Source organism: Trachinotus anak, unplaced genomic scaffold (genome assembly GCF_046630095.1).
Source record: "Trachinotus anak isolate AG129_WGS33_773 ecotype Australia unplaced genomic scaffold, CSIRO_AGI_Tana_v1 ptg000009l, whole genome shotgun sequence".
Taxonomy (NCBI): domain Eukaryota; kingdom Metazoa; phylum Chordata; class Actinopteri; order Carangiformes; family Carangidae; genus Trachinotus; species Trachinotus anak.
Window position 1 is genome coordinate 15,482,670 of NW_027273860.1, and position 288,358 is coordinate 15,771,027.

Sequence of the window (288,358 nt, forward strand, 5' to 3'; positions counted from 1 at the left end):
GCAGACAGTGCATTGAAATGAGGCAAACATTCTCACACATGCTTGCATGAACAAACAGCAGATGCAGTACACAGCACCACTTTCTAATGGTTCTTATCAAACCAATACAGTGTCGGTTTCTAGGAATCTCACTACATATCTTAATTTGGCTCTCGTATTCAATAACACAATTTATACTATGGTCTTCATATATGTTTTTGTAATATGTTTTGTATAACTTTTTAAAATTTACTTATGTATTTAGTTATATTTCTTTTGTTAGACATTCAAAGAGTGTTGTCTGTGGCTTTAAAGCTGCATTTCCTACTCCTTTATATACACTGTATACTCACATGTACACATGTGTGAACATGTGAGTATACTTGGAGATGCACAAGCAAAAATTCTCACAGGAAACTCACAGTGAAAGACAAAGAGTGCCCTCCAGTGGCTTAAATTATATCTGAGGTAGGCTTACAACCCTCTCAACTACACACAGTCAGTGTGGGGACAGCGTATTTTTCAGTATGAAATGAATAATTAAAAGATAAAGACATAAATACTTAAATGAACAAGTACAAGCAAAATGTGTACAACATCCATTAAACTGTGAAATAATCCAAAACATTTTAACCTCAGTTGATTATTATGAAATGTCATTTCATCCTGTTTCCTCTCACAGTGACTGTTTATTCGCTCTGTCTCAGCAGCTCAGTCACGTGACTGGCTCTGTCGGTTTTGATTCATGTATTTCAGAATTTCACAGTTATCTTATTTGTATTAATGTGATCATTTATTTTCCACTGGCTTATTTGCTTGTTTAATATTGTTTAATATTGAACATCATGCTGTGACATGACTGTCCTTAGATTTACTTGCTTTTATACCAATTGTGTTCACAGACTTGAACTGTCTAGTGTCAATGTGCACAGATGGAACAACAATGAAAACAACATTATTTCATATTTCTGTTATTAGTGGTCTTTATCAAATCCCCTTTCCTATAAACCCTGGACCCTTGTGGGCTAGTGCTACCTTTTCATGTAATGTCGGCAGAATGAGGGGAAGAGGGGCCACAGTTAGCTCAGACATGTCTGTGATAACAGCAGAACAGACAGAGGCAGGCAAAAAACAGATTGTAGTTAAAAAAAATGGAAAATATGGCTCTAGAAATGAGCTATGGTGAATTTTAAAATCACAGCGTGCACAGATAGGAGGAGAGGAACAAACAAGTGTGAGGTTTAATAAGCACCTAACATCACCTTACCAACATGCTCACTAAGGACACGTATGAATCTATTAGGCACTGAAGGTCTTTTAAGATGAATTCTGTCAAAATCAAAGTATTATATAGCAATAGTTCTGCCTATGGACACAGGTGATCAAACAGGCTGAACTAACGTGACAGCATATACAGTAAAGATCCTTCAGATGCCCACGTGCATCACTTTTCCACTCAGAAGGACCAGCTGGAGTTATGTACTGTATATAATGAACTACAGTGTTCAGTGTTTGCATTAAGAAGCTCATAAAAAAATAAGGTGTGTGAGCAAACAGTCTACAGCTGTCTCAATGTCAGATACACAGGCAAAAAAAAGTGTTGAATCAGAGTCAGAATCCGCAGATATCCAATATTAAAGGATTTGGACCTTGTGAACACATAACTCTTTTTTTCCACAAAAACTTTTTAAGGACCTTGGTTTTAACAGTTGTACCGCTAGCTGTTGAATTTAGTTGAAATCCAATACTTACATTTACAAGTGTAATCCTTGGGCTCTCTGTGATTGGTGTTTGCTTTCAATACTGGCACGCAACGAATGCAATGATAGGCTCAGCCACGAAGGACCAACCCACTGGGGCCTTTGTTGCCCCGGAAAAGAAGGCCGCATTTTTCGGCCGCATTTGAAAGAGCTTTTTAAATGAGACAACCTCTGTGCACCGCTGTGACGCAAATGGTCTTTAAGTGCAGCCTCCAAAGAATGCAGCCCCTGAATTGGGACACAGCTACTAGCCAACAAATGAATCACAATTTTAACATTTACATTGTCAACTTCCTGAGACTACATGTGGCTATCATATTCAAGCAATTCATTTGCATGTTACAGTCACCTGGACCGTTTGCTTTTATCAGCCCACTCCATTTCATCACTTTCCATTTCCTCCATGTAACAACCACTTCCTTTTGATGTCTTTTTCTCTTGTGATTTAGTTTCTACCCACTTATTCCACACAAATGTGGAAGAGACAGACTGCTGCTTGAGGTATTTGCAATCACACTCAACCCTTGAAGTGGAAGGCACACAAAAGTGGTGCCCATTCTAACAAATAAATCACTCTCCCTCAGACAAAATCCATCTCCTTTTTTTTTCATCAGTTGAAGAGTATGGAAAAACAAACAAGACTGTTCTTTTTTAGTTTGAATAGAATGGCACACTACATGCCCAACTCCTTCTAGATGGTGTCATTGTATGAACGGTATAAAGCCAATAGGCGGAAATAAGCCTATTTGGGAGGTAAACTATGAATAATGACCATAGGCTCCTGGGGGCTGCTGCCCCTTCAGATCATTCCTGTTGATGGTGAGCATCAAATGGTCATCAGGCTGGAGAGAGAGACAAACACGGACTCACTCCAGGATGGCCAGGACACCTTTGTCTCAAAAACGGCAATCTGTGCTGTGCTGTGCTGTGTGTTCCTCAAAGAAGGTTGCAAGTCTTTCTCTGCAGTTGTTTTCCTTTCCACAGTCCCGCCACTGTTTCAGCTGTTGCCAAGCTGTCACTCCCATCTTCTCTGGCACTGTGTAACATCCTGTCTTGTATTTTGCATATGTCCTGCTTTATTTTGTTGTACTTACCTTTTTTGTTGTTTCAGTTTCTGTTCCTTGTGTTATTTCCCACCCATCAGCTGCACCTGTCTCTAATTACCTGACCCTGATTATCCCAGTAGTCATACCTTAAATATACTTCCACTGTGTTGTCCTGAAGTTGTGCATTCATTTATTTCATGCAAACGTAATACCATGGATTAACCACCAGGTGTCACCATTTGACACTTTTAGGGAATAAACCTTTCGGCAGAGTTGCTTCTCAGTGTTTCTGTGTTGTGGAAGCTTTATTTCCTTTGTCAGAGGAGACGGTGGGATTTGTGTAGAACTAGCTCAAATGACTACAATTTCATGGGAATCAGTGCTTTTTACAAAAACAGAAGCTCCTGTCTCAGTACAGTATGGTTTCAGAGATAAAAAAAAAAGATCCAATGACGTCTTTGCCAATAGATTTATACCATGTTTGAGCTTTCCACTAACAAGTTTAAAGTTTTACAGAATGACTGTGTGAAGCTACAGGATGTCTAACACAGAATGATATAAAGATGACAAGAGTGCTTTGTCAAAATCGGCCTGCCAGACCACACAGTGGGACATTGAAGTCCATCCCAGCATCCTAACAAATGATGGCTGAAGCTTATATTTTTGCAGGGTTAGTTTGTGAACTGCTGCTACCGTATAACTCGCTAGCCAGCTGGGAAAATCCTACTGTTAGTCAGTCAGAGTAGGTCTCTAGCTGTCAGGCATTTTTGGATAAATGGATGGATGGATGGATTAGTATAACAATAGACTTAAAGCTTTAGGAAAGACAGAAGAAAAAAGAGCAAAAACCACCACGTTAACATAACCTCTTCCACAGCTGCAGGAGAGCACCCTTCCTCCTGTATGAATACACACACACCCACACAAATCCCTGTGCACTGAAATGTGTGTATGATTTGCCATTAACCCTAATGCCAACTCACAACATTAACTTTAAATGGAATGAAATTCATCACATCGTCCAACCAGAGGGAAAGATTTATCTTCAATCCTCCTGGGAATCATCACACACATCCACATGTAAGATTACAGAGCAGTGTGTGTGTGTGTGCGTGTGTGTGTGTGTGTGTGTGTCAGGTCCATCACATGATGAGCACAGACGACAACAGTCAGACTCACGTGTCATTCAGACTTTACCTACATGTCTTTGGACCATAACAGGAGACTGTAAGTGCTGGCAGGATCCCACTGTATCTAAACAATAAGAAGCAGAATGAAGTTCCTCCCAGAAGAAACATCAGTTGGATATCAATGCATAATAAGAGATTTATTTTTTTCATAATTACAGTAACTCATTTGAGACCAATGGACTGATGCTGACATCCTGCATAATAAAGTTCCACAAATCAATGTGCTCTATATTAACAGTGGGTTCATGTGAGGCAGTTCTCTTGTAGTGCTGTAAAAAAGCTCAAGGAAGACACCTGGAGGCAGCTTGGTGAGTGCACGTTAAAGTGTTTGGTTAGTGATAAACGCACAGAGAATAAACTCTACAGAGATGTTTAGCCTCTCTAGCCGCTTTTTGTTTTTGATTTTCAGCTCTTGTCAGCATCATTTCCAGCAGCAGCAGCAGCTATTTTCAGGGGAAAAGCTCTGATAAAATCACTGTACTCTACCTGCACAGCACCAAACAGCAGACTGAAATATTTAGAGATCAGCAGGTGAACATAGTTGTTACCTGCCCCGCACAGTGCCCTGAAACCAGAAACACAGCAGCTACACCTTCCACAGAGAGGGAGCTGCAGCACCAAAATAGGTTTAAAAAAATACACAAAATCACAGACCGATGCTAATAAGTCAGGTTTTCAGTTGTTTTGCCAGCTTGTGACAATTCACTTTGTACTGCATCTGCATTTTTCTGCAAGAACACACTTTGTGGGGGCTCCAGGGGTATAGTTCACATCCCAGCTTCAACACAAGATGGGAATTTCTAGCATCACTCTCAGTGTCATCACAACAAACAATACATCTCTGAATTTTTCTGGCAGATTCTCATGAAATTACACCATTATACTCCATGGTTATTATTGAGTCATTTTTAACCCTCCAGTTATCTTTTCTATTGGTCAAACATATCTCTGCAGATAATGTAAACTCATAGGAATGTTATCTTTTTGAAATTTTGTCGACCACAGTAATGGACACTGAATGTCGGGATGTCACTGCTGCTCATGGAAGGCCAATGAAGCATGTGGAGCCAAATCTCTGAATATTCAGTAATTTCTCTGAATTCCTCTAAGGCATGTTCCTATGAAAAATGAGAATGTCGCCAAAGCTGGAACCACGGGATGTGTGTGTGATCTGTGTGTGTGAGCTGCAACTCATATCAACGTATTCTCCATACTGAGTTGATGACCCACTTTTGGATAACATAAGTGAATGAAAGGATAAATGAATGCAAGAATGAATAAATATATGAATGAATGATGGGATTGACAAGTGGGTGGATGGAGCTGTGTTTTCATCAATAAATAACTCCTGGCTGATGAGTGATGCTGAACAGGCATTCAAGATTCATTCGTGCATCACACGACTCAAACTAGATTCAAAAATAGTTCTACATTCCCAGCAACACAATGCTGTTGAACACAGCCAACACACATTTCAATCTTAACTTAATTTGTCATTACTGTCATTACTGTGTGTTTCAGTCAACACTAACATTTTGGGGAAAACACTGATTGCTTCTGATAGGTTTTACCATGATATGAAGCCTTTAGTCAGTTGGTTTCAGTTGAGCTCATTCAAAATTAGCTTGCAGTGACTTTGCGATAAGTAATCCATCACATTGTAGTCACTTTCTGTGAGTTTAAGTTAGGTTATTAATCTGTGGTATTGGCACTGTGGTATTGGCACTGCATTTACTTACCCTGATAATGCCATACAGTGTCATCAAGATTGTCATTATCAGTTTGGTCTTGGCCAATAAGAATTTATAACAGAATCATTACAAACTGGAATTGTGGAGTTGAAAGATTTTGGCATTTCATCAGACAGAAAGGGTATAGTTGCATCTTTGGAAATGCTTGACTCAAAACCTGTTTTTGGCTGGACAGCAATAGTGGGGACAGCCCTATTATGGTGAATGTCCGTGACTCAGTCACTGAGTTAGTGCTCATAATTCCACCATTGGTCAGCCAAAAACCCCATGGAGTTTCCCCACTGGCTGTTGCTCTTTCAAAATGAATTAGTGCAAACAGTTTCTACTAGGGGGCCTGCACTATTGCCAACATAGTGCATTTAAAGTAAATGGTCTAAATTTGGTTTGCCACAAGTCTATATTATGGTTCGCTTGACCTGGGAATTGTGAACACAAAGGGCTTCAGGTTCACTTCACCTTTTGCCATTGTATTGTAGCTCTGCTCTGGACAGATCACCTGCTATTGCACCAGACATTCCTGGTGCAAAAAAGACATAAAGACAGAACCATGGCCTCTTGTATCCATAGCAAAGCAGGTGGACGAGGAAATAATTACTGTACTTTTCCAGATGTAGAACATGTCAAACAACAACTGTCTACTTCAAATTGAAACAGGGTCAATTTAAGCCAGTAAGTCATAAAATATTCTTTACACAACTTCCATGCTTTCATGCTAACACTGACAAGTCACTAATCACAGTTGTATTACCACGTAGCAGCAATAAAATGTCATCAACCTTAAAAGTTTTTTTTGCTTATATGGAGGCAGAAAATCAATCTACACACTGATGGTATGCTTTGGTAAAGAAATGCTGTAAATCTAAATATGAATGATTTGCATTCAGTATAGAAAACACATAACAGCACAGCATATGTTCTGTTAAGTATGTTGACTATTATCATGGAATATTAGTTCTTGATTATTAAAAAAGTATTGTGCAACAACAGAGTTGCACTTGTTCACTCACAGTTTCTTACACTCTTTACTGTCTAAAGCAAAACAAAAATGTACAATAAAAACTAACTACCTTAATGACAAATGGGAGAAGTAAAATGTATTCAAATAACACCTAATATATCCCAAGGTTATTCTTCTTCTCCTTTTATTAAGGAAACTGTGCTTATTATGTTTTTGCACCCTCTCTCTCAGGACCCATTACACAAGCTGAGGATGAGCTGAACTTCTAAGCTGCCAGAGAAACACCATATGCTCTGATTATTTATCTCACACACTGAAACACCAAGTACAGTCTCTGTCTCACCAACTAAGGTGATGAAAAGACTTTATTAACAGCAAGTGCCAGTTCTTCCCTTACATGTTGTCTCTCTGCTATGGGGATGAAGCGACTCCTGTCATTTTCAAGGTGCTAAATAAGTACAAGCCCTAAACTAACTCTCTCTCTGAACCTACGTAAAACCCTCTTGAGATTAAACATCTCTTTCCGAAGCAGCAGAAACAAGAAGAGTGAAACGGACAAGATCCCGGAATAAAAAAAAAAAAATGTCTTGTTGTGCTGTTGGATGTCAGAATAGGAACGCAAAGGAAGATGACCTTCAACTTTGTGGGAAACCAGTGTCAAAGAAGCTAAACCTCACTTTAGCTAAACCTTGATGGGTACAAGCCATTAAGTGGACAGACTAGACAGGATGAAGTCTCCACTGTCTGTTCATTACACACAAAGGCAAAATCAATGATTTAGTCAATAATGATAAATTAGTAAGAGCAGCAGCCACAAAGCTCATGTTCTCAGTGGATTATTTCATAATGGCAAAGACCAATGACCAAGATTAGCAACATTAGCATGTAGGAGGAATTAGCATGAAAAGAAGCCAAGTTGCTCATAGACAGTTTTAGCTATACCATGATTTAGTATATATGTAATATACTTTACATATATTAGCTAAGCCTTGGGAATCACATCAAAGCTACACACAGACTGATAGAAATTTATTTATTTTTTTTTTTTTCAATAAATGTCATTTCTGTCCTGCCTGCATAACCTGCCTGCATATCCTTTAGAGACTATACATTTACAACACCATGCTATAATGATGAGTACTGCTTAAGGGCAAAACACACACAGTGTTATCATCATAGATACTGTAGGTGTGTCTCATCAACGTCTCCTTGAAAAACCAGCTCTAAACACTCAGCTACACTAAATATCTTTTTTTTAATCTTTTTTTTTGTCACTACAATAAACTTACACCAACTTCTCGTTGCTTTGAGCTAAGAATAATCCAGTGTGGCTCCTGTTTCTATAAAAGCAACTCACAGCCAAGCCTCTGAATCAGACACTCCAGTTGGCTGTGACGCCCCCCATTGGAGCCAACAGGACTATCAAAATCTTTTCCAACATTGCATCTCAGTTAATTGACTGAAATAAATGACTCACATGGACAAACGGAGGCTTGCTGGAAAGCGCTGATTCTGCACTTTGACAGGAAAAAAACGGCAAGTCTCTAGCTGAAATCGTTAAGGAGCCATGATGCACGTGGGAGTGTATATGCTCAATGGGGTTTGGAAGGCTAGAGTGGCTCTTTAATAAGTTATAACTTATATTATTAACATATAATATCTACACACGAAAACCTGATACAAGATGATTGGTGGATGGTGGATGTATGTGAGATACAGATGAGACACCTCTCGGACAGGGCTCTGAATACATCTGAGGATCTCTGGTGTTTTCTGGTGCTTCTCTTTTCTCTCTCTTTCCCTTTGAACATTTCAGTGTGAGAAAGTAGGACAAGGCCAGCAGCTGTAATGTAAAACCCACAGGGGAGGAAGGGAAGCACATTTCCTCTCCATTCATTCTTAATATGACCTATGCACAATCTGATTATTTTCTGAAAATGAAATATGGTTTTCTTACAATGCCATTATGATGGTTACCACCCGGCGTTGGTTGTTTGAGTTTCATTTACCGCTACATCAATAGTTAAATGGAAGTGGTTTTAAAGCTTAAGTTGGAGTTACATAAAAGAACTCAGTTTCACCTCTCAGTCCTATTTGAAAGGCAGGAAATGGTCATTTTCTGCAAAAAATTATCCCTGTTTGGTTGGAGGAAGCAGGAATCATCACATCTGTGTGTGCTTCCAGCTCAACAGAGCTTTTGGTTTTTCATTTTGGAGACAATATACACTGAGACGGAGACTCTCTTGCTATGGCAACATTGAGGAAGAACGATGGAGATGGCTACATAGGAGGAGAAGTAGGGGCTAATTAAAATAGAGAATGAAAAGGGAATGAATGAGAGAGAATATTTGTTTCTAGGCTCCATCATCTGTCGACTCACGCTGCTGTCTGATTCTGTGACACCTTTGATCAGGCAGTTTCAAGGTCTGCAGAGAGAAAGCAATAGCATTCATTTGCTCGACTGCTTTTAGGCAAAACACAGACTTACAGAGCTCCAGGTTAGCGAAACACATCAGCAAATAGATTTGATTTGATGGATGGCACAGTGGACTGAGTTGTGACCATGAGCAGGATCCTACAGCTTCTCCCTGCTGTGCTATCAAAAGGAAAAGAAACAGCTATATACTGTAAGAAGCATACAGACTACCTGCCCCCCCCCCCCCCCCCCCCCACACACACACACACACACACACACACACACACACATACACACACACACATTTGCGCACACTGCTTTCTCCCATCCCTGCTCTGTGTCAGTTTTAATTAGGCACATTTGTTAGACCCTGAGGCTTTGTGGTCAGCATCAGTAGCTGTTGTTTCAGCCTTATCCCTAAAAGATTGCTGGTGTCAAGGTGGATTTACGTGCAGTTCTGTGCTGAGCAGTTATGCTATAGCTCATGTGCTCCTTCTACAAAAGTTAACTGCCAATGGGAGCTACTGTGGCTACAGAGATATCTTGGGAATATAAGAAGAGAACTGTGATTGGTCAGCTTTGGCTGCTTGAGTTTTTGACTACAAGTTTCTGATGTCAGTGTTGGTAGTGAAGAAAAAACATAAAGCAAACTGAAGAAAGACTCAAGAGTAACACATCTTAACCCACTGTCTTTCGTATAAACCCAGCTCAACATCAGCATTATCCCTTATCATCTCATGAGTCACATGAGTCGAATCACCCTATCACTTGCTTGAATGAGCTTTTGTGATGGGCTATATTTTTGCCACATTGAGATACTTGAAGCCATGAAATAAATTAAGGCTGTGGTAGCCCAAGTCCAGTTTGATCTATTCTAACTCTAATATTTAAGAGCATGACGGTGTAGCAGCACGTAGTTAATATAAAGCTGCTGTCTGCCTCACAGGCAGATTTAGTTCATAGACCAGTTGCTGTAGGAAGATCTCACCATGCTTAGCATGAGTATGACTTTGAACAAATATGATACACTTGAACCTGATCTGAGCCCTGCTTTGGTGGGTGTGAAATTAATGCAAAACATATGATTATATTAAGTATGTTGACCTATATTATATATGAGCCACTTGTTAATGCTAATGCACCCAGAAACTCACAAGGACACATCCTTTCAACAGCCTGATACCAACAAATGTTTTACTAACAGATCTGAGTTTAGCTATCTCCCAGTGCAAATTGTAAGTCAGCACGTTTGAGTGACTTCAAGCGAGTAAAACAAAGAGTTTTGTACCAGACCATCACTGTCATGGTAACAGTAACAAAAATGCAAGGCTGTGTCACAGGTAACAGTTAGGTTAGGTGGTTGGGTTTACACACAAAAACTACTTGGATAGATTTGGGAAAAAGATTGTGGTTTGGGTTACAGTTTACTTCCATCAGGTAAGAGGACCTTCATCTTGGTTACAATAGTAAACATGTGGTTAAGGTTGTGAAACAATCATGGATTAAAGAAACAGCACTGTTGAACAGTGATCTCCTATGTGAAAGTCATGTCTTTTGTTGACACATCCTCCTACTATGTCACCTAACTTTCTGCTTTGCTCTAATTACTACAGCCAGGACAAGTCACCTTACAATAAAATGTAACCATGGGTCATAATGAACTGCTGGCACAGACGACCTGGGGTAAATTTTCACAGGACAGTCTCTGAATTATACATCTCTTTTGACCATCAAAATATGACAAAATTTCTATTTTACATGACTGTATAAATGCACTTAAAAAATTGGACATCTGATAATTTCCTACAGTTTAATGCTGATAAGGCAAAACATCCCTGGATCATTTACAATTAGTCCAGAGTCCAGCTGCTATGCTCTTGACCACGTCTTCAGAGGTTTCAAGTAATGGCAGGTTTTTTGTGATTACTTTTGTGATTACTTTCAGACCTGCACGGTTATAACTGGAGGTGCCAGATGATTTGTTACACAGAAACATCTGGGAATAAGACTTCGTTGGAAACTGTTGGGAAAAGGGCAGGCACTTAAATAAAGAAAAAGTCATCTGATATAACATGGTAAAAGAGCGCCGAAAAGGAAGCGCAACACAACAACAAGCCGCAGTCTGAGGAGCTTTGAAAGCTAGTTAGCATGTAGGTAGATACATAAAAGTCAATCTTCTGAATACCAAACAGCTGCCAGTAGTTCTTCAGGACACTTATTGGTCTTAACTGCTTTGGTTTGGCCACAAGCAAATAGACTGGAGCCTGAAAAGATGGATTCTCTCTTGCTAAAAATCCAGCTGCTTCACAAGGTTAACATGATCAGGCACCTGTCTGCATTCTGATCAGGGTTTATTGGTTGTTTCTTATTTCATACTGAAAACTAAAGGAGACTGGACCTAAACCTCAGAACTCTCTCCCATTAACCTTAAGATCTTTGGACCTTTTAAAAAGCAGCTCTAGACACAAATCTTTACACTTGCCTGTGAGTACTGTTCTGTTTTTATCTCTATTTTATTCATGATTTGTATACTGTGTCTCTCTTTGCTTTGTCTTTCTTTATCTTTTGCTGTGAATCAATTTGCAACTTCTAGAAAGATGCTGTATAAATAAGCTTCACTTCCTTCCTTTGACATGAGTCTACAGAACACAGTCACTTTGCAGATGTGGGAGAGAACAAATTAAGGCGTAACCTTTAGCTGCTGGCAGCTGGAGTGGCGCTGTCTGAAGAATGCTGCGTTTCATTGCATGTATCCTATTACAGCAGGTCATCCTGAGTCAGTGGCTGTGTGACTCATCATTAAGATGACCAGTCAGTGTGGTTCATGCCGTCGTCTGGCCATTTAATTAGAAGGTCACTGAACACACCACAGTGACAAATGTATAAGACCTCAATAATAATACATAAATCTGGCATTTTATACATAATATTTTATCATAACTAGCTGTAACTACATACATTGTGACTTACTGACATACTGTAAATGAAGCATACGAGAAAACTGTCAAAAATAAACAAAACAAAACAAAAAAATCCCAGCACGTTAACTTTCCTGACAAAAATAAACAGGAGGAAACAAGATTAATAAAGTTGACTGTTCACTTTCTACATATTTCAAAAGTTAACATGTGGAAAAGTGGGAACAATTGCAAGTGTGGGTGGCTGGATAAAGAGGGAAATGAGCTTTGCCCCACACAGGACAACTCAGAAGGCACTCCTATGGGTCGTATCAGAGGGTTGAAAAAAAACGGATATGGTTGTTCAGGTTGGAGGACTGGTTGTTTGCTGTTCTATAAAGTTTGGAGTCTCAAAAGAAACAGATTAACGGCTGAAATATCCAGATTTTTTGTCTCTAGTTTGGTTTAACCTCTAAAAACACTGAATTCTACATTTCCCATCATGCAGCCGCTACCATCTCTTGAATAGAGCCTCTCTGCGCCATAAACATGCCCATGCCTTAAACTCCAAACCTCCGGTCTGTAACCACTGTCACCAACTATTTTAAACAGAAAGTAGCTTAAGATGCCCTGAAAAGTCACTACATGTCACAGGATTACGTGACAAGCTAATTTTCTTCTGTAATGTAAACATAACAGTTCATATGTGTGTGAAATTTAAATATATATATATAAAGTTTATAAAAATGACATCAAGCTAACTTTTATTAATTGTCAAGCTTATGAACCTGAATCTACCACTGATTTCACAGACTTTTATGAATTTCATTGTGTAGGTTATGTAACGTACAGCTTCGGTGATGATATGCTGGCTATGTATATACTGGCCTAATCCTCCGGTCAGAGAAGACGCAGCAACTTCTCTCATTTAGATGACTTTATTGACCCCTCTCCAGATGAACAGGGCACTGCAGTATGTGGTTGTGTGTATGTGTGGTTTGTGATGTATCATCACCGACGCACACCACCGTACAGTACAAAGGGATGAAGAAGAGCGCTGGCGGTCGGCAGAAGATTAGCTCGACCAGGTAACTGCACAGGAAAGTTTTTGAACACACTGCGCATGCGCAAGCAGTCCATCATCCTCACAGCAGGGAATTCACAACAGCCGCCCCCACATTCATTCATGAATGTGTAGAAGTGCTAGTCCCTGCTGTTGTTAAGGGACCCTAGTGTCCGTGTCATCATCAGGCATCTTGGGGAGCGGTACCAGCTTGGTAACCGGACGAGTGTAAACTGTCCCTTTAATGTTAACGTCTGCTGAACGAACAGTCCCATCATCGCTGGGATGAACTTTGGTGACCTTTCCTATGGGCCAGAGCGCCCTAGGAAGCTGGGGGTCCACTACCATGACCACTTGGTCTGCAGCGAGACCAGCAGCAGGGATCCTCCACTTCTGTCGGCGCTGAAGGTCAGGAAGGTACTGGCGGGTGAATTGGTTCCAGGACCGGTCTGCCAGGACCTGGCTATGCCTCCATCGGCGGCGACCTAGAAGGTCACTGGAACCATATGCGGCTTGGGGAAGCGATGCGTCGTGCCGCCCCATCAACAGCAAGTTAGGCGTTACAGGATCGGGATCAGCCAGGTCAGAAGAGGAGTATCCCAGGGGCTTTGAGTTAAGTATACCCTCTACTTCCACGAGGACAGTTAACAGCACCTCCTCTGATACAACTTGATCCCGCAGCACTACTTGGAGAGAGGTTTTCACTGACCTTACCTCCCTCTCCCACGCGCCACCGAAATGGGGTGAGAGGGGAGGATTGAATTTGAATGTGATGCTTTGGTCGGCCAACTGATGCTTCAATGAGGGGTTCAGAGCTTCCAGTGATTCTTTGAGCTCTCGCTCTCCTCCCCGGAAGTTGGTGCCCCGGTCACATAAGATCTCGTATGGCTTGCCTCGTCTTGAGATGAATCGACGCAGGGCCAGTAAGAATGAGTCTGTGTCCATGTGTGGTAACAGATCGAGGTGGACACATCTCGAGGTAAGACATTTAAATATGATGCCCCACCGTTTCTCGTGCCTTCTTCCAATCTTCACTGTATAGGGCCCGAAGCAATCGACCCCGGTGGACCAGAATGGGGGTTTGTTGATCCGGAGCCGCGCAGCAGGCAGGTCGGCCATCATAGGTGCCACGGGGGTGCTCCGCCACAAACGGCATTCTGCACAGTGTTTCTGGTGTTTCTTGATTACCTGTCGACCACGTAGGATCCAGTAATTTCTCCGGATCTCTGCAAAGACTCTCTCCGGACCGGCGTGGTGCAGACGGTTGTCGTACTCCTTCACTAAGAGCTGTGTGATCAGATGATCAGGACTGATGACGACAGGGTGAAGGCTGTCCTCAGGCAGGCTCTCTGCTTTGCGTAGTCGACCACCAACTCGAATGAGGCCTAACACTTGATCGTATTCTGGGCTGAGAGCACTTAAACGGCTGCCTGGGTGGACTGGTTCGCCCCGTTTAAGTGCCTTTAGTTCTGCTGGGAAACTTTCGGATTGTATCCTTCTCAGCAGCGTAGTCTCCATCTCGATACGGTCAGCGGCAGACATAGCTGGAGCAGCTGCCCCGTGAAGGGACTGATATGTAGCCTGCAATAGTTTAGTCCATGTATTGTATTTAGCAGGATCAGGCTCATCATTGCTGGTAGTGGAGATGTGCCCACAGAAGGTTTGGGCTCTCAACTCGTCAGGTTCCTCTGTGTGCACTGAGGGGTTCACTGGACAGTGCTCTGAGGACTGATACAGAAACGAAGGCCCCTGACTCCACCGGTTTGGCTGGGATAGTTCACTGAGAGTCTTCCCGCGTGTGATATCGTCGGCCGGGTTCAGGTCAGTGTTAATGTATCTCCATGATCCGGGTTTGGTAAGGTCCAGTATTTCAGTGACTCTTGTACCGACAAATACCTTGTACTGGTTGGACTCCGAATGTATCCAGCTCAGTACAGTTGTTGAGTCAGACCACAGTACCACGGACTGGATGGACAAAGTCAGTTCGGTCTGTAGAACCTTGGCTAGCTGGGCTCCTGTGAGTGCAGCGCATAATTCCAGTCGGGGCATCGTCTGTTGTCGTTTGGGTGCAACCCGCGACCTGGCCATAATGAATGACACGGTGATGTGTCCCTCTGGATCCTCCACTCGCAGGTAGGCGACTGAGCCATACGCCTTCTCAGAGGCGTCACAGAAAATGTGAATCTGTCTCACTGATGAATCGTTGTCAGCGGCTGCTGGAACATAACAACGAGGTAAAACTATGTTTTGCAACTGAGGGAGCTCACCTTCCCATGCCTGCCACACTGGAAGCAGCTCGTCTGCGATGGGCTCATCCCACTGTCTTTCTGTAGCCCACAAAGCCTGGACCAGGACTTTGGCCCGGGTTGTGAAAGGGATTATGTATCCGAGCGGGTCGTATTGTGATGCAAGCACCCTATACACGTTCCTCATGGTGGGCTGTTTCGGTGAAACAGGCTGGCATTTATAACCCAGTGTGTCTGTCATGCAACGCCAAACTAGGCCGAGAGTGGACTCCCTTGGGTCAGCTCCTTCGGCGGTTAGCCACAGCTCAGATGTTGTTGATCGAGCCTCAGTTGGGAGGTGAGAGATTACCTCTGTCCTGTTGGATGCCCACTGCCTGATCTCAAATCCACCTTTCGCTAGGAGGGCTCTCAGACGGTCGAGAAGTTCCTTTGCCTGCTGTGGTGAGCGGAGTGATTTCAGACAGTTGTCCACATAGAACGAGGTGATTACCGTCTCCAGCAGGTCCTCATTGCTGCTCTGGTGATCTCGAACATGACGTTGTACAGCGTATATGGCACAACATGGACTGCAAACTGTGCCAAATGGCAGGACACGCCATTCATAGATGTCAGGTGATCTGTCCCTGTCCATATCACGCCAGAGGAAGCGAACAAGTGGGCGGTCCTCTGGAAGGAGTCTGATCTGGTGAAACATAGCCCGTATGTCTCCGCTGACAGCTACCACATGTTCTCGAAACCTGAGCAGAACCCCCAGTAGTGACGGTCCAAGAGAGGGTCCTGGTAGCAGGTCATCGTTCAGAGCACTCTCCTGGTAGCGAAAGGAGCAGTTAAATACCACCCTTGCCTTTCCATTATGATGTACTAAGTGGTGAGGATTGTACCAGGATTCAGTAGAGCTGTTGGCCTCCTCGCTTGTGATCTGCTCAGCATACCCCGCCTCCACTAGCTTGTGTATTTCCTGGTTGTAAACGTTAGCAAGCTCAGGGTTAGTCAATAGACGGCGTTCTGTAGAGCGGAGGAGGGGCATCACAGCAGCAGGTGATGCGCGGGGCAGAGCTACCGTCCTCTTCCGAAGGAGGGGTGTTGCATATCTTGTGACACCATCCACTATTACTGTGGTGCTCCTTTCATCCAGCATGTTGATGGCTGCTTGGTCTTGCTTGGATCGCGTCACCTCTCTTTCATTTTTATATGGCAAAATGTCAAGCTGCCACAGCCGTTGAACATCCTTGTGTAGGTTGGAGCATGGTGTATCAACTGACAGGTGAAGGAATGAGCTCTCACCGGGTGGATGTTGAAGAAAGTTAGTGGGTCCTTGCACTGCCCAGCCGAGTCGGGTCCTGGCTGCTACTGGTGCTCCTATAGGTCCTGCACGTATTGGGTGGATCGGAGTTATTAAATGAGGGTGGTCAGATCCAATCAGTAGCATTGGCTGCACTTTAGTGAATGTGTGTAGGGGGACTCCTTTCAGGTGGCTGTATTTCCTCACCAGTTCGTCTCCTGGACATGACTGCTCGGCCAGTTGGAGTTCAGTCGCAGTGAATGCTTGGCTGATGGAGTGATAGGTGCGTGGCTGTGTGTTAGCAGACACCTCGAATGACACTGCCATTCCCTGGAGCTCTAATACATCCTGTCTTATTGTCTTCAGTTTAAGTGACTCCACTTCTCCGCACAACCCAAGGTGTTTGACTGCAGCAGCCAGAATCACCGTACGTTCAGAGCCGTCATCTAACACTGCATGCGTGTTAAGTGTTCTCTTGCCGTGGCGAAGCAGCACTGGTACCACCTTTAACATGACACGCCCTGAGTGGCTGGCATGATCCAGGTACACTGCATTGGTTGGGGTGCTGACAGTGAGGATGTTTCGCTGTGGATCTTGGGCAACAACTTCATGGAGTATCAGCAGGTGTTGTTTGTTGCACGTGGAGCAGAGTTTCTTTAGGGTGCAGCTTTCTGGTGAGTGGCCACGCCCACATCTCCAGCATTTTCCGTTGTCTTTAATCCAGGCGGCTTTCTCCTCAGTAGTAATTCTTTCGAACTCAGGGCAGCCATTGAGGTAATGATCCTGAGTGGTCGTACAATAGGGACAATAAGGCTTAAAGCGCTCTCTCCTTTTACCTGTGGGCTGATCTTTCTTTGAGCCCGGCTGAGAGTAGGTCCGTTGTCGTTGTGGAGAGGTCTGCTGATGCTTGACAGTTGTGGAGTCACTGCTGAAGTAAACAGAGGCTGGTTTGACCCACTGCAATTTACCTGCTCTGTTCTCTCTCTGTGTTGTACGACTGGACTCAGCTGGGTTGGAGTCTGCTGCACGTCGGGACACCTGGAGCACCTGAACCTTCATGTCTAGCCATTCAGCGAGGTCAGGTAAGGTGTATGTCTGGTCGCTCCCGCTGCGGATGATGCCTCCTTTAATACAGAATTCGGCGAAGCTATCCCTGTAGTTACCCGGCAGCTTACCGAGGAGCGTGTCTACATGGGAGCCACACCGCAGCTCAGACTGAGCAGGGCCGTCCATGCGGCTCAACATCCCCACCAGTGTGTTTACGGCTGAGGAGAAATCTTCGAAGGCCTTGGCATCGCCAGGTTTCACAGGAGGAGAGTTCAGTATGGTCTTTAATTCTCCCTGGACCAGCTGTCTTGGCTGTCCATATCGTTGCTGCAGGGCGTCCATTGCACTGGTGTATGGTGTGGAGTCATGTATGTATCTCTTTGCCATTTGGTAGGCACTAGGCAGCTTGAGGTGATCAAGTAATACTTGGTATTTATAATCTTCGGTTAAGTGTCTGTGTGGACCAAGTAAACTATCCAGCCCCCTTTTCAACATGATGAAATCACTCTCCCGGCCAGAACTGAAGAGAGGCAGCTTGGGCTTCGGAATACCATATGAAGCCGCAATAGCCATTTCTGTCATGGTGAGGGTTGCAGGATTGTTGTAGGGAGAGATGTATCCTGGTGCTGTAGGTGGAGCAACCATGGGTGTAAGCTGTGGGTAGTGTACAGCTGACTGAGATCCAGATTGGTATAGCGGTGGTTGAACTTCAGGGGGGTATTCAGTCTGTGGAAGTGAATAGGCTGCTCCTGAATCAGTAGGTGGCTGATAATGGGGGGGTGCACGAGAGTTTGGCCTTGTTCCTTGTTGGTTGAATGGGGCAGGTTGAAATCCTAGCGGTGGTACAGGGTGAGCAGTGGCCTGATGCTGGACATATTGAGGATAACTCTGCTGTTGTGCAGTTGAGGGGAAGAGCTGTGGCAGACCTTGGAACAGCGGGGTTGCAGGCTGGTCTGGTAGGAACGCTGTCGGCCGTGCCTGTTGAGCTAGTTGGTGCCCCGGCTGGACATGCTGACCTGCATGCTGGACAGGCAGAGAAGGGGGGTATCGCTGAGCCAGTGAAGTATGGTGAGCTGACTGAACTGCAGGCAGCTGTGGAAACTCTGGCGCTGGTCCAGGTAGCGTAGCTGAATGATGAGTAGACTCACTGAGACCCAGCGGTTGTGCTGATACCTGGACGGATGGCTGCAGAGCCCTGGCAACCTGAGTTGTTGAGCTGAGTTCTCCATGCTGTATGGGCGGTGCTGTAGGTGAGCGAAGCTCGCTGTTGTCTTGGAGCTGACAATATCCTCCATCAGCTGATTTCCAACTCATCCGATTATCCATAAGGGAGGATGCTCTGGGCGTTGTCACTTCACTGTGATGAATATGAGGAAGGCTCGAGCTCCGGAGAGGATATGATAAGTCAAATGGATGCTGCTGAGGGTGAGCTTTACCTTTAACACTGTCCATGGCTGACTGTAACTGTCTCATCTGCCTAGTTATGTCTTTCATGCGGGCTTCCATTCCTTCCAGCCTCAAATCTTCTGGCCCCGCAAGCACTGTGTGGTCTAGAGGCTCTTCCCTGTGAGCTTCTATCACTTGGTGTGTTGCGTCTCGTCTGTTCAGATAGCCAGGTTCATCAATGACAAAGTCATGTAGGTGTCTGGGAAGTTGGCGAGACCGGCTTGGACGGGACACAAGTGGAGGTTGTTCATCTTCATGGTTGCCAGAAGTTGCCATGGCGCAGTTATACATATGATCCGGCTCGAAGGACCACTTGTAACGTACAGCTTCGGTGATGATATGCTGGCTATGTATATACTGGCCTAATCCTCCGGTCAGAGAAGACGCAGCAACTTCTCTCATTTAGATGACTTTATTGACCCCTCTCCAGATGAACAGGGCACTGCAGTATGTGGTTGTGTGTATGTGTGGTTTGTGATGTATCATCACCGACGCACACCACCGTACAGTACAAAGGGATGAAGAAGAGCGCTGGCGGTCGGCAGAAGATTAGCTCGACCAGGTAACTGCACAGGAAAGTTTTTGAACACACTGCGCATGCGCAAGCAGTCCATCATCCTCACAGCAGGGAATTCACAACAGGTTACTATGAATGGAGATGTTACAGATACTGAAATAAATCCACTCCTGTAAATTCAGTGTATTTTAACGCAGCCACATGAGCCACTGCCTGCGGATTGCTTATTTGCAGCTGTAGAGCCGGTAGAACAGGAGTCTAAGAGTCTGCTGAGTTGTCATTACCAGAACCTTTGACAGTGGAACTAACTTACGAACCAAAAAACATCAAAATATTATGCAATGCAGATTTGATTAACTGTTTTGAAGTGTGAATAGCTAACCTCAAGACTGCGGACACACAAAACATGAAACTGGAACCGTACAGTGCGTATGTCCTCCTTTTCTCACTCTCAGCAGAAAACAAATCTCTACAGGCCCGATGTAGGACACGGCGCAATGCACCTTTAAATAATTTGTCAGGCTCCTCATCCTTTTGAATGAGACAGCTTTAGCATTTCCAGTGTGTATTTTTAAATTATGGATTACAGCAATTTGAATTATTCACTGCAAACCTGACATGACTGGATGGTTTGAGAGCAGACCACTGAGCCTCTTTAGAACGGCAACACTTTACTTTTATTTTTCGTACACATGAACTCCTTGTAAACCCGGCCGTGTCACTGCGCAGTCTCTTCACGCTGAGAACCAACGCATTTCTGCAGTGATTGTAATGAATTGCACACAGGTGACTTTATGAAGTGTGCTTTTGGGTGGGCAGTCACTGGATGCAAATTTACTGAACAAAAATATAAATGCCACACTTTTGTTTTTGCTTCCATTTTTTCACGAGTTGAAATAAAAGATCTAAATTTTTTTCCGATACACTTTGCCAATATCATCAATGCACCTGACACCTGTGACATATCAAGATGCTGATTACACAGCATGATTACTGCACAGGTGTGCCTTTGGCTGATCACAATGAAAGGCCACTTTGAAATGTGCAGATTTATTTTTTGAAAAAAGACAATTATTAGGCAGGAACTATGGATTTCCACAGAAACCCTAAGCCTAGAACTTCATAGTTCAGTGCTTTCCTTTTTTTTATTTTATAAAACATTTTATAACATTATTAGGCTCTGAACATATCTTCAAAACTTCAAATAAAACGCAAAAAATTGTCAAATGTGGCACCTTTAAAAAAAAAAAAAAAAAAAAAAAAAAAACCCTCTAAGAACTACACTATGCATTGCCTGTGCAGCATACAAAGTTAGAAACTAGCTGGTGAACATTTTTAGCAGCTAATGAACCAGCTATTTTCAAGACCAAACCAAAGGTAGAAGAGAGTGGATATTGGAATTCGATTCAAAGATCACTCTAAAAGAATGATAATGTTTCTCTGGGGGGCAAAAATATGTCAGTGTTGTTTTTACAGCTTGTTTAAAGCTTGTTTGTGCTTTTGCTGACCTTCAGTGATTTAACATCTTACCTTTCTGCAGCGGAGTAATTCAAGGGCTATCGGTATCTGAGACGTCACTTTTGGGTTTGGTTGCAAGTGCAACATAGCAGACTTCTGACGGTGAAGCGTCCCAACCCAAACATTAACATCAAAAAATAAGTGAAATAATTTTGCAAATGAACTGAACTCAGTCAGAATGTGCCAGGCTGTGGCAGGTTAGGAGATAAAGTTAAATGACCTTTTTCAATATGTCATTTAAGAGTCAGCGTTCTGTGATGATCTAAACCCTTATATTAGACCTGCTAACTGGGTTTTTACAGCTTTACCCTTAAAATGAACAAAAGGCAATAATGCCCAATTTTACTAGTTGGTCAAATTCTTCTCTCTGTTTTTCTTACTTGGCCTAGTAGTGATGCAGGTGGTGACTCCATGTGTTTCAGAGGAGTCACATGAGTGTCTACACCCTGCAGGCAACCCACTCTCACTCTATGAAAGCCATGCTGAGTGTCATGAAAAAAAAGGAAAACTATGGAGACATGGAGACAAATCAACAGATTAAATTTTGTTTCTATACATGAATAGCCAGTTGTTGCAGGTCAGCAGAGAGCCAGCAGTAATAAGAACTGTAGTGCAAAAAAAAAAAAAAAAATCTAGGAAAAAAAGTATTCATTATCATTATCTAATAATAGATGACAATTCTCTTGAAATAGCCTTAGTGCATATTTATGAAAATCCACAAATGTCCTGGGTCCCAGTGCAGTGAGGATCTCAGTCAGCCCCGCTCCATCACCCTGGGCTCATTGCAGAGGGTGGAAACAGGAGACTGGGGTGTCAGGTTTTGGTGAAATATTAGCTGTGAAAGACAGGCCGCTGACCCAGTGGGCACAGACAAAGATGGACTTGGCTTCGCTTGCTACAAAAGGGAATAATAGTTTCATGTAGACTAGTCCCTGGTCTGACTTATCCTGATTTTTATACACAGTTGTGTCAAGTAACTAAGTACATTTATTTATGATGCATTTTATATATTGAAGAAAAAAGTAATTAGACCAGCTACAACAGAAAAATGCCACTTATACAACAATGCCATTTTTCTGTATTATGGTTACTTCTACTTTGAAAACTGTAAGTACAATCTGTCATTTTGCTTTATATCCCGGCCTGAGTCTCTTTGGAATCTCCACGTCACGGAAAGTTATTTTCACAAAGTTATGAATTTTGAGTCATATATCAGAAACAGATGATTATTTAGGGGTATTTTAGGATTCAATTTATATTCTATTCTATTCCTACAGTATGAAGTTTACAATAGACACTTTAGACTTTTAGCATTTAAACAAGTGAAGTAGTTTAGATATGTTTGCAGATTACCTCTGCATTAAAGCATTTTAAATATCTATATATTGTATATCCTTTATAAACCAATGGTTCCTCATGATATTTTGAATAGTGTTCAACAGTATTTTCTATTGCATCTTTATAGATAGGATGTCAGTGTGAATCTGTTGCAGGAAGCTAGACTCAGACTTAGACAGACTCAACCTCAGCGTGACCAATGCACTGACGTTCTTATATATCAGTGAAACACATACATACTGTAAATGACACTCTGCAGGCACCACTCACTGCTGCTAACCTTTGGCCATGTAATTGTATGTTAATGTGAGTGTGTCTATGTATGCACTGAAATGTCAAGTATGTATGTTCATACACTCCCCTGCAGCACCTCCACAGATGGCCTTAGCTCTGCTGGTTCTCATCTAGTTGAGCTTTCTTCCGTAAACTCAACTCTTCCATTTAGGCCATTTCAATGACCTACTTTAAACCAAATGATGATAATTACACATGGCAATGCTAACAAGTTTTGTTACACTGCCACAGAGACAAAGCAACAGAGTGCAGTTGGGGCACAGGAGGGGAAAAAAGACTAGATCTTCTTGAAAGAGAGAGAAAAATGTGCCCAAATATGTGTGAAATTAATGCTGCATTATTGAGCTTTCATCTCAAAGGACACATCTGGGGCAAAAAGGGAGTAGACAGCTCTGGGGTTTTACTCAGTAAAGCATTACAGTCCAGTATATTTGCTTTATGAAGAGATTAATCCACTCACAGCACCCAACACTGGTTCTGGGCCGATCAGACAACTCTGTCTCAGAAATTATATGTTGCTGATGCTGAACATTGGTTGGTTGTGATTTTGTTCTCTAAAAATATTGAACTGTGGGTGATATATGTAGTTGTAACTGAGGTAGTGTCAAAGACATTGTTCCCTTTATGTTACTAAAAAGGCTTTTGTTCTTTTATTATTTCCACTTAAAAATAATAATTATTCTTATTGTTATTATTACTATTAAAAAGAGCATATAATTCAGTTTGATATAATTTGAAATTGTGGTATAGTAAAGCCCCAACAAAATCTGTGAAAAATAAATATTTTAAGTTACCTGTACATCTTTGCAAGGTTGATATATCCATTTTTTAAAGTTTTTTTCTTTCATACTAATAATAATAATATCATTAACAGTTTTATGTTGGACAATGCCATCCAAATCTGCAAATGCTAAACAATTATCCCTTTAAAGGAGCTATATGTAAGTTTTGTTACTGCTACATAGCCTACATTGGTATTAACAACTTAAAGCAATGCCAACATTAACTTTTGTTTTGCTTCTATTTTTATTATTTCTTTTCTTCTACTAAAGTTAGCATGTTAACCATGCTATCACTTTCACACGCCATCTCATCACTTTCTGATACCAATGACTGTAGTGTGCAGTCTGACTTGAAGAAGTAGCACTGCTCAGAGGACGTACTATAACCTCTTGTATTGTAAACACAACAATGGCTGAAGCTCTTTGTAAATGGCCATCACCCCATTTGCTCCTGGCACAAAAACCACATTCAGATGTTCAGCACCAGAGAAAACTTACAAATATAATATGGTTTTCTTTTTCTGACACAGTAAAAATTACATATAACTAAATAAATAGTTACTGTACCTAATTTCTTTTCTCTTTTTTTCCTTTTTCTGTTTTTGTGGGATTAAAAATTGAATAAAAATTAGACATTTTAAATCTTCTGTACACAATTTGCAAAAGGGTATGATATGCAAAATTTCCAATAATTTTGAGTCAAGTTCCACATTTTGATAGATTTGAGACTCAACTTGGACATTAGGACATTTCAGCGAAATAATCAGCAACACTACTCAAGTAAAATGCTCTGGGTTTAAAGCAAGAGTAATGTCAGTATAAAATAATAACAATGGTGACATGGATGAGAGGGCATACATCGCTTGGTTTCAATAGCAAACATTTATTCCAATCATTTAAACAATGCACAATTTGTTATCTACCCTGATCAACGTGCTCTGAATACTCAGTGGGATTGCTAGATTCAACTGTCTTTAAGCAATCAATACTTTGCTATATTTGACTGTTACACAGAAGAAACTTTTTTTTTTCTTTTTGAACTCAACTGATGGTAAATCCATTTTATAGTCTTCTTTTTTTTTTTCTTGCTGCATAGAATTCATACAGCTGATCACAGTATCAGAAAACATTTATTATTCATCCAGGGACAACACAAGAGGCTACACATGCAGAGAGCATCCATTCACAGTTTTACCCATTGGATCTACTTTTCTACCCATGTGTCACATTACACTCTTTGATTTCACAGGCCTTTGGGAAAGACTCTAAATCAGACAAATCATTTAAAACAATTCCATAGAAATATTCATGTCATATATTTTTCTTTATATCCAATATATATTAGATATGTTACTCTGGGTAAGGGGTGGGGGGGTTATTTTATTTTATGTCATCCTAAAGGGAATATGGACAATGTTAAGGCTTTAATCTAAAGAATGTAACTTGTGTTTTGAACCCTCACATCATGTAGGTTCAACTTTGTAATGATGGTCACGATTAGGTGATGTCATACAGGCTGGTTTCACATATATCAAGTATTGTATGTAAAGGGTAAAAGAGTACTGTATGGTTTCAGTGGGCAGCTGCGTTGCATTGCACATCATAAGAAATCCTCAGTACTGCATTTTGTCCTGTCAATGGAACTCAAAATGAGCCCCTGTACTTTTGTACAGTTGTATGTTTTCTGTAATTTGTCTGTTTTTCTCCAATCTGTAGGTTAGTAGCTTGTGTTAGCATTAATGATTTGTGGTGGTCTGCAGGTTAGGTTGCACTATAAGAAAGTATAAGAGAAAAATAAAGGGTAAATCTAGATGTATTTTACTTAATGTAATTAAATCCCATGTGCATGGCCAAATCAACAATGAGTATGTCCTGATAACAAGTACTACATGTGAATCCAGCTCAGTCCCATGTACACTGTCCTGCTGCCCAACATACTCACTAGAGCATCATGTGAATTATTCAGCTGCTACAGTCCCCGATAAATGAACCATTATTTCCCGTCTGAGTGACATTTACTAAGAAAAATACATCAACCAACTGTTTTATGTAATTACTGAGCCTTTAAAAAAGAGAAAGAGAAATACAGTTGTGGGCTGTTTTTTAAAGATTGATGTCTTCAGTAGGAACCAATGGGCTGAGAGCCACAGACAGAGGAGGGAAATCTGAAAGTATAGAGAGAGTAATGCATTGTTGGTTTTGGTCTTTTCATGAGATTTGTTGACAGTAAGAAAAATATAGTGAAAAGAAAAAAAAAAATCATAATTTAAGGTTTATACTAACGTCCGTATAGATCTTGAGATTGAGATTTTACAGCCTCTTATATTTTGCACTGTAATGTGCCAGGCCAACTGTGAATGTTTATATGACAGGAATGCTATAAAATGCACCCCAGTACAACAGTGAGGAACACAACCACTGGCCAAGCTGGTTAGCATATCTGCAGTCACATGACTAACAAATGAGACAGTCCAAGTTAACTCATGCTAAAATTAAATATTCATTGTATTGTGTTCCACAAATTGTATTGACATTTTAAGAGCAGTCAAAACTAGTGTACCTACAAGAAACTGTACAAGAAACTGTGCTCATGTGCAGTTTAAAGCCTAAGATTTAAATAAGACAAAAGACAGTATTGAAAATAGTCAATCTACTTGGATTACTTTCAAAATAAATATTTTCTTTTGAGATCTCCTGGAAAAAAAAAAAAAAAAAAAACATAAAAAAATATGTACACTTCAAATTAATATGATGCAGAGTGAGAGGCAGCTCCACTGTAGCACAAAAAAAAAAAAATCTAAGAAAAACCAGCCTGTACTAATGACCTGAAGGGGCAACAGTACTTGGATTGAAAAGATTGTCATATAACTCACTATGAAACACATACAGTAAATAAAATACCTACTGTTAAACATTTAGGTAAATTCAAAATAAAACACATTTATGATAAAAAATCTTGTGATATGCACTATAGAAAAGTGACCATGCAAATGTTAATAAATCATGTACAATATAATGCAGGCTTGCTACTGTATACAAATACTGAAAATTCCATCTGATGATATTTATATTTTTCTATGAAAAATTCTAGCTTTGGCAAAATTTCTCACAAAGTCACTCTGGCAAAATATTTTCATAGGTGCCAATTCTGGAGTGTTTATATCAAATCTACTTTATATCCAGTGGGTGCTTATATAACCACTGAGATACAAGTTAATGATATGCCCTATAATGTTGACCAATGTAAACAAGACCACCTTTAGCTTTTTCTCAACAGTCACTATCCTGTACGTACTGTACATGAATGAACATATTCATTTGAGACAACTACTACCACCATAAACAGACAGTCTCCAATGGCCTCTACATAGCATTTGCTACACTGGGTTAGATTTGGTAAAAATCTGCTGGTTACTTTATGGCACAAAAAGAAATGACTTTACAGCACAAAACTGGGAGGAGGTGCTGTTCTTCCAGTGCATACGGCTGATGGTGGAAGGAGTGGTAAACCCCCCTCTTACATGCTTATTCTGTTTAGCAAAGCCAAATATGCCAATAGGTTTTCATTTGATGATGATAATTATACTGAGGTATTAAAATTTGACAGCAATATTGTATATTCTTGTTGAAAAATGCTACACGTAGCACCTGTAAATGTAGGCTACAACAAAACAAGTTTGACTTTTGCACATTGCTTTACAGAGCATTCGACTGAGATTAAGTAGCTCAAACGTTTCTTAGACAGAGTGATTACAGAAACACTTCAACATTTTGAGAAGAATGAGATTAGTCTCATTTCTGTGGATGTGGTACAGAGATAGGTCCTGGGTGTATTCAGCTGCGCTCAGCTAGAAAGACTGGAAAAAAGGGCAAACTGGTAGCCTCTAAAAGAAGAATACAAAACAACTTGTGTATCACGTCTATCCAGCATAAATAGAAAGTTATAGCAAAGTTTTTGCAACTTTTGGATCAACTCTTGGGCACAAAGCCTGCAAGCTGCAGGTAGCTAGATCTTTGTGCTAAGCTAGGCTAAACACTGACTCTATTCCTGTAGCAAACAGAGTGGCAAAGTGGTTATGTCCCCCACTGTAAATTGCTATTTCTAAATGTTCTTTTATTAGTATCAAAAATAAATAAATAAATAAATAAAAATCAGGAGAACACTGTGATAATGCTTTGGCTGCTATTGCCTTGGAGAGGAAGACAGAAGCACAAACCATAGCTTTAGTAAATTTAAAACACCTCATCATTTACCTTGAGACCATAACAAGGCACTATAGATACCGAATTCAAACAAAATTGATCACTGACCACTGAAAGTGATTAGAAACTGATTTTTAAGGTCAAATTCTTAAGCTTCCAGCTTGGGATTCATAGTTTGGTTTCCCCTCCAGGTGTTATGCACATGGGTTTGGTATAAATTTAAGAATGGACATTTCCTAACACAGCTCTTCATCTTGTATGATTTAACTCAGCGAGAAACAAACACCCCACTTTGCAACTCTGCTAACGTTAGCACTTGGCTGCAGATTTGACAGCAGCAAGTGTATTCTGCAAAATGTCAAAGTGTTCTATTGAAAGCTAGTAAGCAGATTGAAACCTGCCAAATACAGCTGTAAAGCTTGAGGTCCAGTATTACATTGAGATTTTGAAATGTACTGATAATCTTATGGTAAAAGGAAATGTAATATTCCAGTGTTTTGCTGCTTTTTTTTTTGTACTGTGGATATGAGATTGACATGGATGTCCAAATGTAAGTACAGGATATAAAGATAAGGTCAGGGTTTACAGTATACAAGGTACAGTAAACGCATATTTCAGTGCAAGTCACAGCATATTTGACTTCATAGCTACAGAAGGAATGCTAAGCACACTTATGGTTCAAAACAGTATTGAGTATGTGGTATCTGTACAGAAAAGAGACAAAATACAAAACATATCTCTGTCACATATTAATGTCATAGTTGTTCACTCTTTGTAAAATAAATCTTTCTTTGTCTACTCAAATTATATAGTATGCTGTATAGTAAATAGTATTTTCTGGTGTAGCACCCTTTTCAAACGTACACAGTATTTACAGTGCGGGAAAGTAAACACTGGCTTCACAGCTATGATACAGTTATTTTGCAGTAGTTTGCTACAGTTTCAACATTACTGTGCTACTCACGTTCTTCTTTTTTCGTGATGATTTATATCCAAAACGTACAGAACTGCTTAAAAAAGATTTTCCTGTCCTCAAAGCACTGGCACAGCATCAACATTACAATAGGTTTCCTTAGGAGTGACCACAAAAGTACACAGTGATTATTTCTACAACACTTAAAAGGTTGTGCTTTAGTGTAAACATGTACAAAAATCTCATGCTGAATAAAACATTTTCTTTTGAAGTCATGGTATGTACAATGGCAGGTAATACTGACTGTTGTCACAGACACGGGATTCTCTGAAGATTCAGCTGTGTTGCATTGTTAGCTACATCTTCTCAGAAGTCTTGAGTCATTTTAGTCCTTGAAAACAGGAGTTATTGACGTTCCCTTGTAGAAAATATTCCGAGCGTTATCAGGGCTGTTGCTTCTCTCTGGAATCAGGATAATATTATTGCCTTTTCTCTGCAGTGTGGACTCCCGGCTGGAGGCGACAGAGAGGGTTTCTGAAGCGGTCTCTCCAACTCCGCCTCCACCACCTCCTCCGCCACCGCTGCCACTGCCTCCTCCAGATCCAGAACTGCTACCATCCCCTGGAGTGACCCTTATGGTAGAGAGGCCCTGGGGGTGAAGCCTCTGCTCTGACTGGCCAGTGTTCTGAGTGTGAACAGTAACTATGGGTGGGGTACTAACAGTGGCAGTGGTGGTAACAATATGATTGGCACGCTTCCTGTCAATGGACCCTTCACGAATCGAGTCTGAGCTCTCTGAGTCTCGATTAAGATCGTTAAGCTCAAAGGACTGCCTCAAACTCCCACCTCCTCCTCCTGATCCTCCACCAGCTCCACTAGTCCCTGCACCTCCACCAGATCCGGTGCCATGATCCAGTGACCGCCACCTCCACGATCCACTTCCATCTGTGGATGGAACTTGGATCACAGGCCTGCCGTTTTCAGGGTGGGCCTCTACTCTGACAATTGCGCCGGTACTCCCTGAAATACTGCCTGTGGTGCTGCCCAGTGAGCTGGGCCCCGTTGTGCTGGTGGGGTCTTGATCAGCTAGCACCCTGTAGCGAGCGGAGCCCTGGCAACTCCCAGTGGTGCTGCAGCCTATACTGCTCTCATCTAAGCTCTTGGAATGGGTCTGTAGTAGGCCCTGCTGCTTGGACATAGCAATCACTTGCATGATTCGTGGCTGGGTGTTCTGCCCATTATCGTTAGTCCTACAGGCTGTTGTCTTCTCTGCTGCCCTTTGCCAGTTAGCTTGAACTGTGCTATTTACTGTCGACATTCCCTCATTTCCTCCTCCCACTGTCCTTGGGGAAGTGGTGTTGTAATTCTCATGAGCTTCCTCTGGTATGTGGACCAGCTGTGAAGACCCAGGTCTAGACTGCATGGATATCCTGGCCCCTCCAGTGATGCCACTGCAGTTACTAGGCAGTGTGGTACTAGCACCTGTGGCCAGTTTGGACATGAATGCATGACCATCAAAGCCTCCATTCAGACCCATAGCCGATGGCTCAGAGCTGGATCGGAGCTCCATGCTGCCGTGGTGGTGCGGATGCTGGGAGGAGTGGCCAGATGACGAGTCTACAGAGGAGGAGAAGGAGTCTGGGACCTGCAGGGAGCACTTGTGGTTGTTCTTACTTTTCCATTGAGACAGAAGCTGCTTTGAGCGGCTAGAGTCCATGGAGGCATGGTGGAGGGTGGCAGCGTGACGTCTGGCTGCTTCCTCATACGCTGCCATGGCCTGGGGGGTGTGCACTCGAGGAAGGGTGTGGCTAAAAGTCACCATTGCGTCTTTGCTCTGGGAGCTTCGGGGCGAGATCACTTCCACATCTGCACCAGAGTGCTTCAGGCTGTCATCAGGCCTCTGCTGCTGAAGGCCTCGGTGGAGGAGGCCCTCAGAGTGGGAGGTGGGTATGCCCGGCTCCCCAGCCATGCTGGCTTTCATTTGCAGATGATGAAGAACGGCCTCCTGGCTTATGTGGGGCAAAGAGCAGGGGGGTCGGTGTAGCAGTGGAGGGGGGCTGTTGCCAGCCTCCTCACTAGGCTGGAAATTTCCAACTGCATACAACCCCTGACAAAAGACGAAACAGAGAAATATTAGTTAAAACATTTAATTATTTCAAACGGACTACATCACCATGGTTTTGCTGTGGTATACCTTTACTTGTGTGCATGTCCTAAGTAAGGCACATGAGATTCAGTCGTATATAAAAATTAATCACACTATGCTTTTCTAAAATTAAAACCAAATTTCTTCAACATTACAGCACCCAAATGGGCTGGGGACTCAAATATTGCAAATCCAAGGTATTGGATTCAGAAGTCAACCTGCAGGTGTAAGGATGCACCCTTTTCACCTTCCAGGGTTGCTGCCAAGAAACACCAATCTTTTCCCTCCTTGCTATCATTATAACTCACAGTCTACAGGTCTTCAAAGTCTGTCTCTCTTGCCCACACCACTACTCCAGTCCAAGGCAGACATCACTTATCTTGCCCCCACCCATCTCCAATATGCTCCACATCAACTAGACACTTAGGAAAAGTTTAGCAGAGGTGGATGTCCTGTCCTCCTCCAAAACAACCCTCAGGCCACAAGGAAATGTCTGCTACTGGCCCCCAAGGGCCCCAGTCTCTCTGGAAGCACTTCACTCAGCATCTCCTTGGCCAGGCATGGACCCATTCTCAGCATGCCCATTTTTATTAATGATGGTATTCTATCAAAAAAGTTGTATTTCATGTTTCTCGTAAAAAAAGGGCCACATACAGACAGTCTACCAGTTCTTATTAAAGCATGTCCCCCAGTTTCAGCGGTCTGTCAGGCAGGAGAGGAGAGGGGGTAGAATAGCAGAATAGCTGAATAGCTGTTTGTGAGTTATGCTTATTCTTTTGGGCAGTATTCCTGGGCTATTAAGACAGATGAGCGAATATGCTCCTGTGGGCTTCAGTGGGTTAAGGCATTAACCTAGACATTTTGAGTAATTATTGATCAATATCTAACGTCTTTTATGAGCAATTCTTGAAAAGGTTTATCAATAAAATTAACAACTTCTTTGCTAAAAAGAATATACTTAAGAAGTCTCAATCAGGCCTTTGAGCCAACCACAGCATGGAAACTGCTCTCACCAAAATTATTAATGATCTGAGAATTAGTGCTATTAGAAAACAGGGTCTCTGTGCAAGCTCTTCTTGATCTTGATATTCTGATGATATTCTGGTCGATCGGCTCCAAAGCTGGGTTGGCCTCTCAGGGATTGATCAGAGCTGGTTTTGGTCGGTCTCATATAATTGGTAGGAAATCCTTTTTAGCCTGGCTGATCAAAACCTGGCTGATTTGACCTGCCCAGCTAAAATATTTGTGAAAAGCCAGATTTTCTTGAAATGTAAGCAGCTACGGGTTAAAAAAACAAAAAGCAAGTATCTCATGTTGTGATGTTTGGGTTTTAGGTAACTGCTTGTGCTTCCTGTTGAGGCTTTGTTTTGTTCAGTATCATGTTGACTGAAGCCAGATGTTCCCTCCTCTTCATCACTGGCACTCAGCAGTACACAATGAATAACAATGACTTCATTTTGCTTTGGGTTAGACGTGATTTAATGTTATAATATCAGTTGCTTTACAAGGGTAGACTAAAGCCTGCCTGAAGGAATTAATTCACCCCATGTAACAAGGCGCCCATTTAGCGTTGGTAATTTCTACTTTAAAATCTACTTTCAGTACCTCTAAATCAATGTGACTACACTATTTAAGTCTTTGGTTGAAATCTCAGTTGGAGATAGCAACAATCTCCCGATGGCTATCTGTACTGGGAAGCTGTTGTAAAGCAAACTGCTGATGGGACTGGCCCCTACCAGGTACACAGCAATAGCCCCTCCAAGCAGGAAGCCCAGGTAGACGTCAATGGCGTGGTTCTTGTACTGAATAATCCTGGTCAGACCACAGATGATGGCGCAGATAACGAAGGAGAAGACCAGCAGGGGCTTGAGCAGCTTGGATGAGTCCGTCAGAGTGCTGTTGAAGTACATCTGTGGACACATGACACATTTACTGATTTATTCTCCACTGCCCTTATGATTCCTGCTTTGTATTAAAACAGCATGCTATTCCATCACCTCTCCCAGGCAGTGTTATTTGGCATTTAAGGCGGATACAAAACACAGGGAGGCTACTCTGTCTGTATTGTCTGATTATTGGCAATGTTCCACAAAGTGTGAGTCACCATTGCCAACGGCAGTAACTTTTCATTACCTCCGCCAAGGGGGTTGTGTTTTTACCCATGTCTGTTTTGTTTGTTGGTTTGTCTGTACGTCTGCAAACTTGGTGGCAGAATGGGGCATGGGCCATGGAAGAACCCATTACCCTTTGGTGCAGATCTGGTTAAAGGGAATTTCATCATCACCTTACTTAACACTGCATTTTCAATATTTTGTCATTTTCTCAGGAAATAATGTTTGAAAAAAAAAAAAAAAAGGTCTAAGTAAATGTTTGGCCTGGCTGAAGTATGCAATCCACTGAGAGCCATTCTAATCTGGAATAGTTTAATATGCCAGTCAGTCTCTGCTGTGGTCATTCCACAGGCATCTCTTTACTGGCAGCAAAGGACTCATACTAAAATCCTCATCAAGTATTTGCATACTATGAGGGATGTGAGAATGATTACTAAATATATTGATAATATTTTTATCTTTTGTTATATATTTTAATATCATATTATTCATATTTTACAGCTACTGTATTGCACATGCTTCTGCAGCCTTTAAGACTGAGTCTAGTGTCAGTATTTAATTGATGGCTAAACCAGCAGGAACACAGAGACACAATGTAAACAAGCTAGGACTGTAAACTAGTTTCCAAGTCAAGAACAGGCAGTGTCTTGTGAGCCGTTGTGCTGAGGAGCAAGGAATGAGCCATTTAGGATCTAAACTGACTAATAATGACATTCACAGGCGAGTTTTCATTGATCTGTTCAGTGTGCTACAGCTGACTTGCTAATTAGCCCGAGCTGGCCCGCAAACTGGCTTTATTAATCTGACAGGCCGACCTGTCTTTTTCTATTTGTGCCTGAAAAGTTGACATTTTATAGATGAGTGGATTTAACACAGTGAAGCTAAAAATAAAAGCAAATCTGGTTAATGCCAGCCTCCATCAGTCACAAGTGTTTGGCTGTGTTAACTCGTGCTGTATCATTAGGCGCTTCATGGGAGGGGGAACAGGGCCAAGTGTTTGCGTGGGCACAAACCATCACTCACCGAAACGTAGACGGCGGCAAAGGATGCGAGGGTAGCGTGCTGCGAGGGGAAGGATTTTCTGCAAGAGATGAAAGAGAAACAGACTCAGCCAGCGCTCACATCTGTATGTGTGAGTCAACAGGAGGTGGAGAGAAACACAGGCATAATGAGGTCTCTCAAACACCACCCAGCACACACAATGGTTGTTATAGCCTGGATGACTGAACCAAATTAGATGCCTCTTTTCATGCTGTTCAGGCTTTTGTTAACATGTTAGAACCCCCAAAATAATTTAACAAAGGCGCTCAGACAGCGAGGAAACAGGTTTCTACACTGAAGTCATATCTACCAACAGAACTTTTAGAAACATATACACAATGTGAATGATTCACAGTCATATACTGCAGTGTAGCAGCAGGAGCTTCACTATGTGCTGCATACTGAAAGTGAACATGTGGCCCAGTTTCCACTGAGCGCCATCCCAGTGACCTACTTCTGACAACTCCTCACACTCTCCTCCACCCAGGCCTCACACTTACCCCTGACTTTGCATGTGTGTAAATGTGTGCGTGTTGGTGCATTCATGCAGTTGTATGTACCTTTGTGTGTGTGTGTGTGTGTGTGTGTGTGTGTGCGTGCACTACATTTGTGCGCCCCTTAAACTAACATTTACAACATCTGTGTAGTCATAAAAATTGCATTCGCATATGGAGAGTGAAAGCGCTGCTTCTGCATCCAATAACCCACTTTAGCATGAAACATGATTATTGTTGTGTATATTATTATGCTTCTGTTATTATGCATATATCACTATAATTGCATATTGTCATAGGGTTTCTAAATATAAGTCTGTTTAAGTCCGTCTCCCAACAATAGTCCGGTGACAATATTTACAGTGAAATGGTTTTTACTGCCTGTAATCATTTCTCCTGTTCATACTGGATTTAACGACAGCTCTTCCTAATATGTTTCCAATGATGGAGGACAAATTAGACAAATCAAATGGAAATCTACCAAAGTTAGTCTTTGTAGCCGTCCTCCCCTGAAGCACTAAAAAAGACTTAACTTAGACTCTCGAAGCCTGATATTAAAATTGGTTAAATATTTAAACGTATTATTCCATGGAATATATCTATATATATATTATATCATGCTCTTGACTGATCATGTACCCTATAAGCCTCACTGCTTCCTGCTACACTGCACACACTTCTTGTCCCTATTTACCTGGTGCTGATGTTATTTAGCCCTCTTTACTAACTAGTTCCTGGAACTAAGGAGCCCCAGGCAGTGGACTGGGACCCAGTTTAGTCTTTCCTGTTTTTGTTTCCACCGCATCGTAAGAAGTGTGAAGATTAGACTAATTATACTGATGAGGGAATGAAAAAGAACTGCATTGTTTTGCGTAACTGAAATAAAGTTTGGTTTCTCTTCTTCATGTGCTAGCTCTCTTACTCTCTCTGGTTTACAGACACCCTCTTTATCTCACTCTGGACCACATATATGTTTATTTTTAACATCAGTACAGATTGCATGCCTTGTCCTGTTATTAAATCTAATAGCACCCAGTGCCACTTACTGTGAGAATGAAGCTATTCACACCTTCCAGCAGCCAGAGTTTTGTGTTTTACTAATCACAGTTTTTAGCACTGCAAACATCAGCCTGATAGATCCTGTGACATTGCAGTTTTCTATTGTACCAGCAACAGAAGTGTGGCTTAGGAACAAAACTCCACTCTGTGATTAGTCTGTCTCGCTAGCGGCAGTGCTTAACTGTGGTGGCTCTTATTAATCAGTTGGTCCATCAGACACCGATATCTCAAATCGTTGTCGACACTCATGGTCCCCAGTGGATGATTCCAGTCATCTGGTGAGAGGTTACACTGTAGCTTCAGGTTCAAGTTCAGATTTACTGGCATTTCTGTCTCAAGAGTAAGCGAGGGCTTACTTGCATTTGCAGCAAAAACTTAGATGTAAACATAATTGACGTGTTGCTGGAATTTCAACCAAAAAAAAACAAACTTTAAATTTGCCTGATTGAATTCACCATTGATGATGAAAAGCACGTTGGCGTATGCTAATCTCCCTCGGCAGATATCACTTTACAACCGTAAACTCCTCAAGAGAACAATCAACAATCTGGATACAACCGCAGCATTCAGGCACCTTTCCTTGTGGACAGTCCACCACCATGAGTCCCACAAGACAGCTATGATTCCCAGTCATTTCAGTATTTGTACTTAAATACACACTGTGGCTGACTTCATACTTCTGCTCAACAGCAATTCAGAGGGAAATATGGTACTTTTCACAACTGTAGTTACTATTAGGATACTCTTTTACGTACAAAGGGGGTGAAATTATTAATTATGATGCTTACACATTAATATCAGTCAAAAAATTAAATAATATTAAATGATTTATAATGGGATAGTCAGCCACAGGTGGCAGAATCAGAAGGCTACTTTTACTTTTGATAAATACTTCCTCCAGTCCTGATCAATATACTCCTCCTGTGGTGCTAACGTTGTTATCTAATGATATCTTTGTCTCATTGTCGTTCATTTAATATTTGAAGCTGTTTGAGCCATGGACGTTGCAGGTTGTGGAACATCGGCAGGTGAGTCATTTTTACCCCAGGTTTGTCCTTTAGGCAGAAATTTTCTACAGGTTCGGTGCAGATTTAAGTGGGGAGGAAGTGTGCTAAAGACTAGACTAAAGTCAGGGAACAAAAGCTGCACCACAGATTACATGAAAGGTTGTAATATTATATATAATTAAGTCTGCACAATGTGCACTGACAGGTATCTGTAGCTATTTCTCGGTAGTTATATGATAAACCCCCCCCCCACCCAGTGGTGGGTGCGTGCCACACACTTCTGAATGTGATTTTGGTGACCTCCTGGCATTTCCTTGGCTTCCCTATCAAACTAAAAGTTCCACTCGTATGTTTGAAATCCCAGTAACCAGACTATAATTACATTTGTACATTTCGAGTATTTGGTGAATTGATAGTAATTCTATATGTTACAATTTCAAGTTCTAAGATGACTAGCTCCAACATAAACCATAATGAGTCATGAGTTTTTGTCTTTGCTAAAGGGAGGGAGGTAGTATACTATGCTATTTCTGCTGTTACAATAGGTTAATAATAACCCCTGGTGCACAAACACAGCAGAAAAACAGCTTTTTTCATGCTGCTTTGGAAATGAGACTGAAGCTAAGGCTGGCACAGAAGACAGTGTTTATGCCAGGAGCAGTAGGTTATATTTAGACCCCCATACTCTGCAGCCAAAACTATGTGCGTCCCAAATTCACGGGTCAAAACCTAGCTTCACTCAACCTCACCCAGATCCCTATTCTATTTCCTGCCACACACATAAACTCACACAGAGACATGACTCCATTACATCTAACAGAAAATATCTCCATTAAGGTCCCTGGTTCAATTAGAGTCAAATCAGACAGCCCATGTCCATCCAGAGGAACTTTACTGGGCATCATTTAGTGTCTGTATCGAGTCCTCTTCAGGCTGTTACAGAGAACTTAGATGTTAACAGCTACATCACAGGGAACTGTGTCACATTAGTCTGTCAGTGAAGAAATTAAGGAGCAATTTTGTTATTTCCCTGTGACCAAAGTAATACTGGAAATAAATTCCAGCAATAAACAAACTAAAAACTAAATGAATGAGGTTCTAGGTTCAAACAGCGGAGCTTGGACCTCTCTGATTGGGGTTTGCATGTTCTCCTTGTGTGGACCTTATCCAGTTTCCTCCCACAGTTCAAAAACATGAAGGTCAGGTTAACTGGAGACTCATAAATGCCTGTAAGTGTCAGTGTCCCCCTACCTGCCCTGGTTGATGGCCGTGGGGTCGGCCCCTGAGCAGATATCCTCCATGACGTAGGGGTTCTGCTCACAGCTGACGTTGAGCGTGGTGTAATTGGGTTTGCACACAGTGAGGAAGTATGGCGTAGGATAGCCTGTCATCAGTTGGAGGATGTCGGTGATGAGGGCCGTGGCACAGAGACCAAACGCATGAACACCTGGGGCCAGAGGAGGATGTGATGTAAAAGCAGGGAAACAAGCTAAACCAGCAGGGGCGTGACATTATTATTTATTGGACGTGCTGTAGAGATACAGAAAATATTATTATTTGCATTAATATTCTATAATATTAAACATAAAAATGCATATATATTTTAATTTTAATATTAGATAGCATTAGATGGTTCTTGTTCCGTGGAGAAGCTGAGCAACTGTTGAAGATTTCCTTTGGCTAAAAAATCAGTGTACCGACGAAGCGGACGGCTCTGCGTATGAAGGAGTTGAAGTTGCAGCCAGCGGCGTTTATGTTCGCCTCTGCACCGGCACCACTCTTCCTCCGAGACAGACAGCAGAACAGGATGGCCTCTCCGATCATTATCTGTGAGCACAACAACACAACAACACACCTGTTACATGCGTTTACATACAGAAGTTGGTGACAAGGGCAGACATGTCCCCGCACTATTCAAAATCCTATACAGTTTCCATACATATCTTTTTTTTTTTTTTTGTGCAGGTCACAGGGGGCAACTTATCCCAGCATGCACTGGTTGAAGAAAAGGCCACCACTTTTATATGCGATGTTATATCCTGTGATGAAGTGTTAAAGCCAGTGTAAAAGCCTCTACATGATGCTTGGAGACAGATGGAGCAGTGACATTTGTGTCTCACAATGTTGCAGTTGACTGTTTGATGTCGGCCAACAGCTCAGGCCAACACAGCTCCTTCCTGTGTCATACACTGATACACACACATACACAGTCCTCCAGAAGTGGCATGTGGTGTTGTAGTGGTAGACTTGGCTTTGTGCAGAGCAGCTCTCTAGGATCACAAATCACTGCAGAAAGAGGAGGATGGAGAAAATGAGCTGTATATAGTGTTGAATAGAGGGGAAAGGGAGAGAGAGGAACAATGGTTGGAGCGAGGGGAAAGGAAGGAAGCATCAGTGATGGACAGAGGGAGGGATTAGGAGTATTTAGAGGAGGGCCTCCAGGGATCTGCATAATACTGAGACTGACACACCGTACTTATGAGTTTCTCTAAACCAGGATTATCTGAGAAATTTAGAGCATATTTTCCTCTTGAAGAGAAAAAACAGCTGTTTTCACTCATCTCTTCCTCTTTAGATTACTTTTATTTTATTTACAGGATTTTATAGAATTCATTTCAAGTAATATTGCTTTTTTGGGGTTGGCATTTTTTTTTAACATGGTTCATCTTTTAGTTTTAAATACGATACTCAACAGTCAGCAACCACAGTACTGGATCTGAAACACAAAGCGGACCGTTGGTGGAGAGTCCATCTCTGTCATGGCAGGTGATGCAAAGCAGCTGTCAACACATCAGGACCCACAAACCAGTTATGATATCAGTCTAACGTATGGATGAGCAATGTCCCATGTGACTGGGGAAAATAAAACTAAATATTGACTTCCTTTGAATCAAAGCGCACACAACTGTTGACAGACATACAACATAAATAGCATAATAATTGAATACCAGTGCAAGAAAGTACTTTCTAAAACACATTTTTTTTTCTGCTGTGCCCGTGCCCAACAGTACATGGCTCAGCCTCTGTGCCGGTGCTCCTGCCTGCCTCTCCAAACTGGCGGGGCTCCAACCTGAATCTACAGTGAATAATTCACTGACTACAGATACAACCCCACATCAAATAACTTTAATATTTAATAATGGCTCATTGTCTCTGCAAACGTAACTCTTTTTTTTTTCATTTTTTTAATTTCTCATCCTGCAAAGGAAAAAGGAGCAAAAGTAAATGATTCATATCAACTGCACGATCCCGACAAGACTCCTGGGGGCCACACATTCAGAAATAGGGGCCATTACACTGGATGTTTTTCCATCATACAGAAGTCAAAGAACAGCAGAATCTCTCCACTATCAAAGACTGAAAATCAATTATTTAAGATACTAATGCAGCATCTGTAGATTGTACATCATTAATATACATAAGTCAGCACAGAATCTGGGCCTCAGAATAACAACTTTCATGGTCTTTGTTCTTTGTTACTTAGCGGCATTGTGCACCCACCAGCCACAGCTGACCACAAAAGACTAATATGTGTTAAGTGTAACTGCATGACTTAATTAGTCACACAGTCATAGGGATAGAAATGCTAACATGCTGAAGGATTACCATCATGTTCACCAAAGCACTGCACAAACTAATATTTTGATCTGATGGTGATGATTGATAAAAAGTCTGTTTGATAAACACAACAGGTGTCTGGAGAATGCATCATATCTGCACATGAAAAGCTGCAGTAAATCTGGTCCTGAAAGTTTTCAGCAGGACTAGCAGCTCTGTGAGGTTGTGCAGAGGCACAGCTGTGGTTGGAGCTAAATGCTAACACCTGCTATGTTGCTATATTCCATTGACTAAATGAACAATCTGTTGGTGGCACTGGATGAAAAGTCAGAGGAGGTTTAATTGTGAGGACCAGAAATGTCAGTTCAAACCATCCAGTAACTGCTGAGACGTTTCAGTCTGGGCCATAATGATAGGCTGCTAGCATTTCATTTATAACAAAATATATAGTGTGTTACAATAAATACAATGCCTTACAGTGTGATATGTTTGAGTCACTGAATTATGACACTTTATTTTGTCAGTCGGTAATTTCAAAATATTTTTTCATAGAGAGTTTCCTGGAAACTTTAAGCTATATTATAGTGGAAATAGTAATTTCCTTGAATGAAATGTTCATTTTAAACTCAAGTAAATGTTCATTTATTATCAATTCACAAGTGGATTTTATACTAATATATGTTGAACTGGGTGTCCGCCTGCTGTTCACTGACTAGTAAATGAATAAATGTGTGTGTGCCAATTCAACACTGTCTCTTCTTTCCCTATAATTTGCAAGAAATTATCTACAGAGGTTAATTACAGAAAGTATTGTTTGAAATTATGAGTGAATTATTGAGAAATTATGCATGCAGCAGCTCCAACAACCACAGCCTCTGTCTTTCAAGTCATCCAAAAACTGCTGCCAGCTCACTGAATATCTTCCTCAGGACCAATCATGTTTCACCAGAGGAACGTGAAATGATAATTTTAGCTAAAGTCAAACTCATTTTCCCATAAGCCTTGCGGCTGGGCAGCAGCTCTTACACAGACTGACGGTGAGAGCACTTGAGAGGAATCCTGTGAGAGGAATCCTGACCTGAGGACGGGGAAGCCTCAGGTCGTCTTCTGCTCCACAAGTTGCAGGGAGATGGATCTCAGGAAAAATGTGTTATCAGTTGATATGAGGACTGAATCTATTGATGTCTGATAATAAAAGAAATAAAAAGACAAAAAAAAAAGAATGCTGTCTGACTGATATCAAAGGGAGCTGTGTGAGATGTGCACGTCTTTGATGTTGAGTTTTCCCTCATCAAGCTGCTGAGACACTTCTGGGCTTCTGGGAAGATGCTGTGGTTTTTACTTCTTTGTGTCTCTTCTGCCAGAGATTATAACGCATCCGTGTGAGCTAAGGATAAAGCAGTTTTTTTTTCTTTTTTTTATGTTCAAGGCAATAGAGCCTGGAAGGCAGGGACATGGTGGTGATGCTCATTGCTGATGTTATAAAATACTCCAAATATGAACTGTGTGCTGGGAGATTTATGGTTAGTTTTAGATTTTGGAATTCGAGAGTGCCAACTATCACTTGAACAAAATGAGGGACCGTCTCCATCCCACTGACTTCCATTAATAATCATCCAATGTAACTGTAATGTTCCAGGCTTGATTCTGGATGTAAATTTTCCACTTTCCACAGCCAGTCTTATAGGTGCAGTTTTTTAATCACTAAAATCTTCCACAGTAAAACTCATGTGAAACCTCGTAAAAAATAATAAATAAAAATGTATGCCCATCTGTGTAGCCTTCAGTTATAAGCATGTGGCCCCCCCACTGCAACAAGCTGTTTACAGGGACTATAATTGCCCTGAGTTTTGCCTCTCAGGCTACAAAGAGACTGGAAGCCTCAGCCGACCAGTCAAGCTCTAGTTTACATCCATGTCTGAAGACTTTGAAACAATTTAATAAAAAATTGTTGAAAGTGTATTATTCTGGGTGTTATGGAATGTATCATTATATTGAGACATGTATGATTCGAGTGAATAATTCTTTATCTGGTCAAATGTGAAATATGGTCACAATCTCCACTCCTGCTCCCGAGTTACAGCGTTGAAAAGTGGTTTTGCAGAACATTATGATAGCACAATGAAATTGACCTTTGACCTTTTGCATATAAAAAGGTTATCTCTTCATTTTATCATATTAGACATTTGTGTGAAATTTGGTCACAATCAACTTTGACTTCCAAATTCTTGTCACTGCATCCTTGAGGTTGCGCCTGATGTAATGAAATTCCCTTTTCTGGTGTTTCATCACAAGAATGGGACAGATGTAAGGGCACATTGACCTTAACCTTTGACCTTTGACCACCAAAATCTAATCAGTTCATCACTGTGTCCAAGTGAATATTTGTGCCAAATTTTAAGAAATTCCCTCACGGCATTCCCGAAATATTGCATTCACAAAAACTGGACAACCCAAAGACACAATGCCTCCATCTAAAGTTATCACCTGGACAGAGACATAAAAATACCCACAAACCTCTGCATGTTTTAAGAAAAAAATATTTATCAATTTAATTTACAAGTGACAATGTGTAATTTTATTCTGAAAGAATTGCTACTATTGAAAATCAGCCCAGGGAGCGGCAAAGGACAGTGTCTCTGTGACAAGACTTTATTCCTTTGAATCCAGTATTTATGTTAAACGATGCTTTGACTCATCGTCAGGCCTTGGGGAGAGAGATGGTTGTTCAATGCGAGTCTCTAATGGAGAAAGTGTGCTGTGTTGCGACTTTTAGCTGTCAGAAACACTCATCAGAGATCAAAGTTTAGTTGTTTTTTTGTTTTTTTTTTTGTCAGCACAAAATGTAGTTGAAGCAGCAATGCTTCTATAAAAATCAGCTTCCTGTGAACATGCCCTGAAGTTTCAATAAGGACATGAATCATGGCTCAGCTGCAGAGGAGCTGCTCGACTCCAGGTGGAACATGACTGACGTCTGAAGACGGAGATAAAGTCAGTAGTTGGTGAGGAAGAGTCTGATCTGATGAAGAAGATTGTGGATGATGAGTCTGGATTCATTCAACCATTCAGTATCATTAGTGTGGAGAAAATGCCCCCATCTTCTTACATGTTGTCAGTTAAGAGTATGATGATTAAAAAGTGTGGATGTGTCATCTGCATTACTCAGAGGTTCAGAGTGTTGCTAACACATGCAGCTTCAGAGTAGATACATTAGTGGTTACCGTGATTACCAGGGGACACCCAGAAGTGTAAAAAAAAAAAAAGTTACTATTTTGTTTACAAAGTGAGAGGAGGAAATAAAAAATGTAAACACTGGCACTGGGACTGGGCCAGAGACTTATACACAAGGGAAACAGGGGTCACTGGGAACAGGTGAAACACATCAGGGTGGGGGGACAATCATAGGAGCGGGAAAAAACGAACAAAAAAAGGACAAAGAAAAAACAAACACTGTAAGTAAAACAACCAAAAGACACACAAGGAAGTAACTTCAACATAGAACAGCAAAGTCCCAAGGGGCCAATCGTCACACAACATAAAAACTTCACCACCATATACTTGTTATGAGGGTTGAAGTTTGAATTGAATTGAATTGATTTATAGACCAGAGGGTCTCTGTAGCAACACAACGCTTATGGTCCTAACAATGCACAATAATGTCGTGACACACTTTATCCAAAAAATAGAAGCTCCGGTGATTTTTTTTTTTTGCAGCTCCTGTGATTTGGATATTGCACTTGGCCATAGTGTGATTTCAATTATATTCCGATTAATTGCACAGCCCTACTTGAAAGGTAACTTATTGAATATTTTAGTTAATGTGACAGGGTTTTTGTCGGTATGAAGACTACAGGTAGATGTCCTGATGTGCAACACATTCTCATATGATAAAATAGGTCTGATTTCTGTGCCAGCTCCAACCACAGGGACAAAAAGTAACTGATATAAAAACTGTTTCTCAGTCAGCTAATGATGGATGATGAGTGCATTCAGATTTGGGCAGCTACAGTAGCTTAGCTAACAAGATCACCTTAACACCAAATCAATCAGGTGTATCAAAACAGAATGTCAAAGGGCAAAGCACCTCCAATATGGCCGCCGGAGAGTCTTTCAGTGTGTGAAATCCTTCTACAGTGAGATTAGTTTTAAACTTTTCTGTCTTGCCATTAATCCTTACCGTGATAGCGGGTCCGGCGAAGGCCAGACTGAGCAGCATCAGCAAGGGGATGACCTCATGGTTGGGATCAATGTAGGGCAGGCTCAGACTGCGGTCATGGCAGGTGAAGCCAGACTTCACTGGCTTGAACACGTCCGTCCACTCCAGGAAGTACAGGCTGACCACTGACGACACCAGGATCGGCAGCTAACGATGGACACAGCAGGAGAGACAAAGGTATGAGGGGGTTTCAGAGTCACAAACAGCTGAGGCAGAAGGAGCTTTTACAGATTGTCAATGAATAAATAAATAGATAAACAAGCAGTGGATTGCTGCAAATGTCCCCATAACCCTATGGTTCAATGAACAAGCTAATTAGATTTGATAATGAGGACGGAGGCGAGGAAAATAGTTTTTATGACCTCAGGGGGGGTGAGGGTGGCACTGAGGGTGATGGAAGCCAGCATGTGGAATTAATTGCTCTTATGAACATCGACTGCTCCCACTGATCTCAGCTCAGATCTCGCGTACGTATTCTCCTCATCCGAGCAAACAAAATGAGAAACAGCTAGTTCATGTTTGTTACAGCCAGCTTGAGGTCTTAAAATCATAAAATAAAACAGCAGTTCAATCCCAACCGTGAAAATAAAGTTGGAGTCATAAAGCTGGTGCTGATCTCTCAGCTGAACAAATCGAAGTGTGGAGGACAGCCAGGGAAGAACTCCGCTGGTTGTGTAAATTTCTGCTTTAGATTTGCTGAATGACTGGCTGCAGCGATTTCACCACTGACCTGCCACAGTGTCGCTGTACTGTGTACTACGAGCTGGTGGCATTTTACCAGTGGATATCCAGTCCTGTCAAGAGCACTAAGAGAGCAGAGCCGATGAGCTGAGAGGACAGAGCCCAAACAAACTTTTTTCACCAGAGACAACACCAAAATCCATGATCTGTTGTGGAGTTTTCCCTAGGCTACATAATAGCTACATGTCACAAGTATGCAGAGAAAGATTTCATTCTTATTTCAAAAAAATAAAAACATTTTTATAACTAGGTCTAACAGCTTATCTTCAATCCTACCCTCATAAGCTTAGGATAGTGAATGAAAGAACAAGTTTGCGGATACAAGCAGCAGATGTTTCCTCTGCAGGGTGGATAGGCTCAGCCTTAGAGATATGGTAAGGAGCTCTGACATCGGGGGGAGCTGAGAGTAGAGCTGCTGCTCCTTCACATAGAAAAGAGCCAGTTGAGGGGGGTCAGGCATCTGGTTAGGATGCCTCCTGGCCACCTTCCAGTGGAGGGATTCCTGGCATGTCCAACTGGTAGGAGGCCCCAGGGTAGACCCAGAACACACTGGAGAGTTATATATATATATATATATATATATCATCTGGCCTGGGATCTCCTCTGGATCCCCCAGCAGGAGTTGGAAAATGTTGCTGGGGTCGTCTGGACTTTTGCTGCTGCCACCACCACTTGACCCCAGATAAGCAGCAGAAATGGATGGATGAATGCTAGGCTAATTATTTTATTGTTGACATGATAGTACACAGTGTTGACCAATCACTCTACTTCCTGTATTTATGTTCTGTATCTGTAGGAAACACCTGCCATTAAATTAATTTCACTAAAGTTGCATTAACAACAAGAGTCTTCTCTATTGCTCTGTTGTTTTGATTCTGTGCTGTCCAGCCCTCTGCATATGTGTAATGAGTGGCTATCTAACTTTTTTTTACTCTGGTCAACCTCAGTCATCAGTTTATGTAACTTCCCCAGAACATTGCTGCTAGAATCCTAACCAGAACCAGGAGATGTACAGTAATCACATCCATCTCTCTTCATCTACATTATGTGTCAGAGCGAATTTCAAATTATTCACTCTGACTGATAAAATTCAACCTGGGCACCTGGTTATCTCTCTACGTATTACACCATATACACTGCTCGTCTGATTCTGGGTACTTATCCACCTCATGCACACAAACCATATGGCAGTCCTCCCAATCTCAGTCACACAATGTAAAACTTACTACACCTTTTTTTAACACTTACTGTGCCCATTACAGTCTTTTTCACCATTTATTTATTTTTTTTAGCGTGATTGTATGACTAACAACAGTATCACTTAGATTTTCCTTAGATTTTTCACCTACTTTTTAGGATAATGTCAAGCACATAAAGACTTCTATTCTAGGTTCTGAGAAATAGTTTGTGGGCAGTGGTGTATTTTCTTGCAGTACTGCAAATGGCCACTGGGACAAAGTGGCAGCATTTCTGTATTCACCTCTCCTGATGTGTTTGTATGGACGGACCTCTATCTGTTGTGTGAGAAAAGCACCTTTACAAAGTCCAGAAACTATTCACAAAACAGTTGGTTCATACATTTGCATAAGCTTTTGTTAACTGAAGTAATATTTTCTCTTTTTGCAAGCAAGGAGTTTTCACTACGTTGAGGGGGGGGGACTCCTATCATAATGAGGAGATGGTCTTAAATGGCACAACTGAGAAAAACGAGACCTACAAGTCAATAAACAGCTGGTAATAACACTGTGTCTCTGTGGGAAAACATGAACAGCTAAAATTACTCACTGAGACTTAACAAGACTTAACTCCAATATCGACGACTCTTCACACACCAACACTCAGCAGTTCTGTTGTGTCAGAAATTCCTCCCAAATGTTTTCTAACCACCCCCAGGCTCTGTGGTGTCCCATTAAAGAGCACCTTGGAGAAGTGGCGTGCATGTGTAGGCATAAAGCTGATGTGTAACTGAAGGCAGTAAAGTTTGGACTGCAGTTTGATACTTCAGTGGGAGTTGAATGTGGCCTGCAGCATTGTGGGCTTCATCATGCAGCCTAATACCCTGATTCACTGGTACGTAGCGGCAGGCGTGCTGCTCATTCAGCTAATGCTAAGTAGAGCAGTGTGATGGAGGAGGGCTCCGCTGGGAGCGCAACAAAGGGGGATCTCTTCAAGTCGACAGACTCTTCCTGGGAGCTGAGCCACTTATACATACACACATATACACATACAAGTACACAGACAGCCTCTGTTTGCAGACTTCCTTTCCTTTGTGTGTTTCACATTTCTGCAAGGGGTTAATAACTAACACACTAGTTTTCTTGTCCTTCCATCCTTTCCTTCCTTCCTTGAAAAGAGAGAGGTTTCATCTAGCTTTGAACCAATCATTTTATTTAACATTAATGGTAACCTCAGGGAGATTTGGATGGCCGGAGAAGAAGATGAAGAAGGACGGTGGCCCTGAGAGCACAAGCAGATGTGTTTCCAAGGGACACAAAAAAGTGACGGACCTGGTTGGGTTCTTCAATTAAAAAAAAGCTTAAATAATAGTGTGAATCCAGATGCAGGAAGGTATATTGCGGCCCCGGGACGATGCAGGACCCATTCACAAAAACACCTCACCAAAGCGGGCAAGTAAAGCATGAAGATGAATGCTGGAACAATATCCAATGTTGCATGGATGTTAAAGGCAAATGAATGATTATTTTACAAACTGTTCCCTGTTGGGCTCCATACAAACAGCTGCAAAATGAGTGCTTGTTTTTAATATCTGGGATTACTTTGATAGCCAGAAAACCTATGCATAACCTGCACACAGTACACTAAACCTTACCAACACATACTGTATAATCATTTCATGTCACAGAAGAGCAATCGAAGGAGGAGAGGAGAGGTTTAACATTTTCCTTTGCATTTTTATTGCTCCTTTAAAGATGCTCATGAAATGCACTGTGCTATATCCTGGATCTTGAATGGATGAATAATTGCATGAAGCAACATGTAAACAGGATGCATCCTACTTGCTCCATATTGAAACCATCTTCTGCAGCCCCCCTACCGAGCTCCACACCACCACACCCCTCCCCCTCCCTCTCTCAGGTCTGTTTTCTTGGCAGCCTCCCTCACCTCTCATCCAGCATCTCAGCTTGTGGAAATGAGATATGTAGGTCAGTGGTGTCAGAGCTCGCACTGCTCATGCTCTGCAGATGAAGCCGCTCTAGGAGGAATACTACACTCTCCATCCTTTGAACTAGAGCTCTGCAGGATATTTTATGATATCCTATATATTTATTTGTGCAGCGTGATTTATTCAGGCCAGCAGCAGCTAATTGCATTTGATACGCTTGAGTGTCTGTACACTACGCCCGTGTTTCCTTTCATTTGTTGGAAAGTTCAGTATTCATTTAATGGTGAAGCTGGCCAGTCTACAGAAAGCTAGTCATTTACCATTTCATCAGTTGTGCGTGTGCTATTTAGATCACAGTTAAGAACATTGAACTCACAGTATATCTCCCACAGATGATTCAAATGCACAGGAAAGTAGGGCGTCAATGATAATACAACAATGCCTCCAGAGTTAGTGTAAGTCAGTTTGTCAGTCCAACACTTAGCTGCAGAGCAAGATATCAATGGCTAATGTGGTGGCCAGTGTTGTGTTTTTTGATGCCCTCCTAATCATTCCTCTTGTGTTGGGCTAAAAGTCCAGGCCAAGATCTGAACCAAGTTAAGCTCAGCGTTCAAGCTTAAACTGATCCATTCATTGACACATGGAAATTACAGGTGCTCCCATACTAATCAACCAATGCTAATTACCTAAACGCAGGAAGTACAGACCCACAAAATAAAACCAATACATATGTTTTCTGGCTGATGCAACAACCTTGTTAACAACCAGAGAGAATAAAGGGACAGTTCCCTTTGTATAATTGGTGTAAAAACATCTAATAGCTGAGAAATAATGACCTCTCTTATAATATAGGGATATACTGCATATATCTGGGGTGTGTGTGTATGTTTGTGTGTGTGCGCGTGTGCACGTCCACTGTCAGTTTCTATTCCTGGGTCAGCCACCCATAAGCAGTATGTCATTACCATGACAACGAGTCCTTACCATCAGTCACTGACAAGCTAACAGCAAGGTGTTCTGAAAGTTTGCAGTATGTGCCCATAGCATCACAGCTTCACCAGTGCACACGTGGGCGATTGGCTTTGTTCGTCTGTTTTTATAGTTTTGTGAACAGGTCAAATTGAGCCACAGAGGTGCTGTCTGGTTGAATAGTTTGAGGACAGGGGTTCCCTACATTCTTGGATGCAGGGACCATTGAATATGAACAAAATGCAGTCTGCTTTGTGCTTCTCCTCATTGTGTCAGGTATCTACCCAGTGGCAATCACTGCATGGACTGGTACTGCAAGCATTGGTCTGATTTTGTACAATTGGTGTTTTCTTTTTTTTTTGCCGAAGCATGTTCGCAACATTTGTCAAATTCTAATGGCCACATTGCAATGAAACAGGAAGAGCACATTCATGCTCCCTCCCAGCAGGCACAAAGCTGGCCACCGACATCATTAGATGTTGGCATTTGATTGAATGTAGGTTGTGACGTCAGTTGATGAAAATTCAGTGTCAGGACAACATGTAATGCCAATGTTAATTTGAAGTAGAATTCTGATGACAGCTGACGTTGAAATTGAAGGTAACCCTGACACAAAAATATCAACATTCTAGTCGTGAGCAAAACCCAACCTCTACTAAACATCACAATGTCAGTTAGTGAATGTTGGGTTTTGACGTCAACCCAATTTTCATTTCCAATTAAAATTACTTAATTAATTAGAGCGGTTAGAGTCAAAAGTCTTTCTGACGTTATACTGACATCCAGTGCCAGGGGGGGTTGGTGGGTAAACCCATCGATGGGTCCATGACTTTTACACTACTTTCAGGACAAACTCCTCTCTTACGATCTCAAAAAAATACATTTACATTGTCAGGTTTAATGATCACTGTTGCCACTAGGGGTCATGATATGATATTTGACTGATATTGGCATATTGTGCGTACAGTGTGGATTTGATTTTCTGCTTTGTACAATTACATCTTTGCATGTTTAAATTTGGATAAGTGTTCGGCCTTGTGCCATACGGCACTTGTCTGAAAGTTTTCCCAACAATAATCCTTCTGCTGGCTTCCATGTGTTGCTGGCAGGCCCTCAGTGATTACGGAGATGAGAGAACAGGGAAGATACAGAGCACTTTGAATAATAGATGTGTAAAAATGGAAAGCAGGTTCCAGTGGGCTTTGGCTGGCAATTATTTTTGGTGGGTGCTGGGCCAATGGTGATGGAGCTTTCTTAGTGAGTCCCAACCAGTAATGATTCAAGTCTCTTCGTAGAAAATTAAATATTATGAAGTGAACTCTGCCAGCTCACGGAGATGATTTAGATAAAGCAATGGCAATGGAAAACAACAATGGAAAGCTGCAGCTACTGGTGCTAAGAAAGGTAATTATGATCTTGCATTATTTAAAACGGCTCTTGGCAACTTAGAACAACCCTGGCTCCTAGAAATTACATTTGTGTACTGCTAAACTTCAACAATCATAACATATGTTGTTAATTTACATACTTGGCAAGTTGTGAATATGTTAATAATACTGTGCATATCAGTAATAAAGAACATATCAGTAAACTCCAATCTTGCAGTATGATGTCCACTCGTACTGACTACAGCATTTAACTTTTTTATCGTTATGTTTCCACACTCACAGCACCTGGTTAAGATTAGGGAAAACACATTATATTCATTAACATTTAAATGTTCTGTAAATGGGATTTTAAACAACAATATAACAGCAAACAACTATTTTCTATGTAAAGATATAGTGGAGCAATGGTGTCCTGAGCAGAGAATGAAATCACAGCCCGTCTGTTATAACCTGAATTACTCCGGTCTTTGGTTTGGTTGCCAGTCTGGGAGAACATACATGTTAGAGCATGTACATGTGCGTGTTTGTGAATGCACGTCCCTCCTATGTTCATAAGCATACAGGCGCCACCCACAGGTGAGATGGCCCAGTGCAGTATGCAGCAGTCATGTGAAAGCGGCCCTCCAGAATTTCCTCCACTGGAGAAACCACTTTTTGGCTAAAAAGGCTCAGACAGAGAGAGCGATAAGACCAGAGCACAGGCGGACTGACCCCAAAATCCGGTTGGCCGGTGGACAGTAAAACATCCAAAAATCTTTTAGCGGCTGCGGCAGTATCTTTACCGGCTCTGTCAGTGTGTTTACCGGCGCTGAATACATAATGTTACATGTCTGTTTTCATTAGTGACGCCTACAGGAGGTATGATAATGTTTGCTGACTTGCTGTTACCCTTATTTTGAATTTGTTTGCTAGCTGACTAACTGTCAGCATAGCATTATAGTAAATGGACTTGCACTTATATAGCACTTTTCTAGTCTTATTAACCACTCAAAGTGCTTGCAACATTCACCCCTCCACTCGCACATTCATACATCAAACCCACACACACAAGAGCCAGGGATCAACCTTCAAATTAGTGGACGACCCTCTCTACCTCCTGAGCCGCAGCCGCCCCCATATCACAGCAATGCAAGCATGATTGTTGGTGCTCTAGTCCGACATCTAGTGGCTGTGGTGATACCATACTATAAAAATACTGCATTAGAGGAACAAGTCTTGCATTCAAATTTTGATTTCAGTGAAATTATCCGCGTTATCAGCAAAAGTTAAAAGAAGGCAGTATGAGCTCTTTCAGTTATTCTATCATATTATTACAGCATGAAAATACATTATTTTAATAGTTCAACCGCTTTAAATACTTGAATCTATAACAATGCATTATATTTCTATAAAATCATCATATGTTTTACATGTATTAAAAACATATTAATCTGAAAAGTAACTAGTAACTATTCAGTAGCTGCCAGATGGTGCAATGTTTCTATGTTTCCCTCTGAAATGTAGTGAAGTAAAAGTATAAAGCAACATTACTCAAGTACAAGTATATCTCAAATTTGACCTTCAGTACTGTACTTAAGTACTTCATTATTATCCACCACTTGCCATGTCGAACACAAAATGGAAAAGGGAAATATTTTATTGAAGCTTCTGAAGCACTCAAATCAACAAATACATGCAGAGCTGAAGTAGATTTTAAGTTTCAGCATCCAGAAGGAGCTCTGTGCTCTTCCTCAGGCAGAAACGCTTCATATCTGCCTTGATTTGTTGCAAAAACGTGCCTCTGACTGACTGTCTCTTGTTACTATTAGTACTATCAGAGTTTTTTAGTGAATGACAGTTTGACTACAGTAACTGGCTGACTTTACCGGCATTGATGAGAGAATCTGCTGAAGGCTCGTAGAGCAAACAGTGCAGTCAGAGTGGAGGAATAGGAGTGGAAAAAAAAAAAAATCACAGAGCAAGATGTCTTATTATTCCTTACAGTCTCTTTCTCTGAACAACCTTCCTCTGGGAGAGTTCAGCTCAGTGGAGATGCTCCATTGCCCTACATCTGCTAACACTCACTGCCAGCCTCGCCTCTGTGGCTCATTCTCATTGTTTCCACCTTCATTCCCTCTTTTCACATGCAAAGACTCTATCTGTGACAGATATTTTACTGTTCTACTATCTTGCTGTCGGCCTCTCTTCTTTCATGCTGACTCCATCTCTGACAATGTCCTCCTTCTGTGTCTGCCTGGCCTGGGGTCATCCGATATGGGTTTCTGGACAGATACAGATATTTTTGGGTCGAGGCAGCAAATAAAAAGCAGCACAAAAGCTGGACTTCATCTTGCAAGCTCAGCTTTCACCTCAAGGTTTTATTCTGGAAAAGCTTTAATAAACGCAGCCAGGTAAAGACACATGCAGGACCAATCACCACGCTCTGAAGGTAGTTTATATAATGACATCACTCGCTGTCTCCTCAAACTCCTACAAGTATTTAATTCCAGACTAAAAATTATACTTTTGTCTTTTGTTCATCTGCTTCTAAATAGTCTTATTAGCTTTTAATATGTTTGCCACATTTTATTTGACCATCAGCAAACGTATAAACTTTTAATACTTTTAAAACTTAAAATATTTTTTTGTAATTTGCAGGTTCAAAATGCATCTTCAAATTCCATTCTGTCTGTGAGGCTTGTCGTGCAACGGACAGCAAGTACAAGCTTACGACACCATTTGCACCAGTTAATAAAATGGAGGAAACATGAAGTGCAATAACAAACCTTCACGAGAAGCTTCATTTTTACTCAGCTTTTACTCCAGTCACATAAATACAACAACAAATATTGTCTCCTACTTAAGGAAAGTATGGCACAGAAATGCTGAAAGGCTGCTTCTTGTGCACTGAGTGGGAGATTTAATGAGGCCACTGAGATAATAGGTAGCTATATGAATTGCCTGTGTGGACAATGTACTAACAAAAAGGACATAACTGTGTAACCAAACAATAAACCAGACATCGCTAAAGCCATAAAGGACTCCATAAGCAGTTAAAAAAGCAACAATCAGAAATCATGAACTGACACTACTGAAGGAGACCAGGAGACAACAAAAGCAGGCACCAGCAAAACAAACTGTGGGACCAAGCAAAAGCCACATTACCACATTGTACTGAAGGCTAATTAATTAAGAGGTTTTAAACTTAGGTTTCAAACTAACAAGTTAACTAAGCAATTCCAAGTGAAACTGGCTGCGACATTGTAGTGGACACCCATAAGGTTCAATCACTGTTCCATCAGTTAACGTACTGTAACTGTACTAAAGAAGTCCACTGGGCCTGACTGTATCTCTGCTCTTCTACGAACAGCTTGTGAGGATGAGCTGACCCCAGCATGGTGTCCCTGCACTCTGGAAAACACTTTTATCACACCAGTCCTGAAGAAGCCTTGCCCTGTCAATGTTTTAAACGTTTTGATTTGAATCATTGAATGCACCCTCACCAAGCAGTTGCTCAGGAACACCTATAACACTGCTTATTCATGCAGTTATCCAATCGTTCAGTCATTCAGTTTAAGTTCACATCAAACATCAGGATGACTTTGACCGTGGCATGATTGTTGGTGGTAGACATGCTGGTTTGAGTACTTCTGAAACTGCTTTTTTTCACATTCAACAGTCCCTAAACTGTATTCAGAGTAGCAGGCTGATTTTTGATAATATTGTACAGTGCACAGATATTTCCCGCCGAATGCAATATTTTTCATAATATCGGACAAAAAAGTGTATTGTGATATTTGGGCTGTGAGAAACAGGGTTATAGTTAAATTATTTTATAACACACTATGGTATGTTGAGGTACTACAAATGGTAAAGTCAGACAGCAGCTCATACTGACAGACTACACCAAGCTATTATTGCGAATACTGGTCTGACGTCAGTCATAAGACTGACATCCTTGTCAGGTAGCTGGCTGTAATCTAATTCCTGTTATAGTTAGCTGTTGTATTAAGAAATACAGGGTTACACTTCACAACAGTCTTGCACATTAATGTTATACCTAGTTGTGGTATTCCTCAAGGCAGCATTCTCAGCCATTGCAAAGCATATTCCCCCAACTGGGAAACATTATTAACCATCACAATGTCAATTAACATTCATATGCTGATGATATGCAATTGTGTATTTCTGGTTTGCCAAATGACTGCAATGCATTTTTTAAAACTAAGTGAGGAAAAAACTGAGATTATTTTATTATGACCCAAAAGCAGGAAGAGATTTGTCTTGCTATGTGAAGCATTATGGGCTGCATGTGTGTGAGAAATGTGCTATTTAAATAAAGTTTAGTTAAATTAGGACTGTGCAAACAGTGTGCCCTTTGGCAGCTACATTAGTCTGTTGGGGACCACATGCTTTACACTATACATGTATGATGTTTAGTATATGCAAATGTTATTCAATTTCTGGGTTTCGTCATGACATATTTAAATATGGAAACCATATTTCTGTTTCTAGTAACTGCAGGACAGTGCAAATAACTGAATTAGGTGCTGGTCATTCTTGTAGAATGATGAGAGAGACAAAAATACCAGAGACTAAATTATGCACATGGAAAAAGCATACTGTAATCTATTCTTACTGGAATTTATTATTCAGAGAAGAGACTAACTTTAACCTTTTCTGAGGCTGGTGGGGGCAGGAGCAGTTGAGCAGATTCTATGTTTCTTGTGTGGAGTCTGTTTCCTGGAACCAAAATAAATAAATAAATTTAAGGTGACAGAGACTGATCAGAGTGTTTCTTTATTCATCATCCTTATCTCCTTATTTGCCTAAGTCAAAGATGCCTAAGAAAACAGAAATTTCCTTTCCTTTACTCTTTGACTTATATTCTTCTCTCCGCATAACACATTTATTGATTCTGCAAATAACATCCTCCTAAAAAGAGAGGTATATGAACATATTTAAATTAAGTACATCTACTGTAAGTGGATCTCACTGTGTTGACTCTGGCCTGCAGAGGCTTAAGGGGTATTTAAAGTTCTGTACTTCAATAAGAGCATATACAATATACCATGCTCTCATACTGTCCCGATCTGATTGCAGACCTGGAAGTTGTGGCCTTATATCTGTTCAAGAGATTCACAAAGTTTAAGGAGACTATATTTTGACATGCTCTCATGTACACAGTCTATTGATATTTTATACAGTAAGTTAAGTAGATGATTGATAAGCGAATTTTGTGATTCCGCTGAAGACATAGAAAAACTGGTGATATTGTCCTGGTATTTGTTTAACAAATTGTCTGACTAAAGGATGATGGCGAGATGGTCCATTATGCTTCACATGGTTATATGTAAGGGTTGTGCCTTTTGTACCACTGGGTGACACTTTCTGGTCAGAAGTCTGCCGGTCTGATAGGCTTTCCAATTGAGTGACATACAAAGTTTGGAATTTTTTTTTTTTTTTTTTTTTTAAATGCCAACTTAGATTACTCAGACATTTTGGGGGAACTGTTTACATTTGACTGTAAGGTTACTTGCTGCCTGGAATGAAAAGTATCTGAGAGAAAATAACTATTTTTGAAACAGCAAATTTGGTGAAGTGCGGATGGAAACTGAGACAAATTATTTCAGGCTTTAAATGTAGTTGTCCAAAGGGTTGTAAAATAATTTAGGAGATGTTCAGAACATTCACCTTGGGCTGTGCTACCTAAAATACATGTTGTGCACTACTGATTAGAAAAAAATAATAAATCAAGAATGTTGTATCAGAGGGTCCAGATGACATTGGTACTGCTGTAGAGGGAGTCAAAGTCCTGACTGCTCTGGGAAATGTTCCATAGATTTACTCCATACTCGTTGGCTTAGCATACATACTGAATCTTGCCTATCCCAAAGAGAAGCACACATGAAGTCCTCTAGAAACTCTTCCCTGAGCTGCCCCCAAAGTGTCACAGTGTCAAGAATAAGCTGTCTCATAAGATGTAAATGATGAGTATCAGAAAGGAAGGTGTAAAACCATGGGCATAAGAGCTGAGTGAGTAAACAGTCCTTAGGTCATGCTAACCTTGTCTACACATACACTGATACAATTTTTATCCTTTATCTAGGCTACTGGCCGTGTCCCTCCCTATACAATTATACATGTGATTTAATCTTTTGTCTCTCCCCAGTTTTAGATAACAGTTGTTCATCCCTCCTCATGCTTCCATTTGTTCCACTTTGGAGGAAAAGCAGCCTGAAGCTTCACAGTGGAGCCTCACTGCACTTCGCAGTCCAAAGTAAAGTGGAGCAGGCAGCCTGTTAGAGGGAACACACAGATCATATCTGCAGCTGCTCGTCCTTCAGCATAAACCTGGCTCATAACTAATTACCAGTAACGGGATTTCAGTGACTACATTATTTCAGAGAGATTATGGACAGTTTTAAGGAGAGATTCACAATTTTTCAAGAATAATAATAATTAGGTGCCCATGTGAAAATTGAAACAGGTTACGTAATCATGTTGGCCATTAAATGACCCTATTCCTATTGTGCTCTGAATGTAAGTCTAAGGGGACAAAATTCCCAATCCAAGTTATGTGCAGAAATGCTTTTTAAACTTTATCCGAAGCCAACGTGAGGCTTCAGGAATCTGTTGATTAAATCAAGTGTGTATCTTCCAAAATACAAAAATCCCTCTTTTTGTTTCCATAGACATAAACAGTTTTCCCTCGTTGATCTAGGGGGGGGGGGGAATTTTCAACTAAAGAGACCACTAAGTTGGAAGACACTTTATTTGATTTACTCAGACAGCTGAAGTCTCATATTAACTTTAGCTAAATAGACATTTTTGCACAGAATGAGGACTGTGGATTTTGTTCCCCACCACTTAAAACCTGTTCAGCATTTATATGGGCACCTTAATATTGTCCTCAGATAAATCTGACAACCCAACCCTATAAATGCTTGAATAATTAAGCCGAAACAGCTGATTAATATCACAGTACATCCTGAATCTAATAATAAAAATGATTACAATAATATAATATCAATAATACCAACACTACCACGACTGCAACTACTGGCAACTGGTTATCTGATGAATGTGAGGCCAATATTCCTAAACCTTCAATGTTACACTTCTGTTGAGGTGGAGTTACTGAAGAAATCCTTACAGGAAGTTTCAGTATTGCAACTATGTTTTATGCTGTTTGACAGCTGATCTTTGCCCCCTGTAGTTTTAATTTGTCACCACTTGTGCCAGGGCTTCTAGCCAGCAGTGCTACTCAACAAGCACAGAAAGATGGGAAGTTCACTAGAGACAGAAAAAAAAAATAATGTCAAACTCAATGCGACAAAGATCGATATAGCTGGAACTTGTGTGGGACAAACTCCAAAAAGGCTGCCTATAATGTAACTCAATCGTTCATTAGTCCCTCCCAGCCTGGAAAACACCCACATTTTTCAAACTGATGCAATCTGTAGTCCCCAGGCTCCGCTGAAATGACCCCGATGACTTCACTATTACAGATTTTCCTTAGCTCCTCCAGAGATACACAGAAGACATTATACAACTGCTCCCACAGGATGAACAGTACTCCTCAAAATTAGTAAACTGATTTTGAGCTTTAAAATCTGTCAAGTTTATGCTGACATTTACTCATTTGGCAGACGCGTTTATCCAAAGCAACTTATAAGTGAGGGACATCACGAAAGCTTCGGTGCAGAAGGGAACCTTGGCGTAACTATAAGTTCTACATCTATTTAATAACAGCAAAGAGATCAGGTTAAGAAGTGCACCGGATGTGCATAGAAAGTGCCAGTTAGACATGTGAGGGCATTAAAGGTGTTAGGAGAGGAGGTGCTCTCGGAAGAAATGAGTCTTCAAGACATTCTTGAGAACAGAGAGGGACGTCCCTGCTCTGACAGCATTCTGCTGGTTCCACCATCGGGGAACCACAGATGAGAACAATCTGGACTGTGATTGCCTTGTGTGCAGGGATGGCAATGTCAGACAACATTCCTTGGAGGAACGCAGTGGCCGAAAGGGAGCATAAGGCTGTATGACTTAGTTCAAGTATAGATGGATGGAGACCCAGGAGTCACTCCGACGGCAAGCATTAGTGACATGAATTTGATTCAGGCGGACATGGGTAGCCAGTGGAGGTCGATGAGAAGGGAAATGACATGTGCCCTTTTGGGCTGATCGAAGACCAGATGGGCTGCTGCATTCTGGACCATCTGCAAGAGTTTCACTGCACTTCTTTAAAGGGAGGCACTAATTTTAGTGGCATGTAGGGCGATAAAATGATAAAACAATCTCTGATTTCTATGAAAAAAACCCCCCACTGTAACAGTGATAAATGAATAGTAGGCTTGGGTTTAACCTTGATACAATCCAGCCAAATATTGTGATATTCATTATCATCGAATATCTGCCGAAACCTAACAAGCAGTAACCAGCTTAGGAACCATTTGTTTTACCCAAACCAATTAGTAGTGACTGAATATTTAGCCCTGTATACAGCAAATTATGACATAACAAATTTACATTTAGGTCTGGTGTGAAATCTGCTTCTAACTCTAAAGCTTTCATATCAGCATTAAGAATTCATATGACAGGAAGAGCCATGATTCCTGACTGCAGAGGTAAATCTCTTCGGGGAGGAGCGATACATCATGATTGGCAAGCTCTGATCTCACGGCATGACATGGCAGTCACGGCTGACAGGAGAGCAGGATGGGATTGAGCGGAATGGGCCACCACCTCACATTTCTGGAAACCAGCCACTCTCACACACAGACACACACACACACTCTGGGGATGAGCCTGGGCGAGCCTAATTAAATACACAAGTGCCGGAGTTCACCGAGAAGAATTAACTTTCAGCGCTGACCTAGTTTAAATGCCTCCTTCTGTTTGTAAAAATAAAAAAAAAATAGCTTTAGCAATTTGAAAAGCTTAAGTGTGACATTCCTTGTTCAGGGATATTAAGTGCTGCGAGAGTGCATTGAAATGTAAATGAAATGTTCCCAAAACAAAACAGAATTGAGGGAATCCCCTGCGCAAGTCGCTGCAGAGAGAGAGAGGGATCCATGGGAATGATGCAGTCATCCCAACAGCATCCATCATACAGTATTAGAGGCAAATCTATAATACGAGACGCCAGTTTGATTGGAGAGCCACAGGCCAGTGGTGAATTAGAGCATGCATAAAGTGCGCAGCAGGGGAACGAGTGACACTCACCACAAGCTGCATGCAATCTGTACTTAAATGTTTGAAATCATCAGTCGGTTTGAATTATTTTCCCATGAACCTTTCAGCGTGATTTTCTTAAAAATAAAACGAAAAAAAAAAAAATCCTCGGAGGAGTCTGGATGACTGACACCATACTGAAACAGGCTGCTGCCACTAAGGAGTCCTCTCATCCACATCCATCATGGCTGCACTACCCTGTCACCACAGACTCATATTTTTAAAGCTGCTTGATGGTGTGAGTCTGCCATTCTGTTTGTGGAATTTCCCTCATGCATGTTTGCTTTACGCATTGTGCTGTACACAGTGTTAATCTACTTAATGTACGGGAGGGGGGGGGGGGGGGGGGGGGGGGGGTGTAAAATCATTTGATGATGCTGCAGCCATTTCCAGCTCATGATGCACTGTACTTTAAATAACATGCAACTATATGTTTGAACCTGGGATTGCAAAGTGTGTGTGTGTGTGTGTGTGTGTGTGTGTGTGTGTGTGTGTGTGTGTGTGTGTGTGTGAAAGAGGGTCATTATGGTCTTCTGTGGATTTGCTGGAAAGTTAATATAAAAGTGTGTATCATGCTGTCACTGTGTACATGATCAAGACACAAATTTCAAATGTCTCGAAAATATGTGTGGATATATATATGAACATAATGTAACTGTATATGTGGATGTATGTGCTGATCCAACTGTTAACCATAACAGCGCTTTACTGTGGGGACATCTAGCATCAGATATAATATTGGATTTTGGAGCATAATGTATACATGCAGGCTATAATCTATACAAAACCAACGTACAAGAAATAATAAAAAAAACAAACAAACAAACAAAAAAAAAAATGTATATATGGGTGTATCTCTTTATGCCAACTATTGTAAATCAAGCCATCTTTGACATCATGAGTACAGATGGCTACATTGTTCAGGTAAAAAAAAAAAAAAAGGATCTGTTTAGGAAAATCACCTACACAGAACACAGTGCATCTCCTTTTGATGTTGACGTTATTCTTGTGAAAACAGAAGTCACATGAAGCCCATCTTAACACGGGAAGACGCACAGTGATGGCTCTCTAGTGACAGTTAAACACAACCACATCTACACCCGACTACATCCTCAGTGTGCTGAAGTATTGATCGCTGGGGTCGCAGAGCGCCTTTGAACGGGAAGCATGCAGCATGGACCCACCTCTACGAAATAGAAACAGGGCAGCAGGCTGACGCTGTCTTTGGTCAGGATCCCCTTCTCTCTCGCAGACATGGTCGGGCCTCCACAGAATATCCACACAGACCAGAGACGTGACGATGGAAGAATGGCTGAGCTCTTCCAGGCTTCCTGCCGGGATCAGGAGCGCTCCATGCCGCTCGCTGGCTGTGTGTGTGTGTGTGTGTGTGTGTGTGTGTGTGTGTATAGCAGGACGCTCAGGACAACAGCCGGACGGTATCCAGCTCCCGACACCCAGATCTGCACGGTCCTTAATCTCTGTGGGGAGAGGATCCCGGACTCGGTTCTGTGCACGTCTTCCGATGAGCTGTCAGGTGGAGAGCGGAGGCACACCGATGGAGCGAGGGAGGGAGGAGAGGGAGCGCAGGCGCACTGAGGAGGGCCGTTGACAGCATATGGTTTCAACCGCTGACACTTAACAATGGACAGATCTGACAGACTAAGGCTGAGCCAACATGTCAGTTTCACACGTTTTTTTTTTGTTTTTTTTTTTTTGTTTTTTTTCAGTACATCATTTCAGCCCATGTGGGCGAACACGCAGGTATCATGAAATCCTTTTGACACGCACCAGTATTCACAGGCCTCTGTCACGACCAGGCAGCCCGATTTTACCTCCACTGTATCAGCAGCAGTGATGAGCACAGGGTCATATCTGGCTCAAACTTTCATCGGGTTTCTCCCTCATCACATCAGCACCGCCGTCACGCTGCCAATCAGAGGCCAATCCACGCGTTTGCTCACACAGTCAATATACTTCCATCCTTGGATCCACGCATCTATGAATATTGACCACACTACAGTTTCTTTTGCCAACATATTTCACTCACTCCTTTTTTCCCCCCCCTAATCCTCTCCAAAAAAAAAAAAAAACAAAAAAAAAAACACCATATGATATTTGTACATCTCTATCTCTCTGTCTCACATGAATAAATCAAATGAAAGTCTGAATTTGTGGAATGAAACTTCACAATTTTGAATGAAGATTAATCCAACTTTTAAAAAGTATATAGGCTATAGTATATATTAAAAAAGTAAATAGACCCAACTAGACCAAGAGTAAAATGGAAAGACTGTGCAAACTATGGTTAAGATAGCAGACGTCTCTTTGTATCTGTCCTGATTTGTCAGGTTTTATAAGTTTACTGACCTGTTTTCAATCCGACCGCACTGACTGTGCCGTTCTAAGCACGTTGTAATCAGTACCACTTTGATTAGGCATGACCGCCAACTTCTATGAGCTCAAGTGCACCTCAGACCGTGTGTGGGTGGACCTACTCCCTCTGCACCAAAATATCACGGCTCCACTCACCTCCAGAAAATTGAGGAACTAGAAATGAGGATCTCCACACTTATCAGATCCAGGAAGTGGAGAAATAAATTGATACCTTCATAGTTCTTGGGCTGGAGGAATGTTCTGTTCTGTTAAGAAGTCCTGAGTCATCATGAACTATACATGTACAGTAGCATGGTCATATATATGATCATTAAATGATTGTTGTCAGATTTGTCATTGCAACCATGTCTCCTACTATATACACTGCCTCATTAAATGGATTTAGCTAGTGCAGTCTGGAGGAAATCTGTCAGTCATAGGGAGGTCAGGTCTAGACTTAAGACTGGAGTTTACATGCTGCAACCTGCATGTGATTAGGTTTAGTCCACAGGGACGTCCACATTAATCAGCATCTCTGTAAACATGTCAGTGTTTGCCAGCCTTCTGATTTTCAAATACAGTCCGTTGATACGATTCCTCTAAAGACAATGAAGTGACATAATAAGAAATACAAACACAGTAATACTTTGAAATGACAAAAATAAGCAACAAAACAAAACTTGCACACGACAATAAAGCAACCACATAGAAGCAAACCACTGATGCAAAAATGCAGTGACCAGTATTATTGCAGTCTTGTGCACACATGAGCCATGCAGAGGAATTAGATGTGAATGTCAAACAAATGGTTTGAAAGCACGAAAACAGTAAATGTTAATGTCACATTGTTAATAAAATACTTGTGAATATATTCAGACATACCCAAGCCATGTGAAGCAGACCGTCGAATAAAGTACACGATATTACATTACTACATTTACACCTATGTGAGTATATGACAAATGTAGATTTTCCAGTTAACAGTAAGAATTGTTGATGTCTGGTATGAAAGACATGATGATTTTATCAAACCATGTGTTCTCTGCAGTCTGGAATAGATCAGAGGAGAGTTACGTTAGGTCATTAACCCTGACTGATTCTATTGCTGTTTAGTTTCCACACAAGTGCTCATGAATATGTAATGTTGATATAAAACCAGCTGCATCTGTGTTCATAACACCATACAGTCCTGTGCAAGTTGATGTTTTCAACTGTCAGCATTTCAGTGTGTGTGTGTGTGTGTGTGTGTGTGTGTGTGTGTGTGTGTGTGTGTGTTGTGATGAGAGAAGCTGCTCTCACAGAGTTTCAGTGTGAGCTTTAACATCTCAGCATCACACTGAGCTGCTTGCCAAGGTTTCTGGCCACTGCCCCATGGCTGCTGGCTTAGTAAGTGGACACCACATGCACAGTAAGTCAGTGTGTGTGTGTGTGTGTGGTAGGACTCCTATTACTGCTGCTGGAACACATACAGATAGGAGTAATGCAGCTTTCATGAGCTGCTCTAAGCTCCGACGTCTGAAATCTCCACGTCCATAGATGTCCTGTTGCATACTTAACTGCTTTATGTCACATACACGTGTCTGAGTCTAAAGCAGTAAATACAAATGTGTGTGTCTGTGATGAACAAATTATGTAAAATGTGAGTTTATACTGGGACAGAATCAAAGACTAAAAAAACTAAATGCTGATTAAAGACTTTTTTTTCCTCTTTTTTTAAGTGAACAAATAAGAAAGAAATGTGTGCAAGAAATAGTCAATTTTGACTTGTGAGTAAAAAACACAGGACTGAGAAGGAACCACCTAGTCTTATGATTGAGAAGTAACTGTCAAACTCTTAAGATCCCTCAGTGCACCTTATCATTATTAAGACTATTCTTCATTCGTTGTATTCAACATTATGTATGCTTCAATATATTGCTTGCAAAAGGAAAGCATGCAGTATAATGCATATAATAATGCAATAATAGAAACAGCAAGGCAATTTGCAATGCAATTCGCCTTGCTGTTTCTATTATTTTGTCCATCCCATGTCAATGAAGGTAGGCTTGACTGTTTTGTATGATTCAAAAAGTTTATACCAGCATTTTAAGTAAAATACTAACCACTGCACTTATGTTTTTAATACCAGATATGTTATGTGGGATATTGTTCATAAAGCTTTAGGATATATAAACCATTTGAAGTGATTCGGGCTGAAGCTGTATAAAAGAGATGTTACTTCAACTGTATGACCATTTTGTAGGCTGCAGTTTGCGTTGCTGATGCTGTGTAGCTAGGCTAAACTGTTTTGTATAATTCAAAAAGTTTATAGCAGCATCTTCATAGATTGAAAATGGCCATAATTTGTTAACGTTTCATTTTATTTTGCTGGATGAAGGTATACCTTTTTCCCGACATTACTTGAAGGCAGCACTCACCTCGGAGGCCGGTCTGATCCACGCATGCGTCTCCAGCAGCGGAACCCCCGTTCACACAGCACCGAGGATCCGGTAATTAACACAGCGAAGATGCGGAGAAGTGTGAGGAGATAAGCTGGACCCACCGGAGCCTTTGGAACAGGCTGACGTGACAGCTGCGGACACCGGGCAGTGCTGCTGTCAGACGGTTAAACTTGTGCCTTCGGTGGCTGTCTTCTCCTTTTTTTCTTTTTTACCCACTGAGCCTCCAGAGAGGCTGCACAAACTCCTGGAGCTGTCCAAGGTAGGTGTCTCTCCCCGGGGTGCCCTTCAGCTGTGCAGCCGCTGAGCTCCACCGCCGGGTCGGCTCACATTAGCAAAAAGTGCAGCACATTTACCTTCGTTCAGCTTTCAAGGAGGAGACGAACTCCTTGTCTATAACTGCACCAAAGTGACTTTATCCGTGAGGTTCACACACGCTACGTCTGTGGCTACCTAGCAGTGGGACAGCCATTGAACTTGTTGGTTACCCCCCCCCCCGTCAGGGTGTTATCTTGGAGCTAGTCACAGGACAGTGAAGTGCAGACAGACTGTGTTTGCTGCAGTGAATGTTGCTTCTATGTATAGAGATCTTTGGCTTGGAGACTACAAATTTACATGTAACAGGGAAGGGTCCCGAGCTATGGGGTTTAGAAGATATTTAATAGTTGGAGAAAGTGTGGACACGCTGTTATGTTGCATCAAGGGAGCCAGTGTTTTTAAAATTTGACCAACACTAGGGGCTAAAAGTCAAGACATCTCAGCACCTGCTGCTTTGAATTTGTCCACTCTTTTCTAAGTTGTCTCTCACAAGTCTCTCAGCTTTACAAAAGTGCTATATTGTACTCCGTTAATAATAAAGATAATGAATATACATGCAAAATGTCAAACATCAAACCCTACTGTTACTGTAAATAATACTGTTACTGTATCACAAGAGAGTGGAGCCTTATAGCAGTCTCTTCTGAAGAATCTGCCGACACAACGCACGAAACATTAAATCATTATCAGTGACCCAGTTGTCAGTCTGTCCTCACTGTTGGGTGTTTTTAACCTGCCTGTTTATTTGTCAGCAGTATTACACAAAAAGTCCTGAGCTGATTGGCACCAGACATACCGGAGGGATGAAGCATGTGTCAGGCAAGAAGTCATTAAATTTTGTGGCAGATTAATTCACTAAGAGTTCTGGTGTATGTGGTTTGACATTGTGCCTTTCCAGTTTAAAGGAAATAGAATTATTAAGTGGACAATGTAATAATCTTTTTCAGGATTATAGGTTTGAGTTAATAAGTTAATGGTTTCGTCTGTGTATGTTTATTTTTAGCATGTTTGATGGCTTTTGAGACTTGACCCCAGCTATAGGTGAAAGAATGATCTGTCCTGGATGTCTCCCTGCCTCCTGCACACACACACACACACACACACACACACACACACTCACAGGGCATACCATGACAGCATCTGTGACCTGTTACCCTGCTAATTTATTAATGCAGTACAGGTTTCCTTCTGATGTCTCCTCAGCTGACCTGTTGACGGTATGACGGTACCTTACCAGTGTTCATTTTGTCAGCGACTTTAGTCTTAGTCCTGAGATCAAACGTTCATGTTAGTTTTGGCCATATTTAGTCAACTTTGTCCTTCTTGTCAATAAAAGCTAGTCTTTTTAGTTTTAGTTTTAGTCAACACCAATATTGGATCATTTTGTCAAACTTGAAGCATTTTAACATCACAAACCTGTCAAGCAGGATTTCAAGTTGTGATGAGGAAACACAGCTTCCTAAAGCACTGAACCAATATGAAGCAGTTGTGTTTTAAATAATTCACAGTTGTGAAGTGCTTGAAACAGTCAAAATGGCCACATCTGGTGGCCAAAGCCTTGGTTTTAGTGTGTGGATGGATTCAGTCTGAATCATTTTTGTCACTTTGTTCAATAAAACATATTTTAAAAATGGTCACCATCATTTTTGGTATGATATCGAAACATCTTGCTGGGATACTTGATACTGTGTGGAGTAGTCGGCTCTGCAAAACGTTACTATTTTAAAGCCTTTCTTACGATACATTGTTTTTTTAGTTGATGGTTGTCTTTGTAATTATTTATGGCATTTTGCATATTTTTATTATTTTTAGGTTATTTGACTTCTCTTGCACTTTTCAGCTTATCTTTTACATAATTTCTTTATTATAATATCTCATTTTATATGATCGTTTTATTATTTGACTGAAACTACAACCTTTGATGTAATGGCAATAAAATCAACTCGGCGACGGGAGTTGTACAAAGGATGAAGAAAAAGAGCTAAGAGAGAAGTTCAAACTTACTTTCACCCTGTAGACTGCTAGAGCTGTGTGTGTGAGAGAGAGGCCTCGATAGTTTGCCTACTGGCATCATTTCTATGAAATTCTTTTAAACTGCGAACTGCTTCTCATTGACCTGAGAACAGCTGCTATTTACAACAGTGACTGGACACAGATGTTGACCTGAAGCAGCTGTTGAATGTGTTTGCTTCTCTGAGCAGATTTCACCTCTGAGATGGAGCCACTCTGTCTTAAGTATTTTAAGCTGTATTTGCCTCCAATAAAGGCCCACGTGGGATTCTAGTTATTAAAATCATTCAGCAGTGTTGGACTAGAGTAACATATTCTCGCTGTTCTCCTGGAAGAGGCCGGCTCTCACTGATTTTGCTGTGGTGCTGAGTAATGAGTGCAGGCAGACTGCCTCCCAGCTTGATAAAGGTCACTACAGTTCAAGCTGTGTGTGTGCATGCCGCGCTGGTCTGTAAATTCACTGAGATTGTGTGTGTGTGTGTGTGGATATTCAGGGCAGATTGCAGGACTCTGAATGTCATGTTGAGCCTCTCCTACGGACAAAATTCCCAGGCAGGTTTGGATGTCAGTAAATGCAACGGACATACTTTGTCATTTAGTTTGGAAAGTTTGTTGTCCATCATAGTTAAAGACCAACCTCCTGCTACAACTTTTACCTGCTGCATCGCTGCAGCACCCACGTGTTGTTTGTGTTCGCACTGGCTGCGTACCTGCTGCATCACTGCCACTGCCAGTTTTATCTGTCTACGTAGAGTTTGCAGGCTACACAGATGTTGGATTTCTTTTCATTATAAATTAGGTTCTGGTTTCTTTTCAGCAGAAAATGTCACTAAAATGCCGCTGTTAGAAAATATATTTAGATTTTTTTTATGCCTGTGACATTTTCAGATTCAGCCTTGACATAGTGGAAGGCGTCATTTTTATGTAATGTTGCTGGTAAGATGTCAATATGGCTATTAACAGGTCTTTTCTCTGTCCATCTTTGCAGGGAACTGCACGTGTCACGCGTGAGAAATAGACAGGACACCAAATCTTTAGATCATGCGATGCAGCCGAGAGGCCTGAGACACACGGCAGTGAATTCAGAGTATTGCTTTCATGAATAGTCTGCAAAACGTATGAATTCTTTTTGCAACATTTGAGAGAGAGTTTTTTTTTCTTCAAAATTTGCGTGTTTTTTAAGTTCACGATTTCAAAGCGCACATTAAGCAGGTAAATGGTTTCCGACACCGCCAGTGTTTGCGTGTGTGTGGCGGCTGCAAGTCTGCTGCGTTGCATTTACTGCCAGGTCTTTCTTTCACGTGTCTCACAGAGGCGGTGTGTCCGCTCTAACCTGTTAACATGGGCACCGGAATGAATACCAAGACGTTACGCAGTCGCCATGCACATGCCATAACATCCAGTTAATGTTCCCCGCACACAGATTTCAGTGCCTCTGTGCCAGTGACAGAGGCCAGAGTGTGATATCTCAAGACCGCCATGAAGGAATTTCTTCAGATTTGGCTCAGACATTCGCTTTTACTCAAATATGAACTGATTAGATTTTGGTGGTCAGAGGTTTAAAGTCTCAGTGACGTCATGTTCTTGTCTTGGTCTTCCGCTCCTCGGTAGAGTTTCAGTGTGTCCATGTTTCTTCCATTTCTGGTTTATGGTCCCTGCGTTTGCTACCGGTGTCCCGAAATGCTTCTTTCCCTCACCAGCGAAATGAAAGTTTACCAGTTACGTTTTGAGGTCATCTGACAGCTGTTTCCCTGATCTCATTGGTGTTGTTGCTCCTGGAGATCTGCCCACTTGCAAATATAGAATGCAAACCTAACTAAAAACACCTGGTGCCACTCATCAAGCATCAAGTGGTGTCAGTATTTTTTTATAGAACTGACACCTGATTTTACATATTGCAGTTATTTACCTGGAGAGTTTCTCAAACTTTTGCACTCAACTGTATTAATCAGCTAATTGTTTCAGCTCTATTTCCCTTCTTATACTGCAGCTTTCTTATTGCTGCTGCTGCGGTATTAGGGTTGGATTTCTGGCAGGAGCAATGGGCTCCGAGGGCACCTTGAACTAGAGCACAACATCAGTTCTGAATACCTGTTCTGCCCTTGAAGTAAACTTGTATCACAACATTTACAGACAATGCCCCTCACAGCACCAATTATTTATCATTATAACATGTTTTTCAGGCTTGTATGCAAAAAAAAAAAAAAAATCTGTTCAAACAGGGATGTATGAATCCAGTCTAATTACATATTCAACACCTCACACTGATTTGAGCCACACCAGTTTTCTCATGTGGTATACCTCGACTGGAATCAAGCCTGTGTTTGACAGAAATACCACCAGAAAAAAAAAACAAAAAACAAAAAAAAAACCCACTATTTTTCTTATAAAACAAAGAAAATCACTGTCCATTATACATACAGTGCCACAATGATGAAAACTATGATGGCTTGGATCAGAATCCAGACCAGAGCTCCAACTCCAGGCCAGGCTTCAATTTTCTCTCTCAAAATCACTTTTGAATTTAACAACAACAGGTGGGCCAAATATACTTGTCATCAAAATTGTTTATGTAAAAGAAATCCGTAAAAAATAAAAGTAACAACATTTAGAATCTCAAAACCATTAGAAAATACTAATGTTCAGCCCTCCCCAAATTGATGAGCAGAGCCTGCTCTAAGCTCCATGTTATTTTTGAATTCTCTGTAAGTCTGGCCCACAGGTAGGCGAGGCATCAGCAAACCTGTTTGCCTGTGGGACCCTGGCGAGTCCATTCTGTGGGTGTAAAAATGCCAGCTCTGGCTGCATCACAAAACCCGCTGCAGGCTTGTGGCAAAGATGAGGACATGCTCAAGAGTGACTGGATGGGCAAGTCTACGTGACAAATTATATTCAATTGACAAAACAGTGGATCATAGCCAGTAGTGGGTTGTATGAAAGAAAATCCCAGATATGTCCCATTTAATTTATGGAAACCTTTCTTAACAATTGGCACAGGGACCACACCGTCTACCTCAAGAAGCATGGACCCCAGGAAGAGTAGTTGCTACCATGGTAGTGGCTAACTGTGATCCAAATGAGTAAAAAAGAAGCCAGTCCTTCAAAAAGACAATGATCCTGACTTCCGGCGGCCTCCGACTTGACGCTGGCAATGATCTACATCTGGCCTGGTAAAGCCCTGCGATATCACTGGCCTGCAGCAACGTTGTGTCTGTTTTCTAAAAGCCTGCGGGTGTAAAGTGACTTACTCTGGCACACCAAGAGTACCCAGTCTTTCTTTGAATCTGATGCAAAAAAGAAGAAACAAATCGCTATGTGAATAAAAGGTACCTGTACTGTTGAAGTACACTGTACACTGTATTTAAATTATCATTATAAAACCAAGGGTCAGATAAACCTTCTTGCCGCAGTTGTTGTCAACTAACATTTCCTGCTCGAAATTCAAGTACAGACAACTCCCTCTTGGATGGTTGCATGTATTCACCCCTCACAGTAAAACTGGAGCACAGCCTCCATCACCTCTTTCCTTTGCTGCCAGGACTGGAGGTAGAGCTCCCGTCAGAGCCAACTCTTCAGCAGTTTCATTAACGACCTGTCTGGCATTGTTAAGCGTCTCTGCTCTGCTTATCTGAAATTATGGAAAAACAAAGACAGAATTGCCAAATAGACTGAAATTAATGGGTGAAAGCGAGGTTTCTTTTTACATCACTCACAGCATATCTTGAACTATAGCAAATACTTGCAAATACAAGAAACGTCTTTACTGTGGTTATAGGTATGTGTTGTTTCCAGAGCATCTCAGCTAAATATACTTCATTGAATCACTCTTTCACCAGTCAAGGACTTTGATCTTCCATGCCAAAAAGTTTGGACTCTGCTAGTATTTCAGAATAAAAGGTAAAAACTTATTAAAAGTGTGTAATGAATTCTGAACTTGCTGTCTCCAGTTTAGTCCTTGGACTGTGTTCTGCCACTTCCTCAGTAGTTGCTGGGCCAAATGTTAGAGCAAGACTTGATGAAAAAAGTTAGGTGACACACACCCCTGGATCAGGAAAACAGCCAATATTTTGCCCACAATTTTGTAGGCCTGGCATATCTGAAGGAACATATTGGTTGCATTTCTTGGGTCAGAATGAAGAGCGTATTTGTTTTTTATAATATTAATACCATAAATGTAATGATGCCCTCACAGAACAAAGCTGACACACACCAAAGGCACCTACCTCCACTGCATCCTTGGACATCCACAGAACGTATAAAGGCAGTGATGCTATTGTCTGCTAGTGAACCTCTTCGGGTGCTTAGGGGTGAGGTAGAATTTCACTGCCTGCAAAGGCAACTATATCTTGCAAAAATGAAATTTAGATCAATTTATAATTTTTAAAAAGTGCAGACAGCTGTGAATTCTAAGGAGAAACATAAGCAGTGCTGTTCAGAAATTCCGTGGAAAGGTTTACTAGATAGGAAGCACCTTAATTTCGAGCCATCAGGATAGGCCATGCCATTCCAGCGAGCCTACATTCTCTCTTTCAACAGCTTGTTCTTTACCATGCGGGACTATATATCTATAATGCACAAACTTACTTAAAGAGGGAATAAGATACAGCAAACAACAAGAACCAGATACGTAAAGTGACATAAAACAATTTACCGAAATACAGGCAACAACTTTATACTTGAATATTTATTAAAAATCTTCAAATAACAATTGGGGATTATCATTGTAACACACCTAACAATAATTCCAAGCTTCTTTCTTTGCAAAAACTAATGCACATAGTAAATAGCCAAATACAGTATACTGTACACACCCATTCTGTGAAAGTGTGTCCAAACTTTTCTGTAGTACTAGTTAAAAGTTTGGACATATGTAATAGTGTCCAAACTTTTGTACTGTATATGTCGTTGTCGGTTTATTAGGAACACCAAACTAACAACTAAGTCAGTGTAATACAAGATTCCTGCATGACTGTACTGCTTTGTATTGACAGATGTTGATTTGTCCACCACGTTCAAATCTTTCCCATGTGTCTCACACCTGATTTTTAATGAACCTCATTCTGTCTCTTTTCTTTATTTTCTCTCTGCAGTGCATGCTCCTAAGAATAGCCAGTCAACATGTCTACCAAGCGACTCAGCAGAAAAGAACAAAGGAAACTGTACACTGCACTGGCTGGGGAGGTAAGATATGATTCATTAAGACAGGGTTAGATTCCTTTCATGATTTTGAACATTCGCTGTCCAGAAAGTTCTCGCCAAACAGTTTTAAATTATTTCTGTGGATTCACTCTTACTAGACTACAGATCAGCTGTAGTGCTTCTTTAAAGCCTGTTGAAAATGCTCTTTTCAACGTGCAAGTGGTATTCTTTCACCATCTAGTGGCAGGAAATTTGAATCACACATCTCTGCAATGTAGCAAGCCAAGCACTGGGTTGCACACATATTCTTCTACTGTAAAATATTTATAGGATGTTTAGAAGTGTTTTCATGTGTGACCCCTCTGGTATAAGGGACAGGGATTAGAGTGTGAGACTTAAACTCATAGTGAAACTGAGGTTAAAGCATCTGTAGCTTCCATATTGTGATGCATTTCAAAATTATAAAAGTGTTTAATTTAAATCAATTCATCAGATATGTTTGAGCAAAAAAGAAAGCATTTGATATAAAGATAGAAAAAAATGATTAGATATGAAAAGAAAAGAACTTGGAAACATAGTGTTTACTTCACTTTAAGGCCCATGCACACTATTCAACAACAGTGATCTTATAGGTTCATTACATGTGACGCTGCATGAGATGAGTAAAGTAAAACCTTAGTTGCATTTCACAGCCTTTCTCTCTAATTGTCAAGTTTGGTTTGCGACAGCTTCTAATCTCACTCTGTATAGAAGTTTTAACACCCAGGTATGATTTATTGTTTGATGATGCTGACTTCAGATCAGCTCTAAAGACCAGATCAGATGCTGATCTGTTCTTTACTGAACTGTGTTTTGTCTGCTTCAGCCTGCTGTTGTTGTAATGCTGATGATGAAAATGAGTGTGCGAATGTGAAAAATGATTTGGGTGCAGCAGCGCAAGCAAGTCTAACCTCTGACACCTGAATTGGCGAAATACGTGGATTCATTAAGCTCAGATTCTAATGGATTTGTTGAACAGTGAACAGTGTGGAAAACATTCTGGTAGCAGTGAGTAATTTTGATGACAGAACAAAATTAAACATCTGTTTGTATGTCTGTACTCAACCAATGATCCTTTATAAGGGTAGAGCTCCACTATGTAACACCACTGTCCAATCAGAAGTGATTGAGTCTTTCTGTAGTACCAACAAATCCAACAGAGTGAGACGTCTTTGCTATAGAAAAATCATCAGCTGATCATGTTTCAGGAGTCTTCTCGTGCTTAAACTTTTATTCGAGTCAGATCAATGATTTACGCTTATTCAGTATTTGGATCAAGTTGCTCCTGAAGAAATAAGGTGTGCCAAAGTTAGCTGTTCTATCAGAATCTCAGCCAAATGTTTGATCAACATGCACATCTTCTGCTGTTGTGCATATTGTTATATTTACTGTCTGTACTGAGCGGCTTTGGTACAGAAATTTATTTCAGTATAAATTACATTCTGTCTCATCAGCATTGGAAGATATATTATAATAACTTGGACTGAGCTAGGTTTCTATGACCACAGTCCCTTCCTAACCTTAGCAAAGTATGAGCATGAAGGTTTATTGTTCACCTTGGGAACAGCAGCTTGACAAAACATTGCCAGAGCCGGAGGCATATTGTTTTCGGGTTGTCCGTTCGTCTGTCCCATTCCCATGGACGCAATATCCCAGTATCTTGACAGAACTTCTTCAAATTTGGCACATATATTCACTAGGACTCAAGGATGAACTGATTAGGTTTTGGTGGTCAAACGTCAAAAGTCAAGGTCTAATTATAAATAATACACTAATTGTGACACAATCTAACACAAATTCCTAATAGGATAAAATGATGACCTGATGACATTTTATGTCCAAATGGCCAAAGGTCAACCTCACCATGACACCGTAATGTTCTGCAGAAACACCACTGGCCATTAGTCAGTGCTGAAACTCAGGAAGAGAAGGAGCTGAGATTTTGACCATGTTTGCTGTAACTTGACTGGTTGGTAGAGGCATACAACCACGAGGCCGTAATTGTAGTTAACTTTTGTAACAGTCTTATGGACGTCACAGGTGTTTTGGAAGGCACTCACCAATGACCTTCTCTGTAGTTTAGTCTGGGGGCTTGTAACCATGAGAGATGTGAGTGAGGTTGGTGCAATGAAGTCTTAAGCAGGGAGCACAATTTAATCACCTCAGAATCAGAATCAGAATCAGAATCAGTTTTATTGCCAAGTATGTTTTCACATACAAGGAATTTTTTCTGGTGATTGGTGCAATTGATCAGCAACAGTGGGGCTCTCTAGCCTTGTTGATGAGGCTAATAGCAGATGGGAAGAAGCTATTTTTGTGGCGAGAGGTTTTGGTCCTGAAGGACCGCAGCCTCCTGCCAGAGGGGAGTGTCTCAAAGAGTTTGTGTCCAGGGTGGGAGGAGTCAGCTACAATCTTCCCTGCACGCCTCAGAGCCCTTGAGGCGTACAGGTCCTGGAGGGACGGAAGATTGCAGCCAATCACCTTCTCAGCAGAGTGGATGATACGCTGCAGTCTGTTATTGTCCCTCTCCGTGGCAGCAGCGTACCAGATGGTGATGGAGGAGGTGAGGATGGACTCGATGATGGAGGTGTAGAAGTTCACCATCATAGTCCTTGGCAGGTTGAACTTCTTCAATTGCCTCAGGAAATACATCCTCTGCTGAGCTTTTTTGATGAGGGAGCTGATGTTTAGCTCCCATTTGAGATCCTGTGTGATGGTGGTTCCCTGTACTAGTCACCTGTAGCTATAACCACTCCTGCACAAAAATGGAACTTTAGACATGGAGTCCTGCACTTGCAATACAGTGATAGACCATTGATAAGCCATCACTGTGGGCATTGGCTGCAGTGCTTATAGTTGTGTCACTGCTTTGTTGGAGTTGATAAGATATTAAGATGGAGAGAAGCATGGAAAGCATCACTGTTCTTCAAAGTTACAGCCCATCTAAAAATGTTAATGGTGCAGATATTGAATTCAGTCATTTCGTATTGTATTTCATTTCATATGTATTGAGGACAGCATATGTTGAAGGTGATCTGAAAAGTTACTGACTTGTTCTTCAGAGGGTTCTTTTTAAATATTACCCCAGAATATTATGAAAGTAGAAAATATATACAGACGAAAAATCTTCCTCTTTACTTCCCTGCTTCGCCACTTTTTGCCTTTGAACGCAGATCATTATTAATGCATAGTACCCAAGATGAGCACTGCTCAGTGTCGCAGACAGTAGAGAAGAAGGACACTTCGACAGCAGGGAAAGTCACAGAAAAATACACGGAGCGAGACAAACAGCATCAATTGAAACCAGTAAGTAAGGTAACTGTGCCTGAGTGCCTGGTTGTAGGCCGAACCAATCAGGCTCCATTATCTCCACAGCGCTCCACAAAGAACATCACCACTCTGATTACCTATAATTGTCCTCAATTGCTCGTATAACTGAAAATCAAAAACTCAGTGTTGTAGCCTCTCACTCTGTTGAGTGTAACTGTTCATGTGCAATTGAGGCACTCTTGCATGTAGTGTGCGCATCCTACATGTTGTTCTGTGGGGTTTTTTTCCTGCCTGGTTAGTTGCAGATAGTTGCATCACATGTTTTGTCATCTCTGAGCAGATGAACGAAAGAACAGAGTGGAATAGCAAGATGAAAACCAGGTTAACTCTTGTATAGTTACTATAGCTACTTTCAGGCTGATACAGACCTAGAGTGCTGGGTTGAACTTGTAGGACTGTCCTCTGATATATACAGCATTACACATCAAGATCAGCTTTATCATCATCATGAGTTCTCCTCAGCCTGAGTTGTTTGAACGCTTGTTTAATGTCTTCTGTGGCTTTGAAGCAGTTGATCAAGTCTGAAAACAACCTTGATGATATCATAAAGGTCCCCTGGTTTAGAATCTTAGATGGGATTTACAACAGAGAGCCTGTGTTATATGACTGCGGGACGTTTGACGATTCTTCTCTTTTTCTTTGCTTGTTAATCAACTTTATTGAAGTACAATAGAAAAAAAAGAGAAAATCAACTCTTCTTTAATGAAAGTCTTGGAGTTAATGAGAAACCTTTTTTTCATGATGATGATGTAATATGAGGTAAACAATAGCTATATCCCAATTTGGGGTCTCCTGTGACATTCAAGCCTTCTTTTGAAGGACACATTTGGTAAATTGCAGCATCAGTGGGATGGAGGAGCAGGTTATGAGCACTGATGGTAATCAATCAATCAATCAGTTCAGCTCATGTCATTTGTAAAGTGATTTTTGGGTTATACAGTTTATGCCCTGCACTGAAAGTGAGGGTTAACAACTGTGTTGTCTCCTGTTAGTCATTTTATCCCAGATGGGTCTGGCCATTAAAATTAGAATATAGACTTAATTTCTCATCATCATCATTATATACTTCATCATACTACATAGAAACTTGCATAAACAGCGTGTATGCTGTATATTTTAGTGTTAAATGAATGATTTAGTGACAATATGAACTCTTGTTGTTCAGGGCTTCACCACTGGAGGGCACAGGCTGTACAGTGAGTAAAGGCAGGGGTGGAATGACACACACAAACACATGACAAAATAATTTGTGCAGTAATATTCTGTTGCACATTTTTCCTGGTATGGACATGCATTACTATGACCTCATACTGGTTCTAAATATGCAAAACTACACTATGATAGTAGTGGTAGTATCTATGTAGTAGTATGTAAAGTAGCCTACATTCATTACAAAATCATGTATACATTAAATGTACTACAAATATTGCTATTTGAAAAAATAAATAGAGTTTTTATTATGGCATGCAATATACCAACATACTACACTGCACTGTGGCACGTTATACTGCTGTATAATGGAAATTGGAAATTTTGTTGTCATGCAGCTGTAGTTGTTCAAACTTCTAAATGCCTAACCTTGAGCTGAACTTCAGGAGGAGGTTTTTGGTTTGCTTTGCATGCACACCTTTCACCATGACCACATCTGTATGACTACTGTGTGGTACAACTTTCTGGCCTGGGCAAAATGTTGCCACTGAACATAATCCAGGCAGCTATTACAGAGTTATTTTCTCAGCCTTGATAAAGCTCCTCCAGAGCTAAAGAAGTAATTGCACAGCTGTAAAACTGGCAGATGGTTAAATCACATTCTCTAAAAGAATTTATAAATAAATAAAAATTAATCAAAACTTGTAGTTTTTCTCTTTTAAGTCAATTCAACAAAACTCAGTGCATGTCTGCAGACCTTAGGTCTGAGCTTTACTACGCAGTCTGGGGATATTCTGCTTTGTGATGTGTGATTTTTATTCTTTCAGGACTTTCACACCAACATTTTGACAGTTTTGGGTATCTTAATGTCAAACAGGCAAAATTTTGTAGCAATCCATGCATATGGTAATGCTCTTAAGATGCTTGGACTTTTTAGATAATCCAGTAAAAAGGGAGTTGCACTAGTCTAAATGGCAGGTGATAAAAATGCGAATGAGTGTTTCAGCATCACTCTGATAAAAAAAAAAAAATAAATAAAAAAAAAAATCATCAATCAATAATATTAACCACTGATATAATTTATTCATTTGTTCATTGAGATAGTCAGTCTCTCAGAGTCATATTAATAAATACTGTTTTGTTCTGGTACCGATAATTGAAAGTAGGCCATGTATATTTTCTGTTCTTTTGAACGTCTTTGACCTTAATGTGAAGCGAATCACTGAAATGTTATTCATTTTTGTGGTGATCTTGGGTTGTCAGTTACAAAATGTTAATGGAGAAAAAGTCTGACTTGGAACAGCATATTATTATGATAATAGAAAAAAAATCAGCCAAACCAACTCTAAAGTACAGTAGGGAGATGATGAGGATTTGTGCACACCACATCACTCACAGTCTAAATGTTGGGACGCTACATTAGACTTATCTCAGTTTGATTGTCTGGAATGTCCAACTTTATCTTTCCTGCTTGTACATAAATTGACCCTGTGTGCACATGAAGCTGTGAGTGCATCATGTCTGATGAATGCCACATTTCTTGTACTTATGGACAGTCGCTAGAATGACATGCAGATCAGTGTGCACATTTGCATGGGCGGAATAAACTTAATCCTTGTGATACTGTATTTGGGTGTTGTCGGCAGATGAAGCTTGGTGTCTTTCCATGACGATGGCTATGTTGTGGTTCTGTTGTGGACTCTTTCACTGCATCCATGCATCTAGGTCTAAACCCAGAGAGCCTCAGGCTGTATGGCTGGGAGGCTGGTTGGTTAGCAGGCATCCTCCCCAGGTGTCCACACCACCTGACTCTCTGCCGTATGCCATGTATGATGGTGGATAGGTGGTATTAGCACCATCTGTCTGATGCTGTCGTTCATGCTCTCATCACTCTTGTTACGATTGCTGATCTTCTCAGACACCACATTTAACATTTGTTGATGTTGCTGGTTAGTGTGTGTGTTCAAAAGAATAATATCCTAAAATACAAACTGAAGTCAGCATATGTGAGCCTGCAATAGAGCAGAAGGACTGCACATTACTCTCTACTCTGACACCTCATTCCCCCAATTTCCTGTGGGCCCTGCTGGATCTGATGAATGTATAGGGATTGACTTATTAACAAATGGCTTTGTTTTTTCCTGAGAGAGGCAAGGAATCAATTAGTTTGGATTAGAACACTAATGCTATGATTATCTGATTGACATAGCATGTGCCAGCCTGCTGCCGCTTCCTGTCGAGGAACAGAATATCAGACAGGCAACAGATGCCTGTTGTCTCATCAGCTATAAAGTTAAAATCCATGCATCATAACAGCAAACAGATATGAAAGTGTTTGATTCTGTACTTACATATTTCATACAGTATTTCTGTTATTCAAGTTTTTACTGAACAAAAATTTTTTAATTACCTGAGGAAAAACTTAATTACCAGCATAAGTTATTTTTTTAAACAGAGGTTTGAGCCATGGGACTGGAGGACAGTCAGACAGACATGGAGATAAATAAACTCAATCACAAATGTGGTCAACCTCAACAGACCCACCTAGGTAGAACAAGCGGACACTAGCTGCAACAAAACAACATGACCGAATATAATCAGCACCATTAGACTGCCTATATTTGAACCTGGCCCACCTTGGATCCTGGATTAGGTTTTGGACAATTTGCTAAACTCAGGCTTCAGTGATGACATTTTGAACAATCAGTAGCATGTGCAGATGTATTTAATGAGATATTCTGCAGTATCTGTGCATTGGATCTACAAAGTGGTTGAGTGGTGTTAGTCAGTTTTGCCATTACCACATAGCCAAAGTTATCATCAACAGCTGTTGCCAGGACAATGATCCTAAGCACTCCTCAGGATCCGTAATGAACTACGTCAAGAAAGGAAAACATCACTGCAAATATGTGGATACATCTTGCATGCAAGACACCATAAAACCATATTAGATTCTGCAGTGATCTGCAAGGAAAAGTGGGTGAAAATTGCAAAATCAAGAATAAATTGGTACTCGGCTGGCTACAAAAGTTTTTGCAAGTTGTTCCTGTTCCTATAGAGTGAATACTGGCAGTGAGTAAATGAAAGCCTCTGCCCTGGTAAGGGCTTCACCAAGGTGTATTCTGCTCCACAACCCTGGATGGAATAAACAGTTTAGAAAATGGACAGATAGATGATAGATGGATGGATGAAAAATGATAGGGTTTAAAAAATGTATGAGGCGCTGTGATTTCTCTCAGCTTCAGAAGAGCTGTGATAAGTAGCAGGTCAAATTTCAAATTAAATCTTCAGACAGATCACACTTCTTCAAACCATCCTTGTAATTGAAACCATTTTTTTTTTTTTTTTTTTCATCGATCAGTTAACTTGAGCGGATCACTTTGAGTAACTGAAACATCCACTTTCATTTGTCACCCATTTGGATGTGAGTCATTAACAAGATGTAGCTATGTGGTTCAGATTCTGGCCGTCCACAGCTGTGAGAAACAACGGTGTCACCTGTTACTGTGCTAACTATTGACTGAAATTGACTCGTTGTGCACAGTGGCACAAGACAAAACGCCACACCAAGACCTGTGATTCATTTTATAGTTCACCAACTGAATGACTTAAATCATGACCTTTTCAATGCAACACATCAGACACACATTAAAACACTACTAGCCTTGTGCAGCTTTATTTGCATAGATCTCCCCATCTGGTTCTATATCTCCTCCCACCTGTCTGCCTTGTGCTCTGTGCTGGGTGTGAGAATGCTGGTAAGATGCATTTCAGGGTCAGGAAAACAGCAGGACATCATAGGTGTGCATTTACCACTTTACATAAAAATTAAGGCCTATGTGAAATCTATGAGTGTATCTTCTAGAAACCTGTAAAAAAAATCTCTTTCTGACAATTTGTAGTGTGAGAGTTAACAGATAAAGCATCTCTGACATTGTAAGTGACAGATGTTGTAAGATACATTCATCTCCTCAGGTGTGGTGCAGCAAAATGTCGAAAACAAGGCATCAGAACTGGCAGAAGGCTGCAGAGCGAAGAGGTAAATAGCCTAGCTAGCCTAGGAAGCATGGAGGCTTTATTTGGACGTCTCATTAATTGAAGCACTAACAACCCTAGAGAGAGTCTTGATCTACTTCGTAATTATCTGCTCACCAGTCGCCAGGAAAGTGGCTCCTCCAGAGCGAGAGAGTGCGAGAGAGAGAGAGAGAGAGAGAGAGAGAGAGAGAGAGAGAGAGAGAGAGAGAGAGAGAGAGAGAGAGAGAGAGAGACCATGTAAGTCAGTGTAATTGTGTATCAGTATTAATGGAGATACATGAGGAGCCATTGGCTTTATACAGTACAACACATTTGTCCTTATGTTCCTGTCTTGCCAGTTGACTCAGAGTAGAACAAAGAAGACAAAAACACTCCCAGCATTGTTTGTTAGCATGGGTATAGCTTTATAAAACTATAAATATTGAGAGATTGCTTGAGAGATTGTTATTGCAATGAAGTTTTGAGCTTTGATTAGAAAACAAGAGTGATGGGTTTCATCCACCCGGCATTATAATATTGCTTAAGACTTTGTCCAACAGTCTTTTTCTGGGTTAACAGTGCATAGCTCATCAGGCACAGATAATATCTTTGTTCCCACTGTAATCATAATTCCCTTGTACTAATATACTGTGCATTTTCAAATAGTGTTCAGGGCCTTTAATATAAGCTTATCTGTTTACTGATCTGCTCCTGTTTTAATTTGCTGTAGATGCTGTTTGCGGTTTATGCAAACTCAACACATCTGTGGTTACCTGATGTCTTGATAAATTCAGGATAGTATCTGTAGCACTTGACTCCATCATTACATATTCACCATTTCACTGCTCTAAGGTTCTCTTTTAATTAATTGCAGCTGTTCAACTGTGCCATTTTTCATTACTGTTAAGCTGTTGTCAATGAAAACAAACACTTCCTGTTAACGTTTCACAGTAAAAGTCTATCAGCCATCCATCAGAATGTATTTAACATCATTATCAATTATACATGTTCTGTAATTCTTATATGACTAATTTCAGTGGAGAGATTAATTCATTCATTAAAGCATTAAAGCAGTCTTTGCATTTGTAATTTTTTTAGCCATGTTATTGACACAAAGCTCCAAGGCTGTTGTTTGTTCGTTGCCTGTTTGTTGTTGGTTGTTCAGTCCACTACTGTGGTCAAGATTAAAATATATCTCAACAGATATGAGATGGATTGCCATAAAATTTAGTTCAGCCATTCATGTCCCAAAGAGCATCAAGCGCAGTGACTTTGGTGATCTCCTGAGTTTTTATCAAGGGTTTTAATCTAACAGGTCAATTATTTTCACAAAATTTAGGACAGACATTCATCGTTCTCAGATGATGAACCCTAATGTGTTGTGTGCATTTGATGTGTTTTCTTCAGTTGCAGTGTGTTGAGCTCTCCGGGCTACTGACTAATGACTGATGACTTTTCATCCAGCTCCACCACGAGGTCACGAGATGTGAAATGTATTGATGATATTGGATGGATTGACATGGAAAGTGGATCAGAAATTCATGTTCAGGATGAACTGAATAGCATTGGTGATCACATGATTTCTCGTGTAGCATCAGGTTAAAATTTCAAGACCAAATTATTTATGACCCAGTGCCTGCAAAATCAATGACTAATGCCACAGAGCTGAACTGTGTTAGTGCTAGCATTTTGCTAAAGCACTGCTGTGCACTGCCTCACAGAGTTGTAGCATAGCTCAGAGTCATTAAAGTAGAAGCACGTCTTGATTTAGCTCTCAAAAATGTGCTTTGTGAATTATGAATTTCTTCTAAAATTAACTTAGCCTGTGTCACGAGAGATTAACATCTATTTAAAATGCAGACCACCTTAAAATCAGCTACTGTAACAGCAATAAAGCTAAATACAGTATATTCTGTGTCCTCCCAGTGGAAGTAGCGCTGCACTGGCTGCCCCTCTGCAGAGCTGCCCCAGCCTTCAATCTCCACTTCCCCCCCATGCCTGCCACAATTATTTTCATTCATGAACAGCGGGCCCGCACAAACCGCCTTCACATCAGCGGGTCGCAAGAAAGACACTGCATGAATTTCTTATGAAGTGTGACATGCCAGATAAGCCTGGGCCGCTTGAAGCATGTTACTTTGAAGTTTTCTCCTCCGCCGCTTTGCCTTTTAATAAGAGCTGTTTATTCACACGCGATGATGAAATCAAATCTGCTGCGCTACACTTGACTCGCCCGTAGAAATCAGAAAGCCACGTATTTTGGCCTGCATTTGTGATAATCAACACTTATTTTGCAAATCCCTGTCATGTTTCTCTCGCAGCTCCTTGCTCGATTCAGTGTGGAAAATCACTCAGTGTTAATTTGTGTGGACAGAAGAGAGAGAGATGGATATGCATTTCAAAGTGATGTGTGTGCCTGTTAGCTGAGGTATTTTTGCATGCCTACTTCTGTGATGTATTGACTGTATCTGGGTCGCGCTCCTGCCTTTGGCGTAATGGTGTAATAAAACACAATGTAAGCATTTCTCATATCTCAACCACAACACGCCTATTTATAGATTCTCAGTCAGTCAGACTTATGTTGTCTTGGTTGCATATCAGTTCATTTTGAGAGGTTTCGTATCTTGAGTCTGTCTCACAGGGGAACTGGGTGAATGAAGGCAGATTTCATACTACAGTGAACAGATTTTTTCCCCCTTCTGTACATTATAGTATTGTGACCCAGTGAAAGAGCAAGTTAACATGTTAAAACTACAGATCACCTGTTCTCTCCTGATACCAGGTCCCATAAACTCAGTAACAATCAGACACCAGTGCTCCTTTTTTACACCATAAATTCTGTAAAACTCTCAGTGTGGAGGTTACACATAATTTTTCTCATACTTAAACTTATATGTAAGGCACTGACACTATGTGACGCTGTGAGTACAGTGTAGTCTACCCATGGAGGCCAGGGCGGATAGAAACTGTCTGTGAGTTACTTCAGGAAATGTAAGAATGAGATAATTCTCAGCCAAGTTCTGAATAGATGTTATTGTCTTATGGATAATGATGAACAAAGTTATTCTCTGAAAGACTAAATTACTCAGAATCTGAAAATATGTGTATCATGTCTGTGTATGCAGATTTGACTTGAGTTACAACTCTAAGGAGGTGGACAAATTTCGATGAAAATGGCGGCAGTCGGTTTAAAGTTGGCCTGCATGAGCTGCGTCGCAGCCACTGTTGCTGCAACTGCTGACTGTGTTGATAAGCTGGCCAAAGAGCGGCCAATCAACAATCACCAACTCGCAGTGGTTTTTAGAACACAACAGAACGCCACAATGATCTGTTTCATATCAATTCAATATTCTCTTTCTCAGTGAGCGGCATTCGAGCCAGACAATGTGTGCTAATTCAACACTTGCTCCTCCTGATCCTGCTTCCACTCAGTGGTTGTAAAAAGCCCAGACAGCAGCGCCCTAAAACCATGATTTCATGATTGCTCTGTGGATATGTTTCTTACTGTGAGAGAAGCACTTTTAAACACTGTATCCCACTTAAGAAATAAAGCAGAGTATTTATTCCTTGAAAGGAGAGCAGAGGACGGCACTGAAGACTTTCCTCAATGGAAAATATGTTTTTGTTCTTCTTCTCCCGACTGGCATTGGCATGAGTTTGATTTACCAACTGACTCTGCTGGTGGTGACAGTGATGGGAAAGATGCACAGTCTGACTGGTTGAAATTAGCCCCTGCTTAACAGTGATAGACAGATGGTTCATCCAATGGTTCATCACCTGTCAAGTATTTTTTGAAGGTACCTGACCTTTTCTTCTCAGGTGGTTCTCAGGGGACACATTGCAGACTTTTTTATCTTCTTCCTGTTTACATTTAGTCATAGAATGGTAACCTCGTAGGATGCACCTACTGCAGCACCACGCTAGCCAACAGTATTTCTACTTTGCAAGAAGACGCCCATAGTGCAGGCCTAATATTCCAGTGGAGGTGTTTGTAATATGTATTGTTACTCTCAGACCAGGATTTTTATTAGAGTGCTACATTTCCTGACATCCTGTTAATGGTACGCATCAGAATAAAGACATCCCAAAAATAACGTAAGCCGCCAATACTCAGTTAATGTGCAGAAAAGAAAAAAAAAAAAAAGAATGGGCTGGATGGAAACATGATGGTTTCCAACAAATCCTCCAAACAAAATGACAAAATATGCCCTCCTCAATGTCACACTAATTCTGCCTTTACAGACAGGATTTATATAAAGGTTCAGAAGGCTGTTAGAGATTTGAGTCAAGAAAGCATAGTTATGGGTAATTTTTGGCATTTGATCAAATGACTCACACGTCTGTCTGAAGTCAGAGACTCTAATGGGCATTAACCCACTGCACTAACTTTAGTAATGTGTTCAGTTTTTCTGCACAATCTGGCTTAACATTTCAGTGTGTAATGTTCAGTTTAGATGATCTGGATAAACTGTTGGCTTGTTTACAGCCTGTTTGATTGTCCGACTGCTAGTGATTCTTGCCTTGTCTGACTCTCGTACTCCCAGTTGAGCTGGTAGAAAAACTACAGAAATAAGACCAAAGTCGTATAGACTTGAATTATCTTTTAATCTTCTCTGACTCTTTCTCTCCTCATGGTGTCTCCTCTGTGTCCTTGTTAGTTTTAGCAGTAAGGAGGTGAATTTTTAACTTGTTAAAAATCTCACTTGTATCCAGAGATCATCACTTGTCCTGGTGTTACTGTGAAATGACACCGTTGTCACACTTCACCTTGGCACTTTGGTGATGTTTCTTATTTGTTCTTATACTGATGCTTAAAAATGGCACATTTGTAACACACACACACACGCACACACACACACACACACACACGCTACAGTAATAACAGAAAATTCCACATACAGTTTTATTTATTTGCAAAGGGAAAGACATTCACAGCATGTACTCCACAGGCAATGAACGGCCCTTTGTTGTTTACAGTATAAGCAAAGTTTAAAGCAAATGAAAATTTCACTTTGGTCTCGCTTTAACTATTTCTTAAAGTCTAAAATGTATTTGATCGTGCTTTCATGTTTTCTACAAGTGTGTCAGGTTGTGAGTCTTTTCATGCCTCAGTGCAGCTGCTGTGCGCTGGGACACCTGTATTCACCCGACAACAAAGCTCATTAGTCGCTCCTCAGGGAGAACTGAAAGACTCCTGCTCAAATATGCCAGGGAGAGGGCACAAAAAATATGCCTGTCATATTTTGCTCAGATGTCATATTTACTGCGGCAGCACACATACTTTAACTGTTTCTGAATGCAGTGTGTACAGATTACATAATGCAGGAATATTCTTTTTAAGAAGAATAATAACCTTCTCATAACCTGATATAAATACTCTTGTACAGAGTTTATCTTTCCAAGCAGAGAGTTTTGGTTTTATCAAATTCTATTGTGAGATATAATACAATTCAGTGACTTTGTGTGTTTAGTGCCCAAAACGGTGAATATTCCTGGGCCCTTGAAGTGAGACTTGTGTACTCTGAGATGCAGAGTGTCCTTCCTGCTGCTTCCCTGCAAAATTCATGAAATGCCAGCCACATAGCAGAGCCTTTCTTTCTTTTTTTTCACTTTTTGACATGTTTTTTGTTCCGATATCTCAAATTAAATTTGGTCCTTGCTTGGTTCTGACAGTGATTTATTTAGGCTTTTCAGCTCATACTTAACCAGGAAGGTCTAATATGTCAAACTTGCCTCGGTCAAATGGTGGCCTACAGGTACAATCATTTGTATTCCAAGTGGGAACAAAGGCCATATTATCATGCTATGCAACATTAGTACATTTTAATAACATCATAAACGTTAGGAGTTAATAGGAATGTTAATTAGGAATGGAATTAGTATCTGGCATATCAAAATAACACGTATAGCCAACTGACTTTGGTTCACCTTATTGTTCATGAGCTTTTTGGAGGTCCTGGTTCAGAACTATTAAGTTGAGCAATTTAAATTGTTGATATTATATGAATTAGATACATTCATGTGGAAGGAGCTGATAGTGTCAGTGACTTCGCCACTTAAATAAAAATATAGCATATATCATGTAAATATCATCTGCATCAATAAAATAAAACAAACCAAAAAATAAACCAAAATCCCCATTAATCTTTAAAAAAACCAGCCAGGATACAGAGTCACAATGATCATCACTGGTTCCCTTTCTGTCAATCCAATATTCACTCATAGGGATGTGCACTGTAGAGACTGTAGCAGTAAGAAGCAGTAACAGATTTCCTTGTTTTCTTTTACTGAATATATTTTATACTGAATGTGACCTGTGATACATCATTGTGTGCATGTATGTCCATATGTGTGTGTGTGTGTGTGTGTGTGTGTGTGTGTGTGTGTGTGTGTGTGTGTGCGCGGCCTAATCGGTGCCTTAGCAGTAGAGCAGTGACTGTGGGACTCCTCATAGGCTGACAGTGACAGATGGGCCTATAGGTCTACAGAGGACTCAACTGTGTTCACACTCTCACCACTGTTTACATGAACTCCCATCTGATTGGCTGGATTTGGAGCCTCCTTTCTGCTTGATTGGTCTCATGTTTGTGTGTGTATATGTGTGCGTGCATGTGTGTGTTTATTTGCACTCTTACAAAAAAGCACCTGAATTTATCACATTTTCGATGATATGCAATATGACACGCCCTCACTGAGCACTTTATTAGGAACACCTCTACACCTGCTTATTCATGCAGTCATCCAATCAGCCAAACATGTGGCAGCAGTGTAATGCATATAATCCAGCAGACGTAGATCAGGAGCTTGGTTAATGTTCACATCAAACATCAGAATTACAACTGTGGTGAGCAGAAAAGCATCTCAGCATGAACAACATGTCCAACCTTGAGGTGGATGAGCTACAACAGCAGAAGACCACATCAAGTTCCTCTCCTCTCAGCCAAGAACAGAAACCTGAGGCTGGAGTGGACACAGGCTCATCAAAGCTGGAAAAATGTAGCCTGGTCTGATGAATCTGCTGAGGCAGCAGATGGTAGGGTCACAATTTGGCCTCAACAGCATGAATCCATGAACCCAACCTGCCTTGTGTAAACAGTCCAGGCTGGTGGTGGTGATGTGATGGTGACTGATTGTTAATACCAATCAATCACGGTTTGAAAGCCACAGTCTGTCTGAGTGTTGTTACTGACCATGTGCATCCCTTTATGGCCACAGATTATCATCTTCTAAATGCTACCTCCAGCAGGATAATGCTCCGTGTCACAAAGCAAAGGTCGTCTCAAACTAGTTTCATGAAGATGATGAGTTCAGTGAATTCAGGGGCCTCCCCAGTCACCAGATGTGAATCCAGTAGAACCTTTAGGATGTGGTACAACAGGAGATTGGCAGCATGAATCTGCAGAAATGATGTGATGCTGTCATGTCAACATGGAGCAGAAACTAAAAGGAAAGTTTCCAACATCTTGTGGAATCAGTCATATGTAGACCTTAGGCTGTTTTAGAGCAAAGGGAGGAACTGCCCACTGGTGGTATGGTGTTCCTAATAAAGAGCTCAGTGAATGTGCATGAGAAAACATAAATGTCAATAGGTCCTGAAAAAATAACTCCGCAGAAAGCATTAAAATACTATTATTACAAAACAGAATATATTTGTCTGGCTTTCTGTTGACAGACATTCCATTCCTCACACATACTCAATTCCACACATCTCCTCTGTGATAAATGTGTCTCCATACTTACTGTTTTAGTCACTCTAATGGTGTGGTGACAGTTAATTATATGTATTGCTTTTTCATTTGTTTGTGACACATCAAACTGTTTCTGTTTGTGAGGTTCTGGGTTTGCTAGCAGGTTTGGCTCTGTCTGTCTGTGCACCACTAATGGATTACCATAAAATGTGGTCCTGACATTCTTGTTCCCCTCAGGATTAATTATAATCCCTTTGATGATTCAGATTTTTCATCTCACACTATCGTCAGATTAAAATCTTAATTTGTCCAATGCATTAGTTTTAAAGTTCCTCTCACAACCTACAACTGCTGCTTGTGCTGGGCTGACAGGTGAGACAGCATTGCATATCAGTACGATTACCTGAGGAAACGTTGGAGAGACTCAGCCACATGTTTGAGCCTCAGTCACTCTCAGACTCAAGAGTTTTTGAGGAGTTTATTGTGACCAAAATCGGCGACTAGAAGATGTATCAGAACAGTAAGCGTAGTTAATTGTTTATGTTGTTTGTTAGCTTGTAACTGGCAGTAGCTGACACAGCGTTAGTGGCTGTGCTAATGCATGATCTGACTGATAAGGTTTCAGTGACTGGTGAAAGAGCAGCGCATATCAAGATGGGTAGTGTTTGAGGGAACATCGGACAGACTCAGCCACTTGTTTGACCCTAAGTGGCAACCAACTGTGACGTCACCTGTTGGTTTGTGAACTGCCGTTTGAAGCCTCAAGTTTGCAGTTTTGCCATTGCCATCTTGTTTTTTTAAACCACAAGAAACCACATTTGAACAAGAAGTGAGGGCTGGCTCTGACCTGCTCTGTACTCTATCTTGATTGTCAGGCAGGTCTCCATGTGTGGTACAGTCTGTCAGTCACATGGTAGCATTCCCATCAACCTCAGCTGTAGACCTATTTTGTTTTTAGTACTAACTAGCCAATGTTAGCATCCTAACACGCTAAACTATTATGGTGACCACGGTAAACATTATTCCTGCCTAACATGACTCTATTTAGATTGTAATTGTGAGCATGTCATCATGCTAACATTAACATTTAGCTCAGTGCACAGTAGTACAGCCTCACAGAGCTGCTCTGCCTTAGTCTTGTTAAATTTATTGTATTCTTTCTCAGTTATGTTATCACAAGGTCATGAAGACTAAGGTTTATAGTCAATTATACAGCTGTCAGTCTAATAGCAGTGGATACTTAATGTATGCATTTTCTAAATAACCGCTTTCTGATGATGCTATTGTGTTGCAAAAATGGATCATTAGACATCTCTCTGGCATGCCTGAGCATACAGGAGCATATAGCTCTGGCCTAGTTAGTATTAAAATGGGGAGTGATGATGGATAATGGCAGCCATTACTCAGAGCTGTCAGTGTGTACCCACCTGACTCCACACCCTCTGCATCTCCATCTGCATCTCCGTCTACATCTGTCTGTCTGTCTCCATCCATCTCTCTGTCTCCTCTGACAGGCTCCACTTATGGATTTTAGCAGCAGTGCAGATAAATGCATTTCCGGTGTTGGAGAAAGAGACAGAGAGGGTGGGTGTGGAGTATGAAATAAGATGAGGCTTCAATGATCCATTTGGGGAAAATGGGGTCGCTGCAGCAACAGAAGAAAAATAAATAAATAAATGAATAAAATATAAATAACTACAGAGCCAGTGGGGGTTATTGAACATAAAACAGCCGTTCCAGCATGTCAGGAAGGACAAATGTATGAAGAGATATGTCAGAATTATGGAGTGCGCACAGCAGGAGAACACAGTAAAACAAAAAAGTACCTTTTAAAAGTACACCAAAAAAAATGATCATAAAATTGACTGTGTGTGATATTGAATGAAGGGAAAATTATAAATGAGTTACGGTTCCCTAGTTATACATGCAGGGTCCGGGGGCAGTGATAATCATGTGTTTTACGGTCTGACACTCTCCCTTATACACAACACTTGAAATTAGCGGGGAACACACAGAGACATACACATGTTCAGTATGTTGGCATTTTGCTGGCATGAAGAATGACTTTTAAAATAATGCTAAAACAATAATAATGAGACAATACATTGGAGATGGCAGTTAACATCTCCAATACAGAAGACCAAAGCTTGATAGATTATTAATCCTGAGGTCAAGAATACATTTAAATGCTCCAGTGAGATGTACAGGATATCTGAAACTACTGTTCGGCTAATATCTCTAGAGGGGGTATTCCTATTTTAATGAGAGCATTATCTCTCAGAAGGAAACATGTTTTCCATACTTGTCGTCTTTCATGGACATGGAGCCCCATTTGTGATCTCCATAGACTGTTAATAAAGATTGACATAGGATCATAGGACCCCCCCCCCCCCCCCCCCCCACACACACACACACACACACCTAAACCCACCCCTACCCCCACCCCCACCCATTCTGCTGTAAACTTGGGAATTTTAACATTGGAGTCTATGTGGATTGACTCACTTTTGGAGGCAGCCTCAAGTGGTCACTGGAGGAACTACAGTTTTTCGCTTTCGATTTTTGCTTCAGTTTTCAGCCCTGGAGGTTCCTGCTTGGTGATCTCACCACCTCCATATGTTACCTTGTGATTCAGTCACATAGTGTTCCCTACACAAACCTCAGGAGAAAATCAAAACCTTCTTTTTTTATCCAGTGGCATCTTTTGGTGTGATTACTTGATACTAAATATTCTGTTTTGACTTTTCCCTGAAGATATGGAACACAGTGTGGCTGTAGTTGGCTGCTATGTGGGGCGAGTGAATGTGATATTTCTAAAGTTTTAAAGTTTTTCCGTCTTTATTTCATCTTTTGGGTCTGAAGATGCTGTGAGGTGGATGAATTTGTATGACTGCAGACTCACAATTAGATCTCAGCACACAGCGAGAGTGGTTTGTGCAGACCCAGTATATCAAACAATACCACAACCAGCTGAATGGCTTTAATATGAGGTTGCAACAGTAAGACATTTTTGGTTTTCATTGCAAGCAACTTTAGAAAATAAGTTCAAGTCTGCCTTAAAACAATAGTCAGATGTGGATACATATAGGGAAGAAAGGTTTACTTGCTGTTCATACTGGCTGTTAAGAGATCGCTTTCCTAATTCGCCTCCAGTGTAAGAAATGAGGGAGAAAATCCACAGTCCTGCTTCAGTGAGACAGTACATTTCAGAGTTTATCTGAATCTGATATGAGGACTCAGTCGTCTGAGGTAAGCAAATAAAGCTGGTATCTTCCAAAGTTACAGTCTTTGTAGTTTTTATCTGTGTTTGTGTCTTCTGTCTTCCTGGACAGCGTTTCTTTGCAGAGCTGCAGTGGAGGGACAGTAACACAATAAAGGGATGTATTAAAAAAGATAAGATCTTTGGAAGATGCCAAAACTTAATATTAGCTTCAGGTTAATTTAGAGAACTGTGGATTTTGACCCCCATCTCATCACTTAATTCGGAAACGCATTAAGATTGGATCCCCTTACAGGCTGTATGAACAGTCATGTCATGAGCGCCTCTGATTGTCCGTACAGAATGATAACTACACAGGGAGGCTTCTATCAAAGAGATGACAAAAAGCAGTGGCTGATGGTGGAGCTCTTGCGTGCATCCCTTCATGTGTATTGCTGTTGTGCATGTATGCAATTTAAATCCTGTGCAGGGATGACAGACTTTGCCAGTAGAGATGAAAACTACATCAAAAGGTAATTACTGAATGTAAATACATTTAATCGTTAATCCTGAAAAAAGACCACATTTAAGGGGGTTGTAATGTATAATGCATATTTTTACATCGTGCTATTTGCTACTCAAACTGATGTAAACTGTCTGAACTCTCTTTCATCACACTCACAAGCAATGACTTGCAGCACGTTACAGAGAGAGTGTTGCTTTGGTTATTTTTTTTACTTCAATCCAAACTGATGGATTTGACATCGTCAGCTTCTGCTCATTCAGTTTTATTTATTCACCAACAAATAAGCGCCTCAGCCCTCCACCCGCTCCATCACTATATTTATTTGCATCCTGTTTCTTTGCTCCATTCATTCATTCTCTTCAGCTTTTTACTCCTGATCTGGTTGAACACAGCTGTGCATGTCTTGGTTATAGGGCCAGTTTACACACACACACACACACACACACACATAGACAGAAATATGAAGGGAGCTATCAGTCCTCCTGTTTGTACACGTGTCCCTCTAGTCTGCCTCTCTCCCACTCACACACATGACGTGGGTGGGGGGATTTTGCCGAGCCTCCTCATCTCTGACACACCCTCACACACCCACTGTCTTTTCCTCTCTCTCTCTCTCTCCCCTACTTTCTCTCGCTCTACACACACACACACACACACACAGTCTCTGGTCGCAGCAGCAGCAGCAGCAGCGAGCGATCAGAGAGCGGCTCCTCGCTTGCAGCCGAGCCGGTCATGGGAGGAGGAGGAGGAGGCTGGGTAGAAGAGAGAGAGGGGGAGAGAGAGCTAGAAACACAGGCTTTGTTCTAATTCCATGTCTCTCGCTGCTCGCCTGCATCATGCTGTACTTCCAGCTGGTGATCATGGCCGGGACCGTCATGCTGGCCTACTACTTCGAGTACACCGACACCTTCAGCGTGCACGTACAGGGCTTCTTCTGCTACGACTCCACCTTCACCAAGCCCTACCTGGGCCCGGAGGAGCGCAGCGCCGTGCCGCCCGTCCTGCTCTACGCCGCGGTGGCCGGGCTGCCCACGCTGCTGGTGAGTGCACACTTCAAACTTCACCCGCTCGCCCCGCCGGCGCAGCGCCGCTCAGTCCAGTCCGTGGGGCTCAGAGTGAGCTGAAAGGGAAAAAAGAAAATGTTGTATTCTGAAGTCAAATTCGTTCAGGTTTTTGGCTTCATGCCCCCGGACAATTTGCCCATTTTGTAATTTTTTTTTTGTACCAATGGGCCGCAATTTGAATGAACGATTAGGCTAATATTGGGTCATTTATTACGCTAAAATACCCAGAATTCCCCAGTCGCAGCCTCTCTAACGTGAGGTTTTGTCACTTTTCTCAAAGAACTGCAGAGTAAAATATTCATGGATGTCACCTTATGCTTTAGCTCCGTGAAGAGAAATGTAAAAAACTAAAATTGAACTGAAATTATATTAACAATGAATAAATTAATACAAATTAGAAATAGAATTAAAAAAATATATATATACAAATATATAAGACAGAATATCCAATAATATGCATGATATTTGTTAATGACTGCTCTTAAAAAAACCCACAGGGGTTAAGTGGACTTTTCACTGCTCAGCAAACAAGATCAAACGTGAAGTCCACCTGTTTACTTGCACCTACCTGAGCCAAGAAAGATGAGTACAGTTATTATCATTGATCCTGACTGATGCCTGATGTGATGTTTCTCTAAGCTCCATTAATTATTTTTTTTTTGGCCACTTGGGGGCAGTGCAACAGGATTTAAACACATTGTTAACATGCATGTATTAAGATCACCTTACAAAGTTATGGTGAATGTGTTCACAGTTTCATATTTACACATCCAGCATACACGATATAGACATTCCTGCACACACCAAGAATGTCTAATATTGATATCTCTCTCTCTCTCTCTCTCTCTCTCTATATATATATATATATATATATATATATATGTCAATGATAATTTATTTGGAATCATGTTTCTACATGATAACCTGATGAATCTAAGTCCAATATTCACTCGCTTTTTGCTCTTTCTAAAAGAGCTGCTAAATGCTCCACTGTGTTCACCAGCTGGTCTCTAACTGTGTCTGTCTGCTGTTTGCTGCTGAGCAGGTAGTGGAGCTTTTCCAACGACAACAGCTGCCTGTTGCTGTTAGAAACCAGGTAGATGAGAGCAGAGTTGGTGGGCCAAAAAGCCAAATCAAAGGGCGACAAGAGGCTCATCAGTGTTAGTAACGTCTTTGACAGTATAAAACTATAGATTAGTGCAGCTGTAAGACACATTTCTCATGCATATAATGCCCACAATGGCAAAATCCCATTTTAAGTGATTCATGGAGACTTGCTGTGTCAGAGCTCAGTCAGAAAGATCAGATGTGAACCAACCTTTGCATCAGTACTGATATGATCTCTTCAGAGTGCAGCAGTGACAGATGTCTTTCTTCAGTTGGTTGGTCTGATGAGTTATTAGGCACCACTCTAATAATGAAGGTCTTGAATGCTAGTGCGATTATTTTTCTTTAAAAATCAGCCGTTGCATAGATTCCTGCTGATTGTTTCTTGCCTTGCTTTATAATCACTAAATAACAGGATCAGATTTTAAAGTGGACTGCGGTGACTTCCTTCCCTCATCATTAAAACTGCATGGTCCCTGGATGAACGCCTGAGTTATGTTTCACTGTTCTTTCATTAGCTCTGCCAATTACAAGCTGATTGTGCAATGAACTTATAAAATGCTGCCGACAGGGGTGCAGTGCACCTTGAATGTTAAGTGCTGTGATTACTGCTGTGGTAGCTGGTCTGAAGCTGACGGTGCAGGCCGAGCATTAACACACAGTGACTCTGCTCTGCCTATATGTAGGACTGTTTGTACGCCTCTGTGTCTGCTTCAGCTGCTCGCCTGCCTGTCTACAACTGTACGGGCACACACACACACACACACACACTCACACACACAGCTGAAATCACTGGAATAAGTGACTCCAGCTCAGGCATCCTGCAGCACACAGTCTCAAAGCAGCAATATTACATTAAAACAGATTTAGCAACATAAGTTTCCTGTTGTCCCAGGAGTTTCTCTTTGATGGCAGTCCTCATTACACTGCATACTACTTTTTGATGTAATTACAGTGAGATGTTGTCATTCAGACTGAATAGGGTCTTGAACATTGAGTGTAGAAATGTGCAGACTGGTTGTGGACCATGTATTAGAGTTGTTTTATCATTTTTGAAACCAAAACGTGGAAGTAAATCATTAGTTGATCAGTTATTTACTCATGTGTTTCTCTTATGATACTGCGTGTGTTGTTAGAACTGAATGTGCTTTTGTTATTCACTGAAGAGGACCACTGTTCTCCTTGTCCTGTTATATGCTTAAAGGGCTCAAAGGCTGCATGTGGTTAGGTTTCTTTAGGTGTCCTGCAAGATGCATGCAGGAGACACTCGTATCTACAGTAAATCTCATGTGCGTTCGCCATTGGTTGTAATCATAAGCTGATATGTGATCGACCGATCTGTGTTCATTTCTTTGTTCTTGGGTTAGCCCAACTCTGTATTGTTGGGACAGGGAATGATCTTGCTGGGATCTTGCGAGCCTTGTGCCCATATTGATCAATAATGATCTTTTTATGAATCCTCAGGTCAATCAGTGTCTGTGAGTTTTATTATATATATATATATATATATATATATATATATATATATATTATATATATTATGGAGTTGCATTATGGGAAGTGTAGGAACCAATGTTTTTTGGAGATTGAATCATGCTAGGAGCTAAAATTCAATGTATCTCTGTCTTTGTTGCAGATTTTGACCTTTCCATTTTTTAAAAATTTTGTCTCTTGCCACACCACATCAGTGCCATGCGAATTCATTTGAGTGGCCCTTTAAAGAATAAGACTCGTGACTGCTGATTTTCTGTTGTATTGTCGACAAATCCATTGAAAAAATGAAAGCACGTGAAGGGAGGGCTTCAGTCTCTCTCCACTTCCATGCATGTGCCCAGCAGGGACTCACAGGTGTATTATTGGAATTACATGAAATCTACTTAAAAATGAAAACATTATGTACACCCCCACAGCATTCATTCATTTTCACCTCTTTAACAGAAATAATTTTCATTCATGGATAATTTCCACTCACTTTTTTATGCCTCTGCTCTGGTGAGAGCCGTGGCCAGAGGACGTCCGTCGCATTCTAATGAACGTGATATCTCGGGGACGCCTCGAGGACATTTCTCCAAATCTGGTACTGACATTTATTGGGCTTCAGGAGGAACTGATGATAACAATTTGGTCATCAAGGGTCAAGGTCACAGCGACCTCACAAAATACGCTGTTGGCCATAACTCAAGATTTCATATGTTATTACGACACAATTGAACACAAAATGTCTAATGTTATAAAATGATGACGTGATGACATTTTATGTACAAATGGTCAAAGATCAACTTCAGCGTGACATCATAATGTCCTGCAAAAACACGTCTGACCATAATTGAATGTTGTGATTTAGGAAGGGGAGATTGTTTTCCTGAAACTTGGCCGGTTGTCAGAGGCATACAACCACGCAGCAGCAACCCTAGTTTCGTGCTGTTTTGCGAGTGCTGTTGAAGGTACAGCAGATCCTGCAGATGTATAAGATAAAAGGCCGAACAGGAGCATGGATCAATATGAAAAGACTGTGCAGCAAGTTTTGAGTTTTGAATTAATTAATTGAGTGTGAATTAGTTGCTGTAAAAGAGGAGAAAGTGGGCTGTTGTTGTTGTCCCTCTTCATCTCTCCTCCATCACTTCCAGTTATCTACTGTTATTTAGTCTAGTAAAAGGAATAAAATATCTCAAATAATCTGAAACCAGGAGCAGTTAAGAAACCAGGGGAGTGTTGTAGAATATATTATGTTTTTAGTCTGAGTTGAGACAAATCTACTGGGTATTTTCCACAGCTCTCTTTAGTATTTTTAGTATGAAATTCTCTCTTAGTGTTGCTACCTTTCAACTGCAGCTCAGCAAGGAAACACAAGTGAAACACAAAGTGGAAATTTTTGTACAAAAAAGGCTAACATTGGAGGATACACATTTGATTTGCCTGGCTCTGACTGCTGAAGACATCAGCCTCATCAGCTGAAGGTAAGAATACATTTATACACAGAATCAGGATTTTGATTCTCTTACGTGGGGATCACTTTACAAAGGGATCACTTCACAACCAGGATGGACAGGGGGAATCATCACAGCAACCCAAACCTCTTTCACAGTACAAATGCACACGTGAGCATCATATTGAGACAGACTTAAAACAATCTGAACTTATCTTATAAATAACCACAGGCTGTGAATTGTAGTCAAGCGTGTTCTTTTACTTATCAGATGTCTGCTGGTCCCTAAAGATCACAGTGTTGAGAATAATCTGCAACTTAAATCAATTCCGTTTTACATTCTTATTCTTATTTTTGGATAAATTCAACAACTCTGTCGCTGTCTCTTTTTCTCAAGTGTAATGACAAAATGCTTTGGAAATTGCTGCCCTTCTGATCGGTGCCTCTGACTGACTTATTCTCTATGGCAACCATGACCGAGGCTCATGAGTACTGTAGTATTTAGACCCATCTGCCAAGATGATGGACAACACATGAATTCTCAGAAACAAAAACCTGTGTGATTGGTAAATCACAGGGGAGACCTCACTGTTAGCAGATGTCACTGGACTGTGATAGCACTTGTTGCTCTGTCATTCACACAAAGACATCATTTTAATAAGACTGGGAATTGTTGAAGTTGTATCTGTCAAGGTTGGAGGCAGAGTTTTATTAATCTGGTTTTCTAATGCAGACTTTACCAGCCACTATTAAGAATCAATGCAGCCACAGTGCTGTCTTTTAATCTATTTCTCCCATGCTGTACATGCACAGATATTGTAGTCATCAGAAAATGTAACTGAATGTAATCCAGGCTTTAGCAGAATTGAAATACTGACATTCTTATATTCATTTTCAGATTTTGTCAATGATTCAAATAGTTAATATTCAATAGTGTGTATATGTATATGTATATATGTATATGTGTATATATATATATATATATATATATATATGTATATATAGAGTACTAGAGTGAATGAATATCTACCACTGATGAATCATGAGGTGCAGAACTGTTGAATATGAATTGTTGAACTCCTGGCCAGCTCTACACACACGACCACCTACCTGCTCTGCATAGTTCTCACTGATTGTCATGGTAATCCGGTCACGAACAAATGCTCATTCTAACATGTGAGTTTACACATCTCACTCTGCCTGTCAGCTTGTCAAGATTTTGCATCCGCTTATGCAAAAAAATTCAGTTCACTTTCCCTCAGCTGCCCGCTGCAGCAAAGTTTATTCCTCATGTGCATTTGCAGATTTTTTTTTCCTCCTTTTTATGTATCTCATCATTGTGACCCAGTGTAAGAATTTTTTTTTTTTTTTTGACACTTTACACCCTTGTTCCTGTACGGTCCCTTCAGCTCAGAGCAGCCCTCTGCAGTCTGAGTATTTGCTTTCAGAATCCACATGCGGATGAGTGACACGTGGCTGACAGTAAGGCTCCCAGCTGAGGACAGTCTGCTTTAAAGGCAGATGTGAAGAGACGCATCGTGTAGATTGACTATGAAACCCAGTTGATTTGTTAACAGTAGTTTGTCAGTTGGTGGATTAAATGCAATGCATTTTTTTTTGCAGCCATGTCAGTCAGTTTGTGTGGAAGTGGAGGAAACACAGAGGACGTTTTAACACTGCTGTTCTGCGTGTGTGTGATGTTACACAGTCCTGCTTTTACAGATGACTGATGGACTCAAACATTCTTGTCCGAGCCTCACTTATTCGGTCTGCATAGGAAGGTTTTTGTATTCATTGAGCAGAAATATTCATGTTGTTCTTTTCAAAATCATATTTGAAAAATATGATCAAATGGCACCAGCCATTTAAAGTGAATCTCCTTTCAGACACACTATTGCTATTCAGTACAACTTCAGTCTGATCTGCTGGTCTGGGTGTTAAGTGTCAAAGTCTGACACTGTGGGCCCTTCATCAACTGCCCCTCTCAGCTGCATCTCCCATAATTTGGGATATTAGTATATAATAATAAATAATAATTATATATATATATATATATTATGTTCACTGGCAGCAGATCCTGTCTGGTGCTCCAAGCTCCTACACATGCGACAACTTCGAAAACATCAATCATACTTTAGTTGCACCTGCTCTTTCTAAATCCATAAATTAATAAATGTAAAACAGTTCCAAATGCCCTTGTGGGGACAACCCAGTTTCTTATTTCTTAACATGTAGTTGATATTGCTGGCAAAGTAACTAAGCCACAGTACTGATTGGTTCACTACTTTCAATTTCTCAGAGTTGGGAACACGTGGCCACAGTTGTGAGGGGCTCATATGGTCTGACATCATCACACCTATCAAAGATTTCTGATTAAAAGGTTATGTAGAGCATTAACTGGCTCACTGTTGCACTGCATCTGTTTCTACAGTGAGAAACTTCAAGAGATTAAATAGTTAACATTATTTACACTCTGAAATAAAACTGAACTAAACCAGCTGACATTTACTTTGTGTGGAAGTTGTTTATTCATCAGCATAAATTAAATCAAATTTAGATTTTCACACAATTATAGAAAATATTTATTGGTTATATAATTAGGAATAATTCACTTGTTACATAATAAGCCCATTTCGCAGTAAACAGGACTGTGTGTGCTAATTGAACTAAGCAGATGTGTCTCCACTGTGACTTTCAGACAACTTCTGTCATGGCATCATATTGTTATAAACACATTATAAAACATAAATACCAACACATTCTGACCAGTCACCATGACTATTACAAGGATAAAATGAGCAGTCTCATTTATTTTCTCTCTCCTTCATGCTGCAAGTCAGAATATAGAACTGCTCAGACGTTTGATAAGATGCAGACACAAGGTCGACAAACTCTGTCACACATATTCCATATCACCTCTTTTACTCTTCCACATAAACAAATCAGATATTAGGAAGTTGGTTTTGGCAGTTGCTTTAGTTAAGACTTCCACACAGTAGTTATTATATCAATCTTCACTTGCAGGAGCTGATACTTGAAGGGACCAGCTACAATTCAGTATAAATTCAGTATAAATGGTGGTTATCCCAGAGGCATGTTTCTTCTGAAACACATTTGGTAATCCAATTTTGTATGTGAACATAAATTTTAGGAGACAAGTGTTGCTATTTTAATGCCCCTGTCCAGATGAAACCTGCTGGCCTAGGGACCGAAGAAGCAAAGAGTCAAACTACTCGCAGCTACAAGATGTTAATAAAGAAAGCTCACCTCCTGTCGACTTAATACTTGCAAATTGCGAGACACATTTTCCCCCAGTGTTCATAATAACTGCTTCCAGGGCAAACTGAGTAACTAAACAATGTAGAAACAAACAAACACTTTCACAAATTCCTAATTACCCAGATTATCCATGTGAGTGGTGCAGAAGACAACAGGGTGTCCATATAGTTTTTCAGCTCCACTCTATGATGACAAAAAAAGCAAACACTGGGGCGTGTTACAGTACATTGGTTCCCACTGTCACCACACTCAGCAAAATGTTTTCTTTCCAAGAATAAAAGTGCCATAGAGATGGATGTGCATCTTCACAGCACACAGTCTGGCAGAGAGCCTCAGCCTGCAGCATCCAGCCAGCAAGAGGAAAATCCATCTGAAAACTCTGTGACATGGTTTCAATATGCAAGTAATCAGTTTACACTGCATTCCTGGCCCTGTTTGTGACTGGGCCTTTCTAAGAATGAATACTTTCTTACAGATTTTAAGCTTTCTGTGTAATCCATTTTAAATCATTTTAATTATTTATTTATTCCTTCATTTTCATTTATTTTTTTCAATGTTATTATTTTGTTATTCCATCTCATTTTACTTTAATACTTTTCATTCATTTCATTTATGTTTTATGTTCCTTTTTATATATATTTTCATGTGATGCACTTGATGCATGGAATTTTTTTTGTTGTGAAGCACTTTGTGCTGCATTTCTTGTACGAAAGGTGCTATACGAATAATTTATTATTATTATTATTATTATTATTATTAATAATAATAATAATAATAATAATAATAATAATAATAATAATTGTATGATCAGATTCATTTTAAGTGGCACATAAGAATGATTTAAGACAACTTTTCATCAATTTTTATGAGCAAAATTTAAGAGTGGTCCACTCATTTGTCATACGAATCACAAACAATCACATCAGTAAAACCCTCAGTTTTGGTGTCAGTCCACAAGACGCTGATACGAAACAACCAGACAGGAAATAATCTGTGGTACACAAGGCAGAGACACTCACTTCTCCACCCACAGATACTGCAATAGACAAGAACTGAATGCAGATGAGAATCTGCAGTCCTGTCAGTACAGGTTATGTTGTGACTAAGTCTTTAAGGTCATTGAGGAACATGAAGGAAATCACTAGGCACAGTAAAAACTAGACATGCATTATGACAGAAACTATAAACCAGAGTAAACACAAGGCTGAGTCGTAGTGCACTGAAATGCACTGAATATCTAATGAAATCTAACAAACGTCAAGGTGGATTTTTTTCTTAACAGGATATATAATAGGTGTCAGCTAGTGGATTTACTTTATGTGCTATAGTGCTATTAAAGAAACAGACTTAATTGAATTGGTACTGTGGTCTGCATAATGAGTTTGTGGAATTGATTTGTAAGTGTTTATAAAAGAGCCTTCCCTTAACAAACAGGCAGTTCTCACAGCAGAAACAACACTACAAGGCCTGATTACGATATCACGCGTACTTGATTACAGGGAAGTTGGTCTGAAATAGCTGGCTGTGCCTGCTGCTGCCTGTGGATTTAGGAACACAGAGCTAGCTTTCTGAAGGATAAATAAGGAAGTAAAAGAAATGAGATCCTGTCCTCAGAACACCCATTGCTCCTATCTGCTGCGATGGCCTTACAGAGCTGCATGAACGTCTTTCAGAACAAGTTACGTCTCTGCATTGTTGTGGCTACATTTTCTTGATATAGGGAGGTGGGTAATATTTACTGTGGGTCAAATAAAATGACAACCTTTGTCATTTGGTGACTGCCCTATACTTACGCTCCTATTAACAGGATAAAAACCTTGGTTAGGTTATAATGGTCTAAATTGAAACAACAGTGGGTGAGATATGCATCACAGTTTAATGGTGTGTTGCTGCTAACAGTTGTGCAGGGAGTAAGTCAAATGCAAAGTAGAAGGGCACTCAGAGAGCACAAACCTCCGCCAGGGTCAGTGTCAAACAACGTGGACCAACATCACAGGAAAAATTTAATTTCATAGTAAATGATCTGGATCTGCCCCAAAACTTGCCCATGCCCCATCCCTCCACCAAGTTTGGTGTGTAATCCACAGACATGGGTGAAAACGTAACTCTCTTTGTGGATGTAACTAAATGGTGATATAAATAAAATCAGCAAGACCATAAATTGTCCTTACCTTTCATTGATGTCCTTTAATAATAAAATATTAGCTGTAATTAATTAGCTGTGTGGTTCTAAATTATGTCAATTTGTGTACAGCCCCAACAACCTCCGTCAATCAGAATGATAGAGCAACCTGAGAGGCAAAATGCAGTGAAAAATAGGCCCTGGGGTGTCCATGTCCACTATTAAGGACAGTTTGTTGGGTCCTCAAAAGGTGTCGCAGTTTGAAAACCAGTGATGCATGCAAGCTCAGGCTCATCTGACCTTGTATATTTGGAAAAGGAACATTATAATATTAGTTAAATTAAGGACTCCCGTTATTATCTCTCGTTTGCCCAGAGGAGCAGCTCGGTCAAGTCGTCCCCTGACGCTTCTATTTCAACCAACTTCATGAATCTGTGACCTCGTATATGCAAATGCCCCCTGTTTCTGATGACCACTGTAATTACCATTTCCTTCCACGCATTGGCTGTAGGGGTTTCTATAATATTGCTGGATACTTAAAAAATGATGACAGGTAGAGTGGGAGACAGGGGGGAGTTGCATAGCTGAGAGCCAGGAGGGACACGCGCCACTCTAACCTCTGAATTATAATCATACAGTGAAGGATTATCATCCTCATTTGTAGTAGCTCAGTGAACCTCTCTAAAGAATGCAGCCATTTCAGCTCCTACGCTGAAATGGCTGCATTCTTATAGTGGGAACCCAGGGCAAAAAAGTCTGCAAATCACTCCCCTGTTCTTTGTAAAGCATAATGCCTGAATCCATAATAATACACAACCAGTATGAACATATCAACATTTTTATCCACTCCTCTCTTCTCTTGATTTTGGCAGCTGAAAAAATTAAAGATTCTGTTTATCAAATCAAAATGAAACCTTAAAACTATGGGGGCCAAAAGTACGATTTTGAGGGTGACAAGCAGTGTAGAAGAATCTATGGTGGCCTTCAGATAATGAAAGAAGGCAGAGGGCCCTCTCAAGAGCTAGTTTTTGATTTGTCTTTTCTCGGCTACTGTAGAAACATGGCGGTGCAATATGGCGGGCTCCATGGAAGTAGACCTGCTCCCTGTGTAGATATGACGGACTTATTCTAAGCTAATGAAAACACCACAATTCTTAGTTTCAGGCTATTATAAACCAATAAAAACATTAACAATAATATATCTCCCTAAATCCTAAACATTGGTCCTTTAATTTTTTGTCGAGTAGTTATCACAGATGTATTTTTTTGGGCTTTGGCCCAGGAGGATGATTTCCCCATTCTTAATCGTGCCTACAAAGCTTTTATTGGCTGATACTGTCTCCGACCTGAGCTACAGCCTTTAATGAGCACAACACCAGACATATCTGAATCACTGAACAAATCAAAACACTAGCGGTGAGTCAGAGAGCTTTACCCCTTGTTGAACCCAACTAAAGCCCTGTCTGACAAACTGGTGTGTTTTCCTGTTTGGTTTGGTTCATTTGATACTATCCTGTAAAAAACCAACCCCACAGGTTGTCTGCACAAGCAGGCTGTTATGACTTATAGTAACGTTCTATTTTTAGTTGAGCTCTGGTGGCCAGGACTGCCACAACCTTAACTGCATGATTATTATTGTAACCATGATGATGAAGGTCCGGTATACCTGCGACTGTTATGCTTTTATGAGTTGTTTCCAAGGTAGGGACAAATAACCTTTAAGGTATATGGTTGGTATATAGTATATTGTATGTGGTTGTTTAGGCTGGTTGACTTTTTGCTTTATTCACAGTGGTGTTTTGTCGAGTATCAAAGCTGTCAATCCAACGCTGGTGTGGGCCAAACACCCCTCCTGAGACCACTTGTAAAGGTCGGTCTCTGCCGACTTCCTCTTGGACTCTGGTGCAGTTTGTTTGTGGTGGAAAAAGCAGTAAAAGACCAACCTCAGATCAGATAGCGATAGAGATAAGAGGTGACTTTTTTGTATCTAAGCAGGTTTATATATGATTATCCTGAATGGACGACAGAGACAACTTGTTTTTTTTTGTTTTTTGTTGTTAAGGCTTCATCCCTCAGCTCTTGTGCTTGTCATAGCTTTTTACAAAATAAGATCCATATATCACTGTGAACCACAGAGGCTAGAGGCTTCATTCATGCCTCAGTGGTTGAAAATGAAATATTCTACTCCCCCTCTGTCCCCAAAGCCTCTTAGTACCACTGTGTCCAGAGGCCTCTTCTGTTGTTCACATATCAAGCACTGTCTCTCACTCACTCACTTCTGTTGAAACTTGTTGCCACTGCAAGCCCAATTAACTTGTAAAGGGAGACATATTGAGACATTGAACTTTATTGTAAAGACTGTATCTGGAGGCAGGCGCATTGACCAGCAAAGCCTTGCCCAAATATTGGTTCAATGTCAAGTGTCTTTTCCTCTTGGCTACACTCTGCCTTGCCATGCTGATGAAGATAGATCAGCGCCCTGATCTAGATTGGTATGAAATTAAATAAATGAGAGTCTAAGGGAGAGAGATAGATGAAGGAGAATGGGAGGGGTGAACAGGTTCAGCCCTGACCAACAGAAACAGTTGAGTAAATAAGCAGCACGGGTCACTCTGGCCTTGTCATCCTGATTTAGCTGGTGGGGAGTAGCTCTACAAAGAGAGAGATAGAGATGGAGAGAGAGGGCAGGGAGGTAGTTAAGGGACTAAACAAGCAGCACATTGTCACTGTGGCCCTGTCAGCTCGTGTTATAGCCGAAGAAAAAGCGGGACAAATGGCCTGCGGCTGTCACACTGCTGCTCAGGCTTTTTGGAACTCAGGCGGCCCTTCAGCCACTGCTTGCCAGTCTCAATGATATCACAGGCAATAGATTGTGACTTCTAAAGTCCAAGATCAACACTTGTATACCAAACTAATAATAATAATAATGAGAATGATAACAATAGCTCTTTTTTGTGGTGTCAAAACAGTGGACCAACCATAAAACAGTGCCATCATGCCTTAAGTCATTTTAGCGTGAATTCAAAAGATAAACTTTTAAATGCATCTGCTGATCATGAACTCTAAATACATTGTCTAAACCTTTATAAATGATGCATAATGCAAGATCATTAAGTTGCCATGACAACACACATCACCACAGGAGAGTACAGATTGGAAGATAACATCTGAAAGTGGAAAGCAGTAAAAATGAGATGTGTGTTTTATCAAACTGTAATACATTACCCATTAGACATTTCTCATTGAACAAAATTAGGTCAAAACCTCGTACAGGCTGGACCGCCTATGGTCAGATCCTGATTTTATAACTGCAGTGTTGTCTGAGAAAATAACCAAACACATAAAATAAAGACAAAGACTGTGCTATGATTTCAGCTGTTTACTTACAAAATGATCACTCAGAGAGAAAGTTGTAAGCAACAGTATCTTTTTTTATTTTGTCTCTCACATAGCTCATGGAATCTGTTTAAGATGCACAATAGTTTAGCCTTTATTTGCCTCAACTCCAGAACGCAACTGACTTTTATTAGAGGCAGGTCTTTATTTCTAACTCCCTCTGTTTGATATGTAGAATTAGTCAAAGGGGTATTTTAGTATGAAGCCTCATTATGAGTCGCACCTATTTGTCGTGTTAAAGTTACTGTGTGTTAATACAAAGTCAACACTTCCTGTAAGCATTTCAAATCAAAAGCCCTCTGGCTTTTCATTGGGCTTGTATTACTGTGCTGCAGTAAGAATATAGTCTCATTTCAGATCTGCTAGTGTGTGTTTAGCAGTTAGTGACGACTTCTCTCTCTCCCTCCCTCTCTCATGCTCCATCTGTGTGTCTTATGTTTAGTTATTCCTCTGCCTCCTTTAGTAATAATGATAGATGCAATGAAAGTAGTGTCTTTGCTGTCATGGAGGTGAGGCTCAGTGTATTGGAAATGCTCCTCTGCTTCCATGCAATTCGAAATAGAAAACAAGACATTGCAGTTTCACAAACAGGCAGCCCTACAATTTGGAGTGATTTACTGACCATCCAACAGCTAGCTTAGCCTCAGTGACTGCACACAGTTATCCAGAAGTCCCCATCTCAGAAGCCTTTCACAACACCTCAGCCACATCCTGGACCAGCATGTCCATTGGTCGAACGATCAAAGCAGTTCAAGCAATTGCATTTAGGGCATGTCCAAATCTACTTTTGCTAGTTTAACAGCAGACAATAATGGTTGCAGCAGCAGGTGCATGGTTCAAAAGTGTTGTACTTAGTCTCTTGGGTATCATGGGTATTTTGGGTGTAACATGCCATAAACCAGTCAGAATGCCAACTCCCATTCCCTTGAAAAGCTGGGTGTGCCTGCACCCTGATGAACTGATTTTATAATGGCGGATTTGCCAGATGATTCACTGCAGAGGAAGCAAATCTGCGCGTGTGCAGTGAAAGTGCCCGACCAGACCTTTTACAGCAGCAGCAGGACTTCACCAAACAGGCCCGGGTGCAAAATATTACACTGAAGGTGTAATGCGTGCTTTTGTACCCTCAATTGAAACTGAATATCTTCAACACCTCACTGGAGACCTGCCACGTGCCAGCCTGCTTCAAATCCTCCACCATCATCCCTGTCCCCAAAAAACCAAGGCCCACAGGTCTAAATGACTACAGACCCATTGCCCTGACCTCTGTGGTCATGAAATCATTTGAGCGCCTTGTCCTTTCCCACCTCAAATCCATCACTGACCCACTCCTGGACCCCCTGCAGTTCGCCTACAGAGCCAACAGGTCTGTAGATGACGCCGTCAACATGGCTCTCCACTTCATCCTCCAGCACCTGGACTCCTCAGGGACCTATGCCAGGATCCTGTTTGTGGACTTCAGCTCTGCCTTCAACACCATCATCCCGGCTCTGCTGCAGGACGAGCTCTCCCAGCTGAGCGTGCCTGACTCCACCTGCAGGTGGATCACCGACTTCCTGTCTGACAGGAGGCAGCACGTGAAGCTAGGAAAGCATGTGTCTGACTCCCAGACCATTAGCACTGGATCCCCGCAAGGCTGCGTTCTTTCTCCTCTGCTCTTCTCCCTGTACACCAACACCTGCACCTCCAGCCATCAGTCTGTCAAGCTCCTGAAGTTTGCAGACGACACCACTCTCATTGGACTCATCTCTGATGGCGATGAGTCTGCCTACAGGTGGGAGACTGACCGTCTGGTGACCTGGTGCAGGCAGAACAACCTAGAGCTAAACGCTCTGAAGACAGTGGAAATGATAGTGGACTTCAGGAAGAGCCCAGCCCCACCCACCCCCATCACCCTGTGCGACTCCCCCGTGGCTACCGTGGAGCATTTCCGCTTCTTGGGAACCACCATCACACAGGATCTCAAATGGGAGCTGAACATCAGCTCCCTCATCAAAAAAGCTCAGCAGAGGATGTATTTCCTGAGGCAGTTGAAGAAGTTCAACCTGCCAAGGACTATGATGGTGAACTTCTACACCTCCATCATTGAGTCCATCCTCACCTCCTCCATCACCATCTGGTACGCTGCTGCCATGGAGAGGGACAATAACAGACTGCAGCGTATCATCCACTCTGCGGAGAAGGTGATTGGCTGCAATCTTCCATCCCTCCAGGACCTGTACGCCTCAAGGACTTTGAGGCGTGCAAGGAAGATTGTAGCTGACTCCTCCCACCCTGGACACAAACTTTTTGTGACACACCCCTCTGGCAGGAGGCTGCGGTCCTTCAGGACCAAAACCTGATAGCACAAAAATAGCTTCCTCCCATCTGCTATTAGCCTTATCAACAAGGCTAGAGAGCCCCACTGCTGCTGATCCCCCTGATCCTCAATTGCACCAATCACCAGAAAAAATTCTTGTATGTGAAAACATACTTGGCAATAAAACTGATTCTGATTCTGATTCTGATTCTGATAATAAATGCCAAGCACAAGGTGGTAGGCACACAGACTGTGTGGGCATCTCCAGTCTGATGTGTGTATTGGTGTGTGTGGTTAAAGTGTAGCCTGGTGTTGTTTTGTAATGTGGTAATGCGTATATCACTGCACTTTGGTGCGGCAAAGTCTCAGCTAATAATGACCATGATCGGTTCTGTCATCCTCAGCTTTTTGTGGTACCAGAGCAGGTAAATAAAGACATTAGGTCCACGAAGTGCTGATGATGTCCAGAGATTCGGGACATCATCATGCATTTTTTTCAACATGTATTGGTTTGTTTGTAAAAACCCAGAAAACAGAATGTGAAAGCACCCATGGAGTTAGAGGCCACTAACTGATTGATTGATGATTAATTAAATCCCAAAGATAAGCAGTTGATTGTCAGAATTATCATTATACTTATTATCATTATTATTTATTTATTTATTTATTTTTATTCATCAGCAATATAATGAAAAATGTCCCTTCATGTCATTACTCTCTAACTCACTGCTGTTCTCTAGCAGTGGCGCTCCCTCTTATGCACCAGGTGCCAAATTTCATGTGAGCATTGTAGCTCTTTTCTAATGTAATATTTTAAGTACCTTACATAACAGGGAACCCATGTGTCAATGCTAAAAAGAAACTTCTTTAAGAGATAGATGAAGCCAGTCATGTTACAGATTCCATGTTTGCTACCATTAGACACCTTAAGCTATTTGTTATATTAGCTCAAGTAAGAATTGATTCAACTTATAAGAGGTTAAATTGTGTTGTTTCTTCTCTCATATCTCTGCCTAGCTGTAAGTGTGACAGACAAACACATTCACAGGGTGCAGAGAGGTGATGAGTTTACTGAGCACAGCAGCTGCTCGCAGGCCGACATTGTTGCTTGGCGATGGGTGTTAAAGCACCTTGTCATAGCAACATCGCTTCATCACACTGATGAGACGCTTAAGAGACTCAGCGGCTCATGTGTAGCTTTAGAGCTACAGCCCTGTGAACACTCAACATCCACATGCATCTCGAGTCCACACTGTGTCTGTTAATGGCTCAGCTGAATCACAGTCTCAGATGCTGGTAACAAGCTCTCTGGTAAATGCTCTGTCTTGCATAATGCACATCACTTTCCCTCCAAATATGTATTACTGTCAGAGAGATGCCCCCTCGTACTTTGAGATATTACTTTTCTGAACACACAGCTGGAGACGGCAGTTTAATGCAGCTGCTCTCAGTACGGACAGGTTTGTCAGGGCTGAGGTGCCAACAGACTTTTTCACCTGATCGCTGGAGTTCATATCACATGCATGCAATCTGTGATTTCCAACAGGCTCTGACCTGCACGGCACCTTTTAATAACAAACCTGATGACCTATGATTCTCAGTCAATCCATTTACACAGGGCAGGAGTGGATCGTGTTGTGTGTCTCATTATTGTCTCCTCTGTGGTTAGCCAGATAATCAGCTGATACATGCTGATGATGATACACACAAACCGTCCTGATGAAGTACAATATAACATGATGGAAAATGGAACTCTTGTATCTGTGGCATCTTTGGAGATCGGCTAAATTCACCCTGTTGCTCAAACTGGAAATCCTTCATGAAATTTCATTGTTTCCATCACTCCCTGAAGCAACACCCCCCTCCAGCAGTTTGCAGTCTTAACACCGACTAAGCCATTCCTCTCTTGTCATTGCTGAATGGGTGAATAAATGGTAGAGACTAATGCGAGGAAGAGCTGGGAGATTTTTTTACGCTGCTTTCACTTTCGATGGGAGTTGTTGCTGACAATGCTTGTTGTCTTTGGCAGAGTATTTTCACCAAGATGGATGTTTTCCCAGAGAGCTGATGCTGTCTGATGTTGATTTTATTTATCACCGTATTAGAGGTTCAGCCGTGCATGGTACAACCATCTTCGTCCTAAAACAAGCACAATCGATCAAGGATTGTTCCTTTTTAATATTTAAAAAAAAAAAGTTGTGTTTAAGGTCTCTTAGTTTTTGTCTAGTTAGACACAGCATTGGGTTGAGGAGACTATGTGCTTTTGTTCCAGACAGGACAGGTTTAAATCAGACTCGGTTTGATTTTATTTTGTCATAAGAAAATCCAAACATTCAAAAAAGAAACAAGAGAGAAGAAAACATGGATTCAATACAACATGAGACATAGATACAGAAGTGCAGTAGGTACAAAACAAAAAACTGGTATGCATATAAGTGAAGCGTGACACTGAAGCTAAGGTAATAACAGTGCAACAGCCCTGCTGTATTCAGTCTGTCATTTTACAGGATCCTACACTGTAATATTGTATTTTCTCTATATGTAGGTATCATCCAACAAGGTTTGCTTTCTTGTGGGTGTGTTACCAAAAAGAGGAAATACTATCCATTGATGTTCATCATTGATGAGCAGAGGGGAGAATTTTGAAAGACAGGGAGCAGAAAGGCATTAAAACAATGTCTGAGAGAGAAGTTTGATACAATACAGCATTGCCAGTTAGACAAGAATGTAATCTCAGTGGACTGATTTTCTTATGTTCTATACCTGTTGTAATCTCCTCCGTCTCTCCCTCTCCCTGTAAAAAAAGAAAGCCTCTCCAGGTAATAATGGGATTAGTGTCAGCAGAGGAGAAAGCTATTTCAGAAAAAGAACAGAGAAAAGCCCTGTTTGACTTGTCACAAAGGTGGCATTTTTCATTCCTTCCTTTTCCCAATGTGTTAAGTCTCCTACTGCCCACAGACATCTATAAATGGAAATTCAGAAATGGACATTCACTTAAAGTGAATCAGCTGCTCAAAGGAACAGAAATTTGCACAAATAAATGTGGTCATTAATCCTTGCCAGTACTAAAAACTCAGTACTTACTTAAGGTTGCAGGCCCTCATGTATTCTTTACTTTATTCTGTCTGTGTTTGTTACATCAGATGTTGCAAAAGAGTGTCCGTTAGGTCTTGTGATCAGTGCTGTGCTGATCAATTTGAATCTTAATGCGTGACTTGCTGACAGCTGATAGAGGTGCATACACATTGGCTTTGGATGGAAAATACATCATGTTGCGATGCTTGTAATATTTCAGAGAAAATAATTATAAAAGTTAATATGGTAAAACATGAGTGTCTCTTTGCAGTTGATCAATAATACCAACAGTGCCTACACACCCATGGGACACCCACACAAGTGTTTTCACTTCATTTGCTCAATTTGACATCTTCTGAAGACTGTGTGGGTTCTTTCAGACTCTAATTGATTGACATGTCACTTACTTTGATGTTAGTTTTGTTATCCCTCTGCAAAGGCACCAGCTAGGGCCGGAGACATTATGCTTTCAGGTTGTCCGTCTCTCCCTTTCCTGTGAAAGTGACTAAATAGTCACTGAGGGAATTTCTTCAAATTTGGCACAGATGTTTCACTTGGACTCAAGAATTAAGTGATTAGAATTTGGTGGTCAAAGGTCAAGGTCACTGTGACCTCACAGAACACATTTTCACTCACAAATTCATGTGCTAAATATGACGGAATTTAACAGAAATGTCAGATGGGATAAAATGATGAAGGGATGGCAATTTTATATTCAAGTGGTCAAAGGTCAGCTCCACTGTGACATCATAATGTTCTGCAAAAACACTTCTGGCTATTATTCAATACTGTAACTCAGGAAAAGGAGACTGTGACCATATTTCCCGCAACTTGGCAACTTAGATGCAGGCACACAACCAAGAGGCTGTAATTCTAGTTGAATTTGGGGGCCGGCAACTTACACCTCTCTCAGCTCTCCCCACAGATCCCTTCTGACTACAATCAGACTGTGTCACAGCAGAGATCTGCTGAATTCAGCAGCACTTTAATGGAACCAACCACTCCAGACTCCAGAGTATCCATCTGGGAGTCACATGAGATAAATCCTACAACAGTGATGCTACTAAAGGAGGGAGAACAGATCTGCAGTAGGGTGTTTACTCTGGAGGAGACAAGATGTCGTCTTCCCTCCTGACTCTGCCTGATGTGTGCTTGTATTTTACTTAGTTGGATATCAGCTGTGGGTCTTGTTTCCTAATACATGAAGTGATTTATCGTTAACCGATATAGGACTTATGAATGGAACCTGCTGTAATCTTTGCTTCTGGCTTTGGACTGCGGTGTAAATATTAATACCACAACAATTTGTGATATATGCTGGATATATAACCTTTATTTAATTTAATCAGGTAATCACATTAAGATCAAGATCTGTTTAGCACATACACATAAAAACACAGTAGCCAGACATAACAAATGCAGATACACCATCAGAGATAAACATGTAAAAAATCCTCTGTAATTCATTACATTTATATCGTGCAATCATTTCCTGTCCTCCGGACATTGTTTTTTTTTTTTTTTTTACTTTTAGCCTCTGTGCCAGCTGCTCCACACTCTGTTCAAAATGTGAGACCACTGTCTTGCAAAACCCCCAGGTATTAAGAATTGGAGAATGTCAGTCCCAGTACAGTTAAGTGAAATTATGGGTTCTTGAGGGGGGAAGAAAAAGAAAAAAAAAAGAAAAATACTTCAAAGTCTCAGCGACAGGTGTGTTGGACAGAAAAGCATGTCTACAGAACAAAAGGCAAATAAAAGAGTAAAACAAACTGTCACGTAACCAGTCCAAGTTTAAGGTTGTACAGAGATGACTAGGGACATTTTAAAGCAGATTGTAATCTAGATATAGTTTTAGTTGAAGAGGAGTTAATGACCCCACGAAAGGATAAATGCCTGGAACTCCCCACCAGTTTGGTAGAACTGAAGAAGCCTTTCAGATGAGAGTTGAAACCTTCTCCAGAATTAGGTCCACTTGCCTTCATATCACTCTTAGAAATACCATGACCTGGATGACTGAGAGTCCTCACAGACAGTTGATGAGGAGTCAAATGCATATAAGACAGTGTCATCTGCATACAAATGGATATTAAAAGAGAAAGAAAAGAAATGAAAGCCTTCAAAGACAATAAACTCGTCTTGTTCATAGTTTGTCCATGAAAGTTGTACGTGTGTAATGTGCATAAATGACAAAAAGTGGGAGATCAGTTTTATTGTCTCCACAGACTCTCACTTGCACCACTCCCACATCCATACAGATTAATGTTGTCACACACTGATCATTCAGTGGTCAAACTTATCAGAGATCAGATAATCACAGCAGCACCTCAGAGCTCCCTATGTTATGGCCATATGGGTAGAAATCACTGGAGCCATTTTTCCTGTCATCTGAGAAACAGAGGTCGACAGTTAATTTAAGTGTAACTTTAGTTGCCTTTATCACAGGAGACATACAGGACATATTTTCACTGACTATTTCAACTTGAGGAGGACTTAAGATTACATTTGCACAGTTGAGAGTCAAATGCATTTTCACCTTTTCAACACATATATAGTGTGTCTTAATCTACCTCATGAGGTAGGTGGAGCAATCACATTTCGCTCCATCGACACCACACTTAGAATTTTTGAGAATGAATAATCTTATTCACCCAAGACACATTAAGTGACTCAGTGTAAAGGATGTCCAAGATGTACCGCAGTCAGATTTGTGATCTGAATGACAAACGTATATATATTTTGGCTAAGTATAAACCAAAGTGTATTAAATTAAATGTGGATTTTATTCAAGCATAATTGGGGTCTTAGTAAATGGGCCGTCATACTCTAAAGCACACAACAGTGGTACAAACTGAACAGTCCACATTACTCTCAACCTCTGTAAAACCCTTGGAAAAGATGTTTTGTTGGACCCATTATGAGATAATCAGCAGAGCAATGCAGACTGCCAATGCTCTAAATACTGTTTATCTTTGTGGCATTATGTACTGAATGGTGAGTGTAAAATTTTATAATAATCCCCCTGTTTGACATAGCACTCTGGACACTGCTGCATTGTATCACACACACCTTAATGGTAACCCACCTTGCATTTGAACTGTTTTCATTCTACTGGGGCAGAGACTTCACCCCCCTGATAAGACGATTAAAACTTTCATTATTCTTATCATCACATGACCCAAAGAAACCTTTAACAGTCAGCAGACAGGGTATTATACAGACAGGTCACTTAGGGTTAATCCATACGACGATCACTGTTTTACACTCATTTACTCCGTAGCCACTCTGGTTGCTGGTCTGCTGGTCATTTAACAGTCACTTCTGAAAAAGCTGACCTGACCTCTGACACAATAAGATGCTTCAGTGTCTGTTTTTACACAAAGTCACATTAGAAGCTCATAGCAATTATTACCATGCAGTAATGTCATCCCTTGAGAAGAGCAAAACTGTACTACGGTGATGTTTGTGTGTGTTTGTGCTGTTAATTCAAATTATTAATTATTATTTACCTCAGCTGCAGAGAGAACACCACACTTCCTGCATAGATATTTCACATTAAAAGCTTCCCAAGCTTCCAATTCCATCTGCTTTTAACTTGAAACAGCTGGAGAAATGGGAGAAGTATCATTGCTGCAACTTACCACTGCAGAAACATTACAAATAAGAACACAAGGCGGTCATTTACAATTTTTTACAATTTACAATTAAGCAGTTTACACCATTTTTAAGCAAGCAGAACCTCAACACAGTCAGTTTGCTCCTTATCTCTGTTGTGTAGGTTTATCAGTCATATTTCCACTTTTAGCTTAGGGACCTTCGGAAGCGTAAATGAAGAGGCTTATATGGCTGGACCATCCATCTAAAGTGACTGTAACCTAGATTCTGAGGGCCATGGCTGTTCCATAGAGGCCTAGGGGCTTTTATTGAGCCCTGCCTTGGAAGGGAGAGGAGACTATGCCTCTGTGGCCTCAATAGAATGAAACACCAGTCAAGAGGAAATTTTGACTGTCACAGATAAGCTGCTATTGGTTCTGATGTGAAATAAAAAAATACTAAACACTTTTCTGTAGTTTCCTGTAATGGTCTGCATGATGTCTCCAAGGTGCAAGCTTTTTACCTAGCTTCAACTACACCTCGCAGACTTCCTCAGTGGACGGAGTTGCTAAATTGTCATGGAGATGGCTGATTTGTCATCAATTAAATGTATGGTATGGGTATGGTTGTTCTGGCAATAAGCTGGGACCTGAGGTGGTCACAGAGTCAGATTGACGTCTGAGAGACGTCGCCAGCGCTGTTTCCTGAACACCTCTGATTCCTGAACATTCTAAAATCCCACACTGGGGAAGCATTTTGGCAGGTTTGTTTGGTTCAGTGTAAACACAAAAAGGCAGCATGATGGGCGATCTTCTTAACAGCAGTATAGCAGGATCCAATGCGTGCATTCATGAACTCTCCCCTTGAAATAAAACAGAGACTTTTAGAAATGCTGCTGGACCTGTTTTAGTTTGATAACTCTGGGGTTGTTCTGTCTGGATGGGCAGAATTGGAGACTTTTGGAGATAATGACGCAGAGCCCCACCTCGCCTCCTGATCGGCTCTTATCAGTCACAACTACAAGACAGCGGTCAATGCAACAATGATAGCAACCAAAGCTAACACCACCAATTTGTTAAATTACCTGGAGCACAATCACATTGCCGATTATGAAGAATGCATGGATCAAATAAAGAGGGAGACCAAAAAGCGCCAAAAGCAATCGTATATCAATCATAATTGAGGTAAAAGGTTGAAGTAATTGTGATATTGATTTGAAGTGATATCGCCCCTCCCTAATCTCTGTATAAAAGAGGCTAATGTCTGTCCTGGTTTTATACCCACTTAGACTGAAAGGTCCAGAAAAGCCAGATGATAAACTGTGTTAAAGTTATTTTTTTTGTCAAACTACTATTTCTGAAGTTAAGAATGAACTTACTTCTAAGATGAACTGAAACTACTTGGCTCAGACTAGAGACTCCAGTTGGCAGGAGACAGCTTGCGAACTGAGATCAGCCAGTTTGATCTCAGAAAGGCCTGATTACCAACTGGGCAAAGCAAGCAACTGCCCTGGTTCCCCAGATCCCCTGGAGCCCCAAGACAGTTTCACCATGTGCCAGTTAGTTTAGGATCATTTCATGATTGCCAGATTAGTTTGTTAATATTGTATTCACCACACAAGCACAGTGTAACTTATATGTTTTAAAGCAACATCAGTATTCTTACCTAATATTAACAGCCCATCTTGTAGAGGAGTTAAAATCTGCTTTTACAGGCTTTATTGTTTCAGTGCATATTGCGCTTACATTACATTAGAGAGAATTTTGCTAAATATAGAGGTAAGTTAAGTTACCACAAACTAATTACGTTTTACCAACAGTTATGTACACAGTAGTCAGAGAGTGGGAGAAACAGTGGGTTCATTTTTGCCCTGAGGTTAGTGGGTTAATCTGGCCAAGGATCCCAAAAAAGTTAAATGCAAAAACAAACAAACAAAATAATCTTAATTAGGGCTTTAACGTGTCCTTAGGTAATTTCAGTATCATGTGATGATATCAGTGCTATTGCAGAGACTTTTACTTTCTGAAAATAACACAATTTTGAATAATCCTCCCGAATCCAAGCATTACTTAAATACTGACATATTTGGAAAAAAAAAATGTATCCGCAAGTTAAGTCAAAGTTTTTGCCATTTCAGTTCTCCTCTCCTCCTCTACCTCATCCGCCCTCTTCACCAGTCGACCTGAATAAATCACTGTGGCACTGCCTGAGTGTGTGGCAGCTCTGTGGGTTTCAGCTCCGGGCCTCAGCACCCATCGTGACCACACACACCCACCGAGGGGCACATGTGCACGGTCACATGCATGCTTGGACTCGCTGAGCTGTGTTCTTTGACAAGACTTGATGCATCTGGATGCTCAGCCAGGTGGAAACATTCAGACCAGGCAAGGGCAAGAGGTTGTCGGTACAAATCCCGGCGGGGGGAACCTGTAAATTAAAGATTAATCCCTCAGTACACTGAGTGTGAAATTGGCCAAGTGCTGGAAACCCAACTCTGGGCTCAGAGGACACCAGGGCATAGAGCATATCCTGGAGACAAGCAGCCTCAATGGTGTTTGTCCTACTGTGGGTCTCTGGTCATGACGGCTTACTGAGAACACAGCGAGCTTTAGGCAGCAGCGCCAGTCCCGGCCTGCAGTATGGCTGTCACTGCTTTGTTGCTGTAAAAGAGGCCTGTAGAGAACTTTTAGGAAATGGCCTGCTGACACAGCTGTACAGGGGTTATCATCATAACCTGCAACTATACCATCCAGCCCTTTATTTTCAAGCCTTGGAAAATCCTTCATAACTGCATTTGATGAGTAAAAGCACTGTTGTCACTGCTCCACTGAACTCATGCACATGCTTCCTAAGGATTATCAATGGTAATGCGAAATTAGATCCCAGTTATATTTCTTTTTTAGACACAGCCACTCAGAGTCATTGATAGATGTCTGTACATAAATGGGTACACTGCAAACAGGAACTGGTAATAACCAGTTCAGCTTTTAATGGTGGCAATTTGATAGACTGGCGACCTGTCAAAGGTGTACCCCGCCCTTGCTAAATGTCAGCTTTGATTGCCCCCAGCCACCCTGTGACCTGATTAAGATAAGCATTATGGATAATGAATGAATGAATGGTGCCAATTTGCCTAAATCGAACAAAAAGGATAAAAAGGGTCTCAAAAGAGAATCCCACGACCCACCTGTAGTTGGCATTACAGCAACTAATTTGATGAGCTTTTATGGGTCTTGCTCTCTTGAGCAAAAATGTTTTAGTTTCACCTTTTTTAATGTAATATAATTTTTCCTATCGCATACCTATTATTTGGCCTTTTTATATTCCTCTTATATAACATTGTTCTGATTCATCTCAGGCACAACATGTTATTATGAAGTTACATTATTTCGTCAGGGTTGCAGCAGCAGAAGCTCAGCAGACATGCAGCAGATGCAGCAGAGCCTGAGCTTTTCATTATTTGGTGATACAGAGCCGTTTTTTTTTTTTTTTTTTCTGTCCCATCTTGGTGGAGAATAAACACAGAAAAATAAAAGGGCTTCCACTCTTGCAGTTCTTGTGGTACTTAATTATGATTTACAAATGTGACTACAGCGGCTTGTTTTTGCTCCTGGCAGCAGACTTATAAATCCACCTGCTATGAAAATTGTTTAATAGCAACAAAATAAAAAAGAAAAGTTACAAGCTAATATATCACATTGCACACTCACCAAATGTGTTAGATCATTGCCAGCTCACCCTTTTACTGTTCAGATGATAAATATATAGATGAATAAATAGCAGCATTTTTGTATTGGCACATTATTACATAATAAAAGACATAAGAAAGGATGTGACTTAAACTATGGCAGAAGGACTAGAACATGCAGACATCAAGACAAAACAATACAAGACAGTTAATGATGACACATTATAGTTACAGTGATACATTGTGTTTATGGACAGAAGCAGGCACCCAAAAAAACAGGCCCAGCATCTGTTTATATTTTTAATGTTTATTTTGAACAATATTAAATTTTATATTCATTACACAGATATGCGTAGAAGCCTTACTGAGGCTTTTACTTTTACGTCGTATATCTGAACAGTCCTTTTCCAGAAAGCTATAACTCAAAAATAAAGGCCCATCAAACTTTGTTGTTAATTGCGTTCATCATTTTGACAGCCTAAAATTAAAGTGTCCTTTTAGAATATGGTTCTCTTTTATGAGTTAAAAATCTTCCAAGGAGGTTTGATAGGGTAGAATCCCGGGGCAGCTGGATATAAATATTACAGGCAGTTACTTTGATCAGGTGAAGATGTGTGAGGGTTAGTGGCTGGTCTGGACTCTCAGCAGTAATAGCTGTTAGCCCAGAGAGATGCTCTACCACAGTTGGACTGCTGTCAAGATATTGGCTCTGGTAATACTGAGCAATTTTGATCTTGGAGCCGCTGGTGTCGCAGTAAACGTTGGACTGGTGGATGTCATTATGTGTGAGCTGCAGTCTGATGGAGAACAGTGGCTGGTGTAATGTGGTTGGCACGCTGTGCTGCTGTTGGCAGCGAAGTGCAGCAGCTGTCACATATTGACATTGCACTGATTTTTGGTAACACAGCTACACACAAGTATGTGCCAGATGACGTGTCCAATAGATGTTTATTTTGCAAATTTGTTACTTAAAACAAATAAATAAATAAATAAATAATAATGTGGCCCACAAAATTACTTAAAAAATTACACTAATTAAGTCCAGAGTACATTTCCTGAGCTCAGATTTTGCTATGAGACATAAGTTAAGGAAACATCCAAAGAATTAAATGGAGTTCAATAGGCATATGAGAAGAAAAAGCACAGTGTCAGATGAATGGATGTGACAGTGCAGGAGATCACCTCTTTTCCTGTTTTCTACCAGCAGTCGGTCAGAAACCTGACCACAACTGACCTTAACCAAGTAGTTTTTGTGTCTAAACCTGACTACGTTTTAGAGAATAAGTCTGCAGAATTCATCCGACTGACAGGAACTGTGTGTGCATCCAAAGCCTGATATACAGTATCTTATTCCTCTCTGCCATAGAGCTCCAAATGCTGTCCAAAAAAACACTATTAAAAACACATCAATGAGCCAGAGCCTGTTACAGTGGGAGACAAGTTCCTTTAATGCTATGAACACACACACTGTAGTTTTTACACACACACACACACGCTGTCCCACTACCAGAAATACTCAGAAGAGAACCAAATGTGGATAAATCCTCCACAAATAGTCCCCAACAAATGCACGATTTCCTCCTGCATTTGATGAAAAAAACTACAGTGACCAGCTGTTTAAGGAAATGAAACCTTTGAAAAATAAGAACATATATAGTGCTATATACTATAGGTCTACAGACACGCGCACACACACACACACACACACATATATATCTATATCTATACATATATATATAGATAGATAGATAGATAGATAAAACTAGATAGTAATAAGAATTATAATAACAATGAAAAAAAATGTGCTTCAGTGACCAGAGACGTGGTTGCTGCAGCACCTTCGGTGCCCCTGCTTTGCTCGGCTCTAGCTGAGGGCCATCATCTCAGTGTGAAATCTCCACAGCTGTGCCTTACATGCATAGTGCATTGTGGGATATGCGATTGTGCTTCAGTGCCTGCTCCCCTCTCACCCTTGGCAATGGTTCCATCTATGTCCAATCGGGGATGGATTGATCTGTCAGCCTATGCATCTATGTATCTATGTATGTATGTCAGTATATGCATGTACGTACATAGATAAAGCTCTCTGCTCTGTCTCTGTCATGAGCTTCCTTCCTCTTCCTCCCTCCCATATGTTCCTGTGTTTTCCACAGCTGTGTGTGAGGGTGAGGAAACAACACCACCAACAACCACAATTCTGACTGTGAAATAAACTGTTACTCATTCCTCTCTCTGTGTCTCTGGCCTCCGTTTCTACCAGATTACGATAACAGAGACCGTGCTGTTCTTGGTCCAGTACACATCCAAAGAGTTCGACCGGTCTGAGAAGACAGTGGCCACTGGGGACTGCTGTTACCTCAACCCACTGGTGCGCCGGACCTTCCGCTTCCTTGGTAAGTCTCAGTCTTTTGGCTAGTTTTAATTACAGCAAACTGAGTATTTTTTACTGGTCTGTGTGTTTAGACTCTCAGTTCAGTGTCACTGCAGCACTTCCACCTCTCAAAAACTAAACGGGATGTGGAACATTTTTTGGATGTTATTCAGACTGGTTTCCTCCCACAGTCCTAAGACATGCAGGCTAGGTTCAGGTTTGTTCTTGACCTTATTTTCCTCTGAGCTGCATCCCATGATCTCCCTGGATAGAAGTGGCTTAGTTATTGTGGAGATTACTAAGATTACTAACCCTGTTTGTGATCAAGGGTGGATATGCAGCACAACTGGCACAGCAGCAGAAACCTGGATTCAATGTTGAACAAAGTCATTTCCACCAAGTGGGTCCAGTCCTTTTTTATATAATTTATTTTAGGAGGACAATTTGCTTTAATTAATATTTATATTAGTTCTTAAGTGGCATGTACGTGGGATTTAAGACAGCCTGTCAAATCCATCAGTTGTCAGAATTTTCTTGACCACCTCCCGTTTTAGTCATAAACTGCCTTTTTGTTTTGTAACTTCATGCCAGCCCGTTACCCACTTAATCTCTGTCGCAGTTCAGCTCTATACTGTTACAGCTTTCACAGCTTCTCTGCGTCCTCTACTGTCACTGACGCTGCTACATTTTGTGATGAGGTCATTTGCTGATTTCTTAAAGCTCTGCTTTTTACTTTCTGGTGACATTTTTGTGAATGAAATCTGCCCACAGATGCAGCACAACAGGTATCCTTATAAAGCAATTTAGCAGCATCTGTTACGCTAATGATTAGATCTCTTGAACGTACACCTACTAAGTAATCGATGACAAGCGCATCAAATCAGAGGTTCTGCTAGCTACACACAGATCTAACCATTTCACATAAATTCTTATTAAAGATGCCCATGCATACACATACATTTTAGAGGACGACAATAAAAACCATGACGGTTTCTGAAATACACATTTTCTCACATGTATATCCACACACATCTTCCCGCAAGTCTATACAGTAGGATATCAGTGCATACAGAAATGCAAAGATGCATGTATTCTAGCAGTTAAGGCACTGAAAGACATGCATACAATGTGTCAGTGTGTAAAACGCACACATTGCAGCACAACATTGGCCTCTCCTCGTCCTCTCTCCTCCTTAAGTGAGAGCAGCAGATAAAGCTGCAGAAGAGGATTATTACCTAGATCCCTGAGGGGGAATCCACTTGGTGGCCTGGCTTTAGCCTCGCATTTACTCATCCAGCATGCCATTCATGCTGCTCGTTAATGTTAACAGGACTCTCATTCCAGGCTAAAGCTCTTTTCATCCCTAAGAGACTGGAATTGGTTATCATGTATTATACACTGGTGCAGTGTTATATCTGAATAAGGCTTGTGTCTTAATGTTAATTGATGTCAGTTTCAAAGAGCACGGCGCAGTGACTTTTCATTAAAGTCGTCTTTTCCCTGCAAAGCAGGGGAAGGAGGATAGACAGCTTCAGCTCCTGGGTTTCCTTTGTGTCATTGTGTTTCTTCAGCAGTGATAGCACACCACCTTCCCTGCTGGAGGAAACTTTCATTGGAAAAAATATATGGTCATCTAATCTCGCTACATCAAAAGAAGCAGGACTGTTTGTTTGGTCTTGAAGATGTTTCTCATTATCCAAGAGGTTCAATCAGTTCCACTGACGGCTGGGGAGCACTGGGCACTTTATTATCATCATGAAATTGTCTCGTAAAGTATATGGAAGCCTTCCTTATTATCCCAATATACCTTTCAACCCACCTCTGTGGTTCTGTGTGTTGGGTGTTGACTGAAAGAATAAGGTTTAACATTCAAGTAATGAAAATAAGTTTCCTTTGAGGGGTGGCCGGGCTCATCCTTCAAGACAGGGTGAGCTTGAAACCAAAATTGTTTCTACAATGTATCATCCCGCCAGTCTAAAAGCAAAAGTGTTTATAGCTGTCCAGAATGGCCACACTTTTAAGGCAGGGTACAGAGCCTGTCATCATAGAGAGGAGCTAAATGCGACAATTGTACAAATGGAGAAAACAGTGAGGGAATTCATAACATTGCACCATTTGGCCCTAATTATGACGTCTGGGAGACGTTGGAGGAAGGAGCATCAGACCCTGTCAGACGATCCAGCAAACTTGATATGGTCAGAAGCCTGGAGCAGGATACCTGGCTGATTATGGCAACTGATTTGGATGTCTCCTAGATGCCTCACTCCAAATTCAATAATTCTTTTTGTTGGCATTTCTGCCTCTATTCATTTTTTTTGACAGAGACAGTAGATAGTGACAGGAATGGTAGGGGGAGAAATGGGATGCCTGGCCTCGCTGGATTCGAACCCGGGTCACTGCGGCCAGGAGCCTTGACGTGAGCTACAGGTTCATCCATTTGTAAAGAGACCCCGGGGAAGACTCAGAACATGCTAGAGCGACTGCATATCCTCTCTGGCCTGGGAATGTCTTAGGATGCTCCAGGAAGAGCTGGGGGATGTACGAACAACATCAGTTGTTCCTTACTAAATGCTTGGTCAGATCAGACGCCCTTGTGAAATAGGTGATGCTAAACAACTTGCTAAACAACTTCCCACACTTTACTTAGGGCACATACAGTATATGCATGTTATTGGCTTCTGTCTCTTACCTGTCCAATCCTCTGTTTATACTCCAGCACTCCTTAAGTGAAGTAAAAGAGGAATAGTGTAACTAACTAATAAGAGGATTTATGGTTTGTGTTTTAGACCACTGTGATGTCCAAACTTTACCACATTTACAGGGGCGCTCACTTTCAGTTTAACCTCCAAAAAGAGTGCTTCAGTGTTTTGTATGTAACCTGTTTGCTCATGTTTCAAGAACTGTTGAATGTTGTTGCAGCGATGGTACAAATCTGAGCAATTATCTTGGCGAGTAAAATGTCTTCACTGACAGAAATGATACACAAAACTAGAAAAATAGGACTCAAGCTGTGAAGCTGAACTATCCTGTTGATCTCACGCAGCACCTTTTCCATGTGTGGCACTCAGAGTTTGTTCTGCATGCGGTGTTTGAGAGATGGAGGCAGTTGTCTTTTTGATGCGAGGGGAGGGGATGCAGAGAAGTGCCTCTGCCCTTTAACTAAGTGCTCACAGCTCACTGAAGCAAACTGCATAAGAGGTGCAGCATTTTCCTCTCTTTACCAACATCAGCTAATGGGTCTAGGGTGAGCTGTCAGTGCCCCTTTACAGCATTAGCAACAGCAGTTAACCCAAATTACAGAGCACTATTTAACATACACAATCTGGAAATCCAATTCCATACAGTGTGTTTGCCTGTGTGTTTTACAGTGCATTTGATGCACGGCTATTGATAACTACTTCTGGCATGCTTGTTGGCACAGTGAGCAACACATGAATTAATCCAGCGGAGACTCTGCTGTGCTACATCGAGAGATCGGGTCTCCTTGCACTGCAGAGCTCCCTTGCGAAGCTGACGGATGCTGCTCGCCTGCCTCTTTCTGAGACTTGGAGCCAGGCCTCCCGAGTTGATTTGAATATGTAGAGGGATTTGTGTGCATGTGGGATCAGAGGGCATTATTTAAAGGTTTTAGAGCCAGGGGATGGTACAGAAATACAGTAACGAGCTTGCTCTGCAGGGCTCAGACTGCACCTGCTGGCAAAGCAACATTGGAGCTGCCTGCTTCCCTGGTACAGCAGAAGACTAACAGAATGAGGCGGTGAGTGCAAACTGAGGAATTCATTGGGAACCTGATGTTTGTTACTTCAGGGCTGTAAAAGTTTAAGGTGCAGTGAGTTTGGATTTTAAAAACATATAGCAGCCTACATATAGTACAAAATTATCATATTTCAGATGAACAAATGAAGGGAAGCCCAACATAAGGTGGCCTGTGCTGTTCTACATAACGTCAGCCTGATGCTGGCCTAACCTTGCGAAGGTGGGGCACCAGGAACAAAAATTAGCAAAAAGAGGCAGCCTCAATATTGAGACAATGCTGCATGATGTCACTACAATAAGAGTTTTAGGTCAAAAAATGTCTCTCACCTAGTTTCTTCAAGGTGTCAGTCAACACAGTGAGTTGAAAGAGACATTATGTTGCTGATGCTAAACCAAGCCAAGATCAATCAGTGTTCATCTCCTCTGCCCGGCCTCAGCACGATTTTTCGGTATGATCATCTGAAAAGACTAAAATATCAGGCAGTCTATTATTTCTGACGTTAGTAAGCTGTTTTTTCACTTATCTTCCCCAGCTTCAGTGCTTCTTGTCAAACTGTGTGTAACTGAACAGATGAACAGAAATCCTCCAAAAAATATTCCTTTGTTTGTCTTTTTTTTATAATGGTAGTGACGAGTGCTGCGTCATTCCAACAGACAATGATGACAACAGCGTATGATTCACATCATTTCATTTAATAAGGTTTTTACTTAAAATTGTCACCTATCTGTATTTTTCAATATATATATATAGGACTGTTGATTAATATTACTGACTCAACAAATGCTTTTTTGAGTTTGAGGTTTTATGGATTGGCACGTCCAGCAGCACCTAAAAAATTCCAACATTTATTCACAGTTTATTGGCTTTGTTTTTAGCCACACTCTGGCAGTGTCACAGTATCAGTCAGTTGGTTGGTCAGTCCACCACTTTGTTGTGGGTTGACTTACAGCAACAATTATTAGATGGACTGCCATTAAATTTTTGACGTTCACTGTGCCCAGAGGATGAGTCATCATTTTTTTTCCCATTGTGTCACTGACCATGTTGACATTTCGTGTTCAGAGAGAAATGTTAACTACTGAATGGATTGCCATGAAATTGGTTGCAACCATTCCTGTTTCCCTCAAGATGAAATGTATTAATTTTGTTTATCCCTGATTTTTCCTGTAGCACCATCTTCAGGACTGACGGAGTGATCATGTTACACCATTGGTCACTGCTCCTTCTAAATGAATTAGTGCAAACAAGCAGTGTTGCCAATTTAGTGCATTTGTCTTTAATAGATTTGGAGACTTTCTAGACCTTTTGCGAGACTTTTTTTTTCAAAAAAGCATGTAGCAACAAATCTAGTGACTTTTTGGACAAATAGAAGAGAGTCGTCAGTCGTCTCTGTGTCGACTCGGTTCAGTGAGTGGCAGCTGAGTGATAATTTTACAAGTAAATACGGCTGAAATCACAGCACAGTTTTTGTCTTTAACTTATGTGTTTGGTGATCTTGTCAGACGAAGTTATGGTTGTAAAATCAGGATTTTAGTAGCAGCTTGGAAATGGCTTGGGAGCTAATATGTCATCTTAATCGGCTGCATTTCAGTCACTGTTTCTGACTTGTTCTGTTGTCTGACAGCAGAAACAGAAAAACGTGAATAATAACAGCTTTATTGAGAATTTCGCTGTATTAAAATACTGTGAGCACAGAGAGTAGGAAATAAGCAAACAGATAACGGGCCGACACAAGGCTGAATGCAAATACAACAAAATTGACGTCCTCAATCATTGACCAGAGGAGGTCCAGACATATAGTGCGTTTATTGTTTTCTTCCTAAATATCTGCTAATGAATCCCGTCAGCATCAGCTATGCCTTGCGTTTGGTTTCGGTTACCAAATATTTGCACACTAACACGATAGACTGAACTACTAACATCCGCGCTTCACACAGAGAGCAGCACACAGCCACTTCGTTACACTTGTTAGCTGGATGCATCTGGGACTCACACGCAGTGTGAATGAGACAGACCCAGATGGGGCTAGAGCTCCTGAAGTGTTCTTCAGCTTGGATCCCTCTGTCCTCTGTAACTCATTTCACAGAACATCTAATAGCCTGTGGGTGTTTCCAAAACAAAGGAAAACAATAATGAAGAATGCATACTCGCCAAGGATGCATTATATCGTGAAGTGAGTGACAGACTCGCACTGAGGATGACACATCACATCCAAGCAGATGGGGAAGCAGATGGGCAAAATGAACAGCTGTGTGTCGTACGTGACATCACCGCCCATCTCAAGCCGGAAGAATGATTTTCTTGCATTTGGTGTCGAGAGGTTGGTTCATGTTTCTGAGCCCAGTGCTACACATGAACTATGGATGTGATACTTAGAGCACATGATAAAAAGTCAAGACTCAAGGATTTATTTGCCACATTTCTCAAAATGCGCAGTCAAATGCGTGGGATAGAAGATTTGATGGAAGTTTATTATTGTTATTATTATGATTATTATTATTATGAGCACACTTAGCAATTCTGACCACACATCTCAGCCTGTTGGATGCTGCCTTGTAACAGTGAGAAACTTCACCCAGAATCCTATGCGTCCTATAGCTGTCATGCACAAGCTGAATTGTTTCTGCACAGCTGCTACCGGATCCTCTCTTTTGTGTTTTTCTCTTACTCTCTCTCTCTCTTTGCTACTGTCAAGTGTGCCAGTGTTCACACGTGACTCGTTACATGTGCATGCTCGGGCTGCGTGTATACATTTCTGTTTGCGTGCCCAAATGTGTGTGTGTGTGTGTGTGTGTGTGTGTGTGTGTGTGTGTGTGTGTTCATGCACATCAGTATTTATGCTTGCTTGCTTGCACGTGCTCGTTGCCAGCATTTACATCTGCTGGAGAGCTGCGCGGCATCATGTGAGCCCGTCCATCTCGCAGCTCTACTCCCCTCTCACTCAGGCCTGGCGATGCTTTGCATAATGACTCACAGGGCCGTGCTGTTTGAGAAAGATTAAATTTAGAACACAGCCGAGGGTCGCGGTGCTCTCACACGCTCAACCTCAGCAGTGTGTTTTTTTTTTTTACCTTCATGCACTTTAAGGCTTTGCTCATTGAACTTTAGATTTGGGAAGTTCATTCATGGCCCCTCTGTCAGTGACATTATGTAATAATAATGTTTAAAAAGAGGTGAGGTTGTCCCCCTGGGAACACACAGCACTGTTCGTCAACAGTCCCTCTGTATACACCCTCATAAAAATCATTCTCAAATTTTCAGAAACTAACTGCTAGATAACAACATGCCTGAGGAAAGATCACAGAAGCTACATTTTGGACCCCAACTGACCACAGATTGCCGTTTTTCACATTTGGCCTGAAATAGGTGTCAGGGAGCAGTCAGGGGCTCTTGTGTGTCCCTCATGGCCAGTAGCAAGAGTTTGAGTGTGTGTGTGAGCTGCAGAGGTTACATCTGTACCTCATGTTTTACACCCAGTGCCAGCGCAAGACGTAATATGACCTTCATGCAGTGAATGTGTGGAGGTCGGGGTCGTGGATGGAGACTGGAGTTCGCCTTTCATCACAGACCCAAATTAATATTCCATGAACGCTCCCTAACCACATTAACCACTGTTGCCATGAAACTGAGAATTGTAAAAAAACATTAGCCTTGGATATAAAACTTCAGTTGAAGCTGCACTGACGTCAAACATGGCGAGAGAGACGCTTGAGGGCGTCCCAGATGTGCTGCATCAGTTGTCTGTCACTGCGATGCTCAACATGGGATTAAACTAACACTTGTCACGACTGCTGCTCAGTGTTGTTCCCAGGTGTGTCTGCCTGGGCCTTTATCAGGCTGATATTGTGTAAATCTGGCATTGATTCCTCCCAGTTTGAGTTAAGGCGACTGTCATGAAGGGTGAGACCAACAGTCCGTGCTGTTTTGTAAGTGGATTTCTAAAAGGTCTGGAGACTGAACGTGGATTCGTGAGTCTTACGAGGACGTGACGGATTCTTGATTTAGATGCGATTCACCAGAGGCCACCAATTCACCAATCAGTCACAACATTAAAGGCGGCAGCCGCTTTTAATGTTGTGGCTGATCTGTGTACATGACAGTGTGTGCAACCGGCAGACCAGCAGGACCACTCACAGCTGCTCATTTCACCCAGAGCTGTCCTCTATAATCAACCCTCAACAGTACCACAGAGCTGCCCTGCCTTCTCGTCTCTCTCCCCCACCTCTCAGCATTAACGTTTTATAATCTCTGTCACACTCCTCTGTCAGTAAGAGCGGCGTCTCCGGAGACTGCAGTGTTGCTCGTTAAAGTGTTTGTGGCTGCTGAATGCGGCACATCTCTTCCCTGACCTGCAGAAGCCATCCCTCCCCGTTCCTCTGGTCGGGATCGACCTCCCTCCCAAGGTTGCTCTGCACCACGAGCACTCTTTGAACATGTTTTAAAAATTGTCTCTCAAAATGATAATCCCCAGCCTCCTTCATCTTTCATGTTGCGCGCTCATTTCTGCTGCACTAAACTCAGAGTTTGAGTTTGCGATTGTGGTCGTTTTTCCCCAATATGTCTTCATCCGTATCCTGTTTCAGTTTATTCCAATCGAAGTAGACACATTAATCACATCACTTCCTGCGCAAGAACTTCGCATTAAAATTGAACTTTAAAGTGGAATCAGTTTAATCAATCATTGACACAGAATAGAAAACTACGCTTTTATCCAAAGTCTGATCTGGGACCTGTTCTGTTCACATGTCTGATCAGGCAATCAGTCGCTCTGCGGTCACTCTCCGGCTTCTTTTGGTTTAGAATAACATTTTTAAATAATAATTAATTCATTAATTGAGTACCTTTTCCAGTGTTACATCAACAGCAGTTGGTACGATGCACAAAACCTGTCCTCCATCTGAAACAACCACATACCCCTCGTGTGCCTACCCCTCATATACGACCCACAGTGGCCGGCTCATGCTAGCACTAGCTTGATTTCCAGAACTGAAATGGTATAATTCATTTCTACACTGACCACTTCATGTTCACCTAGCGCCTGAGGCATTTTGCTGCTGCTGCTGGAGAAGAACAGCAGCTTCATGTGTTCGCCCCTGCACTATTTCCTTATTGTCGCCAGTGCAAAACAATTGTGCGCTGATTCATTCATATCAGTGCTGGATAAGGATAAGCGCTGTAATGATGCCCATTGGCAAAGCTTATCAGCAGTCTAAATTGTAAATGGGAAAATGGATGTGCTCACAATGGTGCAGCTGTAAAATAAACACATATACTGGCACACAGCAAAAGAGAGCAGTGAACAAATAAAAATTAAAATATAGCTGCAAGCGGCAATTTTCATGTTCTCACCCTTTTGCGCTTATTACTGGAATTGAAACAGTAATTCGTTATACTATTCACTTCTGGAAAAAAGTAAAATTATTGCTGTCATGCTTTGCCAGTCAACACCAGTCTCCATATTCTTCATCGTGACAAATAAGCTCTTGATTGTGTTTGCAATTCTTCAACAATCATAACTACCAAAGGCAAATTACATTATAGCAATTTTTAAAGATTAGCTTGTGACATCAACAGAAGATTTTACGCTGCCACACCCTCCGTCCAGTGACACTATCCTTTCCATTGTGATTAACTGCATATCCATTCATTAGTCTACCGATGTTAGGCCTACGCTGACAACACACATAAATTCCACAAATATATGCACTTAACTTTAAGTTTAGGTAAGGCCACGAGGACAGAGGCTTCCATTCTCAAAAAAAACAAAAAAACAAAAAACAAAGCCCAGTTTCAAAATAAAAGGCCCATAAAGACTACAGTAAGGCCATATGGAATTGAGTTGTGCTGCCCACTATTGGCCAATTTTAAGATAGTTTTACTTTTTTCTCTTGGCCCAATGTAACCAGATCACTCAGTTTGTAGCAATGGCTGGTCCAGCCTTTGTCAACATGCTGCTCAGAATGGAAACATAAGCATTCAGTAAAAATGGAGAATATTATAATAATAATGGAGAAAAAAATTGGAAAGAGATTTCGTGGAAGAGCTTCCCAACGTGTCAGTTTGTTGTTAGAGCATCACTGAACAGAAAAGATATCAAACTGTTAAAACTGGGCTAAATTTAGTTGAGGAGTTTAAGCTTTGTAGATTATAACCTTTATTTTAATGGCTCTTCATTGATAACTACTTTCAACAAATGACCAAATCTACAGGAGCTGTTTGTCAGTTTGTAGGAAAACGTCTTGTGAAATCCTTTTCGGACATTACAGTGTTATATGTGGGTTTACAGGTGAGGTGTGACCGCAGTAATCGAGGTCTCTCTAGCCTGTATCCAGAGAAAACTTCATTAATCATTGAAAAATATAATGGGAATTCAAGGAGGGACTTATAAAGTACTTCATGTAATTTAAACTAAGGTTGATCAAGTTATGGGGTGCTCCGGTGGCTCACCTGGTAAAGCACATACCATTAAGGCTTAGTCCTAACTGCGGTGGCCCAGGTTCGAGTCTGACCCGAGGCCTTGTGCTGCATGTCATCCCCTCTCTCTCTTCCTCACTTTCCCATCTCTCTTCCACTTCATCAATCACAATAAAAAAAAATAAAAAAAATAACTTTGAAAAAAAAAAAGATCAAGTGAAGTACACTGACACATCACTCACTCACTGAATCCAGCCCAAACCTTTCCGCCTCCTGCCAGAACAGGCTTCCTGACGAATTATACAAAAGATAATAGGAGACCATCTAGAAAACCTGTGCTGCAATAGTTAAAACAAAAGATATTGTTGGTGACAGACCAAGAGAAATGGAGTATGACACACCTCAGGCACTTCAGGGTGGGTACAGGGACGCTACAGAACCTTAAGCACCGCTACGTCCCACAACTCTTCTCCACTCCATACTACATACTGCCCTGCTCTCTGATTTGGGTATAGAGTCAGTGAGAGTTTGGCTGGGGAACCAGAACACCCAGGTGTTAATTCACAGGAGACCAACACACAGGTGAACAGACACAAACAGTCCTCATTCACTGCTGGTATTCTTCAGGGAAAAGGGGAAGTTGGTATTCAACCCAACTCCAGACTGGAAATAAATTACAAAAGCAGCTCATCTGACCATTTCTCTCAATCCTGATTAAAATCCTGTTCTTACATTTCTCCACAACCACAAACATGAACAGATTTCACTGCAGGTGTTCCAAATAAAAAAAAAAAAAACAAAACAAAAAAACCCCTCCAAATTCAATAACTGCTTTATCCACACTCAAACACTGTCTATACCTGTGACACAGAGCTTAGTCACATCCTCATATTCAACACTCAGACCAGTGTTCTCAGGTCTCCACCTGTGACTTGTGTGTGTTAAAGTATTTGTGAGCACAGAGGGAGTCTGGGAAACTGTGATAACTTTGAGACTCACTGGGTTGTGTATCACGCTGCAGCATTGTGGAGACACTGGCAATGGATCAAAGAGAGAGGTGCACTGGCTCAACCCTGCTCACCCTCCCACACACACACACACAGATATACACTACGACAGTAGGATCACATACACCCAATAAGTATGTGCACTTAAACTCCTGAGCACACACACATGCATGGCTAAACAGTGGCCGTGCAGCAGATCATAGCATTGTTTGAAGCAGGCAAACTGAATTAGATTTATGCCCTAATAAGCAATTTTTGGTCGTCCCTCTCTGAGTTGCCAAAGCCAACCGGGATGACACAGGGTGTGTGTGTGTGTGTGTGTGTGTGTGGGGGTGGGGGGGGGGGGGGTGGGGGGGGGGGGGGTTAGCTATAGCAACTGTAAGTCCTCTGTAAAACGTGGAGCGACCCACCCTTACATGTTCGTGTCGGCGAAAGTGGGACAGCGATGAGCCATGCTCAGCGAGTGAGTCACACGGCGCTTGACAAAATCTATTTGATGCTTGTTAAGAAACGGGCCTGTCAGCATCCGGAGCCTCACACCGCTCCTCTGTGTGAGGAGGACGAGGAGTGAGAAAGGAGAGGCGGTGACTTCAACGGCGACATTTAAGAACAAGAACTCGTGTGAAAGGAGAAGAAAGACGGAGCCTTGCTCAGTGGCCGTGACGCCTCCCCGTCTGTTTTCATAAATCTCCTCTCGGCTTCAAAGCTGGGAGACGGGCTGAATTAGTTTGCAGCAGCACAAACACTTGACAGCGACTGGAAAAGCTGCTGTTGTTTCCCCAGCAAATAATGCATCTTGGAAGTGTGTGTGTGTGTGTGCGTGTGTGTGTGGTGAACAGCCCTCTCAGTGTGTGTGAGAGAGTTGTCTGAACAAGCACCTGTTTGGTAATTCAGTGTGACACAGGGCCGGGCTCTCGTAGGAGGGAGGCAATTATTTCTGTTAAAGCCCCTCTATCACTGAGACGTAAAGCCTGGCTGGTTTGGTTAAGAGCAGAATGAGTTCATGGATGGTGGCACCTAGGTGTGTGTGTGTGTGTGTGTGTGTGTTTGGTTTGGGTGAGCAGCAGGGAGTTGTGTACCTGTTATTAAGGTGTCCCCGTAGACAGCGAGCCTGTGTTATGCAGCGTCACACAGTGTGAGGAACAGCGGCTCTCTGCTGAGGGACAAACAGGCTCCGAGTGGTGTTAGAGGGGAATCATTCACACTGAAAATACACGTACACTGAATGATTTATGTCCCGTCCTTGTTTTATGAAGCCACTGTCTCAACACAGTGTGGCTTTTTTCAGAGACTGGGGAGAGAGGAGACGGAAGAGCTGCAGACAGAGGTCACACTGACATAGACGTTTCTCTACAGAGTCGATCCTGTAGAATGCAATTCATTGTTATATGGGAGAAGAAAATAATTGTTATCAATTTATAAAATTACATAGATAGAACAAAATGGCAGTAATGTCTGATAACACCACAGTGATGTTCGCTCTAATGTTTGCACTGCTCCGTGCCACCAGGCTAATGTCAAGGCTCTGAGATGCACACACATGTGGTCTCTAACTGTACGTCAGACAGTGAGAGTTTGCTGTAACCATGACAGCAGGAAGCGAGGAGAGCGAGGACCGCTGCCGCTCTCATAACCTCGCACAGCTGTCTGATGGCTCGCTGTGTGACAACAACAACCACTGAAACCAGGAAAAGAATTCAAGAGCTTATTTCACTGGAAGCCGAATGTGTCTGCATCAGCAGTAAACAAACACCCCCTAGTTAAAAGTGAGTTTGTCTTATTGTTACTGCACTTGGATGTTTGAGTACAGAGTTTGATGTTAGGCCGTTTTACATTCATCTTCTGAAGGTGGAAAATCGGTCTGTGATAAGCGTAAATCTCACTTCAAGTCTCAGAGCAACATCAGCTTCAAAGTTTGAAAGTACTGTATGCAAAGATTCTGTTCGAGTGGGTGGAAAACAGCGGAGTGGAGGGTGTAATACAGGCTGAGCGCAGCCAGTAACCACCGCAGTGGAGTCGCACCCTGGCTGCAAGTAACAATTATTGTCATTACTTTATTGATTAAAGCCAACAGTCCAGATAGGACTATTATATGTGACAAAGAAAAGCTGTAAATCCTGACAAGCATATTTGACATTTTCGTTTGAAGAATGACTAAAACAGTTGATGGATTATCAAAACAGTTGCCATTTAATTCTCTTTCAATCAACTAAATGATGAGCTGACTAATAGCTGCAGCTTTAAGTTGCCCTCAGCTGCCAGTCATTCAAAGTACAGAACAACAGCTGGAACGCCTCGCTCTTATGATATTGTATGAGAGAAATATAAAAAACTCACTGTTGAGTAGCCACAACAGCACATAATATTCATATATGATATATTAACCTAATATATATATATATATATATATATATATATATATATATATACAGTATATATGAAGTGGGGTGAAAGTATTACCATATTTTATTTGAATTGTTTGGCCATCACAACAGTTTTTTTAATGTTCCAGGCTGGGTCATAGCATTTCTGCATTAGCTCATATTATAATACACATTGGCAGATGGTCTCAGACTCAGACTTGATTATGTGTATTTGACATAATCAAGTATTGTCATGTTAAAGTTTATTTTTATTCACACAGAAATAGAATTGGTTAAATGGAGCACTTACTAAAATAAGACACTAAGACGGTGCACATTTCTTTATTCTCAGCACATAGACACACACACACATACACACACACACACACACACATCCAACCCCATTTTCCAACAGTTGCTTTTTCGAAGACACTTTCACAGTAGTCCTGAGTGAGAAGAGGGTCATCATCCATGAAGCCTTTCTTTCTCATAAAAGCAATGTATTACAGCAGAACGTAAATCCCTCAGTAAATGTGCAGCTTGTCTATCAGACACAGATTCACACACTCTTGTCGAGCTCTTGGAAGTGGTGGGAATGATTTTCTCTGGCAGTTAGCATTTGTCTCTGTCTTTTTGTCTTTTCAAACTCCTCCACATCTGCGATGGCAGTAGTTCTTGGCGGCTTGACAGATCATTCAGGTGTCGGTCTGTTTCTACAGGAAAGATGTCGGAAGACTTTTTGGACTCGTTTTTAGTTGTCATGATTTTATTTCTTCCGTGGCAGCAAAACACATGACATGAGTGCTAACGAAAGCTTTTGAGTGCTGACTGTCTCTAACAGACTCTCTATAAATGGACTGAAAGATGTTTGCTAGTCTAGCAATCTTAAGGGACGGGATATAATCAGTCACAAGTAGCTTGTATGATGTGTTGTGCGACAACATCAACATCAAGTGTTGATAGTTGTTCTGAGCAGCCACACTTGAATAAAAAGCCAGCTGTCATAGAGAAGGGGCAGATATGATATTGTTTCAATATGGTGATAGTGGTGCAGATTTTCAGACGTCTCTCCTGGTAGACATTCATAGTGTTGCACTAATGTTATTAATATGTTATTTGTTTGTCTGGAGGCTGATGGGTCTCAGTGGTGGACTGAAATTTGACAGATAACGGTGGTGCTGGTGGTGAAACATCCCACACAACTCATTATTTTTAATTAGCTCCACTGTCTCAGTCTGAATATCACAAACTTTGCAGCTCTGTCTACGCCATGTCCTCCCTCTTAGCATCTTCTTTCTTCTTCCCAGGAGTGTACACCTTCGGCCTCTTCACCGTCGACATCTTCGTCAACGCAGGCCAAGTGGTGACAGGAAACCTTGCCCCCTACTTCCTGACGGTCTGTAAGCCAAACTACACGGCGCTGGGCTGCCAGCAGGCTCTGCGCTACATCAGCCACCAGGAGGCCTGCACAGGAAACCAGGACGACATCCTGCGGGCCCGTAAAACCTTCCCGTCGAAGGAGGCCGCACTCAGCGTCTACGCTGCGCTCTACCTGGCTGTGAGTTACTCTGCCACCGCAGTGTATACTGTGGGTTAAGTCATGTCACTTGAAAGATGTCAGATGTGTCAAGAAACATGAGAGTCAGATGGTGAGACAGGTGAAGTGTAAAATGATGACCCAGACTGTCTGCTGTAAACATCCATCACGGCGCACAGACCCACTTACTGCTTCATCCTTCATCTGTCACAGAGTTTTTCTTTGCGATGAAGGATTATTGGTAACATTTTAGGCACCGCTTACTTTCACTGTGACCTCAAAATCAAGTGGTTTAGATAATCTGAGTGATCCATTTCTTTTTTTTCTCACCTGTCTCACCATCAGACAGACAATATAATATTATCACGGCTGATAGAAGTTATTGCCAAAGCCAAGGTATGATTTTTAATAAATAGGAACCGCTTTTTAGGGTTTGACTATAGAAGAAATTGTAGACTCCTGCTGTCACAAGCCGACACAGACTGAGGAAGATAGGTCTCTAGCAATTAAAAATATACAGTTTATGCTTGTATTTATTTTATTTATTTATTTAAATGAATTTGTTGCAGCTAACTTTACAAGATTGCACTCTGTCAGTAAATCTCTCTCAGTTATACCCAGGGGTCTGACAGTTATTAGCTGAAATCTGCACAACACATAAAGATTTTGGAATTGAAACAAATATGAACGTAAGAATAAGCACAAAAATAACATGATTTAACGCAATATATCAAATGTATAAATGACTTCCAACAATTTCTAGAAGTCTTGCAATTTGGGATATGAGCTTATTTGCTTTCTTGTGAAGATTTGAGGTTCAGATTGATGTCAAAATTTAGTCTGTGCGTGAAGTAAGGAACTTGAGCTAGCCCAGATTAGCTCAAGTTAGCTCAGGTTAGCGTAAACAGTAGCTAAAAGCAGGTGGTAACCAATAAAACATTGCACCTTTTTGGAATCACGTTTTCACTGTGAGGTTGCCAAGCAACCGGCAGAGCCTCCAGCAAATCACTGTCCTCAGCTGCTGGTTGCTATGACATAGCCCACCACATGAAAATAAACATATCTGTTTGTGTAGGGATGAAAACCTGATACAGTGTGTCCGTTAGTTAGCTTTAGTTTTCTGGATAGAGCCAGGCCAGCTCCTTCCCCCAGCTTCTACTCTTTATGCTAAGGTAGGCTAGACTATGGCTCTGTATTTATATATGAGATGGATATCAAGCTCCTCATATTTCAGAAGGTAAAACTGTTGAGCGATATTTCTTTGAAAAAAGGGTTGAGCATACCTAAACTACAAAGAAATTCTTTAAATGAGGATTGCATGAATAAGAAAAGGAGCAAAATCACAGTTTTAGGCAGTGAGTAAGGTTTATGTATTGTAGGTGCTGAACATCACTCAGATAATGGCTTGAGAGCTGAGGAAAAAGATCCCATGAGGAAGTAATTCTATTTTCTAGTTATTGGATGGCTGCCAAGTCAGATTACACAGGAAGTCAGGCCAAGTTAGCATTTTAGCGCTACCAGCTTTCTCCAAATATCTCTTCTTCTGTAAATTTGAGAATGCCAGTGATATATTTATGCAAATCATATTCAGCCCAAACTGCTTTTCCACAGAAAACGTTGCAGCATCAGTTTAAAAGCAGCTGGTTCAGCTGTTGACTCACCAGCTACAGCTTCAGTGAGAGGAAGAAGGCAGAATCCCAGGACAGCTCTCAGTTTCTGTTCACTCCTCTCTTTATTTTTGGTGCAAGTTCCTATCAAAATGAGATAAAACCTAAGTGGGAGTTAGAAGAGGTTTGGTGAAGTGAATGTGTGACTGGTGACCTTGACCCATAAAGTTGTGTAAGTGATTTCACACTTTGTGAAAGCTGTGATCGCAAAAGATGTCACAGGTCATAACTGATGTTGAACTGCTTTTTTTTTCTACAAGCTATAGAAAAGCAAGGACCAAGTTTTTAAAATATGAACATATGGATAGAGAACCATCCAAGCCTTCATGTGCGTAGGCCTATATTGGATGGTCTCTCATCAACAAGGAGTTTCTGTCTGCATAAATTTTGTTTTTTGTAAGTACAAATTCTAGAGACTGTTCTGTGTGAAAATCCCAGGAGATCAGCAGGTTCAGAAACACTCAGACCAGCCCATCTGACACCAACAATCATGTCACAGTCACTGATGTCACATTTTGTCCCCATTCTGATGTTTGACGTGAACATTAACTGAAGCTCCTGACCTGTATCTGCAGGGTTTTATGCATTACACTGCTGCCATGATTGGCTGATTGGATAATTGCATGAATAATAATAATAATAATAAAAATAATGATAATAGTAATGTGTACAGGTGTTTCTGATAAAGTGCTCAGTGAGTGCGGCAGTCCTGTGACTGGGATTCAGGCTTCTCATTAACAAACACTAATCTGAGGTGGATGCTTTCACTAAAAGCTTCCTCTGCTTGTAACAATGTCAAAGTGTTTATCTGTTATCTCCACTGCACGTCTTCACTGTACATGACCTCGCATCTAATCTCTATGATGTCTAATGAGATTATCGCATTTAACACACTGATTAATTTCTCACTTGACTTTCTTATGTAACGCAAAGGGAAGTGGATCTGACATACGACACAGACACATCCCAGAATTCATTTTGAGGGAGTGGCCCTCTCCCTTCACTGATGTCAGATTTAAGCATGACTTGAGGAATCTCTTGAAGATTCCTGCACTTGCCTTCTGTCACCTTACTGAATAAGGACTGATTATTTGATGTGTTCCCACAGGTAGCCATCCTCATCTAAGTTGTATCTATAAATAATTACCAATCCAAAGTTGGTGTTCATTGTTCTTCCAAGTCTTTGGATTCATAACTTTTCAAAGATGCACATTAATATGTAGAAACATACACACACACACACACACACAAAAGAATATGTTAGCTGCGTTGGCTACCTTCCCCACTTTCACTTCCTGTGCAGTCAAAACAAGTTACAGTGACAAGTCTCACAGGAAGACAGAGCTTTGAAAGAACCTCCAAATGGGTCATTCTTCACTGGCTTTTTTACCCAAACTCATAAGGAAGCCTGACAAGCTTAGAAACAGGATTCTAGCCGACACATATGCACACCAATGAAAAAAAAAAAAAAAACATGCTGTATGTGCAAATGCAAACACACAAGTGAATATATTGTTTTCTCTTCCCTTGTTTTAATCATGTTGGTGCACTTTGTTTTGAAATAGCTGAATCTCATGTTGAATACAGGGGTGAACAAGCCATTTAGCCTGGGCATAAACCACAGTACTGAAGAGGTGAAACATTATCTCACACAGTCTGATGATGTGTTTGAATCTTAAAAAAATCAACCGAATATTATATAAGATAAAATAAAAGCTGTGAAATTCAGAGCTGCAGACGCACAGCAGCAGGATACTATACACAGTACGTTATGAGCATCCTCTATTAACCAAAAAGTAAAATGAAATATACTGAATATTTTATATAACAAAATAAAATAGTATCAAGACAATATATTGAAATAAAAATAAACATAAATCAAAATCTGGAGACAAGGTTTCAAGGTGGCTATGGCAAAATGGGAGAGAACACAACTTGTTAGCAGTGATTTTAAAGGTTTAATATTGGAGCACACATTAAACAAGTTATACATTTATATAGAGTATAGATAACTACTCTAAAAAGTTAGCTTGCACCATCGGCTTTAGAAACAGCTGTATGAACAGATCTGCCGCCATCTTCTCATGTCTGATGGCGTGAGACCAGCTCACAGTCCAGTAAGACCTAAACGAGCATAAAGGAATTCATGCTTTACAAATGTAGCCACAAGTATAGTTTTATTGTACAACACTACTCATTAATTTCTCTTCCATATTTAATCGCAGCACAGCAGTAGCCTTCAGCCATTAGCTGTGCGAGTCCACACAGTGCACCATATGCAGCAATGCAATAATGGAGGAGGTACATGCAAAGGCCCTTTTTCCACAATAATATGAACAAAGCTTTAGGCTTCACATTTATTGTCTTCTCCATTTTACATGTGTAACTACAGCGATATCATCATAGTAGACTTCAGATATTAGGTCACAGCAATAATCTTAATGAGCAACAGTGAATGCACCATGGATTTTTTTTTTTTTTACCCTGGGTGATTTTACAATTGAGCATCAATTAAAGAGAAGGCAGTAAGGTCAATGCCCCATTACTCAATGATGTGAACAAAATTATCTAATTGTGCGATTACATGTGATATTTTTTTTTTTTTCTTTTATGGATAGAGCATAAATAACACAGCAGTTGTCATTCATTTACTTTTTGTTGTTAGACTGCCATTAGTATCTAAAGCATGACAAGCAATTCTAGTATTTGTTACATTTATATAAATGTATGCAAATGCAGGTTTTTTGTTTTTTTTTTCCTCTTCCTTTTTTGATTGAAGATCCCTGTCTGCATTGTGTCTCCTGTCACGTGGGAAATTACACCTATACTGTTGGCTACACAAGCAGTGTAGACAATATCAATGCAACCTCCTTATGTGTTGAAACATTTGGTATGATTGACTTTCCTTAGAAAGATGAATACTAGATGACATCTTCCAACAGCATATTTCTTTGCACAGAGCAGTGTAGAATACATACTCACACATATAGTCCAGTTAGGTACAAGGGAACAGGGGAACAAGATGTATAGGGTATAAGGGGGTTACAATATGGGACTTGATGAAATGAAATTATTCTGTAGGTATTTTATCTTTTTTTTTTTACTGTAAGGTTGCACATGGCATATCTATTATCTACTATCTACTATCTGTAAAGCTTTGAGCTTAATGGTAGACTGGATGATAGAAGGAAGCCACTCTTTAGTAAAAGGCAGTCTGCTTTGAGTTTGCTAAATGGCATTTAAATGTCTGGAATAGATTATCTGGTCTGATGAGACAAAAACTGAACCTTTTCCTCACAACTCTAAGCAAATCCAGGTGTAGAGACTTACCCAAGAAGACCTGAAGCTATAATTGCTGCCAAAGGGGCTTCTAGAAAGTAATGACAGTACTGAAATTACAGAAGTAGTAGGTGAACACTATAAAATAGAAATATATCAATCTCATGTGTCTAGTGTCCAGCAGTATCCTCATATCCTTCTATAAGAGCTCCATCAAATTGCCAATCCAGCTTCATATCTTCTGCCATAAATGAACAGCTCTTTGAGTTAAGTGTCTCACTTAAAAACTTTTTTTTTCTTCCTGTGCCCTTTCAGTACAGTGTGTTGCAAATGCCCTCACAAGCATTTTAGCATTTTTATCTAATTAATCCATCACACTGTGGGCACAAGTCTAACCTGCTCGAAAGCTTGAACCTGCAGACAGCAGAGCAGCAGCGGATTTCCGCCTTGTCATTTACTGTGGATTTATCCTTTAACCACAGCACACAAATCAAGCTTTCCCACAAAGGCTCTGATTCTTCCTGATGGTCTGATTACTTTGATTTTCTGTGTCAGAGAGCCAGCGTCTGCCTGAGTGCCCATGAGCGATGGATGCACAGATTTGGACCATCAGTGACTCCCTGCACGATGGGGAGAGCAGATTGCCTCTGTTATCTAGGTCATTTAGCAAAGGCCATTGTGTGTGTGTGTTTGTGTGTGTGTTTGTGTGTGTGTACAGCTCTGCGTTTAGGGCATGCATGCAGTTTGCACACACAAGAGTCATACCCACAGAGCAAAGGCACACACACGCACAACCCTGCAGCTTTGAGGAGATGATGATTACCCCTCTTCAAACTCTCATTGTCTCGGTCATTACAGCAATGCCAGGGCCAAACACAGCCATGCAGCATGCACTGAACCCGAGGATTTATCGAAATGAGGCTGTAATTACCCCCATTCAAATGGTAATGTAACAGTAATGTGCAGACTCACAATTACTTATTGTAATGTCCGGGCTTGACTCTAGACTGAAAACTTGTGTCACTTTTTTATCTGCAACCAAGAGCAAATATGAATTATTTGGTTCAAAAAATGTCCTTGCATTACAGTTATATTTTTAAACAACCTAGGTCTTGTCATTTTGTCTATGTGACTCATTCCTATTGGTTACAAAAACATTTAACTGACCACACGATGATTGCGCAGATTTGACTGATATCATTCTTTTCATCTCATTCTCCAAAAGACAATGAATAAATGTATTTCCCAACATGCTGATGCACACTTTAAACTTTATTAATGGAAACATGCACTAATTTATAATTCATTATTTTCAGAAATTTGAAAAGTCTACAAACATGTTGTCTTCCCTCTGTTGTACACTTACATGTTGTGAGTGTGCATAGAGACTGTGCCCATCAGTGCTTGTTGTCAGGTATTGATTATTAGTATTATTGTTGTTACAATACAGCTTCTGTAGACTGACAGAGACAGTGTGTGTGTGGACTGTGTGATGGGACTGTGTGTGTCTGTGGGCGTGCCATCCAGCTGTGGGAGCCTTGTTGTTGTTCTTGTTGTTTTGTAGTCGGCAGCTTCAGTTTGTTTGTTGCCATGGTATTTCTACTGAGCGTGGGCGGTGATGTACTGTACTGTGACGTCATTTTTTTACATTGAAGTTTGGCTTTTTGAAGGCAGTGCTCTTTGATCTGTCTGCTCAGGGATGTTGGCTAAAACTACCCAGTTCTTCTTCTTCTTCTTCTTCTTCTTCTTCTTCTTCTTCTTCTTCTTCTTCTTCTTCTTCTTCTTCTTCTTCTTCTTCTCCTGCTTATTCAAAACAAGCCAGAAACACATCTTCTTGTGCAGCCAGACATGTCATGAATGCACGTGATGCGTCTGAGTAATATTGTGAGCAAAGTTACCAAATGTATGATCCCAACAGTGCACTCTGCATAAAAACATTAAACTTTCACAGTAGAATGTACAAATGTTACTAAATTCAAAGTAACTTAACATCCCATATCAAGCAAAATCAAGGAGCAAAGAGGAACCAGATGGAAGACCTGACCTATCTTTGAAACATATACAGTTTGTAAAATGAAACAGCGAAATGCACTTCTTTTTAAAACACACACTAGTTCCTTTTAGAGGCCACTTGAAAATATTTTTACTTCCATAAAAATATCAGATTTTAAGGGAATTGATAACATCCTGCTCATAATTTAGCACGGCATACAAATTAATACAAATATTAGAGTCCTTCTCTAGCTGAGACAACTTCCTGTTGACTCCCTGCACACATGAATGGTGGAAAAACAAGTCACTAAAACAACTCCTGAAGACTTTCCCTCAAATTCTGACATTACAAAGATTCATGTGTTTGTGACTCTGGAAAACGCATCGATCAGCATCTCTGTTAGAGTCGGTTCTAGTTAAGTGTTTCCCAGTAACAGCTAGAGCAGTGTGAGACTACAATAAATATTCTATCTGGAGAAATCCAGTGTTGCATCCATCATGTCAGAGTCAGGCCGCTTGGACTGGACAGGATACCGTTTGAAATAAAAGTTTAATATCTGGCTAGGAGATCTGTCTCATAAAACTAACTGAGAGCAAAGTTTCCTTTTAAATCAGCCTAAATATATTAACACAGCGGTCTGCGCTGCTTGCACAGCACACTGGTTGTGTGTCTCTGTCTGAGCAGGTCCCGCTCAGTAATACCACAGAACACCATTTGAACTTGGCAAGACGGAGAGATTGATGTCTGACACGTCACTGAGCGGAGGACGAGCTGCTGGGCCTCATCTCCCCAGATTGAATTTTTCATGTCGCACTCTCCATTTAGCTGACAAGCCTCTGATATAGTGAGCACGCCGGCAGCTGCTAATGTCTGACATTAAGTGGGAAATGTAGGTTAGAGCGCGCGCCCTGTGAAACGCTCGCAAAAGGCTGTTAAGACAAATCAAGTTGACCAGAGGAGTCCCAGGTCAAATGGAGTCCAACCGAGGAACATTAAAATATCCTATACATGTGGTGTGTGTGTGTGTGTGTGTGTGTGTGCGTGTGTGTGTGTAGGTGGGTGTGTTGTACAGAGGACAAGTAGCAGGTTGTTCTGTGAATCTAAGTGTAACATTGATAGTATGTGACAGCTCACTCAAGTCACAGGCCTCACAGGGAGAAATCACCTTGACCGGGTGAAAGACGGGCACACACACACACACACACACACACACACACACACACACACACACACACACACACACACACACACAACACACTCACCACAGTATGACCAGTCCGACCTGTGAGTTGTGAGAGTAACCTGAATCATGACTGCACAGCAGGGACATGCACAGATATGGCCACTGATACACACTGACCACATTACCAAATACATACAAATATAACCTCTATTAGGGCGTTTATTAAATCTGTAGTGTGCAGCATATTTGGGCCATATTAACAGTATATTTTGAATAAAGCATGTGGGTCTAATTTTATTCAAAACCTTTATTTTCTGAGTTTATTTCCTTGGTATCTTCATGACTCTTGTAGATGCATGTTAAATTTTGTGCAACCGCCAGAACCAGACTGTCACGGAATAACCACAGAAACCTCCCACGCTTATGTGCATCTCAAACTTAGTTGTTTGTGATGAATTATTCTACTGCAAATCAGCAGGCGTGTTGTTGGAGACTGGTACATAGACAACGGCTCACACAGTTTCATGAAAAGGTACAGGTCTCGCTAATAACTCCCCTCAAGACCATCCACTCCTACCGGTCCTCTCCAAAACACAGTGTAACCAGGGCAAAGACAGGGTGCATCATCTTATTTTGATTATGTTTGGCCATAATATGTATGTATGTATGTGGAGCTCTGCATTGTTTTGCTTTCATTACTGACAAACGTGAGGCTGTGGCGAGCAACATGATGATGGAGATTGTTCACATTACATGTTATAGTTGTGTTCCCAGAAACGAAACATTCCCAGATTGTCAGTAGTTGTTCTTGCATGTAAACAGTCAAACGCTAATTGGATTAAATTTAAAAATAATACAAATCAGAAATAAAAAAACATGTTTTCTACTTTAATTCCCCTAACAGTTCCACAGTGGTAATTAATGGCAGATGAATGATATATGGATTTGTGTGATGTGCTATTCTAATACTATTGCACGCAGTCTAATACAACAGTCCTGCAGTAGATCGCACCTTCATGAAGGTTATAATGTTCAGTTCATGTCAAATGTTTCACAAAGGAGTTGAGTCAACGTCATGGTCATTTTGGAGGCTGTTGATCTGCATTGTGCTATACAGAAAGATATTTCAATTATTTTGTCCATCCCATTTATGTCAATGAAGGTAGGCCTCCTTGTGCAGTGCAGTGCAGCTCAGCTCAGTATTATCCTACTGGTGGATCAGCAACAGTCTCAGTAAAAACGGAACGTTATAGCCTTCATGAAGGTGGGATTTATTGCAGGACTGTTGTGTTAGACCGCGTTAGTTTTAGCTAGTTGATCCTAATAAACTCCAAACTGAGTGCACTTACATATGTGAAGCTCAGCAGGTGTCACAGCACCTTCATTTACCTGTTAAAAGAGAGGAATTATATATATAGAGCCTTGCAGAGTGCTCGCTCTCAACCCACTCTGCTCTTTCCAGCGCAAGTGGAGCAACACGGTATTTTTAAATCCAGAATAATCAAAAGAAATGAAGAATGAATGAAGTGCAGAGAGAGAAATGGAAACATTTGATCTGGCCTTAGAGAAGATTGTGCACTAATGAAAAATACAATTAGGCCCTTGGAGGCTTGTCTGCTGCCTCAACACAACAGATTAGTGATTAGACCCAAACAGAGACGTTTCCTCTGGTCTATATTTGTCTCTGCCCCTCCTTCCTTCCATCTCTCCAACGTTGATACCACGGCACTGAAACAAGGCCAGATTGGATATTAACATGCATGTATCACACGGTTGCTGTTCAAGAAACAGCTCCACTGTTGTAGTGTTGAATGCACCGATTCGAATGAAAAGGACTCAGACTCTAAATAAATGATACGTAGTTATCTGCGCCTGCAGGGCTGCAGGCTGTTTTATGGCATTTCAGCAGCCACAGAGAGCCTCGGCTCTGACTTACAGCGCAGCACCAGAGGCTCCTCTGCTCCGTCCTCTGAAAATGTCACGTAACTCGTCAAAGGTCCTTAAAGGTTGTAACATGAATGAGTTTAACGCTCCCTTGTTTCATCATACTATCTCATTATTAACACGTACGGAGGTTGAGCATTGCAAGAAAACGTCTGAGGAGGTTTGACTCAAAGGCCGTTCTCGTGTTGCTGTGGGCATGACGGGGAGGGATGAGGAGTGGTGCAGCACAGACAGACAGACAGACAGAGATAACGTTACACAGCACTCTCCCATTCATACAAAATCATTTTCATTCATACAAATGATTCAAGTCCTGGCTTTCCTCCTCAGACTGAATTGATTTTGACGTCCAGATGACAGAAATATCAAAAACATTAGAAGTTAAATGTATTTATCCCATTTTTTGTATAAGTCTGACGAAGTTATATATTTTTTTGTCTTATTGTCATCAAACCCAATAAAAAGACTTCAACAGTCAACATCAATCAACAGTGTGTTAGAACAGCTCTGTGGCACCCAGGCCCACTGGTTCCCACTGAAGATGTGCAAAATCCAAGAGTCTTAGACCGGGGCTAATTATTCATGTTCTCTCTAATCATTAAAATATTTGCTCTCAAGCTGCGCTCAGATCAGCATTAGACTTTAAAAACTGTTTTTATGTCTATTGACTCACTAATGAGTGTGGAGGTTGGGGGGGGGGGGGGGGGTGTCTTCATAATTATGAGCAACATTGTCAATTTTTATCCAAGAAATAAAAAAAAAAAGCCACAAACATGGAAATAAACAAAATGCACAGTGCTTGTATTTAAGTTTCCTGATCATCTCAAACAGTGTAAACAATGAACTAAATTCAGTGTATTTTATTTGTGAAACTGTGATAACTTTTAAGCAATTAAACGATTTGAGGACACTGATGTAATGATACTGCAAATAGTGCACAGGCCTTATGATGATGATGATGATGATGATGATGATGATGATGATGATGATGTATTATTTACAGCGCTCATCAGAGGCCCAGATGGTCAGGAGAGGAGATGGAAATGAGGAGGAAGAGGAAAGGAGGATGATGCTGGGGGCTCTATGTCCCTACTTGACATTCCCTCTCTCTCTCTGGCTCCCTCTCTTTCTCTCTTCATTAGTGACTAGATAAAACCAGATGTGGACTTCCTTCGCCAGTCTTACACTGTCCTCTCTTTACCCTCTGATGATAACCCCATAAGGTCTCACAGCTGACAGTACACGTCAGAGAGCCATGAGGAGCAAGGAGTCTGCAGAGCTCACAGACAGGGTCGTGTCCAGGCACAGATCTGAGGAAGGTTTCAAGAAACATTTCTGTTGCGTTGAAGGTTCCCAAGAGCACCAATCTGGACTTTATGGCAGAGTGACCAGACGAAGCCTCTCCCAGTGAAAGTTTACAGCAAAGCACCTACAGGACTCAGACTGAGAAACAGCGGCAGGGGCAAGGAGAAAGGTCAGGGTTGAGGGAAAGCTGAATGGAGCAAAGTACAGAGATATCCTTACTGAAGACCTGGTCCAGAGCTCAGGACCTCAGACTGAGGTTCACCCTCCAACAGGACAAGGACCCGAAGCACACAGCCAAGATGACACAGGAGGGGCTTTGGGAAAATAAGGCAAATCAGATTTGATATGAATGAAACTTCAACAAGAGAGAGTGACTCCTAAAGCTGACATGTGGTCAGGTAGATATTTAACTGGAGCGGACTCATCTGCTTGGATTTGTTGGCTCTGCAGAAACACTGTGTCGGATGGTGGGACAGTGGTGATACAGAGTGGAGCTTCTTCCCTCACAAATGATCTTTGGTCGTGTACAGACTCACCAACCATTTTGTCCTGTCATCAAGTTACTCACTGAATTAACGTTGATTAGCGACCCAATAGTTGAGTGGCTGGGGCTCATACCGCAGTTTTCTAAGCAGGTGGGTCCCTGGTTGGAGTCCCGGCCAGCCGGACTCTTTGCTGCACGACATTCCCCTTCTCTCTGTCACTCTTCGCTGTCATGTCTAATAAAGACCTGCCTACCTGATAAAGTTAAGACATATTTTTTTCACTGGTAAAAGTGAGGGTCAGGGTGGGCAAATAAATGAGAAGCTGCTACCTGATCTACACTGATCTTTGCTAATGAAAAAGAGAGAGCACGGATTATTTGGTAAGAGTGTCAAGGCTCAGTGAATCAAATATAAAAGAGATTATGTACTAAAACTGTAGTAGAGAAAGTTTGTCCTCTTTCCTCTCTTTTATCCTCACAGCGTGAGTATTTTTTGTTTTGTTGTTTTTTGTTTTTTTTAATCATCCTGTACATCCAGTGGCAGATCTGCCAGCACTTCTGTAAATACAGGGAAGAAAATAGAAAGGTGCCCAGAGGAGAGACTTAATATATAGGCTCATATTTACACACAGTCACAGCTGTCTGCTGGCTCTGACTGGAGTTTTTAATAAAACATTAGAAGCTTAGGAAAAAGATTCTGAATATTTTTGAAAGTCAAACTAAAATAATGTCGATTTTCAGCATTTTCCTGTGGAAAAAGTTTTTATCTTTATGAACGTCTCAGAGACGCAGAATCGGTTGAGTCAAGGTTCCTGACATCACATGACACTTCCTGCTGTCAGCTAGCTAGTATAAAGTATGGATATTTCATATTAAAAAAATGCCTGAAGACAATTAACAGAGTCCTCAAGGTTGCTTCTTTGAGGATGCAGCACATTTAGTGCAAGTGGAACACACAAATATGTCAGACACAGTCTAAACAGATGCAAAAACCTGCTCTTCCGGGTAGATTGTGATAAAGGTCATTTTATAGATCTGTCATTACTTCACTTCATCAGAGAACTCTAATTTTCCAACCAGCATGTCATTAATGGTTAGCCCATGGCCACGCTGAGTACAAATTTTACTGGAGGGATTATTCAGAGCTGCTTTATTACCTTTTGGCAACTCGGGTCGAACAGAACAAGCTGAAAACACAACATTAAAGTTAGTGTTATCAAACTGTTTCAAACTCATGTGTTATATTATATATTACATATTATATTTATTTTATTATTTGGAATTTTGTTTCTGTCCACCTGATAAATAAGTCCAGTTACAGGCTATAAAAAAAAAAAAAAACAAATCAGTGCTGATTCTCTCTCACTACAAGCAACGCCTTTTCAACTGTTCCTCAGAAGTAAACAACAAAATACGTCATTGTCTTCCAAAGTAACACAATACTGTCTGTTCTGATCTCTGTTAAACGTTATTTGTCAGCACCTTCCAGTGACCGTTCAGTGCTTTGTATGACCGTTTGCTAATCTGTCATTATTATTGTTCGGTTAGGTTTAGGCTCAATAACTGTTAATTAATGTTAGGAAATCATTGTGGTCACGGTTAAAAGAAAATAACATTGATTGTCATTAGAAAATCCTAACAGTGGTTTCCAGTGTCAAACTCACATTATAAACTGTCCAACCACGTCGACCTTCTCCCAATTGTAATGTAGAAGTCTATCATTTTAATCATGATAACGATCTGTTTCATTTAATGTCATATCGTGTTTGCACATGCGTCAGTGTTGTGGTTGCCTGCTAGTTTTACATCACAGTTTCACATTTCACATCTTGGTCGTTTTTAACTATATTTTAACCAGGTGAAGGATTTTAGTCATTAAATGTCTGGATCATAAGCTCTCAGAGCTGTGCAAATGTTAGTAGCAGTTCAGCTCCCACCCCTCCAAGACGTCCTATGTCGGCTAAACAGTGTCAGAGAAACACAGATTTTTAACGTGAAACTGCTCTATTCAGTGTTTTTACCAATTTTAATCACCTGGACCACCTGTGAATAATTCAGCTCCCAATAAAAACCCCAACTGCAGGGAAGGCCATGGTGGTAAAAATTAGATGGTGTGCTTTTAATATAGATTTTTTAATAAAAGGAAAATACCCAAATTATTTATCCTGACTATTAGATATGCACCCCGGGTAGGCTTTAAAAGTACCTCTAAAAATTTGATGACTCACTGATGGTAAGTGACTGTTGTGAGTTTGGATTCAGGGGTAAAATGTTCTCTAATAGTGAAAAGAATATAGGTAAAATTTTGGTTAAACCTCTGTGTGTATTTAATTGCTGCTGATCCGCTTAATGTGGGGCCAATGAAGACAGATGATCTAATCCTTGCTTCTCTCTTCCCTGGCAGATGTATGTGACCTGCACGGTGCAGGCGAAGGGCACTCGTCTGGCCAAACCGGTGCTGTCTCTGGGGCTCATGTGTCTGGCCTTCCTCACCGGTCTGAACCGTGTGGCTGAATACCGCAACCACTGGTCGGACGTCATCGCTGGCTTCATCATCGGCACTGCTATTGCCACTTTCCTGGTGAGACTCACATCCACAAAGATTATCTATGGTGCTGTGGTATGAGACATGACCGTTTTTGAGTTGTGTGTATTACATGTACTGTGCACACATACACACAAAGGCAGATTCTCATGTCCCTCCTTTTCCTGATAGGCTTTTATTAGACAAATAGATTCTCACAAGAAGATTAAAGATTTGTATCTTCAGTTCACAGATTCCAAAAATTAATAGTTTTAAGTTGTTAATAACATAATGTTGGCAGAACTGAAAGGTCTATGGAAGATTTAAAATGTCTCAATTAAAACAAATCCAACTAAATTATAAAAGTAAAGTGATGTGGTGAAAAGTAGTTCCTTTTATGTGTCAAAATTAAATGAAAGACTTAAAAGCAGCTCAATTTCAGACCAAAAATGCAGAACACAGGCAAGGAGACAGTTAAGCAGTTCGAAGGCAAATGTGTTGTTGACTGTGGAGATGTTGAATGGAGTTAAATGGCCTGAGGCCGGGTTGCCAGACAAGGCAGGCAACAGGAGAGACTGGAGTGATTAACCTGGGGCAGGGGCAAACACAGAATTAACATGGAGCAGGCGTTCACAAGGAAAACTAAGTATTTAGCCGTCATGTAAAATACACACTGGTGGATGGAACGATCTGGCAAAGGCTTGAGGGATGAGCTGAGGTTTATATACGGGCATAAGTTGTTGATTTGATTAGAGGATGAGTCGCAGCTGTGCAGGTCAGTTGGCGAGAGAGGAACCTGATAGCCAGGCCCAGCTCCATGCAAACACACACTGAGAGATAGAAGGAAAGGTTAGAGACAAACAACCCACAGAAGAAAAAGGAGAACACAGTGAAGAGGATGGACATGATGAAGGTCCTTGATCTCATGAGGGTCCAGAATAAATGACTGGGGCCCCCGAGACCACCCTTCAGTACCATAGTTCTGCCAATCCGCCAAGTATTGCAGACCCCTGCCCCAGTGATGCACATCTTTGATCCACAATATTACATTTTCAATGAAAGATGAAGATAACCTGACCTGGTTCATATTTGGGAGCTGGAGTCCTGTGTTTATCTGCAATGCCTTTGTTGGTGTCGAGGGATTGAACCATATTTTCTTACAGCAGCAGAGGTGATGTTGGACGGAGGGAACCACTTTGATAAACTGCAATGATGTAACCCAGAATTTCACATGTCTCTGCTTTGACAAAGAGTCTCTGGAGGATCTGTCAGACATGGGAAACATGGTACATCAGGTCTTTAGTGTAGATGCAAATATCATCTAAATACACAAAGACAAAATGGTTGAGGAAATCTTGAGAGCCTAGAAGACAGCAGGTGCATTAGTTCACCAAAAGGGCAAGACCAGGTACTCAAAGTGTGATACGGTGGTGTTAAACTGTTTTCTTCTGTCATCTGTACCACTGCTGGAAAGCACTAAAGACAAAGTACAACTGAAGCTTTATTGTCTGGGGTTTGATGTGTTGGGTCCATGAATCTATGAAAAGTTTTGTACAAATTAATCCAGTAGATTTTAAGAAAAACAACTCTGGATAAGTGATTTAGAGGACAACTGAAAAATTTGCACTAGGGGTAAAGTTAACTGTTGTAGTTGTTGAGATCAGTCCAGATCGAAGTAGTGGACACACATACTGAGCAACATTACCTTCACTACAGCCATGCAGTTTGCATTACCATTTAATCTAATTGCCAGTTATGTTTGATAATGATGATGATAATGATGTGCAATATAATGAACACTTATAGCACATGGCAAATGTGGGCTATTACAGTACAGGTAATTCCACCCTCCCATGTGTTTTTTATCCGGCCTTCGTAAGGGTAACCATCCATCCACCCATCCATTACCTATAGTGCTTATCCTCTGTTGGTTGCAGGGAGGGCTCAAGCCAATCCCAGCTGACACTGGATAAGGGCAGGGTACATCCTGGACAGGTCACCAGTCTATGCCAGGGCTGATATATAGAGACAAACAGCCATCCATGCCTACAGGCAACGTAGAGTCACCAATTAACCTGCTTAATTGCATGTCTTTGGACTGTGGGAAGAAGCTAAACCAGACGCCAGAACATTCTTGCTGTGAGGTGACGGTGCTAACCACTGCAGCACCGAGTTCATTATTATCAGTTAGTTATTATTTTAGGTCATTATCTGATTACTGATAATAATAATAATAATAATAATTTGATACACAACATGAGTACTAATCATTGATTCTTTCATACATGCTCTGTAAACTGCCCATGCACCAAACAGAAGTCTTATTATTTTTGGCCTGAGAAAGGAGTTAGGCATGAGCTAAAGATGAAGAAGGAGCCAGTGGTATCAGAGAGTTTACTTGTACAACATCCAGCACCATCACCGAGTTCAGCTGCACTCCACACAGCTGTCTGATGGAGCGGCCGTCGGTCTCTCTCAGCTGTATGGCTTCACACGTTCTCTCATGAAAAACTATACATCAAGGTTTGTTTTTCCCCCTCACAGCTGTGCTGCGGAACATCATGAAACACACACAGAGTGAGGATGAGTGGACCCCAGATACAGCATGTTCCTTAGCAGCAGCTGAAAGAAAGCAGCCGCAGAAGAAGAGAATCTCTCCCTCCTTTTTTTCCACTGCTCATCCTCTTTCTCCTTTTTGCATTTGACAGAGGAAGGCCACTTTCTCTCTTTTTGCTGTGACCAGAGTGTTTTTAGAGAGAATGCCTCCTTCAGCCTCTTTTCTCAGACCTCCATTAATGTTGGCTTTGTTTAAAAACGCGACAGAGCCATTAGTGATGGACAGATAGGAGAATACAAAGACAACACTCCTTTTAATACCAGAGAAACTATCGCTCTTCTCTCTCCTCTCCTCTCCTCTCCTCTCATTTTAACGTGGCCTGAAACAAATAGCCCTCATTATCACAGACAACAGTGAATCAAAGAGCAGATTGGCCCAGTCTTGGCGTTGCAGGGATCCTTTTATATATGTTGAGCTCAGACAGCTGATATATTGTGAGCAATAAAGCCTTTAAAGGGCCTGCAAATGGACTGTAGTGCAGAACAATCTGGTTTGATAAGTTAAATCCATAAATGAGGTTTTCTACTTCAGAAGAAAAACCAGGAAGTAGATGTTCAGACAGATTAATATGAGGAAATATACCAGCATTTAGGCTATCATAGGATCCTAAAACTATGAACACAACAACACAACACAACATATGTGAATATACAAGTTGAGGCAACGTGGATCTGTATTTACTTCAGTCACTAGTCTGTTATCTGGCTTGTGTTTTTATCATCTTTAATGCAGTGATTATCTTTGGTAAAATAAAATGACGCATGACGAAAAAGTATTTTGATATCAATTCACAATATTGCATCACTTTATCAAATTGCACTTAGGTTGCTTTACAGTGTTTTTGTTTTAAGATCTGAAATGCACTGACGCAACCACAACACTTCATATACATCAGAACGCTGACAACATTTGTCTCCCAACAGTAAAAAACCTAACAGGTCGCATTATGACGAGCCCTCACTTTTATCTTTGATGTAGCTTTGATTTTTTATGATTTGGTTTTTACTGAGATTCTATCACAGCTAAAACAAAAGAATGACACCTGAATCAAAGGAAGAATCTTTTTGGTCCATGTTTACTGAGAAAAAAATACATTTACAGTATAAACATGACATGAAAAAAAAGCATAATCCCGTGTGTAGGTTCTCTGTTTTTATACAGGAGGATGTGAACATGAGCAAAATGGACTGTAAATACGGAGTTTTGGTTGTGGTTAGCATGTGTGTTACCAACTGTTAAAAAAAAAAGAAAAAAAAAAAAAAAGCCATTCGATTTGAAGAGCAGGTTTGCCGTTTTTCAAGTCAATCTTAAAATAATACTCACGTGGCTTCTGTGGGTTGATAAGTTACACCTTGGTGTAAAAGCTTGTCAGATCATTGAACAACATCTGAAATCTCCTCTCCAGCCTCACCCCTTTGCAACAGCCCGCTTCTGATGATTTTTATACATTCCCCCCCCCGACACAATGATGGGTCAGGTCTGTGGAGGTATGAAAGTGCCCAGGGGTTGGGTGTTTTTTTTTTTTCTCTCAAGCTCTCATTCTTCATTCTTCACACAAACACTTCTGTCACTTTTCAGATGAACACCTGAGTGCAGTCAGCTGTGAGAAATATCATCAGTTAGCATAAAAACCTCCTACATTGTTTCTTTCCCTACATTTTAATATTTATTTCTATTTCAACAGTTTGACAGTGTTTCATCACAGGAAAAAAAAAAAAAAAAAAGGTCCAGATAGGGATCACTGCTCCTCCTGGACCTCTCGTCTCATGTGTGATTGACAGATATTAGTCCAAATGGTGCTGACAAAGGGTGACGTCATGATTTATGTTTGCTTTGAACAGCACAGGATTATTACTGGAAAAACGTTCATTTGTCTGATTTTACCTACAGAAGCTGCAAAACATATGATTATATGTGTGCGGTTTGAATTTCAGCTGAACTGGATGGACTGCTGATTATATGTTAAATATGATATACACTGTATATTTGTTTCCAACAGATGTTTCACTGTTACAGCTGTTGGAGCACACACTGGAGCAGCTGTTTGATCAATAACTGTTCTCACATGATAGTTTAGTGCTGTTCATACTCTTGTCAGTGTTTAGTCCAAACAAACCTTGCATTTGGTTTCTTGTTGGGTTGAATGCAGAGGAGCTCAAGAGCAGAAACCTGATTGGCTGTTCGTGTCTAACGACTTTTCTCAAGTTTGCTCGCTGTATGATCTCCACCACCGCCGCCGCCACCCCCCAGCTCTCTGCTCACCCAACTTCAAATTGCTTATTTCATTTTGAACCTCAAAGCCAGGTTTTGGTTCTTATTAGAGGAGCTCATGCGACACCCACATCCATCATAGCTGCAGTTGTACCCCCAGGAAAAAGTCAATACACACATATGTGACCTACATACTTGGGTTACTCTGTTAATCCAACTGAACCACTCAGGAATCTCCGCACTCCTCCGTCACTCCTTGAAATTCAGTTACGCACACATACACATATATATATATATATCTGTCCTCTGCTGTGTTGGTGTCGTGTGTGTGTGCGTGTATCATATTTGCTATGTGTGTTGCAGGTGGTGTGTGTGGTCCATAACTTCAAAGGCAAGTTACTGCTGAGCGAGGAGTCACCAGCGGAGCAGCGGACCAACACGGCCATGCTGAACATGGGCCGAGTGGAGAGTCCTCTGGAGAAGTACATCGCCTCACAGGTTTGTACAACACAACACACACAACTTTTTATGCCCTGGTGTAAGTCAGTCACTGTTGAAATAGTTTATGTCTGCATGAAGTAAATTCTCTTTTATCCCCCAGGGTCAGACTAATATGAACTCTAACACTATTACAAAGATTCACTGATTTCCTCAGAACTTTAAAAGCCTGGTTCAAGACTTCAAACTCACACCCGCCCTTATCTCACATCAAAACACCGAGCTGTGAAGGTGGAGTTAGAAATGGGAGAATCATCAGCTTCCTGTGTCAGAGAAAAAAAATCAATTTGAAACAATGTATGTATGAAATTGATGCGGCTCTTATCAGTGTGTTTCTTTGATTGCCATTAGCTGCTGTGCACACTGATGTAATGAGTCCCTCGCTGCTGCTTGATTTGAAAACTGCTAAAACAACATTCAGGTTGTCATGACAACCCTGTCTCCTAAAAGTCACATTGACACATATAAATAAGTTGCAAATAAGCTGCTCAGATTATGTATTTGAAATCTGTTCACTGCCAAAACAAAATGTTGATACTGAACATATCACTGAACACAATTTGTGGCAACTAAAGTACAGTTATGTTTGTGTAGCAGAACAATCTCAACACAGAGGTCAGTCTACAAGCTTTATCGTCCAACCACATGTTGTGGTCTTCACTAGCTTAGGGGGGGGACTCGCATCATGTGATGACAGGTGGTCGTGGCTCTGTTGGATTATCCATTCGCTGATGAGGATTTTTTAGCTGATTTATTGACATAGTATGTGCCCAACTGAGAATTGAGATCTGGGGAAGGAGACCTGTTGGTTACCCCAAAATTAAGGTTTGTGACTAAGGCTGACTGGGTGTTTGCTATCAGAGCCCCCACAGTCTGGAGCTCTCTCTGAAACCAGATCCTGTAGCTCATTAACTTCCTTTAAATCTTCTTAAAACCCATTTCTTCCTCTTAGCCTTTGATAATGTTTGATAAGTGCTTTATTTATATTGTTGTATTTAATTTTTTCTCTTCACTGTCAGATCAGTTTTATTATTAGTATTATTATTATTATTATTATTACAAGGTGTGGTTGAAAGCTGGGGAAGCAGTAAGTCGACTGAGTTTAGATTGTTCTGTTACACTACTGTTCCTGAGGTAAGGAAAAAATAAAGAACGAATGTCTGGTAGTCTTGATCATGACTTAAAGCTGACTGAACAGGTGGTACTCAGTGAACCTCAGTGCCCTTTGCTTTTTACACCCATCTCATTACACACATCTCCCCAGACATGATGACCAGATGACTATCATCTAGTCATAGGGAAGATGTCACACTTACTTTACTGTAAAAAAAAAAAAAAAAAAAAAAAAAAAGTTACCAGTGAACAGTGTCCAAACAGCAATTATGTTCCCTCCAGTATGTACTCGCAGAGTCAAATGAGTGGTGAGTAAATACATTATAAATGACGACAGAGTTACATGGGACGTTACAATCTCCACCGAAACCCAAACTAGTTAAATGTGACCTGACAGGTGTCACCTGCAGTCGCCCAACAGTGCACGATGCTGTCAGCACAGCAGACTGGAGTAAGGCAGGTTGTGTGTAATCATATACAAAACTTTCATTTCATTCTAAAAGAATTACTTTGATTAATCATTCATCTGATTGACATATGAACATTTTGAATCCTTGTTTGATAGTTTTAAGTCTTGAATCAGGTAAACAGCTAAATATCAAATAAAGTTATTTACTGAGTTTACCTAAATTGAAAACAGTTGTTATTTGCAGCTCTACTCTCACCCAGATATATGTGTCTCTGTCTGACTCAATGCCTTGTGGATATTATCCCACACCTACACACACGCTGCTGTAGGAGACGGATGATGAAGATGAAGAGTCGTGCTACATTAAGGATCGTCTCTTAGCCTTCTTGCGCTGGCTGCGGGGTCTCGATTGGTTCCGCTGTCTCAGAAACAAAAGGCAACAAGCTATGAAGTGGTTTGATGTCTGAGCTTTGCCAAATATCTCTGGACACAGCTCATTGGTTGATTTTGGCCCCAGTCGCTCTTCTGTGTTAGGTCTGCCAGATGCTGTTTTGAGGGAAATAAATGCAGTCATAAGTAGTAGTTCCCAAACTTTTTTCTGCCATGCCCCCTTTAGGAAGTCACCTAACTCCCAGCTAATCCAAAAATGGACAAACAGGTGGGACATGTGTGGAGCCGAGCAAGCATACGCACCCGTTAGCATTGTCACCAATGGGCATCTTGTTTGGAGGCTAACTCAAGGCTAATTCATTTGGTGGATAATTAGCTAGTTAATGAGCTAAGCTTACAATTTAGGTATGGTGGCCACAGACAATGATCTATATGATCTGCTAATTAGTGCTAACATATAATTAGAATAATACTAAAATTTCACTCACCTTAAAAAGCAGAAGCCCTGACCTCCTTACTCTGGCCAAGGTAGCCAACTGTAACAGCACCCACCTGTCACTGACAGCAGCCACGCCTTCAATTATTTCTAACTCGTAGCCTTAATAAAATTCATATGAGTGAGCGATATAAAAATGAACCCCTGTACAGTTGTTATGATGGACAAAATTATAGAGTTAGAGAATTATAGAGACCAAAACCATTTTTTGTACCAGACTGTACAATTAACGTGTCACTGCCATGGTTACAGTTTGATTTGGAAAACATGAGTACTTAATAATGATTAGATAACACCTAAAAAGGAATTTGGGTGCTTTAGAAAACTCTGAAACCAGCTGTTTGTTTACTAAACAGTGCAGTGCAGAACGTGAGAGATGTATCTGCTCTGTGCCATGACTGCATCCTCCTGAGACACATGCTGTCATTAGAGGGACTTGTGTTATCTTACAATGTTAGAACCGTGTGGCAACACAAACCTGTAGGATTAAGTACCACATGGCAGAAGATAATACACATACAAGAAGCTTTCACTGGCTTTCTTGTACAAGAAATAATGCCAAGACTACACAAGTGTTCAAACTTTGCCAAAGCAACCAAATCATCACCCCACAGAAACTGTTTAAAATTTAAAATTGGCAGCTATTAACATGAATTAGTGAACAGCAACATCAACAATAAGAACACTGGGAGTTCTACTGTTTGAATATGTAAGTGCCTCTGAGGTTTTTCTGACATCCTTTCCTCTTCTAATTTAGTCATTTAGGTCAAATTCAACATGTGTGTATGGACATGTTGTCACTAATACTGCACACTTACTTTCAGCGACAGACACATTTAATACTTATAACAGTACACACTATCAGTCAGTGGTTTCATCTAAAAAATATATTATTCTTGGCATTTAAAGATAATTCTGCCTTACTACAACATTATTTTTTCTGTCAGTAACTGTATTCATCACTTGATAGAAGAGGTGAAAAGACAGGTTGAAAAATAAAAACTAAAATAAAAAAAAAGTTCAACAGTCAACTTATTGCCTATACTATCTGTTGTAAACATCCATCTCATTATACAGACAATTAGAAAGTGCTTTCATTCTGACCTGCTCACACAGTTCTCATTACCTCCGCCAGGGAGGTTATGTTTTCACTTTTTTTATGCAAAAAGTACTGAACCAATTTGCACTGAACTTGGAGAAGGGAAAGATCATGGGTCAGGGAAGAATCCATTAAATGCTGGAGCAGATCCAGATCTATTTACTTTACTATGAATTTTATTATTTTTTTTAAGTCTGGTGTGTGTTGTTTGACATTGGCCTCGGTGCAGGTCTGCGCTCTCTTCTAGTTCATTAAATTTCTTTCAACCTTTATTTATACGGAGTATAAATATAAAAGCCCCATTGGGACAGGATTAACATTACAGGGAGAGGCGTGGAATGAAATATTCACTGTGCTCCTCTGTGATTTAACTCACTGTTTCAGACAGCATTTTAACCATCAGGTTATTACAAGATATGGTCTGTATGGGTACCTACAGTACGTGGAGCTGATTTTCAGCAGAACAAAGCCAAAGACAAAAACCAAAGGGCTTCCCAGGAGAGCTGGAGGACAGGCAAATCATATTCCTCTGAGTCAAAATACAGTCAAATGTTAACACACAGACATGACACAGACACATATTGACATAAGTTGGTGTGACTTACACTTCCTGAGTATATTATAATCTCGAATGTCCATCTCAAATAAACATCCTTAAATCCGCTTAGAAATCTAAGGAAGCCGAGAAAGGTCATACTAGCAATTTTTTTTTTCATCCCGTTATCTCAAGATAATGACATGTAATCAGGAGAAAATTATTTTTTGTTATTCCAAGATAACGACACATTATCAGGATGTAAATATTATTATTTATGTCGAGATAACAAAATAATTATCCCGTTTTCTTGAGAAAACCTGATAATGTGTTATCTCTAGATAACTAGTTTATGACGGAATTAAAAAAAAATTTGCGTGTATGGCTTTTCTCAGCTTCCATTGAAAAGTCAGCCTCTTAATTTGCCCGAGACACATCAGGGCTAACAAAATAATCCAGCGATAGATACATCACAACAAGAACTGCAACTCGCTAATCCGGCCCAGTTTTAATTGTGCCAATTTGCCAAATTGTAAACAAATATAGACCAAAAAAAACCCATCTGGACCAGCCGCGACCCCCATCTTCGAACTCAGCCTTCATTTTGATCTCGACTACACACCTGTAAAGTTTCATGACTATATCTTGCCTGGTTGTGATGCTGTCGAGCTGACAAAAACCTGTTCACAGACACAGACAGACATATACAACAGCTGCCAAAGTACTCTGCGGTAGTTCCTGCTACAGTAGGTGTCTCCAGGACACAAGGTGGAAACAATACCAGCCCTGCTGTCACTAACCGATACCTACGCATAGCACATCCGAGGAGCTTTTACGGGGGTTTGCCCTCAGTAAAACAGTTGGCAATAGCAGCTGTAATTATTACTGAGGTGACCAGACCAGGTAATGTTAAAATCAGTCTCCCGTGTAGACATGAATCCAGTCCAAATGGAGCTTAAGACAGACGTACTAAATTATAAATAAAAGACAAGAAAGATAAGAATACAAATGTGAAAGATCAAAGGACATCAAACCAGTTCGCTTCTGGATATGAGCCTTTGCTGCATGTCCTTCACCATCTTTCTCCCATCACTTTCTCTCATCTTTTTTATGGTCCTTTTTTAAGCCGTAAAAATTCCACAAAATGTGACTATAAATGGATGAATCTCTGTCTGTCTGTATTCCGATGTCACCACGATTCAGTGAATACAGTGTTTTCATTTTACAAAAAATAAGAATAAGTGGAATTTTCCTTGATCATATCTGTGTATATTGGTCAAACCCTGGTCAAACCCTGTCCCACTGACTGCCCATCTGTTGGGGTGATCACCCTCTCGTCCCACGGTCACCAAACCAGTTTGTATCCAATGAAGCTAAAAAGAGGAAACTAAACTGTCCAGAGTATTTGACATGTTTGGGTTGAAGTGCTTTCTCTTTGCATCGTAGTGAAATCTCGGTGTGTTTCTATTAACTCTATTCTGCTGTGTTCTCTTTTCTCATCCTCCTAACAAGATACACATTTAGCAGTGAAATGTAGGCAATACACAGCTCCTATCTGATGATTCAATTCACTGCCTCCTGCTGAAAGAGCCTGCGCTTTGGTCGTCTTACAAAGAGCAGAAAATCTCACCAGTCTCACCTCGGCGACGACAGGCTCAGTGGAAAATTGCCCGCTCTAAAAATAGCTCAGCCTAAAAGATGCCTGCAAGCTAAACAAGCCACGGTGAACAAAATGCCATGACAGGAAGGAACCTCTGAGCAGCTGCAAAAAAAAAAAAAAAAAGAATCACATGCTTTTATTTTGTTGTTTTTTCTGCTTTAGTGGAGTGGAATGATAACACTCTGTCTCTGCCGCATGCTGAAACCGGCTTGAAGACGCCGGAGTCATATATTTATCACTGGCTAAGTATGATTTGCCTGAAAGATAAATGCATGAAACAATCTAATGATTTGATCTGATTGTTGTAAAAAAAAAAATAAAATCTGCTCTGTCGAAAATTGGAACAGATTTCTTGTTGGATTTAATGAAACACCCAGGAGAAAATCTAGTTTTGAAGGGTGAATTATTGCTTGCTTTATTAGAAATACAACATGAGCAAACTGCCACATGTGGGAGATATTTCCTCTGATATAAATGCTAATATCTCTCCTCAGTCAAATGAAAAGTCTGAAATCCATACCAGTTCATTTGTATGTATGACTGGCTGACAGTGTGTGTCATGCCGTATGTTGTATAGTTCAAATATGTAATATACACACAGTAGCATTGAAGATGTCCTTGGTGATAATAAGCACAGAGCTATTTGAGTCCTTCATGGTGAAATACAGATAAGAGAATTCTTTTACATGAACATGTATCATCAGACTGATGATATTCATAAAACTTGGTCAGCTTTCATAAGCAGCTGCAGTGTGGTGTCAACCTCGTATTGGATATGGTATATTAGTATGTTGTCAGTTCATTAATCCTCATTATAGGGGATGAGATCAAGGAGGAGGCTACTCAAACACCCAGGAGGACAAATCTCTGGCTCGAACCGGCAACTTCAACAGACCGCTGCATGGGATCATTTCACCAATTCCCACCAGTATATCGTGGTCTGCTACATGCCAAGGGACATATAGCACCATGGAACTGATCACAGTGGAGAATCATTAAGAAATAAGGATATGATACTAAAACTAGAATGGCACAGGTATCTGAACATAGAGCATGAGAGACAGGGGTGATTGTAGCTCAGGAGGTAGAGCGGGTTGAATATATTCTAAATGACTATATCACAAACATCCAGAACAAATTGTCACGTAATGGTTTTAAGCCGCGGGCATGAAATTCTCGGGTGTTTTGCTACATCGGGTCGTTCACTAATTAGAAGGTCAGTAGTTTGATCCCCGGCTCCTCCAGGCCACATGTCGAAGTGTGCCCTTAAGATACTGAACTCCACGTTGCCCCTGATGCCTGACCCAGCAGTGTATGAATATGTGATGTGTGTATATATATATATATATATATATATATATGTATGTATATATATATATATATATATATATATATATATATATATATATATATATATATATATGTATGTATGTATGTATGTATATATATATATATGTATATATATATATATATATATATATATATACGTATGTATATATATTTACCATTTCTTGTCTAAGTTGCATATGTAGGTAGAATATCAGCAGCAAATCAAAGGTCAGTGTGACACACCACTCTCCACTGGCATATGTCTTTAAATCAAGAGTGCCTCCATAATCAGAGACGTTTCGGACTTCATATCACTCCAAAAATAGACCCACTTCTTATAGATAGTGGAGCAGGAAAAAAAAAAATAACAGTCACATGTGAAACGTTCTGCTCACAATCGACTGGAATTTGGCTCACTAGCTGAAATAGCAGTGGCTCATTTCCCAAAATTAAATTAGAAAACTCGACTGAGAAACTAAGAAGATAATTATTTACCTGTCTTCCAGGGACACGACCGTGCAAAGGTCTCACTGCATCACTTTTCTCTTCAATTATGTGACCCCTGTACTGTGCACACAAACAGAAATGTGTGGTGTATCTATTTATATAGAAATGGATCCAGGTGATATAACAAATATAATCTAAATGAGTATATTGCAAACATTGAGTACACATTGACATAATTGTTTTAAGGCATGAAATTCGCTTTGGCGCTTCACTTCTCTGGCTCTCTCCTATGGCTGTCTCCCTCTCAGATCCAGAAAACTCTCCTGGGTGTGTGTGTGGGTGAGATGTGTGTGTTTTGGTATCTGGAGCTGAGAGAACTGGAGAGAGTGAAAAAAGTGAAGCGACAAGGCCAGTTTATTCATGTTGACAAGCAGTCATTGAAAATGGAGGCGGATGATCTGGTACAGAGAAGAAACAGCGCTGGGTTAAACGTCTTTCTCAGGGATTCTGGTTGAACACACTTTTTGTTGCTTTGAGCTCTGTTTTTGTTGTGATTTCCCCCTTTTAGGAAATTTTAAATGGAGACCACTAATGAATGTTCAGTAAACAAGGATGCGTTTAATGCACAGAAATGTCGCAGGGACTAGAACCATCATACTGCTGTGATTTTATCCTTTAACAGGTTAAATTGTGCATTTATGAAGAGGAGATCTCAAAATGTCAAGATATATTGTGTATCAGAATAGAGCCTAACAATATTGTGATATTATTTATAGTCCATATTACTCAGCCCTATATATAATAATTCATAAACTTCAAAACAAACTTTAATCCTACATTTTAGCATTTAAATAAACAACCAGTGCTCTGTTTTTTGTTTTTTTTTGCCAAGGACAGTCTGAACAGGACACTCTCTCCTCTACTTCGCTCTGTAGCTACTTGAGGAAACAGAGAGAGTAAAGCACTCTCTAGGCTTCCACCCTCCCCCTCATCCTCATCCTCTCTTACTCCACAGCCAAACACACACTGAGGTTGGATTAGAAAATCAAAGCTTCTAGTCTCCATGAACAACCCCCCCACCCCTTCTGAGTCTTACTGGCATTGTTTTAAATGCTGTGGTGGCCTGAGCCTGTTTCTCTTTTAAATGCTTTCATATACAGTATGTTCAGGACTTCATGAGAATGATTGCAGTGCTATGATGGTGTGTTTTGGAGTTGGAAAATGCCATTATGTTTTCTTAACCTGCTGTATTTTCCATAAACGTGGCCTCTCTGATTCTATGGGTTGCGCTAACTTCCTCCATTGTAGAGATTTTGGGAAATGATGAATGATGCTGTGCAAAGTAAACACAGAAAGTAACGAAACTAGCACCCTGGAATAATGACTGTGGCTAACTGCATATAGGCATCTACACCCGGGTCAGCTGTTCTCCACAACAGAGGTGGTGAACCCAGAGAGTCACAATGGCCACACATTTTATGGGAAATAAACCAGGTTGAAAAACGTCAGAATTTGCATTTAAACATCTCCAGATTTGAAACCTCTTTCTATCTTTTTTTCCTGCTGTGAAATCCATCTTAAGTGATTCTTTTATTTGGACTCTTCCCTCATACAGTAGATATATTTATGGAGACATGAAGGAAATGTTTGAGGTTTAAATTATTAGTGGAGGGATTTATCCGATTAAAAGTGTCCTGATTGATCAACCTAAATTTCTTCTTTCCACTATTCTGATTTCGCTCTCATGTTCTTCCCTCCCTCCCCTGTAGAATCACATCGCCTTCGCTGAGGTCACATGACGTGGAGTCGGCTGTGTGGCAGACCCATTGGACGTCCACGCTCTTCACCGTCCAATCCAATTAGCTGGAGCGCAGCGCTAAACCCATTCTCTGTGTGTGTCTGGTCTGCGGTATGTTGTTTCTATGTCGTCTTCATCAGGCCCCTGTTGTCATTTGCAGCTTCTTGTATTTAAAGAAAAAAAAAAAGATGAAAGAAAGAAAGAAGAGTCAGTGACTCAGCAGGACAGGTTGCTTCTGCGTTCTCCATCTATGCACTTTCTCGGGATCCTTGACAGAATCCAGCTTGTTCTGAGGCAGAACCCAGAGCGGACTCGTTGCACACTGTGGGACACTAGAAGAACAAGCGACATGCACCATCTCAACTCTGCCTAGGGTCAAACATTTTCTCATGGTTTGGTGTATTTTGTGTGTGAAACAGCATTGTTCCAGTAAGATGGCTGTAAGGAAAACTATCCAGTCACTACGTTGAGCCAGAGTATCCGGACGTTTCTTGTAAAGTTGATTTCCTCTTTTCAGCTTCTGTTATGGCTGTTATCACATCAGCTTTACAACATTCAGAGGAGTGCTGTGAATATCAGGATATGACACTGACCTCTGGGCCCATATTTATCACAATAATTAAGCTGAAATATTAAACCTAAATACAATAAAAGTAAAAATCCTTTAATAATCAACTTAATTTCTTTTTATTTAAAGTGCTGCTTAATTTAAGATAACTCCAGAGTGGGCTTAAGTTGCTTAAGGGTGGCATCTTGATGTCCTAGATGCAGAGAGAGGAGAGCACTGTTCATTATATCACTGGCCATGAGGCACAAAACATTAACTCAGGCAGTAGGAGTTAAGTCCAGATGTGCTTTTTTGTGTGTTACTCAGGAGTGCAGCTGACAAGGATGAGGGCCTGATCAAGATGTAATGTCAGTGCTGACTGGGTTTACCTTGTGGAGGCAAAATAAATCTGAGCAGGGTTTTCATGTAAAGCACTTTGGTGACACAAAGTGTAACAGTTGCTTAATTACATGAATAAAAGCCTTGTGATTGTTTAAAGTTGCATTATAAACACATATAATGAGTTCAACAAACTTACCTACCTGTTATGTCACTGTCAAACCTTTATGAAGTTTTTTTGATGCTGTATTAAGATTAAAATATTATTTATTATGCATTTATTAACAGTAAACTAAGCTGTTACGTACCAGATCTAAAGTGAGAACAATGCCTTATTAAGGTTAACAAAGCCTGTATCATTCACACAGTGAAATCAGTCAAACAGTTAACTATGTTTGTCACAGCTCTACATGTTGTCAAGATTGATAAAATGTGAATAAAAAATGAAATTTATATACAATATGTATACATTTTAAGACAGCTCAGCATTATATAAAACATAGCCTCAAACGGGCCTTTAAAAAAAAATCACAATTTTAATTTGTTAAACTCAATAAATGTATTTGTAATTTAAAAGAAAACACTTTTATTTATGTTCTTAAGCATTCAATGAATTGTTTCTTGTAGGTGCTTATGAATGTCTTATGATTTAACAATAGTGTTTATAATTCTATTATTAACACTTACTGTCTTATTAAGGCAAATAAGATCTATAAGGCCTCATCACCTATTGAATGAAGGTTAAAGGATCTTCATATAAAGCGTTATCTATTAGCCAAAATATATTAAGAGAAAAATGGAAACATAATTGTAGCTCCCATCAAAATATAATTTCTACTCACCTTGTGGTAACCCCGATGGCTTTCTTTGTGAGAAGAGTCTGTCTCAAGAGACAGTTGAATTCTGCCTCAAGAATAATTCTTGTAACTGTGATAAATATGGGCTCAGATCAAAGTAGCAAATCAGGAGAACTGCTAACTTCATGTGTTTGTAGTTGTGTGTCAGTTTGTTCTCCTGACATCTCTGAGGTTTTAGGGTGTGTGTGTACAGAATATATGCAGTGAACTCCAACCAATGAAAACGCTATACACTCTGACTGTCAAGGGTTTCTTAGCCACATGAGACAATCACTACCCCCCTCTGTCTTTCTCTTTATCTCTCTGTTTCTCTTTATCTTTCTTTCTTGGAGATTTTTTTCCTCTTTTCTCAGAGATAGTATTTGTTCGTGGCCTGTGTTATAAAACAAGAGACATGGAGACATGCTGGGCTGCCTTCATACTGGGGCAAGACAGTCTCTATTAGTTCCATCGCACAGCCAGTCAGGACACGGTCACCTTTGATCATCGGCAAGGCTGCAAGTGTTTTTGTTGCACTATTTTTTCTCATGTAGCTCAATGTCACATTAAACATGAAAGAAACGTTTTGCTGGAATCTGATTCTTTTAATGTATAAATGTTTTGTGTCAGTGAAAAGTCAGAAATATTCCTATTATACTGTTTTTTTATTAGAAGGCCTGAACCCTTTTTCATCTTTGTTGAATTTGTCACATTTAATGGGACATTCAGAAAATCTTGTTTGCTGTCTTCCCCAGAGTCAGATGAGAAGATTTATTGTCACCCATTTTTATCTCAGTGCATACAGTACAAAATCAGGTCCAAGATGTATTTAGCCTAGCCTAGCACAAAGACTGGGTGGAAGGGGAAATGTTCAGTTATGATTTTATTTTTGTCTTTCTTCTTCTTTGATATTATGTGTAGTCATATCACCCATCTTCTCTTTTTATATGTTAAATGCAAGATATAAAGATACATAACTTAAAATAACTTTTTTTCTCTTTTGATGTAGCTCGACTATCTCTGTACTGGACACGCATAGAGGATTTCCATATTCTCATGTTACTCTAAGTAAAACAGAAATCACATTAAAGACAGTAAAGGACACATTGAAACAGCTGATGTTTGGCATTTGGATTCGATAAATGACATAAACCTGCAAATGATCTATAGTTTTTATATCATCATTTAACAAAACCACTTGGCTTTGCTCAGCCTGTTAGTCTTTTTTAGCTCATTTGTTTTGAGATCAGAGTCTCTGTCGTCAACACCTGTGGAAAGCTGTCTTTAAAGTTGTTTTTAAAGTTCACATCTGTGTATTGATATACAAGATATAAAAAACAAGGAGATATCAGCAGACATGTAGATATTGAGCTTTTCCAGCTACCTTGCTAATGGCACAGAGTCAAAACTATTTCATCATGTAGTGGAGAGATTTTTTTCCCATTTTTCATTGGTTCTCATTGTTGAGAGAAACTGATGCTTAGCTCTCCAACTGTAAATGCACTACACTGCGGAGCTAGCTAGCTCATAAAAAGACAGCAGACAGACAAAGCTAGCAATTTACTGGCGATCGTAGTGGAGCATTTAGCAGCTTTTTTTTTTTTTTTTTTCCGCAGGATTTGATAGAGACCAAACCAGAGCTAAAAGTGACTTACATTCATGAATGCTAATGTTGCTCCGTGTCTGCTGAATCTGAAAGTAGATTAACCATAAAAAAGGTTAGCCATTCAAAACCAGTGATGTGTAGTGGCTGTGTGTCTTTTAGGTTGTTTTGATGTCATTCTTTCCCCTAGTGGCCATAAGTGAATAAATGCAGCTTTAACAGACTCATTATTTCAATTAAGTAACTACTGTCCTTAAATAATTGCTTTAGGCAGTAACTAATATTAACGTTGGCGATAATTGGACATATATATTGTAACTAAGTCAAAGCGCCATCTGTATCTCGTCTGTGTTGAATCATACTTTTTCGTAGCAATAATTGTCAGGGTTTTTTTTTCCCATCTGGAGAGAGGAGAAGAACACAGTGAAGGTCGAATTCAGTTTCCCCCTCAAATCTCTATTTTTGTAAAAATCACTGAAGCACTTATGAAAAAAAGGACACCTGGCAGGATCATGCAAAAAGCAGCACTTTAAATCAAGATGTAACTCCTCTCATTGCTAATGAAACGGCTACCAACATCTCTGCTGCTTGAAAACAAACATCACACACAATATTCAGGGCTCCAAGAAAAATGAAGTCTGCTCAAATGTGCATTGCAACAGCTACTGAACTATCCTAGTATATTTAAAGGAAAAGAGAAATGTAAAAATGTATATGTTCAAAATTATAAATATAAATATAAATATATATATATATCCTTTTGGTCATATTCTACATTAATGCTGTCTATTTTCGTATGACTGTGCACTGTGTGAGTGTTCACAATATCTTTTATCCCTCAGATAACTGTTATTGCTTCTTCATGTTATTTTACTGAAATGAGGTATATTTCATGTTATTGTTCAAAGTTACAATTACATTTTTATACTGTGTTTTGTGAATAGTGACACTCATGTTGTTATGTTATGTTTTGTTATCCCGTTGTAATGAGTTCATTCTGAGACATAAGTCATTAACTTTTCTAAACTGGTGGTTTTTGTCTATTTCCACTCTGTCATGTTTTTTTGTTTTTGTTGTTTGTTTTTTTTTTTTTTTTTGCCTATAGTGAATCATTTTTTATGGATGTTGTTGCTCTTCTTCTATCCCAGTTTTTTTTTTTATTATACATATTTCTTTTTAAAAATTCTCTTCAACTTGAGTTCAAATTGTGACCTTTTACACTGTAGAAAAAAAAAGAAATTTACAGCTTTTGAATAAAAAACAATGAAAGGACTCAAACATAAATTCTCTTTCTTCTGTTTGAAATGCAAAGTCAACTAATATTTGGGCTCTGTGCATTCCAATGTTTTTAAGTTTTATGAGAATTTAAGATATTACAAGATGTTTTTCAAGCCTCCACAGCTACAGTTTCCCCTTCAGCAGTGTATTTTCTAAAATATGGCTGTTTCAACAAGTCCTTGAAACTAAATGAAAAAAATATGTTGTTTCCAGAAGTCCAAAGAAATTGTTTCCTGGGCAGGTCAGTATAATACTTCAAAGCAAAAAGTAGGGTGAGCTAAGTAGGAAAAAATAAAAAAATAAAGTGAAAAATTGTCATTGGCTCACTTTCTGTTCTTGTGGGTTTGATGAGGTCAGTTGTCCAGAACTTCAAGTCTGGAAGTTTGTCCGTGTTAAACAATAAATCGTTTTTATGATGTAACAGCACAATGGTAAAGGTTTGGTTGGGTTTAGGGACAGAAATAACTGATTGTGGTTGAGGTTAAAATTACTATTTTGTTAAGGTTGGTGGACCTTTATAGGGGATGAGGAAATGGTTTGGGCGGGAAATGAACAGAAGTCTCCCATGTTAATCTTGTTTCAATATTTTGTTGACCCATCTTTTCACCCAGACTGCCCCATGTGGTCTTTGTTGTTCTATAATAGCCTCAACTGATTTCTTCCTTTCCACCTCATCTGTTGCAGGGCTTTGTTTCTTGAATGTAATCGGGGGGTGTTTTGGGGCAGTTGCTGAAATGAATGATGCTCTTGTTTTCTCTCTACAAAGTTGGTGTCCTGTGGGTGGCCACAGCAGTGCAGTTAATAATGCAGAAATATGAGGTGGTTTGTGTTGCATGCATTGAGTCCATAAGGTTGCTCTCCTTTCTGAGTGCTCTCAACCTGCCATGGTGGGTCAGGAGGGTGTTGTTCACCTGGACCCCCGGCAGGTCACCTCTGCTGGTGCCAAGCAGGTAACTTAGAACTGGTGCGAACGGGTATTTTGACAGTTTAATTAAAACAAAGCTGCCTGTGATTCTATAGTAGTATAGAATAATGTGGGAATGATTGAGGCTGGGGATGGATGGGTTGTACAGGTTGTACTGAAAAAGAATAGCTCAGAGCAACTCATTAAAAAAAATGAAGAAATGAATGTGAACTAGTTCATTTTAATCTGTATGAACTGAACTTTAAGGAGATGGCTATTTTTGTAGAGAATTGGGGGATACTCTGCAACATGCAGATTTGGAAAACCAAAACAGTCCTACAGCCCACCCCTCCTGGATTGGTTCCAGACCTCAGAATCACTGAATTTGTTCAGCATCTCAAATAGGACCAGTGTTGTGCTCATTGACAGCTGTTTGTACAGCTGAAGAACAGTCAAGCCAATAAAAGCTTTGTAGACCATCTTCCTGTGCCAGGAAAATTAAATGGATACATCAGCACAAGTTGTTGTAGGTGCACTTCTATAACTCATATATTAACATATTTCTTTGAGAAAAGTTAACTTCTCCTATCCAGCTGCACTGCAGAGTTCATGTCAAATGAAAATGACGTCCACATAATGGATATATCCATCACTACAGATTGGTTAGCATGCTGGGTTTAGAGTTACAAATCACCTAACTTCATGGACAGTGAGGAAAATATCAATCAGCTCTGCACACAGTCCTGGGAAGAGGTGTAATAACACAAAGTAAGAAAACGCCTTTGTGGGCACACCATCTTTAATCTGTAGGATCCTTAATCTCATAAATGTTCCCAGGAGAGAGCGATGACTCAGCCGGGCCTGAAGAAGAAGACACATTAGTAAGTGACCTTTTCTAATGAGTCAGTGGAAGTGAAATGAAGCAGGGCCTTGTGGCTAACAAGACTGTCTCCAGATGACAGAGACTTCTGTCCTGATAAAACCTCAGATCTCTGGGGAGGAGTACAAATGTAGTGAGGATTTGTAAATGAGGTGCTGTCAGGATCAACAGCATTATGGGCATCCACCTCTGCAGATGACCGGGCAAATCTGGCAGTGACATAAAGACAGGAAGGTTGAAAAACAATATCCCTGTCAAGTTTATGTCATTTCAATGTTTCTGGGGCAGCACTGGGGTTGAGTCATTTTTAACCTAGAAGAAAACATTTGGGTTGCTTGGGACATTTTGAATTCATTCCTATACCAGGATGCAATGCACTGTATTACGCTTATATTAAATAAGTGTAATGTAATGTGTAATCGTGCAGACTTTTTCACTGTTTATCAGTTAGATGCAATACAAAGATGCAATACAAAACTCAAAGCAACAACTCATTGAAAAAAAAAAAAAGAAAAGATCTCAACTCGAGGTTCATTTACTTTCTTCTTCCAGAACTTTCAGCCATTTCCCAGGTTCTTCATCAGAAGTACGAGAAGGAGGTTGCTTAGATGTCATGAAGAGAGGTTATTTGTCATCATGTGGCTTATGTAAGGATGCAGCTCTGGTGATGTGGTAACATTATCTGGTTACATCTTAAACTCAAGAGTAACTGTCAAACCCGCAGTAGCCAGTGTGATTTATAAAAAATAATGATGCAACAATCGAGCGAGCCTGCAGGTGTTTGCTTGCAGAGGAAGCAAAGAGAAATGATTTGTTTTTCTGTTCATATTTTCCTGCATCGGAAAGGGTGGAGGTGACACACAGTGCGATTAGGACCCCGAAATGAAACATAATTGTAGTACTTTTACTACAAAGAGTCAGCGTGACATTGCACTGACACTACTGTGAAAAACGACTGTGCTTCAGAAGCCTCTGTAATGTGAATGCCAAGCAGGTGCCTGTCAAAATACAGACGCAGTTTGCTCCTTCTGATCAAACAAATGTTAAGTTATGTGTTAAAGGCGTTCAATATTTAGCTTCAAAGCGGTACAAAGCAATGATTTCGCAGCATTTCTCCTAACAACATCCCATAGATGTTTTCAGGTTCAGAGTTTGCTTTACACCTTTCATGTGTCTTTGACATCAAAGACTGCTGAAGCCTTTTTTAGTCGCTGAACTCCATCTTTCCCACACTGTACTGTACCGTTTCCAAGGGAGAGCACACAGTCTGACTTCAGTATTCTCTTCAAAATGTCAAGGGGAGAGCAGAGACACTGATATTAAATATAGAACATAAAACAGCTGGGGATAAAAGAGCTACATTCTGCACAGAGATTGGCTTCCCACACGCTGATTAACAGAGTCATGATCACAAAATGTCATCAGAGCTTCAAGCTTGTAGCAATGTTAATAGAATCAAAGCAAAGCTACAGAAACAAGATGTTAATGAAAAATGTAACAAAACAAGGTGGTATTAATCAAACTGGGAAGAAAACAAAACGACTGGCCTATATCTTAAAGATGAAACAAACTTTCTTATATGATGAATAGGTCCAGTACAGCTTCTCTGTCTCCACTGTCAGTTGCGAGCACACTATAACAACAGTGCACTTGCAAAGCTTAATTTTTTATTGTATATATGTCTCTATTTATGTCAACATCATTTGCACCAGCACCAATTCCTTATAAATCAGATCAAATCACCACAAAGTTAGTGGACCAAAGACAACCTAAGACACTGCAGGAAACACCCCCTGCTTTGCCAGGTTGTTCAATCCTGCCTTTCTTCCTCTCCAGGAAACACAACAGCAATGAGAGTGTGGTGAAATATTTGAATCGACCTGTAAGAAAAATGGTCAGAGAGTCTGTCTGAGCCAGCTCAAAAAAAAAAAAATCTAAATGTGGTGAAAATTAAATCAAAAGTTAGGTCAAAGCAGTAAGCACAAAGACAAGGGAGAGGAGATGGAATGAGAAAAGAATTCACATCTGAAACCAGGAAATCATCTCCACCCATGTACAACCCCTTCTTATCGTGTGATTATGTGATCATGTGATTAGTCACACGATGACTAATGATGGGAATTAAATCAATTCCATGAAAACTGAGTGAAGCCATGACATGTGGCTGAAATAGTTCAGTTCAATTCCATCTATATAGTCCCATAGCTTACATTATCTTCACAGTGTGAGGTGAAGTGCTGCAGTGAGAGAATCTCTCTGAATGTCTCAGTGTGGAGGTGGAATCTGCTCACAGCCTGCTGAGGGCCATCAGCAGGTGCACACAGTGTTGCTGACACAGATTCACATCTGGCAGATGTGTGTGAAAGGAAATGAAAGAATGAGAGAAAGAGAGCTCAGGAATCTATTGTGGTCAGAGCCATGCCTTCAGACTTGACCCTTGAAGTGCTGTATTCCCACGAGGGCTATATCCACACTAATAATTCTACATTTCCGCCTGACGTCAGCACCACTCTGGAGTTTTGAAGCTTTTAAAACGAACTTTTAGAAACGCTGCTGGACCAGTTCTAGATTGAAAACTCTGGGTTTGCAGGGCAGAAATGTTGTGAAGTTAATTTAAGCAAATGTTCTGATCTCACTTTTCACCAGTGTTTTTGCTCGTTCATAATATTTTTGCATCTAACTGCAGAGTAGACAATCTGCTTCCTGTTTACACCGACACACGCCCAGTGTAGGTCAATGGTCATGTGATGAGCGTTTTCAGGCGCGTTAGTATGGCTGGAGATTATTTCTGACACGGAGCTAAAAAAAAAAGATAGTTTTTGCTTTAAAATGAAAACGTATTCATGGGGACGCAGCCTCTTCGTCATCTTCCTCATCTCCATGCAGGGGGACTTCACAGTGGCTCGCTGGTGCTGGATGCTGCTTGCTGGCAGACTGTGGACCTCAGCTCAGTGAAGCCTCTGAAGCAAAGAAAAGGAGGGGATGTGCCTCGTCTGGGGGGGGGGGGGGTTGTGTTAAATTACACTCAGCAGGGGCTGATGGTTGCCTGGCAGGCTGTGTCTTCAGGAGTGGACTGACAGGCAGTACAGCTGAAACTGAAACGCAGCCCTGCCCCCAGACCTCTCCAGCGTAGCAGCAGCAGTGTGGCCACCACACTCGCATAATCCTTAATTCCAAAACATCCACATTTTAGATTTGAGATCCTGTCTCACTCTCAGCCAGTGGCGGGTGTGAAATTCATTTTCACCACGTGCGAGCGGATCAGAGCGGCGAGAGGGGGAGAGCCAGGGAGAAAGGGAAATAATGCAAGAATGCAGTGTGAAATGAACGACTTTAATCTGGTCCTGCTACTTATCTGTGGTGTGAGCGCTGGATCGCTGCAGATGGAATCACTTCATTGCATAGCCAAGAGCACAGAAGATGAAGTGGATCATTTACCCAGAGAAAATGCCGTCATTATGAAGTTAATGATTTGGAGAGTAGCATATGAAACCATAGTATAGGCAAACACTGTTCCTGTTTGCCATCAGTTATAGTAGCAGCTCTGCTAGTGTATCGGCACACACAGAGCGCTGCATGAGTGTAAATCAGTCTGGCCTTTGAATCATCTGTGGGTGGTTGTTTTTCATAATGTACATGTATAGAAAGAGTAAGGACTACATTTTTATAGATTACAGTGTGTTCTATTTCCTGTCCCAATGTGTTTCCATAGGACATGCAACACATGAAGCAAATGAAGACGACAGTTAAGGGCGACATCACATATTTAATATAAAAGTATTAAATGAATTTAAACTATACAGCAGGGGAATCTATAGGGACCCCAGTTTAAATGATTGTATTCCCACCCGTAGGAGGTGGTCTTTCCATCCTGCTCCCCCGCTCCTCTCCTGGACTCAGAGCAGTGAGCTGTCTCACCATATTTCTCAGTTAGATAAGCTTGTCTATGAGGCAGGACTGCTGAGAGCCCGCGCTCTCCATCTGAGCCGGGTCTATAAACATCAGCGCAAATTCTACCTTGACCCAGGCTGTGATGGATGACTGTACTCAGTCTCTTGTCTCCAACTGTGGGTGGTTGAGACTCGCTGCCGGAGGTGTGTTACTGTAAGAGGGAGAACATGTGCAATACTGACTTTTTGCTTTGTTTCATAGTTTGCAGTTGTTCAGATATGAAAATAATGCAGATGTCTATCTGAAGTCCTTAATTCTGTCACACTGTCTGATTCCATCCTTCCATCATTAACGTTGTTATTAACATTATAAGCCCAGATGTAGCAGCAGCTGTGTCCATCAAACACTATGCTGCTCAGTCGGTGAAGGGCTCCGTCACCTGTCCTCCCAGATCACATAATGAAAGGTCTCTGGATCCATTACCAGTATTTAGCCCCGTGGCGCTCACACTCACAGCGCAATTACACCCTGTCCTGCTGGGGCTGGAAACAGACCAACACACATGTGGACACACACACAAACATGCACACAATCTGAGATGCCCCAAGATAACTGCTCTTATGATTTGGTATTATAAAAATAATCACTTGTATAAATATAAATTATTCATGGTGAAGGCTTTACAAGAATCACATCACACAATGTTTTTAAAGCTTTATATGGAGATTGCTCTGGCAAATATACACACACACATACACACACACACACACACACACACACAGAGAGAGAGAGAGAGAGAGAGAGAGACATGCTGTCTGCAATAGACAATTATGTTGATAGAGCTGTCTGTCTGAAGCCTGAAACAAGTGGGTGAGCCATAAACTGCCAGAAGTAGGAAAAAGTTTAGTTCACCAAACACTGAAAATAATGACCCAGTGTAAAGTTTGGAGTCATACATTTGCAGTTTTAAGAGGAACAACTTACAACTTACTCCTCAGTAGTAATAGAAGTAAATGAAGTCTTGAAAGTTGCAAAATACAAAAGATTCTTGCAGGTGTCCCAACTTGTGTTGTGGCAGAGTTGGAACAGACTGTGTCACTACACCCTCAGAGGCATGATTTAGATAATACTGCACTGCAGGTAGTAGTACAGTATATTGTTATCATAATGGTGAGACAAGGCATTTAACAAACAAAGGCAAACTGGTTGGTCAGGGGTTCAAGTAATAGGTTGATAATAATATGATTTCCCAAGTTAAAGTTGTGTTGTATTCCATCAGATATGTTGCCACTCAAACAATAAAGTGAAAAGTGAGTCTTCAGAGACAGAGGAACCTGCCGGAAAGACAGCTATCTTTGTCGCGCTGCATCACTCAGTGTTTTCACTTTACGGTGGAGTGGTCAGACAGAGGCCACTTTGAGTAAAATACATATGACAGTCTGCTTGAAGTTTGCCAAACAGAATTTGAACATGAAAAAAAAAATGTTCTCTGATCTGAAGAGACAAAAACTGAACTCTTTGTCCAGAACTCCTCCAAACACTGTCTGGACAGCACCACCAGCATGTCCAAAATGTCTAAAATCATGATTTCACCTTGTCATTATTACTGAGTGTAGTGTGATGGGGGGTGGTGTTGGGGCAAAAACTGATTTTATCTGTTTAACTTAAAATCTATAACACAAAGTGACATTGTTCTCTTGACATAGACTGTATGTATCATTATATATAAAATAATCATTAATGCTTAATGCAAACACTTTGGCCATTTGCTTAGAATAATGATTTCACATAAATGGTTCAGTGGTAACAGGATGTAATTATGTTGTGATAATGAGAGTTAATAAATGATAAGAATGGTGTATTGCCAACTCCTTAAACAGGACTGGCCTCATAAATAACCAAATGTTCCTTTTTATCTTATTTATGAATCTTGTGTTTTGTCACAATACATATTTTAATTGGTCTTTCTGTATGGCCAGGACCTGTGACTTTTATGCTCACACTTTATACTCACACCGAATGGAAGCATAAAACCCGTCCCAATAAAGTTGAACTGTGTCCTCAATAGAGCAGTGTAGAATCACTTTGTGAAATTTTACTAAAGTAAGAGGGAAGAGAAAAATGTCTGGGAGGTGGAGACCAGGCTTTTTTATAATTTTGTAGGCTTTGCTGTAGATGCCACTGGTTAAGACAAAATAATCCAGATGGTGAAATGTTTTAATTATTTGCACCTATTAAAATACCTGCAGAATAAAGCCCTATCATTACAGATAGTTTAAAGCAGTTGCATATGTATCTTTTTTCAGCATCTTTCCATCAAGCAGCCTGATGCTCTTCCTCTTCAGCAGAGCGGGGGGGGGGGGGGGCTCTCTCACACGTGCATGAATGAAAGTCTTCCAGGCTGAATGGGAGGTTGATTACTAACTGCCGTGTCAGTAATCCACCTCCTGAGTTTCCCAGGCTCCTACCAGGTTTCATCCCAGTGAATGCAGAGAGAGGGAATGCGACAGAGAGACAGAGAGAGGTGGGAGGATTGATACTGAGATAGGGAATTAGGGTTTAGAAGTGTGCGTTCCCATTACCATCGGCTAAATCCCCTGCACTGTCAATTACACTGAGAGCAGCATCTGCAGCTGGGGGGGGGTTAGGCTGAATGTAACAGGTGGAGATGACTGACAATCAGCCCTGTGGGGACACTTTTAATGAGGCAAATGTTGTGTAGCTCTTGTCAGATGATGGCAGTGAGATTTGTGATACTTTGGCAATCGAGTATTCCCAACAAAAGACAAGTGTTGACAATAAACTCAGCAGTGGTATTATCTGAAGACACTTACACTGCTAGCTAAATCCTTTTGAAATCTTTCAGTGTCTGCCGGTGACTTAAATAGACACCATTCTAGTGAACACAAGTCATGCAAGGGTAATTTTGTGAAAAAAAAAAGAAAAAAAAAGAAATGTGATCTTCTCTGTGAGGATTTAACCATAGTTCAACATGGTTTATGACAGTTTAGGTCTTTCCCTTTTTAATTAAACAGTGAGGTACCTGGCTTTTATCTATGGCTATGGTTTAGAGCTCATGTAAACCCAACAATGCATCAATTTATTTGCTTTCTTTCAGAGATGGAAATATCCAAATGGACATCAGTCTTATGTCTTTAGCTTATGTTACGTACAGTTTTGGATTTAGCCTAGCTTAGCATGAAGATGGAAGCAGGGGGAAACAGCTGCCCGGACCCTGTGCAAAAATCAATGATGACAGATGAGTTTTGTGACATGACAGTTTTTCATTTAAAAGCCTCTGTGTGTAACTTTTTGCTAATATTTTGTTATATGATGTTTATCCTTGATGCACATCAGAGATCCTGACACCACCTGTAAGGACCATTTGATGACTGTGTGTTTAGATTTGCCTGAAATATGACTGTGTGAGGAAGCCGGGTTGTGTTTGTGATAAACTGGATAAAACAGGAGACAGGTCGGAGGTGTATTTGATCAAAGCACATTTCTTGTGCATATCTGAGTAATATATTCATATTCAGCTAGATCCCTACTCCCTGCACACATGAATGGCATAAAATTATTTACTGATACAACTTTCCAAGACCTTCCACATTTTACTGGGTAGAATGGATCAAACAGGAGGGAGATGAAAGTCATGTCAAGACATGATGTTTGTGAAAATTTTGTTTATCATTTTACAGCTGCTGGTTTTGTAATGAATGCATATGGTAAATGGTCTTGGGCTAGTGTTGGTCACGGGATCCTGCAATGTCAAGTTCAAAGTGAGCAAAGGGTTGGTTTTGGTCTCTGAACATGCACGATGGCATCACATCTGCCAACCTCAGTGAAACAGCAAGACTCTAAGATCAACAGGAGATAGTCCAGCACATAAAACTCCCTAAAATCTATTGTAGGTGTATTCACCTGAGATAGAGCCAGGCTAGCTGTTTCCTCCCACATCCAGTCTTTAAGCTGAGTTAGGGCGGCCACAGAGACAGTCTTACTAGAGCTAACAATCAGAAGGGCACTGCTGTTTGTAGTACTGACATGCACTTTTACATGCATGCACAAGTGCAGTTCAGCTGTGGCTTATTTCGAAAGTTATGCAGCCACTGTTCCTACAATAGCAGGTTTGCATATGTTAGTCAACTATAACTGATCTGAACTGAAATATTAGGCTGACTTTATGAGGAGCTTCATCAAGTTGAGAATATTAGGCAGCAGTCAGCCAAACATCTATCCAAGTAGTATTAGATGATACCATGTAGCAGGTTGTAATTAGTGTAGCATGAGGCAATACAGGAGAATGAAGCTCAATGAAACTTCTGGTCCTCGGACCAAATCTGGCCCATATACTTGCACGTCTTGGCAGATTCTGGCTGTTATCCTCCAGTATGAGTAAAAGCTGGACAATTTTATGTGTGTGTTCCTAATGTGGCAGTAACACCTGACAATAATGCTGTATATAGGCCAGATTTTCAGGGCATGGAACCAGGTGCATACTGGGCAAGAGATGCATGTGGCCCAAGTCTGGGTCAGTTTTATTTTGCTTTTTTATGTGATTTGAATTATTTAATTTACTTACTTGTGATGAGCAAATGAAGCTGCATTCAAAACATCCATCCTGAGGAAGAGTTGCACTGCAGGCAGAGGTCAAGCTCATCTAATAAGCAAGGCTATGAAAATGTAGCTGAGATAGCTAGCAGGTTTAATAGGTTGGCTCTGTGCTGTTTCCTTGTGAATGCACACACAAAGAAGGAAAGCATCAGAAGAGTGAATGAATGAATCATGGAAGAAAAGATTTTTTTGCTGCCTTCTCATCTTCACTAGTTAACGATGATTAATTGGCTCGCTTGCATGAGATATGCTTTGTGATAAATGGATCTTCATAAAAAAATAGGGTTAGGGTTAGGGATATGGAGTTCAGCTGGATTATACGCACTGCAAATATTCTATTTCCTCTGCTAACGATATAATGAAGTCGTAACTGTATATTTTCCTCTTTTTGTTTAAATCCAAACTTTTTTTTAATGGCTTTTCTTTTGCCATTAGGTTGTTTAGTTGAGTCATATTCTAGACCTTAAACTCTAAACCCAATTGTGTTTTAATATAACTGCCCTAACAGGGCCAGAAGTTGTCCAATATCATTAGGAAGAGGACTGATAAATCCTCTGTTTTTTTTCTGTCCAGCAATCCAGATTGTCACCAAGGCCCTTTGGCCCCCAGAGCTCTGTGGCTGATGAGTCACTGGCTGTATATCGATCTCAATGAACAGTGTATCCAATCCACACACTCACTTATCTTGTTAAATGGCAAGGCCTCCAGACTGTGGATTCATGCAGAGCCTGGAACAACACATATCTACAAAGTGGAGATAGGATTTACTCTGGATCCCCCAACAGTCACAGCCGAGGACAGAGGGTTCATTTCAGCAGCTGGAGGGACGGAATCCACGCAGCAAATCACACTGACACGTGAGCAGGGTTCATCGCAAACCGGGTCGGGGCAGGCTGATGAAACGAGACGACAACACGATAAAGCAGTGATGCCTGTGCAGCGTCAGGAGTGGGTTGTGGTCATTAAGTCGTATTATGTCACACTGTGAGTCTAGATCTCCGTTGGCCTCGGGGCTCACTGCGTGGGACGCAGCGCTCACGTGATTTTAGAAATAGAAAGAGCAGGCCGGGCCATCGGTGTGTGCTGGATGAGATATTGCAGAAAAATGTGATGATTCATTTTAAAGACCATGCTCTGTGGCTCAGAAAAGGACAAGATGGCGGCACATGGATTATACAATGCTTCCTCTATTAATTCAGCTGGCCTGGGGGCAGCTGTTGTTTCAGAGCATCAGCACTTATACATTGTAATTAGTACTTCATAATCATATTGAGTTTGACTGATCATCATAGCTGTTACTTCAGATTTTATTACAAACAAACCCAGAAGAGTAAACATAATTTGTTTGGACTGTTTTTGGTGACATCATCCTGCATGATCAGGGTGATGATACACAGACCCATGTGATGAAATTGAATTCTGTTGACATTACTGCTGCTTATGTGTTTATTTTAATCTGTTTGGTGTAATAAAGAACTCATATAATTTGCACTGTCAGTCATAGTTATTATGGAGGGAACATACACTGTTGTAACTTCTTTGTACTCTGATTTATAAGGAAAAAAAAATCAGGAAAAATATCAGCACTTATATACTGACAGGCATACCAAATGATCTTGTCTGTACACATCAGAGTTCAGACCATGACGGAGTTTGACCGAACAGATGGCCAAACCAAGGTTCCTTGAAACAAAGCAATTTTTTTAAATTTATTTTTGTGCAAAATTCCTTGTTTTTGGTCACTTTCCTTCCATCACAGCTCAACAGGGAAAAACAAAGGGAACTTAATGAACTTTATACTAAATACCCACTTACTTTGACTAACTCAAACTGATGAGGCTTCATCGTAGCTTCAGATTATTGATTACACCAAGCAAAAACTGTTTTAGTGTTCATAAGGATCCCCCCCCCCCCCCAACCCCCCCCCCAGGAGTATAGTTTGGGTTCTGTTATTTTTTCTCCTCTCCTCTCCACTTGTTTTTTCCCCATTCCTCCTTTTTAAATGGCGCCGCAGATGGCTGCCTCGGTGTTTTGGTGCGCTCTGCACCATTCACTAGAACAAATTCCTTGTACTTGAAAACATACTTGGCAATAAACCTGATTCTGATTCTGAAAAACATAGGGCTAAAAGATATGCAAAAACATTTACACATTTTACCTTTATCAAAAAATAAATAAAAATGCAGATTCTGTGATTTAGATATTGCACTTGGCCATATTGTGATTTTGATTATATTTTCATTGCAGCCCCAGTGGAAACTGATTATAGTGATCATGGTTACAGTGATTAACAGGTTATATGGATCAGAAAGCTTGGGACAGAATCATTCCTATATAAACCTATTTGCAGGTTTTTGGACTGACACAGTATGACCGTCCCTGCCTGCTCTCCCAACATAAATTCACTTTGTGCATTACAATCAAAGTGTGTGTGTGTGTGTGTGTGTGTGCACTCACACACACACACACACCATGTGATATCTTCACTGCTGTGGGTCAGTGAGTTATTTTACCTCCTGTCCCTGCTCTGCTGGTGTTTTGGGACTTTAACAGTGTAATTATTGTCTCTGCTCTCTCACAGCAGCAGGTGTAGTACGTGAGTGGAGTGTAATGCTTTCACCCTGAACATTCAGACCAGGCCTGAAGCGGGAGAGTTTCACGGCACAGTTTATGTTATTTCATCTTATCTGTAGGCAAAATCAGTAACTACTGAATCTGTCTGTTTCATTACTTTATATTCATGTAATAAATGTGTAAATATAGGTAAATTGGATTTTAATCTGCATGAGAAATAAAGAAAAATTAAAAATAGTCAGTTATAATAAGTTTAAAGGTGTTAATAAGTGTTAAACCAAAGGAAATATGGAAATAAGATCCAAAAAAAAAAGAGTAACCCCTTGAGATAAAGCATAACTAAATATGCGCTGGGATTCCTATCAACCCCAATCACACATTAACAAAGAATAGGGAGACTTGATCTTGAAAGTTTGGTAGGACAAGACAAGGGTCCACATGTGGGTCATAAAAAGACCTTTAAAAGAAAAAATAAAATAAAATAAGATACTGCATGTCTGCCATCTCCATTTTATCTAATAGGGGGCAAAAATTGAGCCACTGGGCCCTTTTTGAAATACCCATTCCTCCCACTCTCTGAGAATGATGTGCAGTTTATTTATTTATTTATTTTTTACTGGAATACTACATTGCACCATGTAAGTTATGTGGTTATTTGATTAAACAGAAATTAATTTAGAAATGTACAACACGTACAAACCTGACAAAATGAATCACTTGATACATTTTAAGGCTCGACCTGAAAATTTGATAATGCAGGACGCACCTGACAGTTGATATTGTGCTTTAGTGGTGTGGTGATCCCTGGAGTTCTGAGGCCCAGGGCATTTTCAGACTCCCCCTGGTTGGTAATTGAGATTTGGAAATAGCTCTGCAAAAAAAAAACAAAAAACATGTATTTCCTCATATGAAGAAATGCAGTATTTAAGAATAGTGTGTAGTTGCTGCTAAACTGATGAGCAGTGCAGAGGATTTTTCACTTCAAAGAGGAAAATTCAGAGAGAGACTGCGAACATCACTGTTATTTTTCAATTACAGCAACATCAAGATAATTAATATAGGCAGTAAATATTGGGTATTAACAATACTGACTCACAGTTTACTGGGTTTTGAGGTACATTGGCTGGTGCATGCTCCTCCTATCCACCACTAGAAGACTCATGTCAATCCCATTATGATTACTCTGTTTAAGCGGAACATTTGTTATTCATAAATTACTACCGGTTTCCCTCATATTTTGGAAACACATTTGCTGACTGGGTTATATTCACTGGCAATATTTTTCCAGTCCCTCAGCAGTTAAGTTCTGTTACAGCAGAGGGGCCCAGCAGTAATCCTAGCCCAAGGACACCCTAACAGATTAAACCAGCCATCAATAAACATGTCCTGTCTCATGCTACCAGTCACTGTTGACTTTTTACCTAAGTAATTGCTGTGAGTTGCTTTAACAGAACCATGGGATTATTAATGATGCCTAAAGTGCCTGAAATATTCCAAAATGGATGCGGATATAATCAGCAGATGCTTACCAAGCGGCAACCTCCATGGCTGACAGAGTGCCAAAAACTGCAGTTCCTCCAAGGGCCACTTGAGGCAGGCTCCAAAAGCGAGTCAATCCCCATAGACTCGCATATGAAAATGTCCAACTTTACATAAGAAATAAACACGTTACAGCCTCATACAAAAAACTTTTTTAGGCTCAAAAACTAACTTTTCCCCTCATATCAACTGTACAGTGGTTGTATTTTTATATAACTCACCCATTTAAATTTCATTAAGGCTTAAAGTTATGCACAATTGAGGGTGTGGCCACTTTGAGTGACAGGTTGGTGACAGTCCACTAGCTGTCTGCTAGGCGTTACCTCAGCTATTACGAGTCAGTAAATGCGGGTTCTCAGTCGTATTTGTGGTGTTGGTCCCTTTTGGAGGATTTTTCATGCAAATGTCGGACAAATGATATGGTTTGTTCTGAGGTTAATTGACTAACAGAATTAAAGGAAGTCTGTGCCCTTGTGTCTTGGGGTGAGTGAAGTTCTAGTATTATTTTATTTATATAATAGCACTAATTAGCAGATATCTCACCATACCTGGCTTGTTAGCTTAGCTCATTAACTAGCTAATTAGCCAGCAAATGAATTAGCCTTGGGTTAGCCTTCCAGCAAGATGCCCAGACGCCCAGCTGTGCTAATGAGGATAAAATATATATATGTCAGCACCAAAGATTCTGGCACTGACAAGATGGTGATGGCAAAGCAGCCTGCTCTGAGCTTCGAAACCCCTTTTCAGAAACCTATGGCTGATGTCACAGAGGCTTTTACAGTCATTTACAGTCTATGATGCGTATGTTACAGGTCTCAAACCTATTTAGTGCAGGAAAAGCAAAGACAGGAGACGCTAGATGTGCTTGGTCTGCAGGCTGTGCCCTGTCTTGATTAAACAAAGGTGATATTTCTGCTTTTACTTCATTTACACAAATGTTGCCTCTTGTTCATATGATCGTCCTCATAATAAATTAACACCTCACATCACAGCATGAGGATTCACATACCAGGCCGCTGAGATAACATATCTCACAACCTATGAATGTACATATTTGCTGTAAAATTGAACAGAAATGCTCCCACAGACACAGTTCTGTTTACAGTATACTACACGTGGCACATATGCTCTATCCATATAGTCCATGCATTCATTAACGCAGGAGACACACACGATGTGTGGCGTATGCATCACAGCTGCCATTGCTGATCTGCTGAGTGAAAACACACATGTATGTTCACACCAGCTGCATGTCTGCTCTGTCGCAGCTACAGCCAGCTCTATCTGTCTACATAGAGTTTTAAGACGTGAATGTTGGATTTCTTTCATTATCAATATGATTTCTTTTTGACAGAAAATGCCTCTGGACAGATGATGTGTTTAGGTGACATGGAACCTTGTAGCTATGCAGACACATGAAGTTTAACTTCCCCTTCAGTTGCTATGAGTAAGTATTTTAGGAAAACAAATAAGACAGGGTTGATAGTGAAGGTTTCACAGATGCAACCAGCATTTACATTTTACCACTCTACAGATTATGCACATTCATTAAGCTGTTTCTTTCTTATGTTGATTAAAAACTAAATGCACTTGCACTTGCAAATTGGTATATAGAGATAATTTATAAAAGACAGGACTGCATGAGACATAAAAACATATTGTCACACACCATACTGCCTTCCCAAATTGGCAGCAGACAGAGAGGAAGTAGGTCATGCATGGTTAAATACATTAATAATGTGAGTGTGTGTGTGTGTGTCGTGGACACATACACACATGTACACATGTACATTTACTGCAGATCTATACACAGAGCCATGCCTGCAGGGGCTCTGCCATACTTGGACCGACTCCATCACGCTGAGCATATCGTACTGTATCAGCATACTTGGCTTTGGTTCATCTATGCTAATAGAACATTCATTCTCTGCCAGGCCAATGCTGCAGCCATGAAGAGTTTTCTCTCACTTGGTGAATTATGAATCCTCTCTCCACCTGGGGGATGCTCTATTAGTCCATATGTGCTGTCCAAAGGCTCCAAGAAATGAGGCTACAGAGAGAGGCACCAGCCACGTAGTTTGTAGAAGAACCAAAGGAGAAGATACATTATTCAGCAGCTTGTCCAAAGTGACCGACAGAGTGTTTAAAATATGTGAACCACTGAAGGAGCCAGATGTTGTGAACAAATAAGGTTAAAAGTAATTTGTGTCTTCACTTTTGTACTGTAATGCATGTTTTATTCGAGCACTAATTAGTATCAATGAGTCTACAAAGTCATTCATTATTTTAAATACGGTAAGGCAGAAAAGTCTTTACAATACAGGCAAGTAAAAAAAAAAAGAACTAAAAAAAAAAAACTTTTATGGGCTAAAAAATGGAAGAAACCTCAGGAAGCACAACAGAGGAGGGCTCCCCACTCCAGATCCCCATTCCAGGACAGACAGATGTTGTGTGGACAGATTAGAGCAACATAGTGAATTAAAGCATTAATAATGTTTCTTGTCATATGCCTCAGGGAACACACTGGTGAGGGCAACAGATCAGAAAATATGTCTTCCTGGAAGGCAAGGGTAAACAACATTATTTTGTTAGGTATTTGATAAAACTCCGTTTGGTGATATGGTCTGTGAGATGCAGTTGAAATCTTTGGAAAAAGCTGGTACGCTGACGTTTGAGTCATGATTTATAGTGTCATTTGGTTTAGAAGACTTGCTTTAAACAAAATGATCAAAACTAAATTGGTCAATTTAGCATTGTAATGCCATGATCAGATGTCAACATGTCTTCAAAAACCCATATCTGTCAAACTCTACCTCTAACTAACCAAAAGGTTTCACTAACAGTTGCCGTCACTAGACGGCCAGTACAGCAGAGTACAGTACATACCGTACAATAACTGTGTGCAAATGGGAACAACCACTTCAGCTTTGCTTTTAGCCTGAACAAAAAACTGACATTTATTGACTATTCCTCTCCCCCTGCATGGTGGGGACCATGCCACCATACATGCTACTACTAAGTAGGTTATCCTACGCACTTAATCACATTAAACATTAAAGAGGGTTCTTTAAATAAAACAGTACCTTGAAAATTAGACCCTCCACATGTGCTTTTTCCAAATGCATAGAGGAATACAAGCAAGAAAATGAAGAGAGGGGGAAGGAGAGAACACGATTGCACATGTACATACATGAGAGCTCTACACTGGTGTTAAGTGTGCTGGCGACTGCTGTGCTGAGATCCCTGAAGAGAGAGAGAGAAAAAATACATATTTCTTGGTTTAGAGTTTGCATATTGTTAGCTAACATAAGGTACAAAAGTCTATATTTTTATTCCAATCCTTTAATCTCATCAAAAGATCCAAACCAACCACAAAGTGTTATGTGTGTATCAAAGCCTGATATATATCATCAGCTCGATTTTTTTGTCCACAACTATGGTTTATTTTTCACTCAGTCCTACATACACCATCCTGCAGCTGCCCCAAATACTCACCAGACTGCAAAACGTGTATTAATCTGCTGCTGGAAATGGTTCCTAACAAATGCAAAAACTAAACTACAGTGACCAGCTTTCTGTGGGAAATTACTTAGACTGAGCCTTTAGGCCACTGTTAGGCAGAATGTGATTTGTAACACTGTTTTCATTTGTGAAGTCCATTATCCACCCTCCTTTTAGCTCTGGTCTGGGCTCCACCTCCACCATGTGTGTTAACACTGAGTTGATGAATGAGACATTGAACTGCACTTTAAAACTGTCATGAGTGTCTGTTCATGAGGGAAACAGTTCAGCAGCCACCTATCTGCAGCAGAGTCATCATATCGTATTTGTGTGAGTGGATTTTAGTCTTTCAGTCTCTAAGCTTTTGCCACAGTAACATCACAGCTGAGCTGACAATGGTTCTTATAGCCACTATAGAAACCCACAATGAGGATTCAGCACAGTCAGTTTAGTTTGCAAATTCCATGTCAAGCTAGGGACAAACTTCTGACTAGCTGAAAATGACTGATTTACATGTAATATAACCATAGTATACCTTTTCTGATTTTAACCAAACTTGTTAACAGGATAATTTCCTAAAGTTTTAGTCTTTGATCTGTTACTGTTTCTAATTTAATTTAAATGTAATACATTTCTTAATGTAAACATCAAGTGGCAACCCACCATGACGTCACCATTGGTTTGTGAACTGCTGCTTTGAAGCCTCGAGTTTGCAATTTGGCTGTCGCCATATTGGTTTTTTGAAACCAGAAGAAACCAAATTTGGACAAGAAGGTGGATCTGACCTGCTCTGGTCTCTGTCAGGCAGCTCGCCATATGTGGTGCAGTCTCTCAATCACCAGGTAGCCACACCCTAATGCATACCCTGCTTTATAATCTATTTTCCTCTAAATGGGACCATAATAAAAAAAAACAAAAACAAAAAACACCATGTTGTATCGAAGAAGACTTTAAACTAGTCATTGAGACCATAAACTCATTAGGAAAATGTTTACTGAGGCAATAAATCAAGTGAGAAGTTTGGCCAATTTTTCCATAGACTTCAATACAATCTGACTCCTTTTTGCAATCAGTGGAGTTGCCCCTTGATGGTCATTGGATAGAATGCAGGTTTAAGGCATTTCCACATTGGCTTTACTTTTCAGACCTTGAGTCTACGTCCATTTTTATATACGGCCTATGGTAAATACAGATCTTATATGTTACTAAACCATTTTGTGACACCTTTTAAAAAAGTCCTCTTCATTTTAGAGTGGAGACGGGGTTATTGCATCCCCACAAATGTTGAGACCTTTTACTAGACAACACACTGACTGACTGCTCAGTAACCGCTGGAGTTCTGGTAGCAAAAACAAATCAAACCCCCCCCAAAAAATCTATTGGACTAAAACAAATATGGATGAGCTGTGACAGTTGTACCAAAAAATAAAAATAAAACAAGGAAAAAAGCTCAGAGTTTGGATGGAGAGGCACTCAGGACTGTAGAGTCTATAGAATTGGGAAATTAAGCTATCTTCAGGTAAAGCTATTCATTCACTGACATTATCTCAGGTGACACACAAGTGATGTCACTGGTTACCGATTTCAGTCACAAATACCAAATATGTTTCAATTTGAACGACTTTTAAGGAATAAACGACTGGATCTGAAGAGTTTAAAATCTTTACATATAACACACTATATGAATTCATCTACCCACTGCCAGCACCAACTGACTCAGTCCATCTTGGATCTTCAGGCCCAAACCATACCCTTATGTGTTTCCCTGCCTTTAGAAATGTGTCTGTACATGTACTTCACACCTGCTTAACATTAATTAAGTGATGAGAAACATGACGGACTCAAAGCTCTGTGTCTGTAGCCTTAACATTATTATATTTACCTTCAACATCCTGTGACTGCATCCAAAAAACTATTCGGCACACCTTTCTTCTCTAAGCAAAACCACAAATCTTTACATTGATGTTGAACCAAATATTTGTTGCTCTTGGTGTTTTCATGGCTGCCATCTTTGGAATACTTTTAAACACTGCTGTAAAAAAAAAAAAAAGAGGCTGAAAGCAGTTTATGTGCAGCGTGGCAGCTGGAAACATGAGCAACAAGAGAAATCTGTTGACACAAATTTCACTGAAGTTGGATGGCAGTTGTGGAAGTGGGCTGAGCACAATGTTTCCTCGAACTGTCATATTTCCTCATGGGGTGAAGCTCCTCTGTACCTGATAAGTGTTTGTGAGTGCAGCAGAACGCAGAGTGATTTGTTTCAACAGCTTAAATCTTTTTTTTTTTTTTTTTTTTTTTTTTTTTAAGACAAGCGAGGCTTTTCGCTTCAGCCCAGAGCAATAATCATTACATGTGCTCAAACAAAGTCGTTTGAGTCCATATGCTGTCGTAAAATAAGAATAATGACGAAAGCAAAGTGTTGAACGTAACTGCTGCATTCGGGGTTAGCCCTGCCAACTTGCAGAACTTTTAAAGACACTTTGACACTGGTAAAGACAAAATATGTTGTGGTTGAACACCCAGCAAAAAGCTTATTATTTCAATCTGATGTGTGTGATTCACTTTGGGTCTAAACATCTAGGAGAGACATTCAATATCTTTGTTTTTCACATCATTTTTTTTTTTTTAAGCTTTTACAGGCTGCAAACAGAGGGTGAGATCTGTCTTTATTATTATTATTATGGCAACATCTCCAAAACAATTTTATTCAGATTTTTTTCTTTTTTTTTTTTTTTTACATATTCAATAATGATAAAAGCAAAAAGAGAGAGAAAGAAGATTAGAAAAGAATTATCAGTATAAAAAAGATTATTTAAGCATTCTGTTAAAAAGACATTGCAGATAGCTAGTCTTCATCAGACATGTAAACATGAAATCTTTATTGGCACAAACAACCAAACATTAATTCAAGAATTTCATTAGGCATTTACAGCTTCTCTGCTACGAGCTCAGCAGATCAGACTGTGTGTTGTTCGAAGAAGGAAAACTCGAGGTGGATGTAGGGCATACTAATTCAAAGTTTGATCATTTACTTCAGTGGCAGGATCCGACTGCAGAATACGTGAGATGTGAGCGTCAGATTAGAGGATCTTAAATTCTTGCTGTGACTTCATGTAGGAGCCGGACCAATAAGAGCCCGTCAACACGGGTCTATGTGATGTCAATGTGAACATGTGTGTGTGTGTGCAGGCACCCAGTGGAGGATAAACAGAAGCACTTGCAAACTTCATGTTGTGTCCATGCTTGGCCTCTATCCTGCCTTTAAAGGATCATTGTGCAATTTTGTTTTTTTTTTTTTTTTGTTTATCAGGTGCACACATACAGGGACACACACTTAACAGTTTAAGAACTAGTGGTCAATGTCATGGGATACACCATAGGAGTTTTAAAAATAATGAGAAAAGGCAACAAAATTATGTCTTTTTTTTTTTTTTTTTGGTCAGGATGTCATGAGGCATTGATCGTCTTCCTACTACACACGGGATAAAATGAGAAACTGCCGTACTCAACACCCCAAGTCTGTCGGGTTGGACCTTGATCAGGCAGGAATCATGTAGTCTGATCCTGACATGAGATGTGTCTGTAACTATGGCCGCGCCTCTTACTCAAACCAAGTCTTAGAGCTGCACAGGATTATGGTCTACTGAGGCTACTCTGAGGAAAACAGTTTACAGACAGAAAAAAAAAAAAAAATTGAATGAAGACTATTGTTAGACAGACAGGTCTCCTGGAACTGTGTCACTAACTAAGCTCCGGCAGTTTGGTTAAGATCTGGGAAAAAAAATAGTGGTCATGTATGAAATGCTGTAACATGGTATTAGAAAAGATCACGGTCAGTCACATATTATTGATGCGATACATTGGTATCAATAGCTGTGATCCAATTAAGAGTGTTATCAAAATCTGCATTTTAAAATGAGCACATTAAAGATGTCAAAAAATCTAGGCTTCCTCTGCTGCTAAAAAGCTCCGAAATTTAAGATTTGTTGGTGACGTTAACCGTAAGTCAGCAGTAAACAGCCTCACTGTTATCTACCGTTTCTCCGTCTATGGTTTCAAATTCAGCATTACTTTGGAACTTTTAGAATCCTCTGAGATGGAACTGGCACCACATCACCTGACTGCACCATAAGTTTTGGCTTCTGTGGGATGAGGGGCAAGAACTCATGATGATGCCACATCTGCTTCCTTTTCAATGAGGTAGCCCCTGACATGCTTCACAGGTGCACTATCTGAGTGGAGTCTTTATCTAAGAAAACGCACCGCAAAACAGCAAAGTGGTGCCGCAAGAGCCGGGAGTCTTCTTTTAACTTTTGGCTACGCACATGGAGGTGTGTAAATGCTTAACATGTTTGGTAATTTGGATCACAGTGGTCGGTTTTAGTGATGTCCAGCCATCACTGGAATGGTCAAACTGGGGTTAATCTCTTTGGCCAGACAGAAAGAAAGACAGAGTGAGAAAGAGAGAGAGAGTGTGCTTGTTTCGTACATGATGCACGTTTGCATAAGTGGACATTGGTTCAAAGTCTGTGTTTGGAGGTTGTGGTGGACACACAACAGACGCTGTGCTTCATGTCGTTTCGAAAGAGGAGGCGACGCTGTTGTATTTCTCCACACTTTTAAGAGACGTCTTCTCCATCTCTCTGCTCACTGGGCTCCACCCTCTGAGACAGGAGGAACGATTCCCACACAGCCAGGCACTGAAAGAGAGGACACACCATCATCAGCATCATTATTATAATATATAGGTTTTGATGGTTACCTTTAATGTCCTCAACGCGATTGAGATGAAGTGCTTGTCAGTTGTCTAATGGCATCTGAAATGCACCTTCCCACATAGTGATTGATGGGGCTGCTTCTGAAATCTTTTTGTAACTTTCTGAAAAACACCATCTGACATTGACGCCCACCTCACACAGGAGTTGGACACAACTTTTCGCCTCAAACATCTTCTGACGACATACAGCCAATTTCGTTTGAAGCATTCTGAGGCCTTTACACTCGTCAGGGACCAAAAGTCTTCGAGGGGCTGTTCTCTCTTCATTATTTAGTACACTATTTTCAACAAAATGATTTTTTTAGTGCTGTAAATGAAATGACTGTCAAAGTTGACACACATCACAGCTTTTGTATTTAATGTGTAGAAAGGGAAATGGAGACACTGAAGACAAGTTGCAGTAAATAATCTCCCCTTCTTTTCCTGAGTTATGGTGTTTTATTAACATTATTATGTCACAGTGAAGTTGACCTTTGACCTTTTTGACATCATAATTTTATCCTATTAGACATTTGTGTGGAATTGGGTCATAATTAGCATATGAATTCTTGAGTTATGGCCAAAAATCGTGTTTTGTGATGTCACCTTGACCTTGACCTTTGACCTGTGACCGCCATATTCTAATCAAATTCCCTTCAGGCTTTCCTAAGATGTTGCATTCATGGAAAACCTGAAAGCATGATGAAGCTGGTTGTCACCGGCACGGAGGCATCACAATACGAGTGAATGGCTTGACACAAAGTGCACTGAATAAAGAACCTGAAAAAAGAGCCCTATTTTCTATTTACTCAATCCAATTTAAACTGAAAACCAAAATGCTTCATTTGAGAATAAAAAAAAAAAAATTCTCTACCCTTTGGTCAAATTTGAATTTTCCTCTAGCCAAGACAACCTTTTCTATGCTATGTAACAAGAAACAAGAATTAGACCATCATGGAACATAAAGAGTGTTAGTTTAGAAAAGTTACCATGAACTCTGGTGCATTCAGAGTCCGTATGGTTTGTTGTGGCTGGTGTCGAAGCTGTCAGTCAAACAGGCAGGGTAAGATTGCTTTGAAGTGAGGGTCTAGTTCCAGTCAAACTTTATTTCAGTTTGTTTGCGACCAATCACAACTGTTCTAAAAACAAGCAGTAAGTGATACATTTATGCAAATCATTTGGTAGCCATGGTAACATTTATGCACATTCACAGCAATGATTAATCAAACGGTCTAAAGCAGTTACTCTGACAGGTCATTTAGTGGATAAACTGCCTGTACTGCTGTACAAAATGCCTCTTCTTCATCCTGTCTCTACCTGTCAGTCATTATTCACAACATATGGTCAATGTGCCATCTAATAATACTAATAATTATTTGTTCCTGAGCTCTGTGTGATACCAGAGAGCATATATATATAAACATAAGAAGCACTGAAGTGCACACTGACATGTTGTTCGCCTCCAGGATTTGATTGAGGATCCTGGTGATGTGGTGATATTTTTTTTTTCCATGGCTCAGACCATATATATGTATAGAAATGTACTACTATAATAATTCTTTGATGTAAGCTAACTTGCATTTATTTTACAATTTTGTAAAATTTCAACATCAGAGAGAATCATCATGGTGATTTTCTTTACGTTATTACCAAAATTTCCACAGAGTTCCACCATGGTTCTCATCAGATATGAAACAGTGCTCTCTCATTGTCTGAGGAACGTTCCCAAATGTCACCTCTGCACTTTTCTCCACCTTCTCTTTTGATCCGTCTCGCCTTTCTTTCTCAAACTCCCCTGCCATCTCATCAGTGAAAGCACATTATTGCACCGACAGAGGCACTGAAAGAGTGCCATTGTGCTTGTGTGTTTGTGTGTGTGTTTGTGTGTGTGTGTGTGTGTGTGTGTGTGTGTTTGTGTGTGTGCGTGTGCGGCAGAGGAGGACTTGACAAAGCGAATCACACTTTTATGGCAAAGAAGCAGTTGTCTGGATAACGGGAGAGGCAGGAAGCCATGCAACCAGAAAGTGAAAATGACAAGCACTCACCAACGGGCACAGACACACTCAAAAGCCAATCTGTGAGCTTGGGTTCCGCTCTGTCAGCACACATCAATAAAGTGCAGTCAGTTTTTCCAAGGTAATAGCAGTTCGTTTCGAGGTGGCGATAAGTCAGAGCCCTCGGCCCGCCAACTCTACGTTTAACAGCCAATTTCTCTCAATAGCATCCACAGCGCCTCGGTGGCACTGAGGCAGGGCAGCCTGGTCATAGAAATGATTTCGGGAGGCTGAAATGTTGTCAAGTTAAACCTCTAAGGGAGGAGCCAAAAAGTCCAAGCCAAGAACTTATGATAGTAAAATATGACCACTAATTTCATACTTTATACCAACTTGGTATGCACACTAGCCACTCGGCTATCGGGTCGCGCCAACCTACCCAGAATTTAACTTTGCTAACAATAGAGGTCTGCAGACATGAGGAGGGTGCAAACATTCACACTTGTCATCTGACACACACGCAGAAACATGGGCCACTGCTTTTCCACAAGGTAAAACGCATGCTTCCCTCCAGCCAATCAGGAGAAGTCACTGGTTCAGCAGTGGCAGCATGTGATCCCCCACCAGCTTCCTATCTACTCTCACTGACAATTGCTGGGGCACTCACACTGGAGACACTGCTGTCAGGGGTTGAACAGTAGTTGTTGAGTTGTTCATTTTTAATCCCCAAGATTTAGCAAAATAGTAGCTGACCTGTCAACTATAGTTATTCATCTTGCTCAGCCTGTATAAAGCTCCTGCCCTACATCCAGCCACTCCCCCTGTGTGAGCTACAGCAGCTCAACTAGAAAGCTCCAAAATGTTTTTTTTTCCTACTGCAGTAAAAAAGTTTAGGTCTGACAGTGCAAATTGTTTCCTGACCAGCTCTTCTAATACTTACTTTACTTTAGAGATGAAACAATAATTTTATCCATGTAATGTTTGAAACCAATTTCCACACAAGAAGTGCTGACAATATCTGTCTTTAATGTCTCATATCCACTTTTAAGGTAGCGTAACAGAATAATAGCAAAATGCACTAGAATTGTCAACATTTCCCGTTTTCCTTTCACAATAAAGGCATCCTTCTGTCTTCACAATGAAACAGATTAATTGGGAAATACTCATGTCGGCATTGGCAGTAGGTTTGTGCAGCAAATGACAGAAGAAAGCAGTTGTGTCCATGCTGTGATAGTACAATGGAAATTGATAATAAAGTAATAGTATTAGGTGACCACTCAACTATATGTGTAACTGGTGGTTGAGAAAAAAAGAGGGACATGACTACAGACTGTGATGGGAAAGGAAAAGTAACTGCTGACTGTTGTTGAGAATCTTTAAGTCCTCATATGAGTTCTGTTAATTAGCCTTTCAGAGAACATTTACATTTTTTACACTGGGGATAATGATTTAAATCTTCGAACTGGCTTATCTACAAAGCATTGTGATTAAAGTTAGAAACAATTGTTTTCTTTGCAGTGTAATCTGCAATTCTAAGAACTGGTGCTTTTGGCTCCTGAGGCAGCTATAACAGCAAGAGTGTTTCTAACAAAGCAGATTCAGATGTTCCAACGGAGCTCTAAATCTGTCCGAGGAGGCTGGATTTAACAGGCTGTCGACTCAGCACAGCCTTCCTTAAGGAGGACTACAGAGGAAGCCCACAGACAGAGGAAAATGTAGCGCATTAATCTGACAACAACAAAAAGAGCTGGAGAAGGAAACAGGATTGACTCGTTTCCATTTTACACACAGAAAGGAATTCATGGTTCTGTATTGAAGCTTCTGACTGGGTGGAGTCTGGATTTCTTTCAGCTTACTGGATGCCCAAGTGCTCTGTAAAGACACAGTGGAATAAAAAAATCCAATTTCTACATTTTAATCCTGTATCCCAGTGTTGACTGTTCAATCTTTGGTTTATGTCTAAAATAAAGCATGTTATACATTTTCAGTATTTATATATCGAAATCACTTCCTTTGTTCCTCCTATAACGTATATAAATATGTTTCATTCTGAGCTCAGGGACATATATAAAAAGCATCCAATCAGACGCACATGTTCTAAAACTATTAAGTGAGTAAATTTGGCAAATACTCATGTGCAAATACCACGCATGTTTGATCAAAGGTAATTCTCTCTGAGTCAGTTGCATCATTTGGAAACGGCAGGACATCGACCCTCTCACAGCAGGTGAAGGTGTAGTGTTGCCAGTTTATGCTCCCCGGAGATACACGTAAACACGTCTGTGAATCTATGCAGAGAAGGATTTTTAATAGGATGCTGGGGTTCCAGGGGAGCAAAGGTGCACTCCTTCAAGAAAGCTGCGCACACAAGTACAGAAGAAACAGCTTCCACTCTCTGCTATATAGACGAACTGGACGACAGGCTATATTTTCTCTAAAAGAAGACCAGCTGTACTTATGCTGCAGTCTGTTTTCATTTTTCTGCTCTGACAATGCTCCTTGGAAAATGAACTGAGAGGTTCATTAAGGGCAGGCTGAGCACTCTGGTTGGCTCAGCATAGGACAGGACAGCAGAGCTCACCTGGTGCGTCAGCTGTGAACGGAATATCTGGATTCGCAGTCTCGAATGACGGCAGCTGCCTATTTTTCCTGGATATGGATTTTGAATCATGAGGTGTTTTCATCCACCCAGGAAAGGCCACTATCAGTTTTCACCTCCGACAGACCCCCTGTATCAGAATTATCGCTGTCCCAGTGCTGAGGCATCGCCAGGTCTACAGCATATAATGAAATGGGCCGAAATGGGTAAAAATTTTCATATTTTCTTTGCCCTTTGTGGAATTTACATGAAAATGATTTTAAATGAAAATACAGACACATTTAGGAAAAGTCAGGGATCAGCAGTGCTGTATTTCCTCATTTAACAAAGTTATTGCACATGTAAGTTTCAAAACGGTCAAAATGACCGCCATGGCTGTTCTAGTGTTAAAAGGGATACCTCAGTCTACTTCTTATTGGGTTTATTTTCTCGGCTCCAGCCAGTAAATTGGTTCCATCTGTGAAGGTCTGTTGCCCTGTCTTTTTAGCAATGAAGCCATCCAAACAGGTCTCAACACTTTTGTGTGTATGGTGTTAAATAGCCATAGCCACCAAAATCTGGTAATGTCAACAGAGTTTTTGCTGAGCTCTTGGAACATGATCAAATCATGAGAAAGATAACTAACAGGTTGTTGTGTTTCCCCTACAACCGCCCCCAACTCCCACCCTGAAGCAGTCACCCTAGGGGACACATGGGACTGTAAACAAACCTCCAGGTTACCCAAAAGTATTGAAATGATTGCCCAAACGATCTCCGGTGAACATCCATCACTGTTTACAGACCCACTTCCTGTTTCATCTTAGCCCTACTGTACTAACTGCTGTGCAGTGAGGGATTATATCAACATCATGGCTGCACTCAGTTTGGGAGTGACCTTCAAAGTGAAGCAGTTTAAATCATCTGGAACTGTTAGAATCTAAAGTGCTGGGTAGTTTACAGCCTGTCTGACCATCTGATGCTCTGGGCTTTACTGCAGTGATGTCACTGTGTTTCCAGATCTTACCAATTACTCATCAACACTAGTCAAAACTAAATAAGAGCAATGTTGTAATAACATGGAATTATCCCATAAAGGTGCAGAGGTGCCAAGCAAACAGTTGTATTAGTGACAGATGGACATTTTGGTTGGACTGATAGTTCAGTTTAAAAACAATACTATACTGACTTTGACGAATGACAGAAAGAAACAAAACACATATAGTTAGATGAAGACTGTCGACTTTTTCACACATTTCACCTGAGACTCAAGGTTCGGTTTAAATAAACACGTGCATGGACCAAACACAGGAGCACACGCATTAACATGAAATACATGCACCAGTTAATTAAACACACCAAGACACAGCAGCATGCACACACGCAGGGCTTCACTCAGCTACATGCACATACACACATAGACACACTGGGCTAAAGCACTAATTACAGGGTTCATTAGGAAAGTACAGGCCTGATCATCTGACAGCTATTCTCCAGGCTCCACTGGTGCTGAACAGGTAAACACAGAGAATCAGGACACACACACACACACACACACACACACACACACACACACACACACACACACACACACACACACACACACAAACACAAACACAATACAATACAATACATTAACCTCTGCTTTAAATCAAGAGCCACCATGTACAGACGAGCTATTTGCCCATTGCAGCCTCACAAAGCTGCTTCTGCTGTAAGTAACTATGAAATACAACATGTCGTCAGAACACGACAAAAGTCTGCCTGTTCTATCCTAATGCTGTTAACTCACCAGTCTACAAGACACACTGTGCATTAAACTGTCTTCAACAATGGAAAGCAATGGCGCAGTTAACTTTTGTTTTGCTTCTGTTCTACTGTAATAGAACAGAAGCAAAAGTGGCTCATTGGCACATCCGGTCTGTCTTCAGTTCAGCATGAGGTGGATCAGGGGGCAAATTCTAACCTCTAGTTTTACAAATGGCTGAAGCTCTTGTCAACTGACCAATATCACCGCCAACATCCGCTCCTGGCAAGAAACCATGTTCAGCAACGAAGAAAACATATATATAGCACCTTTAAAATTATTCCACCCAAAGTTTGACTAAAACTCAAGCCAACACAAAACCCAAATTGATTTCCACTGTTGAACTTCTTCATGGGAGGAAAGGCTCTGCTCTGTCTGTCTGCCCCCTCCCAGCTCTGGAAGCTGTTTGTGACAGCATCGGGGAAGACAGTAAATAAGAAGCTACCAAATAGTAGAATTTTTCTCGCTGTCATTGGTTTTAGTTCAATTGTTCCATCAGGGAATTTTCCATCTCATAAGCGATACTAGATGCTCATTCTGCAATTTACTGCCACAGGTGTCAGAAAAATAGCGGTATAAGGCTTCAGCAGCTAGTTCAATTCTATGTAAGTCAATAAAAATAACCAACACCCTCATATTTATAACAGTCCCATTCACCGACAGAGTCCCTGTTGCTATGAGGTAACCATGGCAATACTGACAAGGCTCTGCCTTTGCCATCCATGGTGCAGAAAGAGCAGAACACTCAGCTCTTCACAAAACAGCATCTGAATAATAATCACTGCATCACTGCTAACTGCTGGTTCTAGGGACCACAAGTTATGTCACTGTGTTAAAAAAAGAAGCTAAAAGTTTAATTTGGTTGCCTCCACCATCAGTCACATATTAAATGTAAGAAGGCGCTTATTATTCTGTCTCCTAAATAATGAACTAATTCATGTTTATTATATCATTGTTCTGCCCTGTTGATCTGGGCATATTGTGAAAACAAGCACGGCGTCAAGTGTGTTCTTCTGCTGGGTTGGTTCTGTTTTGAACACTGCCTGAATAAAATCTATCTTACTCTAATTTAGCAACATGAGCCAGAACCTGACCAGCCATGATGAGCATCAATCAATCATTATTACCGACATTATGTTTTTGATTTAAACAAACAAAAAACAAACAAAAAGAAACAACAAAAAAAAAACACATTTTAACTGAGTGGGTCCTGCTGGTTATTGTTATTCTTAGTAATATGTGTTGAATATTTCTAATGTTAATAATGGACTCCTCTTCTATATTGATACTATAAGACAATATGCAGACTGTGCAGGAAGAACAACTGTGATGAAAACTGCATGTAGACGTGCTAATAGAATTGCAAATCTCAGCGCATCCCCACTCTGGTACGCCCACACAGCAATCGGATGACAGCATGGCTTAAAGAAACTAATACAGTGGAGAACATGTATTACTACCAGCCAGTGTATATTTCTACATTGCAGCAGCAGAGGGTTATTATTACTGACACTACAGAGATAAAGGCTCTCAAACAGCGAGCACGGGGGGTTTGTAGCATACACACCTGAAATTAAGGTAATTACCTCTCCAGTATATAGTGAACCACTGAAGCAGTCTCTTCTCCGTGTGTGACTGTGTTAACACCTACTGTAAAAGTCCATCAGTGATGAACATGTTTCTGCAGCAGCATCATCAAAATCTTCTCCTACAATATCTAATGCAGTGCGTAAAGTGTTTAAGGGACAAGACACACTGCGGGCACGCAGCAAGCATAAACACACACACATAATGTGCCTAATGTTTTCTATGCAAGCCCACGCACTGACAGTAAGGAAGCATCAGGATTGATGCATTAGGATTCACCACTGTCCTATCTCCCAGTATTGATGTCCATCGTTAATGTGCATCTAACCTCCCGACACACTTCGGATAAGCATCAGTTTCATTAAATTCACACCCGACTGGCACCTTAAACGAGTAGTTCAACCTATTTATAAACACATTTCCTTGTTTAATTGTGGAGAGTGAAATGAGAAGATCGACACAACCATCATGTCTCTCTGCTAAATATGGAGCTACAGTTAGAGGATATAAGCCTACCTAAACATAAAACTGGACACAGGGGGAAAACCGGGGGGCTATGTCCACCAGACACTTTGTAATACACATAACCATTTTTTTTTATACTGTATATCAATCTGTTGATAAGTTCCTTGTTCTCTTTTAAAATTTTCATCATGCATTAATGTGATCATTGTTTCTTGGTCAGTAAAATGCCAGAATATTGAAATCTTCAAATCTTCAAATGTCTTGCTTAACTGGCCAACGGACCAAAACCCAAAGGCGTTCACATTAGAATGATATATGAAAACGAAAAAGCAGGAAAACCTTGCAGTGGAGAACCTGTAACCATCAACTGTTTGGCAGTTTTGTTTGATAAATGATTGAAACAATTATCAAAATGTTTGTTAATTACTTCTCTATTGTTTTTTTTTTCCATGCGTGCGTTGATGTTTTGTACCTTTTGAATGCAGCTGATCATACTGGAGCTGTGCAGTTGTCCATGTTCTGGTACCAGATGTCAGCTGAGTTAGAAGCGGTTGTCAGTGTGATCTGATCAAAATGTTCCATGTACGAGATAGCTATAGTGGGGGCGATGGATGACCCAGTGGCTGTCGTTTCATTTCATACCTAATGTGCTGTGATACAGCGCCAAAGCAACAACAGCACAAAAGAAAATGGTTATCTAAGGTACAGGTAAGTTTGTCCTGCCATCCACTTCACACCCATCCTCCCCTGCCTGCTCCTCTGTCACTCTGTGTTAATGGTACATGAATGTCATCCGGGAATAACTGTCAGAAGGACTTGACAGCTTAAGTGATGATTTGGTGGCGTTCAAGTGTTGAAAAATGTCTAAATCCCTTAAGATGTCATGACTAAAGTTCTCTGTTGACAGAAGTGCTGCAAATAGCCATTTTCGTTACGTACTAATATCTGGATTATTCTGTCGATTACTCTTACAAATATTACTTTGTAGAATTTCAGAGAATAAGGAAAAATGCTGATGAAAAGGTCAAACATTCTCACATTTGGTAAACTGGCACAAGTTAATGTTTGATGCCCATTTCAGCACTAGTTGACGTTGGTCATTAATCAGTTTTCAAGCTCCAACTGCACATGCCCTTTGTGATGTAGAATATTTGAGTTCAATGCTCTCTTATTTCTATATCCAAACCCTCCTGCTACCCACTGCTCCTCATGTCTTTGAGTCTCTCTCTTTATCTTAAGTCTCCCCCACCCTCCCCAACACCGCTCACCCATTCTTGCCTCTTTGTGCTTTTCATGTCTCCTGCTTTACTCACATTGCTCTTTTCCTCAATTTCCCCGTTGACCCTCGTTCCTCCTCCCCCTCTATTTCCCTGTCCTCCCCTACACAACCAACTAGGTGTTATAAATTCCTCCCAGGTGCAGGTGTCTTATTAGATTCTTATAGGTCGTCTCTCTGTGCTCCACTCCAATAAATCATTCACAGGCCCTGTGGCTACAAAAGCCCACATCTGCATCTGAATAACAATATCAGCACATAGGGACGAGTGATCTCATCCTTTTGGATCACTCTCAGTGGGACACTGAGTAAGTTATTGTTTGCTCACCGTGCACTATGGAATGTCTGGAAAGTATCAGGGGTGTTAAATAGATTTTAAATTCAGTGAAGTTGGTTTGCTGTGCAGCCTTGAACTTCTGCCAAATGAGTCACCGAGACAAAATTCATTTGATGTGGCTATCAGTTATTTTAATAAAATGGTCTAAAGCCCCATTTGGAAAGGAAGAACATTCTTAATTTAGGTGGGTGAGAAAATATTAAGCAGGCTCCATTGGAACTTGCTCACCACCGGAAGGCAGGGCATTATTGTGTAACTTAGACAAGGGGTCTGACCCTGCAAAAAGACAGTACCCTGTCAATGTAATGGTATGTAATGGGTATAATGGTAACTAGTACCACTATGGAGCAATCCTTTTACACTGGGTTCCTATTCTCTCTATATCTCTTATGTAGATTCTTTACCTATTACCAAGTGAGTGTTTTCAAATTCAATGCACTGCCCCCTTAGAAACCTTTAGTCCAGCCATGATTTGATGCTGAGAAAGCCCCTCTTTGCTTAAAGTAACAATTTGACTTCTGACACTTTTACTTAGTTCTGATTCCCATTTTCCAGAAAATAATGCTACTTGGTGAGCAACGAGCTGCTGGGAAATTGCCTTGTTTATAACAGGTGAACATCGGCTGCAAGATGAGTGTCATCTATATTCTTGCTTCAATGGAAGAGATACAACTCAAGAAAATCTGACCTTTCGTACAAAGTGTGTTTACATACGTGGTTTTTCATATTTTAAGTCCTGGTTTCTTGTTAAAGTTCTATCATATATAAGTCGTTGACCGTGTTTCAACTGTTTCAACTTTTCCAAGTCGTCCCACTTCTGAGTGTAAAGTCATGCAGCGTGATGCCAAGACGTTTCTTTGAGGTTATATTCACACTGAATGGCATCCTGCTGTGCCAAAAGAGTTTGGGTGGTTATGTGTGGAAGTGGAGTTAGCACCAAACCATCTAAACAGATTAATGGTGACATTTGCTGGGACGTTTTTAAGATGTTCAGTGTACTATACTGCCCTACAAAAGTCAGTGTGCAGTAACTACAGAAACAATGAAGATGAGAAAAGGGGGTTTAAAGTGTTCAGGGTGGAAAGCACAATGTAACATTTAGGTTGATTACTTCAGCCAAAAATATAAATAAATGAATAAATAAAAACTAAAAATGCAGATACTGTGCTCTGACTGAATAATCCATAGTGCATACCTTATAGAAAATCAAATGTTTCTGTCTTTGGCTATGTTCTATCTTAGAACTTTAATATTCATACTGAAATCAATTTAATACATTAATTCACAACATAATACATTTAAGTATGTAACTAAAAAGTAGCTTAACCACACCAAATCACATGGAATTCCCTTTCTGCTAAGCTAGTTAGCTTTAGCGAGGGCTTAGCTGTTTTAATTGGGGGTGGGGTGTTTTGTTTTTGTCTCTTCTACATCAGGGATAGACTTAGTTGCTGCCTTATCTAATTATGTGGATAACCAAAACATCAGTTCATCAAGATTGCCTTGTGCAGACTGACATTAACAGTGCACTTTTACATGTATCAATGCGTGCCCATTGTTTGTAGAAAGAGGCATCAGCAAGACAGCTAATCTGGTTATAGTCTTAGCTCTTCTGGAGTCTCTGGCTGCTAATTAGTCAGTGTCACTGCCAATTATAGAACAGTGACATCACTGCTATATGCAAATATAGTGCATATTAGTTCAAATTAAGAAACCAACACTGCTCTGTGCATACAGGCAACGCCAAAGCACAGAAAGAACCTAACCTACTATTAACTGCTCAGAGTGTGTTTTATCACCTTTAAGATTTGTGATGGAATTTCTGTCTTTTCCCAGTGAAAGAGCAATTACCTTGGAGAGGCCACTGGAGCTTAATAAATAATAAAGAAAACACAGCGCTAACAAGATAAGTGAGTGGCTGAGCTGTGTCAACTTGATGTACTGACCTGGAAGCACAGACATGTAATTATCTGAATAATGGAACATTCATTGCATACGTTGCAGGGCACGTTTTCTTTGCATTAAGACAAACTTGTCTTTCAGAGCTGCTTCATCAAAAAACGCACTTAGCTCTGAAGCTGTACAAGGAAAAAAAGAAAAAAAAAGAAAAGACTGATGGGTTTTATCTGCCATCAGTATTGACTGGCACTTTGTGTTTCTTTCTCTATTTTTGTAAGGCTGGAATGATTAGCAGTCCATTCTGGTTGGCAGAAACAAGAGAAGTGACAATATGGAATGACAAGAGTCTGGTTTCCAAGAAGCTGTTAGGTAAGAATCATTGAGTATTGCATTTGCTATTCGCTATTTGCTCACGCACATGTGCACATACACAAATATGAGCAAGTGGCAAATGGGGCCAGGCACTGTAACACCACAGCTAGCACTGGTGAGTTCAACCAATTCTTTTTCTTCTACAGCATCCTACAGTACGCATGCAATAGTGCACACACTACAGCTGAAACTACTTTTTAGCTTGCTGTGGCTTGTTTTTTTTTGTTCTGTCTAAGTGCACTCATTGTCCAGCAGCAGCAGGCAGATGAGAAAAAGAAAAAAAAAGGCTCTGATAAACCCGCTGTACACGGCACACTCTGCAGCAGACATCAGGCAGACACAGTTAAAGACTGGCTAGTGAACATAGTGGAAGATTTTACAGCTTAACAATCACATTTTTTTTTAAGGAATTGGAAGAGACCAAACCAGAGCTAAAAGGAAAGTGACTACTTATCAGGTGGACACAAACACTGTTTCATGATAATTCTGCTCTGCGTCTGCTGGATGTGGAAAGTCAGGTGTGTGCTTCAACCTTCCCCACAATAACTTGAAAAGGTATTATAAAGCCTTTTTTCACAGAAGACTTTCTGATATGTTGCAGTAGAAAAGCGCAGGTGTAAATGAAAATAAATATTGGCTAAATTCCATTTAGTTGCTTCAGTTTCAGGGTCCTAGGCTTTTCTGCAATTTTGCGATATTTCCACCATATGTCATGATGTTGAGATTGTTTTTTTTTTTTGCAGTTTTGCACAGTCTGTCCTGCTGCTGCTGAGTCCAACCCTCATTTCACTGCTTTGCTTACTGTACATTGTATCTTGGCATATGACAACTTTGAACTGCTGTTTAGTGGCAGCATCACTCACACCCAAAACACAAAATACAATAACATAATTATATATTATTAAATATATAATGGTGCCCCCAGCAGATAAATAAGCCATTAAACACATTTTTACACATTTGTGTTTTCAGACACACAAGAATGTTTACATTTGTATTACAAACATTTACCCCTCTAACAACTATTACATCCTTCTTTTACATAGACTAAATGGATAAAAGTCATAACAGTTATGACTGAATTGTTTAAAACATGTTTCTAATTCTATGATCACTTCTCAAAAGGGAAGCCATTAATTCAGCATAAACAGACAGAGATATGTTGTTAACTTGTGAGTGCTCAAACTAAGAACTGCTGAGATTCATTTCTTTTAAAATATGAAAAAGCAGGAATTCAGTTTATGTGTAGCACAACTCAAACATGCAGAAATGTGTCTGTCTATTCATGAATCAGGCAAAAAAATCTCCATTTTAAAGCCAAGTTTCTCTGACTATATTAGAAATACTTTCATATTCAGAAGCCGAGTGCCCTTTAACTGCTTCTGTATATGCATTCTTGCACCACACTCTGACACATGCACACACACACACACACGCACCAGTACTCTGTAGCATTGCGTTAGTTTGCCGGGGGCGACTGTGCTGGGTGATGAGTGTTTTGTCAGGGTTGCTGCAGGGAAAGGCCGGGAGAAAAAACCCAAATATGACAAGGACGCGCACACACACTCCCTATTATTACACTCTTACAAAAAGAAACGTCCACCCAAATATCAAATTTCTTCAGATGTGTAGGAACTGTTGAACAAGAAGAGCTGATCTAATGACAATGAGTTTTCACACTGGTGTTTGTCTTCTTTATGTCTTCTATAATAAATGAGGTAAATATCTCTGTGTAATCCAGTGTGGGCAAGTTTGAATTTGAGTTTTTAGATTGACTACATATCAACCAATATAATTAATTTTCAATCATCATTTTTAATCCCTGCTATTCTGAGGTTTAAACATTAGTATTCAATAGTGATTATCTGTCAGATGTATAACCCCATAGCTGCCAACCATAAACCAATCACAGACCTTTAACAGCTGCAATCTGTTGAGGGAAACAGCAATGTAGCTACATCTAACATGTCTAATTAGTGTTTATTAAAGCCTCTTTAAAAAGGCTTTAACTGATAAGCAACAGAAACTTGTGCAGGTAATAAAAGCTGACAATCTCATTTCAGAGGAGGAATAAATCTAAAGTGCTGCTACCCTCTGCTGGCAGAGCTCCAGTCCCCACCGCCGAAATACATCAAAAGCAAATGGAAGCATATTTCTGTGCTAACTGCACGCTGAGACTCCAGCATGACTAACTAAACCTATAATGGCCCAAATGATTGTTACCGTAACAACTTCATTGTCTCATTCCCCTTCTGCTGTAATGCTCTCTCTCCTCCCAGCTCGCTCCATTGTTCTGTTCTCAACATCTAACTCGCTGCTGTCTCCGCTGAGCTGCCTGCTCCTTAATCTGGATACAGGATTGTCTCTTGTACATTGCAACTTCCTCTCTCTCTCTCTCTAAACTTTGCCCCTGCTTCAATCTCTTACTCTCCTCCTTCCTCTAGTTACATCAAGTTACATCCTCCGTCTCTTAGATTCGTCAAAAAAGACACGACTCCAGCTAGGTTCTCGGTGCCAGAATTGTGCATCCATTCTCAAAAGTACAGGCAGTCAGTGTCTAGATGAATTTAGATTCTTTGCTGGGTGAAAAAAAAAATCTGTAAAAGGACCTGGCTTAATTAGACCCTGTGACCAATCCAAACAAGTCTAAGGTAAAACAGGACACGTTGTAAATAAACCAATAACTCAGATGGAGTTGCAAGATTCCCTTCAAAATAATTGTCATTTCGACATTTTGAGGCCTTTTGGGCAGCAAACTGGTAGGAATGGCCACAGCAGTGTGTGTTCATCCTGTTTGTAATGGAGTATCCTGTTTGAGCTGGATGATACCACGCTGTGTGTTGATCCTGTTGCAAACATTGTGCCTGCGCTCCTTGTTTATCTGGAGAAAGTCAGCACATGAATCTAAGTCCAACACCAGCGACTTCACTGTCTTTGTCAGTTGTTGTTACGTAACTGAACGGTTAGAATAACAGCTGCTCGTATGTCCAAAGATGGACTGTATTCAAAAATCACTCCCTAGTTTATTTACTATATGTATCGTTTTTTAAGTTAATGAAATAAAAAGTAAAACGACATCAACATTTGGAGAAGCTCACTGTCATGTTGCAGAGGTTGAATTTACCTTTTTTCACCTCAAAAATCTATAAACATTCAAAAATATCTAATTTAGCAAGGGGTGCCCAAACTTGTCTGTGGCATGCATACTGCTTTCTGCCAACAATCCCACAATGCAATGCTCAGCATTCTATATATGCAAAATTACAGCTACACAACTCTGCACCTGGCAGTGAACATGCAAAGCAGATGATGATTAGTAAGTGTCTGAAAAAGTAAAGTTTTGAGTGTCCAATACACTGGGAGAAGTAAACGAGTAAACAAGGGAGTGATCTTATACACTGCCCTGACAAAGACGTAGGTGTGCGGATAATGACATGACGCTCTTTACATTCATGGTATAACGAGCTTGTGAGAGGATCATTATTGACTGAATAAATAAAAACTCACTCCCAAGCGTCTCTGGCTGCATTTCTTTTTTGTTGAAATGTTTTTTCATTTGCCATCTCAATCTGATTAGATCCACGTTTTCAAGTCAAACAGAAAAACACACGAGTACTCTTTTCTCAGCTACACAATGGCGTGTTTGTTCCAAAATACAAAGTAATATCTAATTTTATCGTGTGTGTGTGAAAATAATCAAAAGTCTGTTTGAGGTGAGGCAACTTATGATTTATCCTTTGGAAATAACAGCACTGAACTCACATTGTAGGTTTGTGGCCCCTCAGACATCCTGTACTCAAAACTGGTGCTGCATGTCTCTGGTAGTGTTGTTTGTAAGCCTACATTAATGCACACTTCATAAACCTCTCCCACTTCACATTCATCAGTATGGAATTACATCTAATGTGGCGGACCATCCACATGAACTCGCAAGCAGAGTGAGAGTGGGTAGGTTGAGGGTGAAGGGGCCGGATTGGAATTGGGCTCAGGAACAAGAAAGCAAGTGGAGATCAGGAATAAGCATTTACACTCTAGAAATATCTTAAAATATCACAGTGACTTCACAAACTATATAAAAGTATATCAACTTCCTGAACTCTATTAAAGGAATATCTAACAATGTGCCGACAGCTCTTTAATTTCATGGCTGTTGGATTTGTTGGGTGAGCTGACTGAGGTGTACGGGCACAGCCACACTGAAAAGAGAGGGAGCGGTGAACAGATAGAAGTGATGGCCTGTGTGAAAGGATGTTGTCAACTCTCCTGATGTTTAGTTGAGTTTGTCCTCTATGCCTAAAAATGAACTGCTATCCAGAGAGGAGCGTAAAACAACATGGTGGAGGTAAAACCTCCTCCTTCACCAGTCCAACAGTCGGCGCCTGTGCTTTATGTTCCCCCTCAGCCGGCAGCCCCCCAGGCTTCCCTCCGGCTAATTACCTTAGTCTCTCCATTGCTTGGGGGTTCTGCTGGCTGTGTCAAATAGGAATATTAAACAGGATCATGACAGTGACCTAGGGAATTTTTTTTTTTTTGTTTTTACAAATGATGTTTTCTGACAGCATTTCCCACCTGCACGGCTGTCCTGCTGAATAAAACAAACACATCCTCTGTCCTCAGATGTCTTTTAGTCTCATTACTCGCAGCTTCGCACAGACTGGTGCTGCTGCTCTTCACACACGCGCCCACCAACACCCTGCTGAAACTAGAGACCACAGTTTCATCATGTTAGACTGTCTGCAGTAGTATCTTCTGATGAACTGTGTGGGTAGTTGACTGCTCTCTACGATGCAGCCCCCTTGCTTCTGACAATGTGTCAGCCAGTTATGAAGCAGTGTCCCCTGTAATTATCCATTCAGCGGCTCCCAGTCGTCTTGCTCGCCATGCTGACGTGCTGCCACTGTACTCCCTGTTCGTACAAACTGTCCCATTCATGTGTTAAGAAAGAACAAGATTCCTAAATCAGTGTTCCCCTAAGTTCGGTCTGGGGACCTCCAGGGGTCCTTGAGGAGATTCCTGGGGATCCCCAGCAAAAAGGGAATATTTTCACTATAATTCTATCCATATGTAACACAATGACAGAGTGCATGACTGTTTTGATCCTGGGTTTCAGACACTTTCTGTAATACAACATCTAAAAACAATAACCTTATAAAATGGGGGTCCATAGTCTAACATGTGTCAGTTTAGGGGTCCCAGATGTTAAAAGGTTTGAGGACCACTGTTTTATTAGGGCTGTCAATCAATTCAAATATTTAATCGCGAATAACAGCATGTTTAGTCCATATTAAGACATTTTTTTGTCTGTTCTAAATGTATCTTAACAGGATATTTTTCAAGTTTTGAGGGACTCTTATCAACATGGGAGTGGACAAATGCATGTTTATTATTATTGCAACAATCTAAAACAATGACAAATACTGTCCAGAATAACCTCTAAGGTACTGCATCCAGGCTTTGAAGCTGAACTTGCCGTTCAGAAGACGCTTTTCTTTGTCCATTTCTGCTCGAGAAGGTTTGTTTCTGCTGCCATCCGCAACGTTACTGCTGCGTCACCTCCTGATTTCTCGAACTACGGGGGCGGGCCGAAGGTCATAATCACAGAACGAGCGTGCGTTAATCAAGCGTCAAATACATTAGTGGCATTAAAAGGAATATGCGTTAACTCGTTATTATCGCGTTCACTTTGACAGCCCTAGTTTTTATAATCAGAAATCACTTCTTGTTTATGTTAGCTGAACACTGACATATTTATCCTTAAGTTTTAGAGTACAGTTTTAATGTTCCCAGGATGCCCTCCTCGACCCAGTGGAGGTAATGGGCGACAGCAGGACGATGGCTAAGCTATCATCTCACACCCCATGCAGGCGTCTATTTGTACATACGATATTATTATTATCTATCTATATCTATCATTTATCTCTTTTAAATATTTGGTATTTGATTTTGACATTGTGCGATTCTTTTTTTGGTGCCGTCCACTTTGCTGCTGTAACACTGCAAATTTCTCTTATCTTATCTTCACAGTGTGACTACACCTGGTAAAAACTTTTTTTCTCCAGACTGAATCTTGAGCTCACCTTCTCGTAGTACTCCACGTTCTTCTCAGCAGTACAAATAAAGGCTGATCTGAGGTCGGTTCTCATGCTGCTTTGCCAGCGGGACCAGTCTCCCTTCAAGGCGTTGTTAGCCAGCTCCACCCGGTCTGCCAGAGCGTCCACTTCCTCCTGCAGCTGCCAGTCAAACACACAAAGCCACGACTTGAACACTTGGGAGAACACAAAAAAAAAATCAGTGCGACACATAGATCGCCTGTTTAGTGTCACAAATATAAATCAAATGGTGTTGTTGTCGGTTTGCTGCTACATACAGGTGACTTTGGGATTTCTCCATTATTATCAGAAGCTCTCACTTTTTCCCCTCTGAGGTTTGCTCGTGTGGCTTGTTTCAGCCTGATGACTGCCAACTCTTCATGAGTGGGTGCGTGCTCATGAGACTTTAGCATAATCGACACCCCTAAAACCGCCTTATCACACTTCGTGTTCCGTTTGTGGTGAAGTTTCATTCACAGAAATGTCACCAAACATTAAAAAGAAACATTTCAAACTGTGCAGCTTGTAATCAACAAACAAACAGACACATTCAGCAGTGTCAGCAGCAGTATTAGACGACCCGAAAGAATTAGAAAATATTAACGCCTCAGCTGTCAACACTGTGTCATCAGAGCACTAAAACGCAAAGAGGACCTCTTGACATGAAGCACTACATGACTAACATGGGAGACAGCCAAGAGGACGCGACAGTAGAACGTGAAGATCATGTTTAAACTCCAAATTCATGCAGATTAAGGCTTTATGATTTCAGGCCATCTGTATGTGACTCGTCTGATCAGCCTGGAGAGAAGAAAGAGAGAAAACTCATAAATGAGCTTCTTGCATGAAGACACTGTTTTTCCGAGTCACAGTATAGTCTTACGGGCTCTTTAATGCTGATTCTAATCTCTTAGACAGAGTCACAGGTAATACAGTCATTCGTAATCTTTGAGCTGACTGTAGTGTGGTCCGTCGCTGACCACAGCAGAGTCTTTACATCTGAAGGAGATTATCTGAAGACATCATCTGTTGTCTGGTCTGCACTGACACACAAACCTTTCCCTCCACTGTCGTCAGGAAAAGGAAGAGTTCATTAGCTGCACAGTTTCACTGCTTGGGAAAGCAATTCCAAGTCAAAAAGTCTTAATTTCTGTCTTTATTTTGTGTATATTTTCCTCTCTTAATGTTCATTACTGGTGCTTTAATTATTTAAGCATTTATTTATTTGTCTAGTAAAGCTGGCCTCACAGCAAGCCTTTCAGAGATGTGCTGAGGTGGACTTTTGCTCTGACAGGAGTGCTAAATATGACAAACACACTCAGACAACAGAGTGGGCGCAAATGGTAAATATTAAATGTGCTTTTTGGTTTGTTATATTTATTTCTCGTATCTACTACACACAGTGTTTTTATGCAAAAACACACAAATCAACAAGATAACCCACACAGGACAATGCAAAGCATACACAATTGTTTTGTATATTGAATTGTCAGCAGTGTCTTCTGGTGGCACCTGGTTCACCAGCCTATAAAAACAACTTCCTGTCACTCAGTCTCTCTTTTTTTTTTTTTTTAATGCACCCTATGACACACATCCACGCTTTCCACTCGCACATCATGCACTTCACACTGACTTTACTGACAGCCACTCTCTGTGATTCATGATTACCTGTTAAGAAATTATTTTCATTTGTTTCTGTTAAATGAATTTGTTTTGTTGACCTTTAGCATGGCACATCTCCCTCCTTGTCATGGCCGTGACACATCATAGAAATATACTAGATGAGTAATCCACGTTTAAAGCTGCACTCGTCAACAGTTTCAAATGACTGTGTAATGTGAGAAGCATCACTAATACTAATGAAACCACAGAAAGTTATTTTGACTGACTCTGCAGTTCGTCCCAGCTGCACAGTGTTTTTAGTGTTAAGTGCTTTTTGTTTTTTGTTTTTTTAACTCATTACCGTTGATTTTCATCCAATGACTCTACTGGTTTGATTCAGCCTCACTGCTCTCATCTACACTGTTTCACAGCTAAAAGGAGAGTGAACACCAAAAACTCCAAAAACTCCAAATGAATGATAATGTTGCTGGAAACATGTTTGAATATCAACTTTGTATGGTTGAATCAAGCTTTTTCTTCTGCCTCCCCAGTGGCCTTAAAAATCAATGAATACTGCTTTAAAAATAGTTTCAACTAGCCATGGAGCTATGTGGCTGAGGAGCTTCACTCATTGGTCCTCTGCATAGTACAAAGAAATCCGTACAAAGCAGGATTTATTAAAGGGGACTTTATTAATTGCCCTGAGTCACTGAACCAGAGACCTTGAGAGGTTTCACCAGTTCACTCAGCACCAGGGGAGCCAGCTTATTCACTCATTAATGAATAAATCCAATATTAGACAACTTAATGAAATTATTAAAAAAGTGAAATATTTCTTTCTTTTAGTACATGACAGTGATGAAGATGTAGATCATTGAGAGACCCTGAAGTTTTACAATAACTTAAATGTGAAAAAATGCTGGAGTGCATGAAGCTATTTGCAGCATACTACAGTAAGAGGCCTCCACTGAGTCGGAGTCCATGTAAATGTATTTTACAACCACATTCACAAATTTATTTCAGTTAGTCTGCTTTTTCTTCTCTTCCGTACAGAAAGTTAGCTCCCTGCAGATGAATAGGAGGAGGAAGTTACAAATAAGTGGACATTATGTTTTACTGCACAGTGTAATAGTTCACGAGGTAGTGGCCTCTAAGGTATTAAAACAGTGTTAGATAACCATTAAATGCACCACACAGCCTTTGCCGAAGTGGCTCATAAGTTCATGACAATAACCCGCAGTAATTATCAGGTATTCCACCAGGTTTTAGTGTCGATAAATTTAACATGAAACTGTAGAAAAGAGCCTAAAGCGCACATGATTTCACCCTATACACACTGCAAATAACCAGATGTTATCATGTTGCTGGATGCAGGTGGATTCTCTGAGCCTGAGCAGAGATTAGCTGTCTGACATTTAGACTGACAATGGTATTTACTCAAGTTCACAGACACACAGACACACAGACACACAGACACACAGACACACACACACACACACACACACACACACAATCTGAAGGGATCTCAGTGGCTTGCTCGTTACTGCAGTGATATCGATCCAGCCACCTTGTCAAGGCTGTGGCTGAATAGCATCTAGCATCTGTGTGTGTGTGTGTGTGTGTGTGTGTGTGTGTACTTGTACTTGCTACATAGTAAGGACTAAAAAAAGTATTTTACTAACAGAGTGAGGACATTTTGGGAAAGTGAGGACATTTTGGCCGGTCCTCACTTTTTGAGACACCTTCAAATCACATTTTGAGGGTTAAGACTTGGTTTTAGAGTTATGGTTAGAATTAGGTTTAGGTTAAGGTCAGGGTCAGGGTTAGGGTTAGGCACTCAGTTGTGATGGTTAAGATTAGGGTAAGGGGCTAGGGAATGCATTATGTCAATGAGTGTCCTCACAAAGATGGAAGTACAAGTATGTGTGTGTGTGTGTGTGTGTGTGTGTGTGTGTGTGTGTGTGTGTGTGTGTGTGTGTGTGTGAGAGAGTGTGTGTGTGAGAGAGTGTGTGTGTGAGTGTGTGTGTGTACATTACTGTTCTTTCCTACAGAAACTTCCGGTTGTAACATATGGGCCAAGGAGAGCATCAGCTATAAAGTAGTGTCTAGAGTGTAATATTCTGACAGGGAAGTAATGCAGCCTTCAATCATTCTCTGAATATGAAAAGTGAGACTAATATAAAGTTATTTACACAGCATTAGGCTGATGCACGACTGTCTCTGCAGAGTCATACTGAGTCCATTTACAGTACCACAGTTATGATCGGGTTTTTGAAGTATCCTGGTTATGTGCTGCGCTTCAGTGCATGCTGGGAGGCTTCTCTACACGCCTACAATATAAACTCATTCACATTATGCATAAATTCACAAACTCTTGCTATTTACAAAATTACTTTTCTTTTACCATGATTCTTTTTTGAGCCAATTACAGATGCAAAAAGGACAATATTTGACTTCTGACTTCTCACCAGGGCATCACTGCTTTTAACAATCGACTAATATCAGACCAACCTCAGCAAGAATTTAAAACACAATAGTTTTAGACTGTTTTTAATTCTGGATAACATATTTAGTGTCCTCCAGTAAGATAACCATATAATCGAATAGAATTACTCCTTCAAAAGTCATTCAAAATTATACTGAAGTAAAAGTAGAAAAAAGTAGCACCGATAGACTAAAGTACTAAAGAATCTCTACTTTCTGCTGAGAAACGTCAGTGGAACATGCTTTGGTGAAACTGTGCTGCTATATTAGAGCAACACTGCCTCCTCCTGGCTGTGATGTGTCACAGAGACACATTCAGTCCGTCTCTGGTAAAGGTTGACTCACATAAAAAGCTCAGTATTTTCTCTCCAGTAAAGGTCAAGTAAATGTTTACAGAGGAGAGGAATTTTATTCTGTGCTGTCTGAAGTTCAGAAAGATGCTCATCAGATTGATCAGCGCAGCTCTGAATTACTGCTCATACCTGACATTTCTGGATGACTGTACATGTCCTTCCCAGGCTCTGATCAAGATCTGACGGCTAAAGGAACTGACAGTGATGCGATAAGGACACATATTGGCACACACAGTGATAATAACAAAAGATGTCACGTGTTATTTGTTTTTTTTGTGTTTCAGACAGCTCAGTCATGGTATGTGCCTTCCAGCTATGATTGAACAGATGTAGGAAACCAATCTGATCAGCTTCCTGCTGATGTGTCTCAAAGTTCTCTGTGCTGATGCTGCTTCAGCCAAGTTTGGACTAAAGGTACAACTCAGATTCAGATTTTTGTTGGTCACAGCAGAAAACACATGGTCTGTATTACACGGAAAGGGGGGAAAACCTGTTAGAAACCTCTATGATGTTCATAACCCACCCTGTACTGAGGGTGGCTGTAGAGCAGAGGTCCAAAGTTTTGGATACAAAATAGACCCATGGGAAACCAACGGGAAATACCTAAACCAAACATACAGAACTTAATTTTAAAAATGCACAGAGATGATGTGAAAGAGACCTGAGGACGGTCGAGAAAAGACGGATAATTAGATGTGATGCACTACATGATCAGAGGTGAAACAGTCCACACGCCACTCGGCAAGAAGCCAAATTGTCATTCAGGCACCAACAAGAGCCAACCTGCTGAGTTTGAACTCAGCCTAACTCGTGTGACACGCCCCATGTTATGTTTTTTGGGCACAAGGAACCAAATGGACCAGTGAAAACCTCGAGTCAGCTATGAACGTCCCCATTCATAGCTGCAGTGTGAAGTTATCTTTATACCCTTCATGATCTAAATGTAGTTTCAAAATATTGTCAACTAACATTACAACAGTTAAAAGTTAAAATATTGAATTCATGTTTTTCTCAATTTTCTTCAGATTTACCAAACTGTACAACAAAAAAACAGTAATGTACTGTGTAAAATGTAAATGTACTGAGGCTCAGGATGTCCCATTATCATGGTTGTTATATCCCTGGAATACTAACACCCCCCAGACTCATTCATAAATGCACTGTATGTATGGTGGGTTGAGAAGTTGTGGAAATGCAGGTAAAATACCATTAAAATAAAATTTCTAATTGTGTAAAACTTTCTTTTTTTCTTAATAAATGTCCTTGAGCTATAGTATTACTGACATGCAAACTAGGCCTGAGCTATATCCAAAATAACATCTCTCTCCAGCCCAGTTATTGCAATATACAATATTATTATGTGCAGTTGGGGTTGGGTTATAACACAGTATATAATATATTGTTGTATTTTATGTTCCAGTTGTTTCTTTAATAATTTATAATTATATATAACTATATAAAATATCATTATTAGATTTTGTTTCAGGTATAGGCGCTGCTGTAACTAAACAGCAGTTTGAAGTTTTGTTTGTCACGTGCCACCATACAAAGTGCAGTAAGCAGTGAAATGAAGGTCGGACTCAGCAGCGGCAGGGCAGCCTGCAAAACTGCAAAACTGAAATATCACAATAAAATTCAATGTTATGAAATATAAATACCCAAGCCTAATGCAAGCTGTTTGTCAAGCTAAGACATGTAGTAACTATAAATAAAAGGTTAAAAGCATCCTCTACCTTCAGCCCTGTCAAAAAGAAAATACAGTTTTTCATCCTGCAACACACGTTGCCTCCCTGATTCCTGACACTGACGCTTTTCCCCATACATTAACCAAGAAATTAATAACTCAAAAACTCAAAGCTTCTTTCAGTAAAAGCAAGGTGAAAGAAGATCTGCTGCCTGAGCTCTCATTCCCAGCAGCACGTGAAAATCTCCATTGGAAACGGTAACAAAAGCATCCATTTGACTTTTCCCTTCTCATTAGCACAGATCTGTTAAAGGCAGAAGCAGACTGATATGCATTAGAAGCTGGGGGACTGAATTAAAGCCAGTCCATTCACAAACACACACACCCACACACACACACACACAGCTAATTAAAGCAGGAATATAATACAAGTCTGTGGGGGAATATCTCGGTCCGGCTTCTTAATTAAAATTTCACAGATGGATTTTGATATCAGCTAGGTGAGGGGACACACCTGAACATTTACACTCACACACTCATACACAATATTCTCAAAGATGCAAACCACCTCGAGTAAAGTGTTTAAAAATAGCACTGTCCTTTGCTTCCCTAACTTTCCATCTTCGCTCTTTGTCTCCTGACATTTTGAAGCGAGTCGTCGTCTAAAAAGGATATGGGAATTTTCATTACGCTGTGATTAGCTGCTGGGCTTACAGCGTAAAATAATATTGACAGCTCTTACTCCCACTGTGCTGAGGACTGACTTCCAGTCGACAAGCCTGGATATTTAGATAATCCTCCCAGGAAGATCTTCTTCCTCCCCAATATGAGCTGAGGGTGGCCCTGTGAGAGAGGCCCCACTCCATGCTTCACTTTATTACACCTAATCTCTGGGAAGATGACTAGAGGCTGGCTCAGTGAGGGATGCAGTGAGGGAGGAGGGCGGGGGTGTGTGCGTCAGTGTGTGTGGATGCAAAAATCATACTTACTGCTTCTTGGTCAACTTTTCTGGAGGCCAGAGCCTCATTCTTGGCTTCAAACTCAGCCTGGATGTTGTCTCTACGTCTCATCACAGCCTAGGACAGACCGGGAAACTGTTACTAGTAATACAACATGCACATTTTATCAGAAATCATAATTTGTCAAGGGGTCTGTGTCCTCGCAACACCTATCCTGGTGAGTGGGAGTCTAAGAGTGTTGGTGATTTGTACACAAACAGCTGTTGAAAGCATCACTTTCAGTGGTGCTGGACAGGAATTAATTTAAAGACAATTTAACTGAACAACTGAGCAGTACGGTGGCCCTGAGGGCTCAACACACTGCAATTTAAGAAAACACACGCAAATAGACAAAAGACAAGCAAATTCAGAAAAAGTCTTCACCAGTTTGACAACACACGTGCTTGCAAATACACACAACCAAATTAAAAAAAACAAACAAAAAAAAAAAAAAACGCAACAGATGTGTTTCCAGAGGACACAAAGTGATGAACCTGGCTGGGACACACTTGTCGTTCAGTGCTTGGTGACTTCTGAAGTTAAAAGCACTGAACAACAACTGCACGTAGATGTATTACAATATATCCATGCAAGTGTGTCCCAGTTGGGTTCATCACATTTTTGTGTCCCCTGGAAACACTTGTGTTGCGTTGGGAGTATTTTATCAGCAAGCGTGTTGTCAAACTGATGAAGATGTTTTCTGAATGTGCTTGTGTTTTGTCTATTTGCATGTGTTGTCTTAAGCTGCAGTGTGCTGCACTCTCAGGGCCGCCGTAGAACTGCTGCTGTTCAGGGTTTTTCAACGCAGAGATTTTCAGTTACTCCAATCAGTGCCTATATGTTTTGACCCAAATGCAGCTCACAGGCTAACAGGTTTGGTATGGCAGTGGTTTGGCAGATTTGAACACCAATGATAACGTCAGTCAGAGAATGCAGACGGTGACACAATGAAAAACAAAAAGATAAAATAACCTGCAACTTTCATCCCTTTTGACCACATAGGCCCAGGAAAAGACAGTTTTACACATTTCTGTTTGCGTTTCCACCACATCTAACAGATTAGGAAAATTACACCAATAACAGCTTTAAAAACAAAACAGACTGTTGCAGATGACACATTTTCACACATGATGAAACAACAACACAGTTATCAGTGTTGTTGTCTGTCATCTGAAAGCCGGGAAGAGAGGATCGACACCGGAGCACCTGCGCGAGTGTCACAGACTCTATTTATCTCACATTTTGCAGCCACTCTGCTGGTGTGGCTCTGGGAATGTTAATGTCAGTCTGCTGAAATTTCTCAACAACTATTGAGCTGATCGAACTGAACATTTTCGGTGATGCTCTGACTTTTCACCAGCAGACCAAAATGTTCTCTCATTGTATCGGCATTTTTTCACGTTGTCACTGTGAGAATGATAGCATGCTGACGTCAGCATGGCTGCACACTCTATAGTCTTGTTGGACGGGTAGGGGAAGTCGATGACTCTGCTGTGAACTAAACGTGACGAGACATGTCCGCTTCTCATCCCTAATGGCAGCCGCTGTTCACTTAGTGTAGTTAACACCTCTGTTGTTGATTTGTTTAGGAAGAGCATGCAGCACTGTTTGTGGTCTAAAAAGGGCTCTGAATACTAACGTGAAAGCATCATCCTGAAGGCGAAGCAGGGTGGAGGGAGCATCATGATTTGAAGCTTTGCTGCCTCCTGCCTTGGACAGTTTGACATTATCGAAGACAAAATGTATTCCGGGGAGACCTGATAGCCGAGTGGTTGGGCACATACCACGTGAACGCGTATCCTCCGAGCAGGCGAGTCATCGGTTCAACTCTCGACTGGCCAAACTCTTTGCTACATGTCATTCACCTTTCTCTCCCCTCATTTTCTATAACTCTATACTATCCTATTTAATAAATGGACAAAAATGCCCCCAAAAAGAACTTAGAAAAATAAGAAAATAAATAAAAATAGAACAAATTCCCAAACTTATCAAGATCTCTAACCCAATAATGTCAGGGTGGCTCTCCAATGACCCGAAACATCAACATAAATCTACTACTGAGATTTTTCATTTTTGTCTTTCTTTCTGCATCTTCTGTCCACAACAAGAAACGCTACATTAAGGCTGCTCGAATGATGACCATATTTGGCATTCTGGTGGAGTTCCTGTATGTAAATGAGCCCCTATGTGCACAAGCAGATGTGAATTTAGAACAGGTGGGATTGCAGTTGTGCGCTCCCAACTTTGCTAGATGAGTTTGTTCCTACACATTGTCCTACATTCAGAACTTGTTCCGTGCATGCTTTGATAAAAGAGGCTGTTGGTCTCCTACCCCTCCCACTGTGAGGTGGATTTCAGATGCGACCGGTGTGGACTGGGCTCACCTTCAGTGTCTCAGCACAGAGGACATACTCGTGCAGGGCAGGGACCAGGACATCGGACAGATGGTGGATCTGCTCTTCTGTTTCCTTACTGCACCGCTCCACGCAGCTGGCCACGCCCTTCAGTGGTTCCGCCAGTGCCTCCTCTGACCCCGCCCACTGGGTGTACGTAGGGCCGTACTGCCTCAGCTCATCCAGATACTCTGCAAGCACAGAGGACACGTTTAAACACAATCCAGCTGGATTAATGTCAGTGGAAGAATTACAATCAACACATTTGTTTTGTTTGTTCAAAAGGATTTGACCATGTAACGCTAAAGTCAAAAACATAATAAATAATAAGTAGAGAGAAGCTAGAACTGGAGTAATGAAGGCTGTTATTTCATCTTGTTACTATGAATTGGGATCCTACATGAAGACTCTATCTGCAGCCAAAGTCGGAACAGATTTCTGTAGTTCTTTTTTTTTTTTTCTTTGGACTCTTCTCACTGGTTCGAAGAGGGTGGGACGCCTCAAACTTCTGTTCAGTAATGTTTGAGTCGAACTCTGGTGACAGTTGGTGGGTTGTTTGGTCACTGTCAATCAACCACACCCACACAGTCCCGATGAAACACGATAGCTGAGGATTTGGATGTTTATGATAATGCTGATGGTCACAACTATTAAAATTTACAGAGAAATACCTAAAATAATGCTCCACTGAGCATTATCCACTTAGCATTGGTCTCTCATAATATTGCCACACTCATGTTGGACAGTAAAAATACATAATAGCAATCCTTGCAGATGAGTTGGATATATCATATTCTATATTCCACACATTGCTGTTCCTTGTCAAACTTGTCAACTGGAACCTACATTACCCATAATGCAGCACGGCTAGCAGCTGCTAATGTTCTCTAGCCTCAAGCAGAGATAAGGAGCAGGTTGCTCCACATCTGCTGATTTTTTTTTTTTTTTTTGTCATTCATTTTCAAACTTGCAGTCTTCAGACCCTACCAAAGTTGACTCGAGTGACATCACTTGAGTATATTTATCAGACTTCACACAGCTCCATCTGGAGACATGAAAGGCTTATTACTACTTTTTCACATTTGCTGCAGAACTCCCCTACTGGACACGCTAATGTGGAAAACTGGTTCCCCTTTATGATCTCAAGGATAGTTTGCCAGGGCTTTAAAAGCCACACACAGCAGAGTTCTGGACCCGCCAGAGTCGAGACCAAAGATCTGAAGCAGGTGACCAAGGTGTAACAGCAGTGGAGGTATGAAGTTATAAAAGCACTGATGACTTTTTCCAAATCTCTAGGCTTAAGGAAGAGAATGATTTTTTCCAATGTTTAGTTGGATAAAGTCAGACTGGGCCAGAGATTCACAAAGAGCTCCAAATTTAGGCTGGAAACAAAACACACTGAGCTTCACATTTTAGACAAGCAAGCCAAAAAAAAGAATTTCTGTTTCGTCAGAGGAAAGTGAGATCCATAGCTGTGTCATTAGCATAACAAAGGTTTATGTGGTCGATAACAGGAGTGGGCCAAGAACTGACCCTTGTGTGATACCACAAATTAAAGGGGACGAATATAACATTTATTTATGGAGACACAGAATCATAACATTTAAAATGGATGGATGGATGTCTAACCCCGAGACAAAAAATTACACAAACATAAATATAGAAAAGTGTTCAGTGCAAGCAATTTTCATTACTTTCAAAACATAATTATAAACATTGTTTAATTTTTTGTATTGAAAATATTTTATTCTTTAAACTTTAACAATTTTCCTCAACTGACTTATCTCCCTCACTGTGGTGTAAAAACAGAAAAAAAAGGAAAACTGTAATTGAAAGATGACAAATGAGGAAAAAAGAACAAAAATTATGTACTTAAGAAATTTAAGTAATTAGTCAATTTTAGATTTTATTTGAGATTCTATACAACTTGATTTGTTTTAATTGATGCAGTGTGGTATCTATGGTAACAGTATTTGTGATATGCATCCTATTTCATCATCTGCACAGACCAAGACTTCTGTATGTGAGTGCTGCAGTACCTCTCTGCTCCTTGATGATCCTCTGGGTGACTTTGTCCACAGAGCAGACCTTGTTGCTGAAGTCCTCCACGTACTCCTGCATCTGGGTGAACTCCTCCGGTCGGCTCCTCAGGCCTCGTACTGAGTTGGCCACCGCCCTCACCGTCTCTCCCATCCTGCTCAGGAAACCTGGTCCCTGTTTCTTGTGAGACGTCAGCTCCTGCAGGGAGGTCAAGCCACAGGGCTTTAATGGAGCTGTACCAGTGCGGGGCCAGCTGCAAAATGGTCATACTGGTCTAAGTGCATTATAGATATAATTTGATTTTCAGCGACTATAAATAAGCTGACTGACAAAGCTGAATGAAGAGAGAATTTGTGTTGACCTGCAAAAAAAAAAAAAAAAAAAACAGTTCAAAAGTCCTGTGAGTTTGATTTAACATCAGGGCATGTTAGCCTAGCTTAGCATAAAGACTGGAAGCAGAGGGGAAACGGCTAACCTGGCTCTTTCAAAGGAGGAAGTGCTGCACATGGCACTGTGTGTGTGTGTGTGTGTGTGTGTGTGTGTGTGTGTGTGTGTGTGTGTGTGTGTGTGTGTGTGTGAGAGAGACCTGTGCAGTGAGGAAGACTTTGAAGTGCTGGCTGAAGGACAGGATGGGATGCTCAGAGATCTTGTTGAGGAAACGGTGCAGAGCTTTCCTTCTGGTCTCGATGAAGTCGTCGTTGAAGCGTTCCACCATGCCTTTCATCACAAACTTCTCTGGCAGCGGCTGAGGAAGCACCAAAACTCAGCATTCAGTCAGAGAGTTAAAAAAATTAAGGCCAGAGTGTGTCATATGTCCCACATGACCAAAGCATGTTTTGCTCCTCTGCACACAAGAAGGTAAAACGTGGATGGTGTGCTGCTGAGCATTTAGTTTTGCTTCTCTTCCTGTTCATTTGTGTGGATTCTGAGAAGGACTGCCTTAACTAATAAAATATATTGATTTTTTTTATCCTTTTATTATTCTTTTTTACTCAACTTGACACAACAAGAGCACACCACTCAACTTTTCAGTGGTATTTCATAATGTTCTTGTAAAATAAAGAAATATGAAGCTAAAGAATAACTTTAGAGACTTAAATTATTTGACAAGCTTTTTTTATTTCTATTTCTATTTGAGTGCTTTGTATGGAATAAAAGGATAAAAAGGGTGACAAAACCTTTGCTTTTATTGCTTCTCAACAAATTTAAGCCTCAGGTCTCTGCATGTTGATTTCCATGCTGTGTGAAAGTGAAGGAAAGGAATCCTGGATGGTAAGAAAAAGACCTTCAAAAATCTAAAAATCCACTGAGTTCTCTGGAAAATGGCTGACAGTAATATTAAGTGTGTGTTACTTGTGGTAAATGAGCTGAAACATCCAAAACTCTGCTAAGGTCCGAGCGGCCTCTGAGGTAGCCCACAGATGTGTTAAGCAGATGATGTGGTCTGCAAGTACATACGTGGACAATGAGCGTCGGGTGGTTTTCTTCCAGTCGGCCTCTGAGCCACAAGAAGTCCTGGTAGCGCCGGCGTACCTCGTACTCACTGGAGTCGAACTCACTCCTTGTGGTCTGGAGAAAGAATTTGCACATTAATACTGAGCCACCATGCAGCTTTAATATGTGGCAAAGGAGCCGGGATGTCACATGTCAAACTCTCATGCTTTACTTACAAGACTCATGTCATCAAAAAGACTTGTTTTATAGACCCAGTTCAGTGATAACATGTGAATGTGCTGCAGTGTGACAGCCTGCTTTGATTCAGGAATACTTTAACCAACCTCACCGGCATTTGGTGCCGTCATTATCTGAACTGTAGCTTTTAATATGCTCATTCTCACTTTGCGCTCCCACAGAGTGTTTCTGCCTTTCCTGGTACAAATATGTCACTTGGAGAATTTTCATCTTCGTTTGCTTAACTGAGACGCTTGATAAATGAGGTCATTTCTCCCTGCAGCATGCATACAGACATGTACATGTACGGCCTGCTCACCTTGGTCAGGACCCTGTACATGATGAAGGTCTCGATGGCAGTGACATGGCTCTCTGGGTTGTCGACGGTGATGAAGAGGTCTTTGGTGTTGGTGTCCTGCTGCTCTTCCTCATCCTCCTCCAGTCTGTACTGATTGACCATGGAGCTGGGAGAGTTGGGCATCGGGCTTCCATCCGCCAGGGATGTGTTCTGGACCAGGGAGACGATGAGACAGTGTTAGCCCACAGCGATGTTTACAACAAACACAAGTTTGACAAGCTTGGTTGCTTTTCACGTGAACAACGTTTTCAAGGCAGTACTGCCTCCAAGTGTGCGCCATTATCCCCATTTGTAGAAGTCGGTGTATTTCTATGTCAGCAGGCTGTTCATCTCACCTCATTAAGAACAGGTATCAACACATTTAACACTCGTGTGAAATAGCATACCAGCACACCCCAGCACACAGCGAATGCATCACTTCCTGCTTGTAGGCAGGCCTTTACCGGGACACCAGAAGTGAAGACAGTGCCATTCATGGTTAGCTGCTGTTACAAATGATTAGCTAAATATAATTTTTCTAAAACTAGATTCAAACTGTTTGGCTGCAGTGTCACTGTGCCTGTATTTCCCCTCTCTTAAAGGTCCCATATTGTATCAAGTGGGATGTCCATGTCTTCTTTGATCATAAAGCAGGTCTAGGTTCTATATTAATCCAATGAAAGTATCAAAGTTCTCAGTCCACACAGAAATGCACACAACCTGTATTCAGAAACTGAGCCTTAAAACGAGCTGTCGGGACTTCTGGAACATTGTGATGTCACAACAAAGCAGTCACTGCCCTCAGCCACGCCCCAAGCCTGGCCCATCTGGACCCACTGTCCAGCCTTGCAGGATTTGGTTTATCTGGGTGTTTACCTGAAATTTACTATATTTTTATTTGATTCCTCAGAAAGCAGCAAGCCAATCAGAAGAGAAGCTCAGAGCCTCTCTTCTGATTGGCTCACACACCTGTTATTGCTGGAGCTCCAGAGAGAAGCCTGAGAGAGGAGATGTAAAACTACACTGAGATGGTTTTTGGCTCTTAAAACCACATCTTCTTATGGATATCAACACAAATACACAAATAAAACACCAGAAAAGTGTAAAATATGGGACCTTTAAAAATATGTGTGTGTGTTGGACCCAAACAGCAAACGCGACTTTATGCTCACACCTTTGAGTTTGGATTTCAGCCCCATAAATTGCCAAGAACATTAAGCCTGTTTTGGAATGTAAAAAAAAGGCAAGCTACTGAGGATAATTTGAATTATCTACTCTATATCACATTTATATGATTACATAATATATTTCTATGAAGGCAAGGTATTCCCTTTTCTTCCATATACCCATCCAACAGTTCAGTTGTTCAAATATCTGGTTTAAATCTGTGGAGTAATGCACATAGGGAGAAATTAGATCATTAGTAAAGTTTAAGAAAGTCCACAGGAGAGCACTATATTTTTAAGCTACAAAATTCATACATTTTGCATTCTGCGAGTTGGCTCTTTTTAGAGTGTACCTGCAGAACTGAAGTTTGTAACACACTGTGATGTTGTCTTTCGGCTGCTCCCATTATGGATCACATCAGCACGTTCGATGATTATGTCGAAAGTTTTCCTCCACTGAAAGGAAACACATGTATTCTAGACGTCTGTGACTGTTCTGACTATGAGAAGTGAGAAATTTCAACAGTGATAAACCCAGTTTTATCTTTGGCTACTAACTGTGGCAGCCATCTGGGCTCTGTGGGCACATTTTCAGTTTGTAAACCTATGCAGATGGAGTGTGGGGTAAGAACTTGAATGAGGCTACATATGCTCCGTCAAAAAATTTGGACTGGATGAATCCCCACTTGGTGAATCTGCTCTCCCATACACAGACTGTACTGTACATTCAATAATAAAGACAGATACTGTTCTGAACCCAGAGCAACAGAGCAAATTACAGCAGAGAGCTCAACGGGAGAATAAGCTCTGATTCCCAGGTTAGAAACGTTCCAACATCAGCAGTGACAGCACTCATTTAACATGATGAAAGTTCATGCATTTCACATACAGATGAATAACAACAACTCCAGTGCCTGGAAAAGGTGATTTGACTTCTTGAAACTAAAGACCTCTGGTTGGCCCCCACGACGAAATAGATAAATCAGAAGTAACATGCCTGGGCATCATTTTAGACTCTGAATTAAATTTTATTTCCCACATAAAGAAGGTGACCAAACCTGCATTTTGTCTCCTAAATATTACCAAAGGACAGCTGTTCCTATCCCATAAAAACCACAGTCACTCCACAGACCCTGTCAGTAAGGACAACAGAGTCAGTGCCTATGTTCTGCTACTCACTGAAAACCCACCTTTTCAGACTACACCATGCCATGCTGGCACTTACTACACTGTCACTTCTTACAAAAACTAAAATGACTGCATCACGGCTGAATGCCTCACCCAACCAGTCCTGAGTTATGGCCAAAAACATGTTTTTGGGAGGTGACAGTGACCTTGACCTGAGATACTGTGTCCTCGAGAATGGGATGAGCAGCCATGGAGGGCTGTAAAATGTAAATTTGGACATCAATGCTTGCATGACAACTCCTGATGAGGACCATGTGGTATCAGTGAAAGCGGTTGCTATATGAGCCTTGTGGCAAACTCATCATGTTAGCACTGTCACTGTTAGCACACTGTCGCTAAGTAATATCTGAAAAAAACAGAACCAGTAGCATGGCTGAAAACACTTGAAGGCAACACACATCCATTGTTTTGTTTTTTTTAATGTAAGCCTGCACCTGGGCAGTGTTTTGACAGCAGATCAGCAGGAAATGTCATGTCTGATGGCTGTGAACTCTCCACAAAAGCAGGATTTTTGTCAATTTCCTGGATACTGATTACTTCTGTCCATATGATATGTGCAGAGTAACTGTCAAATGGGCATGGACAGTGTTTTGCACTTCACATTGCCAGTATGCTCCATTAGAAGGTCTTACTGACTGAATAGCTTCAGACACACTGGGGTTGTGACTGCAGTTTTCCAACCGATAATAAAAAGACCAAATTTCAGATAAGGTGGCATCTGTGTGTTTCACTTGTAAGCACAGGCCTTTGCACAGTACACTTCATGTTTTCACATTCAAATGATCCAATTTATGCAAACATGTGCGCTGTGTGCTGCCTGCACGTCTGTGGCCTGTAACAACAGCGGAGAAGCTGCTGAGGTCAGCAGAGGGCCCAGGGCCCTACTGTCCTGCGCCGCTCCACGATACACAACAGTGACGCAAACACATCATGACTCTTCTCTCTCAGATAGTTTGGTTATCATGTGAGTATACATATGTAGCTGGGAGGTCTCACTCTGTCTCTTTTTTCCAGGAAGCACAAACGCAGAACAGTCTCCAGTCAGTGTGTTACTGGAAACGGAGCAACATAATGCCTTTATTTGACTTCTGCTGAAAACAACTAATGTTTATTTAGACCAAATGATATTCAAAGAGAAACCACAAGTAACATATATGAGTTTGTGATGAGCAGGTACCACAACTGCCATTGTGAAGTGCTGCAGATAAGACCAGAGCTAGTGAAAAAGTCGCTAATGGCTACATATGGCTTCCTGCTGCGCATATGTTACATTATTATGTTACAGATCAGGTTTACAAGAAAACATCTTTAGGTCCTGTCAGTAGCAGCTCAGTTGTTGATATGGTGGGGCCAGTCATGCACTGACGATGGCTGTGGGGCCCTCACAATGTTGAGTGCAGCATTGCGCTGCTATAGTTGCTGATTGACCTTCTGTCACTTCACTTCTTGCTGCAGCTCTATCTACCACTGTCAACATGGAGAGGACAGGGCACAGCAAACATGCAGAAAGAAAAACATAATCATTGTTTGTATGAAAAAAGATGAATGCATGTCTCTCTGACCAATCACAGAGCAGCTTTACGGATCAGGTGATATACCAAACAGGCAACTTTACACCTCCTGCCAACCTGGAGATAACATCACAGTTGCCATTCATTCAGTTCACCTTGCCATGGGGTCGCAACGAAGTCCCGCTGTTGTCTATTGTTTTAAGGTTCAAAACTAAATCTGTGACCCTGAACCTGATCTTGGAGCCTGACTGCTGATTTGCGACTAAGTGGAGTGAAGCTGCAGTTCTGAGCCAGATTTGTTTGAGACCTCCCCTTGTTCACATGTTGACCTAAATCAAGCCCAGCGGAAACACACAGAAAGAAAAACTCTGAATAAAGCCATTTACCCTTATCCTCTATTTTTTTTTCTAAAGCCCTCCAACCATGTTGATGAGGGTTTATCAATTCACAGTAGCCAACTCTCTAACAATATCACTCCCACCTCTTTAACGACTGTGTGATTCATCTTCTCCAACATTTACTATCTTTGAGTCCTTTAGGTCACATTTCCAGTTGGGTTCTATGACTCCTGAGCTGGACAAGGGTCAAACACAGGTAGCTTAAGTTTAAAGAGTTATAAACTACAACTAACAGGTGACTCAGGGCCAAGGGTTGAAAATCTACTGTTCTGGGTGCTGACTATTGTTTCGGGGGCCGGATTGAAAGGGAGGGTCTGCGAACTGGTTAAGCATGTTTAAGCACTTTTCTATCTGTGTTAAGCTTTGCAGCTGCGTATATTATATTTAATTATCAAAAAACTGAACGGAGTTTGGTGTTAGCCTTCCCATCAAGGCACTGGGGACAGTCGGGTCCCAAGGTCGGCTCATCAGCTGATTCAGTTCCTTCCTTCTCTCTGTACAGTGTGAGCTCCACCACGGACTGTCACTGCTTTCTGCACACAGAGGAGGAAACTTAGAAACCTCACAGTTGAAGTTAAAGTCAGTGACAGGGTCCGATCCACGTCGCAAGAAAGCAAACGGAGCGATTTGAAGCGCACAGTCCGCAGCTTTCGGCTCGTTTGCGTTGAGCTTTTCTTTACCTTGCTGAAAACCTCCAGGTCTTCATCCTCGTCCAGGTCCAACATGTGTCCTGAGAAGTCCGCAGGGACCGTCTGTCCGCTCATCTCACTCTCAAACTTTCCAAATGAACCGAGCTCATCAGACAGACCTGGGAGCTAAACTTAACTCCAACACAACTTCAGAGCAGCAGAAACAAACTGGAGCGAATGAGTGGGAACATCCTTTCCTGTAACCGGTTTCAAAATAAAAGCCAGATATGAACAAAAACTTAGACTTTTATTTTTTCTCAACAACCTTTTTTTTTTTTTTTTTTTTGCTTCAGGTGGCTGTGGTGGGGTACTAATTAATGTATCTACAAATGTTATACACAAAACAAAACTTTGACATTTTGATTTTCTACAGTAGCCTATTTGTTCTAATTTCACTATTGATGTAGGTCCAATATAGAATGCAGTGATACCAAATGAACAATGAATGAATTAAAGAACAAACAGAGCAACCTCTTATTTTCCAGGAAGCGGCATTAAAGAATCTTAGGTTCTTCAGGATGCATATATTCACTAATTAACTTTCAGATATAATGAATAGACTAACACAACAATTCATCTGACAATAATTCATCTTGTTGTCTCTCTGTCATGTATATTACAAACAAAGGCTGTGCTCACTACATAATAAAAACAAAAAAGTGGTAACAAACCCAGACAATATCATGTCAGGTCAACAACACATTGCACTGTTTTACAAATGAAACACATGGAAATGCGTTAGTTTCACAACATACAGAGTGTGTTTGAATGCCACATCCTATTGTAGCATTGTTGCTGAAAATGTGCAGTGAAATGCTACTTTGCCAAATTTCAATATACAGTAATCACTCACAACTATCATTAATTTATTTATTTATTTTTTTGGCTGGAAATGAGGCGGAGTGGCTTAACGTGATGGAGGCTTTTATTTTGGCGAAAACTCTAACCACTTCTGGTGTAGCGCTGGTGATGTTGTTGAAATCCCGAGCGCGCATACGCGGAAGGATCAGAGCAGGAATCACTCCCTTCATGATTCAGCTGAGCAGGGGCGGTATCAGGCTCCAGCACTAGTTTTCTACGGGACTCGAACCAGCGAAATGTTCTGTACTGTGACAGCGAACTAAATGGAGAAAAATGAAAAAAAAAAAAAAAAAAAAAAAAAAAGCTACTTTTTTCATACAGAAGCTACTTTTAAAACATGTGAGTTTACCGTGCAGATAAAAACAAAATAGGCAGAAAAAAAGCAGAAGACACACACATTAAGAATATGAATAATATATATTTTGATAAGATATGTGGACTAAGTAAAAAGCATAGACATTCAGTATAATTAGCAAGAAATGCATTGTAATTAAAGTTCCTTTCCAGACATGTTTTAAACCCTTTTAAAACGTTCTGATAAATATTTTTGGAGGGTGTACGCCACATGTTTTGAGTCTCAGTTTTTGAGGAATCTGTTGTGCACCACAAGAGAACAGCACGCATCAAGATGGTCAGCGTGAGAGGAAACATCGGAGCGACTCAGCTACACGTTTGAGCCTCGGTCACACCCAGGCTCAGACGAAGAGTCTGTTGTGCACCAAAGTTGGAGACCAGCAGTCATATCAGAATGGTTTGCGTCTTTTATTTGTTTATGCTGTTTGTTAGAGCGTTGGCAGTGATTGTGCAAATATGGCTGCTCTTTCATTGCTTTTACACAACCAACAAAACGTCAACCGGTGGAACTTTTTCACGAATAAAGCTCATGGCAGACCCTGACGATGAGCTGCAGTTTGATGGTAAAACACTTGGCTACCCCGGGTCATGATCCTGCAGTTGGCCCAGAGCTGTGGCGAGGCAACATGGGGCTCTCTTGGTTACAGTACAACTTTTTGTTAGTACAGTGTCTATATTTGTAGCAACATTTCAATGAGAAATCTAATTGGTTACAAAAATAGCTCAGTGAAATGAGATGAGAGGAGTATCAGTTGCTAACAGACATACAAGTTAATAACTGATGTTGGATTGAGTATTATGATTTTCTAACCTGAGATAACATAGGATGAAGTAAGATCGCAGGCTGTATATTAAAATGGACGTAGACTCTGGGTCTGAAAAGTGACGCCAAAGCAGAAGTGCTTTAAACCTGCATTCTGTCTAGTGACCATCAGGGGGAAACTCCACTGGTTGCAAAAAGAAGTCTGATTGTATTGAAGTCTATGGGAAAATGGTCCTGCTTCTCAGGTTCACCTTGTCATCTAAATGTGGTTTCTTCTGGTTTCAAAAAACCAAGATAGTGACAGCACAATGGCATAGTCGAGGCTTCAAAACGGCAGTTCACAAACCAATGGTGATGTCACAGTGGGTCTGCCATTTAAGTAAGATAATATAGGATTCCTAAAGTTAGTTAGGGTTTACTTCTGTAATACCAAATTTGGAAAAATCCCATCTTATACCCTTCCTGTCAAGACTTAGGATAGGAAGTTTCTGAAATATGGCCCCCTGAGAACTGTATGTAGCTGCTGGATGCTCAGTAAATCCCTCTAAATAGTAAAGATAAAGACAAAAATCACTCTATTAATCCCAAAGGGAAATTCAAATTGTCCAGTAGTTTATTTGTGTTTTTAATTGTCTGTGTTATGATTCACTGTCTTCTCATAAGACTTCCTGCTTTTTAAACTACAGTGGTCTCTATTTCTACATGTGTCAAATACCAACAGATAAAACGTTGTTGGTGTGGAGTAATTAGTAAAGTAATGTGTAATAACTCCTTGATTACATTTTTCAAGCAACTTTCCCAACACTGGGTCGTTGAACATATGATTCCAAAACCATCTGCTGTTATAACAGCCACCATTGTTTTGGTTTCAGTCTTTCCAGCAGATGTTGAACTTGGCTGCAGGGATTTCCTCTCATTTAGCCACAGGAGCACTGGGGCACGTTCACACCTGAACAGTTCGTGGCTGGAGTGAACGAAGTCAATCAAACTCTTGGATTGACTCTGAGATGGCCTGAAAAGGAAGATCTCTGTGTGCTTTCAGATGGACTTGTTGTGGTGTGTTTATGGTCTGAAGGGAAAGTGGAACAACCACATGTGATATGATAGCATAATACATGATAGATGTATGATTTTAGCAGGAATTCTAAAGGTAGCCCACTATTAGATCCAATTGCTTATAATGGGAACTGTCAAAGTAGTGATCTGTAGTGAGAGGCACATTTATCTAGGAAAGATTATTTTGTTGCCATGGTAACGTGTATGAGTGCAGGATTTTCCTTGATATATCAGAAGGCGAAAAGGAGTTAAAACACAGGTATGTTGCGGTGTGCGTATCCCTCCAGAAAAAACACCATACAGCCACCTGCTCATATTCAGTTATTTCTTCATGTATTCTTTGTGATACCAGAGAAGACTAATGTCAAACTGCATGAAGTGCAGCATGAATTGCGGTACGTGAACTTGTTTTCCCAGTGTGGGTCCATGTAGTGCTGATGAGGCGACAATGGATGTTTATTTTTTTCTTTGAACTGTACCAGCTGGGCTAAAGTACAAGTGGAAAAGCAACCTCAGTGAGGTCCAACACTGATATTGAGCAATAAGGCCTGGCTCTCAGATGGTGTTCCAGTTAATCCCAAAGGTGCTGGGTGGGCTTAAAGTCAGGGCTCTGTGCAGACCAGTCAAGTTTTTCCACAGCATTTCTATAAAATCTCAGCTTTTGGCACAGGGGTATCGTTATACTGAAACAGAAAAGCAATGAACACAAACTTTTGACACAAAGTTGGAGGCATATCGTTCCCTAAAATAGCATTGTATGCTCTGGCGTTACTGTAAAACATGATCTAAAATGTAACATTTGTGTGTCAAGTGCCAAAAATCAGAGGCAATCAAAGCTGTCAGAAAGCTACAAGTCTCAGCCTGTGACCATTTCCATGTCTGCGCTTTTATTTGCTGGCTGCTTCAGCTCACCTCTGAAAGCTCATTTCATGCTCAGCCAACGCACTGCACCTGTAACAATATAATATATTCCTTCGTATTTGTCAGAGCAAGACTTCCTATCACCTTCAGCCTTGTCAACACATGGCTGCACAGTCAAACTCTCAGTCGCCTCGAGGACTCAAATAACTGTCAGAACAGACAGAGAGCGAGCAGGCTAACATGAAGGAGCTGTGTACAGATGGAACAGTCATTTGCATAATGTGATCATAATCTTTATTTACTGTAGTGGCTGGCCTGCAGGCTGCACTGACTGACAAACCTCAGCTCCACCAGCAGAGGACGAACCAAAAGATGTCACTGTTGCACAAGCCATGTTGTGTGTCACGCTTCAGTCTGTCCCTGATAGACCGCATCCCGGCCAATGATCACAGGCTGCACTTCCCCGCTCTGTGTTCATCCCCATAGCTGCTGCTGCCTCACATATTCACCATTCCTTCACTCCACAGCAAACACAGATCCTGAAAGAGGAAAAGAAAATCTTGCAGGAGGAAAAAAAATGATTTTTTTTTTTTTTTTTGTAAACAAATTCTTACATTGTTTTTTTTTTTTGTTTTTTTTTTTTAAGAAAATTGCTTTTCTGGTTGAATGAGCCAAAGATTCTTCACTTTCTTCGTTTATTCCCTCCAGAAAACAACAGTTTCTTGAAAGCAATATTTTTTGTTTGTTTTTGTTATCCAATATTTATTACTTTTCTCTACATCCTTTAGACATTCACAGTGTGAGGGTGCAGCAAAGTGATAGTATAGCCATATATCAACAGCCTTATTCCACCTATAGTGACATTCTCTAAACCAACCCTGTCCTCATCCCATAACCTTAAAAAAAAAACAAAAAATCAATCAAGATCACTATGGAAACAAAGAAAATATGTAATAAAACACCAACAGCTGTACACCCATTTCCTCTTGTAGCATGCAAATGCTTTTAAAGCATGATTCAAAAAACAAAAAAACCAAAACCAATCAATCAGCTTTGTAACAGACATTTCACCTCATCAACTACAGAAGTCCATGAACATCCACGCATAAATTGTGTTTAGCTTCATGCTGTCCAATTTCCTTTTGCACTCAAGCCAAATAATATAACCAATGTATGAATACAGTCAAGGATAATGTGTCTGTACATACACATGAAAGATTTGCTGATGAAACAAGTGATATTGACGTATAACAGGTTGGCTTGGGCTGATATTCTATAATATCGAATATCGTGACATAGATAACATATTTGGGCTGGACTTTATGACCATATTAAAGTTTGGTATGCTGTAAATTATTTGCATTACATATAAAGCATTCTAGCTATTATACACTTAATTTAACATTAAAACGACACATGGCTATGACATGTTGGTGCATGTTGTGCATTGCCATTACAATAAGTGCTTGTAATTGGCCTTTTATATGATGCTGACAGTGTTGGCAATAGTTATTTATTTTCTTTATTTGTCTTACATGTAATCTGAGGCTGGGTGGGGACAATGGTTTTGATAAGTTGGATATTAGGTGGTGGATATTGATTGGCTTGGGGCCAGATATCCAAATGATGAAGGTATAAGGGGGCACATTGCTGCTTCTTGGCGTTTCTTTTTGAAGAAATACTGATCAAGTGGTTTGAAAGGAAACGAAAGGGTCAAGAGATTGTGGGGGTTTCCAGTGCATAGCTAACAATCAGCCATTAAACAATGCTCTTTTTATGCCAATCAGTAGCAATAATTTGGTATCATTTCAGCAAAATATATTTCATTTTTGAATTAAAAAATTTACAACAATAATAAAATATCTTACATTTTAAGCTTTTAAGCTTCTTTATATCACTAAAAAAAAAAATCCTCACATGAAGAAAAGCCTTAGTTATTAGGTGGGGAAACTCCAAACAGTGAGTCACCACTTGTATTGAATGATCCTAATAAAGCAAAGCTGCAGATGATCAAATTGTGACACACTAAACTAAACTGACTGTCAAATTGTGCATTTCCTTTGCAATCGATGATGTTTTACTCTCAGCTCACTTGCGTCGATGTGTCATCACGTCGCTCGCTCAAACATCACCAATTATTCCTAATGGACAGAAGATAATCTATACCTATTGATCCATTCTGTCTTCTACAGTAACAATTAATGCTTGTCTTCCACTCGCCTGAGTCAAATTGTTCAGTCTGCATACACTGCATGCACACGCTCACATATGCACACACACACACACACACACACGCGCGCGCTCAGACACAGCCACACGTAATTATCTATTCAAACACTCCACAGGATATTTTTTCTGTATTTTCTCTAAATGCACACTGCCAGTGGCATTACAAACAATGTGTCGTTCCACTTTTGGCATTTTGCAATTCAAAATGATGCGAGCGCTGCCTGAGCAGAATACTGAGGAGCAGAATGAGGCGCTCCAGCCAGCAGCATTAACATACAGGAAGCCATTATCGCATCTGGCCTTTGCAGCCAACAGGAAGGCTGCTGAGCGTGTGCGTGCATCGGTGTGTTGGCATGCACGCTTCAGTTTTACTCCATGCTTCGAACCTTGTGTGTCTGTGCTAATTGCTTTCATGCATGTAGTTGTGTGCACACATGTAAGAAATTCATCTGCATGGTTGCACGCTGTACGTGTGTGTGTGTGTGTGTCTTTATAGGTCCATATGCATGACTCAAATGCAATACATGCTTGTATGTGGTGTGTGTGCCTGTGTAAATTACATGTGTGTGTGTTTCCCTCCCCCCTCCCCCCCAACCCCACCTTTCAGATTAGAGGCTTCTGTAATGGTTCTACAAAGGTCAGGGTTTTTCAGTGGTTGGGATGTAGCAGTAGGCCACGTTTAAAGGTCACCACACCACACCATCGCATTATCTCCCTGCCATTTCATACCAGTTCAGTCTGTCTGATTGATTTTTTAAAATAAAGCTTCACCTCCTCCAAGCCTCATTTTGGCTGCTTTTTCTTTCACAGTGAACGCAGGGAGAACAGAGGAGGAGGAGGAGGAGGAGGAGGGGGTAAGGGGGTTAGTTGGGTAGGAGGAGGGTGTGCTGTTGGAGCTTTGCAAGTCTTATACCTAAAGAGAAAGATGACTAGTTCCCCTGCCTCTGATGGTGCTGATGTCAAGGATTTGGTCCTGGATGGGTGGCTGGGTTTTGTCTTGGTTCATTGTGATGCTGTGCCCTCCATCTGCCCAGGTGTGGAAATTAAATACCATGTTGGCCAGAGCTCTGGCTTTAACATGGGAGTGTAAAGAGTAAAGGTTGTGGTGCATGGTGCAGCCTGGTATCTGCTGCCCTGCAGCCCAGAGAGGGAGGAGATCCTTTGGAACATTAGACGAGTTTGATACATGTGATATTTTGATTTCAGTATCTTGGTACCTGCTTGTTTTTCTCTCCAGTTGTTTTTGTTTGTTTGCTTCATTTGCATTATGTTATCTCACACACACGCAGCTTTCACTTCCATGGGGGGAATATCACAATGTGGGTCTGTTGGCTGGCCCATCACTAATCTAGTATCATCATTTGAGCAGAGTTAGCTTGATCTAATAATACATAAGCCTGGAGTTTTCAGTTATTCAAAGCTGTCTTATAAAAGCATATTTCAGAAACTACTGGCAGACTTTCAGTACATTTCTTGGGTACATTCCCAGTCCCAAAAGAACATCCTTATGTTTCTGACCCCATAACGTTTCCTCTGCTGCCACAATCAGGCCAATGTTTGCACTTTTACACAATAAATTACACAAGCTAACGAGCAAAACAGCAAACCATAAAATGTATCAAGCAGAATCAAGTTCTGAAACACGCTTCAGCACCAGACTAGAGGGCGTGTTTAAAACTCAGATTCTAACTGATTTTTAACTTCCTTTATGAAACAGAATCTCCAAACAAATAAGCTGCATTTATTGACGTAAGCCTTTTTTTAAGCCTGGTTTAAGCCTTGTTTAAGCCTGGTTCAAGTCATTAGGCTGGAATCAAAAAAGAATATGCAAATCTTTTTTTGTGAATTTCATCTAAATATGCATTTTTCAAGTGAGAGTAGTGATAATTTATATGGTTTATATAGACTGGTGAGGGTGAGGCAGGTTTCTTTATAAGTTTCAATATTTTCTTTTTTTACGATGGTTGGATCCGACATATACATAACAACAATAATAAACATATTGTCTTCCTGTCAATATGATAGAGGAACCTCATCATGTGAGAGGTGGACTGGGCCACAGCTGACTCTTAATGAAAGACCAGTATTGACAAATGGCTGTATTGGTGTAACCCTGCTAAAACAGACTCTCCTCATTCTCCTCTCACAAGATAACTGGCACAGTATGAGGATCTATGCACAGCCACCAGCAGCATAATAATCAGATCAGCCAATCCCTATGCCTCTTTCAACAATGGCTTATGTAGATCACTGCTGTCAAACTGCTTTTACACACTGTCATGGCTATTAGCCTGCACAGGCCTGAGTGGCTTCTTGCTAAGACAGAAGGAAAAAAAAAAATCAAAGCAAATGGAAAACATTCACTGTGACTGTTTGCCCTGTACCACATCCAAAATGACTAAAGTAGAAAAGCATTACTGACAATTATGGCACAGCTCTTGTGTTTGTCAGTTTCCAGTGTTTTTTTTTGTTTTTTTGTTTTTTTTTTTTCTCCCCCCATCCTCTCTCTCTAATGTTGAATGAATTGCTCTCGTTCAGGAAACTGCCGCTAACGGTGGCAGGCAGCTCCAAACATGTTCCACTTAAAGAGAGGGAGAGAGACAGACACAGAAAAGGGATTAAATGGGGGAACTTGGCCACCTGGATGAATGCAGAGACTGAACAATTAAAAATCAATTTACCGTCAAAAAGCTTTGCCTTCTAATTAGGACCGCCTGCAGGCCAGAGGGGCTTTTCTGTTGAAGGGCGCTGTTTTTTGTTTTTTTTTTTTGTTTTTTTTTTCTCCTCGCACATTTTTTCATATTTGTGTTAATGTTTTTTTTTCCCCCCCTAACTATCTCATTGTTTTTCATCCTCTGCTTACATGCCCACATAATGATAATGCAGCGGTAAATAGTGTATTATTCAGACACGGACGAGTACAATAGGCCTAAATGTATCTGCCAAAATGGAGAGACGTCTGTTTTGATTCTCAGCAGGTGTGCAGTGTTTTGGACCGGTCTTTATTCTGATGGAGATGACAGTGTCCCATAGAGCATGAAAATCTGCAGTGTGTCGTACAGCACGAAACTCGGAGCAAATGTGGCAACAAATACATAAATGTTGCAGGAAAACAAATAAAAGCACTTTCGGTGTGATCTGACGAAACCAAAGATTTGTATTTGTGCCTGACAGTTTGTGTGGTTGTATGGCAGCCATGTTGTTGATCCTGTCACAGTGATGGAGAGCTATGCTTTGATTGATTTAACCACTGTGTTTCATGCGTAAAAGAAATGACAAAGAGCAGCGTCATATTCTAGATACTTTTGTCTTAAACATTTTTATGCTGTCTGCTCCCACATATGCGCCAGGGCGACACATTTTTAGGCCTATGTGTCATCAGGAATTCTTGTTATGCCATAATTATGTACAGATGTCGGGTTGAGCTGTGCTGGGATTAATGTGAGATCAATGAATTTAACAATCTAATAATGAGAGAGGGATCACATCAGCTGCCACGCCCATCAGCATGTTGACGATCTGACCCACGAGTACTCAGTAGTTATTGCTACATTATTACATGAGTGTGGCAGCTGTCAGCGGTTTGATTCCTGTCCATGCGTCAAAGTGTCCTTGGCCAAGATACTGAAACCCCACATTGCCCCCGATCTGACAATGATGTGTGAATGTGTGAATGGGTGAATGTGGCTTGTAGTGTAAAGTGCTTTTTGTGGTCTTTAAGACTAGAAAAGAGCTATATAAGCGCTATTGCCATTTACTCACTGGTTGGACCAAAACCATCTTCAACCTCGCCCTACAATTTAACCTTAGCTGCACACTTGTAAGTTTTGTCACTGTATCTTGCAGGTTGTGACGCTGTCAGAGTGCTACTGTTGGTGTCTCCAGGACCACATTTATTTTGCCATGATGACATACACACACACAGACTCGCAGGATGAAAACAACATCAGCCCTGCTAACAGCTCCATGCTAACAGGTGCAACAATGTAGCCTAATAATGTTATCAATTACACCTGTGCTTTATCTGCTGTGACTCTGTGCATGCCCACACTGTCCCGAGAAGATGTGGATGTAACGTTTCTGGTGACTGAACATAATCACGACTCAACTTTATTCATAAAGCATTTTACATACAATTTTGAAGCCCAATAAAAGCAGAGGGCAGCCTCACTGCTGCTTTTATGGGACACTTATGTTTAAAAGAAAATCCGTGGGGGACCTCAGTGACCTGGCTGGGGCATAAAATGAAAGAACATCTCTGGTGTAGGGAGGAGTAAGGTCATTTAAAGCCAGTGCAGTGTCTTAAGTGGTGGTGTAATAGGCTATGATCCATTTTCTTTGTTTTAGTCAGGATTCTGGCCACAGCTTTCAGGACTAGCTGTAGTTTTCTGATATACTTTCTAGGTAATCCAGTAAAAGGGAATGACAGCAGTATGACGGCTGGTAATGACAGTCTGAATGGGCATTTCAGCATCTTTCTCAGTCAAAAAAAAGGTCTTACTTTGTCATATTATATGTGATATAACAAAGTCATTGTAATAGGATGTGACAATGACCTTGTTCAGTCAGGAATCAACAAGGAATGTTTTTTTTTTTTTTTTTTTTTTTTTTTTTTTCCCACAATGATTCTCAGGTCATTTACCTATCAGTAGGGTTGTCTCTTTGCTCTGGTTTGCACGATGACACGATAATTGGAGATTTTATAAAATCGCATTGTTGGTTAAGTGAACAAGAGATTGATTAAAACAATCTTCTCTAAAAGTTTATCAAGGAAAGATAGATTAGAAATGGGCCTGTAATCATGCAGTTCTGAGTGATCTAGACTTGATTTCCTGAGGTTTATTGTACTAGTTATAAATTGGAGGAGGCTCTGGAGGCAGGATTTAATGAGCTAGGTGGGGATTGGGTCTAGCGCACAAGTGGAAGACTTCGCTCTGCTAATAACTTCACTTATGGCATCTTCTTACATCATAGTTTGACATCATAGATGGAGGGAAACATGGGCAGGGAGATCCCGGGGAGTCCCTGCATTTACAATGCTGGCTCTAATAGAAAAAAAGTGTTCTTTACAAAAATATAGCAAATTGTTTGCATTTGAAAGTTTGTACAGAGTGAGAACTGGTGATGGATTTAGAAGACTATCATTTGTAGAAAAAAGCTTTATGGGATTATTTTGGTTTTCTGAAACAGCTGCATTATTGTACATTATAACTTGATATTTAAAAAATGTCAAAATTAATGTGTAATTTACTTTCTCTTCATGGTCTCTCAGCTTCCCAACTACTTCTTTTACAGCTATTTAATTGCATTAGCTTTTCATGGTGATTTGCAGATTGATTCTCTTTTTTTTATTTTTTAAAAATTTTTTTATTTGCACAAGTTCAGCTGTACCTAAGGAGAGTCTTAATTTATCATTAAAATCTTCAACAAGGTCATCAACTGAGCCAGCGGTTGATGGAGGAAGGTATTTACCAGATTTGAAAATCCTTTGATAACTGATTTGATGTTTCATGACAACAGTCTCTGGACAGTCATTTGATATGGAAAGAGTGGTTTTAAAAAGGCCACAAAAATAATCACAAACTGAAACCTTGGCAGTGGATGAAATGTCGGCACCACTACCTCTAGTAATAACTAAATCCAGTATATTTCCATGAATGTGGGTGGCACTTCCTACCTGCTGAACAACACTGGGACAAGCAACCAAATCCAAGAAATCCACAGACCTCGAATCAGTGTAATTGTGGACCTTAAAATTAAAATCACCAAGTAAACTTATTTCATCATGACCATTAAGAACAATGGACAAAACCCAGATGTTGCCGCACACTCCCCCTCGCCGTATTTACTAACGGCTGGTGTACATGGAGTACAGGTGGGACCCACTGGTGGGCCACGAAGGTATTGCTGGGCTGACAAATCATTGGCAAAACAGTACAATTTCGGTGAAAAGATGTCATTAAAAAAACTAAATAAAACAAAATAAAAATAAGATATTTTTAATGGGTTTTTTTTTGTTTTGTTTTTTTGGGGTTAATTTCCTAAAACATCATTAGAACACATTAAAATGTTTAAAAACTTTATTTTTAATTTTTTTGTCATATTAAGGCCTATCACTGTGACATGCCAATTGATAGAAACTTTGTCGCTGGCTAAAATGCTGCTGTGCACTAAAAGATTACATCCATGATAAAAGTATCAAAGTGGATGGCAGCAACAGGAAGAATTAAAAGGAAAGAGAGTCAAGAGACAGATGGCAAACTGACAAGTGACCTCTTCCCCGATAAACAAAAAGAAAAATTGAGCTTCCCCTGCTTTTACTTCAATCTGGAATGTCTGAACATTATCATTAAAATAAAACCTGCTCTGCACACATATTATTTGGCCTCCATGTTGTTATGGGGTTGGATGTGGGCCACCAGCATTTTTTTGCACTGTGATAGACCAGTTTTCACAGCATCAATACCCCAGTATTACTTTGTGTTATTGCTACAGCTAACTATAACAGGAATGAAGAATGTGTCACTATCCACAACCACTGAACTGTGGTACAAACAGGAGGGTACACCCTTGGAAAAATAAAAACTTAAAAAATGTCATAATATACATACACAGATAGCAACATGAAATTCACTGAGCACATTTACGGTTCCTAATGGATGAATGCTTTTGATTTAATGACCCCACGACCTTCCTCGCAGCATGTTTAACTCTGTACTGATGAATCTATGGAATAGCAATTGTCACTATGTCATTTGTTCCATTAAATGATGAGCACCGCAGCCTCTGTGGGCCACTAGAGGGGCTTTTAGCCTTGTTTATTTAATTCATGCTCATTTATGGATGTTTGCACCATTTCTTTCATTTCTTTTCAATGAAACACACTGCAATGAGTGTATCCATCTGGGCATCAGCGCTTTCCTTATACAGTACTTTACCCTGCCCACCACACTGACTTTTGAGAAACAATCCATGAGATAGAAGTCCATCCGTCAGACTATAGAGACTTTCTGAGCCGCCAGCATGGGCCGCCCACTTGCTGCATGTTAGAGTGTAGTGGGGGCATGGAATAGATTTGCACAAATTGAAATAATTTGCTTACCAGAGATTTGTTTTTTATTCAGGGGACAGTTTATTCAGTTTAATGATAATATCTCATTAGAATGAACATTGTGTCCCTGGCTTTATGGGCATTTTAATCCTGGTTTAAGGCAAGGGATCAGTTCCTTCCACCCAGACTTTCAATACACACATTCCAACATGTCTGTGGCTATTCCTTTATATTCTTTTTTATACAACAGTTAGTTCTGACCAAGTAATTTGACTGGATGAGAGTCATTCCATGAGTGCTGATACAGAGTACAACAGCCCTGGGACTTTTAACTACATGTATCACTCCGCTTTACAGGTGTTCTATTGATCATTAATTAGCTTTACATTAACAGTTGTTATCTATCTTAGATAACAAATCTGCAGGCCTTTGCAGCCTCGTACCTACGTAGGCCTCGTAGGTACAAGACCGTCATTACCAACAAGCAAATCACAGCCCTTCTGATATTCAATGCCTTTCTCCCTCTCATGTGATAATGCTGGAATATTTCAGAATCTAACACCCTTGCATAATGCAAATGAGCAGGCATCTTCCAAAGGTGCAATGACTTTAGTATAAAATTCCCTGTGTTTCCACAGAATGTGTTTACTGTGAGCAGGAAGAAAACGTCCTGGTAGTCACATGTTCCCTTGTTCCCCAGACAGAACACTCAAAATGAACCTTCACATGACTGACTTTGTTCAGCTTAATATACTTAGGGGTTTTTACTGCTACCACAGTGTGTGTGTTGATGGCAACACGTCACCCAGTGCAACAATGTGGTCTACTGATGTGTTTTAATAGCTGAGCCCTGTGGCAGGGAGCAATAAGATATACATGTCCCAAGCTTTGGATGCACACACACTACTTCTTAGTAGATACATCCTTTGTTGGTTTTGGTCTGCACATGTGGTTTGTTGACAAGAAGAAAACCATATAATATCAGCAGATGGGAAAACTTTGTGTTGGTGTAAAACCAGATTTATTCATTATTACCTCTTTCATTTCTCTCCATTTTATTGTATGCGGTATTATGTGCAGTTGTCTTTTTCCACAGCTTTTTGTAGATGACATAAAACCCCCAACATATACGCTCTAAAGCATAACAGCAGCATATTTATGTGGAGACAGAATCTCTTAAGTATGCGCACAAAGAGATGTCAGTATATAGAGTGCATCCTTCCCGAATCTAATTTGACGGGAGTGTGGGTTTGGGAGTAGGAATAGACAGATGGTACAAGCCACTTAATGCTTTTTTATTTTTTCACTGACGCTCCCTAGAATGTCCCAAATGTCACTGCTGCAAGCATGGTAGAATATGTGCATGTATGCTCAAATATTTTGCTATTCTTAGATTATAAATGTGCACTGAGAGTGAGACGGAGGTAAGGTATGCATAAAGTCCTTTAAAGGTGGAGAAGAGAGGCATAAACACAGATGCAGAGGTTATGCTGTTTCTGCTGGACGGGTGGGTAACATTAACTTTGCTATGTTTCACAGGGTCAGTATGTCAGCATGGTTTGATCCCGCTTTGCCAATGACTGTGAAAGGTAACCTCAACTGGTTGAGCAGTTACCAGTGTCATATTGTTTGTGTGTCCATTAACGTTAAGTTACTTGCCCACGCCCATTCAGCTCACTGTGCTAAAACTCCAAGAATCCAGAGATAACCTTTATAGGTTCTAGTTAGAATCTGGAGCATATACAGAGATTTTTTGATATACCATCTTACAATGCCATGACCTGAGCTTGTCCAGTCCAGATTTCATCATATATATGTTTCCAATATCTGAGTAGCTACATCTCTGGAATCTGGCGTATTTTGTGTAGTGGCTTCTCATGCACTTTCTGATGTTTAGCCTGCAAATGTTGAGGGCTTATGGAAAATTATCTTAATTAAAGACCGTTACAAAGCATAAAAATTGATAGATTATTATTCAGAAAACTATCATCCTTATCTAAACATATGAAGTGAGCCACATGACATACAGTACTGTTGAGAAAGGCTTGAGTCCAAGGCTGGATTGTTAGTTATTAATCTAGTTGGAAATGTCAATGGGATCTTGAATGAGATTTTCTTATTTCCCCTGAGGTTCTGGTTTGACGTTGGCTCTCTATGGTTATGACTGCCGGCTAAGATACTGGCTGTGGCTATTGCTGTAACTATATAATAATTGCTCCGGATCTAAGATTAGCTGCAGTTTTAATCTTATTAGCAACATTTCAGATGAGCTAAGGTTCATTTGGCAGAACTGAGTGGTATAGATAAACTGGATGGTTTGTTTCTAATTCATGTTTCTTCACCTGTTGGATTTCACTGTTGCAAACCTGCTGGGTTCTCTCTTATATATATATATATATATATATATATAGATATATATCAGTGTATTCTTTATGAGTAATTTATGGTCAAAGGACCAGAGAAGTGATTCTGCAGAGATTATCACAAATGAAGGCATTGGGTCCTGCATAGCAATCCACTGTTGATGTGCTGTGGTGTTGTTCAGTATGATGACTTGCAGCTATTAGATCATCATGCTCATGCTCCCTAGTCAATACTGCTGCTTTGGCACGGATGCCATCAGGTCTTGCTAATCTTTTACAAAGTAACTTGATCATCGGCGGTGGCACAAAGAGGTGTTAGGAGGACTTACATATTAGCAGCCTCCTGCCAGACTAGGCAGCACTGCTACACACTCTTCATGTGAGAGTCTGGACAGTCATGGAAAATTTGTACATAAAAAAAATATCATCAACATCATTTGAATAGACAAAGATGTAGAAAGAAGTAACGTTTTTCATTTCTAAGCCAGCACATGGTGTGTGCATGAGTCACTACTTCCTGTTTTCCATCCTGAAGCCTGGCCATATGATTCAGGCCCACTTACTCCCCATTAAACTCACACAAACTTGGAGGACAGAGTGTTTGCTCGGACTCTACACTAACAATAGCAAAGACAGCCATCTGTATGAGATACTTGTTTGGACACAGTTAGAAATGTAAACAAGTATGTTGGCAGTTATGAATTCCCAGCAATCTGCTGACATTCCTTCCTCAGTACACTGCTCCTCAAGGTGATATGATGCACGGTAAGAATACAGTACTGAATACAGCACAAATTATGGAAATGTATGTGCTTCTGCATATGATTTCATTCATATTTTAATATTTAAATAAAGATTTTGAATTGAATTTTGCTGCCACATCAGCTGTATTTTATGGATTCTAGCTTTTTCTCAACTTAAAAGTTAATGATATAACACAAAATCCCAGCAACAATGTTAAAAAGCTAATGTTGTGTCACCATTGAACTCCGCATGATTACACTGTAGCACATCATGTTGACACCAACGTAAAGTTGGATTGTGACAATTTAATTAAAAACTAATTTGTATTTTATTTTATTTATTTAAGCCTTGGAAGTCATTGAGGTTTCCCTCCTTTGCAATGATTTGCTAAATACACGATTTTCTTTTTTTTTTCTTTTTTTACTTGGGAAAGTTGTCCACCACTCAACCATTCTTGGATAATCCCAACAGGAGCATGATAAATAAAATATAATCATTTGTTTCAACTTTGAGGTTGGTGACATAACACAGTGGTGGGAATTGCAGAGATCTCTGGGTCCAGGACAGATCTTCATTGATCTATTTGATTTCCTAGAATTTTGGACCCATGAAGCCCTCTGTGGGCACTGTATTAGAATGTGGACTAGGGTTAGCAGAAGACTCAGAGCACATGACAACAGTGGCAAACAGTTTTGAAAACTAAGAGCGTTTTTTTTTTTTTTTTTTTTTTTTTTCATGATTGTCACACTATATTATAACCTTTTCAAGCCCAAAGTACATCACTAAGAGGCATGTGAGAAAAGTCACTTCACTCATCAGTCAGATAAGTGTAGGTTGGGCAAGGGTATAATTTTCACATCCTGTTTTTGTCAACCTCACTTTTATTGTTTCAGATTGATTTCCCCCTAAAGCATTAAAACCAATTTAATCATATTCTTTTTTTTATTTGCTTGATTTCAATGTATTTATACATTTTAATACTTTGTATTTTTTTCACTATGTGGGGAGTGCTTTCTTGGCACACTTTGGACCCTTAATACCAATCAATCATGGTTGGACTGCCACAACCTGTCTGAGTATTGTTGCCAACCATGTGCATCCATTTATGGGCACAGTTTACCATCTTCTAATGGTTACCTCAAACGGTAATCTCAAAGAAAAGTATCTAACATCTTGTGGAAACCATTCCATGAAGAACTGAGGCTGTTTGATAGCAATGGGAGGAACTATCCAGTATTAGTACGGTGTTCCTAAAGTGCCCAGTGACACCTTGTAGTTGGGTAAGATATTTATTTTGCTGTGTGAGGCAAGAACCAGTTAAAACAGTTTGTCTTAAGTAATCATTTATAACTTCGTCCATCACCGTCATCACCAACACAGTTTCAACAATAGTGGAGTTCAGTTTGTCTTAAGTAAGGGGGGAAACCCGGGGACAAAGTCAGTGATCAGCTTAACAGACCATTAAGGGATTTTGACTGAGACACAGCGTAAAACAGGCAGGGAATCCAAAAAGGGAAGACCAGGCAGAAAGATCAGGGGAAGAAGGCTACGTCTGGTTATTCATGTCATACCATCTAATTATGAGCAGCTGAATGGGACAAACCATTCATACCACCCTCCAATTTGGCATTCTGAATTGATATCATCAGGAATTTCTGACATAGACAACATTTCCCACTAGTGGTGAAAGGAACTACAGACAGTCAACAAATTGCTGGCAGGTTAGGACTAGGGCTAAGAACCTTGGCATATGCTTGAAAACAGAATAAGAGGTATGTTTTCCTGTTCTTCACATTGTGCCAACATTGCATGAAAGCAGTATGCAACATGATAGACAATCTGCCAGGAAATGAATGGAACTGTGCTGGTGTAAATATTATGGCGCTAATGAGGGAATGGACAACAGGTGAGTAGGAGGATGCTGGGAATCAGGTGAATGTTACTGCAGGGCAGGTGGGAGTGGTAGGAACACAGGAGAGTTAGTGAATAGGAAAACAGGTAGGCATGAATGAATGAATAATGAAACAGCAGAACTGTGACACAAGCGAATCATACCAAGTGGGAGTTCTGGACTATATAGTGCAAGTTAATGATGACGTGGTCTGAAATTGGTCAGTCCATATTCTGAATAATTAGGATTGAGATGTGAGTCATGCAGTAATCTTCAACCACAGAACCACTGTGAAAGCCTCAGATAGATAAAGCACTTTTTTCATTTAATGCCACAATCACAGTTTCTGTACATGCAGAACACAAGGGAGAATTTAAAGCACAGAGGAGGGATTAATAAAGTAACACAACAGTATGGGGATTAGGAGTGTTTCCTCTGCTGTTTCCCTAATGAGACTCTCCCCACCCTCAATCCTTCCATTAGCTCTGGGCTTGAAAGCAGCATCTAAGGCCAATCCACTTGTCCACCCCCCCACCCACTTTCTCCATCTGTCTCTCTCTCTCTTTAGGTTTCGCTGTCTCTGCAGTTCAGCTCAAATCTGTTTACTGGCAGAATCAGCATTTATCAGTGTTAAATTCATTAAAAAAAATACATTTCAAATGTCATTCATTTCTTCCAGTCTTTGGCTTTCTATTTGCAGACTTAGATGTTTTTTTTTTCTTTTCAAGTCATCTTGACCTTTTTCTTGCTTCATTTATATGTCCTTTAATCTTTTAACCCTCTATCACAATAGCTCTCTGTATCTTTTTTCTTTATTCTGTCCATTCGTCTTTTTAACAAATTGCATTTGTCTCTTTACTCGGCTGCTATGAAACTTCAAGGTTTCAAGGCAATACAATTATAAATATTTCATTTATAGATTATATAAAATATGTCTAAAGCTGTTTAAATGTGTTTTGCAAGCTGAGGTAACGGCCTATAGCTGTTGGATTATGCACATAAAACCCTCTATTGGCTTATAAACAGGACCAGCCCATTTCTTTGGATGGCCCCACCAAGAAACATGAATGTGTTACTAAACTACAGCAGTTGTGGGCTTTAATCCCATTTCATAGAATGCCTTGTTTTGTTACCAGGGACTACAATATAGGTGGAACCAGGTGAATGCAAACAAGAAGACAGAAATAAAGAAAAAGACATTCATTGTAAGCCCAGCCATGAGAGCAGGCCAGGGTAAGATCAGGCTCATAGCTGAGAACCAGGAACTGAGACTGGGGAAGGGGCAGTTAAACTGTTTTTGCAACACTTGGTACTGAATAAATTGTACTTGGATTGTTTTTGGTACCAGGTACTAACAGGTCCACTGCAGATAGTACCCCCTAAATGTGGCATTGTTTCTATTGTGACGATGCATGAAACTATTGTGATGCCATCTTCAAGACTCTCAGGCATAGGTAAAACAGCAGGGTCTTTATTACAAACAAAGTACAGTACACAGGAGTTAGTCAGGACAGGCAAACAATTCCAGAGGGCTAGGCAAACTCGTGGTCAGGGAAGAAACTGGTACATAATCATTGAGGCAAAACACAAGGAAACTGCTGGAACATTTGATACAACGAACAAAAACAAACTGGAAAACAAACAGAAGACAGGGAGTGCATAGACTAAATACACTATGAGACGGAAGCCAATTGGACACATGGCTTTTTGAAAATAGCGAGTTTGAGAAATGAGCTCCTCATTCTTAATAGTTTCAGTAAGGACATTCTGAAATGCTACCTGGAGGGCCTTCTCATTCCAACCACTCTAAGCAGCGAGGGTGCGAAACTCAACTGTCATTTTGGTGACACTGCAGGGGCCTTGATAAAACAGTAGGAGCCTTTTGGTGGCATCCTTACCATGGATAGGGTGGTCAAAGATTTATTTCATCTCCTCCGTGCATGGTCTTCCTCTCTTTCCATTTTGCAAAGAGATGAATGAAATGAAAGAGGAAAAAAGGTGTTTCTTTGCCTTGCCCTGATGTTTTTTGGCCAGAGGGTCAGCCCTATAAATGTGAATATATGCGACTGACTGACTGAGTGATAGAGTTGTGTGATCAATTTACACTATTGGTTGGTCAAGTTTTCCTATTAGCCATTGCTTAATTAGAATTACAGTAAATAGTCTTGTTTTCCCTGAATTTCTAACTATGATTGTTGTTGTTATGATTGTTAAACTTGCTTTGTGAGATAGGATCTTTGATTCTGATAGACAGGAGGAAGCTGTTAGAGTATTCCCACATTCAGAGACCAAAGTTAAACCTCAGCCTAGGCCTAAAAACACTCATCCAACACTGGGAACATTGGGGCGATGCACCTCATCAGGTCGACAAGTCAGCTTGTCGATTTTTTACCTAACCTGCAAGCTTCTTGTTCTGAATCCCCTCTGGAAATAATTAACAACACTGAGATTTATTCATCCCCACGATTCACCGTCACCTCTTACCATCACAGATCCTAATAACAAAGTTCTGCATGATCGCATCGACTGTCGGCTGATAAGACTTGGCACAGTGTGGCTCAGTGCGCCCAGACAAAGAATTTATTTTCCATCTGCCAAATGAATGGATGGCATTAATAAAGATGATGAGTTCAAATGAATTTAATGAGTGACAGTAATAAAGATATCTCCATTCCAAAACATGGCCAAGTGGGGCTTATATTAAACACATAATCTTCATCCACTTTTCTTTTTCTTCCTCCTTCCTTTTTCCCTCTATTTCCATTCTTCTTCTCATTGTCTTTGTCTTTTCTTCATCCTTCCTCCCCCTGACTTTCTTATCCTCTGTGCTTCCTCCTTCATCCTATTGTATATTTCCTGTTTATTTCTTGCCTCCAGTCCTTCCTCAATTTCTCATCTGTTTCATCTTTCTTGTTTTTGTTCCCCCTTCCTCACCTTCCTCCTCTGCCCCATTCTTCCTCATCCTCCTTTCCTTTTTGGTTATCCTCCCAAGTCTTTCATTCTACTATACGATTCTTTGTATAGATGATTTTTTCCCCCTCTTTTCTCAGTACTGCTTTCATGGCATCCTCCTGTTCACTTTCCCTTCTTCCCTATCAGACCTATCTCTGCAGGTCGGCCTCAGAGGTGCAGGCCTCCTTGGCCAAATTGCTATGCTCGCTCAAATAAAAACTGATGGAACAGAGCTCATTTTTGAAGTTGAGATGTATGAGAACCAAGACAACCAAGAAATCATTGATGGTCTGTCACATGGAAAATGAATCAGCCTTTGAATTGGATTTTGTCGACTCTGGTTTTACCTTCTCATTATGTGGGCCTCCACAAACCCTAATATAAAGAATAAGAGAATATTGATAATAATAATAATTGTAAAATTAACTAGTTTTTTCCTTTGTGTACTTTTTTCCCCTTTACCCTCATTCAAACATAAAGTATTAAATTGATAACACTGCCTGCTGACATGAACTGGGTTTGGGGTGGTGTTTAATTGTTACATATATGTTTATGGGTCATTGACATGACGTGCATATTTTTGTGTCCGAGTGTATTACTTTCCTTTAAAATAATTTTAATTAATTCATGACATGCATCATTTTATTCAATAAAACTGCTGTAGTTTGACCATGTTTTCAGTACATTATAATAATGTATATATTTTATATTTTGGCCTCTCAAACCACCAAAATGTCAGGTGCCGCAACCGTCCGAGTTAATGAACAGCCTGAGAAAAGTATTAAACATGATATTTTAATAATAATAAATTCAAAATAAATACTGTGGCATGATTTCATGTTTGAGACCTTTCAAATAAACTAAATTCACAAATATTAATAGTTGGTGTTGAGATAATTCAAAAACTTTTGTCCAGGAATTTGTGTATTGTCAAATGTCAGGGTGGTGCAACTGTATACATGAATCTTTTATTCTAAAGTGGATAGTGACAACATCAAACAGGATATTCCATCAGCTAGAGGACCCCAAGTGATCTTTATTGATGAGTAAAAAGGTTTGTAGAGCTCTCTCAAATATTGATAAAAATAGCTACTTTCAACTCATAGTTAGGCTGGTACACTTTTCATGTCAGGTGGTACAACCAAGGTAAAACTAGGAAAATGTTATTTTATTATTGAACTCTTCATTTTATTAGAAAACTAGTATATAAGATTAGTATAAAGTATATAACTTTTTACAAAAATTTGGTTGTACCACCTGACATTTTTCAGGTGGTGAAGTTAAAAATACAGTCAAAAAATGAATTTAAAACTTTAAATGTTGTAACACAAATAAGGCTTATTGAAACACATTGTTCTAATTTAAAAAATATGCATGATATCCATTTTAAAAATACTTTAAAAAAAAACTTTTTTAAAAGCTTTATTTGTCAATGACCCATATTCCAATCTGCTCTCCCCTGCTTAAACATATCTAGAAAATGTGTTTGTTTTCTGACAAAATGGGAGGAATTTTATTGGGCTCCTGCTATTGATGGTCTGTGGCTGTCGGCCTGCATTTTTTAGTCTGTCTGACACAAGGCTAATCACAAGGTTAATCTGTTTATTGAAATGTGCCTTTTCTCAACAAAATCTATGTCAAACAGTATTAATTGGAAATGTATTACATTTTTCATCAGCAAAAATTAGACAGTAATATAGAAGATGGACAAATGAAGCAATTACTATTTTAACAAGGTCTTATTCAACAACCTGCATTCATCTCTGGAATCACACACTGTAGTGCCCCATTATCAGAAGTTGATTCAGCAGCTTAAACCTGTTTCACCTTTCATAAAAAAAGCTTCTTGCATGCTTTATAAAACAGTATAGCTTATAGAAGGCTAGCGTAACAATAGTTGCTGTGGATGTGGATGTAACATTGTTTTCAGTTGGCTATCTTTCATGGTGTCAGAAGGAAAGATTAAGGTTTAGTAGTGTAAACCTCAAACTACTCATACTCATCCATCTTCAGCCGCTTATCTGAGGTTGTGTTGCAGGTCCAGCAGGTCAAGCAAAACAGTCCAGATGTCCTTGGCAGCAGACATTCCATCACAGCAACGTTTTTCCATTGCCTTCTGGTTGATCCTGAGGGGTTCCCAGCCCAGATGATATATATAATCTCTCCAGCGTGTTCTGGTTCTACCCCAGGGTCTCTGCTGGTTGGACGTACCTGGGGTACCTCCATCTGTAGACCCTCATGTGGCATCCTAATCAGATGCCCGAACCAACTCAACTGGTTCCTTTCAACATGAGGGAGCAGCAGCTCTACTCCAATGCCAGAACTCCTTACCCTATCTCCAAGGCTGAGCCCAACCACCCTGTGGAGGAACTCATTTCAGCTGCCTGTGCCCATGATCTCATTCTTTTGGTCACTACCCAAAACTCATAGGTGAGGGTCAGAATGAAGATCTACTTGTAAATCAAGTGCTTCGCCTTCTGGCTCAGCTCCCTTTTTATCACTACAGTCTGGTACAACGTCTGCTTTACTGCTGATACAGCACTGATCAACCTCTCAGTCCATCATACCCTTACTTGCGAAGACCCTGAGGTACTTAAACTCCTTCACTTGGTGTAGACACGCCATCCCAACCTGAAGAGAGCAATCCACCATTTTCTAGCAAAGAACCATGGCCTCAGACTTGGAGGTGCTGACCCTCATCCTAGCCACTTCATTCTTGGCTGCAGTCCTCCCCAGTGCATGCTAAAGGCCATGGTCTGACGAGACCAACAGAACCACATCATCTGCAAATAACAGAGATGAAACTTCAATTAAAAATGCATGACAAAAATGACTCACATTGACTCATCAAAATCAGGTGCCAAAATTAACACTAGTTAATTTTGGCACCTGATTTTGATGTCTTTTTTGCAGTCCTACTTTGCTTAATAAAGATATACTGTTTTTTTGAAATCGCTTTAGAAGATAATCACATCCAAGCGAAGCTGCAAATGTTACACAAGGTTCATGATGTATTGGATGCAACAGCCTCTTACTACATCTAGATTAGAATTCATCAGACAACATGACAGGACTGCAGAGAGAACCAGGGCAGAACTCCTTCCCTCTTTCCTACTCCCAGTATACTGAGAATGAGAATAGAACTGCAGTTTTCTTTCCCTCCTTTTCCTTCCTCCTCCTTTAATTGATGTTTTTGTCTTCACCTCATCCATTACTCTTCCATGCCTTCTGTTCCCATCCTCCCCCAACCTCTTTCCTAGCCATTCTTCATTAACCTCCACTCTCCCTTACTTTACCCAGATTTTCCCCTCCTTCCCACTCTGTCCTTTCTTCCATCTTTACCTAGGCCTCTCCTCCACCCTCTCTTGTTCCCTACTTCCTTAATTTCCTCCTTGTGTTTGCTTCTGTTTTTGCTATTTCCATCATTCCACCTCCCCATTTCCTTTTTCTTCCTCACCCTCTTCTCTCCTTGTCTCCATCCAGAAGGAGTCATTATGGTAGACTGTTATTGTCCTGCCTCTGTCGCACACACGCACACACAGAGTCGCACAGAACAACACTGTAGTGATGTTTTAGGGGGGGATGCTTAATTATTTAGGAAAACAAAGTGCTGCAGTTCCATCTCCACAGGACTGAGCCATGTTTAATCTCCATAATGTTTCAGAGGGAAAAACATACACAGAAACATTATCTATCTATTTATTTGGAGTATTGACATTTTCAGCAGATATTAGAATAGTGTTTTCCTCAACTGGATGTGAATACTGATATCTCTGTGTAGTCCTTGTGGCCTAACAGTTATGACCTGTAACAGCAATATCTCTTTCAGCCTGTACCACTCCACTCTGGTTGGCCTATGATTTTGTGCTTCTCATGTCCAATGTTAAACATCAGCACTGGTGTTTCTGCCCAACATTTAGATTACCAGAACTTAAATTTCAGTTCTAGCAAAGGTAAAGTTCCCCAGTACACCAAATATGCAAAAATCATGGGGGAGATGTATCCAAAAACATGGACAAGATGCATAGAATATTTCCTGTTGAAGGAATTGTACAGCCACAAAAAAATTCATGGATCAGACAAATACTGTACGCTCATCAAACACTTTATTCAGAACAGTGCAGGTGAGGTCAGGACCTTCAGCTAATGTTCGCATCAAACATTAGAACGTAGAGTGCCATGATTGATGCCAGATGTGGCAGTTTGAATATTTCAGTAAATGCTGATCTGGATTTTCACACACAACAGTTTCTAGAGTTTTTACTCAGTGGAGTAAAAGTGGAGCGAAAACAACAACAAAACATCAATTGAGCAGCAATTCTGTAGATGGAAATGTCTTATTGATGAGAGAATAGTCAGAGGAGATTGGTAAGACTGGTTGGAGCTGACAGAAAGGCTACGGTAACAGAAATCAATGTTGCAATGGGCACAGGCCAAAACTGGAGAGTTGTGGTCTGATGAATCTGGATTTCTGCTGAGTCAGCAGATGGTAGGGTCAGAATTTGGCATCAACAACATGAATCCATGGACTCAACCTTCTTTGTGTCACCAGTCCAGGCTTGTGGTGGTGTTGTGATGATGTGGGCAACATTTTCTTGGCACACTTTGGGCCCTTAATACCAATCAATCATGGTTTGAATGTCACAGCCTATCTGAGTGTTGTTGCTGGCAGTGTGCATCCCACAATTCACAATTCAATCCATCTTGAATGCCTCTTATATGCATTTAAACTAAGCATTAATGAGATTACCCAAGATGCATGCGGTGATGCAGTGTAGATGGGGTCAATGGGTCTCATGTTTGAATATTTCTCTCAGTGAAAACATTTAGCTTTAATGAAGTACAGGAACAAACTGATACACAGTATATATGGTACTGAGTTTTTAACTGTGTTTCACAGCCTTCATCAGAAAATGGAGATGACTAATCAATTGACCTACGTATGGAGTTTCAGTCATAATAATAACAGATTGTAATGGATGAAGATGGTAAGCCCAGTCTCTGGTGTCAGATGTGAATGTGCCCCTTGATCTTTCTCTAGTCGTTCACTGACTCCTGGTGGGCTGTGTTTGAAGTCAGTGTTCGCTGTGTTCGCAGTCCTAAAATGTAAATATCTATATTCTATAGTCTATAAAATGAAAAAAACATTTTTGGACACTACTCATGTCATCTTTTCTGCACGTTTTTTTTTTTTTTTTTTTTTCAGTGCGAGTGTAATGCATGATGGTCTATATATTGCTTTGTTAGTGACCATTGTTTGAACACTACTTTTTGTGATACATTCAGACAGCACAATGGCGAACTCACTATATAGTAGACTATATAGGGAGTAGTAAGTGATTTCAGAAACAATCTTGGTCTGGTGTTCACAGACAGCTGAAGTTGTCTTGTTTCTGCTCTTCACTCAGGATACTTGCTGTTTTACTGTTGTAGTGTTTTCCACATCTGTGTGTATTATGTAACCTGTGTGTAATATGTATGGATTTTTAAACCACTTGCATTGAACTAATGCAGCGTTTCTGACTTGACAACTATTTGTTATTGCTATTGATTTACTACGTTACAGCAGCGAGGAAGTGTTTCGACTCCATTATTTTACTGCTCAACTTCATGTCTTCAGCATCAGTGGAGATGTGTTGCGTTGTGTCAGACTGACGTCTGCTGCTTGTGATCATCTGCACCTACATCTTAGCAAATATCTGAGCACCTAACGTAGCGCATGAAGGACTGACTGAGCTGGGAAGAAATGAGACTTCCTTCTATAGGAATCTGACAAATTAACTAGTTTGTATGGTGTTCCTGTTGAAATTTGAACGATTTACAAATATTGTTTAAAAATGTAGTTTATTTCTCCAGATAACATGGCATAAGGCTAAATGATATCCTCCACATAGATCATATGAACACAAAAAAATAATTTTGACAATTTTCATTAGCTTTTGAGTGTTTTAAACTGCTGGCCATAGCAAATGAATGGATAAGACTACAATTAAAGTGTACAAGAGTAAGTAAGTATAAGTGTATAAGATTGAGAATTAAGGAAAATCTCTCTCTCTCTCTTTCTCTCTCTCTCTCTCTCACACACACACACACACTCACCCCACTTCTGGCATTGCCTTGGAACCCCCATGGGATCCACACCTTCCAGACAAAATATCATAGCTATAGCTTATGGGAATATAATACTGACATTCTCACAACCAATCACAACGTTGTTCCAATCACTGAATATGTCTCTTGTTATTCTGGTATATAAAGCTTCCTTAGAGAAGTGCCCACATTGTATTCTGTGGCACCACAATAACTAAATGATGGATTCTGCATGAGCCTGTTAATCGGATCTTCGATCAAAACACTGATGAGGAGCGGAGCAGACAGGATGAAACTGACAGTGAAGATGCATTAGAAAAGGAAGTGTCAGGGGTTTACAGCCAAGGACGTCATCAGGATGACCCCAGGGTGCACCACATCTCAGAGTGATAACATTAAATTCTGCTTTAACTGTTCTGGACAATTGCCAACTGAAACAATAGTCCTAAATAAGACAAATGCCATGAGCACCAGTGAAGACAAAAAGCTCAGTGCAAATGTGGACTCGACAACCTCTACAACCTTTATAAAGTATACTACTTCTTTTATCTCTCAGCTCTAACTCTAAGGCATGATAGTGAGATGCTTTTACACTCTGAATTAGTACAGTGTGAAGTTCATTTCTTTCATTAGAGCATGCAAGTGTATTTGGATGTGATGAATTGAAGACATTTTTAATATGTAGCTACACATTTTCAGTTGTGTATCAGCGGACATAATCAGTACAGTCAATCCATCACCACTATCTGAAATATACCCAGAACTACCATACCTACCTAATACCTAATACGAATTCCATACCAACTAGAACAGCTGTAAGCGGTCATTTTGACCACGAGACTCCAAACTCTTTGATCTCTCATTATAAATATCAAGTTGAAATCTTAATGTATTCATTGTGTTAGGATACCTTTTTACGAAAAAAAATGAAATAGAACCAAAATGTAAATTTTAACAAATTTCGTTATCATTATTCATAGATTTGCTTATAGTCGCCTAAACAGCAGTTAACGCATATATTCACACTAGTATTTTTGACAGAGACAAAAGAACCACAACAAACCACCTCTGGTCGCTGCAGAAAGGACTGAGCCTTCATGGTATGCGCTCTACCGGGGCTACCGGGTGAGCTACTTCGTGACCTCATTTTTCATTATTGCGGTTTGCGGACACCGTTGGGCCAGCTGCTACCCTGCCTTCTCCCTGGATGTTTAGTTAGCTAAAGGACAGTCCACACTGTCCCATCTCTCCCTTTTCCACAGCCGCCTCTGGCTGAGATGACCCTAAGGGCAGGCTGAGCACTAGTTGGCTTGGCGTAGGACAGGACAGCGGAGCTCGCCTGGTGCGTCAGCCGAATATCTGGTAAAGCTAATGCTAATGAGAGTAGCCACCTATTTCCCTCAGTATGGATTTTAAATCATAAAGTGTTTTCATCCACCCTGAGAAAGTCAGTCAGTTTCCGCCTCCGACAAATCACCTGTATCAGAATGATCGCTGTCCAAGTGCTGAAGCATCTCCAAGCCCACAGCAGATAATGAATAGAATTGTGCAAAATTCTGTGCGGTCAATATGACCGCCTATGGCCAAAATAGGTAAAAATGTAATCTATATGAAAACCATTTTAAATGAAAATATAGACACTTTTAGGAAAAGTCAGGGACCAGGAGTGCTGTATTTTTTTCATTTAACAAAGTTATTACACACGTAAGTTTCAAAATGGTCAAAATGACCACCATGGCCGTTCTAGTGTTAAACCCACATTAAGAAGTGCTTCACAAAAAGGTACAACTTCAAAACAAGCAGGTCATATGGACAATTTCTATATAAAGAGCAAATAAAACAAATAAAACCAGTTTAAAGTGTTGCTAGCAAAAGGACTTTTGAACAAAGAAAAATTAATAAATCAGTCAATAAAAATCAAGTAAAGTGAGGACAAGCTTTCCGATAAAAGTACTTTTTAAGAAGATATTTTAAAGTTGCTTATTTGGCTGACCTGATTTCCTCAGGCAGCTTGTTCCACAGCTTCGGGGCTCTGACTGCAAATGCTCTGTATTGAAATACCAACCACAAGAATTTCAGTATTTCTGGTAAACAAGAGAAACTGAAAGCAGCAGTGGTGACATGACTGGAAATGGACATTATTGAATTTACCATGTGAGCCATCATAATATGGGTAATATCACCTCCCCTTTGTTTTTTTTTAACTGGATTTTATTGACATTTGGCTTTTATTTGCTTGTGTTATCCATAGTTATAAAGCACAGCCATTATTTAAATACTGAATTTTATTTGAAAACTTGTGATACAGTAAGTTTATTGGTTTATGTTTGTGTTTCTGTTCCAGCCACTGTGCTCCACCTTAGAAACAGAAAAAGGCTCTCTGTGAGCCTGCCTGTGCTGGGGCTCTAAATCCACACACCAAAAAGCTTGTGTGAACCTTTCTTTAAGTTGCTTTTTATGGTAAACACAACATAACACTACTAAAGAATAAGAGGACCTCGCAGCTCTTTATCTTTTAGGGCCTTTAGTTTTGGGGCTGCATTGATCACCAAACATCAAAGTCGGGGTTCAAACACTGAGCCAAAAAGCCATGTGATGCTACCTGCCTAAACTCAGTGGCAAACATGGTGCTGGCAACTGAGCAGAGTGCTCATCAAAAGATAGGAGAAGCCTTCAGACATCATTAGTCTGGAAGTGTTTGTGTGCCCTTGTGGGTATGAGCATGTGCTTTGTGTATGTAAGTGCAGACGCTTCAAATGTGCGAGATGGTGAGTTTTGTTTTGTTTATTTAGTGTTGTGTCTATGCATGTGTGTGCATACAAGTATATATATATATATATATATATATATTTTTTTTTATTTATTTATTTTTTTTTTTCACTGACAGAGTGCAGATGCAAGAGTGGTGGTGGAGTAGCGCAAGTAAGTGGATTTGCCGGAACATCCTGATGACCATGGTGGTGATGAAGAAGTGGTGGGCTGTTGAATAGTTGTATAACTGTATTGTATTTAAGTATAAAAAAGGCGGATGACTGACCACATACGGTGACTCTGACAGATGGCCACTATGGGTCCCAGAGTTCAGCCTGAAATCACTCATATAAATAACAATGAATACAAACAGAGTCCTTCAAATTAAAGGACATGTTGTTTGTAACAGCTCCTTAAAACAGCACTCAACAAGAACAGGAGGATAATTTGTCTGTGCCTTCCAAATCACTGTTGGTTACAATAATAACCACTTAGTTAAGGTTGGTGGATGAGGTTACAGTGGGTCAGATAGTGATGAGACAGGCCAGGGCTAGCTGGTTAGCATGCTAGTAGTAGAAAAGGCATCATAGAAACAAGAGTTAACATTGGTGTTGCTGTCCACCACTGGAGACAGCTCTTGGTGAGTAAAGGAATGAAGTTTGATGCTAAACTCGCAACATTTCTTCTGGACTGGTAACAGCCGTTAATGCTAACACTGGCTGTGTAGCAGTAGCAAAAAATAGCTCCTTTAATATGAATTGTTCTGCTTTACTATAAGAATAAAGTTTGAGTGAATACACCATGTGTGAGCATTTATCTTTACACCATGTGTTATGCGCCGGTCACCCGGTGATGGTTGGAAGTTGAACTCTTCGTCTTTCTTTCCTCCTCTTCTTCCTCCTTCTCTTGCCCAGTGTTCCTCCACGATCAGACCTCAGACCAGATATGATCTAAGCTTTTCTTGGCCACTCGTCCACCTCTCCACTTCCTCGCCTCCGTTTTCTCTAAATCCTTCTTTGCACTTTTTTCCTCCTCTCCTCCTGTCCAACATCAGCCTCTTTATCTCCCACTTTGCTCTTTCTCTCTCTCACCCTCAACATTGTCCTCTTCCTCTCCTCGTCTCCTTGTTACTCTGCCATATATCAGTATTGCCCTCTTCCTCCTTCACTTCCTCTTGTATGAAAGAGTCTCTCTAACCATCCTCTCCCTCCATCCCTCTCCTTCTCCTCCTTCAGTCTGACCTCCCCTCTTTGCTCTCTCCCTCTGTCCTCTCCATCTCTCTTTCTTTTTCTCTCTCTCCTTCCTCTTTACTCCCAGTGTCCCATCAGGTCAAGCCAACCTAATTAGGAGTGTTGTGCTTGTTAGCAGGCTCAAACACCACTCCTGTTTATTGCAATTAGCACGGCCATTAACAAACACTTCACAACACTGGGGGGCGCCGCGCTCTGCATTATTTATAAAGTGGGGAAGGAGGAAGAGGGAGGGGGGACGGAGAACTGGGTGTATCTCTTGTCTTGTCTCCTGGCTTCCTTCTCTCCTTCCCTTTCTTCTTACCCTCTCATCTTATTTTCCTCCTCTTACCCCTTCTTCATCCCTCCCCCACTTCCCTACCATAAGAGACAGAATCGTTAATGTCCACAAGGGTTTTTGTTCTGAGGCCTTTCCTTCCCACAGAAACAAACAGTAAATCCTGACATTTCCTCTGAGTCACTGCTGCAACTGAGGTAAACAGAGTGATTTTGTTATTGTTCCATTTACATGTTTGACAGGTGAATCTTGTGGTAATATTGTAGCCACTGTATGTAGCAATAAGGTCATTCATGTAATGAAGAAAAATGATAAGACAAACAGACTTCTTTGATGCTATTAAGCTAATAAGGGATTTTGATTATTTTGATTATACTTCGTCCGCTGATGGAGTTTGGTCAGTTGGTGCATGACAGTGTTGTCCTTTGAACATGTGCAATTTCATGGTAAATGGACTGACTCCATCATGTCTATTGATATAATTATATTTCAGCAGCAACACACCAAAAAACATCCCTGTGTTTAAACAATGTTGAACTAGTGGAGACATGTTGTTTAAGGCAGTGGTTCTCAAACATTTTCACATCAAGAACACAAATTAGACCACTGACCCCAAATTTTGTCACAGAATCCCCCATCCGATAAGACTTTTGCCTTTTTGATATTTTGTTTCGCAAAGTGAAACCCATGACCAAAATATTCATACATTCTGTTATTGTGTTACTTATGGATGGAAATAGAGAAAAAATGAAAGAATTATTCCCCTTTTTGCTTGGGACCTCCATGAACTCCCTCAAACACCACTGAGGGTCCCTAGACCCCACTTTGAGAACCATTTGTTTAAGGTACTGGTCAGACAACTGACAATTTTAGCAATTTGATATGTGAGGTCCACTTAGAGTTGACAATGAATGTTTCTTAAAGGGAAGAAACAAGTATGTGGTCATGAGTAAAACAAATCAATCCATGCATTGCAATTGCCATCGCTGACCTGGTGCTGTCTGTCAGTCAGTCCACACTTTGGACAGAGACTAAAATATCTCAACAATGGTTGGATAGACCCTCACAAGATTTACTATGAATATTCACAGATCCCAGATGCTTTAGCCAAATGACTTTGGGGAGCCCTTGATATTTCCTCTAGTGCCCCCATGAGAGTCACATTTGTGGCTTTGAGGAAAATTATTGTATGGATTGCCATAAATATCTGGCACTACCGCCATCATCAGGTTTTAACATGTACAGTACTTTGGTTTATGGCCAAACACCTGCAAAACTAATCAAGACATCAAGACACAAATTAGAGAAAAGTGGACTTCACTATCTGTCGATTTTACTGAATTTGCAACTTGTTTTTTGTTCAAGGATGTGCAGGTTTCCCATTGGCTTATATATACAGTATAGTTGTGTTGATTATTTCAATCAGGTACATTTTATCTTTTGTTGTGTCTTGAACGTGGGTCCAATCAGTTCCAGTTGGGTCCAATGGAGTCCAGGCCAGGTAATCCAGTTATAGTTGTGAAATATGAGTCTAAAATGACACAGAGTGAGCAGGAAATGAATCATGGAGCTGGGAAGTTCAGTTCATTAGATCACTGCTTATTCAGCAACACAGACTCTGAGTCAACATCCAACATCCTGAGACAGAGAGAGAGAGATGAGACACCAAACCCTCAGTGCCCAGTTTATGCTGTAAGATACAGTGGAGCTTCAGTGATTCCTGTGGGAGGTGAGGTCATCACAGCAACAACATGTTACATAGCAAGGATAAGTATGTTCTAAGCACAAACCACAATTAAATCAAACAAATGCTACTGAAAGGATCCACCAGAGTTAATGTGCTGAATGTAATTGTTCTTTGTAGTTCAGAAGAGGCGACGTGGATTCATTTGTTATCATGACCTTGGGCCTTAAACTGGATATAAAGTCTTGAAGTTGCAAACATATTCTGCCATAAGGTCTGACAATAGTTAAGTATCATATGCGAGAACATTGGTGTTATGTAAGTTATTGATGAGTTCTGGACACACAGTTGAGGCAGAATGATGATGTAAATGGTGATTGATGGGTAAGAATTTTACTTTTCATATGTCTTTTTTCTAAAAGATAAACATGGATAACCTGAGGTTGTTCACAACCTGTGTTATCGTATGGCTGCTGATGTTACTTGACCTGTCTCCATTGCTGTCACCATCTCAAAGCAACTTCCTGCCATATTAATCTGATCCTCGCATCTTAAAAGGGCCAGGAGCAGGTGGTGGTGACTGTTCCATGACAAAACAGCTTTGGCCATAGGTATGTTTACAAGACAAGGGGTTATAATAGGCAGGGCAGATTGGAGGCCACGGTGAGTTGCTATCTGAAAGTGCTAGCTGGCTAGCATGCTAAATTCAGTAGAAGAAAAGGCATGATAGAGACAAGAGCCAACATTTGTGTTGTTTTCCTACTACTCTACTGCAGACAGCTCTTGATGAGTAAATTAACCCTTTAACACCTGAGCCTCAAAATGGCCGCCTGGAGTCCTTTGCTTATTTTGACCATAAAAAGGTCAGAAAATGTCCTGTGAGTAAGTGCTTTTGTCCATGTCTCCAGAATACTTGGAACTTTCAATATCTGGCAGTTATTTTCAATTTACTGCATGGTCTAACACTGCAATAAGAGTTTAAATGAAGGGACAACACACAGAGGGAATTTGATTTTAGAGTTTTAATAAAGAAAAAAAAAACTGAAACTGTACATGAACAACAGGTTTTCTGAAATGTGAAAAGTATAGAACTATTTACAATATAATTTGTGAACTTACAATAAACCTGTAGTGCATAACAGACCATGAGAAAATCAAACTATATACAGGGGTAGTTTCCCCACACAGGGCAGTTGCTCCTCTGGCTGCGGACTCAAACACCTTGGTGGTGCTGCCAGCAGCAGCTCCTCTCTGGCTGCAGACACAGGGCACATCACCTTCCTGACACTTCCAGGGAGTGCTCCTGTTACGGAGCCGGCAGTGCCGTCGCCCCATGCTGGCTCTGTCACACTGTGTGTGGCCCATATTGAGAGGGGGCTGGACACCTGGGGTGTGTTTGGGTTGAACCTCGGTGGCTGAGGGACTCATCATCAGGCTCTGCCTCGGTCTGCCACCTTTGATGACGCGGTGAGCGGCTCCGGTCCCTGACACCATCACCGGAGCCTCCAGCATCCCCATGGCCTCTGCCTCTACGGCCCTGAATGTGACCTCTGATGGACAGATAGATAGATATAACTTTATTCATCCCTGTGACTAAAAAAGTCATCACGCAATACAAGCGTCGATTTACACATACAATAACGTAAGGAAAGTAAAAACTAGATAGAGAGAAGTTAGAGAGAGCTTCATTCATTCAATAATTCAGCTCGTCTAACGTTACCTTTCTGCGCCAGAAGTTGCTCCTTCGGTTGCTCCTTAGTCCTCAAACCCATCTGTGACCGTCCACGGAGGTTTTGTTGCGCGGGAAGGCCGTTTTGCTGACATTTTCCATCAGTAACGTGCTGTATTGCTCCACTCTGCTGTCTCTGTATTCGGGGCACTTTCCCGGTGTCATGGCAGGAGCGGGAGTGAAATTACCATAATAACATCTATTTGCCTGTAAAGCGCAAGGTCTTCGCTTTCAGAAACTGTTGGAATTTTTCCGATCGCTCAAACCGTTACAGTGTTATGGTAATCCAAAGTGCGCCTGTGCAAATGTGTCGCCGACGACACGTTCGGTGTTAAAGGGTTAATGAAGTTTGATGCTGAACATTTCTTCTAAACTGCAAGTAAAAAGCTGTTGTTGCTAATGCAGGGCATGTAGCTGTCAGACTGGGCTCAAGGATTGGACTCAGATGCATGATTCAGAAACTGTGATCCAAAGAATAAAACCTTTAATACAGTCCAGAATTAGGTTCACAGGAAACAGTCCAAAAATCAGGCTAGGGTATCCCAAAACAGGTAGCAAGACACAAAAACACTAAGAATGGCAAAGTCAAAAACACAGGAGGGCAAGAACACTAGAACGAAGGCTGGAACTCTCGATGCTGAGGTACAAAGACAAACTGCCAAAGGACATGTAGAAACAGGGGAAACTAAATACACACAAAGGTAGACAATGAGACACAGGTGTAGCACATCTGGGTGGGGCAGGTGATCAAACAGGCCAGAAACTAAGGAGAACAGGAAGTGAAGCAATCTACAAAGAGAGACAAGGTGAGTAAATACAAAATAAAACAGGAAGCAGATGTAAAGATGAACCAGAAGCAAAAATAGACCTTAGGCAGTGGAACTGGATGTGACAGTAGCAATAGCACAACTTACAAATAGCTCCTTTAATGTGCATTGATCTGCTTTATTGTAAGAATAAAGTTTCAAAGGCCAGCATTGTCAAATAAGTTCACATGTCAAAGTTGACCATATTTGTCTTCAAAGAGAAAGATTTGTGGCCCTGTGACTAAATCTGCAGATCACACTCAACCATTGTAATGAGTTGAGTTCAATGGAAATTTAGATGGTTTAAAGCTGGTGTGACTAGAGCTGACTTCATTCAATGCAATTCTTCTCTTTTCTAGTTATGTAATACATAAAATGAAACCCCAAGTATCACTGCAAGGGACCAGGGGAATGAGTCTATGACAGGAACAAAAAATTTACAGCATCATCAGAACATAAGAACTGAAACTAGTCACATGCAGGCTAATAATCATAAATTGAAATGTGAAGTCACTTTGATGTCTGTCTTTTTTTAAATGATCATGATAGAATGTATGGCCTATAGAATAAGTATATAAGGAATGTGCAAAGTGTGTTTGGTCCACTTCCTGATAGTGGCCATGGTTGGCCTGAGCACACAGCAGATAAAGTGGTGTCTGGTACTCTACTTGAATGTTAAAGAGTGGAAGGGTGAGATGGAGTGAGGTTTATCAGTCGGCTCTGACGGGCTCTAGGTTCCACTTCACTGTGCTCTATGAGCTCAGAGGGCAATGGAGCATCTAGGAGGACTGAATGATCCACAGAAATTCCAGGGAACAGAGTGAGACTGCGGGTCATGGACAGCAATGAGCCTCAGCACATCACCCTCAGGAATCACTCCCCAAAATCACTTTGCTCCCACCTATAAGCATATAAATTGCTCTGATAACAATAGCCAGGAATAATAAGTTGAATTGGAGTCATGGAATGAAAGATCCCTATGAAGACAGGGCTTTAATCAGACGCCATGATGGGACTCTGTCCCACTGGACAAAGCTGAGACACCAATATCAGGCTATTGGTCCCAAAATTAGATTTGAAATGCAGTGCTAATTATTTTCTTTCTCCCCATGGTGCACATACACACACGCACACACTGTAATTACTGGCTGTGTAGAAAAACAAGATGAAAGAGAAAAAAAAAAACCTAAGATTTTCTGTTACATTTGTTTCCTTCTTATGGATTACAGCAGCACTCTGGGGATCTGCGGATCATGTTTTTTTTGACAGTAACTCTTACATTCATTCAACATGTTCACTGAAGCAGTGAGCTGCTAAGTCCTGGATGATGGGGGTCTTATTATATATAAAGGTTTGCAAAGGTTTGCAAAGGTTTCCAGGTCATGCTGTTTGGAGAATGTAAAAAAAAAGAAAAAGAAAAGAAAAGTAAAAATTACTTGAAAGTCCGGCTGTCAAAATCCATGTGAGAAGTAAGGAACTGATATACTCATCTGCATCTCTTTCATTTATTACACAGCAAAAGAAAGTGCTTGGTAGACTGTCTTTCCCCTGGGTTTTGCTTGATAGGCAACTAACAAACTTTCTTAACCCCTCTGATTTGTGGAGGTAGGAGGGGCTGTATGCTGACGTGTGGACACACTTCATGTGCTCACAAGCACAAATATACTCTTTCTAATACAATATCTTTACAAAAAGTAAAGAGAAAACAAAAATGCTACATGTGTGATTCAATTCAATATTAATAGAAAGCCAAAAATTGGTTCTACAAGTGAGAAAAACTCATTCAAAATCACATAGTTTACTAAAATTGGAACATAAACTCACTTAACATGTGTTTCACACCATATGTTTAAATAAGGATAGTATTTTTCTTTTTCTTTTTTTCTTTTTCTTTTTTTTTTTTTTTAATCTAATATATAATTTTTGTAACAGCCTTTGACTAACACCACCTCCCATAAGCTCACAGACAAGGTTAAAAACAAGCACTCAGGAACGGAGCTGGGCTGTGAACTGATTTTGGTGTAGTGGTTGCAGGGGGTACTGCAACCGCCGCACTCATCACATGTTGCACAATGGCCCAAAAAGCATTTCATTTGACATGGCAACTACCTTTATTAGAAAGAATGGGTTGCAATATTGGAAACATTCAGTTGTTTTGATCTTTGGTTCAGATCGTTTGAATCAAATATCGCTATGTGATGAAACCCCCTGTCATAACTATACACTGCCCAAATGTTCCATTTCACTGTGAAACATGCCACATTACGTAAGTTAAAGATAATTCGACACATCTGTGTGACTTTAAAATGAAAGCGATCTGAGTTAAAAGCCCGGCTGCTAGTTATCACCGTGGTGCTCATGTGAGACGACAATCATTTTGACAAGCCTTAAGACAAAAAAGAAGCTTTTTGTGCTTTCCAGTTTTATCTCATCATCCAATTCCCTTTAATGTACCATTTTCTACTGCAACACCCCCCACCCCCCCACCCCCACCCTCCTCCATCTCTCTTTTTCTCTCCCCAGCACAGAGCGTGGGTGGCAAAGGGGGAGGATGTAGCCACCTGGCCGAGCATGCAGGGATCCACATTAGCCTCCTGCTGTGCAAACGCCCTCCTGCATCCAACACCGCTGCTTTAATTGTCATGGAAATCAGGTGCGTTTGTGTGTGTGTGTGTTCGCACTGTGAGTCTCTACAGCTCCTAGCTGTGTCCATTCGTGTGTGTAAATGACTGTGTGTGCCTCTGTCTAGGTCTGGGCTGTATACATTGAGCATATGTTATGTTTATTTTTTATGATAATGAAGTGTTTGGTGACACGCATATATTATTGTTGTTATGTTGGCCTTGTGTGTGTGTGTGTGTGTGTTAGTATGTGTGTTTGTGATTGTACCATGGAGGCTGACAGTATAAAATCCTACTGAAGCTTTTTATATAAGCGTGATTGAAGATTAATACCGATACATGAACGTGAAGCCTTTAGGAGGTGATTTCATCTGTCAGCTATGATTCATGTGTACATGAACATCAGTAGTGGGGCTCCATACTTACAATTTGGTCATGAAATGAAACCATCAGAATTGTCTAAGACTTAGAACAAAGCACACACTATTTTACCTCTCCACCCTGTTTACACATAGTAGGTCTATATGGACAGTTGATAAATGGTTTATAACACTTGATCATGTAGCTGTAAACATATGTGAGGACATTTTTAAGTGTTTCTATTATAGCTACACATGTGAAGCATCTGTAACTAGTGTATAAACAGATAATGAATTGTCAGCAAAATAATATAACACAGTTGTAATCCTATAAAATAGGTTGTCATACTTGTTCACATTATATGTTGAGAGATGCTTTGAACTGAACATGAATTTATTTCCTTCAGTGTAATTCCTGCAGGTTGAACTGAGCTAAGTAAAGACTTTCAGGGTACCCATAATAACCCATTATTCAACACTTTGTGTAGAGTGGTGTGTTACACTGATATGCTTTCATTCAGAAATAATACATGATGTTGCGGACACTTGTCTAGTCCTTGACTATAAGATCACACCTTCCTTTTCAAAAAAAATACTTTCTAATCTAAGACCAATACTAATATTATGATATTATTATTACATAGACAATACTTATATATATTTTTTTAACCCTCTCTGTGACAACTGAGCAAACTCCATGAAAACCATAAGATGTCTAAATCTAGAACTGTATTAAGTGGACAATGATTCAAGAACGAATGAGCCCTTAAAGCTCAACATGTTTTCATGACTTTTATATACATTAATTACCTGTGAATGATAATTTGTATATGTGTTAAAACAGTTTAATGTTTTATAACACACTGCAAGAATTTCTTAATGTGTGTAATCAAATACCATAAAATGCTATTTTGAAATTGTCGACAAAAAAGTTTCATGCATCACATTATACTCATATAGTTACAAACAATTTATGTGATGGAAGTGTGGAAGTTCAGTCACATGATTGACAGGTGGTCATTGTAGAGTCTCTTTGACAGCAAGAAATTACTCTCCATGGAAACTCAAAAAGGGAATTTTGTACAAAAAATCAACAACAATTACTTTGGAAGATACCCACTTAATTTGGCTAACTCTGCTGAAGCCTCATAACACTACATTTGACAGATGCTTTATCCAAAGCAGCTTATATAACTATGTTTAAGCTCTGGAACAAGAGCTGGATGCCATCAAAAATTGGAAGAGCATCCTTTCCAAACAAACAACCACAAAAGTAATCAGTCTGCTAACAAGTGTAGAGAGTGAAATGTTCTTCCTTAGAAATGAGATATAAGCAATCACTCACATGTGGTGTCGTGGTCTAAAATGTTTCACTGGAGGGCCACAACAAAACCTCAACAAAGATTAGCAACTACAGCGTCCTTGGACTGGATAATCACCATGAATGAGGACTGTGGGTTCAGTTCTCTATTTCTTACAATTTAGTCTCGCCATAAAGATACTACCCACTCTAGCTCCTAAGGAGGTGGTGCGGCGGGTTGTCCATTAATCAGAAGGTTGGTGGCTCGATCCCCGGTTCCTCCAGTCCACGTCCTGTGTCCTTGGGCAAAATACTGAACCCTAAATTGTCCCTGTTGGTATATATGGGTGTGATGTATTATTGTGTGGATAAATGGGTGAATGTGACAAGTATTGTAAAGCACTTTGAGTGGTCGATAAGACTAGAAAAGCACTGTATAAGTGCAGGCCATTTACCATTTTAATGTATGCTATTGGCAGGAAGAACAATTATAGTGACCAACAAGTCAACATTCTCCATACAAATGGCATTTGAGTATCATATTAAGAGAGAAAGAGCTGTTTTCTGTTTGAATGTTCACTTATGCCCCCGCTGGTCCAGAAATAAAATAAAAAAACACAGGCAACAGAGGGTTTGATCCCTGGAGCTCCTTATTAAATGCAATGCAGAAGTCATGGGTGAGCAACCAGGGAGAGCTCATGATCTCATACATAACCTTTGCTTGGAATAATAAAACTTATCAAAACATTCTTAATATTTTGTTATTTCATAAGTTTATATAAAGTACCATTACTTCATACTCACTACATATAGTATAAGAGTATACGATACCTGTGAAGAAAAGCAGTTTTGTGTTTTGTTTTAAATGGTTTATTTAGCTCAAGAGAAAAGAGGAGGAGAAGCAGAGGAGCATTTAATCATTAATTTCTTCTGGAAAAATCAAAATCACCACCTTTGGCGAGGCATGCTAGTCATTGGAAAGAATAACATATCACACAAACTGTAATTTGTATATAAAATATCCTCAGAATCAGAACAAAAAAATACATGGTTGCTCACCTGAAACAGCTCCAAAAATAAACTTGGCAACAGCGGTTTCTTACTTCTGGCATGTCAGGAAAAATAATATTGACTCGCTGTGGTCTGAGGTGGATTTCAGTATCTCCACTGTGTTGTATTTTAAGGTACAAGCCAGTGCTGGCCCACTGTACCAGCATGGTGTCTCCATAAGTTGCTAACCTCTGCCTTTCTGAGTTTAAACATCCTAATAAGTAGAGGCAGCCTGCTGCCTTGCCACACGCGTCACACACATCAAACCTTGACTTTCCACATCAGACTGCACACTCTGAACACCCAGCTAGATGTAACACCACACACACACACACACACACACACTCACTCACAAACACACATATACACATGCACACGCCCAGTAACAGGCAATCTGACCGGCCTCTTGTTGCAACTGGCGCTTCCTTGTTGGAAATTAGAGTGTGGACAGCAGGCTAATGATCAATAGGCATGCCCACTGGAGAGTCACCGCTGGGGCTCATTAGAAGCTACATGTGGCCACACTGTCACACACACACGCGCACACACACACACACACAAACACACACACACACACACACACATATCCCCAGAGAGACTTGATAATCAAACACTGCACCAACGCACATGTTCCTCCCACAGCAACCTGAAGACAGCGAGGAGAGACGGAGAAGACCAAGGCATTTACCAATCTGCATTTCTGGATATAAACAGCAGGAGAGAAAGTAAATACTGTCAACGCTTCCCTCCTGATTAAAGTTCACTCAGTGGGCACGAGTCTTATCACTGGCCTTTGTTGTAATATATCTGAAAATTTTATGCATGTATGTAAAGGTCATATGTACTTTGGAAAAACAATTAGGAAAAGAGATAAAGGAGAAACCAGGGTATTGATAGCGACGGGCTCAATAGACAGTATATATATATATATATATATAGACCAGAATTTGTTCTTCGGGCTCTGAGATTCAGCACAGGGGATACTACATTGAAGTGCCAAATACCAGCTTTAATTTGAGTGGAAGTGTTATATAAACATAGCCTTTTTTAATAACTGCTGCTCCAATTTCTCAGGTTCAAAAGTAACTGGATAGTTGGCCACTAAATATTTCTTCTTTCTTGGGTCAATTGCCATTTAGGCTACATCCACACTAAAACGTTTTGGTTTCAAAACACTTCAGTTTGGTGTCCACACTACTATGAGATTTTGGAAACACTGCTGGCACTGTATTAGTTTGAAAACTCTGGGGTTATGCTGTAGTCTGGACAGGCAGAAAAAGAGACCTTTGGAAACAATGACACTGGCACCCATGGTCGCCTCTTTTTTGGGTCTTAAAAGCCTCAACTACCACTGCTGAAAGCAACACAGATAAGGAATTAGCGTAACTGTCCTTGTTTCCTTTGCTAGTAGTTGTTGTTCTTCTAGCAGTCAACTGCAACGTATGCACAAAGAGATTTTTTAAAGAACAAAAGAACTATTAAAATACAGAAAAAATGAAATAAAATGATGACATATTTAAGTCCACTTACTAAATTTTTCAAGAACTGTGAGCCATATCTCATCTCCTCAGTGGATTGAGTTTTGTCACTTTTCAATAAAAATCCATTGATTGTAAAATCCCAGCATTGGTGTCAAAGTCTGATGCTTTGGTTATACATCAATTTATCCTGACCCCCTCCCTCTGTGGATTTTGTGGCTGTTTAATAACACCATCTGACTTCCGCCTTTGCTCCCGTCATTATCACTATGGCCACTAGAGGGCTTTGTCACTTGAACGTTAACAGTTCTGTTGCGTTGGCTGAAATAACTGATGCTAGGCTTCTTCCTAAAACAACAGTCTCTTAATGTGGTCATGTCATCGGCTGATTAACATAAATCACTTTCATGAATGATGTTTTGTTTAGCAAAGCAAATCTTCTTTACCAAGCAAATGAATATGAAGGCTACAATAAAAGGGATTTTTAACCATTGGGAAATCATCCAACTTATTCACCATTCACGACCACCATAAAATTATTATTATTAGTAGTAATATTTCTGGTGTTTTTTTTTTTTTTTTTTTGCTTTTTTCTTGCATTTCTGTTCCATCCCGAAATCAATTTTAACGTGAACAGATCTCAGTGCTTAATTTTCCCTCTGCTCCTGGAGTACAAACACTACATGTACATACTATACTGTCTGAATGAAGTGTATACCCCCCCCCCCCCCCCCCCAAACACGCACCTCTACCCATCACCTTGCTCCCTGTCTCAGCTATTCTTCTACACACACACACACACACACACACATGCACACACCACTCACACACACCAGAGATGCCTATTTAGGCAGAGCTGGGGATTAGCAATGCCCTTTGTGGATCTGACATTCACCAATTGGACTTAATTAGCAGTGCTGAGCCTGACGCTGACCTTTTGTCAAGCGAGCTGTCATTGAAAACCTTTCTGTTGACTTGAATGGGGAATGCTATTTGTTAACGTAATCAGAGACCACTGGGCTCAGGCTGCTGGTCACACAGTCTGCAGAAAGGTTTACTGGAAAGATAACATCACTGACTAAAATACAGAACCAATATTGGCTTTTTAATAAAAACTGAAAGTCAGTCAGTCGGTGTCATTCACTTCTACTACGGTTTCAAAATAGCTGTACACATTTTTCCCTCTTGTTTGTGTACACTTACAGAAATAATTCTGGTGATATTTTATATTATTCTTCTGGTCAACAAATCCCATACACACAGCAAAATAAACTGATCCTTCTAACAAATATTGTGTGTGTATCCAAACCCTGATATATCTCATTCATCTACACATGGAACACACCGGACCTTGGTTGTCATGGTTAAAATAATAAACACGGAGACTGTACTGAAAGCAGCATATATGCTTTTGTTGCCATGGCTACTATGATAAGGATCATGGCTTGGTTAGCTTTAGGCACTAAAGCTACTTTGTTACGTTTAGGAAAAGATTCTGATTTGGGTTAAAATAAGTACTGTCGACCCATCCATCCATCCCAACCTCCTCCTGATGAGGACTTTGTCACTCCATAAACTACATCATCACACTTTTCCCTTTGCTCCTGTCATAATTACTACAGCTGCTGCCGCCTAACAGCAAAAACCTTCTGCACAAACGAACGAGGACAGTCTCTCACTAGAACACCATGTGGGTTAATCCGCCACTGAAAATAGTCCCCAACAAATGCACTTTATACTTGTGACATTTGGTAAAAAAAAAAAAAAAAAAAAAAAAAACCTACAATAACTGCCTGTCTTAGGAAACTACCTGTTTTATTTTTTACAGAAAGTTTTTGTGTGTGTTTTTTTTTTTTTTTTTTTTAAGATTTTTGTCTTCATACATGAACATAGAGAATAACAGATATTAGATATATAATAGATAGTTTTCACCACAGACAAAATGTCCTGTCATGGGCATGGCTTTTTATTTTTTTGGCTTTCAAACAGGTGAGAATGACATGAAAAAGTGTGAAAACCACTGTTATAGCTGACAGGAATAGTGGCCAAAAGTAAAAAAAAAATAAATAAAGAGCCTATAAGTACAGAAAAAAAAGTTATGTACATCTCCCCCCTCTTACACTAAAACGATTTCATTTAAGTTTCACTTAAATTTGAATGACAATGTAACTCCTGATTGAGATAATAAAGGTTGGCACAAACTACCTGCAGCACTGACCTGCAGAAAGACACAAGGTGACCCTAACTCTTCTATCACCAAAGTGGTCTGTAAGCGGGAAAACTCAATGCACATCTCTATTTGGGCTGCCTCTCTCTTTCTCTGCATGCACACACACACACACACACACACATATGCATGCACAAAACAAAGAGAGATTCTCATAAAGCCACAGTGTACACTCCACTCTCCAACAACAAAGAAAGAAATGTTGACTCAATGTTCTTTCCACTTAAATGCAATTCCTCCCCTCCCTCTCGAGCTCCCGTTCCTATTACCACTGAATTATTTTGCTTGTGTGGACAAATGCTAAACGCATCAGCCCGGCCTCCTCCGCAGAATCAATTCTGCATGCTTACCAGCTGGAATTTTTCAATTTACACGCCCTGAAAAACAATCCCAAATCACTAATCACTGCAGCATTGTTCACACTGTTTGGCTGGCTGCTGTGCTCCTTGTGTTTTCTAGTCGCAGGTTGGCATAACATTGGTGGGCAAGTATGCATAGGTGTTTATGTACTCTGTGGTTGCGTGTGTGTGTGTGTGTGTGATTTTGCAGTAGAGGGGGATTAATTGGGCTGAGAGCAATGCTTTCTGGATAATGTCCTGCATATGCCAGGGAAATGGCACTGTTGACGAGAGCTTGTGTATTGCTAATATCCGGTCTGAATTTAATTTGGGCTCTAATAATCAGGGCCCATTATGGCAGCGCACTGGAAGAGATAGAGACGGATACTGCTGTCTCTTTGCCATGGACCAGCAGGCTGAAGGTAATAACAGGTTATCAGCTGCAGCTGAAAGCAGGGACGCTTGTAGATGGGACTGCAGCTAACGTCAGGATCCAGACCTGACCCGTTAGACACTCAAATGATATACGTTTGCAGGCCAACACAGATGATTTAAATTGAAGCTGCTGGAAAGAATATGTTAAGTAAGACTAATTTTGGAATTGCTGGTTGAAGCAAGCCCATCGAAATGACCTGATTTCACTGGGTTAAAATGCAAATGGAACCCAGCCTTTTCACTGAAAGCATAGAGTATCAACATATATAGTTTGAAAACCAACTTTCAGTTTTAAACTCCTGGAGTTAGGTAATCCACAGGCGTGAACATGTTTGATTTTACTGTTGAATAATGGCAACAATTTCCCAGGCTTATTTTATGAAATCTTTTCAACTAAAACATCCAGTTGGCTAAAATGCATCAGTCCGAGGAGTCCAGGGGTATTTGGCAGGTTTTATAATTTGGGTTAACCAAACATGCAGCAGGGGGAGAGAGGCCACAGTGTCTTTGTGAATAAAATAAAAAAAAAAAAAACACTGCACACAATGTACTGTAAGACACAGCATTTAAAGAACTCCTCCAATCAGTGGCGCCGGCAAGATTACATTTCATAGTACGCACAAGAACCACCTCCACTTGTAGGCGCCATGAAATGCTGCACAGTTTGTCCTGTGCTGTGAATACTGTAGTGTCAAGTAAAACCAAACTACCAAACTATATTATTATATACACATACGGTTGCCTTTTATACATGAAAATACCTATTAGAACACTGGGCTGCAGGCGTTAAAGGTCTATATTTAACTGCAGCAGTTTGGGTACGAGTCATACTCGAGGCTCTGCTGCATGTCATCTCCTTTCCTCTGTAATACTAAATGCATAGCAGTGGTGCATTGCATTTTTTTTTATTACCCTTGATATTTTTGGTTTACAAATATGCATATAGGTAGTTATCTGTGCTGTATGGTATCTGCAGATATTTATTCCAGGGAGAATCCACATTCTACCAACAGATGTAACTGCATCATTATTGATGGAGAATACAATTATGGACATGTGGTCTGGATTATTGGGAAAACATTAAATCTGCAGCAAGTCTTTTTTTTTTGGCCACCTTGCTGCAGCAGGAACAAGTTGTAAACACATTATCACATCTTAAGTCAATATGGTAAACCTGTATGCAAACAGTTGCTTATTTACACATGAAACATTTTCATTCATTTGGAGCAGTGTTCATGTGTACCTGATGAATGTAAGATTCATTCTCTTTTAGCTCTGTTTTTGGTCTCTACCAACAAAATATCTGGTTCTTCAGCTGCTAAATGCTCCACTACATTCACAAGCATGGAGACAAATCATAGATGCCCAGAGGAACACCCTGTGACGTTGGCATTACAATCATTCAAATTTTGAAAATGAGTTAGAAACAAGTTGTTGTAGCTCATCCATCTCAAGCAGAAATGCTGAGAATATTGTTACAGTGTTAAAGTAAGCCGAACACATGTACACATCAACAACTTCTAATTAGAATCAGGTACAGTGCTGTTATTTACAGTACCAACCATCTTTCCAAATATCACAGATACTGTGAAACTGGCACAAGTGAAAGTGGAAATGCAACATACTCAGAGGGGCCCTGCTCTAGTGCTGCTATTGCTGCAGAAACTGAAACTAAGGAATTAAGGATTCAACTAATGACACAGAGATGAGATCATGGCACACAAGAAATCTTCACGTCCTACTGGGAACTGTCTTGTTGAAATGTCTTGTTCTAATATTCTAAGAAGTATTTGTAATCGGCATTTAAAGAGGTGAGTCCACAGAGTTACAGGCAGACACTGATGTGGTAATCATCTCTTGAGGAATGATGGACACGCAGCCTGAAGCTTCTCACTTTTCACCGATACAATTTTCATGCAATAAAAGAGGATATACTTCCACAAGGAATAGAAAGGATGATGATGTACTCAGTTCTTATTAAAGAGACTGATATATGTTATGGGTGAGGATCCCTGACCTGTTCAAGAAGCAAGTGATCAGCTTAAAACTTTATTCTATCACAGTGTATTTTAAATGGCAGACACTCTCTGGTCAACCAACGTAGACCGTCGAAAGCAAACACTTATTGTGGGGGTTTTCTTTCGAGCTAATTTCAGCCATTTTATCACTCTAGCACTGACCGAAGCTTTTAGGTTTGTGTGAGCAAGAACATCTTCGGACAAGCCATGTCATCATCTCAGATTGAGACCTTAAGATCACGGATGTGTAATTTTGTCAGGTAAGGTAGTGTGGGCAACAGCCTTGGGTATTGTCCATGATGATATGGTCTCACACAGCAGTGGTGGTTACTCAGAAAACTTAGGTTTCTCCAAGTACTTATTCGGGTAATTGAGTATAGTCCAGGACTAAATCAGTTTTGCTATTACTACACAGCCAACGTTAGCCAGATTACAAACAATGAGGGGAATTTATATCGGTGGGAAATCAATCATGTAGGGTGGTGCACAGAGAACAACCCACTGTTCATTGTCAACAAAACCGAGGGGCAGATTGTTGATTTTAGAAAAAAATACATACACTGACCTGCACCGTGGTAAAGAAAGCTCAGACATAACTGTACCTCTTAAAAAAAACTTAAGAATTAAATTCCTGTGCCAATATTTCTTTACAGAGGAGCAATAGCATATTTGGAGTAATGGTCACCCAAAACTCAAATTATTTGTTCTACAGAGATCTAAAGGTCAGGATGGGCCACCCTAACTTTAAAATCTACCATTAATCCTTTAACAAATGTTCTTTAGTTTCATGGCGACCTTTAGAGGAATAATCCGAATAACACATCACAAGACTAAAGGATGTTTTATTTTCTGGAGTAAAAAAGAAACAAAGCAAGTTGTCAAGAAAAACTCTAAAGGAAGCCCTTTAACACCCTCCTGTGGCATAACATGAATTTATTAATTGGAAATTAGCCACTGGAATTCAAACCACAGACTGCAAAAGTGATAGCAATACGATTGGTAATTTATTGACAAGATCAGTTTTCTCAGTTTCTTGCCAATAAGGTCAACTTTGAAAATTAGTGGTCACTGTGCGATCCTCTGAGCATGTGAAAGCAATGTTTTTTTTTTTTCCTCGACGTTTGCCATTTCCAGTCTGGTTCTTGTAGAATTCTCCAGGTATTGTACCATCATGCTGTGGGTTGATTGATCGCTCCGTTCCACTCCCACTGCTGTAATGTTGTTAAGGAGGCAGTATAAGCAATCAGGTGGCCATTTCCCATCCATCCCGTTCCGTCAGAGGATTTGTCTTGTTAATGTTACAAGGCAGCCGGTTTAACCAGAAGAAATTCCCTAGACTATTAGATATGGCACACACACACACACACACACACACACACACATACACCACAACCACTCCTTTCCAACCAATTAAATAAAACTTAAAATGTCCTTTTTTTTCCCTAAAGTTTTTTTTTAATGGTTTAGGTCATGATAGCTCCCCCCTCCTCTGCAGCCTTGGGTCTGAAAGCTTTCTTACACAATCGTCTCTCTTTACTTTTTCTCACGTTTCCTCCTGAGGCACCTCTGTCTCCCTCCTCCTCTCCTCAGTGCGATTAAGGCCAAGTCAGACTGGATTTGGCTAAATTGCCCTCATCCCCCTCTAGTTCTTGTTATGGCCCAAGTCTCTGGTGCCAATAATAAAGATTTCTTGACTGGAGCCTCTTTTGAGTTTAGAGAAAATTGCATTGAACAGTGAGTGTCTGTGGCTCGAAATGTTTAATTAGAGCTGAAAAAGGGATCAATCATTGTAACCATGAGAATTCAGCCAGTGTGAAGAGGTAAGTTACAAAAACTTAAAAATATTAAGTTTTTTTTTTCCCCTACAGAGTTCATGGAGAAAAACACCATTCATTCAGACAATATCACAGCAAAACTCTCCAGTGGAACTCAGGACAGTACACTGTGGTTAATGAACAGTCTGATCACGCCCTTTGCAGTTACACCTGGCATTTCTCCTCTGCATTGTGATCAGATCTCATTTCTCCCGTGCTCTATGCAAAGCAGGTGAGTAGGTGGAAATGTGGCATTATCAACAAAAACAAACATGGCAGGTGCAGTTTCACCAAACGAGGCACTGTACAGCCCGAATTTACTTTTCATTTCAGGCATAGAGTGTGGCATTTCATTCACAGGGGGTGATGGTGTTGAGCAGATCTACAGCTGGAAGCTGGAGACAGATTAAAACGTCACGCTCACCAGATCCTGTGGGGGTCTTCTTATTGTATATTCATTGTTCTAGGAGTACATAACCATACATTATTAACTGAATAGACCAATGCAATTTATAATACCATTCATGGCCTAGGTTAATTCGCAACACATTACTTGGCTTTGACTGAAATACCTGATGCCTCTGCATCATAGAATTATAACAGACTATATAACACAGACACAGGTGTTATTTTTACCTCATGATCAGACACTGAAGTCTGACACTGTGCATGACTTGATAGAAGAAAGTGAAGAGCTGAAGTTAGGGACTGTCTCAAAAGTGCACATCAGTGGGCCTACTTGTAAGTAGTTTACTCATTTTTCAATTCAATTCAATATTTCAAACTAAACTTATTTTGATCTGGACCCATTTCACTCCTCCCATTTGACAAACCTGTCAATCGGTAACAGGATGTGTTCTTTGACCACTCATGGCCTCCTGTCCTCTCAGTTTGAAATAAGTGTTTGTAAGTCTGGATGCCATAAGACAACCGCGTCACTCGGATGAATAACAAAATATCCCACCCTACCCCCAACACTGAGGATTTCAGAAGCTGAGTCCCTGTTTTGTTACAACCCCCCCCCCAACCCATATCAAGGACCTGTCAAAAAATTAGTTCCACCTCGATTCACTCACCCTCTTCCTCTTCCTCCCACCCCGCCTCCTTCCCCTGCTCTGTGCGATAGCCGATTGCTCATGGATAAACACTGCTAATATTTGCCAGCAAGTAATGAGGAGCCAATTGAGCTCCACCACACCACCAAGAAGTAGCAGAGAGAGACAGAGGGTAGGTGATAGAAGAAAAGAAAAAAAAAAGACAGGGAGGGCGGATGGCGGGGGGGTGGGGGGGGGTACAAGAACCTTGACAGTTAATTATCTGGAGAATATGGCAATCAGAGCAGCAATGAGTGTTTTTGAGCATCTCTCTGTTATTTGGTCCTTTGAGACGTGTTGTCGAATTCATTCGGCAAACAATCTACTGAAGGCTGAAGGCCTCTCAGCTCCTCTCTGCTCAGCTGTGTCCACTGCCCAGCCATTCTGCTTTCTCTGATTATTCACCTTGACGGAAATTTCTCTCTGGGTGCCTGGAGTCACGCTTTCACACAAATAGCTGGGTGTTTGTTAGCGCCATCTTTATACACCTTAGGGTTACATCATGTGTGTAGGTCTGTTAATATCTCAAATGATGTCAAATGAAAAGTAAAAAAAAAATATTTTGTTTGTGTGTTTGTGCTCACAGTACTGATCACAGTACTGATCACTAACTTCTACCAATAACCTTTAACCTTTAACCAGTATACAAAATTATAACAAAGAATTACTGATAAGATGTGGAGCAGCAAAACCAATGAAGGTCAGTCAAAACTATAACTGAATACATTAATTATTAATATTAATCTAGGTTTTATAATGTAAATAAAAGGTAATTACCTTTCACATTACAGTACTTACCCTTGCAATCACTGTTTTTCTTTTTTTTTTTTCTTTCTGGGGACTTGGGAGCAGGAGAAACAAGATGAGATATGTCATGAACAATGACATATCATCACCTTATAAGCAGATATGGTGAACTTAAAATTCACCATATCTTGAAGTAAAGTTAAACTGTAGCTTTTTTATACATCCAGCACCTTCAGAACAATTACCTTTAATTTGGAGTGGTGTTTGTGTCCACCTGATGAATGTTAATTCCAATATTTAGTCTCTCATAGCTCTGTTTTTGGTCTCCACCAACTCCTTAAGGCAGGGGTCAGCAAGTAAATTTGGCTTTGGGACAATTTTTTCCTAACCCATTGCATGGCAGGCCAGAACATAATCAAAGGCTCATTTTAAGACTGATAAAAATGTTAAAAGTTAAATTTACTTTATTTTCATATCACATCATGTCTGCTATTTCAGAGGTCTATCAAACAAGCGACAGAACCTTTGGTACTTCCTGTAAGAACTTTTCTATAGAATTGCAAAAAAATCGAACATTCTTACGCTTTTATTTTGTGGACAAAATCGCGAAAGAGAAAGTGATTCTGTGGGTAACTGTTACTGCTATGACTGAGATCTGTTGTACAGCCATGCGCTGTGCGCTGCCCCTGATGTGACACAGTTGTTTCTGTCATCCACTCAGTGGATCAGCTACAGCTTAACGTGTGACAGGTCAGGTCGATATTGTGAAATGAAAAAAAATCTGATTGGTCAGCCAGTTGCTGACCACCGCCTTAAGGAAATATCTTGTTCAGATGCTTCACTATGGTCACTATCAAATTCACTATAAATCTCAGTTGCCCCGACCTGTTGCCCAAATGGCAAAATTTACCCATGCAACACCACTTCTTCTCAAAGTCATAATTTAGTCAAATCTAAACACAGACATCAAAACACTTTTTTAACAAGTGGAATTCATAATTTTCAGTGCTGTCAGATTCAAACTGCAAACTTGCCAACATGTAAACAAATAGGGTAAAAACAGGAGGTGTACTCAGGTTTAAGCTCAATACTAAGACATCCAGCGACGCTCATCCTCAATGCCTTGTCACCTGTTTTCCCCACAGTAGTAGTTCAGTATGGAATAAAGCTTGATTGATGTTCGACAGGTGTTATTTTTACCTCATAAGCAGATACCTCACCCAGACACTGTCCATAACTTGTATTTAGCTACTCCAGGTCCAGCTGCCTTAACTGTTAGTGTTTTGCTGTTGAAACACACGGATCATGAAAGTGTCATCTTTCATCTTGTTTTATCCTGTGAAAGTCCTGCATAAACTTACATAAGTCATGCAGTGATGGCAGGCTGGACTGATAATTAGGCTGTTCTGATTCAGTCTGAAAAAGTGCCTGCTGCTTGCCGCGGGCCTGGCTGACTCTCCCAAGGACTGCCCCCGGTCACAGCCCTTCATTTGCTTTTTGGTTTACAGCCATTAAACACACACAAACACACTCTCACATACACATACACACTGGCCTCTCTAGTAATGACTGACCCTGACCCACCAAACACTCGTAGAGCTGAGGTTCATTTGAGGGAAGGAGAGTGAGAGAGAGATGCCCGGGCAGGAAGGACCTACGGCAGCTGGTCGAGGTCAATCTTCCCGGTCAATATATGGACAGTTTGGACACAAGTAAGCACGAAACAATCCCAGGCTGTCCACCCACTCTCTGAAGCTCATCTACCTCCCGGCCATAAATACCGCTGGTTGCACCATAACTCTCCTCTGGCTGCATCGACAGAGGGGAGGGAGGAGGGGTAGATTTGTGTGCTTGTGTGCTTCTTGAAAGGGATAGAAGACAAAGTTCCTGTTTCTTTGCTATTTTTTCCCTTTATTGTTGAATTGTCATTAGCATTTCGTTGCTTTTTTTATGTTCGAAATGTGTAAGAATGCAAACTTAGCTGCCCAGCATACATCAACAGTGCATGAGTATAAATAAACATTAGTCTACTGATATTTGCTGGATAAGAAGGCATCACTCATACTAGTTCTTTATCATTAGTGACCTTCATTTCAAAACTGTCTCTTTCATCACGTTTCCAGAACTTGTAGTAAAATCTTCGAATACATCCACTTGAGAAATCAACAGAGCCTGGCAGGGATTATGGAGAAGGAATCTGTCCTTCAGAAACTTGTGTATGATTTCTTTTTGTATTTGGATTTTTTTTTGTTTTTTGTTTTTTTTGTGTGTGTGTGTGTGTGTGTTTGATTTTGTTTTTGTGTGACATGTATGTTCTGTCAAATTGATAAATGTGTTTCTTAATGTGCTTGTGTTGCCTTGAACCCATCATTCAAAAACATAGCATCATCTAAGATAAGTATGCAAACACAAATGGCAAAATATAGGGATGGTTACTCTATAAAGTGACACAGCAACACAAAATATGTTGTTCTAGAAGCTTGGTGATATACTAAGTATTTGCAGGGCTAGTTGGTGAGTTAACCTCATCGTAGGTCCCTGAGCTTCTTTCTATTTTCTCTAAACAGGTCTGTTTACTGCCCCCTGGCTTTTTGTTCTCAGAATATAATGATATCCAATAAATTGTTTAATGAAGAGAGAAAACAAAGCTTGCAGCGCTAATGAGCTTGCTAACTGGCAGTTAGCTTGTTCGCTAATGGGACATTGAGTTCACACGGTTCATTCAAAATACATAGCCAACTTGTACCACTTGGTTCCTGTCTCATCTCACCAAGGAGGTCAAATAAAAGCTAATCACAGAGATAATAAGCTATGATATCATCCTCCATTTTGGAGGACCAGGAACAAAGCTCAGGAAAGAAGTTGGGTTATGAAGCAATTTTCACAAATGATGACCAAACCGGGTTACTACAACTTCTGTATCCTGTGATACACACTAGCCCAAAAACACAATTTTTCAACATGGTATCCAGTTCTCCTAATACATCCAGGTTTTGAACTCAGTGTAAACAGTGTTAAAACAGTCTGCTATAAGTCAGCAGTCACCAAAGTTGATTTCAACTTGTAAAATATCCCCAGATTTACTTGATAATTTGAAGAATTGGGATTTCAGGCTCCAACAGGTGAAATCCACAATGTGAGTACAGATGTGAATCTGAGTGATAACTGCAGTCACAAGACCTGATGAACAGCTCCTGGTCAAGGTAAAACAGGCTTAGATTAAACTTTAATGACCCTGGGGGGAAGTTTGGATTTTGTAGCAGCACAATAACATGCAATTCTTATGAGATCAAGCAGCAAGAGAGGAAATGCCCTTTATTGTCAGTGCTTTCTGAACACAGCCCTAAAAAATGGGGAAAATGTTTTTTTTTTTCCAAACAACAGTAGAAGCCAGCAGCTCCCTCCAGCTTTAAGTTGATAAATACATAAAGAAAGAGATGTTTTGCTCAGCTTCCAGGGAGTAAATATTACTTGGCATTCAAATCTTCTGTAGTGGTGCAGTCTTAGAAATTACAACACTAAGAAGCTATGTGGGCTATGTTATCAACATAAGGCTTTTTTTGTTATTATTATTCTTAATAAACTGAACATTTGATTAATTATTCAAGTAAGATCCACCATAAAGATAGATATATTATCGACTGATCATCGATTAAACATCATGGGTTGTCATTGTGACACCTGCCTCCACCTGCAGATAAAAACTGATAATTCACCTGGTATATAAGATTACAAGACACTTAGACTTCTTTACCAGATTTGTAAACACTGATCTGAAAAAAATACTGGTGTTGTCATTCAAACTGCCACAGACACCACCCTGCCTCCACCCTGATGTTCCTGTCAGGCTCTGCACATGATAACCGCCCCTCCTCCCCCTCCCTCCCGCTGACCTTTTGAACCGTAAGTAGCATCAGAAGCCCAAGGAGAGGTTCTAGTTATGCAAAGATCTGTGAATCAGGGCCAGAGGTCACCAATCAACAACCCACAGTGGAGCCTCTCTGCCTCCACTTGGAGGCTGCTGCTTGTTAGCGTGGAATTCGAGCTTCTTAGTATTACAGGATGGACCGCTGTTACTCATTAACGGACGTCTACAGAGGCTCCAGTGTAGCACTGATGCTGAAGTACACACCAGTTAATGCAAATGCTAACACACTTGTTTGATGTGTCTCATATCCAGCAACAAATATATTCATTCAGATTCCAAATCAACATTTTGCTTTGTATGTCCTAATGTGAACATATTCCTCAATTACAAATGTAAATACTCATTTCATTGTTTCATCATGTATTAAAATACTATTATATGATACTTTTTAAAAAAAATGTATGAATAACATGACAGCACACATGAAACCAACCCTGTCATCTAGAACTTTGATATTTGACGTATGAGCCTGAAAAGGGGTTTTAGATTTTGTATTGGAATCTAAATTTATTCACCAATTTGTCATACGGTGTGACATGAAAATTATTTCATATAAAATGATTTTTTTCTTATGTTACTCCTTTTATCATAATTATTTTTTCATTACTGTCTTGAGAGCAAGCATTTCCTTGTGCAAATTTATTGCATTTTGTATTATTTACATCCTGCAGTGTTGCTCACTTCTCTTGTTTGTTGCAACATTATATTTATTACTATCTATTACTATATCTTACTATCAGGTATTTGTGACTGGCAATTAACATAAATTGACAACATAACTTCATTGTGGGGTGGGACAGTGGTGCAGTGGTTAGTGCTGTAGCCTCACAGCAAGAGGGTTCTGGGTTCTTTCTGTGTGGAGTTTGTATGTTCTCCCCGTGTCCGGCTTCCTCCCACAGTCCAAAGATGTGCACATTAGGTTAACTGGTGACTCTAAATTGCCCATAGGTGTGACTGTGAGTGTGTGTGGTTGTTTGTCTCTTTATGTCGGCCCTGTAATAGACTGGTGACCTGTCCAGGGTGTACCCTGCCTAGCCCCCCCCCCAACCTGGTTCGGTAAAGAAAATGGATGGCTGGATGGATCTTCGCCTGTTGTGCAGCTTTTCACAGTGAGGGACAGACATAACTCTCATGCTTTTTCTGTTTTCAGTCCAATGATGCTCACTCTGTAGATTCTTTACAGATTCATGAAACAAAGTCATTTATATAGCCTGTGTCAGCTTTTCGGCACTTAAGCATCAAACAAACAACAGAAACTCTTGTTTTGCTTGTCACAAATGCGTAAGAATTGATTTGCTGCTAAATTAGTTGGGCTGAAGTAGGTTGTATTGTACAAACTGTTAAATAAAATCTGCCCCACATACAAATTTATCTCTGGTTGCCTTTGTGAGTATGTGAATGTGTAAATGTGTATATACTGTATGTTATGTTATGTCCTATGAGGCACACAACACTCCACTGGTGACCCAAATCAACCACAGAAGACACCTCTGAAACAACCAAGTCCATAGTTTATTAATATAAATATACAAAGCACCCAGGAAATTGAATCAAGCATACAAAAGACACAAAATTATAAGACAGCAGTAACACAAAAAACCAGGCTGAGAGACAGCAAGCGAAGCCGACCCCATGCTAGAGGCTTCTGTTTTCTGATGCTGGCTCTGGAGCTTTTAAGCACTTCACTCCCAGGCCAGGTGCACCTCATGGAGGATTGATCAGGAAGCACTTGGGTGGAGCCACAGAGAAGACAGGCAAGGAAAACGTACTAACAAAACACCAGGAACACATACGTACAGATCACTTTACCTCTTCAGGTTCAAAGTGGAACACACTCTTTGTGATAAATAAGTGTGTAAAAATTTAGTTCAGTCAGGTTTGCTGTTTTCGACTGTACACAGTCGATTGACATCCAATTCATTGTTTTTCAAAGTTTGGGTCCCAAACTGTTTGAAGTTTGAAAGTGGTCACCATTAAAAAAAGTTCCACCAACACCAGCTCATTAAAACAGCTTCCCTGCAATTCCCCCTGCCGCCCACACACCTAGGCCTGAGTATTGCCATTTAAGATGATAATTGGAATATTTTGACATCAAGAGGTATTAGTAATATCAGTGCATTGGTATTTGTTCAGTTCTCAGCCAGCTAGTAATTTGTCAGAGCAAAATAAACCCAAAGTGTCAGGTAAGTAAGTTTATTTATATGGTGCTGTTCACAATAAAGTGCTTCGCAATGAAGACAAGAATGACATAAAAGAATGATGATGAAGAAGTATGATGTTTTAACCATCCAGCAGGAGACACACTGCCCTGTCAGTTTTTCCATCCCACTGGGTTTTCAGGGGATGGAGCCTATCCTAATGACACCTTCCTCGCCACCTTCAGGGTTTTGTAGAGTTCTCCAGAAATTATTTCTAGATTTATGTGAAAAAGTAAAAAGCCTCAAATGAAGAGCAGATCTGGGACTTCCAAATTTCAGCTTTAACTTTTGGTCCTTTACGTCTTTTGCAACCCCCCCCCCCCCCCCCCCCCCCCCAGTGTCTTCTGTTCACCGACTATACTTTCCACCCAGCAGCCACCCAGCAGGCCACCAATGTCATTACACGCTGATATTTGCCAGAATCTAGGCCGTGACGTCAGGTGATCAAAATGCCCAATGCAGCGTCAATTTGATGAATAACACTGTAGCCAGCTGACATTGATTTTTGTTTTTGTTGTTCAGTAAACGTCTGCTTAAGATCTGCTGAACATCACGATGTCAATTAGCCAACGCTGGATTTTTATGTCAAGCAATTTTATGTTTCCAACTTAAATTTGACATCAGTCCAACATCTTTCTGACGTCACCTTGATGCCGGGTTTGATCTTCAATTTAGTAAGAAAGTAATGCATGCACTGAAAACTGTTGAACTCTTCTTGTCAACAACTATCACTTCGTATAGTTTTTGCCTCTAGACATAATGCAACATTTAAATTCTTGCATCGACCCTACAAACCTTCGGTAAGTACATTTTAAATACAGTCACAGAACGTGTCCTGCCCCTCACATTTTATACCAAATGAAGTTGTTGACACCGCCACAGTGTGAAATACGCTCCAGTCGTTGGGATGTATTTTTATGCGGTTTGGGAGTATAACGTTCAAATCTATATCAAAATAGTCCTTGGTGTCTAATGTTGCAATTAGATTTACCGATAAATGCTAAACTATTCATTAGCTATTAGTAATTTTGGTTATGGCACAGAACATTCTTTTACTACAACACAAGTACATTTTCCCTAATGAAGGAGACGTTTCCTGAGGAGACACAGCTTTCAACCTTCTCCCATCCTGCCATTGTAAACTGCTTCGTGGGATTAATTGGCTGCTAATAGTTTATTGATTTTTCTTTTCTTTTTTTTTTTTTTTTTGTTACTGTCTCTCTCTGTTATAGTTGTGCCGTACATGCTGCTGTGCAGATGGCCTTGTGGCGCTTCAAACCCAATTCACTGCCTTTTGTAGAGCTGGCTGCTTTGAAAAGACGAGACCTTCCTGCTGAAGAAAAGCTGCCCGCAGCCTCATCGCGCCACAGTGACTGTGTACCCCCCCCCCCCTCTCTCTCTCTCGCTCTCTCTCTGCCTGTCTTTTTCTTCCTTCAGCTCCCTCTGTGTCAATGCAACTGGATTTTCAGTACAATCTCATTTTTAGGCACTAATGTTGAACAGCTCAGTACTGACAAGTGGACAAGTGGAAAATGTGTGTCACGTGAATAAAGTACTACACACATATATATATGTATATATATATATATATATATATATATATATATATATATATATATTATGCTAAAATTTACAGCCCCCCAAAAAATAAAGACACAGTTATTCCCTGTTTATAGTTTTATAGTGGAAAAGCTGCTGGAGACACCAGTCTCCTTTTACACTGACTTGTTTAGCAGCTCTATAAAGGAATTTATTGTATATTTATTTATATATTGTTTTTCATATTTGTACATATGTATTTTAAATGTTCCATGATCCATTAATGTTTCCATGCAGCCATGGTCAGGAGGGAACCTTCATTAAATCAGAGGTGGATGAAACGCCTGACTGTTATCAAACAAAAGTCAAATATTAAAAAAAAAAAAAAAAAAAAAAAGAAATTC

The 288,358-nt window shown here is 40.6% G+C and overlaps 3 protein-coding genes and 1 long non-coding RNA gene across 7 annotated transcripts; 2 read left to right on the top strand and 2 right to left on the bottom strand.

The window, feature by feature from the left end:
- Nucleotides 1-24,641: 24,641 nt before the first annotated feature.
- Nucleotides 24,642-64,646, bottom strand: LOC139625523 (phospholipid phosphatase-related protein type 4). 2 transcript variants are annotated; one of them, XM_071485573.1, is made up of 7 exons: nt 64,507-64,646; nt 44,240-44,425; nt 38,202-38,331; nt 37,756-37,951; nt 33,927-33,984; nt 32,529-32,702; nt 24,642-30,753 (listed from the first exon to the last, which is right to left on the bottom strand). In XM_071485573.1, the coding sequence occupies exons 2-7, from the start codon at nt 44,276-44,278 to the stop codon at nt 29,032-29,034; spliced, it is 2,319 nt and encodes a 772-aa protein (XP_071341674.1). In that variant the 5' UTR covers nt 44,279-44,425; nt 64,507-64,646; the 3' UTR covers nt 24,642-29,031. The 2 variants fall into 2 exon arrangements, with proteins under 2 accessions (XP_071341674.1, XP_071341673.1); XM_071485572.1 differs by lacking the exon at nt 64,507-64,646 and adding an exon at nt 60,901-61,379.
- LOC139625524 (phospholipid phosphatase-related protein type 5-like) lies at nt 64,542-169,513 on the top strand. 3 transcript variants are annotated; one of them, XM_071485576.1, is made up of 8 exons: nt 64,542-64,789; nt 71,946-72,036; nt 92,791-92,979; nt 120,747-120,879; nt 135,706-135,956; nt 150,195-150,371; nt 155,506-155,640; nt 157,492-159,365. In XM_071485576.1, the coding sequence occupies exons 2-8, from the start codon at nt 71,974-71,976 to the stop codon at nt 157,627-157,629; spliced, it is 1,086 nt and encodes a 361-aa protein (XP_071341677.1). In that variant the 5' UTR covers nt 64,542-64,789; nt 71,946-71,973; the 3' UTR covers nt 157,630-159,365. The 3 variants fall into 3 exon arrangements, with proteins under 3 accessions (XP_071341677.1, XP_071341675.1, XP_071341676.1); XM_071485574.1 differs by lacking the exons at nt 64,542-64,789; nt 71,946-72,036 and having other exon boundaries at nt 91,227-92,979; XM_071485575.1 differs by lacking the exons at nt 64,542-64,789; nt 71,946-72,036; nt 157,492-159,365 and adding an exon at nt 164,888-169,513 and having other exon boundaries at nt 91,232-92,979.
- LOC139625525 (uncharacterized) lies at nt 136,928-142,672 on the top strand. Its single transcript, XR_011691908.1, has 2 exons — nt 136,928-137,107; nt 137,547-142,672. It is a non-coding gene; the product is annotated as an uncharacterized lncRNA (long non-coding RNA).
- Nucleotides 169,514-190,074: 20,561 nt separating the features above from the next.
- On the bottom strand, nt 190,075-229,259 carry snx7 (sorting nexin 7). Its single transcript, XM_071485577.1, has 9 exons — nt 229,088-229,259; nt 224,127-224,315; nt 223,595-223,705; nt 222,723-222,881; nt 222,136-222,334; nt 220,088-220,287; nt 217,695-217,781; nt 210,571-210,723; nt 190,075-192,125 (listed from the first exon to the last, which is right to left on the bottom strand). Exons 1-9 carry the CDS (start codon nt 229,169-229,171, stop codon nt 192,045-192,047), a joined length of 1,263 nt encoding a protein of 420 aa, XP_071341678.1. The 5' UTR covers nt 229,172-229,259; the 3' UTR covers nt 190,075-192,044.
- Between the last annotated feature and the right edge of the window lie 59,099 nt (nt 229,260-288,358).

Bases quoted from the DNA above. Each gene is read 5' to 3' on its own strand.
- snx7 (XM_071485577.1), bottom strand. From the start codon at position 229,171: ATGAGCGGACAGACGGTCCCTGCGGACTTCTCAGGACACATGTTGGAC. The intron at 222,882-223,594 runs GTATGTACTTGC...GTGCTTCCTCAG, and splicing joins ACCCGACGCTCATTGTCCAC to CCGCTGCCAGAGAAGTTTGT. The intron at 192,126-210,570 runs GTGAGCTCAAGA...CCTCTCTTTCAG, and splicing joins ACGTGGAGTACTACGAGAAG to TGCCTGGCTGTGTGGGAATC.
- LOC139625523 (XM_071485572.1), bottom strand. From the start codon at position 60,972: ATGTCTGCGAGAGAGAAGGGGATCCTGACCAAAGACAGCGTCAGCCTG. The intron at 38,332-44,239 runs GTAAGGATTAAT...TTGTGCTCACAG, and splicing joins TCGCCGGACCCGCTATCACG to ATAATGATCGGAGAGGCCAT. The intron at 30,754-32,528 runs GTAGGGGCCAGT...GTCTTTTGTCAG, and splicing joins GGGCTATTGCTGTGTACCTG to GGGTTGTATGCAGTTGGAAA.
- LOC139625524 (XM_071485574.1), top strand. From the start codon at position 92,470: ATGACGTGGGTGGGGGGATTTTGCCGAGCCTCCTCATCTCTGACACAC. The intron at 92,980-120,746 runs GTGAGTGCACAC...CGTTTCTACCAG, and splicing joins CCGGGCTGCCCACGCTGCTG to ATTACGATAACAGAGACCGT. The intron at 135,957-150,194 runs GTGAGTTACTCT...CTTCCCTGGCAG, and splicing joins ACGCTGCGCTCTACCTGGCT to ATGTATGTGACCTGCACGGT.